Source organism: Daucus carota, chromosome 1, assembly GCF_001625215.2.
Source record: "Daucus carota subsp. sativus chromosome 1, DH1 v3.0, whole genome shotgun sequence".
Lineage (NCBI taxonomy): Eukaryota > Viridiplantae > Streptophyta > Magnoliopsida > Apiales > Apiaceae > Daucus > Daucus carota.
The window spans coordinates 31,339,508-31,621,528 of record NC_030381.2 but is presented as its reverse complement, the minus strand read 5'-3'; the positions used below and the strand labels follow the sequence as shown (position 1 = coordinate 31,621,528).

At 33.6% G+C, this 282,021-nt stretch overlaps 23 protein-coding genes, 2 long non-coding RNA genes and 1 other non-coding gene across 36 annotated transcripts; 11 read left to right on the top strand and 15 right to left on the bottom strand.

Moving 5' to 3' along the window:
* Positions 1-20,634: 20,634 nt before the first annotated feature.
* Positions 20,635-21,228, bottom strand: LOC135149907 (agamous-like MADS-box protein AGL62). The gene has a single exon (XM_064086017.1). The coding sequence runs from the start codon at positions 21,226-21,228 to the stop codon at positions 20,635-20,637; it is 594 nt and encodes a 197-aa protein (XP_063942087.1).
* A 21,426-nt stretch (positions 21,229-42,654) lies between these two features.
* Positions 42,655-43,248, bottom strand: LOC108220958 (agamous-like MADS-box protein AGL62). The gene has a single exon (XM_017394860.1). It carries the CDS (start codon positions 43,246-43,248, stop codon positions 42,655-42,657), a length of 594 nt encoding a protein of 197 aa, XP_017250349.1.
* A 23,693-nt stretch (positions 43,249-66,941) lies between these two features.
* LOC108220948 (agamous-like MADS-box protein AGL62) lies at positions 66,942-67,508 on the bottom strand. Its single transcript, XM_017394849.2, has one exon. The coding sequence runs from the start codon at positions 67,506-67,508 to the stop codon at positions 66,942-66,944; it is 567 nt and encodes a 188-aa protein (XP_017250338.2).
* A 17,329-nt stretch (positions 67,509-84,837) lies between these two features.
* LOC108204295 (uncharacterized) lies at positions 84,838-93,483 on the top strand. Its single transcript, XM_064079867.1, has 15 exons — positions 84,838-84,943; positions 85,426-86,034; positions 86,124-86,436; positions 86,529-86,675; positions 86,840-86,928; positions 87,631-87,723; positions 88,974-89,100; positions 90,336-90,400; positions 90,508-90,682; positions 90,780-90,965; positions 91,068-91,115; positions 91,901-92,047; positions 92,177-92,259; positions 92,519-92,634; positions 93,092-93,483. Exons 2-15 carry the CDS (start codon positions 85,469-85,471, stop codon positions 93,160-93,162), a joined length of 2,226 nt encoding a protein of 741 aa, XP_063935937.1. The 5' UTR covers positions 84,838-84,943; positions 85,426-85,468; the 3' UTR covers positions 93,163-93,483.
* Positions 93,484-94,193: 710 nt separating this feature from the next.
* Positions 94,194-95,585, bottom strand: LOC108195162 (glyoxylase I 4). The gene is made up of 3 exons (XM_017362117.2): positions 95,317-95,585; positions 94,904-95,244; positions 94,194-94,675 (listed from the first exon to the last, which is right to left on the bottom strand). The coding sequence occupies exons 1-3, from the start codon at positions 95,487-95,489 to the stop codon at positions 94,584-94,586; spliced, it is 606 nt and encodes a 201-aa protein (XP_017217606.1). The 5' UTR covers positions 95,490-95,585; the 3' UTR covers positions 94,194-94,583.
* A 1,972-nt stretch (positions 95,586-97,557) lies between these two features.
* LOC108210720 (uncharacterized) lies at positions 97,558-100,552 on the bottom strand. Its single transcript, XM_017382113.2, has 3 exons — positions 100,338-100,552; positions 98,386-98,713; positions 97,558-98,111 (listed from the first exon to the last, which is right to left on the bottom strand). Exons 1-3 carry the CDS (start codon positions 100,492-100,494, stop codon positions 97,910-97,912), a joined length of 687 nt encoding a protein of 228 aa, XP_017237602.1. The 5' UTR covers positions 100,495-100,552; the 3' UTR covers positions 97,558-97,909.
* A 1,052-nt stretch (positions 100,553-101,604) lies between these two features.
* On the bottom strand, positions 101,605-110,518 carry LOC108204703 (serrate RNA effector molecule). Its single transcript, XM_017374267.2, has 12 exons — positions 110,006-110,518; positions 109,119-109,246; positions 107,996-108,053; positions 107,767-107,841; positions 107,557-107,631; positions 107,424-107,471; positions 107,233-107,301; positions 106,340-107,128; positions 106,209-106,257; positions 102,778-103,052; positions 102,495-102,677; positions 101,605-102,268 (listed from the first exon to the last, which is right to left on the bottom strand). Exons 1-12 carry the CDS (start codon positions 110,398-110,400, stop codon positions 102,208-102,210), a joined length of 2,205 nt encoding a protein of 734 aa, XP_017229756.1. The 5' UTR covers positions 110,401-110,518; the 3' UTR covers positions 101,605-102,207.
* A 1,704-nt stretch (positions 110,519-112,222) lies between these two features.
* LOC108205313 (uncharacterized) lies at positions 112,223-116,406 on the top strand. Of its 2 annotated transcripts, none has more exons than XM_017375232.2 (6): positions 112,223-112,344; positions 112,462-112,572; positions 113,222-113,595; positions 114,079-114,174; positions 115,733-115,792; positions 115,871-116,406. In XM_017375232.2, exons 2-6 carry the CDS (start codon positions 112,473-112,475, stop codon positions 116,075-116,077), a joined length of 837 nt encoding a protein of 278 aa, XP_017230721.1. In that variant the 5' UTR covers positions 112,223-112,344; positions 112,462-112,472; the 3' UTR covers positions 116,078-116,406. The 2 variants fall into 2 exon arrangements, with proteins under 2 accessions (XP_017230721.1, XP_017230729.1); XM_017375240.2 differs by having other exon boundaries at positions 112,254-112,362.
* A 574-nt stretch (positions 116,407-116,980) lies between these two features.
* On the bottom strand, positions 116,981-119,398 carry LOC108205197 (F-box/WD-40 repeat-containing protein At5g21040). Its single transcript, XM_017375038.2, has one exon. The coding sequence runs from the start codon at positions 118,947-118,949 to the stop codon at positions 117,288-117,290; it is 1,662 nt and encodes a 553-aa protein (XP_017230527.1). The 5' UTR covers positions 118,950-119,398; the 3' UTR covers positions 116,981-117,287.
* A 1,243-nt stretch (positions 119,399-120,641) lies between these two features.
* LOC108204680 (short-chain dehydrogenase/reductase 2b) lies at positions 120,642-122,498 on the bottom strand. Its single transcript, XM_017374243.2, has 5 exons — positions 122,390-122,498; positions 122,083-122,320; positions 121,785-121,862; positions 121,461-121,646; positions 120,642-121,198 (listed from the first exon to the last, which is right to left on the bottom strand). Exons 1-5 carry the CDS (start codon positions 122,410-122,412, stop codon positions 120,821-120,823), a joined length of 903 nt encoding a protein of 300 aa, XP_017229732.1. The 5' UTR covers positions 122,413-122,498; the 3' UTR covers positions 120,642-120,820.
* Positions 121,557-121,863, top strand: LOC135147126 (uncharacterized). Its single transcript, XR_010284636.1, has 2 exons — positions 121,557-121,692; positions 121,749-121,863. It is a non-coding gene; the product is annotated as an uncharacterized LOC135147126 (long non-coding RNA).
* An 890-nt stretch (positions 122,499-123,388) lies between the features above and the next one.
* On the bottom strand, positions 123,389-132,133 carry LOC108204679 (uncharacterized). Of its 2 annotated transcripts, none has more exons than XM_017374242.2 (12): positions 131,807-132,133; positions 130,667-130,817; positions 130,345-130,422; positions 130,053-130,168; positions 129,802-129,855; positions 128,107-128,194; positions 127,868-127,960; positions 126,999-127,039; positions 125,777-125,830; positions 125,525-125,688; positions 124,349-124,418; positions 123,389-124,008 (listed from the first exon to the last, which is right to left on the bottom strand). In XM_017374242.2, exons 1-12 carry the CDS (start codon positions 131,900-131,902, stop codon positions 123,883-123,885), a joined length of 1,131 nt encoding a protein of 376 aa, XP_017229731.1. In that variant the 5' UTR covers positions 131,903-132,133; the 3' UTR covers positions 123,389-123,882. The 2 variants fall into 2 exon arrangements, with proteins under 2 accessions (XP_017229731.1, XP_063935918.1); XM_064079848.1 differs by having other exon boundaries at positions 123,669-124,008; positions 130,345-130,431; positions 131,807-132,052.
* A 5,304-nt stretch (positions 132,134-137,437) lies between these two features.
* LOC108205380 (uncharacterized) lies at positions 137,438-145,703 on the top strand. 5 transcript variants are annotated; one of them, XM_017375322.2, is made up of 13 exons: positions 137,438-137,623; positions 137,808-137,891; positions 137,993-138,126; positions 138,269-138,427; positions 138,738-138,953; positions 139,085-139,162; positions 140,332-140,672; positions 140,770-140,880; positions 140,996-141,483; positions 142,505-142,673; positions 144,784-145,023; positions 145,108-145,242; positions 145,347-145,703. In XM_017375322.2, exons 3-13 carry the CDS (start codon positions 137,997-137,999, stop codon positions 145,467-145,469), a joined length of 2,190 nt encoding a protein of 729 aa, XP_017230811.1. In that variant the 5' UTR covers positions 137,438-137,623; positions 137,808-137,891; positions 137,993-137,996; the 3' UTR covers positions 145,470-145,703. The 5 variants fall into 5 exon arrangements, with proteins under 5 accessions (XP_017230811.1, XP_063935909.1, XP_063935915.1 ...); XM_064079839.1 differs by lacking the exon at positions 137,808-137,891; XM_064079845.1 differs by lacking the exon at positions 138,738-138,953 and having other exon boundaries at positions 137,439-137,623.
* Positions 145,704-147,990: 2,287 nt separating this feature from the next.
* Positions 147,991-149,893, bottom strand: LOC108211844 (molybdopterin synthase catalytic subunit). The gene is made up of 2 exons (XM_017383552.2): positions 149,758-149,893; positions 147,991-148,801 (listed from the first exon to the last, which is right to left on the bottom strand). Exon 2 carries the CDS (start codon positions 148,739-148,741, stop codon positions 148,157-148,159), a length of 585 nt encoding a protein of 194 aa, XP_017239041.1. The 5' UTR covers positions 148,742-148,801; positions 149,758-149,893; the 3' UTR covers positions 147,991-148,156.
* Positions 149,894-161,676: 11,783 nt separating this feature from the next.
* On the top strand, positions 161,677-161,783 carry LOC135149965 (small nucleolar RNA R71). Its single transcript, XR_010288322.1, has one exon. It is a non-coding gene; the product is annotated as a small nucleolar RNA R71 (small nucleolar RNA).
* A 5,253-nt stretch (positions 161,784-167,036) lies between these two features.
* LOC108204694 (seipin-1) lies at positions 167,037-170,555 on the bottom strand. The gene is made up of 3 exons (XM_017374258.2): positions 170,087-170,555; positions 168,763-169,459; positions 167,037-167,406 (listed from the first exon to the last, which is right to left on the bottom strand). Exons 1-2 carry the CDS (start codon positions 170,522-170,524, stop codon positions 168,776-168,778), a joined length of 1,122 nt encoding a protein of 373 aa, XP_017229747.1. The 5' UTR covers positions 170,525-170,555; the 3' UTR covers positions 167,037-167,406; positions 168,763-168,775.
* A 1,232-nt stretch (positions 170,556-171,787) lies between these two features.
* Positions 171,788-181,157, top strand: LOC108204693 (ubiquitin carboxyl-terminal hydrolase 24). Its single transcript, XM_017374257.2, has 7 exons — positions 171,788-171,943; positions 172,176-172,826; positions 174,558-174,745; positions 175,157-175,401; positions 176,796-176,941; positions 178,136-178,312; positions 180,638-181,157. The coding sequence occupies exons 1-7, from the start codon at positions 171,932-171,934 to the stop codon at positions 180,824-180,826; spliced, it is 1,608 nt and encodes a 535-aa protein (XP_017229746.1). The 5' UTR covers positions 171,788-171,931; the 3' UTR covers positions 180,827-181,157.
* Positions 181,158-207,385: 26,228 nt separating this feature from the next.
* On the top strand, positions 207,386-213,362 carry LOC108222026 (uncharacterized). Its single transcript, XM_017396255.2, has 3 exons — positions 207,386-207,741; positions 212,284-212,398; positions 213,173-213,362. The coding sequence occupies exons 1-3, from the start codon at positions 207,523-207,525 to the stop codon at positions 213,244-213,246; spliced, it is 408 nt and encodes a 135-aa protein (XP_017251744.1). The 5' UTR covers positions 207,386-207,522; the 3' UTR covers positions 213,247-213,362.
* Positions 213,363-214,303: 941 nt separating this feature from the next.
* LOC108204932 (mitochondrial fission 1 protein A) lies at positions 214,304-235,381 on the top strand. The gene is made up of 5 exons (XM_017374628.2): positions 214,304-214,571; positions 216,195-216,333; positions 216,431-216,555; positions 234,832-234,895; positions 235,008-235,381. Exons 1-5 carry the CDS (start codon positions 214,479-214,481, stop codon positions 235,091-235,093), a joined length of 507 nt encoding a protein of 168 aa, XP_017230117.1. The 5' UTR covers positions 214,304-214,478; the 3' UTR covers positions 235,094-235,381.
* LOC135147120 (uncharacterized) lies at positions 216,562-223,660 on the top strand. Its single transcript, XM_064079822.1, has 2 exons — positions 216,562-222,086; positions 222,217-223,660. Exons 1-2 carry the CDS (start codon positions 220,902-220,904, stop codon positions 223,429-223,431), a joined length of 2,400 nt encoding a protein of 799 aa, XP_063935892.1. The 5' UTR covers positions 216,562-220,901; the 3' UTR covers positions 223,432-223,660.
* LOC135151196 (serine/threonine-protein phosphatase 7 long form homolog) lies at positions 223,973-227,828 on the bottom strand. The gene is made up of 5 exons (XM_064088911.1): positions 227,679-227,828; positions 225,692-227,053; positions 224,639-225,534; positions 224,505-224,553; positions 223,973-224,385 (listed from the first exon to the last, which is right to left on the bottom strand). The coding sequence occupies exons 2-4, from the start codon at positions 227,048-227,050 to the stop codon at positions 224,541-224,543; spliced, it is 2,268 nt and encodes a 755-aa protein (XP_063944981.1). The 5' UTR covers positions 227,051-227,053; positions 227,679-227,828; the 3' UTR covers positions 223,973-224,385; positions 224,505-224,540.
* An 8,355-nt stretch (positions 235,382-243,736) lies between the features above and the next one.
* Positions 243,737-245,762, top strand: LOC108220928 (endo-1,4-beta-xylanase 5-like). The gene is made up of 4 exons (XM_064086003.1): positions 243,737-243,752; positions 244,027-244,196; positions 244,430-244,528; positions 244,620-245,762. Exons 1-4 carry the CDS (start codon positions 243,737-243,739, stop codon positions 245,760-245,762), a joined length of 1,428 nt encoding a protein of 475 aa, XP_063942073.1.
* Positions 245,763-250,427: 4,665 nt separating this feature from the next.
* On the top strand, positions 250,428-261,237 carry LOC135147119 (uncharacterized). Its single transcript, XR_010284624.1, has 5 exons — positions 250,428-251,661; positions 253,493-253,687; positions 254,606-258,046; positions 259,878-260,072; positions 260,991-261,237. It is a non-coding gene; the product is annotated as an uncharacterized LOC135147119 (long non-coding RNA).
* Positions 261,238-265,285: 4,048 nt separating this feature from the next.
* Positions 265,286-267,697, bottom strand: LOC108227840 (CDPK-related protein kinase-like). Of its 5 annotated transcripts, none has more exons than XR_010284623.1 (7): positions 267,643-267,697; positions 267,431-267,535; positions 267,236-267,303; positions 266,481-266,522; positions 266,262-266,370; positions 266,016-266,094; positions 265,289-265,604 (listed from the first exon to the last, which is right to left on the bottom strand). XR_010284623.1 is itself a non-coding variant. In XM_064079815.1 (6 exons), exons 1-6 carry the CDS (start codon positions 267,657-267,659, stop codon positions 265,426-265,428), a joined length of 531 nt encoding a protein of 176 aa, XP_063935885.1. In that variant the 5' UTR covers positions 267,660-267,691; the 3' UTR covers positions 265,292-265,425. The 5 variants fall into 5 exon arrangements, 2 of the variants coding, with proteins under 2 accessions (XP_063935885.1, XP_063935887.1); XR_001808116.2 differs by having other exon boundaries at positions 265,291-265,604; positions 267,208-267,303; XR_010284622.1 differs by having other exon boundaries at positions 265,286-265,604; positions 266,481-267,303.
* A 6,039-nt stretch (positions 267,698-273,736) lies between these two features.
* Positions 273,737-274,264, bottom strand: LOC108220917 (agamous-like MADS-box protein AGL62). The gene has a single exon (XM_017394815.1). It carries the CDS (start codon positions 274,262-274,264, stop codon positions 273,737-273,739), a length of 528 nt encoding a protein of 175 aa, XP_017250304.1.
* Positions 274,265-280,617: 6,353 nt separating this feature from the next.
* On the bottom strand, positions 280,618-281,467 carry LOC108220911 (agamous-like MADS-box protein AGL62). Its single transcript, XM_017394803.2, has one exon. The coding sequence runs from the start codon at positions 281,400-281,402 to the stop codon at positions 280,875-280,877; it is 528 nt and encodes a 175-aa protein (XP_017250292.1). The 5' UTR covers positions 281,403-281,467; the 3' UTR covers positions 280,618-280,874.
* Positions 281,468-282,021: the final 554 nt, after the last annotated feature.

The window sequence follows — 282,021 nt, the reverse complement described above, 5'->3', positions numbered from 1 at the left end:
ACTTTTTTTTAGAGATAACTAGTAAAAAAATAATATTTTTATACATATGTGTGTATGTATATGTTTATTTAAGTATGCATCACGTGGAGAATACAATTAAAGAATCATGAATTTGATCACAAGAACTAATTAACAAAAAAAAAGAGACAAATCATTATTGTTATAGAATTGTTCTTGAAAGAAAAATGCATTCTCCACTAGGGAGACGGAGTTGTGATCAACCAATAGAATTCGAGTACAAATTCTTACACTGCCCCGGCTACAACCGACCAGATAATTCACATCGGTCCTTACTCTGACCCCCTTGAACATCTGAAGATTTTGCACAAAGAAAATTTAAATTTTTGATTGAGTATTATCTTCTAAGCCCTCAGCATATGCCACACTCACCCTGTAAAGGTGAATGTGTGTTCTTAATATTAGGTATGAACATGAATGTGTGTTCTTAATATTAGGTATGAACATGGTGCGGTTTGGTGCGGTTTTGACTAAAAATTGCACTGTAACCATATTAATCCAGTTTCTAAAATCAGAAATCAAAACCAAACCATATATAAATGGTGCGGTTCGGTTTATAAAATTTGGTTTCGGTTTTAAATGGTACGGTTTCGATTTCAAAATCAAATATATAAAATATTTTAAATATATTTATTTACCTAATTTTAAAACTGAATCCATCCTTGATATGTTCCAAATCCTCGTGTTAAAATAATAATTACTCACCCCCAACACAAATAAAACAAATTGACATGTGAAAGAAGAGCCACATATGTGGGAAACTTCAAATCATCCTTTGTATTCCCATTGGCAGTAAACAAACTCAACTACAGGATGGTAAAAACAAATTATAAGGCCATCCAATTACCAAATCATCCACACCCACACAGTCCAGACTCCTACAGACCGTAGTAATAAACTTATAACTACTTGACTTGAAACTAGTTTTATAAATGTGTATATGAATAATATTATTTATATAATTATATTAATTTATATAAAATAATATCTATTTTAATTATCATTGTGGTTCGGTTCGGTTTGTATTCGGTTTTACAAAATTTAAACCAAACCAAAACCACATCATTGGTGCGCTTTTTATTCGGTTCGATTTTTAATTGGTGCGGTTTTGTACCATTTTGATTTCTGTTTATCGTTCGGTTTTGCTCATCCCTACTTAATATATGATATTTGAGTATTCATTTTGAAAAAGCATATTTATATAAAATATGACAATAATTGATTTTATAAATACCTCAAGCATAAATCATAAATATATAAATTATTAAAAATATAGGAGTTATATTATTGTGTGTATAAATCAAATGAAATTCAATTAAAACGTATAAAAATATAAAATAATAACAGGGTTATAAAACCTCGATTGTATAAATCATAAAAAAGTAGGTTGGTGGTTATGATATCACCCAAAAATTAAATAGGGTTTTTTTATTCATAACCAAATTTTCAATCTTATTTTCAAAAATACTACCTTCTCCAATCTTATAATTTTCAAAAATACTACCTTCTCTAAAATATTTTCAAAAATACGGTGGTTGCATATGCAACTGCAATTCTTGATTTCAAGTTCCAGTTTTCAAATGTCATTTTCAACCTCATTCTTGGAATTCAGTTGTAACTTATAGTTTTCCGTTGCATTTAGTTGCATATGAGGTCGCATCCTTGGAATTCAGTTGTAACTTATAGTTTTCCGTTGCATTTAGTTGCATATGAGGTTGCCTCATATGCAACCTCATATGCAACTAAATGCAACCTCATATGCAACTTCATATGCAACGGAAAACTGTAAGTTACAACTGATGTATGGGTGCCTCTGGCGGGGTCATTAGATTACAATAGAAGTTGCATATGAGGTTGCCTCATATGCAACCTCATATGCAACTTTAAATGCAACTAAATGCAACCTCATATGCAACTTCATATGCAACGGAAAACTGTAAGTTACAACTGATGTATGGGTGCCTCTGGCGGGGTCATTAGATTACAATAGAATCAACTGAATGCAACCATATGCAACTGAATACAACCCTATGCAACCATATATGCAACTGAATTATATATATATATATATATATATATATATATATATATATATATATATATATATATATGGATTCAAAAGATGATTTCGAAAATGACATTCGAAAACTGTAACTTGAAATCAGGAATTGTAGTTGCATATATGGTTGCATATGCAACCACCGTATTTTTAGAAAATATTTTCAAAAAGATAGTATATTTGAAAAATTTTAGAGAAGGTAGTATTTTTGCAAATAAGATTGGAGAAGGTAGTATTTTTGAAAATAAGATTGAAAAAATAGTATACAAGGTAATTTCCCAATTAAATAAATATTAAGTTTTATGTTGACCTACATAACTAGCAAGTGAATTAGAGATAGAATACCTAACAAAAAATTGCTAACCACCTAACTTTCTTAAATTGGTCCTTGTTTACTAATATATTATTTTACTTCATGAGCGGACCAAAAAATTACTTACCAACTAACTTTCTTAAATTGTCCTTTTTTAATAAATATATTATTTTACTTTATGGCCACACCTAAATATGTGCAAAGAATAATTGACTGTTTCTTTGCAAAACACATAAGATAACTAAATGAAGAAACCAATCATATTATTAAGCAAATGGGTTGTTGAAAAAGGTATGACGGTATTATGTCGTAATTTTGTTCAAATTTTGTTATACTATAGGGATATTTCTCTCTTAACATTCAAGTAGCTACAATAAGGATTTTTACCGAAGAAGAACATCAAGATCATATCCAAAAATTTAAGAAAAAAGCTGAAATTAAATTGTCTATATTTGTTCTAATCAAAATGTAGAAAACTCCATTCAACTACAAGTCAACAAAGTCAAATGGACCGCCCAACACTCCAACAACGTGAACATGAGTTGTGGACAATAGAATTATATACTGTAGGCTTCATTCATTACCGCATTCTCAAGCCTGAGAAAATTTCAATAAAGTTGTGGAGCTCTTATATAAAGTAAAATTAATTATGCTATGTAGAAGACTCTATAATAAACTGCATAAGGCTCGTAAGCAAGTGGAGAATTTGACACAACATTTGGGCTTATAGGAAACAAGTTTACCACCAATGAATAGTGCTACCGCAAACTCAAGATATCGACAAGTCAAATACACTACCACAAATTGAAGTCTATGACATGATTATTTTTCGTGAAGTCAGTTCTCGATATTGATATTTAGCAGAATTTTGAATAACAAAATTCTTACTATTATGGAGTCACGTAAATCAAATCACCAGTGTTGTTCTCATAGATTTTTTCTCTCAGAAGACATGTGGCAATCCTAGCGTCAAAACTTGGAGTTTACACAATCAACGAATAGATAAAGATCAAATTATGAGCAGTAATTAAATTTTGAATTATATAGTCGTCCTTGCGCCACATGAGTTTAACGCTGGTAACTAGCTAGTACAGAGAAAAATCCGTATGAAGATGACTATGATTTAGATGCGTTTTTATACTCTCTGTTAGATTAGCAGGAGTACTTGTGGTAATTTGGCATTTCATACTTTTGGTTAATGGGTTAGTAAGCCAGTGAATAGTCTAACTTTTAGTGGATGGATGAATTTCTAACTTTTGGTGGATGGTTTAAATATCTAAGTATATTTTCTGTAGTTATTTTGAATAGTTGGGTATTTTTATCTTGGCAATTTGGCTTTAAATATTTATGTTTTTTATTATTCTTATTTTGGATGTAGTTTGGTATTTTGGTTTGAACAGGTAAGCAGAATCCACTGAAACTTTACAATTTATATTATGGCTTATTAATTTCGACCGCACCAAAATAATGGTCTATTAATTTCGACTACCGATTTTTTGGTTTAATTAGTTCGACCGTAATGGTATGTTTATTTCGACCAAAAATTTAATTCGAATGTTTAATAAATTCGACCGTTATCGGTCGAAAAAATTAAAATTGGCGGGAAACTGAATTTTTCAGATTTTTTTAAAAACTTGAGCGGGAAGTTCAAAATTTCAACGAAAACAATTTTTTGGGCTGAAAAAGACGGTCGAAAATAACCGGTCGAAATTAATATTTTCGACTAGCCTAACTTCGACCGCACATTATGCGGTCGAAAATGACTAATTTCGATCGTATACGGTCGAAATTAGTCATTTTCAACCAGAAATGGACGGTCGAAAATGACCGCTTTTCCTGTAGTGTAGACAGTGATATATGCGTATTAACGGTTATATTAACCCTTTATGACAAATATAATGCATTAATTGTTAAATTATTATTCTTTTGTTTAGTTTATGAAAACGGGTGAATTTTAGACTTTTCCCATTCAAAGTTGTGTTCGTATAAATTTATTTCCAAAATTTATTTAGGAAAATGAAAATAAATTTTTTTGCCACCCAACTTATTATTTGTTTAGAAACCTACCACTGAACTATAATTCTTTTCTTTTTTGCCACTAATGTTAGGTTCGAATTTTTTTTTGTCACTAACGTTAGGTTCGGATTTGATTATTAACATTATGTTATTCTTTTTAGAGTTAATTGCATTTGGCACCCCTTTGATTTCAGCATATTGCACATTGCACCTAATAGTTTTGGAATAAACACTATGCATCCCCTTACTTTTAACCCGTAGACACTTTGCACCCTTTCCGTTGTCTTCTGCCGTTACCGTTAATTTTTGAAGGGGCATTTTGGGAAATTTTATTATATTTAATTTAAATCAGACCTTTATTTAAATTTTCCGACCATCTAAACGATATTTTTCGGAAATCTATTTTTCGGTAGTCTGCAATATAATAGTGATCTGTGTCTATATCTTTATATGTAGTACTTCATATGTGTCCTACGTAGTTTATCTTAGAGGACGAGAGTGCGGATTTTTTTACTCAGAAAGAAAATCTCAAAATTAATTTATGGAACTATATTTATAAAAAGTGAGAACCATAACGTTAGTGACAAACAAAAATCCAACGTTTTTTTAAGGGAAAAAAAACCAACATTAAATTTTATTCAGAAAAAATAAAATAAAATAATTTTTGAAATTTTTTGGAGTCTCAAAATACGTGTCCAACTCTCGTCCTCCAACGTAAACTACCTAGGACACTACATAAAGATATAGACACATATCAGATCGCCATTATATTGCAGACTAACACTATATTTTAATAATACTAAAAAAATAACATAGTGTTAATAATCAAATCCGAACCTAACGTTAGTGACAAAAAAAAGTCCAAACCTAACATTAGTGACAAAAAAGAAAAAAATTATAGTTCAGTGGTAGGTTTCTAAACAAATAATAAGTTAGGTGGCAAAAAAATCTATTTTCCCTTTAGGAAACAAAATACTATTGATCAGCATTTAGATGAGGACACATTTAAACTTGTTATACTGTGTCCACGAAATATTTACAATATATCTAAATTTAAGAAAATGAAAAGCTTGAATATAAGAACATATCTTATCACCATGTTTTCAATAATATACATGCATTTTACTGGCAAACATACAAATAAGATTTCTAAGATGAAAAAATTTCCAACAAATAAATTATCTCCTATTCTTCCGGTTATTTGAAATTGCTTGATTTTGCTTCACTGGATAGGTCCAATCTTATTCTTGAATGTGACTTAGTATTTCAGCGATATTATCATAGTCAGCTCTTCTTCAATTGTATTATCAAGACCAGAAGTGCATTGGCCAGTAGTGTTTATATAACCCAGATTTGGAACCTGAAGAGAACATGTAGAATAACCATTTTCAAGAATCAGTTGTTCCCCTCCCAGAAATATTTGATTCCCCACTGCTGCAACTTGATCGGTTCTCGTCCTTATGTTACCCACATTGCCTGTATTTCCATCAAAATACATTCCTCCGCCCAAATCACCCGAGGCTTCTTGATCTGGAATTAGATTTGGGATCTGTAGAGAACCAGTCCAGTAAACATTTGTAGGGGTCATTTGATCCACTCCCATTTGAAAGCCTCCATTTTGCCCGGCTACATGAAGTCTACCCGTGTTCGTAATAACATTTTCAATCATTGCATTCTGTGCAATATTGGTGTTCAATTCATTTAGGATATATGGAACACCCGCAGTGGTATAGCCAACACAGTTTGGGGACCACTTTCCAGCATTGTCTTTCAACAGTGAATATGATATTCAAGTACATGAGGATGGAAATGATATAAAACTAAAAAATTCCCTTTATGGTCATGATGGGCATACCCCAACATTTCATAATGACTTGGGTGGAAATAAGATAATAGAGATGTAGAATATACTATCGAATTAAATATAGTGCAACCTTCCTCTCTGACAAGAATCTATTTTGTCATAATATGAAGACATATACAAGATGAACACCATTAAAATGTTTATTAAGTTACCTTGGTTGGATTTTATGAAAAAGTATCCTTAACGCCAAAACCCCAAATATGAAAAAGTAATAATGAAAATATGAATGTTTAGGCATGTTGTCTGTGTGATAAGTTAATTGAATTAACTTACAGATGATGGGCATGCCCCTCAAGCATTGATCACGAATGCGCTGAATAAACTTGTAGATGTTCATATCTGCAATGTGAAAGTCAGCCATCACATTATCGTAGAGCCCATTCCACGCCTCAAAATATTATAGTGTCGGTGCTGCTGAGTTGGCTGTTGTCACTGAAACCAAATCACTTGTCACCAGAAACATATTCTAAAACTTTACCTAGTTTTACATGCTCGTAGTTTTAGGCAATTATGTTTTACAAGTATATCTACATTGCTCGAGGAAAATATCGAAGAGGTAGTACACTTGATTTGCATTTCAACAATAATTACTTATGAACATTGTAGAATATAAAACTCATTTGTATTCCTTCTTCGACCTCTAAAAAAGTGATTACATGCAATATTTAAAAACAAAACCTACTTAGACTCTTCTACTACTTCTAATAAATATCCTAAAACTACTTTACCGTTTGATAGACTCAATACCTCCTACAAATTCTCTAGGACTCCAACAAACATCTATCTACTTCAATCTAAAACTAATGTTCAAAATATATAACTAAATAAATAATTAAATAAATAATAATAACTAAATTTAAGATTATTCAGCAATCACCCCCATAATCTTAAATTTACTTAACAGAGTTTATGAAGCACTTCTCTTCATCTGTGATGCAATTCTTACCACCACCAATTTGTTGATGCACTTCTCATCAACACCAAATTCACTTGGAGCACTTCTCTCCCGGTGCACATAATCACCCATAATTCTAAAGTATTCTCCAGGTGCACATAATCAACCATAATTCTAAAGGAGGGTTCTCCCTCTACTCCGTCATAAAAATGCCAGATCCATCTCTTTCTGCATGGAACTCTTTTTCATTTTCTGCCTTCAGCAGGCTTCTTCGGCATCGCCTCGTCTTTCTCGGCCGCCCCATAATACACATGCATCTCATATTACACATGTAGCTTTTCCACCATCCTTGCGCAATGCCTACCTAAAACTACCTCACCAGACATTTATTTTGAGCCTCCACCACCAGTGGCGGCTTCACCACCGCCTGGCGGCGAAAAAACACAACCTGGCTCTAATATGAAGTGTACAATATAAAACTGATTTTTATTCCTTTTTCTACCTCTAAAAACTAAAAAAGAGATTACATGCAATATTTAAAAACAAAACCTACTTGAGTCCTAACAATATTCTACCACTTCCACTATAGTGGAAGTTGTAGAATAGTACAAAAAGGGCTTATAGCGTCGGTTAAAATATACTTTTAGCGTCGGTCAAGTGGCGTAGTATATGCAGGCGACACTAAAGGTATGGATCTATTGCGTCGGTTATTTGGGCGACGCTTAAAATAGTCATAAGCGTCGGTTATCTGAAACGCCGACGCTATAGGTATAGTATAAGCGTCGGTTATCGGAAACCCCGACGCTATAGGTATGGGCAAAAGCGTCAGTTACCTAAACTGCCGACGCTATAGATATAGGTTTAGGGATAATTAATTTATACATCCTTAAACTTTGGCTCATTTTTGATTCGCGTCCTTGAACTAAGTTTGTCAATTTATGCATCCTCAAACTTTGTAAATTTCCAATTCAGGTCCCTCCGTCAGTTTTTGACTAACAGAAGTTAGTAATTAGGGTTTTGAATTTGGGGGTTAATGACTCGTTAATGGATTGTTGAAATTGATGGTATGGGAAGTTTCGGGAGGTCAAACCGAAGAGATTCATGTAGGTTTCAATGGCGGAGGATTGCCAGAATGATGGCCGGAATCAATGGCCATTTTCCGGCCGGCGGAGACATTGCCACCATTCCGGCAATCCTCCATCATTGAAACCTACATTAATCTGTTCGGTTTGACCTCCCGAAACTTCCCATACCATCAATTTCATCAATCCATAAACAAATTAAAAACCCTCAAATTGAAAACCCTAATTGACTAACTTCCGTTAGTCAAAAACTGACGGAAGGACCTGAATTGGAAATTTACAAAGTTTGAGGATGCATAAATTGACAAACTTAGTTCAAGGACGCGAATCAAAAATGGGCCAAAGTTCAAGGACGTATAAATTAATTATCCCTATAGGTTTAAGTGTCGGTTACCGGAAATGCCGTCGCTAAAGGCATAGCCAATAGCGTCGGGTTTGTAAAGTCGAGATTAGCTGAGCATAGAGAATTTTAATCGCCCTAGGTTGAGATTAGCAGCAGACAACTAGCGAGATTAGCAGTTGAGAATGAGATTAGCAGTTGAGATCGAAAACTACATAGTAGATAAGATTGTGAACTGAGAATGTGAGCAGTTGATTTCTAATCGAGGTGTGAGTACTCGAGATAGGCTCCAGAGTGATTATAATTTTTATTCCTTTAAAAACTAATACTCTGTTATGTCGGTGTTTAAGATTCGCGTTGCTTAAAACAGAGCTCTATAGCGTCAGTGTTTAGTGGGCCGACACACAAGATGGCTTTTAGGTTTCGGTGTTTCACGGACCGACGCAAAAGATAGCTTTTAGGTGTCGGTTATTTAAATAGCCGACGACGCTGTAGATCAAATAAAATTACTTTTTGCGTCGGTTGTTGTCAGAACCGACACTAAAAAGGGTTCTAAGCGACGGTGATTCAAAAAGCCGACACTAAAGGTGCGTTGCAAAAAGTAATTTTTGTACTAGTGTTCTAATAAATCTCCTAAAACTACTCTACTATTTGATAGACTCAATACCTCCTACAAATTCTCTAGGACTCCAACAAACATCTAACTACTCCAATCTAAAACCAATGTTCAAAATAAATAACTAAACAAATAATTAAATAATAATAACTAAATTTAAGATTATTTCAACAAACATAATGTTAGGTTTGGTTCTTTCAGTAACAATGTTCGCGTATGCCTTTTCCATCCCACATATTACAACTAGACATGGAACAGTGAAAAAAATATTTAATTACGATATCTATTTAGCGTTGGTTTAAAAAATCTGAACTCGGCTTACTCGGGGAATCTGTGAGTACTCGGGTATTCAAAATGAGTACTTAAAACAAAAATTAGATGAATTAAATGATTAATTTCTTAAAACAAATTACTAATATATAAGTCGCATAATAAATTATTTATACTACATATTATATTATGAACTTATACCAAACTCCATAGGTGATACATAATGGAGTTAATATACTGGATTATGAGTTTTTTTAACTGTTTTTCCATTTGAGTTTTTCTGATTATTCGTTGTTCATTCAATTTTGACCCGATCGAGTTGTACCACTTTAATCCGAATTATAGAGAAAACTTGGTTATCATGGAACTAATGTAAAGTCGACTTGAAAACCCATAGTACTCACGTTGTAAAAAATAAAATATTTATCCAAAACTAGTAATTACTTAAATCAATTATGGGCAGTGTAATTCTCCAAATAAGTTTTTTTAGAACAAGTTGTAGAAAATTAAAATATGTATATATATGTGTGTGTGTATTTATGTAAGTATGCATTAATTAGATGAAAAAACCTTGAGAATACAATGAAAGAATCATATATCTGATAAAAAGACAAATTAACAAACAAAAGTAAGAGACAAATAATTATCATTATAGAATTGTTCTTGAAGGAGAGATGCATTCTCCACGAGGGAAACAACCAAAAAAATTCTAGTACAAATTCTTACACTCGGCCAGCTACAACCTCCGAGATAATTCACCTCCATCCTTACCAAGACTGCCCTGAACCTCGGAAGATTTTGCACAAAGAAAATTTAAGATTTTGATTGGGTATTATCGCCTAAGCCCTTTAGAGGTAAATGTGTGTTCTTGTTATATGATATTAAAGTATTCATTATTAGAAATCATATTTATATAAAATATGATGATAATCGAGTTTATAAATACCTCAAGCATAAATAAACGGTTTTCTATGGTGTGCCCATGGGCACACACTAAGCACCAAATTTTATGAATTTGGATGGTTTCCATTGGCTTACCTTCTTTAATAATGGTGGACTCCCTCTAGTTACAACAACCACATCAATCAAAACCCTCCCCTTTTATAAATGTTACTGCTTAACATGTGCACATGGGAACACAAGACAAACCCAATCATAAATATATAGATTAATATAAATATGGAGGTTATAACAACCTCATGTATAAATCAAATAAAATTCGGGTTCATGACTCATCAAGGTATTAAAATATAAAATAATAATAGGGGTTATAAAATCTCGACTATAAATCATAAAAAAGTAGGTTGGTGGTTATGATATCACAGAACATTAAATAAATTTTAAATTTTAAGTTGACCTACATTACTAGCAAACAAATTAGAGATAAGAATATGTCACAAAAAATTACTTACCACCTAACTTTCTTAAGTTGGTCCCTTTTTAATAAATGTATTAATTTACTTCATGGGCACACCTAAATATGTGGAGAGAATAATTATTAACAGTTTCTTTGCAAAACACATAACATAACTAAATGAATAAAACCAATCATATTATTAAGAACAAATGGGTTGTCGAAAAAGTTATGTCTATAAATTAAGTAATTTTGCAATCCCAAGATTTTGTGTTTGTTCACAATATTGTACTGAGAAATATTCTTTGCAAAACACAAAATATAACTAAATTAATAAAACCAATCATATTATTAAGAACAAATGGGTTGTTGAAAAAATTATGCCTGTAAATAAAGTAATTTTACAATCCTAAGATTTTGTGTTTGTTCACAATATTGTACTTAAAAAGTTCGAGCCCGTGACCCTTTGGATCAAGGCAAGGCCTCGTTCCACTGGGAAAGCTCCCATACTCACATTCAGATTTTTACGGAAGAATAACATCAAAATCATATCCGGGAAGATTGAGAAATAAAACTGAAATCACATTAAAAAAATTATATTAGCAATATGTTCAAAATAAAATATAGAAAAGTCAGTTCTACTACATGTCAACAAGTCAAATAGTCCACCGAACGCTGAAACCGATTACCGGAAACTTGAGTTGTCGAGAAGAGAAGGCTTCATCCATACCGCATTCTCAAACGTAAGGAAAGTTCAATAATATTGTCGAGCTCTTTTATAAAGTAAAGTCAATTATGCTATGTAAAAGACTCTATAATAAATTATGTAAGGCTCATAGGAAAGTGGAGGGTTTGACACAACACTTGGGCTTAAAAGAAACAAGTTTACAAACAAATGAAAAGTGCTACCGCAAACTTATGGGCTAATGGGAAACAAGTTTACGACAAATCAAGAGTGCTATCGCCAACTCAAGACATAGACATGTCAAATATACTACCACAAATTGAAGTCTATAACATCATTATTATATCACCGCAGAGTCAGTTGTTGATACCTCATGCAACTGTCATAAGGTCAGTTCTCGACATGGATATCTAGTAGAATTTTGAATAACAAAATTCTTCTCTTATGAAGTCAAACTTATCACATATTTGTTTTCTCTCAGAAAGACAGGTTGCAACGCTGCGATCAAATCTTGAAGCTTACTCCGATATTAAAAAAATATTTAACAGTTAAAGTTGAAATATATACACGTTCGTGCTCTGCATAGATTCAAGGCTAGTATATTAAAATGAAACTTGACATCGATATGTCTATAATCGTTAATACAAAACATTATTTGTTGAATTGTTGCTCTTATGTTTATTTTATGAAAAAGGGTTAAATTTAGACTTTTTTTCTATATATATATTGAAAATTGTGTCTATATAAATATATTTTCAAACTTTTATTTAAGAAACAACAAACTATTGATCAGCACTTATGTGAGGACATCATTTAAACTTGTTATATTATCTCAATGCAATAATTAAAATATACACTAAAATTTTAGTAAATGAAAAGCTTGAATATAAAAACATATCTTATGACCATCTTTGCAAATAGACATACATTTTACCAGTAATAAATTATTTCTTACTCTTCATGTTATTTGAAATTGCTTGAATTTGCTTCTCTGGTTACCGTTCAATCTCATTCTTGAATGTGACTTGGTATTTCAGCAATATCATCAATAGTCAAGCTCTTCTTCAATTGTATTATCGAGACCAGATATGCATTGGCCAATAGTGTTAATGTAACCAAGAATTGGAACATGAAGTGCACCTTGTTCTCTTTCTATAAATATTTGATCTACCGCTGCTGATGTTTAATTACGGTCTCTATTAAGCACTGTGTTAAAAATTGGAACTTGATTGTAGTGGAAATGAGTACTTAGATAAAAAATAAACAAATTAAAAAATTATTTTCTTAAACAAATGGTTAATATATATGTCATATAAATATGAAGGTTATAAAAACGATGTATAAATCATATAAACTTTGAATTCAAGAATCATAAACGTATAAAAATATAAATAATAATGGGGTTGTGAAATTTGAATTTGTGAATCATAAGAAAGTAAGTTGGTGGTTATGAAATGTGGTAACACTAAATATTTTAAAATTGTAAGGTTGAACTGCATTACTAGCAAAAAAATTAGAAACAGAATACATAATAGAGAATTTACTCATCACCTTCCTTTCATAAATAGGTCGTTTTTAGTTAATATATTATTTTATTTTATTGAGCACATAAAATATTTAAAATTTTATTCTCTATAAAATTACATATGTTTTAATTATGATTGAACTTGATTGGGCATACTCATTAAATCAAACACTTTGAAGGAGTGTTGTTCAAAATTGTTGAATAGTGAATGAAAGAGAAATATTTTTTCCTCTTTACTCATTGTTGTAAGTTATAAGAACTTTTGGAAGGAGTGATATAACTCTGTTCTCTCAGAAGTTTTTTTCTCATTACTTTAAGTTTTCTTTTATGAGGTTCGAGCAATAAATGATCAAGAAGTAGCTGATTTTCATAAAATTGCTCATGTCCTTATCCTGATTTATAAATATTTAAATAATAATCTTGTATAAAGTTTTAAATTATGACACTACTATCGGCATTCGGTGAACTAAACGTCAAATTATAATTCTATCGACAATAAAATAATTTAAATAATTTTACTATATATTTTTGTTACATCAATTATAATTTTTCTTCTAAATACTTAACATTATCTTAACATTAATCTAAAATCTTTATAAAACTAAGATTTATGATGGGAATAACTTCTTAAAATGTTATATAAACTTTTTATGAAAGTCAATACGTGCATATTCATCATTATAAATTACTTTAAATGAAAGTAGACGAGATAAAAATAGTTTTAAAGATGCTTATTTTATCCGATTCATCTAGTTTGGCAAACTTATTCATATATAATTTGGGTCCTGGTCCTGACAATTGATTGCTAGAAATTTTAAGTATCATACATTTTTTAACCGTTGGATAAAAATTCTGGACTATAATAAATTAGTAACACATCCGGAGTGAAAAAATTGTCAAGAACTTTTTAAGTGGCATACAATTTTTGAACAGTTAGATAAATATATAATATTTAAAATTATAATATATTTTTAACACCTCTGACATCTTTTAACTGCTCAACGAGTATCCGTCCCGTGATTAAAAAACAGTATATGTGTTAAAAAAAACTTATTATAATCATTATCTCTGTTTTACTGTTAGTAGCTGTCTTGTATGTTTATCTACTTATGTTTGTACATTCATTGAGGATTTTGATTTCTTTTTGTGGTCTAGTTTATTATGTGAGGTAAATTTTATGTAGAATGGAAGTAAGGAACAATATGATTCGAGATCAATGAATTTAAAGCCTGACTTTAAGGTTGTTTTTCTTGCTAGTTACCCCTGATTATTGTGTGAAATGTGCAATTCTGTAGGCTGGCATTGCCACCCATGTGAAATCGGAAGTAATTCTTTTTAATGGCTTCTAGAGCATTATTGAGAAAGAAAAGGGATCCCTTTCGTTCCTTGGGCGGCCCGATATGCCTGATTCGGGGTTCTTCTCAGGTGTGTGATTCATGGGGTTTAAGTTCGGCTATAATCCATTCTTACGGAGATAGTGATACTAAAAATTATCGAAGTTTCTTCAGGATACAGTGAAAGAAATGGCTAAGGAAGTTCAGAACTCAAGAAGTGGTGAAGCAAAGAGAACGGCGAAAGATCTTGATGAATTCATGAACAATGTGAGGAATTCATGACATAATTATTTTTGAACTTCAAAGTCAGTTATACATATATACCTCATATAACCGTGGTGAAGTTAATTCTCTATATGGGTATTTAGCAGAATTTTGAATAATAAAATTCTACTATTATGGAATCAAACAAATTAAACTACAAGTCATGTTTTCATATATTTGTTCATTCAGAAGACATATGACAAGGAGCTTACTCACATATCAACGAATAGATAAAGATTAAATTATGAGCAGTAAATTTTAAATTATATAGTCGTCCATAATTGGCATGAGTTTAACGCTAGTATAATACAATGAAACTACACAGCGATATGCCTATTAACGGTTTTTTTGTTAATTTTATAAAAACGGTGAAATTTAGACTTTTCCCACATTTCTATTTAAAGTTGTGTTCGCATAAACATATTTCCAAAATTTTACTTAAGAAACAAAATATATTGATCAGCACTTAAAAGAGGACATCATTTAAACTTGTTATGCTGTCTCAGCAGTCAGCTGCCAATAATTAGAATATATTAAAATTTTAGAAAACGAAAAGCTTGAATATAAGAACATATGTTATGATCATGTTTGCAAATATATATACATACATTTTAGTAGCAACCATACAAATAAGTTTTCTAAGATGAAAAAAGTTTGTAGAAATAAATTATCTCATACTCTTCAGGTTATTTTGAGATTGCTTGATTTTGCTTCTGGATACGTCCAATCTTATTCTTGAATGTGACTTAGTATTTCAGCAATATAATCAATAGTCAGCTCATCTTCAATTGTATTATCAAGACCAGAAGTGCAGTGCATTGGCCAGTAGTGTTTACATGTAACCCAGATTTGGAAACCTGAAGAGCACCGGTAGTATAACCATTTTCAGAAATCACTTGTTCCCCCTCCGAGAAATATTTGGTTCCCCACTGCTGCAACTTGATCGTTTCCCGTCCTTATGATACCCACATTGCCTGTATTTCCATCAAAATATATTCATCCGCCCAAATCACATGAGGCTTCTTGATCCGGAATAAGATTTGGGATATGTAGAACACCAGTCTGCAGGTAAACAGTTTTAGGGGTCACTTGACCCCCTCCCATTTGAAAGTGTCCATTTTGCCCGGCTACATGAACTCTACCAGTGTTCATAATAACATTTTCATTCATTGCATTTAGTGCAATCTTTATGTGTTTAATTTATTTAGGATATATATATGGAACACCCGCAGTGGTATAGCCAACACAGTTTGGAGACCACTTTCCTGTTGTCTTTCTGATATTCAAGTACATGAGGATGGATATGATATAAAACCAAAAGATTCTCTTTGTCGTATACTAGTCATGGGCACACCCCAAGTTCTCATAATGACTTAGATGGAAATAAGATAATGGAGATATATGGAGAATATACTAACGAATAAAATATGGTGCAACCTTCCTCTCTTACAAGAATCTATGTTGTCATAATATGAACACATATAGAAGATGAACACCATTAAAATGTTTATAAAGTTACCTTGGTTGGATTTTTTCCAAAAATTAATAAAAACAATTACCCTAGTTTGTATGTTGATTAACTTTCAAAGAACTACACATAATCAAAAATAAGAATAGATGCCTATACAGATGTTGGTTATCGTTAAATTAGTACCTGAAAATTACTAGACGGGTGTAAATAGCCTTGCTCGTCATTCGTAGTGTGTGAAATTTTTCTTGGTGCAGCTTCTGCTTATTAAAAATATACTTAATTGTCAAACAATAGGGCTATAAAAATTTCCAAGATATTAATGGGCAGGATACTAGAGTTATAAATCATTAGTTGACTTGTTATAGTCTCCATTATTATGCAGGATAGAGGTACCTGTCACACGACCTTCTTTATTTTCAATCTTTCTTCGTTTTCCAATTACTTCATAAGACCTAGTGAGGCCCTTCATTTTTTGTTTTGTCAAAGTATCCATATCATCAGGAATCCTCCCAGTCCAATGCACAATATGTTGCCATAGGTATGCTACCTCAAAAGGTGAGAGGGGTTTTTGGATGAAGTAGGATGCCCGGTTTTGCAGAGCCTCCTTTCCTATGCCCATTGGGGCATCTTCCGCCATCACTGCAACTTAATAAATTAGTAATTTCCAATATAAATTATTAAATATGGTTGTGTGGCTAACCATATATCAAGAATAAAATCTCTTACTCCCCGGAACGGTCCTTAACACTAAAACCCCAAACATTAAAAAGTAATCATGAAAAATTTGAGTGTTTAGGCATGTTGTGCGTGTGATAAGTTATTGAACTTACAGATGGGAATGCCCCTCAAGCATTGACCACTGAATAAACTCATAGATGTTCATATCTGCATTGTGAAAGTCAGCCATCACAATATCGTAGAGCCCATTCCACGCCTCAAAATACTTTAGTGCCAGTGCTGCTGAGTTGGTTGTTGTCACCGAAACCAAATCACTTGTCACCACAAACATATTCTAAATCCTTACCTAGTTTTACACGCTCATTTTTTAGTCCATTATGTTTTACCAATATATCTACATTGCTTCAGGAAAATATAGAAGAGGTACACTAGATTTGCATTTCAAGAATAATTACTTATGAACATAACATTATGTTTTGGTTCTTTCAATTAGGGCTGAGCAAACGGTCGGTTCGGTCGAAAACCGAACCGAACCGAAATAACCGAAAACCGAACTTTCATTTTTTTAGAAACCGAACCGAACCGTAATTGTCTTTCAAACCGAACCGAACTGAACCGAAAATACTTCGGTTTTTACGGTTCGGTTCGGTTAAAACCGAACTTTATATTAAAAAAAAAACTTCAGCTAAAATAAAAAGAATACATAAAAAAGATAAAATTAAACTGGTTCATAGTAACACCCATAAAAAAGTTCTACATAAACTTTCACAGTAGCCATTAAGCCATACACATCAGCAGTTAAACAAACCCACTGCACTCAAGTATAAAAGATGTGAAGGGTGAATCACTGAAGCTTGAATCAGATGAATCAGATGTTAAGGGTGAATAAAGCTTGAATCGGAACTCTGGAGAAGGCAGTGGAGGTAGTCGCAAGGCGCGGGTGGGTGGGTGGGTGGGTTTAGGGATTCAGGAGAGGAGATCGACTCAAGTAACTTTAACATATTAGATATTACATACTTTACTACTTATGTATCTAGTATAGGGCTGAGCAAAACCGAACCGAACCGAAATAACCGAACCGAACCGTCAAAATTCGGTTCGGTTCGGTTTGAAATTTTTTAAAATTTCGGTTAGTTCGGTTTTCGGTTTTAACCGAACTAAAAGTTCGGTTCGGTCCGGTTTCTGAAAATCAAAAGTTCGGTTTAACCGAAATAACCGAAATTTTTTATATATATATTTTTAAATTATATTTATATTTTGATACAATTATATTTATACATAGGACTCAGGAGTATAGTTTCTGATTTCACTGCGTGGGGGTCTAATCTTAACCTGGGTAGGCACTAAACAGCAATAAGCGTACACATGGTTTTGGACCAGATCTTCATCTGCTTCTCCCACCCTATCTCCTGCTCCTGCCTTAACTCCTAAACTCATCCCCCATTTACCACCTCTATCAAATCCAACTCCCCCTTCAAAAATTCGCCCCAAATCCAAACCCAGTAGAACCCCCTTCATTCTGCGAGCCATGATCGAGAAAGAAATCCCCCAAACTCACCGATCCGACACTTTCCTCAGAGATTATGACGCCGCCTCCTCATAGTATTCTTTTTTAAGTATTCTTTTTATTTGTGTTTTAAGATTTTTTTTTATATATAAAGTTCGGTTTTAACCGAACCGAACCGAAAATACTTCGGTTTTTTCGGTTCGGTTCGGTTCGGTTTGAAAAAGAAGTACGGTTCGGTTCGGTTTTGAAAAATATGAAAGTTCGGTTTTCGGTTATTTCGGTTCGGTTCGGTTTCCGACCGAACCGACCGTTTGCTCACCCCTAATCTAGTATTTGATTATTATTATTAATATTATATATAAATATAATTTAAAAAAATATATAAAAAAAACTTCGGTTATTTCGGTTAAACCGAAATTATACTTTCAGAAACCGGACCGAACCGAACTTTTAGTTCGGTTAAAACCGAAAACCGAACTAACCGGAGTTTTAAAAAATTCCAAACCAAACCGAACCGAATTTCGACAGTTCGGTTCGGTTATTCCGGTTCGGTTCGGTTTTGCTCAGCCCTGCTTTCAATAACAATGTTCGTGCAGCGTATGCCTTTTTCTATCCAACATATCACAACTACACATGAAATAATGAAAATATGTTTAATCATGGTCTCTATTTAGCGTTGGTTTAAAAATCGGAACTCAGCTTGACTAGGGGAATCTATGAGTACTGGGGTACTCGAAATGAGTACTTAAATCAAAAATTACATTAATTAAATAATTATTTCCTAAAACAAATAACTAATATATAAGTCACTAAATAAATTATTTATACTACATGTTATATTACGACAATATAATAAAACTCTATAAGTGTATTATCCTGGATTATGAGTTTTTTTTAGCTTTTTCCGTTGGAGTTCTTTTAAGTTCATGATCCAATTTCGACCCGAGTTGTACCGATTTTAATCCGAATTATGGTGAAAACTTGGTTATCATGGGACCAATGTAAAGTCGAGTCGAAAAACCGATATGACTCGCCTTGCAAAAAATAAATATTAATCCAAAACAAATACTCACTTAAATCTATTATGGGCAGTGAAATTTTCCATAATTTTTTTTAGAGATAACTAGTAAAAAAATAGAATATGTATACATATGTGTGTGTGTATGTGTTTATTTAAGTATGCATCAGATGAATAAACGTGGAGAATACAATAAAAGAATCATGAATCTGATCACAAGAACTAATTAACAAAAAAAATTAATAGACAAATCATTATCGTTATAGAATTGTTCTTGAAGCAGAGATGCATTCTCCACTAGGGAAACGGGGTTGTGATCAACCAACAGAATCCGCGAGTACAAATTCTGACACTGCTCCAGCTACAACCGACCAGATAATTCACATCGGTCCTTACCATGACCCCCTGAACATCTGAGGATTTTGATGATAAATCTAAAAGAAGTCACTTAATATAGTGAAATTTTACTAATTAACTTAGTAGATTTTGATGATAAAAAATATAAAATAAAATATTGTTTCCAGGGTTTCAAACATTAAATAATCTCATAGCCTAGAGAAAAGCCCGAGACCTGAGAAGCAAAGAAGCAATTAATACTTTTGTGGCAAGAAGACTCCTTGTAGTATCAATCAGGATGCACTTTTTGTCTATATGATGAGCAAAATCAAAAATGTAAATCCAGCCTTAACCTTTCACCTCTGAAGAACCCATATACCGATATCACTACCAAAAAACTCCACTAATCATGGATTTTTAGCCAAGGTCTAGGATATGTTGGCCACCCATGTATAGGTAAACATCGATGTCGTGTGCTTAGACATGGCTTTGGGGGCACCACAAAAATATCTACAACATTAGCTTTAGCAAATTCTTGATGGTTCTTCTACATTTTTGTGTATTGTATTTGCTACTTTTGAATAATTAACGTATCGCTCACAACGTATGAAAATGCATATAAAATAAATATTAAGCAAGTCAATTTCGACATCCATAAGATAACAAACTAGGGTGATGTTAAAAAAGGGTTTAGCATTAAATTATTGTATAACTTGTACCTGGACTTGGGGTGGCTGTATTACAAAATATATTACCACTGAAAGGAGCTTAAAATCTTAATATTGGCTTCTTAGTCATATTCATTGGGGTGTTTTCTTATTCGTGTACCAAGTATGTATCATTATGTTATCACATATCAATAAAAAAGGCCCGAACATATATAATACTAATATTATTTTATTTTGATAAACATACAACCCTGTTTTTTATTGTTATCAATTGGTTCGGCAAATTACGCCAAGAGATTCTACATTTGTGTGTCTTGATGATTATGTTTGTGCTTGGCTGCTAGAAGTGTCTTCAAATGGTTTAAAGTCCTCCAATTTCGCCAACATTTCTTCAGCTTCTGCCAATGTTAGTTCCTCCACTGGTGCTGACCACAATTTCCCCAAGCAATTCTCATCTTGAGGATCGTTCTCAACTTCAGTAAAGCCATTTTCCCGAGTTTTCTCTGCATCAACTATGCCTTCATATTCTGTCATCTCTTCCATCAGTTGACAAAAATCATAACCTTCTGTTAACTGTGGGACATCGCTCTCTTCGGCAGGGGTAGCGCCTTCGCTCTCTTCGGCAGGAGTAGCGCCTTCGCTCTCTTCGGCACGGGTAGCGCCTTCGCTCTCTTCGGCAGGGGTAGCGCCGATGAAGGAATTGAAAATCCTATCTGAGGAGGGATCACCGAAAGAATAAACTGTGTTGTCCCCTGAGAAGATAACAATAGCCGTATGACAGTCACAGAGAGAGCGGACCGCACATGCCTTCTTAAAGAGGCCAGACCTTCGTTTTGAGAAGGTAACCCCAACCTTACTTGAGTCCTCTATCTTCTCCATTGGAATCCTTTTGCGCCCTGCTCCTTTTTTTGCCATTTTAGATATTGAGAGAACCTCTAAAGATGTTAAATTTTATGGGTGAGAAAACAGATGACTGTGACAGTGTAGTAGATTAATCAAATAGGGTTCCTCAATGTGCTGCTTAAATAGGATTTTAATGGATGTCAAATTTCAAAAGTTAAAGAGCGGGGAACAAATAGAAAAGTAGCGCCCATTCAAATATAGTAAAACTCAAATGTGAAATACAAATTTTTTAAAGAAAAAAGGGGGCAAAAATCCCGCCAAACTTAAAATTTGTCATGGAAGTTTTTTTTGCTTGTCAAATAAATTTAGTTTTATTATTACATTATATTTTAGGAGTATAATAATATTCCATCCCACAATAAACATAAAACAAGAATGTTTCTTTCTTCTTTTTTTATTCAGGCTTATAAGAATTTTTCTTAAAGTCATAGCCTTTTTTCAGAATAAAATTAAAAATATTTTTGGCTATTGTTTTGAAAAGACAAACTTTATCTCTATATTCCATAATACTCGAAACATATATCCAAACAAATAATAAATATTATAGTATGTATATCCTCTAATGACATGCAAATACATTCTTAGAATTTTGAAATAATTTGGAATTTGTGAATGAATTCAAATATATAAACATAAAACTTTGAATTGATAAATAAAATATTCGTCTACCAAGTAAAACGAAATATGAATTTTCAATGAATTTTGGGATTACAAAAATCGAATGAATATATTATTTTCAAATAATTTCTAATTTGTGAATGAATTCAAATATACGAACATAAACCTTTGGATGGATAGCATAAAATGTTAATCTACCAAGTAATACAAAATTTGAATTATTAATGAATTTTGGGATTACAAAAATCGAATGAATATTTTTAAAAACTATTATATTATGTTTATTTTAAAAAATATATAATTTGGTACAAATTGACAATTTGGTATTAAGTAAAAACAAATAAACCAAAGCAACCATGTAGGACTCATGACTTAAATATTAAAAAAGGTAGATGATAATTATCTTTTATGATGGTAGTTGTAAAGATTATGTTTTAAATATTTGTTAGTTTAAATTTGTTTTTTTACCCTGGTTACAAATTTTTATCACATTTATAAAGTAAATATTTTGCTTATTATCAAAAATTTTACATAATATTATTCTTTTGAAAAATCAAAATCCAATCTCGATATTCTACGATTCACAATATCTATCTAGTCAAATATTCGATATTCTAATTTTATATATCCTCCAATAACAATAAAATAGACTTATAGAATTTGGAAATAATCTGAAATTCGGAAATGATTCAAGAATACATAAATAACATATTTAATGCATAACATAAAATTTTAATCTATGAATCAATATAAATATGAATTCTTAATTAATTATCGAATTACAAAAATTAGATGAATACAATATTTTCATAAAATATTTTTTTGTGTCCTGTTAAAGTTTTTTTAATGAAAAATAAATTGACAAGTTGTATTACACGAAAACAAATAAATTAAACCAAACATATATTTATAGTATTTGTTATGTTGAGTGTTTTAAGAATAGTATTATAATATTTATTTTTCATCATAATTTTTTGTTGAAATTCATTGTTTATAAAATATTATCTTATTTATTAAGTAATGTTTTTGAAATTTCCCAAAAATCTTATAATATTATTCATATTCAATTTATCAAAATTATGCAATCTATTTAAATTGAAATATATATATACATACATATATATTTATGTCATATTTCTCAAACTTGAGTTTTGTGATGTTTTTGAAACCTGAGTTGGTTGTTGTCACTGAAACCAAATCACTTGTCACCACAACATATTCTAAATTTTTACCTAGTTTTACACGCTCATTTTTTAGTCCATTATGTTCTACAAATATATCTACACTGCTTCAGGAAAATATCGAAGAGGTACACTAGATTTGCATTTCAAGAATAATTACTTATGATCATAACATTATGTTTTGGTTCTTTCAATAACAATAGTGCATATGCCTTTTTCTATCCAACATATTACAACTACACATGGAATAATGAAAAAATGTTTAATCATGGTCTCTATTTAGGGTTGGTTTAAAATTCTGAACTTAGCTTGAATCGGGGAATCTATGAGTACTCGGGTACTCGAAATGAGTACTTAAATCAAAAATTACATTAATTAAATAATTATTTTCCTAAGACAAATAACTAATATATAAGTCAATTAATAAATTATTTATTCTACATATTATATCATGACAATATAATAAAACTCTATAAGTGACATATAATGGAGTTATTATCGTGGATTATGAGTTTTTTTAGCTTTTTCCATTGGAGTTTTTTTAAGTTCATCCAATTTCGACCCGAGTTGTACCGATTTCAATCCGAATTATGGTGGAAACTTGGTTATCATGGGAACAATGTAAAGTCGAGTCGAAAACCCGGTAGTATTCACCTTGCAAAAAATAAATATTAATCCAAAAGAAATACTCACTTAAATCTATTATGGGGAGTGTAATTTTCCATACTTTTTTTTAGAGATAACTAGTAAAAAATTAATATTTTTATACATTGCTAACCACCTAACTTTCTTAAATTGGTCCTTGTTTAATAATATATTATTTTACTTCATGAGCGCACCAAAAAATTACTTACCAACTAACTTTCTTAAATTGTCCTTTTTTAATAAATATATTATTTTACTTTATGGCCACACCTAAATATGTGCAAAGAATAATTGACTATTTCTTTGCAAAACACATAAGATAACTAAATGAAGAAACCAATCATATTATTAAGCAAATGGGTTGTTAAAAAGGTATGACGGTATTATGTCGTAATTTTGTTCAAATTTTGTTATACTATAGGGATATTTCTCTCTTAACATTCAAGTAGCTACAATAAGGATTTTTACCGAAGAAGAACATCAAGATCATATCCAAAAATTTAAGAAAAAAGCTGAAATTAAATTGTCTATATTTGTTCTAATCAAAATATAGAAAACTCCATTCAACTACAAGTCAAAAAAGTCAAATGGACCGCCCAACACTCCAACAACGTGAACATGAGTTGTGGACAATAGAATTATATACTGTAGGCTTCATTCATTACCGTATTCTCAAGCCTGAGAAAATTTCAATAAAGTTGTGGAGCTCTTATATAAAGTAAAATTAATTATGCTATGTAGAAGACTCTATAATAAACTGCATAAGGCTCGTAAGCAAGTGGAGAATTTGACACAACATTTGGGCTTATAGGAAACAAGTTTACCACCAATGAATAGTGCTACCGCAAACTCAAGATATCGACAAGTCAAATACACTACCACAAATTGAAGTCTATGACATGATTATTTTTCGTGAAGTCAGTTCTCGACATTGATATTTAGCAGAATTTTGAATAACAAAATTCTTACTATTATGGAGTCACGTAAATCAAATCACCAGTGTTGTTCTCATAGATTTTTTCTCTCAGAAGACATGTGGCAATCCTAGCGTCAAAACTTGGAGTTTACACAATTACCGAATAGATAAAGATCAAATTATGAGCAGTAATTAAATTTTGAATTATATAGCCGTCCTTGCGCCACATGAGTTTAACGCTGGTAACTAGCTAGTACAGAGAAAAATCCGTATGAAGATGACTATGATTTAGATGCGTTTTTATACTCTCTGTTAGATTAGCAGGAGTACTTGTGGTAATTTGGCATTTCATACTTTTGGTTAATGGGTTAGTAAGCCAGTGAAGAGTCTAACTTTTAGTGGATGGATGAATTTCTAACTTTTGGTGGATGGTTTAAATATCTAAGTATATTTTCTGTAGTTATTTTGAATAGTTGGGTATTTTTATCTTGGCAATTTGGCTTTAAATATTTATGTTTTTTATTATTGTTATTTTGGATGTAGTTTGGTATTTTGGGAACAGGTAAGCAGAATCCACTAAAACTTTACAATTTATATTATGGCTTATTAATTTCGACCGCACCAAAATAATGGTCTATTAATTTCGACTACCGATTTTTTGGTTTAATTAGTTCGACCGTAATGGTATGTTTATTTCGACCAAAAATTTAATTCGAATGTTTAATAAATTCGACCGTTATCGGTCGAAAAAATTAAAATTGGCGGGAAACTGAATTTTTCAGATTTTTTAAAAAACTTGAGCGGGAAGTTCAAATTTTCAATGAAAACAATTTTTTGGGTTGAAAAAGACGGTCGAAAATAACCGGTCGAAATTAATATTTTCGACCGCAATTTATTTTCGACTAGCCTAACTTCGACCGCACATTCTGCGGTCGAAAATGACTAATTTCGACCGTATACGGTCGAAATTAGTCATTTTCAACCAGAAATGGACGGTCGAAAAGGACCGCTTTTCCTGTAGTGTAGACAGTGATATATGCGTATTAACGGTTATATTAACCCTTTATGACAAATATAATGCATTAATTGTTAAATTATTATTCTTTTGTTTAGTTTTTGAAAACGGGTGAATTTTAGACTTTTCCCATTCAAAGTTGTGTTCGTATAAATTTATTTCCAAAATTTATTTAGGAAACAAAATACTATTGATCAGCACTTAGATGAGGACACATTTAAACTTGTTATACTGTGTCCACGAAATATTTACAATATATCTAAATTTAAGAAAATGAAAAGCTTGAATATAAGAACATATCTTATCACCATGTTTTCAATAATATACATGCATTTTACTGGCAAACATACAAATAAGATTTCTAAGATGAAAAAATTTCCAACAAATAAATTATCTCCTATTCTTCCGGTTATTTGAAATTGCTTGATTTTGCTTCACTGGATAGGTCCAATCTTATTCTTGAATGTGACTTAGTATTTCAGCAATATTATCATAGTCAGCTCTTCTTCAATTGTATTATCAAGACCAGAAGTGCATTGGCCAGTAGTGTTTATATAACCCAGATTTGGAACCTGAAGAGAACATGTAGAATAACCATTTTCAAGAATCAGTTGTTCCCCTCCCAGAAATATTTGATTCCCCACTGCTGCAACTTGATCGGTTCTCGTCCTTATGTTACCCACATTGCCTGTATTTCCATCAAAATACATTCCTCCGCCCAAATCACCCGAGGCTTCTTGATCTGGAATTAGATTTGGGATCTGTAGAGAACCAGTCCAGTAAACATTTGTAGGGGTCATTTGATCCACTCCCATTTGAAAGCCTCCATTTTGCCCGGCTACATGAAGTCTACCCGTGTTCGTAATAACATTTTCAATCATTGCATTCTGTGCAATATTGGTGTTCAATTCATTTAGGATATATGGAACACCCGCAGTGGTATAGCCAACACAGTTTGGGGACCACTTTCCAGCATTGTCTTTCAACAGTGAATATGATATTCAAGTACATGAGGATGGAAATGATATAAAACTAAAAAATTCCCTTTATGGTCATGATGGGCATACCCCAACATTTCATAATGACTTGGGTGGAAATAAGATAATAGAGATGTAGAATATACTATCGAATTAAATATAGTGCAACCTTCCTCTCTGACAAGAATCTATTTTGTCATAATATGAAGACATATACAAGATGAACACCATTAAAATGTTTATTAAGTTACCTTGGTTGGATTTTTTCCCAAAAATAATATTTTTTTTCACCCTAGTTTGTATTTTAATTCGCTTTCCAAGAATGAGACATAATCAAAAATAAGAATAGATGCCTATACAGATGTTGGTTATGGTTAAATTAGTACCTGAAAATTACTAGACGGGTGTAAATAGCCTTGCTCGTCATTCCTCATGTTTGAAGTTTTGCTTGGAGCAGCTTCTGCTAATTAAAAATATATTAGTCAAACAACAGAGCTATGAAAATTTCCAAGATATTTGTGGACAAGACACTAGAAGTATAAATCATTCTTGTATTGTTATAGAGTCCATTATTATGCAGGATAGAGTTACCTGTCACACGGCCTTCTGTATGTTGAATCTTTCTTCGTTTTCCATTTCCTTCATAAGACCTGGTGAGGCCATTCATTTTTTGTTTGGTCAAAGTATCCATATCACCAGGAATTATCGATGTCCTATGCACAATATGTTGCCAGAGGTATGCTACGTCAAAAGGTGAGAGTGGTTTTTGGATGAAGTAGGATGCCCCGTTTTGCAGAGCCTCCTTTCCTATGCCCATTGGGTCATCCTCAGCCATCACTCCAACTTAATAAATTAGTAATTTGAAATATAAATTATTAAATATGGTTGTAGCTAACCTTATTTCAAGAATAAAAGCTCTTACTCTCCGTAAAGTTCCTTAACGCTAAAACCCCAAATATGAAAAAGTAATAATGAAAATATGAATGTTTAGGCATGTTGTCTGTGTGATAAGTTAATTGAATTAACTTACAGATGATGGACATGCCCCTCAAGCATTGATCACGAATGCGCTGAATAAACTTGTAGATGTTCATATATATCTGCAATGTGAAAGTCAGCCATCACAATATCGTAGAGCCCATTCCACGCCTCAAAATATTATAGTGTCGGTGCTGCTGAGTTGGCTGTTGTCACTGAAACCAAATCACGTGTCACCAGAAACATATTCTAAAACTTGACCTAGTTTTACATGCTCGTAGTTTTAGGCAATTATGTTTTACAAGTATATCTACTTTGCTCGAGGAAAATATCGAAGAGGTAGTACACTTGATTTGCATTTCAACACAGAGATATCTATGCACTCCTTTCAATAGAGAAGACATTCTCAACACTCTTAAACGCATGGCAAAGAAGAAGAGCCCTGGGCCGGATGGTCTTACTCCTGAATTTTATTTGGCGGCTTGGCACATCATTGGGGATGAAGTTACTAATGGAATCTTGTACTTCTTTGATTCTCTTCACCTCCCTAATGCCATTAATTCTGTTGCCATCACCCTTGTTCCTAAATGCGAGAATCCCTCTAGAATGGAGCATTATCGTCCAATTTCATGTTGCAACACTCTCTACAAATGCATCACTAAGCTGCTAGCTGGGCATATGAAACTGATAATTCCCTCACTCATCTCTCACAATCAAACTGCTTTTATTCCCAAGCGAGTTATTGGTGATAATATCATGATTGTTCAAGCGCTTTGCAAATATTACCACCGCAATGATGGCATTCCCAGGTGTGCCTTTAAATTGGATATCCACAAGGCTTTTGATAGCCTAAATTGGGATTTCCTTTTCTCTGCTATGGAACGTATGCTCTTCCCTACTCAATTTATACTCTGGATCAAATCTTGCATAACTAAGTGTATGATCTCGATCAAGATTAATGGTGTGCTTGAAGGCTATTTCCCCTGCAAAAGTGGTCTCCGTCAAGGAGATCCACTCTCTTCGTATTTGTTTGTAATTAGCCTTGAAGTTCTAACTGCTCTTCTAGCGTATCAAATCCAGAATGCTGAGCACTTCTCTTTTCATTGGCGCACTGATCATATGAAGCTTAGTCACGTTATTTTCGCTGATGATTTGTTTCTTTTCTGCAAAGGTGAAAGTCAATCTATAAACCTTCTGCTTGACGCTGTTATGCAGTTCTCCACTTGGTCTGGCTTGAATCTTAGCCCAAGTAAATGCAGAGGATTTTTCTGTAACGTTCCTGAGAATATTATTAATGATACTCTTCAGCGATATGGTTTCAGTCGTGGTGCTTTACCCATCACTTATCTTGGATTGCCTCTCATTACTAGCAGACTTAACAATCAAATTTGCACGCCGTTGATTCAAAAAATCTGCACAAAAATTGATTGCTGGACTACAAGAATTTTAAGATATAGTGGTCGTCTTCAGCTTCTAAATACTGTACAACAAGGTGTTCAAGGATACTGGAGTATGTACCTATTCCTTCCCAAAAGTGTGCTCAAGCGTCTCCAATCAATCTTTGCCAAATTTTTATGGGCTGGTAATCTTGATGCCAAATGCCAATATAAAGTTGCATGGTCTGACTGCTGTTATACGAAGGATGAAGGTGGCTTGGGCATTAGAGATCTCTTCCTTTGCAATTCAGCTGCTATTTTGTACCAAGTTTGGAGACTCTCCCAACCTGATCCCACTTCCCTCTGGCTTATCTGGGTCCACTCGTGCTTTTTAAAACACAAGGCATTCTGGACTGCTAAACTGCCCTACAAATGCCCTTGGAGCCTTCGTAAAATCTTCAACTCTCGATCTTTAGCCTTGCAGTTCATCTCTTATAGAGTGAAGATGGATTCTAAATTTAAAGCATGGCATGACCCATGGTTAACGAACCTCCCTCTGATTGAAAAATTTGGTTATGGTTTTGTTACTATGATGGACTCAACTCCTGATGCTTTAGTCGGATCCCTAATTATTCATAACCAGTGGTCTGTTGTCTCTACAAATGACCCTCATGTTATCAGCTTCCGCAATATGCTCCAGTCTTGTCCTATTAGTACCAATGATGCTGTCCTTTGGAACGGGGACGCATTAGTTAACAGAACTACCATCTTGTATGCCCTTCGACAGGTAAGTCCAACTGTCCCGTGGTGTAGATTCCTATGGCACAGATTTCACATACCTTCATGCTCTTTCATCTCCTGGCTTGCTTGCCGGAATCGTTTGCTCACTAAAGATCGTATGGAATATATCGAAATGACTGTTCCGGACCCTACTTGCCTTTTATGCCAAAATTACAATGAAACTGTCCAACATTTATTCTCTCAATGCCCTTATACAAGCTTGATGCTGCGAGCATGTCCTTACCCTCTCACCATTAATTGGCAGAATTGGATGCAGGGCTCTTTCTTTGCTGGTAACCTCCCTCGCTTTGAGCAGAATATTGCTTATCTATTCACTTCTGTGGTAATTTACCTGACTTGGAAGGAACGTAATTCGCGTATTCATGGTGGCCAAGCCATCCCAGCTTCTCAATTGTTAACTTCTGTCAAGCGTATGGTTCGTGAGAAGTTATATACTTGTGCGAGTTTTAAGAGAAGGCTACAGAATGATCCCACCCTGAGCCATATACTATACTAGTTAGTTAATTGTATTTGTTTGTAATGCTCTGGCTAGCAGCTAGTCTGTTACTTTATTTGCTTGACTAGGAGAGTCTGTTCTCTAGTCCATCGCGGGGGATTCCCCTAGACTTTGTCTTTTTGTTCCTTTTCTTTATAATATTTTCATTTAGCAAAAAAAACATTGTAAAATATAAAACTCATTTGTATTCCTTCTTCGACCACTAAAAAAGAGATTACATGCAATATTTAAAAACAAAACCTACTTGACTCTTCTACTACTTCTAATAAATATCCTAAAACTACTTTACCGTTTGATAGACTCAATACCTCCTACAAATTCTCTAGGACTCCAACAAACATCTATCTACTTCAATCTAAAACTAATGTTCAAAATATATAACTAAATAAATAATTAAATAAATAATATAATAACTAAATTTAAGATTATTCAGCAATCACCCCCATAATCTTAAATTTACTTAACAGAGTTTATGAACCACTTCTCTTCATCTGTGATGCACTTCTTACCACCACCAATTTGTTGATGCACTTCTCATCAACACCAAATTCACTTGGAGCACTTCTCTCCCGGTGCACATAATCATCCATAATTCTAAAGTTCTCTCCAGGTGCACATAATCACCCATAATTCTAAAGGAGGGTTCTCCCACTACTCGGTCATAAAAATGCCAGATCCATCTCTTTCTGCATGGAACTCTTTTTCATTTTCTGCCTTCAGCAGGCTTCTTCGGCATCGCCTCGTCTTTCTCGGCAGCCCCATAATACACATGCATCTCATATTACACATGTAGCTTTTCCACCATCCTTGCTCAATGCCTACGTAAAACTACCTCACCAGACATTTATTTTGAGCCTCCACCACCAGTGGCGGCTTCACCACCGCCTGGCGGCGAAAAAACACAACCTGGCTCTAATATGAAGTGTACAATATAAAACTGATTTTTATTCCTTCTTCTACCTCTAAAAACTAAAAAAGAGATCACATGCAATATTTAAAAACAAAACCTACTTGACTCCTAACACTATTCTACTACTTCCACTAACAAAAAGGGCTTATAGCGTCGGTTAAAATATACTTTTAGCGTCGGTCAAGTGGCGTAGTATATGCAGGCGACACTAAAGGTATGGATCTATTGCGTCGGTTATTTAGGCGACGCTTAAAATAGTCATAAGCGTCGGTTATCTGAAACGCCGACGCTATAGGTATAGTATAAGCGTCGGTTATCGGAAACCCCGACGCTATAGGTATGGGCAAAAGCGTCAGTTACCTAAACTGCCGACGCTATAGATATAGGTTTAAGTGTCGGTTACCGGAAATACCGTCGCTAAAGGCATAGCCAATAGCGTCGGGTTTGTAAAGTCGAGATTAGCTGAGCATAGAGAATTTTAATCGCCCTAGGTTGAGATTAGCAGCAGACAACTAGCGAGATTAGCAGTTGAGAATGAGATTAGCAGTTGAGATCGAGAACTACATAGTAGATAAGATTGTGAACTGAGAATGTGAGCAGTTGATTTCTAATCGAGGTGTGAGTACTCGAGATAGGCTCCAGAGTGATTATAATTTTTATTCCTTTAAAAACTAATACTATGTTATGTCGGTGTTTAAGATTCGCGTTGCTTAAAACAGAGCTCTATAGCGTCAGTGTTTAGTGGGCCGACACACAAGATGGCTTTTAGGTTTCGGTGTTTCACGGACCGACGCAAAAGATAGCTTTTAGGTGTCGGTTATTTAAATAGCCGACGACGCTGTAGATCAAATAAAATTACTTTTTGCGTCGGTTGTTGTCAGAACCGACACTAAAAAGGGTTCTAAGCGACGGTGATTCAAAAAGCCGACACTAAAGGTGCGTTGCAAAAAGTAATTTTTGTACTAGTGTTCTAATAAATCTCCTAAAACTACTCTACTATTTGATAGACTCAATACCTCCTACAAATTCTCTAGGACTCCAACAAACATCTAACTACTTCAATCTAAAACCAATGTTCAAAATAAATAACTAAACAAATAATTAAATAATAATAACTAAATTTAAGATTATTTCAACAAACATAATGTTAGGTTTGGTTCTTTCAGTAACAATGTTTGCGTATGCCTTTTCCATCCCACATATTACAACTAGACATGGAACAATGAAAAAAATATTTAATTACGATATCTATTTAGCGTTGGTTTAAAAAATCTGAACTCAACTTACTCGGGGAATCTGTGAGTACTCAGGTATTCAAAATGAGTACTTAAATCAAAAATTAGATGAATTAAATGATTAATTTCTTAAAACAAATTACTAATATATAAGTCGCATTAAAATTATTTATACTACATATTATATTATGAACTTATACCAAACTCCATAGGTGATACATAATGGAGTTAATATACTGGATTATGAGTTTTTTTAACTGTTTTTCCATTTGAGTTTTTCTGATTATTCGGAGTTCATTCAATTTCGACCCGATCGAGTTGTACCACTTTAATCCGAATTATAGAGAAAACTTGGTTATCATGGAACTAATGTAAAGTCGACTTGAAAACCGATAGTACTCGCGTTGTAAAAAATAAAATATTTATCCAAAACTAGTAATTACTTAAATCAATTATGGGCAGTGTAATTCTCCAAATAAGTTTTTTTAGAACAAGTTGTAAAAAATTAAAATATGTATATATATATATATATATGTGTGTGTGTGTGTGTGTGTGTGTATTTATGTAAGTATGCATTAATTAGATGAACAAACCTTGAGAATACAATGAAAGAATCATATATCTGATAAAAAGACAAATTAACAAAAAAAAGTAAGAGACAAATAATTATCGTTATAGAATTGTTCTTGAAGGAGAGATGCATTCTCCACGAGGGAAACAACCAACAAAATTCTAGTACAAATTCTTACACTCGGCCAGCTACAACCTCCGAGATAATTCACCTCCATCCTTACCAAGCCCACGCCTTAGACCTGGAAGTATTTGAGAATGCTGATGACTGATGAGTTTATAATTGAATGCCAACTCCTATGCTATCCGCTGCTACCAGCATATTAAAGACTCTTGTTGTTATATGATATTTAAGTACTAGAGATTACAATTTATATCTCCATAGATTATAAGATATTAAGCAGGTTCTCGAAAATTACAGCTTAATAAAAACTAAGGGCAAATCATAATAGTCTATATACTCGCTCTGTCTTGAAATATAAGTCGCTTGACTTTTTTGACCTAATTTTAAGTCTTTTGACCGCATGCTAAAAATAATTGCTTTTGAAATTTTCTTTTTTTAAATTAAAATATATGATTGATATTATTGTTTGGAAAAAGAAAATTTCAAAAACAATGATTTTAAACATGCGGTCAAAAGTCTTAAAAGTACGTGCAAGAAAGTCAAACGACCTCTATTTTAAAACGGAGGGAGTATGTAATTTTTTATAATACATTACTCCCTCTGTCCCTCTCATTTCTTTTACTGTTTTTTTTTTCACCGCTCAACACGCCCTTTAAGCCTCTTATAAAACATTGTTTCATAACTTATTTTTGAGATTTTCTTTTTGTGTATAAAAATTCAAATATCAAACTTTTATTCAAAAGAAAAAAATAAAAAAAAATTTACGGAACTATGTTTTCTAGGAGTATTGGAATGCGTGCCGAACTCTGGTCGCCTAAGGTCAACTACCTAGGGGGACAGAGGGAGTATATGATAGCTTAATGGTGCTAAAATTAGGAAATATTAAATATCTTTTCCATTTGAAATTACATTAGTGCACTACTAAACAAAGTAGAGATAGAATGCACACCATGTTATTCATTACCACCTCACTTCCCAACCACTTTTGATAAATAAATTACTCCCTCCGTTTCAATTTACATGTTTACTTTTATGAAAAAAATTATTTCAAATTAGTTGTCCACTTCAACTTTCGATGCAAAATCATATTTTCAAAGTCAATTCTACTCCACGTATCTCTTATTTATATTTCCAAGATCAATGTCATTCCACATATTATGGTCAATTAATGTAACTAATTGTGAACATTCACTTTTCGTAAACAGTGTGATTTTTGAAAGTGAACATTTAATTTGAAACGGAGGGAATATCTAATTTCATTGATACGGGTTTTAACATTTAAAATATATGTTATTTGATTTTATAAGTAAAGTGATTAAATAATTTATGAATTATGAGTTAACTTAACCCTGTCACATCATAACAAGGTGTAAGTGAGTCAAAACAAGTATTTGGATTTTAAGTTTAAAAGTAATTATAAATTAAGTACATGTTAGAAACATATATAACCATGTAATAGCACTGATCACTTGCCTACATACATAGCTTCTCATTCCACTAGAAATCATATCAGTTTAAAAGCTATAAACTAAAAACTAGTCTCTAACCAATTTTTAATCAATATTTTTAATTGTAAAAATGGTGTGCATCACAAATCACTATTTTCTTATAAAAAATCTCACAAATATAGATATATACATACGCATATATACAACTTATATTATTATTGTCTTCACACATAATACATTGTCGAATATTTTCGCTGTCATATACGACCAATATCGGCCATCACTGCTCGCTACCATAACTTGTCATGATTGTGAGAATAGTTTCGATTTTCTAGAATAACATTGAGTTGATTCTCTAGAATAACATTGAGTTCTATTTGATCACTTGTCTATATATATATATTATATATATAACATCGCGCTCAAATGTGAACCCACACTACCATGAGATATGACATCTAATCTTGTCCATGAGATATGGACACTATCGCAAATTAAAGTCTATGACATAATTATTTTTGAACTTCAAAGTCAGTTATACATATATACCTCATATAACTGTGGTGAAGTTAATTCTCTATATGGGTATTTAGCAGAATTTTGAATAATAAAATTCTACTATTATGGAATCAAACAAATCAAACTACAAGTCATGTTTTCATATATTTGTTCATTCAGAAGACATATGACAAGGAGCTTACTCACATATCAACGAATAGATAAAGATTAAACTATGAGCAGTAAATTTTAAATTATATAGTCGTCCATAATTGGCATGAGTTTAACGCTAGTATATATGCCTATTAACGGTTTTTTTGTTAATTTTATAAAAACGGTGAAATTTAGACTTTTCCCACATTTCTATTTAAAGTTGTGTTCGCATAAACATATTTCCAAAATTTTACTTAAGAAACAAAATATATTGATCAGCACTTAAAAGAGGACATCATTTAAACTTGTTATGCTGTCAGCCAATAATTAGAATATATTAAAATTTTAGAAAACGAAAAGCTTGAATATAAGAACATATATATGTTATGATCATGTTTGCAAATATATATACATACATTTTAGTAGCAACCATACAAATAAGTTTTCTAAGATGAAAAAAGTTTGAAGAAATAAATTATCTCATACTCTTCAGGTTATTTTGAGATTGCTTGATTTTGCTTCTCGATACGTCCAATCTTATTCTTGAATGTGACTTAGTATTTCAGCAATATAATCAATAGTCAGCTCATCTTCAATTGTATTATCAAGACCAGAAGTGCAGTGCATTGGCCAGTACTGTTTATATGTAACCCAGATTTGGAAACCTGAAGAGCACCGGTAGTATAACCATTTTCAGAAATCACTTGTTCCCCTCCCAGAAATATTTGGTTCCCCACTGCTGCAACTTGATCGTTTCCCGTCCTTATGTTACCCACATTGCCTGTATTTCCATCAAAATATATTCCTCCGCCCAAATCACACGAGGCTTCTTGATCCGGAATAAGATTTGGGATATGTAGAACACCAGTCTGCAGGTAAACAGTTTTAGGGGTCACTTGACCCCCTCCCATTTGAAAGTGTCCATTTTGCCCGGCTACATGAACTCTACCAGTGTTCATAATAACATTTTCATTCATTGCATTTAGTGCAATCTTTGTGTTTAATTTATTTAGGATATATATATGGAACACCCGCAGTGGTATAGCCAACACAGTTTGGAGACCACTTTCCTGTTGTCTTTCTGATATTCAAGTACATGAGGATGGATATGATATAAAACCAAAAGATTCTCTTTGTCGTATACTAGTCATGGGCACACCCCAAGTTCTCATAATGACTTAGATGGAAATAAGATAATGGAGATATATGGAGAATATACTGACGAATAAAATATGGTGCAACCTTCCTCTCTTACAAGAATCTATGTTGTCATAATATGAACACATATAGAAGATGAACACCATTAAAATGTTTATAAAGTTACCTTGGTTGGATTTTTTCCAAAAATTAATAAAAACAATTACCCTAGTTTGTATGTTGATTAACTTTCAAAGAACTACACATAATCAAAAATAAGAATAGATGCCTATACAGATGTTGGTTATCGTTAAATTAGTACCTGAAAATTACTAGACGGGTGTAAATAGCCTTGCTCGTCATTCGTAGTGTGTGAAATTTTTCTTGGTGCAGCTTCTGCTTATTAAAAATATAATTGTCAAACAATAGGGCTATAAAAATTTCCAAGATATTAATGGGAAAGATACTAGAGTTATAAATCATTAGTTGACTTGTTATAGTCTCCATTATTATGCAGGATAGAGGAACCTGTCACACGACCTTCTTTATTTTCAATCTTTCTTCGTTTTCCAATTACTTCATAAGACCTAGTGAGGCCCTTCATTTTTTGTTTTGTCAAAGTATCCATATCATCAGGAATCCTCCCAGTCCAATGCACAATATGTTGCCATAGGTATGCTACCTCAAAAGGTGAGAGGGGTTTTTGGATGAAGTAGGATGCCCGGTTTTGCAGAGCCTCCTTTCCTATGCCCATTGGGGCATCTTCCGCCATCACTTCAACTTAATAAATTAGTAATTTCCAATATAAATTATTAAATATGGTTGTGTGGCTAACCATATATCAAGAATAAAATCTCTTACTCCCCGGAACGGTCCTTAACACTAAAACCCCAAACATTAAAAAGTAATCATGAAAATTTGAGTGTTTAGGCATGTTGTGCGTGTGATAAGTTATTGAACTTACAGATGATGGGAATGCCCCTCAAGCATTGACCACTGAATAAACTCATAGATGTTCATATCTGCAATGTGAAAGTCATCCATCACAATATCGTAGAGCCCATTCCACGCCTCAAAATACTTTAGTGCCAGTGCTGCTGAGTTGGTTGTTGTCACCGAAACCAAATTACTTGTCACCACAAACATATTCTAAATCTTTACCTAGTTTTACACGCTCATTTTTTAGTCCATTATGTTTTACAAATCGGTCTTTCTAATGTGTGCCCAAGGGCACACAATAAGCACCAACTTTCATGAAAATGGCTTGTTTTGATTGGTGGAATTGATGTGAATGCAGGGGGGCCATTTACATTTATTATTCATCCACCAATCAAAAGCTAGAATTCTCATGGGAGTTAGTGACTATTGTGTGCCCTTGGGCACACCATAGAAAATTCGTTTACAAATATATCTACATTGCTTCAGGAAAATATAGAAGAGGTACACTAGATTTGCATTTCAAGAATAATTACTTATGAACATAACATTATGTTTTGGTTCTTTCAATATAACAATGTTCGTGCAGCGTATGCCTTTTTCTATCCAACATATTACAACTACAGATGAAATAATGAAAAAATGTTTAATCATGGTCTCTATTTAGCGTTGGTTTAAAAATCGGAACTCAGCTTGACTAGGGGAACCTATGAGTACTGGGGTACTCGAAATGAGTACTTAAATCAAATATTACATTAATTAAATAATTATTTCCTAAAACAAATAACTAATATGTAAGTCACTTAATAAATTATTTATACCACATGTTATATTACGACAATATAATAAAACTCTATAAGTGACACATAATGGAGTTATTATCTTGGATTATGAGTTTTTTTTAGCTTTTTCCATTGGAGTTCTTTTAAGTTCATGATCCAATTTCGACCCGAGTTGTACCGATTTTAATCCGAATTATGGTGAAAACTTGGTTATCATGGGACCAATGTAAAGTCGAGTCGAAAAACCGATAGTACTCGCCTTGCAAAAAATAAATATTAATCCAAAACAAATACTCACTTAAATCTATTATGGGCAGTGTAATTTTTCATAATTTTTTTCAGAGATAACTAGTAAAAAAATAAAATATGTATACATATGTGTGTATGTATGTGTTTATTTAAGTATGCATCAGATGAATAAACGTGGAGAATACAATAAAAGAATCATGAATCTGATCACAAGAACTAATTAACAAAAAAAATTAATAGACAAATCATTATCGTTATAGGATTGTTCTTGAAGCAGAGATGCAATATTCTCCACTAGGGAAACGGGGTTGTGATCAACCAACAGAATCCGAGTACAAATTTTTACACTGCTCCAGCTACAACCGACCAGATAATTCACATCGGTCCTTACCATGACCCCCTTGAACATCTGAAGATTTTGATGATAAATCTAAAAGAAGTCACTTAATAGAGTTATTTTACTAATTAACTTAGTAGATTTTGATAATAAAAAATATAAAATAAAATATTGTTTCCAGGGTTTCAAACATTAAATAATCTCATAGCCTAGAGAAAAGCCCGAGACCTGAGAAGCAAAGAAGCAATTAATACTTTTGTGGCAAGAAGACTCCTTCACTACAACAGATTCAGCATCACACAATGGTTTTTGCCCGTTGTCTGAGACCACGGAAAACCGTGGTCTATCGAGACGCCGTTTGATATGCGTATCAGATATGCGTACCACTGAATAAACTCATAGATGTTCATATCTGCATTGTGAAAGTCAGCCATCACAATATCGTAGAGCCCATTCCACGCCTCAAAATACTTTAGTGCCAGTGCTGCTGAGTTGGTTGTTGTCACCGAAACCAAATCACTTGTCACCACAAACATATTCTAAATCCTTACCTAGTTTTACACGCTCATTTTTTAGTCCATTATGTTTTACCAATATATCTACATTGCTTCAGGAAAATATAGAAGAGGTACACTAGATTTGCATTTCAAGAATAATTACTTATGAACATAACATTATGTTTTGGTTCTTTCAATTAGGGCTGAGCAAACGGTCGGTTCGGTCGAAAACCGAACCGAACCGAAATAACCGAAAACCGAACTTTCATTTTTTTAGAAACCGAACCGAACCGTAATTGTCTTTCAAACCGAACCGAACTGAACCGAAAATACTTCGGTTTTTACGGTTCGGTTCGGTTAAAACCGAACTTTATATTAAAAAAAAAACTTCAGCTAAAATAAAAAGAATACATAAAAAAGATAAAATTAAACTGGTTCATAGTAACACCCATAAAAAAGTTCTACATAAACTTTCACAGTAGCCATTAAGCCATACACATCAGCAGTTAAACAAACCCACTGCACTCAAGTATAAAAGATGTGAAGGGTGAATCACTGAAGCTTGAATCAGATGAATCAGATGTTAAGGGTGAATAAAGCTTGAATCGGAACTCTGGAGAAGGCAGTGGAGGTAGTCGCAAGGCGCGGGTGGGTGGGTGGGTGGGTTTAGGGATTCAGGAGAGGAGATCGACTCAAGTAACTTTAACATATTAGATATTACATACTTTACTACTTATGTATCTAGTATAGGGCTGAGCAAAACCGAACCGAACCGAAATAACCGAACCGAACCGTCAAAATTCGGTTCGGTTCGGTTTGAAATTTTTTAAAATTTCGGTTAGTTCGGTTTTCGGTTTTAACCGAACTAAAAGTTCGGTTCGGTCCGGTTTCTGAAAATCAAAAGTTCGGTTTAACCGAAATAACCGAAATTTTTTATATATATATTTTTAAATTATATTTATATTTTGATACAATTATATTTATACATAGGACTCAGGAGTATAGTTTCTGATTTCACTGCGTGGGGGTCTAATCTTAACCTGGGTAGGCACTAAACAGCAATAAGCGTACACATGGTTTTGGACCAGATCTTCATCTGCTTCTCCCACCCTATCTCCTGCTCCTGCCTTAACTCCTAAACTCATCCCCCATTTACCACCTCTATCAAATCCAACTCCCCCTTCAAAAATTCGCCCCAAATCCAAACCCAGTAGAACCCCCTTCCTTCTGCGAGCCATGATCGAGAAAGAAATCCCCCAAACTCACCGATCCGACACTTTCCTCAGAGATTATGACGCCGCCTCCTCATAGTATTCTTTTTTTAAGTATTCTTTTTATTTGTGTTTTAAGATTTTTTTTTATATATAAAGTTCGGTTTTAACCGAACCGAACCGAAAATACTTCGGTTTTTTCGGTTCGGTTCGGTTCGGTTTGAAAAAGAAGTACGGTTCGGTTCGGTTTTGAAAAATATGAAAGTTCGGTTTTCGGTTATTTCGGTTCGGTTCGGTTTCCGACCGAACCGACCGTTTGCTCACCCCTAATCTAGTATTTGATTATTATTATTAATATTATATATAAATATAATTTAAAAAAATATATAAAAAAAACTTCGGTTATTTCGGTTAAACCGAAATTATACTTTCAGAAACCGGACCGAACCGAACTTTTAGTTCGGTTAAAACCGAAAACCGAACTAACCGGAGTTTTAAAAAATTCCAAACCAAACCGAACCGAATTTCGACAGTTCGGTTCGGTTATTCCGGTTCGGTTCGGTTTTGCTCAGCCCTGCTTTCAATAACAATGTTCGTGCAGCGTATGCCTTTTTCTATCCAACATATCACAACTACACATGAAATAATGAAAATATGTTTAATCATGGTCTCTATTTAGCGTTGGTTTAAAAATCGGAACTCAGCTTGACTAGGGGAATCTATGAGTACTGGGGTACTCGAAATGAGTACTTAAATCAAAAATTACATTAATTAAATAATTATTTCCTAAAACAAATAACTAATATATAAGTCACTAAATAAATTATTTATACTACATGTTATATTACGACAATATAATAAAACTCTATAAGTGTATTATCCTGGATTATGAGTTTTTTTTAGCTTTTTCCGTTGGAGTTCTTTTAAGTTCATGATCCAATTTCGACCCGAGTTGTACCGATTTTAATCCGAATTATGGTGAAAACTTGGTTATCATGGGACCAATGTAAAGTCGAGTCGAAAAACCGATATGACTCGCCTTGCAAAAAATAAATATTAATCCAAAACAAATACTCACTTAAATCTATTATGGGCAGTGAAATTTTCCATAATTTTTTTTAGAGATAACTAGTAAAAAAATAGAATATGTATACATATGTGTGTGTGTATGTGTTTATTTAAGTATGCATCAGATGAATAAACGTGGAGAATACAATAAAAGAATCATGAATCTGATCACAAGAACTAATTAACAAAAAAAATTAATAGACAAATCATTATCGTTATAGAATTGTTCTTGAAGCAGAGATGCATTCTCCACTAGGGAAACGGGGTTGTGATCAACCAACAGAATCCGCGAGTACAAATTCTGACACTGCTCCAGCTACAACCGACCAGATAATTCACATCGGTCCTTACCATGACCCCCTGAACATCTGAGGATTTTGATGATAAATCTAAAAGAAGTCACTTAATATAGTGAAATTTTACTAATTAACTTAGTAGATTTTGATGATAAAAAATATAAAATAAAATATTGTTTCCAGGGTTTCAAACATTAAATAATCTCATAGCCTAGAGAAAAGCCCGAGACCTGAGAAGCAAAGAAGCAATTAATACTTTTGTGGCAAGAAGACTCCTTGTAGTATCAATCAGGATGCACTTTTTGTCTATATGATGAGCAAAATCAAAAATGTAAATCCAGCCTTAACCTTTCACCTCTGAAGAACCCATATACCGATATCACTACCAAAAAACTCCACTAATCATGGATTTTTAGCCAAGGTCTAGGATATGTTGGCCACCCATGTATAGGTAAACATCGATGTCGTGTGCTTAGACATGGCTTTGGGGGCACCACAAAAATATCTACAACATTAGCTTTAGCAAATTCTTGATGGTTCTTCTACATTTTTGTGTATTGTATTTGCTACTTTTGAATAATTAACGTATCGCTCACAACGTATGAAAATGCATATAAAATAAATATTAAGCAAGTCAATTTCGACATCCATAAGATAACAAACTAGGGTGATGTTAAAAAAGGGTTTAGCATTAAATTATTGTATAACTTGTACCTGGACTTGGGGTGGCTGTATTACAAAATATATTACCACTGAAAGGAGCTTAAAATCTTAATATTGGCTTCTTAGTCATATTCATTGGGGTGTTTTCTTATTCGTGTACCAAGTATGTATCATTATGTTATCACATATCAATAAAAAAGGCCCGAACATATATAATACTAATATTATTTTATTTTGATAAACATACAACCCTGTTTTTTATTGTTATCAATTGGTTCGGCAAATTACGCCAAGAGATTCTACATTTGTGTGTCTTGATGATTATGTTTGTGCTTGGCTGCTAGAAGTGTCTTCAAATGGTTTAAAGTCCTCCAATTTCGCCAACATTTCTTCAGCTTCTGCCAATGTTAGTTCCTCCACTGGTGCTGACCACAATTTCCCCAAGCAATTCTCATCTTGAGGATCGTTCTCAACTTCAGTAAAGCCATTTTCCCGAGTTTTCTCTGCATCAACTATGCCTTCATATTCTGTCATCTCTTCCATCAGTTGACAAAAATCATAACCTTCTGTTAACTGTGGGACATCGCTCTCTTCGGCAGGGGTAGCGCCTTCGCTCTCTTCGGCAGGAGTAGCGCCTTCGCTCTCTTCGGCACGGGTAGCGCCTTCGCTCTCTTCGGCAGGGGTAGCGCCGATGAAGGAATTGAAAATCCTATCTGAGGAGGGATCACCGAAAGAATAAACTGTGTTGTCCCCTGAGAAGATAACAATAGCCGTATGACAGTCACAGAGAGAGCGGACCGCACATGCCTTCTTAAAGAGGCCAGACCTTCGTTTTGAGAAGGTAACCCCAACCTTACTTGAGTCCTCTATCTTCTCCATTGGAATCCTTTTGCGCCCTGCTCCTTTTTTTGCCATTTTAGATATTGAGAGAACCTCTAAAGATGTTAAATTTTATGGGTGAGAAAACAGATGACTGTGACAGTGTAGTAGATTAATCAAATAGGGTTCCTCAATGTGCTGCTTAAATAGGATTTTAATGGATGTCAAATTTCAAAAGTTAAAGAGCGGGGAACAAATAGAAAAGTAGCGCCCATTCAAATATAGTAAAACTCAAATGTGAAATACAAATTTTTTAAAGAAAAAAGGGGGCAAAAATCCCGCCAAACTTAAAATTTGTCATGGAAGTTTTTTTTGCTTGTCAAATAAATTTAGTTTTATTATTACATTATATTTTAGGAGTATAATAATATTCCATCCCACAATAAACATAAAACAAGAATGTTTCTTTCTTCTTTTTTTATTCAGGCTTATAAGAATTTTTCTTAAAGTCATAGCCTTTTTTCAGAATAAAATTAAAAATATTTTTGGCTATTGTTTTGAAAAGACAAACTTTATCTCTATATTCCATAATACTCGAAACATATATCCAAACAAATAATAAATATTATAGTATGTATATCCTCTAATGACATGCAAATACATTCTTAGAATTTTGAAATAATTTGGAATTTGTGAATGAATTCAAATATATAAACATAAAACTTTGAATTGATAAATAAAATATTCGTCTACCAAGTAAAACGAAATATGAATTTTCAATGAATTTTGGGATTACAAAAATCGAATGAATATATTATTTTCAAATAATTTCTAATTTGTGAATGAATTCAAATATACGAACATAAACCTTTGGATGGATAGCATAAAATGTTAATCTACCAAGTAATACAAAATTTGAATTATTAATGAATTTTGGGATTACAAAAATCGAATGAATATTTTTAAAAACTATTATATTATGTTTATTTTAAAAAATATATAATTTGGTACAAATTGACAATTTGGTATTAAGTAAAAACAAATAAACCAAAGCAACCATGTAGGACTCATGACTTAAATATTAAAAAAGGTAGATGATAATTATCTTTTATGATGGTAGTTGTAAAGATTATGTTTTAAATATTTGTTAGTTTAAATTTGTTTTTTTACCCTGGTTACAAATTTTTATCACATTTATAAAGTAAATATTTTGCTTATTATCAAAAATTTTACATAATATTATTCTTTTGAAAAATCAAAATCCAATCTCGATATTCTACGATTCACAATATCTATCTAGTCAAATATTCGATATTCTAATTTTATATATCCTCCAATAACAATAAAATAGACTTATAGAATTTGGAAATAATCTGAAATTCGGAAATGATTCAAGAATACATAAATAACATATTTAATGCATAACATAAAATTTTAATCTATGAATCAATATAAATATGAATTCTTAATTAATTATCGAATTACAAAAATTAGATGAATACAATATTTTCATAAAATATTTTTTTGTGTCCTGTTAAAGTTTTTTTAATGAAAAATAAATTGACAAGTTGTATTACACGAAAACAAATAAATTAAACCAAACATATATTTATAGTATTTGTTATGTTGAGTGTTTTAAGAATAGTATTATAATATTTATTTTTCATCATAATTTTTTGTTGAAATTCATTGTTTATAAAATATTATCTTATTTATTAAGTAATGTTTTTGAAATTTCCCAAAAATCTTATAATATTATTCATATTCAATTTATCAAAATTATGCAATCTATTTAAATTGAAATATATATATACATACATATATATTTATGTCATATTTCTCAAACTTGAGTTTTGTGATGTTTTTGAAACCTGAGTTGGTTGTTGTCACTGAAACCAAATCACTTGTCACCACAACATATTCTAAATTTTTACCTAGTTTTACACGCTCATTTTTTAGTCCATTATGTTCTACAAATATATCTACACTGCTTCAGGAAAATATCGAAGAGGTACACTAGATTTGCATTTCAAGAATAATTACTTATGATCATAACATTATGTTTTGGTTCTTTCAATAACAATAGTGCATATGCCTTTTTCTATCCAACATATTACAACTACACATGGAATAATGAAAAAATGTTTAATCATGGTCTCTATTTAGGGTTGGTTTAAAATTCTGAACTTAGCTTGAATCGGGGAATCTATGAGTACTCGGGTACTCGAAATGAGTACTTAAATCAAAAATTACATTAATTAAATAATTATTTTCCTAAGACAAATAACTAATATATAAGTCAATTAATAAATTATTTATTCTACATATTATATCATGACAATATAATAAAACTCTATAAGTGACATATAATGGAGTTATTATCGTGGATTATGAGTTTTTTTAGCTTTTTCCATTGGAGTTTTTTTAAGTTCATCCAATTTCGACCCGAGTTGTACCGATTTCAATCCGAATTATGGTGGAAACTTGGTTATCATGGGAACAATGTAAAGTCGAGTCGAAAACCCGGTAGTATTCACCTTGCAAAAAATAAATATTAATCCAAAAGAAATACTCACTTAAATCTATTATGGGGAGTGTAATTTTCCATACTTTTTTTTAGAGATAACTAGTAAAAAATTAATATTTTTATACATTGCTAACCACCTAACTTTCTTAAATTGGTCCTTGTTTAATAATATATTATTTTACTTCATGAGCGCACCAAAAAATTACTTACCAACTAACTTTCTTAAATTGTCCTTTTTTAATAAATATATTATTTTACTTTATGGCCACACCTAAATATGTGCAAAGAATAATTGACTATTTCTTTGCAAAACACATAAGATAACTAAATGAAGAAACCAATCATATTATTAAGCAAATGGGTTGTTAAAAAGGTATGACGGTATTATGTCGTAATTTTGTTCAAATTTTGTTATACTATAGGGATATTTCTCTCTTAACATTCAAGTAGCTACAATAAGGATTTTTACCGAAGAAGAACATCAAGATCATATCCAAAAATTTAAGAAAAAAGCTGAAATTAAATTGTCTATATTTGTTCTAATCAAAATATAGAAAACTCCATTCAACTACAAGTCAAAAAAGTCAAATGGACCGCCCAACACTCCAACAACGTGAACATGAGTTGTGGACAATAGAATTATATACTGTAGGCTTCATTCATTACCGTATTCTCAAGCCTGAGAAAATTTCAATAAAGTTGTGGAGCTCTTATATAAAGTAAAATTAATTATGCTATGTAGAAGACTCTATAATAAACTGCATAAGGCTCGTAAGCAAGTGGAGAATTTGACACAACATTTGGGCTTATAGGAAACAAGTTTACCACCAATGAATAGTGCTACCGCAAACTCAAGATATCGACAAGTCAAATACACTACCACAAATTGAAGTCTATGACATGATTATTTTTCGTGAAGTCAGTTCTCGACATTGATATTTAGCAGAATTTTGAATAACAAAATTCTTACTATTAAGGAGTCACGTAAATCAAATCACCAGTGTTGTTCTCATAGATTTTTTCTCTCAGAAGACATGTGGCAATCCTAGCGTCAAAACTTGGAGTTTACACAATTACCGAATAGATAAAGATCAAATTATGAGCAGTAATTAAATTTTGAATTATATAGCCGTCCTTGCGCCACATGAGTTTAACGCTGGTAACTAGCTAGTACAGAGAAAAATCCGTATGAAGATGACTATGATTTAGATGCGTTTTTATACTCTCTGTTAGATTAGCAGGAGTACTTGTGGTAATTTGGCATTTCATACTTTTGGTTAATGGGTTAGTAAGCCAGTGAAGAGTCTAACTTTTAGTGGATGGATGAATTTCTAACTTTTGGTGGATGGTTTAAATATCTAAGTATATTTTCTGTAGTTATTTTGAATAGTTGGGTATTTTTATCTTGGCAATTTGGCTTTAAATATTTATGTTTTTTATTATTGTTATTTTGGATGTAGTTTGGTATTTTGGGAACAGGTAAGCAGAATCCACTAAAACTTTACAATTTATATTATGGCTTATTAATTTCGACCGCACCAAAATAATGGTCTATTAATTTCGACTACCGATTTTTTGGTTTAATTAGTTCGACCGTAATGGTATGTTTATTTCGACCAAAAATTTAATTCGAATGTTTAATAAATTCGACCGTTATCGGTCGAAAAAATTAAAATTGGCGGGAAACTGAATTTTTCAGATTTTTTAAAAAACTTGAGCGGGAAGTTCAAATTTTCAATGAAAACAATTTTTTGGGTTGAAAAAGACGGTCGAAAATAACCGGTCGAAATTAATATTTTCGACCGCAATTTATTTTCGACTAGCCTAACTTCGACCGCACATTCTGCGGTCGAAAATGACTAATTTCGACCGTATACGGTCGAAATTAGTCATTTTCAACCAGAAATGGACGGTCGAAAAGGACCGCTTTTCCTGTAGTGTAGACAGTGATATATGCGTATTAACGGTTATATTAACCCTTTATGACAAATATAATGCATTAATTGTTAAATTATTATTCTTTTGTTTAGTTTTTGAAAACGGGTGAATTTTAGACTTTTCCCATTCAAAGTTGTGTTCGTATAAATTTATTTCCAAAATTTATTTAGGAAACAAAATACTATTGATCAGCACTTAGATGAGGACACATTTAAACTTGTTATACTGTGTCCACGAAATATTTACAATATATCTAAATTTAAGAAAATGAAAAGCTTGAATATAAGAACATATCTTATCACCATGTTTTCAATAATATACATGCATTTTACTGGCAAACATACAAATAAGATTTCTAAGATGAAAAAATTTCCAACAAATAAATTATCTCCTATTCTTCCGGTTATTTGAAATTGCTTGATTTTGCTTCACTGGATAGGTCCAATCTTATTCTTGAATGTGACTTAGTATTTCAGCAATATTATCATAGTCAGCTCTTCTTCAATTGTATTATCAAGACCAGAAGTGCATTGGCCAGTAGTGTTTATATAACCCAGATTTGGAACCTGAAGAGAACATGTAGAATAACCATTTTCAAGAATCAGTTGTTCCCCTCCCAGAAATATTTGATTCCCCACTGCTGCAACTTGATCGGTTCTCGTCCTTATGTTACCCACATTGCCTGTATTTCCATCAAAATACATTCCTCCGCCCAAATCACCCGAGGCTTCTTGATCTGGAATTAGATTTGGGATCTGTAGAGAACCAGTCCAGTAAACATTTGTAGGGGTCATTTGATCCACTCCCATTTGAAAGCCTCCATTTTGCCCGGCTACATGAAGTCTACCCGTGTTCGTAATAACATTTTCAATCATTGCATTCTGTGCAATATTGGTGTTCAATTCATTTAGGATATATGGAACACCCGCAGTGGTATAGCCAACACAGTTTGGGGACCACTTTCCAGCATTGTCTTTCAACAGTGAATATGATATTCAAGTACATGAGGATGGAAATGATATAAAACTAAAAAATTCCCTTTATGGTCATGATGGGCATACCCCAACATTTCATAATGACTTGGGTGGAAATAAGATAATAGAGATGTAGAATATACTATCGAATTAAATATAGTGCAACCTTCCTCTCTGACAAGAATCTATTTTGTCATAATATGAAGACATATACAAGATGAACACCATTAAAATGTTTATTAAGTTACCTTGGTTGGATTTTTTCCCAAAAATAATATTTTTTTTCACCCTAGTTTGTATTTTAATTCGCTTTCCAAGAATGAGACATAATCAAAAATAAGAATAGATGCCTATACAGATGTTGGTTATGGTTAAATTAGTACCTGAAAATTACTAGACGGGTGTAAATAGCCTTGCTCGTCATTCCTCATGTTTGAAGTTTTGCTTGGAGCAGCTTCTGCTAATTAAAAATATATTAGTCAAACAACAGAGCTATGAAAATTTCCAAGATATTTGTGGACAAGACACTAGAAGTATAAATCATTCTTGTATTGTTATAGAGTCCATTATTATGCAGGATAGAGTTACCTGTCACACGGCCTTCTGTATGTTGAATCTTTCTTCGTTTTCCATTTCCTTCATAAGACCTGGTGAGGCCATTCATTTTTTGTTTGGTCAAAGTATCCATATCACCAGGAATTATCGATGTCCTATGCACAATATGTTGCCAGAGGTATGCTACGTCAAAAGGTGAGAGTGGTTTTTGGATGAAGTAGGATGCCCCGTTTTGCAGAGCCTCCTTTCCTATGCCCATTGGGTCATCCTCAGCCATCACTCCAACTTAATAAATTAGTAATTTGAAATATAAATTATTAAATATGGTTGTAGCTAACCTTATTTCAAGAATAAAAGCTCTTACTCTCCGTAAAGTTCCTTAACGCTAAAACCCCAAATATGAAAAAGTAATAATGAAAATATGAATGTTTAGGCATGTTGTCTGTGTGATAAGTTAATTGAATTAACTTACAGATGATGGACATGCCCCTCAAGCATTGATCACGAATGCGCTGAATAAACTTGTAGATGTTCATATATATCTGCAATGTGAAAGTCAGCCATCACAATATCGTAGAGCCCATTCCACGCCTCAAAATATTATAGTGTCGGTGCTGCTGAGTTGGCTGTTGTCACTGAAACCAAATCACGTGTCACCAGAAACATATTCTAAAACTTGACCTAGTTTTACATGCTCGTAGTTTTAGGCAATTATGTTTTACAAGTATATCTACTTTGCTCGAGGAAAATATCGAAGAGGTAGTACACTTGATTTGCATTTCAACACAGAGATATCTATGCACTCCTTTCAATAGAGAAGACATTCTCAACACTCTTAAACGCATGGCAAAGAAGAAGAGCCCTGGGCCGGATGGTCTTACTCCTGAATTTTATTTGGCGGCTTGGCACATCATTGGGGATGAAGTTACTAATGGAATCTTGTACTTCTTTGATTCTCTTCACCTCCCTAATGCCATTAATTCTGTTGCCATCACCCTTGTTCCTAAATGCGAGAATCCCTCTAGAATGGAGCATTATCGTCCAATTTCATGTTGCAACACTCTCTACAAATGCATCACTAAGCTGCTAGCTGGGCATATGAAACTGATAATTCCCTCACTCATCTCTCACAATCAAACTGCTTTTATTCCCAAGCGAGTTATTGGTGATAATATCATGATTGTTCAAGCGCTTTGCAAATATTACCACCGCAATGATGGCATTCCCAGGTGTGCCTTTAAATTGGATATCCACAAGGCTTTTGATAGCCTAAATTGGGATTTCCTTTTCTCTGCTATGGAACGTATGCTCTTCCCTACTCAATTTATACTCTGGATCAAATCTTGCATAACTAAGTGTATGATCTCGATCAAGATTAATGGTGTGCTTGAAGGCTATTTCCCCTGCAAAAGTGGTCTCCGTCAAGGAGATCCACTCTCTTCGTATTTGTTTGTAATTAGCCTTGAAGTTCTAACTGCTCTTCTAGCGTATCAAATCCAGAATGCTGAGCACTTCTCTTTTCATTGGCGCACTGATCATATGAAGCTTAGTCACGTTATTTTCGCTGATGATTTGTTTCTTTTCTGCAAAGGTGAAAGTCAATCTATAAACCTTCTGCTTGACGCTGTTATGCAGTTCTCCACTTGGTCTGGCTTGAATCTTAGCCCAAGTAAATGCAGAGGATTTTTCTGTAACGTTCCTGAGAATATTATTAATGATACTCTTCAGCGATATGGTTTCAGTCGTGGTGCTTTACCCATCACTTATCTTGGATTGCCTCTCATTACTAGCAGACTTAACAATCAAATTTGCACGCCGTTGATTCAAAAAATCTGCACAAAAATTGATTGCTGGACTACAAGAATTTTAAGATATAGTGGTCGTCTTCAGCTTCTAAATACTGTACAACAAGGTGTTCAAGGATACTGGAGTATGTACCTATTCCTTCCCAAAAGTGTGCTCAAGCGTCTCCAATCAATCTTTGCCAAATTTTTATGGGCTGGTAATCTTGATGCCAAATGCCAATATAAAGTTGCATGGTCTGACTGCTGTTATACGAAGGATGAAGGTGGCTTGGGCATTAGAGATCTCTTCCTTTGCAATTCAGCTGCTATTTTGTACCAAGTTTGGAGACTCTCCCAACCTGATCCCACTTCCCTCTGGCTTATCTGGGTCCACTCGTGCTTTTTAAAACACAAGGCATTCTGGACTGCTAAACTGCCCTACAAATGCCCTTGGAGCCTTCGTAAAATCTTCAACTCTCGATCTTTAGCCTTGCAGTTCATCTCTTATAGAGTGAAGATGGATTCTAAATTTAAAGCATGGCATGACCCATGGTTAACGAACCTCCCTCTGATTGAAAAATTTGGTTATGGTTTTGTTACTATGATGGACTCAACTCCTGATGCTTTAGTCGGATCCCTAATTATTCATAACCAGTGGTCTGTTGTCTCTACAAATGACCCTCATGTTATCAGCTTCCGCAATATGCTCCAGTCTTGTCCTATTAGTACCAATGATGCTGTCCTTTGGAACGGGGACGCATTAGTTAACAGAACTACCATCTTGTATGCCCTTCGACAGGTAAGTCCAACTGTCCCGTGGTGTAGATTCCTATGGCACAGATTTCACATACCTTCATGCTCTTTCATCTCCTGGCTTGCTTGCCGGAATCGTTTGCTCACTAAAGATCGTATGGAATATATCGAAATGACTGTTCCGGACCCTACTTGCCTTTTATGCCAAAATTACAATGAAACTGTCCAACATTTATTCTCTCAATGCCCTTATACAAGCTTGATGCTGCGAGCATGTCCTTACCCTCTCACCATTAATTGGCAGAATTGGATGCAGGGCTCTTTCTTTGCTGGTAACCTCCCTCGCTTTGAGCAGAATATTGCTTATCTATTCACTTCTGTGGTAATTTACCTGACTTGGAAGGAACGTAATTCGCGTATTCATGGTGGCCAAGCCATCCCAGCTTCTCAATTGTTAACTTCTGTCAAGCGTATGGTTCGTGAGAAGTTATATACTTGTGCGAGTTTTAAGAGAAGGCTACAGAATGATCCCACCCTGAGCCATATACTATACTAGTTAGTTAATTGTATTTGTTTGTAATGCTCTGGCTAGCAGCTAGTCTGTTACTTTATTTGCTTGACTAGGAGAGTCTGTTCTCTAGTCCATCGCGGGGGATTCCCCTAGACTTTGTCTTTTTGTTCCTTTTCTTTATAATATTTTCATTTAGCAAAAAAAACATTGTAAAATATAAAACTCATTTGTATTCCTTCTTCGACCACTAAAAAAGAGATTACATGCAATATTTAAAAACAAAACCTACTTGACTCTTCTACTACTTCTAATAAATATCCTAAAACTACTTTACCGTTTGATAGACTCAATACCTCCTACAAATTCTCTAGGACTCCAACAAACATCTATCTACTTCAATCTAAAACTAATGTTCAAAATATATAACTAAATAAATAATTAAATAAATAATATAATAACTAAATTTAAGATTATTCAGCAATCACCCCCATAATCTTAAATTTACTTAACAGAGTTTATGAACCACTTCTCTTCATCTGTGATGCACTTCTTACCACCACCAATTTGTTGATGCACTTCTCATCAACACCAAATTCACTTGGAGCACTTCTCTCCCGGTGCACATAATCATCCATAATTCTAAAGTTCTCTCCAGGTGCACATAATCACCCATAATTCTAAAGGAGGGTTCTCCCACTACTCGGTCATAAAAATGCCAGATCCATCTCTTTCTGCATGGAACTCTTTTTCATTTTCTGCCTTCAGCAGGCTTCTTCGGCATCGCCTCGTCTTTCTCGGCAGCCCCATAATACACATGCATCTCATATTACACATGTAGCTTTTCCACCATCCTTGCTCAATGCCTACGTAAAACTACCTCACCAGACATTTATTTTGAGCCTCCACCACCAGTGGCGGCTTCACCACCGCCTGGCGGCGAAAAAACACAACCTGGCTCTAATATGAAGTGTACAATATAAAACTGATTTTTATTCCTTCTTCTACCTCTAAAAACTAAAAAAGAGATCACATGCAATATTTAAAAACAAAACCTACTTGACTCCTAACACTATTCTACTACTTCCACTAACAAAAAGGGCTTATAGCGTCGGTTAAAATATACTTTTAGCGTCGGTCAAGTGGCGTAGTATATGCAGGCGACACTAAAGGTATGGATCTATTGCGTCGGTTATTTAGGCGACGCTTAAAATAGTCATAAGCGTCGGTTATCTGAAACGCCGACGCTATAGGTATAGTATAAGCGTCGGTTATCGGAAACCCCGACGCTATAGGTATGGGCAAAAGCGTCAGTTACCTAAACTGCCGACGCTATAGATATAGGTTTAAGTGTCGGTTACCGGAAATACCGTCGCTAAAGGCATAGCCAATAGCGTCGGGTTTGTAAAGTCGAGATTAGCTGAGCATAGAGAATTTTAATCGCCCTAGGTTGAGATTAGCAGCAGACAACTAGCGAGATTAGCAGTTGAGAATGAGATTAGCAGTTGAGATCGAGAACTACATAGTAGATAAGATTGTGAACTGAGAATGTGAGCAGTTGATTTCTAATCGAGGTGTGAGTACTCGAGATAGGCTCCAGAGTGATTATAATTTTTATTCCTTTAAAAACTAATACTATGTTATGTCGGTGTTTAAGATTCGCGTTGCTTAAAACAGAGCTCTATAGCGTCAGTGTTTAGTGGGCCGACACACAAGATGGCTTTTAGGTTTCGGTGTTTCACGGACCGACGCAAAAGATAGCTTTTAGGTGTCGGTTATTTAAATAGCCGACGACGCTGTAGATCAAATAAAATTACTTTTTGCGTCGGTTGTTGTCAGAACCGACACTAAAAAGGGTTCTAAGCGACGGTGATTCAAAAAGCCGACACTAAAGGTGCGTTGCAAAAAGTAATTTTTGTACTAGTGTTCTAATAAATCTCCTAAAACTACTCTACTATTTGATAGACTCAATACCTCCTACAAATTCTCTAGGACTCCAACAAACATCTAACTACTTCAATCTAAAACCAATGTTCAAAATAAATAACTAAACAAATAATTAAATAATAATAACTAAATTTAAGATTATTTCAACAAACATAATGTTAGGTTTGGTTCTTTCAGTAACAATGTTTGCGTATGCCTTTTCCATCCCACATATTACAACTAGACATGGAACAATGAAAAAAATATTTAATTACGATATCTATTTAGCGTTGGTTTAAAAAATCTGAACTCAACTTACTCGGGGAATCTGTGAGTACTCAGGTATTCAAAATGAGTACTTAAATCAAAAATTAGATGAATTAAATGATTAATTTCTTAAAACAAATTACTAATATATAAGTCGCATTAAAATTATTTATACTACATATTATATTATGAACTTATACCAAACTCCATAGGTGATACATAATGGAGTTAATATACTGGATTATGAGTTTTTTTAACTGTTTTTCCATTTGAGTTTTTCTGATTATTCGGAGTTCATTCAATTTCGACCCGATCGAGTTGTACCACTTTAATCCGAATTATAGAGAAAACTTGGTTATCATGGAACTAATGTAAAGTCGACTTGAAAACCGATAGTACTCGCGTTGTAAAAAATAAAATATTTATCCAAAACTAGTAATTACTTAAATCAATTATGGGCAGTGTAATTCTCCAAATAAGTTTTTTTAGAACAAGTTGTAAAAAATTAAAATATGTATATATATATATATATGTGTGTGTGTGTGTGTGTGTGTGTATTTATGTAAGTATGCATTAATTAGATGAACAAACCTTGAGAATACAATGAAAGAATCATATATCTGATAAAAAGACAAATTAACAAAAAAAAGTAAGAGACAAATAATTATCGTTATAGAATTGTTCTTGAAGGAGAGATGCATTCTCCACGAGGGAAACAACCAACAAAATTCTAGTACAAATTCTTACACTCGGCCAGCTACAACCTCCGAGATAATTCACCTCCATCCTTACCAAGCCCACGCCTTAGACCTGGAAGTATTTGAGAATGCTGATGACTGATGAGTTTATAATTGAATGCCAACTCCTATGCTATCCGCTGCTACCAGCATATTAAAGACTCTTGTTGTTATATGATATTTAAGTACTAGAGATTACAATTTATATCTCCATAGATTATAAGATATTAAGCAGGTTCTCGAAAATTACAGCTTAATAAAAACTAAGGGCAAATCATAATAGTCTATATACTCGCTCTGTCTTGAAATATAAGTCGCTTGACTTTTTTGACCTAATTTTAAGTCTTTTGACCGCATGCTAAAAATAATTGCTTTTGAAATTTTCTTTTTTTAAATTAAAATATATGATTGATATTATTGTTTGGAAAAAGAAAATTTCAAAAACAATGATTTTAAACATGCGGTCAAAAGTCTTAAAAGTACGTGCAAGAAAGTCAAACGACCTCTATTTTAAAACGGAGGGAGTATGTAATTTTTTATAATACATTACTCCCTCTGTCCCTCTCATTTCTTTTACTGTTTTTTTTTTCACCGCTCAACACGCCCTTTAAGCCTCTTATAAAACATTGTTTCATAACTTATTTTTGAGATTTTCTTTTTGTGTATAAAAATTCAAATATCAAACTTTTATTCAAAAGAAAAAAATAAAAAAAAATTTACGGAACTATGTTTTCTAGGAGTATTGGAATGCGTGCCGAACTCTGGTCGCCTAAGGTCAACTACCTAGGGGGACAGAGGGAGTATATGATAGCTTAATGGTGCTAAAATTAGGAAATATTAAATATCTTTTCCATTTGAAATTACATTAGTGCACTACTAAACAAAGTAGAGATAGAATGCACACCATGTTATTCATTACCACCTCACTTCCCAACCACTTTTGATAAATAAATTACTCCCTCCGTTTCAATTTACATGTTTACTTTTATGAAAAAAATTATTTCAAATTAGTTGTCCACTTCAACTTTCGATGCAAAATCATATTTTCAAAGTCAATTCTACTCCACGTATCTCTTATTTATATTTCCAAGATCAATGTCATTCCACATATTATGGTCAATTAATGTAACTAATTGTGAACATTCACTTTTCGTAAACAGTGTGATTTTTGAAAGTGAACATTTAATTTGAAACGGAGGGAATATCTAATTTCATTGATACGGGTTTTAACATTTAAAATATATGTTATTTGATTTTATAAGTAAAGTGATTAAATAATTTATGAATTATGAGTTAACTTAACCCTGTCACATCATAACAAGGTGTAAGTGAGTCAAAACAAGTATTTGGATTTTAAGTTTAAAAGTAATTATAAATTAAGTACATGTTAGAAACATATATAACCATGTAATAGCACTGATCACTTGCCTACATACATAGCTTCTCATTCCACTAGAAATCATATCAGTTTAAAAGCTATAAACTAAAAACTAGTCTCTAACCAATTTTTAATCAATATTTTTAATTGTAAAAATGGTGTGCATCACAAATCACTATTTTCTTATAAAAAATCTCACAAATATAGATATATACATACGCATATATACAACTTATATTATTATTGTCTTCACACATAATACATTGTCGAATATTTTCGCTGTCATATACGACCAATATCGGCCATCACTGCTCGCTACCATAACTTGTCATGATTGTGAGAATAGTTTCGATTTTCTAGAATAACATTGAGTTGATTCTCTAGAATAACATTGAGTTCTATTTGATCACTTGTCTATATATATATATTATATATATAACATCGCGCTCAAATGTGAACCCACACTACCATGAGATATGACATCTAATCTTGTCCATGAGATATGGACACTATCGCAAATTAAAGTCTATGACATAATTATTTTTGAACTTCAAAGTCAGTTATACATATATACCTCATATAACTGTGGTGAAGTTAATTCTCTATATGGGTATTTAGCAGAATTTTGAATAATAAAATTCTACTATTATGGAATCAAACAAATCAAACTACAAGTCATGTTTTCATATATTTGTTCATTCAGAAGACATATGACAAGGAGCTTACTCACATATCAACGAATAGATAAAGATTAAACTATGAGCAGTAAATTTTAAATTATATAGTCGTCCATAATTGGCATGAGTTTAACGCTAGTATATATGCCTATTAACGGTTTTTTTGTTAATTTTATAAAAACGGTGAAATTTAGACTTTTCCCACATTTCTATTTAAAGTTGTGTTCGCATAAACATATTTCCAAAATTTTACTTAAGAAACAAAATATATTGATCAGCACTTAAAAGAGGACATCATTTAAACTTGTTATGCTGTCAGCCAATAATTAGAATATATTAAAATTTTAGAAAACGAAAAGCTTGAATATAAGAACATATATATGTTATGATCATGTTTGCAAATATATATACATACATTTTAGTAGCAACTATACAAATAAGTTTTCTAAGATGAAAAAAGTTTGAAGAAATAAATTATCTCATACTCTTCAGGTTATTTTGAGATTGCTTGATTTTGCTTCTCGATACGTCCAATCTTATTCTTGAATGTGACTTAGTATTTCAGCAATATAATCAATAGTCAGCTCATCTTCAATTGTATTATCAAGACCAGAAGTGCAGTGCATTGGCCAGTACTGTTTATATGTAACCCAGATTTGGAAACCTGAAGAGCACCGGTAGTATAACCATTTTCAGAAATCACTTGTTCCCCTCCCAGAAATATTTGGTTCCCCACTGCTGCAACTTGATCGTTTCCCGTCCTTATGTTACCCACATTGCCTGTATTTCCATCAAAATATATTCCTCCGCCCAAATCACACGAGGCTTCTTGATCCGGAATAAGATTTGGGATATGTAGAACACCAGTCTGCAGGTAAACAGTTTTAGGGGTCACTTGACCCCCTCCCATTTGAAAGTGTCCATTTTGCCCGGCTACATGAACTCTACCAGTGTTCATAATAACATTTTCATTCATTGCATTTAGTGCAATCTTTGTGTTTAATTTATTTAGGATATATATATGGAACACCCGCAGTGGTATAGCCAACACAGTTTGGAGACCACTTTCCTGTTGTCTTTCTGATATTCAAGTACATGAGGATGGATATGATATAAAACCAAAAGATTCTCTTTGTCGTATACTAGTCATGGGCACACCCCAAGTTCTCATAATGACTTAGATGGAAATAAGATAATGGAGATATATGGAGAATATACTGACGAATAAAATATGGTGCAACCTTCCTCTCTTACAAGAATCTATGTTGTCATAATATGAACACATATAGAAGATGAACACCATTAAAATGTTTATAAAGTTACCTTGGTTGGATTTTTTCCAAAAATTAATAAAAACAATTACCCTAGTTTGTATGTTGATTAACTTTCAAAGAACTACACATAATCAAAAATAAGAATAGATGCCTATACAGATGTTGGTTATCGTTAAATTAGTACCTGAAAATTACTAGACGGGTGTAAATAGCCTTGCTCGTCATTCGTAGTGTGTGAAATTTTTCTTGGTGCAGCTTCTGCTTATTAAAAATATAATTGTCAAACAATAGGGCTATAAAAATTTCCAAGATATTAATGGGAAAGATACTAGAGTTATAAATCATTAGTTGACTTGTTATAGTCTCCATTATTATGCAGGATAGAGGAACCTGTCACACGACCTTCTTTATTTTCAATCTTTCTTCGTTTTCCAATTACTTCATAAGACCTAGTGAGGCCCTTCATTTTTTGTTTTGTCAAAGTATCCATATCATCAGGAATCCTCCCAGTCCAATGCACAATATGTTGCCATAGGTATGCTACCTCAAAAGGTGAGAGGGGTTTTTGGATGAAGTAGGATGCCCGGTTTTGCAGAGCCTCCTTTCCTATGCCCATTGGGGCATCTTCCGCCATCACTTCAACTTAATAAATTAGTAATTTCCAATATAAATTATTAAATATGGTTGTGTGGCTAACCATATATCAAGAATAAAATCTCTTACTCCCCGGAACGGTCCTTAACACTAAAACCCCAAACATTAAAAAGTAATCATGAAAATTTGAGTGTTTAGGCATGTTGTGCGTGTGATAAGTTATTGAACTTACAGATGATGGGAATGCCCCTCAAGCATTGACCACTGAATAAACTCATAGATGTTCATATCTGCAATGTGAAAGTCATCCATCACAATATCGTAGAGCCCATTCCACGCCTCAAAATACTTTAGTGCCAGTGCTGCTGAGTTGGTTGTTGTCACCGAAACCAAATTACTTGTCACCACAAACATATTCTAAATCTTTACCTAGTTTTACACGCTCATTTTTTAGTCCATTATGTTTTACAAATCGGTCTTTCTAATGTGTGCCCAAGGGCACACAATAAGCACCAACTTTCATGAAAATGGCTTGTTTTGATTGGTGGAATTGATGTGAATGCAGGGGGGCCATTTACATTTATTATTCATCCACCAATCAAAAGCTAGAATTCTCATGGGAGTTAGTGACTATTGTGTGCCCTTGGGCACACCATAGAAAATTCGTTTACAAATATATCTACATTGCTTCAGGAAAATATAGAAGAGGTACACTAGATTTGCATTTCAAGAATAATTACTTATGAACATAACATTATGTTTTGGTTCTTTCAATATAACAATGTTCGTGCAGCGTATGCCTTTTTCTATCCAACATATTACAACTACAGATGAAATAATGAAAAAATGTTTAATCATGGTCTCTATTTAGCGTTGGTTTAAAAATCGGAACTCAGCTTGACTAGGGGAACCTATGAGTACTGGGGTACTCGAAATGAGTACTTAAATCAAATATTACATTAATTAAATAATTATTTCCTAAAACAAATAACTAATATGTAAGTCACTTAATAAATTATTTATACCACATGTTATATTACGACAATATAATAAAACTCTATAAGTGACACATAATGGAGTTATTATCTTGGATTATGAGTTTTTTTTAGCTTTTTCCATTGGAGTTCTTTTAAGTTCATGATCCAATTTCGACCCGAGTTGTACCGATTTTAATCCGAATTATGGTGAAAACTTGGTTATCATGGGACCAATGTAAAGTCGAGTCGAAAAACCGATAGTACTCGCCTTGCAAAAAATAAATATTAATCCAAAACAAATACTCACTTAAATCTATTATGGGCAGTGTAATTTTTCATAATTTTTTTCAGAGATAACTAGTAAAAAAATAAAATATGTATACATATGTGTGTATGTATGTGTTTATTTAAGTATGCATCAGATGAATAAACGTGGAGAATACAATAAAAGAATCATGAATCTGATCACAAGAACTAATTAACAAAAAAAATTAATAGACAAATCATTATCGTTATAGGATTGTTCTTGAAGCAGAGATGCAATATTCTCCACTAGGGAAACGGGGTTGTGATCAACCAACAGAATCCGAGTACAAATTTTTACACTGCTCCAGCTACAACCGACCAGATAATTCACATCGGTCCTTACCATGACCCCCTTGAACATCTGAAGATTTTGATGATAAATCTAAAAGAAGTCACTTAATAGAGTTATTTTACTAATTAACTTAGTAGATTTTGATAATAAAAAATATAAAATAAAATATTGTTTCCAGGGTTTCAAACATTAAATAATCTCATAGCCTAGAGAAAAGCCCGAGACCTGAGAAGCAAAGAAGCAATTAATACTTTTGTGGCAAGAAGACTCCTTCACTACAACAGATTCAGCATCACACAATGGTTTTTGCCCGTTGTCTGAGACCACGGAAAACCGTGGTCTATCGAGACGCCGTTTGATATGCGTATCAGACAACGGTGCGCACCGTTGTGTGATGATAGTGCTGAACACAATGGTTTACGTTAAAAAAATTGTTGTGCAACACCCAGAACCAACAACGTTTTCTCTTAAACGTGGTGTTGTTAGAAACTCTTGTTGACAATAGTTTTTTTCAAAAATGATGTTGTTAGAGGGGATATCCACAACAGTTTTAGTAGCTCTCCAGACTTGTTGGAAAGAGGATCATACAACGGTAGTTGAAATAGAGAAGCTCGTTCTTTCCTCTCTTGTACAATGGGTTTCGAACACCTGCCCACTTGTGTAAGGCCCTTCTAACAATATTTTAATTATTGAGGTGATTGTGTTTAGTTATATATGTCAGACAATGGTTTTATTTTAGATAGTTGGTTGTCTTTTACATGTTTTAACAATTGTTTCTGTTTCATCATTATTGCAAGTCATCTGTTTGGACAATGGTTTTGTAACAAGAAATCATTGTTTTCAATTTTATGAGACAATGTTTTTAATGAATAATGATTATTGTATCATGTTCTATATGACAATGGACCTATATTATCCCATTACCTAAAAACATAATTGACAATGATTTTACATAACTCAATTAAAATAAGCTAGAGAATGTAATTAAAAAGCCAAAAATTTGTAAACAAAACTTTTCATTACGTACTAATAACCAGGGTTACAACCAAATCACATATACCATCTAATATCCACAAATATTTCCCGTGAGGGTGGCAAATCCCAAATATATAAATACCTAAAATACATACAATAAATGGTAACATCTAGAGGCATATTGGACCTTTCTTTAATAATAACCACTTGATTGGTAAGAAGATCAATCTTGGCTTCTGTATTTTCTGCCCTCTTCTTTAATTCATTTACCTACCTTTCCATTTGAATGCATCAGCCCTGGCATAAGAAACACACAATTTTTGTCAATTTCTTTTTAACATGTTAATGAATGCAATATTCTAATAAATTTATGTATCGGTCATACAAATTACAAAATAGAGCTAGATGATGAATGTCTGGATGAAATTCATAGTAAATTGACTACTCTAGATATGCAACTTAAACGAAATGTTGATCACTTACACGACTTTTAGGGTGGAAACATTAACAAGTTCCCTGGGAATTCTTCCAACCAGAACGCCTGCCAAAGAGAATGTCAAGTTTTAATTCACAGTCAGTACATAGAGTGATGTTTGAGATATATACAAAGAAAAGGGACTCGTGACTTTATCTAGAATCCCCCTTTCCAATAAGCCAGCAGTCTTCTTGAATGATAATTTAGGTGAATAAATTTTTACAGGCATATATAAATGGAGACACTTTAGTGAGAAGGCCAACTTACAAGAAAATAAGAGACTCCAACTTTCCCAGAGTAGGAGGAATGATCCCAGTGAGATTGTTGTTGTACAAGTCCAAGCTTATTAGATTATTCAAATTTCCCAGCTCGTTTAGGATAGTCCCATGAATGTTATTTTTGTAAAGTTTACTGAATCATAACAAGTTTGGATTACATTTTTTAGATCGTTAAAAGATCTGTGTTAAATTATATTTTCTGGAAACTTAACAGCAATCATAAGTACTCACAGATATTGGATATATTGGAGTTTTCCGAGATCAAGTACCAAAACACGAGACAAATTTGTGTTACCAAGGTCCCTGCAGCAATAAATAACAAGCAGTTAGTACATGATGAATTTGAGCCATGACCCGACCAGCGCAAGACTGAGCTAAACAAAATACCAAGGTCCCTGCAGAAATAATATGCTTGTACATTAAACCTTACACCCAGTTGAGTATCAATGGCATGTTTCTGAGTAAACAAAATTATCCAGATCAAAATCTACGATCCCTATATTGCAAAGCTAACTGGTGGCTTCCAAATTTAACCAAAGCATGTTAATAACTAATAAGTATGTCAAGTTGCTTCTATGAATTGTGGCACTGGTTTCCTATCTTGGGCCATATTAAGGAAGTATAAAAAGTAGATACTGATGGGGATGGTAGGAGCAGATATAGCACACTCTTAATATAGGAGAACAAAGTGGATATTTCTTACAACGATAAATGAGTCTCCAACAGAGTAAAAAAATTCATGAATGTTATGTTTAAGAAGCTAGCAAATATTATTCCAAATTGCGAGCGACACAGAATCATTCTATAGAACCACAAATATATTTATACTAAGAAACAGTTCCACATATAGATTGAAACATTCATTTATACACGTAAAGCCTTAACAATCTCAACAAGCTCTTCACATAAATAGAAAAAGCCTTAACAATCACAAAAAGCCCATCACAAGAATAGAAAAAAAACCTTAAAATAGAAGAGAATAATAACTCATCTAAACTACAATTCAAGCAATAAAACACAATCCAAAAACATTGAACATCTATAACTAACAATAATAATTAAATACAACAACTCAGCAAGCATATTAAATTAGCCCTTTGACAAATTTCTCCTCAAACTCTCAAATTCATAACATGAAAATGGAATTAACATAAACAACCCATCTCTGCTTTGGAATTTCTGGTCGTTTTCCCCAAAAGAATCTTACCCACATCACCAAAACAACCCTTTTCTTCACTAGAGCAGCTAATCAACCCCGCCTTCACATTCCTAGTTCTAGGGTTAGAACACTCTGTCTTCTACCCCTAAAACTCTCTTCAGCACCACACTTCTCCAGCTTCACAACACTTCTTCTTCTGCCTTTTAAATTATTTAAAAGGGGGGAGAGAGCTGAGAGAGAAGGGGATCCACAAGAAAATTAGATTTAGGTTTGAGAATGAAAGGATGAGTTTTCTGTGGTGAGAGGCAGGAGGGAAAGCTCAATTAGGTTTGAGCTGAAGGGGCGGGAGTTTAGAAAAATTGGGGAGGGGGAAACAAGTAGATCAAAATGACATATCCTGAATAAAAGAGATAATTATTTTGTTAATCCGGAACTCATCTGGTTAAGTGACGACTGTATAATTTTTTATTATTTTTTCATATGATTAAACTTAATATGTATTGATATTTGGATCAGCCAAAAAAATTAATATGTCTAAATTTTTGATTATTTGTTTACATGACTAAAATCAATATATCTTGACATTCGTACGGTTGGATCTTCCAAAAATTTTAACAAAAATCCTATAATTTTTTTAACAATATATCTTGTAATTTTTTTAACAATAATCTTATAATTTTTTTTAACGATAAAAGGGTAATTTTTAATTTTTCTTGAAGAGTTAAAAATTCTCGTATCCTTGATTAATTCTTATTTTTATATTTTTTATCTAAAAAAATATATTTATATTATGCATATATGCAAATATGTATTGTTCTTTTTTAATACCATGACAATTTTATGTATCTAAAAAAATATTAGTATGTGTTTTATGTTTACAATTTTCGAAAGTACGGATCAAATCTTTGTTATGTATACAATTAGCTCTATATTAATTTATAATTATTTATTTTGATGATCTAACCGTACGGATGTCGAGAACTAACAATATTAGTCATGTGTAAAACAAATCAAAATTTTTTATGTTTATTTTGTATGTTTTCTTAACAATACAACTTAATCGTAAATTCTGTCTTATTGTAAAAAGGTGTTTTTTGTCCTTTAGTGTCTAACAGACAACGGTTTTTATACGCCCTATGTTGTATCATTGAAAATGACACAACTGTTACGAAAGTTATACCGTTGTAAGAGAATCCATTGTCTAAATTAAGCTTAAACAACGCTTGAGGAAAAATCCGTTGTGTAAAAGAAATGTAGACAACGGTTTATGGGAAGAAAACCGTTGTATAATAAATTTTCGTTTTTAAGAGTTAAAAATTCGCATTTCCTTGATAAATTCTTGTTTTTATACTCTTTGTCTTTACAAATATATTTATAGCATGCATATATACAAATATGCATTGTTCATTTGTAACACAAAAATAATTTTGTAGTTCGGACGTAAGTATTAGTATGTGTTTTATGTTTACAATTTAGAAAGTACTGGATAGAATCTTTGTTATGTATAAGATTAGCTCTATATTAATTTTTAAATATTGTTTTCGATGATCTAACCGTACGGATGTCGAGAACTAACAATATTAGTCATGTATAAAAAAAATTAAAATTTTTTATGTTTATTTTGTATGTTTTTTTAACAATACTAGTCAAACCTAAATTTTGTCTTATTGTAAAAAGGTATATTTTGTCCTGTAGTGTCTAACCGACAACGGTTTCTATATGTAACTCTGTTGTATCACTGAAAATGACACAACTGTTATGCACGTTATACCGTTGTAAGAGAATCCATTGTCTAAATTAGGCTCAAACAACGCTTTAGGGAAAACCCGTTGTATAAAAGTAGTGTAGAAAACGGTTTATGAGAAGGAAACCGTTATATAATATATTTTCATTTTTATGAGTTAAAAATTCGCATTTCCTTGATCAATTATTGTTTTTCTACTCTTTGTATTAAAATATATATTTATATTACGCATATATGCAAACATGTATTATCCATTTGTAATACCAAGACAATTTTGTACTTCGAACGTAAGTATAAGTATGTGTTTTATGTTTACAATTTAGAAAGTACTGGATAGAATCTTTGTTATGTGTATGATTAGCTCTGTATTAATTTATAAATATTTATTTTGATGATCTAACCATACTGATGTCGAGAACTAACTATATTAGTCATGTATAAAAAAAATCAGATTTTTTTATGTTTATTTTGTTTGTTATTTCAACAATACTAATCAAATGTAAATTTTGTCTTATTATAAATAGGTATTTTTTATCCTGTAGTGTCTAACAGACAATAGTTTTATTAGTTAGTAAAGGCTTGTCTATAAGGCCATCATACAATGCTAACAAAAACACTTGTATGTTAGCTTCCTAGTCACACAACACTATTTGAAACCCTTGTTTGAACGGCTTGTAAACAACACAACAAATAAAACACTTGTCTGATTATAACAACGGTTTCTTGAACTATTGTCTGAAGTTTCTTCACACATCGGCTCTCAAAACAGTTGTCTAACATGCATCATTACACAATACCACAGTTAAGAAACCGTTGTCTGATTGAATTTACTAGACAACAGTTTTTTAACCGTTGTAGGTCGTAGGTGTTAGACAATAGCTTTTCGAGGACGAAAAGAAAGTGTTGTGTCATTTTTCCAAACAACGCTTTTTTCACCGTGCGTTGTCTGATTAGTGTTGTCTAATGGTGTTTTTGTTGTAGTGCTTGTAGTATCAATCAGGATGCACTTTTTGTCTATATGATGAGCAAAATCAAAAATGTAAATCCAGCCTTAACCTTTCACCTCTGAAGAACCCATATACCGATGTCACTACCAAAAAACTCCACTAATCATGGATTTTTAGCCAAGGTCTAGGATATGTTGGCCACCCATGTATAGGTAAACATCGATGTCGTGTGCTTAGACATGGCTTTGGGGGCACCACAAAAATATCTACAACATTAGCTTTAGCAAATTCTTGATGGTTCTTCTACATTTTTGTGTATTGTATTTGCTACTTTTGAATAATTAACGTATCACTCACAACGTATGAAAATGCATATAAAATAAATATTAAGCAAGTCAATTTCGACATCCATAAGATAACAAACTAGGGTGATGTTAAAAAAGGGTTTAGCATTAAATTATTGTATAACTTGTACCTGGACTTGGGGTGGCTGTATTACAAAATATATTACCACTGAAAGGAGCTTAAAATCTTAATATTGGCTTCTTACTCATATTCATTGGGGTGTTTTCTTATTCGTGTACCAAGTATGTATCATTATGTTATCACATATCAATAAAAAAGGCCCGAACATATATAATACTAATATTATTTTATTTTGATAAACATACAACCCTGTTTTTATTGTTATCAATTGGTTCGGCAAATTACGCCAAGAGATTCTACATTTGTGTGTCTTGATGATTATGTTTGTGCTTGGCTGCTAGAAGTGTCTTCAAATGGTTTAAAGTCCTCCAATTTCGCCAACATTTCTTCAGCTTCTGCCAATGTTAGTTCCTCCACTGGTGCTGACCACAATTTCCCCAAGCAGTTCTCATCTTGAGGATCGTTCTCAACTTCAGTAAAGCCATTTTCCCGAGTTTTCTCTGCATCAACTATGCCTTCATATTCTGTCATCTCTTCCATCAGTTGACAAAAATCATAACCTTCTGTCAACTGTGGGACATCGCTCTCTTCGGCAGAAGTAGCGCCTTCGCTCTCTTGGGCAGGGGTAGCGCCTTCGCTCTCTTCGGCAGGGGTAGCGCCGATGAAGGAATTGAAAATCCTATCTGAGGAGGGATCACCGAAAGAATAAACTGTGTTGTCCCCTGAGAAGATAACAATAGCCGTATGACAGTCACAGAGAGAGCGGACCGCACATGCCTTCTTAAAGAGGCCAGACCTTCGTTTTGAGAAGGTAACCCCAACCTTACTTGAGTCCTCTATCTTCTCCATTGGAATCCTTTTGCGCCCTGCTCCTTTTTTTGCCATTTTAGATATTGAGAGAACCTCTAAAGATGTTAAATTTTATGAGTGAGAAAACAGATGACTGTGACAGTGTAGTAGATTAATCAAACAGGGTTCCTGAATGTGCTGCTTAAATAGGATTTTAATGGATGTCAAATTTCAAAAGTTAAAGAGCGGGGAACAAATAGAAAAGTAGCGCCCATTCAAATATAGTAAAACTCAAATGTGAAATACAAATTTTTTAAAGAAAAAAGGGGGCAAAAATCCCGCCAAACTTAAAATTTGTCATGGAAGTTTTTTTTACTTGTCAAATAAATTTAATTTTATTATTACATTATATTTTAGGAGTATAATAATATTCCATACCACAATAAACATAAAACAAGAATGTTTCTTTCTTCTTTTTTTATTCAGGCTTATAAGAATTTTTCTTAAAGTCATGGCCTTTTTTCAGAATAAAATTAAAAATATTTTTGGCTATTGTTTTGAAAAGACAAACTTTATCTCTATATTCCATAATACTCGAAACATATATCCAAACAGTTAATAAATATTATAGTATGTATATCCTCTAATGACATGCAAATACATTCTTAGAATTTTGAAATAATTTGGAATTTGTGAATGAATTCAAATATATAAACATAAAACTTTGAATTGATAAATAAAATATTAGTCTACCAAGTAAAACGAAATATGAATTTTCAATGAATTTTGGGATTACAAAAATCGAATGAATATATTATTTTCAAATAATTTCTAATTTGTGAATGAATTCAAATATACGAACATAAACCTTTGGATGGATAGCATAAAATGTTAATCTACCAAGTAATACAAAATTTGAATTATTAATGAATTATGGGATTACAAAAATCGAATGAATATTTTTAAAAACTATTATATTATGTTTATTTTAAAAAATATATAATTTGGTACAGATTGACAATTTGTATTAAGTAAAAACAAATAAACCAAAGCAACCATGTAGGACTCATGACTTAAATATAAAAAAAGTTAAATGATAATCATCTTTTATGATGGTAGTTGTAAAGATTATGTTCTAAATATTTGTTAGTTTAAATTTGTTTTTTTACCCTGGTTACAAATTTTTATCACATTTATAAAGTAAATATTTTGCTTATTATCAAAAAATTTCCATAATATTATTCTTTTGAAAAATCAAAATCCAATCTCGATATTCTACGGTTCACAATATCTATCTAGTCACTAATTCGATATTCTAATTTTATATATCCTCTAATAACAATAAAATAGACTTATAGAATTTGGAAATAATCTGAAATTCGGAAATGATTCAAGAATACATAAATAACATATTTAATGCATAACATAAAATTTTAATCTATGAATCAATATAAATATGAATTCTTAATTAATTATCGAATTACAAAAATTAGATGAATACAATCTTTTCATAAAATATTTTTTTGTGTCCTGTTAAAATTTTTTTAATGAGAAATAAATTGACAAGTTGTATTACACGAAAACAAATAAATTAAACCAAACATATATTTATAATATTTGTTATGTTGAGTGTTTTAAGAATAGTATTATAATATTTCTTTTTCATCATAATTTTTTGTTGAAATTCATTGTTTATAAAATATTATCTTATTTATTAAGTAATGTTTTTGAAATTTCCCAAAAATCTTATAATATTATTCATATTCAATTTATCAAAATTATGCAATCTATTTAAATTGAAATATATATATACATACATATATATTTATGTCATATTTCCCAAACTTGAGTTTTGTGATGGTTTATATAAAAAAAAATTCTATATAGTGTTTAGGCATATTGTGCTGTGTGATAAGTAATTGAACTTAATGCCCCTCAAGCATTGATCACGAATGCGCTGAATAAACTCATAGAAGTTCATATCTGCAATGTGAAAGTCAGCCATCACAATATCGTAGAGCCCATTCCAGGCCCCAAAATACTTTAGAGCCAGTGCTCCTGAGTTGGTTGTTGTCATTGAAACCAAATCACTTGTCACCACAACATATTCTAAATCTTTACCTAGTTTTACACGCTCATAAACTCATAGAAGTTCATATCTGCAATGTGAAAGTCAGCCATCACAATATCGTAGAGCCCATTCCAGGCCCCAAAATACTTTAGAGCCAGTGCTCCTGAGTTGGTTGTTGTCATTGAAACCAAATCACTTGTCACCACAACATATTCTAAATCTTTACCTAGTTTTACACGCTCATTTTTTAGTCCATTATGTTCTACAAATATATCTACACTGCTTATCTACACTGCTTCAGGAAAATATCGAAGAGGTACACTAGATTTGCATTTCAAGAATAATTACTTATGATCATAACATTATGTTTTGGTTATTTCAATAACAATAGTCGTGCAGCATATGCCTTTTTCTATCCAACATATTACAACTACACATGGAATAATGAAAAAATGTTTAATCATGGTCTCTATTTAGGGTTGGTTTAAAATTCTGAACTTAGCTTGAATCGGGGAATCTATGAGTACTCGGGTACTCGAAATGAGTACTTAAATCAAAAATTACATTAATTAAATAATTATTTTCCTAAGACAAATAACTAATATATAAGTCAATTAATAAATTATTTGTTCTACATGTTATATCATGACAATATAATAAAACTCTATAAGTGATATATAATGGAGTTATTATCGTGGATTATGAGTTTTTTTAGCTTTTTCCATTGGAGTTTTTTTAAGTTCATCCAATTTCGACCCGAGTTGTACCGATTTCAATCCGAATTATGGTGGAAACTTGGTTATCATGGGAACAATGTAAAGTCGAGTCGAAAACCCGGTAGTACTCACCTTGCAAAAAATAAATATTAATCCAAAAGAAATACTCACTTAATTCTATTATGGGGAGTGTAATTTTCCATACTTTTTTTTAGAGATAACTAGTAAAAAAATAATATTTTTATACATATGTGTGTATGTATATGTTTATTTAAGTATGCATCACGTGGAGAATACAATTAACGAATCATGAATTTGATCACAAGAACTAATTAACAAAAAAAAAGAGACAAATCATTATTGTTATAGAATTGTTCTTGAAACAGAAATGCATTCTCCACTAGGGAGACGGAGTTGTGATCAACCAATAGAATTCGAGTACAAATTCTTACAGTACTGCCCGGCTACAACCGACCAGATAATTCACATCGGTCCTTACCATGACCCCCTTGAACATCTGAAGATTTTGCACAAAGAAAATTTAAATTTTTGATTGAGTATTATCTTCTAAGCCCTCAGCATATGCCACACTCACCCTGTAAAGGTGAATGTGTGTTCTTAATATTAGGTATGTGTGTTCTTAATATTAGGTATGAACACGGTGCGGTATGGTGCGGTTTTGACTAAAAACTGCACTGTAACCATATTAATCCAGTTTCTAAAATCAGAAATCAAAACCAAACCATATATAAATGGTGCGGTTCGGTTTATAAAATTCGGTTTTGGTTTTAAATGGTACGGTTTCGGTTTCAAAATCAAATATATAAAATATTTTAAATATATTTATTTACCTAATTTTAAAACTGAATCCATCCTTGATCTGTTCCAAATCCTCGTGTTAAAATAATAATTACTCACCCCCAACACAAATAAAACAAATTGACATGTGAAAGAAGAGCCACATATATGGGAAACTTCAAATCATCCTTTGTATTCCCATTGGCAGTAAACAAACTCAACTACAGGATGGTAAAAACAAATTATAAGGCCATCCAATTACCAAATCATCCACACCCACACTGTCCAGACTCCTACAGACCGTAGTAATAAACTAATAACTACTTGACTTGAAACTAGTTTTATAAATGTGTATATGAATAATATTATTTATATGATTATATTAATTTATATAAAATAATATCTATTATAATTATCATTGTGGTTCGGTTCGGTTTGTATTCGGTTTTACAAAATTTAAACCAAACCAAAACCACATCATTGGTGCGGTTTTTATTCGGTTCGATTTTTAATTGGTGCGGTTTTGTACCATTTCGATTTCTGTTTATCGTTCGGTTTTGCTCATCACTACTTAATATATGATATTTGAGTATTCATTTTGAAAAAGCATATTTATATAAAATATGACAATAATTGATTTTATAAATACCTCAAGCATAAATCATAAATATATAAATTATTAAAAATATAGGAGTTATATTATTGTATGTATAAATCAAATGAAATTCAATGAAAACGTATAAAAATATAAAATAATAACAGGGTTATAAAACCTCGATTGTATAAATTATAAAAAAGTAGGTTGGTGGTTATGATATCATCCAAAAATTAAATAGGGTTTTTTTATTCATAACCAAGTTTTCAATCTTATTTTCAAAAATACTACCTTCTCAAATCTTATAATTTTCAAAAATACTACCTTCTCTAAAATATTTTCAAAAATACGGTGGTTGCATTTGCAACTATAAATGCAACTGCAATTCCTCATTTCAAGTTTCAGTTTTCAAATGTCATTTTAAACCTCATCCTTGGATTTCAGTTGTAACTTATAGTTTTCCGTTGCATTTAGTTGCATATGAGGTTGCCTCATATGCAACCTCATATGCAACTTTATATGCAACTAAATGCAACTTCATATGCAACGGAAAACTGTAAGTTACAACTGATGTATGGGTGCCTCTGGCGGGGTCATTAGATTACAATAGAATCAACTTAATGCAACCATATGCAACTGAATACAACCATATGCAACCATATATGCAACTGAATTATATATATATATATATATATATATATATATATATATATATATATATATATATGTATGTATGTATGTATGTATATGGATTCAAAAGATGATTTCGAAAATGACATTCGAAAACTGTAACTTGAAATCAGGAATTGTAGTTGCATATATGGTTGCATATGCAACCACCGTATTTTTGGAAAATATTTTCAAAAAGATAGTATATTTGAAAGATTTTAGAGAAGGTAGTATTTTTGCAAATAAGGTTGGAGAAGGTAGTATTTTTGAAAATAAGATTTAAAAAAACAGTATACAAGGTAATTTCCCAATTAAATAAATATTAAGTTTTATGTTGACCTACATAACTAGCAAGTGAATTAGAGATAGAATACCTAACAAAAAATTGCTAACCACCTAACTTTCTTAAATTGGTCCTTGTTTAATAATATATTATTTTACTTCATGAGCGCACCAAAAAATTACTTACCAACTAACTTTCTTAAATTGTCCTTTTTTAATAAATATATTATTTTACTTTATGGCCACACCTAAATATGTGCAAAGAATAATTGACTATTTCTTTGCAAAACACATAAGATAACTAAATGAAGAAACCAATCATATTATTAAGCAAATGGGTTGTTGAAAAAGGTATGACGGTATTATGTCGTAATTTTGTTCAAATTTTGTTATACTATAGGGATATTTCTCTCTTAACATTCAAGTAGCTACAATAAGGATTTTTACCGAAGAAGAACATCAAGATCATATCCAAAAATTTAAGAAAAAAGCTGAAATTAAATTGTCTATATTTGTTCTAATCAAAATATAGAAAACTCCATTCAACTACAAGTCAACAAAGTCAAATGGACCGCCCAACACTCCAACAACGTGAACATGAGTTGTGGACAATAGAATTATATACTGTAGGCTTCATTCATTACCGCATTCTCAAGCCTGAGAAAATTTCAGTAAAGTTGTGGAGCTCTTATATAAAGTAAAATTAATTATGCTATGTAGAAGACTCTATAATAAACTGCATAAGGCTCGTAAGCAAGTGGAGAATTTGACACAACATTTGGGCTTATAGGAAACAAGTTTACCACCAATGAATAGTGCTACCGCAAACTTAAGATATCGACAAGTCAAATACACTACCACAAATTAAAGTCTATGACATGATTATTTTTCGTGAAGTCAGTTCTCGACATTGATATTTAGCAGAATTTTGAATAACAAAATTCTTACTATTATGGAGTCACGTAAATCAAATCACCAGTGTTGTTCTCATAGATTTTTTCTCTCAGAAGACATGTGGCAATCCTAGCGTCAAAACTTGGAGTTTACACAATCAACGAATAGATAAAGATCAAATTATGAGCAGTAATTAAATTTTGAATTATATAGCCGTTCTTGCGCCACATGAGTTTAACGCTGGTAACTAGCTAGTACAGAGAAAAATCCGTATGAAGATGACTATGATTTAGATGCGTTTTTATACTCTCTGTTAGATTAGCAGGAGTACTTGTGGTAATTTGGCATTTCATACTTTTGGTTAATGGGTTAGTAAGCCAGTGAATAGTCTAACTTTTAGTGGATGGATGAATTTCTAACTTTTGGTGGATGGTTTAAATATCTAAGTATCTTTTCTGTAGTTATTTTGAATAGTTGGGTATTTTTATCTTGGCAATTTGGCTTTAAATATTTATGTTTTTTATTATTGTTATTTTGGATGTAGTTTGGTATTTTGGGTTTGAACAGGTAAGCAGAATCCACTGAAACTTTACAATTTATATTATGGCTTATTAATTTCGACCACACCAAAATAATGGTCTATTAATTTCGACTACCGCTTTTTTGGTTTAATTAGTTCGACCGTAATGGTATGTTTATTTCGACCAAAAATTTAATTCGAATGTTTAATAAATTCGACCGTTATCGGTCGAAAAAATTAAAATTGGGAAACTGAATTTTTCAGATTTTTTAAAAAACTTGAGCGGGAAGTTCAAATTTTCAACGAAAACAATTTTTTGGGCTGAAAAAGACGGTCGAAAATAACCGGTCGAAATTAATATTTTCGACCGCAATTTATTTTCGACTAGCCTAACTTCGACCGCACATTCTGCGGTTGAAAATGACTAATTTCGACCGTATACGGTCGAAATTAGTCATTTTCAACCAGAAATGGACGGTCGAAAATGACCGTTTTTCTTGCAGTGTAGACAGTGATATATGCGTATTAACGGTTATATTAACCTTTTATGACAAATATAATGCATTAATTGTTAAATTATTATTCTTTTGTTTAGTTTATGAAAACGGGTGAATTTTAGACTTTTCCCATTCAAAGTTGTGTTCGTATAAATTTATTTCCAAAATTTATTTAGGAAACAAAATACTATTGATCAGCACTTAGATGAGGACACATTTAAACTTGTTATACTGTGTCCACGAAATATTTACAATATATCTAAATTTAAGAAAATGAAAAGCTTGAATATAAGAACATATCTTATCACCATGTTTTCAATAATATACATGCATTTTACGGGCAAACATACAAATAAGATTTCTAAGATGAAAAAATTTCCAACAAATAAATTATCTCCTATTCTTCCGGTTATTTGAAATTGCTTAAGTTTGCTTCACTGGATAGGTCCAATCTTATTCTTGAATGTGACTTAGTATTTCAGCAATATTATCATAGTCAGCTCTTCTTCAATTGTATTATCAAGACCAGAAGTGCATTGGCCAGTAGTGTTTATATAACCCAGATTTGGAACCTGAAGAGAACATGTAGAATAACCATTTTCAAGAATCAGTTGTTCCCCTCCCAGAAATATTTGATTCCCCACTGCTGCAACTTGATCGGTTCTCGTCCTTATGTTACCCACATTGCCTGTATTTCCATCAAAATACATTCCTCCGCCCAAATCACCCGAGGCTTCTTGATCTGGAATTAGATTTGGGATCTGTAGAGAACCAGTCCAGTAAACATTTGTAGGGGTCATTTGATCCACTCCCATTTGAAAGCCTCCATTTTGCCCGGCTACATGAAGTCTACCCGTGTTCGTAATAACATTTTCAATCATTGCATTCTGTGCAATATTGGTGTTCAATTCATTTAGGATATATGGAACACCCGCAGTGGTATAGCCAACACAGTTTGGGGACCACTTTCCAGCATTGTCTTTCAACAGTGAATATGATATTCAAGTACATGAGGATGGAAATGATATAAAACTAAAAAATTCCCTTTATGGTCATGATGGGCATACCCCAACATTTCATAATGACTTGGGTGGAAATAATTAAGATAATAGAGATGTAGAATATACTATCGAATTAAATATAGTGCAACCTTCCTCTCTGACAAGAATCTATTTTGTCATAATATGAAGACATATACAAGATGAACACCATTAAAATGTTTATTAAGTTACCTTGGTTGGATTTTTTCCCAAAAATAGTATTTTTTTTCACCCTAGTTTGTATTTTAATTCGCTTTCCAAGAATGAGACATAATCAAAAATAAGAATAGATGCCTATACAGATGTTGGTTATGGTTAAATTAGTACCTGAAAATTACTAGACGGGTGTAAATAGCCTTGCTCATCATTCCTCATGTTTGAAGTTTTGCTTGGAGCAGCTTCTGCTAATTAAAAATATATTAGTCAAACAACAGAGCTATGAAAATTTCCAAGATATTTGTGGACAAGACACTAGAAGTATAAATCATTCTTGTATTGTTATAGAGTCCATTATTATGCAGGATAGAGTTACCTGTCACACGGCCTTCTGTATGTTGAATCTTTCTTCGTTTTCCATTTCCTTCATAAGACCTGGTGAGGCCATTCATTTTTTGTTTGGTCAAAGTATCCATATCACCAGGAATTATCGCTGTCCTATGCACAATATGTTGCCAGAGATATGCTACGTCAAAAGGTGAGAGTGGTTTTTGGATGAAGTAGGATGCCCCGTTTTGCAGAGCCTCCTTTCCTATGCCCATTGGGTCATCCTCAGCCATCACTCCAACTTAATAAATTAGTAATTTGAAATATAAATTATTAAATATGGTTGTAGCTAACCTTATTTCAAGAATAAAAGCTCTTACTCTCCGTAAAGTTCCTTAACGCCAAAACCTCAAATATGAAAAAGTAATAATGAAAATATGAATGTTTAGGCATGTTGTCTGTGTGATAAGTTAATTGAATTAACTTACAGATGATGGGCATGCCCCTCAAGCATTGATCACGAATGCACTGAATAAACTTGTAGATGTTCATATCTGCAATGTGAAAGTCAGCCATCACAATATCGTAGAGCCCATTCCACGCCTCAAAATATTATAGTGCCGGTGCTGCTGAGTTGGCTGTTGTCACTGAAACCAAATCACTTGTCACCAGAAACATATTCTAAAACTTTACCTAGTTTTACATGCTCGTAGTTTTAGGCAATTATGTTTTACAAGTATATCTACATTGCTCGAGGAAAATATCGAAGAGGTAGTACACTTGATTTGCATTTCAACAATAATTACTTATGAACATTGTAGAATATAAAACTCATTTGTATTCCTTCTTCGACCTCTAAAAAAGAGATTACATGCAATATTTAAAAACGAAACCTACTTGACTCTTCTACTACTTCTAATAAATATCCTAAAACTACTTTACCGTTTGATAGACTCAATACCTCCTACAAATTCTCTAGGACTCCAACAAACATCTATCTACTTCAATCTAAAACTAATGTTCAAAATATATAACTAAATAAATAATTAAATAAATAATAATAACTAAATTTAAGATTATTCAGCAATCACCCCCATAATCTTAAATTTACTTAACAGAGTTTATGAAGCACTTCTCTTCATCTGTGATGCACTTCTCACCACCACCAATTTGTTGATGCACTTCTCATCAACACCAAATTCACTTGGAGCACTTCTCTCCCGGTGCACATAATCACCCATAATTCTAAAGTTCTCTCCAGGTGCACATAATCACCCATAATTCTAAAGGAGGGTTCTCCCTCTACTCCGTCATAAAAATGCCAGATCCATCTCTTTCTGCATGGAACTCTTTTTCATTTTCTGCCTTCAGCAGGCTTCTTCGGCATCGCCTCGTCTTTCTCGGCAGCCCCATAATACACATGCATCTCATATTACACATGTAGCTTTTCCACCATCCTTGCGCAATGCCTACCTAAAACTACCTCACCAGACATTTATTTTGAGCCTCCACCACCAGTGGCGGCTTCACCACCGCCTGGCGGCGAAAAAACACAACCTGGCTCTAATATGAAGTGTACAATATAAAACTGATTTTTATTCCTTCTTCTACCTCTAAAAACTAAAAAAGAGATTACATGCAATATTTAAAAACAAAACCTACTTGACTCCTAACACTATTCTACTACTTCCACTATAGTGGAAGCAGTAGAATAGTACAAAAAGGGCTTATAGCGTCGGTTAAAATATACTTTTAGCGTCGGTCAAGTGGCGTAGTATATGCAGGCGACACTAAAGGTATGGATCTATTGCGTCGGTTATTTAGGCGACGCTTAAAATAGTCATAAGCGTCGGTTATCTGAAACGCCGACGCTATAGGTATAGTATAAGCGTCGGTTATCGGAAACCCCGACGCTATAGGTATGGGCAAAAGCGTCGGTTACCTAAACTGCCGACGCTATAGATATAGGTTTAAGTGTCGGTTACTGGAAATGCCGTCGCTAAAGGCATAGCCAATAGCGTCGGGTTTGTAAAGTCGAGATTAGCTGAGCATAGAGAATTTTAATCGCCCTGGGTTGAGATTAGCAGTAGACAACTAGCGAGATTAGCAGTTGAGAATGAGATTAGCAGTTGAGATCGAGAACTACATAGTAGATAAGATTGTGAACTGAGAATGTGAGCAGTTGATTTCTAATCGAGGTGTGAGTACTCGAGATAGGCTCCAGAGTGATTATAATTTTTATTCCTTTAAAAACTAATACTCTGTTATGTCGGTGTTTAAGATTCGCGTTGCTTAAAACAGAGCTCTATAGCGTCAGTGTTTAGTGGGCCGACACACAAGATGGCTTTTAGGTTTCGGTGTTTCACGGACCGACGCAAAAGATAGCTTTTAGGTGTCGGTTATTTAAATAGCCGACGACGCTGTAGATCAAATAAAATTACATTTTGCGTCGGTTGTTGTCAGAACCGACACTAAAAAGGGTTCTAAGCGACGGTGATTCAAAAAGCCGACACTAAAGGTGCGTTGCAAAAAGTAATTTTTGTACTAGTGTTCTAATAAATCTCCTAAAACTACTCTACTATTTGATAGACTCAATACCTCCTACAAATTCTCTAGGACTCCAACAAACATCTAACTACTTCAATCTAAAACCAACGTTCAAAATAAATAACTAAACAAATAATTAAATAATAATAACTAAATTTAAGATTATTTCAACAAACATAATGTTAGGTTTGGTTCTTTCAGTAACAATGTTCGCGTATGCGTTTTCCATCCCACATATTACAACTAGACATGGAACAATGAAAAAAATATTTAATTACGATATCTATTTAGCGTTGGTTTAAAAAATCTGAACTCGGCTTACTCGGGGAATCTGTGAGTACTCGGGTATTCAAAATGAGTACTTAAATCAAAAATTAGATGAATTAAATGATTAATTTATTAAAACAAATTACTAATATATAAGTCACATAATAAATTATTTATACTACATATTATATTATGAACTTATACCAAACTCCATAGGTGATACATAATGGAGTTAATATACTGGATTATGAGTTTTTTTAACTGTTTTTCCATTTGAGTTTTTCTGATTATTCGGAGTTCATTCAATTTCGACCCGATCGAGTTGTACCACTTTAATCCGAATTATAGAGAAAACTTGGTTATCATGGAACTAATGTAAAGTCGACTTGAAAACCGATAGTACTCACGTTGTAAAAAATAAAATATTTATCCAAAACTAGTAATTACTTAAATCAATTATGGGCAGTGTAATTCTCCAAATAAGTTTTTTTAGAACAAGTTGCAGAAAATTAAAATATGTATATATATATATATATATATATATGTGTGTGTGTATTTATGTAAGTATGCATTAATTAGATGAACAAACCTTGAGAATACAATGAAAGAATCATATATCTGATAAAAAGACAAATTAACAAAAAAAAGTAAGAGACAAATAATTATCGTTATAGAATTGTTCTTGAAGGAGAGATGCATTCTCCACGAGGGAAACAACCAACAAAATTCTAGTACAAATTCTTACACTCGGCCAGCTACAACCTCCGAGATAATTCACCTCCATCCTTACCAAGACTGCCCTAAACCTCGGAAGATTTTGCACAAAGAAAATTTAAGATTTTGATTGGGTATTATCGCCTAAGCCCTTTAGAGGTAAATGTGTGTTCTTGTTATATGATATTAAAGTATTCATTATTAGAAATCATATTTATATAAAATATGATGATAATCGAGTTTATAAATACCTCAAGCATAAATAAACGGTTTTCTATGGTGTGCCCATGGGCACACACTAAGCACCAAATTTTATGAATTTGGATGGTTTCTATTGGCTTACCTTCTTTAATAATGGTGGACTCCCTCTAGTTACAACAACCACATCAATCAAAACCCTCCCCTTTTATAAATGTTAGTGCTTAACATGTGCACATGGGAACACAAGACAAACCCAATCATAAATATATAGATTAATTTAAATATGGAGGTTATAACAACCTCATGTATAAATCAAATAATATTCGGGTTCATGACTCATCAAGGTATTAAAATATAAAATAATAATAGGGGTTATAAAATCTCGACTATAAATCATAAAAAAGTAGGTTGGTGGTTATGATATCACAGAACATTAAATAAATTTTAAATTTTAAGTTGACCTACATTACTAGCAAACAAATTAGAGATAAGAATATGTCACAAAAAATTACTTACCACCTAACTTTATTAAGTTGGTCCCTTTTTAATAGATGTATTAATTTACTTCATGGGCACACCTAAATATGTGGAGAGAATAATTATTAACAGTTTCTTTGCAAAACACATAACATAACTAAATGAATAAAACCAATCATATTATTAAGAACAAATGGGTTGTCGAAAAAGTTATGTCTGTAAATTAAGTAATTTTGCAATCCTAAGATTTTGTGTTTGTTCACAATATTGTACTGAGAAATATTCTTTGCAAAACACAAAACATAACTAAATTAATAAAACCAATCATATAATTAAGAACAAATGGGTTGTTGAAAAAATTATGCCTGTATATAAAGTAATTTTACAATCCTAAGATTTTGTGTTTGTTCACAATATTGTACTTAAAAAGTTCGAGCCCGTGACCCTTTGGATCAAGGCAAGGCCTCGTTCCACTGGGAAAGCTCCCACACTCACATTCAGATTTTTACAGAAGAATAACATCAAAATCATATCCGGGAAGATTTAGAAATAAAACTGAAATCACATTAAAAAAATTATATTAGCAATATGTTCAAAATAAAATGTAGAAAAGTCTGTTCTACTACATGTCAACAAGTCAAATAGTCCATCGAACGCTCAAGCCGATTACCGGAAACTTGAGTTGTCGAGAAGAGAAGGCTTCATCCATACCGCATTCTCAAACGTAAGGAAAGTTCAATAATATTGTCGAGCTCTTTTATAAAGTAAAGTCAATTATGCTATGTAAAAGACTCTATAATAAATTATGTAAGGCTCATAGGAAAGTGGAGGGTTTGACACAACACTTGGACGTATAAGAAACAAGTTTACAAACAAATGAAAAGTGCTACCGCAAACTTATGGGCTTATGGGAAATAAGTTTACGACAAATCAGAGTGCTATCGCGAACTCAAGACATAGACATGTCAAATATACTACAACAAATTGAAGTCTATAACATCATTATTATATCACCGCAGAGTCAGTTGTTGATACCTCATGCAACTGTCATAAAGTCAGTTCTCGACATGGATATCTAGTAGAATTTTGAATAACAAAATTCTTCTCTTATGAAGTCAAACTTATCACATATTTGTTTTCTCTCAGAAAGACAGGTTGCAACGCTGCGATCAAATCTTGAAGCTTACTCCGATATCAAAAAATATTTAACAGTTAAAGTTGAAATATATACACGTTCGTGCTCTGCATAGATTCAAGGCTAGTATATTAAAATGAAACTTGACATCGATATGTCTATAATCGTTAATACAAAACATTATTTGTTGAATTGTTGTTCTTATGTTTATTTTATGAAAAAGGGTTAAATTTAGACTTTTTTTCCATATATATATTGAAAATTGTGTCTATATAAATATATTTTCAAACTTTTATTTAAGAAACAACAAACTATTGATCAGCACTTATGTGAGGACATCATTTAAACTTGTTATATTATCTCAATGCAATAATTAAAATATATACTAAAATTTTAGTAAATGAAAAGCTTGAATATAAAAACATATCTTATGACCATCTTTGCAAATAGACATACATTTTACCAGTAATAAATTATTTCATACTCTTCATGTTATTTGAAATTGCTTGAATTTGCTTCTCTGGTTACCGTTCAATCTCATTCTTGAATGTGACTTGGTATTTCAGCAATATCATCAATAGTCAAGCTCTTCTTCAATTGTATTATCGAGACCAGATATGTATTGGCCAATAGTGTTAATGTAACCAAGAATTGGAACATGAAGTGCACCTAGTTCTCTTTCTAGAAATATTTGATCTACCGCTGCAACTTGATAGCTTTCTGTGCTAATGTTTAATTACGGTCTCTATTAAGCACTGTGTTAAAAATTGGAACTTGATTGTAGTGGAAATGAGTACTTAGATAAAAAATAAACAAATTAAAAAATTATTTTCTTAAACAAATGGTTAATATATATGTCATATAAATATGAAGGTTATAAAAACGATGTATAAATCATATAAACTTTGAATTCAAGAATCATAAACGTATAAAAATATAAATAATAATGGGGTTGTGAAATTTGAATTTATGAATCATAAGAAAGTAAGTTGGTGGTTATGAAATGTGGTAACACTAAATATTTTAAAATTTTAAGGTTGAACTGCATTACTAGCAAAAAAATTAGAAACAGAATACATAATAGAGAATTTACTCATCACCTTCCTTTCATAAATAGGTCGTTTTTAGTTAATATATTATTTTATTTTATTGGAGCACATAAAATATTTAAAATTTTATTCTCTATAAAATTACATATGTTTTAATTATGATTGAACTTGATTGGGCATACTCATTAAATCAAACACTTTGAAGGAGTGTTGTTCAAAATTGTTGAATAGTGAATGAAAGAGAAATATTTTTTCCTCTTTACTCATTGTTGTAAGTTATAAGAACTTTTGGAAGGAGTGATATAACTCTGTACTCTCAGAAGTTTTTTTCTCATTATTTTAAGTTTTCTTTTATGAGGTTCGAGCAATAAATGATCAAGAAGTAGCTGATTTTCATAAAATTGCTCATGTCCTTATCCTGATTTATAAATATTTAAATAATAATCTTGTATAAAGTTTTAAATTATGACACTACTATCGGTATTCGGTGAACTAAATGTCAAATTATAATTCTATCGACAACAAAATAATTTAAATAATTTTACTATATATTTTTGTTACATCAATTATAATTTTTCTTCTAAATACTTAACATTATCTTAACATTAATCTAAAATCTTTATAAAACTAAGATTTATGATGGGAATAACTTCTTAAAATGTTATATAAACTAATAAATGACTACTTGAGTCGGGGTTTTGAGCATAAAGATTCCACTGGCCTGTAAAAAGCGGGCCTAACCCTTGGGGGTGTGGTAATACATCTAAGAAATTATTCCATTGAACGTACTCCCCTCTAGATGCAGGAATAGCCACGTGTACTAAATGCCCTGTCCAAGCCAAGGAACTTACGCTGAAGAGTCCTGACAAATGATGATTGAGACGAGATTCGGCATTTTTGAACCACGAAACACTCGGTTTCCATTTCGGTTGTAGGTGTAACCAACCTGCTATTAACGATATGGCAGAAAGAAATAATAGAAAAAGAGCTCTAGTATAAAGATCTTCATTAGTGTGTTCCAAATTTTACCTTCAACAAGCGTAGATTTTTATGAAAGTCAATACGTGCATATTCATCATTATAAATTACTTTAAATGAAAGTAGACGAGATAAAAATAGTTTTAAAGATGCTTATTTTATCCGATTCATCTAGTTTGGCAAACTTATTCATATATAATTTGGGTCCTGATCCTGACAATTGATTGCTAGAAATTTTAAGTATCATACATTTTTTAACCGTTGGATAAAAATTCTGGACTATAATAAATTAGTAACACATCCGGAGTGAAAAAATTGTCAAAAACTTTTTAAGTGGTATACAATTTTTGAACAGTTAGATAAATATATAATATTTAAAATTATAATAAATTTTTAACACCTCTGACATTTTTTAACTGCTGAACGAGTATCCGTCCAGTGATTAAAAAACAGTATATGTGTTAAAAGAACTTATTATAATCATTATCGGTCAATATCTAAGAACCTAAAAACTATGCCCCAATTTGTTTAGAAAAAGCAAAGCTGTTTAGGTTTCTTTTACCGGTCGTGTAAACGTGTAAAAGCACGAAAGTTGAGAATACTTTGTGGGTGTTTGGGAGCAGGTGCTTCTCGGCTTAAAAGCCTGGAAGCCCGCTCCTCTTGTGTTGATGCCTGTTTGGCAAATTTTTTAAAGCACTTAATTGAGGAGAAAAAAGCTCAGAAAAGAAGCTGCATAACGTAGCTTTTATTTGGCCTCAACTTCTTTCCACAGCTCCTTTCTAACACAAAATGATGATACATGTTATTCTAGTTATGTGATTGAGAGCTTAACGTGGTAACCAAAATCCTTTAACAATTATTTCTCTTCCGTCAATTAACCTTCATTTTCTTTTTATTTATTACTAGCCTTGCGAAACACACACGGTATATAATTCGTAATTTATTATCAATAATTGAAATTTCGACATCGTTTTATTAGTAATTTAGTATTAATGAATTGAATTTTAATTATATTAAATTATATTAACCAATTGATTATATTTTCTCATGAAAATTTAGCTTTTACAATTTATTATCTATTTATAAAAAATATTCTGTTATTAATATGTGATAATTTATGAAAACGATATTTGTTGTGTTACATATTAGAGTTAAAAAGGGTTACTTAATAATTGAAAAAAAACATGTTAGAGTTAAAAAGAGTTAAACGAAGGTTCTTGTTAAAAAACATATTCATAATTAAATATTTATAATTTTATTTTTAATATCATTATAATTTTTTTTATAAAATATTATATGATAATATAGTCATGAGTGTTTTTAGTATTTTCGGACTAACTTATAAGTTAAGTTATCCAAACACTTAAAAACTTATAAGTGGTTGTATCCAAACACTTCTAATAACTTATAAGTCCTAGCCAACTTATAATTTTTAATCCACTTCTTTACTTTAAGCAATAAGTCACTTTTTTTAAGCTCATCCAAACGGCCCCTTTATCCCCTTTAATGCATTTGATTAAGCAATAAAGAAACATCTCTGTACTGGATTATTTGGACGAACTCCCCATTTCTAGTTCACTCTGCTCGGAAAAAGAAAGGTCACTTCCAGTTCACTTCAGCTTCCTTTCAAATTGATATATGCGTTCTTTACATACACTAAAGTGCTTCACTGTGTACTTAATTGTTAAGTTTACTCAGCTGGGCTTAATCATTTTATTGTTTTAGTTGGGTCATTGAAATGTTGTTTATGTCATACCCATTTGGCGAATTTATATATTTGCATGTTTTTTGATGTATTTGTTTTCTGGGGGTTGTTTTGATTTTGGGTGTTCAATGAATTATTTTCATAATCTCTGTTTTAGTGTTAGTAGCTGTCTTGTATGTTTATCTACTTATGTTTGTACATTCATTGAGGATTTTGATTTCTTTTTGTGGTCTAGTTTATTATGTGAGGTAAATTTTATGTAGAATGGAAGTAAGGAACAATATGATTCGAGATCAATGAATTTAAAGCCTGACTTTAAGGTTGTTTTTCTTGCTAGTTACCCCTGATTATTGTGTGAAATGTGCAATTCTGTAGGCTGGCATTGCCACCCATGTGAAATCGGAAGTAATTCTTTTTAATGGCTTCTAGAGCATTATTGAGAAAGAAAAGGGATCTCTTTCGTTCCTTGGGCGGCCCGATATGCCTGATTCGGGGTTCTTCTCAGGTGTGTGATTCATGGGGTTTAAGTTCGGCTATAATCCATTCTTACGGAGATAGTGATACTAAAAATTATCGAAGTTTATCTTCTTTAGCCAAAGAGGAAATCTTGATTTTTTCAGCAAGAAGCTTTCTCAGACATGATACTTTTGCCAGTTCAACTTTGAATTCTGGGATTGCAGTATCGTGGCTAAAACTCCCTTCAGGAGCTCCAAGTGTATTCCAATTAAACCATCGTTTTTCCAGTGCTGTAACTGGCAAAGTTGAGGCAGATAGTGGCACTGAAAATAAAGCCGTTGAACTAAAAAAGGAAGCTTCTGCAGAGGATTGTGATGAAGCAGTTGAAGGTCTTAGCACAGCGAAAGCAAAAGCAAAAGCAAAGCAGCTGCAAGAATCCAAAAAGGATAATCTATCTGTTCTCGAAAAAGTAGGGTCTTTGATATTGAGAATTGGTCCTGCTCTGAGGGTTGTTGCTTCTATGAACAGGTTGAAAATTTGTTCACTGCTGTGTCATGTATGTGTAACCCATTATACTCTCAGTTTCTGGGAATGACACCATTTTCTTGCTTTTCTAGGGAGGACTGGGCTAAGAAAATCCATCACTGGAAGGATGAGTTTAAATCTACTCTGCAACACTACTGGTTGGGTACAAAACTTCTTTGGGTTGAAGTCAGGATAAGTTTAAGATTGTTGTTGAAATTAGCTAGTGGAAAGAGTCTTTCCAGAAGGCAGAGACAACAATTGACACGCACCACAGCTGATATTTTTAGGCTAGTTCCATTTGCTGTGTTTTTTATTGTTCCGTTTATGGAGTTTTTGTTGCCAGTGGCTTTGAAACTGTTTCCTGGTATGCTGCCATCTACGTTCCAGGACAAGATGAAAGAGCAGGTAAATGCTAAAAGTAAATATCATATTTCTCTATCTTTGTCTCCCTGTTAGTAGTTGAAATTAGCATGTTCTTTCGAATTTGCAATCACTAGGAAGCCTTAAAAAAAAAGCTACATGCGAGGATAGAATATGCAAAGTTTCTTCAGGATACAGTGAAAGAAATGGCTAAGGAAGTTCAGAACTCAAGAAGTGGTGAAGCAAAGAGAACGGCGAAAGATCTTGATGAATTCATGAACAATGTGAGGAAGTTTTCAATGTCATTTTGTCTATTAGTCTAAAATCTCTGTTTTTACTAGATTATGGGGAACTCTATTGCGTTCAGCTTTTTTTTTGTTTTATCATGTCCTTTTAATGTTTTCTTCTCTCTTGTGAGTGTCATGTTCTTTAATTTCTAATTTAACAGGTCAGAAAGGGCACCCGAGTGTCCAATGATGAAATATTAGGCTTTGCCAAGTTGTTTAATGATGAGCTCACACTGGATAACATCAGCAGGTTGTGCATCTATACTTGCAAAATCTGCAATATACTAGTTGATGTTTACAGTTTTTTTATTCTACTGTAATCAGCTAGTATCATTGGTTTTAAGTTGATATGTTGTCGTTATGTTGTCCCTCAACTTTTATATTCCTACACAACCAGAGTCGTACCTGTGGCCAGAGCTGTATCTGACCTGATTAAAGAAAAAGAGTCAAAGAAAAAGAAGGCAAAATGCAGAAGTAGAAGCTATTGTGGACTTCTAATTATTGTTCGAGTCTACCTCTCTCCGACCTTCCAGATTGAAGCCCCAATTCCATAATTTTTTCATGCAACAAAGATGAATTATAGAATTTTAATCCTAATTTAATATGGTAAACTCTGTCCTGCCTCTGTACTCGACTTCTTTCTTCATCTCAACTGAAGTTGTTCTGATTATAGCAAGTCTGTGGTTGAATATTTGACTCTGTTTGAGACTCGCCAAACTATGAAGAAATAATATTATTGATTGTATCGGAGGTAGTGGGTGTTTGGAAGTACATTATTAAATTTTTCATGAATATTGACAATCATTTAACATTTACTAATTGTAGTATCTTTATGTACATCTTTGTTATCTACGAACATATATGTGAAAACCTCTATAAACTGATTCACTCTAAAGTAATGCAGACCTTGAGTACTAAATATGTGCAACTGTTTTACCTTTCTCTAATGCAGACCTCGATTACTAAATATGTGCAAATACATGGGTATTAGTACATATGGTACAGATGGCTATCTGCGTTATATGCTTCGGAAGAGTCTTCAAAAGTAAGTTAAATGTTCTCATTTTTATAGATATTGTTTAATAACTTAATAACTGTGTGATTTCTTTTATGAGGGAAGCTGTATTACTCAATTTTGTATGTAATTGTGTCCCTATGTATTGAGACAAGACGCACTTCCCGGGAATTGGTGCTGGAAATACTTGAAATATTTACAAGTAGTTTTTCAATCCATAAATGCACTTACAAAAAGTATAAGAAAATTATATCCAAACTAGAATTGAGCCTGTGTTTCTGTCAAAAAAAAAAAAGAAGAAGAATTGAGCCTGTGTTTACCAATTGAAGGAGGGAGGGAGTTTTGATGGCAATCTACAAATGTGTGCATGTCTATAAAGCTGTAAATAAATCATGTGACCCTATATTTCGCCAAATTAGCTCAACAAAGTTCATGTCTTATGATGCAGGTGGTGTCACAAGTAGTTGAAACTCTCTGTTTCAGTTATTCCTTTATCCCATGGAAAATAAAGGAAGAACCCTTGATAACATCTTAAGAGAATTAACAACCTAAAAAACCTTGAGATGCATTCACGCTCATTGACAAATTTACACTATTATTATTCATTGACAAATAGGTTTATGACAAGTCAACAACTGTTTCCGGTAATAGAAAGCTAAAAAACCCTTAAGAAAGATTGCTGACTATTGAAAGCCAAGAAACCTGTAAACAGACAAGTTCCTAGTTCCTACTCCAAGAACTCTAGAATACCTAAAATGTCATTAATTATATAAAGCAGGAAAGGGTTCTGTTTTAATAATTTTTATTTATGAATGATATTCTGTTTTAGTATCTCTCTATAATATGTCCAAATGTTTAATCTTGTATCATATTTCCTTCTCTTCAACTATAACCTCGAAATATCTGTCTTCATTCAACATACACTTGCAGCTTGCATACATAACTGATGATTTAAACTGATTGTGGAATGAGAATTTTCAGTCCTAAATATCATAAAATAAGTAATTAACATCAATTTGCATTTCTTTTAGAGTTCAGACCTATTATCAAAAAAAAAATATTTGCAGTAATATCTGTCATGCATTTCAGAAACTGTGTTCTAGCACTACTGCCTGTTTAATAGAAAATTTTCCTTGATGTACTGCAAAAATTCCCATTCTATACAATAAGAATATATATAAATTTAAACAATAATAGAGAAAGGGTTATTTGTCAAACTGTCCACTGAAAATTATTTGCCGTTGTGGAACATTTTTTTGATCTGAATGAGTGTTTGGCAGGATTAAGAGTGATGACAAGATGATACAAGCAGAGGGTGTGGATTCCCTTTCCGAGGAGGAGCTCAGGCAGGCTTGTAGAGACAGGGGCTTACTAGGTTTGCTTTCAGTGGAAGAAATGCGTGAACAGGTTTGAGCTTTATTGGCATATACCTGGAGACAAATGCTTTCAATGTTCAAAATATTGGTGATTAAATACATTTTTGGTGTTTGGATGAGATATTATATATTTTGTCATATGCACTTTAGTCCAAATATCAGCTTTGCTCTGTGGGGGAGTGTAAGTATATGATAGAATCCAATCAGCAGCCCTTTAACACCATTTTAGGGGAGCTGGTAACTTAACATATATATAACCTGCTTGTGAAAAGACAAGCGACCCTTAGGTAAAGACTGGATTTCTCTCCTTCCTCTGGCAAGTTTGTATATTTGATAGGTGTCTTCAATAGATTCTAAGCATGCACTTTGTGTCAATTACATGTGCCTCACGTAAAGTTCAAAAGCTAATTTTCATTCTTATTTAATTATTAACACTAGTTCAGTGAAATCAGCTTTATAAACATATTTTTGAAAATAATGTTGTTTGGATACTTGTTTTGTTTGCAAAAAAAAGGTTGTCCTCCAAGTTGACAAAGTTTCATTATGAGAATTCCGATTTACTTGCAACTGCTTTCTGTAGCCCCAAAACACAATTTACTGCAGTATTGTCCTTCCGATGGTGCCTTCCAAGTTTTGTTTGAAACTTTAAAAACATGTGTTTGTCTTTAAGGGATTTATTTTTACTATATTATTGGTTTCGAGCTAAAATTTACGAGCTTGTGGATTATTAACTTTCACAAAAGTAATATTTGTGGTCCTCATAATTTGGTTGGTGAGAAAGACAATACAATTTATGATTAGGGCACTGCCCCCAATTAAAGGAAAGATATTTGGTTCTAGTTTGAATCGCAAACATTCAGATGGATTTCAGCATCCATCCCAAGATAATCGAACATGCGATTCTCTTCTCTTCCTGCTTAGTTGGTTTCCTTACAAAATACAAGTGAATATAAGTTAAATGGGTGATGGGACTTTAAGATGTGTAGAATTCTCAACCTTGATATAAACAACTCATATCATGTGCCATATTTTAACGCACTGACTGAGGGCACTATATATGTTTCTCCTAGGAGTAGTATAAATTTTACAGGATACGGTTGCTAGAATTATTCATTGTGCACACCCTTTTGATACACCAAGATTTATTCATTGTGCACACCCTTTTCATATACCAATACATCTCGTGAAGGGATTCTTGTCAATGTGTTTTTCAATGTGTCATCAAGTAGGTTGTGTGTATTGGTAATTTTTGTTCTTGCTGTGCAGCTGCGTGATTGGCTAGACTTATCCCTGAACCATGCAGTACCATCTTCCTTGTTAATACTTTCCAGGTAAGTTTCTATGTTTAACTTTGTTTAGTTGATTGTTACTTTTTTTGGGGACTTCACAGTTGAATATTGAATTACTGTAATTTTCTACGGTATGATACTACCTGCAGAGCATTTAGTGTGTCTGGTAAAGTAAAACCAGAAGAAGCTGTTCAAGCCACATTGTCGTCGCTGCCAGATGAAGTGGTGGACACTGTTAGCATTACATCTTTGTCATCCGAAGATTCTGTTTCAGAAAGGAGAAGGAAATTAGATTTCTTAAAAATGCAAGAAGAAATAATTAAGGTTAGTTGTATAGTATAATCTCAATATTGATTTCAGCTAAAATTTCACTGTTTTTTTTCAATAATATTAGATGATAGTGAATTCCATTATGGAATAGGAGGAAGAAGAGAAAGAGGAGGAGCAGGCAAGAAAGAAGGAATCTCTTGAGAAGGACGTAGCTCTGCAAGAAATGATCATTTCAACAGAAAAAGAAGCAATTGAACTGGCTAAAGAAAAGATATTTGATAAGCAAGAGCAGCTTTCTGAGCTCAGTCGTGCCTTGGCTATTTTAGCATCAGCATCTGTGAGGACTGGGCTTAATTGTTTTAATTATGTTTTAGTGCTGCAAGTATAAGCTAAAATGTTGCTATACCTTTTGGCCTGTCTTTGCTGATCATGATTACAGTCAGTGAGCAGGGAACGACAAGAGTTTCTGAGACTTGTCAACAAGGAGGTAATTGACACATTTATATAAACACTAAAAAAAACATAATTTGTTGCCTGCAAAGAATTAGTGTTTGTGCTTTTGGTGAGTAGGATGCCAATTGAGTTTTAAGCCTGAGTGATATCTCTTGAATGAATAATTGGATATGCAGTGTGGGGGAAGACATGCTTGCTGGTATCTTGTAAATTCTTTGTGATCAAAGCACTCGTCGCTATACATATTATTTGTGGGCTTCGAAAAGAATATAGGGACACTTAATAGCTTGCTGTCAGCACTTCAATATAAACATACTATAATTTCAGTACTGTACTCGTTGAAATATTTAAGGAGTTGATTAATTTTATCATTTAAAACTTAGAGTATTGTGCATTCTAAAGTTCTTGAAAAACATGCCAACACACATTATAGTGGTCAAGAAATGGATCTTATAGTCTGACGTTAAACTATCCCGTGCATGTTGTATATATCTCTAGTAATAGTAAATTATGTGATCTTTTTTTATGATTTAGTAATACAGTATATGAAAGTTTTGAAAGAGCGTGTATACAGGAATTTGATATTTAGAAAATAGAAGGTTCTAAAAAAGAAACTTGTAGAAAAACAATTTTTATTTCCGGTAATAATAACTATAGTAGAGATCTGTCATAACCAGCCTTTTCACTTTTCATTATGAAGCAAAAAATTATTGGAGCATCATGTGACAAACTGACTATTAGAAAGCGCCATATCAGTAAGTAGTCATCTTTTCTACTTTCCTAGTCTGATCATCAGTTTGTATTATGACATTTCTGCAGATAAAGTTATACAATAGCATGGTTGAGAAAGAAGGTACTGAAACTGAAGAAGCCACCAAGAAGGCTTACAGATCTGCTAGAGAAAAGAGCAATGACACTGAGGAAAAAACTGTAGATGACAAAGTATCTTCAGCACTTATAAATAGGGTGGGAACATCTTTTTCTTTGTTCTTTTTTGTCAATCTTCAGTTGCTATGGTTTCAAGCATTTAATTCCTCACGTATGTGAATGTGTACTTGAATTGGTACTCAAGTTTCCTGAAATTCAATGTTTCAGGTTGATGCTATGCTCCAGAAGCTTGAAAAGGAGATTGATGATGTTGATGCTAAGATCGGTGATCGTTGGCGATTACTTGATAGGTCTGTGTAGATCTTTAAGGATATGGTGACAAATATTAGTTGCATATGTGTGATTTCTTGCAAAGTTTACCAACTCTGACTTTTTGCAGAAGATTGTCTCTGTCATGACTTATATATTACATTATTTTATGAACATAAGATAAATAGAAAGAACAATGTGGAGAGTATTGTATTATGTTCATTTAATGCATCATAGTAGATAAGATGGGCGAAATAATGATGAAGTCATAAAACATATTTATGTTTATATGTCATACAGGGATTATGATGGCAAAGTGTCTCCAGAGGAGGTAGCTTCTGCAGCAATGTACCTTAAGGACACATTGGACAAGGATGGTATCCAAGAACTAATAAGCAACCTTTCCAAAGATGCTGGTAAGTACATGAGCATTTTAAATTTGAAGTAGCATAAAACACCACATGAAAAGCAAGGTTCAACTAATGATTACATTAGGGTTTTTACCAGAGAGGGTATGTAGTTAATAACTTGAAATATGGTGTGTTAGTTTTTTTGTCTTTCAACTGGAACTTTACTGCTTAAACAATGCAAACTACAAAGTGGTCAAAATTTTTGTTTTTATTAGCAACCAAAGCTGCAACGCTTTAATTTGCTTCAATAATAAGAACAGAGAGTGGCTAAACATATCTACTCAGGACAGGCCCGTGCAAACATATATACTTTTAGACCATTGCAAATGAAATCATATTATTGTAGTCCTGATAGTTAACATGAACTTGTGGTTATTTTAATCGGATTAAATCTGTTCACCGCTTGATTTCATAACATACTGATTTTAATTATTATAAATGTTGTTTATATGTTTTTTAACAGACGGAAAGATTCGTGTCGAAGACATATTGAAACTGGCCAGTGAGTCTAAAGAAGAAGAAGAAGAAGATTAAACAGGTTTGAAGCAGAAAAAGCTTAGCAGATGCCTTTTGTACATGTAAACCACCGACTCAAACAACTAGTGTGATTTCCTTATCGAGATAGGAAAATGAAGTTATCCACTTGAAACTTAAAAGCATATGTGTATTTGTTACTGCTGTTCATAGAAGAGTTTTTTGCCCCTATAGAAGGAGATTTTTTGTATAACAGTAGCTCCTAAAGGCTTCCCAGTTTGTAATGACAGATGAGCACATACCATACCAGGAACAATTTTGAACATTTGATTTTGATTCGGGGACAATCAGACAAAATATTATTATCCGTTTTAAAGGTTTTGTTAGAGCATTCCAACTGGCTACTAAAACAAATTTTTAAATTTAAATATAAAAAGATGTGAAAATATATTGCTCCAATTCCTAGTGATTATTTTAAAAATTTAGTCTTCTCTCGTTTTTGTTTTAAAGAGTATTCAGATGCTTTTAACTTATTATTATTTAATATAATATTTTCTTCCCTCTCATTATATTCAGAGATAATTTACGAGCCCATTGAAGATGCTCTAGATTCCCATGAAATAAACCATTAAACATAGTTTGCTTATACAAAAAATATATGGTAAGCAAATTTAAAAAAAAAAAGGCTACCTTTTCATAGTATTATTAATTTTTAGATAAAATATATCTTCATATTAATAGAGAATAATTTAGATTATTAAAAAGCTAACTATAAATATTGGCATATATATTAAGAAAAAAAGTATTCTCATATAATTATAGTTGTCGCCCAAAATTATTTCCTTTGTTGTTGGATGCATAGTTGTGTGTGTCGGTAAGTATTCATAGTATTTGTTTTTTTTTTTATCTTTCATATATGTTACTTAACTTTAACACATATTATGTATTTATAAATATGATACAAATTAGCATATTTCAACATACAATTAATAAATTGTATATTGAGTAAAATTTAGGAAAATATTGTAAGAGAGAATGATCAATTATTGTTGAATAACTTAGATGATTAAATATACACGTCACTTCATAGATTTCAGTAATTGTATACTAATATTGATAAATTAATCAAAAATATTAATGGGTGTCCTTATGCATCAACTGATCACAATGTTGCTGCATCCTGGACAACACCCATGTTCTTAACTCCTTAACTTGTTACAATCACCAGAAAGGGACTAAAACCAAATATTGAAATTCCATCAATGATATTATACTTCTCAACAGATAGAGACCTACATCATTGAATTGTATGATGTTTATACATGGGTATTAACCAACTCCATCTCTACTAAGATGTTATTTCCGGAGCAATTTGAAATATTGTTTCTCTTCTGGTGGTACACATGGAACATACAATTTTACGACATTTTCCTGCAAATTAAAAAAAAATGTTCTGAAAATACCAGTTCTCGGCTACACTCTTAGAAGTAAATATCCATCATCCCTACAATCAAATTTTCCATCATCACAGCCTCAACTTCCCTGCAGATTTGCCTCTCCGAACTCATTTTACCTACATTGCATTAAGGTTGTACCAGAGTCAATAAACTGAACCGATTAATAGTTTCTTTTTTGACAAGGTGAACCAATTTTATACAATTAACTGATTTTGAGTGAAATTATCTTATGATGAGTTGAATAAAGAACCGACATTAGGGAGGCTTAGCTCAATTTATGCTACGTTTTCTAGCTGAAGGGTCAGAAACATAACTAAAATCCATAGACAAGAGAAGAATTGTACCGCTAGAGGAGGCAAAGGTTTTGTTAGCAGGTGTAGTGGACTTTGGAAGAGGGCAGGATGCATGATCCGAGAGAGGAAGAACAGGAATGTTCTGGCAATTGCAGATCTCAATCATGTAGCCATCTGGATCATGGAAGAACAGCTGATCTACCACCACGCCTCCTTCTGTCACCACTGCAGTCACGTATTCAATCCTCATTGCCTCCAATTGTCCAATTATAAGGTCCATGTTTGTGCACTGAAACGAAATATGATTATCTTTCGGATTAATTTTCTGCCCTTTATTTGTTTCTGCACTTTTCACTTCTAGCAAATGTATGCCAATTCCGTGGTTGAACAACCTACACAACCAAAATCCAATAAAGATACCATACACAAATTTCATTCGTTAAACAACCAACAATGTTACCTACCATGCACCTTCAAAGTCGAAGGACGATGGTCTCTTGACAAGCACAAATCCCAGAACATCCTCATAGAACTTAACCGACGTGGCCAGAGACTTGCAGACATAGGAAACATGATTCAGAGCCAACAAAGGCATCTCATGCTTCGACGATGACAATGTATCAGGCCTCTTGTCCATCTCTATGATCACTATTCGTCCGTCTTATCACGACAAGTGAGAGTACTTATAATGATCACAGATCAGAGATTATTTATAGGCAGACAGATCTGAGGACTTAAAGATGTGGGGAAGCTTCCAGCTCATTCCAACGTGAAACACAACCGAACTATCACTACTCAGGCTCTTCAATTTTCTGCTAGTCTTGATTTTTTTTTCTCCGCGTTTCAATTATGAAAATCAAGATCAATACTGGATGTTCACACACGCGGACACAAAGGGACTTGCTTTTTGATCATGTATCGCGATAAATAAGCACGTGTTTTAAATTTTTGAATGTTGTGATCATGCAATGATGGTTGGAAGACAGATGCTTCATGCTTATATAACATGAGCATTAGGTTGATCATGATTTGTGGGTGTGTAAACATATAAGATATCAAATATCATGTTATGGTAAAACAGAGAATAGCTGGTGTAAGATACTTTGGTTTATTATCTGAATAGAATAGACACTAGACAGTATTGACATTGTTGTTATTGCTTGTGCATTAATGCTGGTGCATCCAACTGGAAAGTGACTGGATACACCGAATAACTTATAGGTTGCATTTATTCGTTGCAATCGGCGTTATGAAAAATGGAAATACGAACTCAATCGGGGAAGACACGGTATAGGATTAATATAAAATTAATTGGATTATCAAAGGATTAATTAATTCAATAATCAGAGATTTAATCAGTCCAATGAATTACAAAATATGAATTAATCATGATTAATCATCGACTTTTAGAATGATGATTTTTTTCGTCACACTTTTAGAACAATGATTGAAATATATAAACATATAAATAATTTAGAAAGTTAATGTCTTGGTTCAGATGACTTTTAGATTATTGCACAATGTTTTAATATTTTTGGTGCTGTGTTTTGAACTCTCTTGACCAATTTCAGTCTATTTTGATGTCATACGTAAATTAAAAGAATGCAATAGCCTTAAAAATTAAGTGAAATGACGTATTAGACATAAAAATTAAGTGAAATAACATGTTATAAATTCTTAAGTATATTTCTTCCTTTTAATTTAACACAATGATCGGTCAAAATAAACTAAAATGCAAATGGAAAAGATTGAACACTTAAAGAGAAAAATATATGAAGGAATGTACTGTAAGGTTACCTAACATTTAGCATTTAGATAATAAAGTATCGTGATTTCTTTGACAATTAAACTCTGATTTACAACAACAACAACAACAACAACAAAAAAAAAAAAAAAAAAAAAAAGATGCTTTGATATATAAGTTGCAAAAGTGACTTGAAATGATTGATAACTAAAAGCATTTAAAGTTCAGACCAACCCTTTATCGTCTGGGCAAAAGTAAATTTTGATAGTGGTTCACATTAGTTCTCACTTCTCATCTAAGATCTTATTATTAGCCATACATTATTTGGTTCATTATAGGGTTAAAGAGCAAAACCTCTGTTTTAGCTACGGGAGCAAATAAGCTTAATTGTTTAATTGGTTTAAAGAGGAGCAAAGAGTAGGGCTGAAAATAGATTCGGACCATCCAATGTCTAGGTTTACATCCTGTCCGAATATATAATACATGTCTCATATTATCCGCTTTGAAAATGATCCAAATCTGGTGCAAAAATTAAACTCAAATAAAAAATGATCCCGCAACATTCATGCTCATATTATGTCTCATTATGATCCTACCCAAATATCCAAAGGAAAATGCTAGAGACCCCAAAAAATTGTCCCAAATAATTTTCCCAAATGATGTGTCCAAATCTGATTGGCTGAATTCACTCCCATAATAATGAGACCCCCCTGCAGATTCATCAATCATCCAATCATAACTAGCCATTTGTTTGCCACATCATTTGGTAAAGATTTTTGGGAATTTTTTTTGGGGTCTCTAGCATTGCCCATATCCAAATATGAGCACAACTATTCACAATGAAGCTATCAATAACCGACAGTACTAGTTATGTCTGTGTTGGAGAGGGAAGGGGGTTCAAGATAAAATTATGAGAGCAAAGCATGTCATATAAAAAATATATACTGCTGCAAGTTTGATATACAAAGAACAAACAAAACCATTCCGATCTATAGATATATGATTACTACAAAACAACCAGAGTACCGAGTCAAGCCAAAGTGCCGCAGCACCTGCTTTATATATATGTCGTGTAATCGTAATATACAACAATTTAAACTTCTGACATGAATTGTTCTTTCATGGTCAGCAATTGGAGCATATATAGACTATAGTCAAAATATGCAAAGGTACACGAAGACCACTGCTAAACAAACACTCTTGCTATTTGTTAAAGAAAAACAAACAAGAGTTTGTATCTTCATGTCATCGCTGTGAGCAAATTCGCATCCTTGTCCTTTCTGTGTCATAATCACCACTACTGCATATAATCTTCATAGAGATATTAGTTTCCTGTTCAACTGTGAGATATCTCCATGATCATGTTCATGGTCGTGAAATAAAAGTGTCAAGATACCAACTAGACACAGCACTGAACCTACAAGAAGCTTGTCATAGCGCTCCACCCAGTGAAATTTAAGTTGACTGGCACCATAGAATGAGAGAGCCACCAATGAGGTCATCACGGTGATAGTGCTGAAAATCCAATGTCATCAAGAAAGTCAGTTACTCCTAGATTTTGCAGTCTTAAGAACTGAAGCAAGGACAAATATTCACACGTTGACAATAAAGTGAATCTACAAACTTGAAGCCTTTAACACAGGAACATTAAACATATCTCACACTCAATCTAACAATCACTAGCCCTGACTTACAATGCCAATATTATTTGTCAGAAATACAATATGTGTTATCCAGGAGAAATAATCATGCGGTCAAACAACATAATAAATTTAATTAACAGTAATACCTAAAGAGAAGTACAATGATAGCAATCACCATCATAGAGTATGAGTTCCCAACAGCAAGAAACACTGGAAGAGTGGTTGCACAAGGAGATAGTGCAGGAACCAGAATAAGTCCTGCAACGGCCATTTTTTCCATGGGCTGGTTGTGGGTATGTCCGTGACTACCTTTTCCCATCAAGAACAATATAATATAACTACCCCCAAGAAAAACAAGTAAAAGAGAAGCAAGCTTGTGCACAGTTTCCTCCCCGGCAATGGTGTTACTTATGGTGACTGCAGTTATGCCAAGAAGCGAAGTAGACAGAACATGCAAAACTGCCCCAAATGCAGCTGAATAAAGAGAGGAGACACAAAATATATTATTGTGTGCCCCATAAATGTAGATTTATACATCTAAATATATAATCAAGTATTGTAGTAAAACATTCTTTAGAGCAGAACTTTGGCCAACTATACTTCTCAACTCAGTGATAGGTCATCGAGAGAATATCAGTTTAACTTGACGTTTCCATATTAGGATTGTACTCCCTCTTTCCCATTTTAATAGTCATCTTCACAAATTTCACATATATTAAAAAATATTAAATATGATGTCTTATTATTGTTGTCATCACTAAAATCGCATTAATTATACATGAATATAACCAAGTTTTCATTCATTTTGCTAGAATTTCATAGTTATTTGCTTAATAATTTTTGAAAGTTGTGTGAGTTAATGATAGTCAACATTGGAAATAGCATAAATGTTGCATTGAACAAAGAAGAAGACAAATATTATAGGACATTTTATTTTGACAAACAAGACTATTAAAATGGGAAGGAGGGAGTACTTATTTTCAGGATAAGTCTACAAGGGGATGAAGGTTGGAGTGCGAAGTTAAGTAACTGCTTAAAATGGAAGGCGGCATCAAAGTTGCAACATGCATGAAAATCAAAGTTACATAATTTCAAATTTTAACATGAAAAATAAATTTCCAAATATGGGCCACTGTTTCTGCTGTTGAGTACTAGCGCACCAAGATACAAAACAATAAACATCATTTTAAATCTGCTAAACTCTAACCACCCTAAGAGCATCACATGAAACATGCTGGTACTTATATTACTTGGTATGCAAATATAACTAATATTGAGAATTGAGACTGATTCGACTGGAGTATGGACATATTTGATATCTCATTATTGAAATTGAACTTTATTGGCATTTAGCTGACTGAAAGCATCAAGATGATAAAGGCTAAATATTTAACAATGCAACTATGCAAGTTGAGTAACAAGGAAAAAAAGGTCTCTTTTGACATATATACTTGTCCTAGTTCTCCCTTATCCATGCAATTGCAAAAAGACAAAAAAAACCATCTCGCAACCTAAATTGAGGCTATATAGTGATTATAAGTTACTTACATTAACAACATCCACCTTGCTTGATCAAAGCACAAAAAAAGTTAAGATCAAAAAGTAATAAGATCCCACTACTTTCTTTATCAACGAAATGTTAAAATCATGCTAAAATCGCTAAAACATATAAACATTTGGGAACAAGAACTATGATCACCACAAATCAAATAAAACAAACCTTTATGTACAAACCACATTGGATAACCTCAAAATATTAACATCACTAACTCGAATGGCTTGTTGCTAAACTTGAAAAGTCAATATCATTCATTGGGCAATCATAATCCTACAAAATACCACAATAAAAATGCCAAACAGATCGAATACTAGATCACATGATGTGGGTAGCAATAGATCTCCCATAAATTGTAAGTAATCAACCCCAAAACAACAAACAATTACATTAATACACATTCGCAGTATATTATGTAGGAGGGAGAGAGAGAGAGGGAGAGAGGGGGGGGGGGAGAGAGAGAGAGAGAGAGAGAGAGAGAGAGAGAGAGAGAGAGAGAGAGAGAGAGAGAGAGAGAGAGAGAGAGAGAGAGAGAGGACGTACTGACGAGGAGGGTACGAGAGAGAGTCCATTTCTGGGCACGGCCGACAATGGAGAAGGGAAGCCAATGGGTAGGTATGAATGAGTGTAAGAGTGAAACGGTGGCAATTCCTCCGATGGTCGACAAATCTCCGGCGCTCAACCCCCCTTCACTTTCCATCCCTCACCCCCTCTGTTTTCTTATTTTAGACACTAACAATCAAATTAATCTCAAACATTTGTTTTTACACTTTTCGGTCTTCAAAAATTGAATGAACAAATATATGGAAATGAAAATTAATTAAATAATGATATATGATTTGTAAAATCATAATTTTTGTGATGTTTTAATTACAGAAGATCTAGTCTCTTGTGAAAAGCCGTCTTAACTTACTCATGAAAAAACAAAACAAATAAATTTAAAAAAAAATAACGTTTAATATTTTACATTAAATTAAATATTTAATAAACAAAGACTGATAATTTATAAATTAGTATATTTTTAAGTAACTGAATTAGACAATAGATTAACTAGAAAATGATAAATTAATATTTTTTTTTTGATGTTGTCAGAAGTAAATTTTATCTTGAAATTTCCGGAACTTTCTCAAAAAGAAAAAATCTTTAACAACGACAAGAAAATGAATTATTTTGTAAGAAATAAGTAGATTATTTTTAAATACATTAAATAAACTAAAATTCATAAAATAATAAAAGATGTTGAAAGAGCTCAACCCAGGATCATTTTTATACAACTTCATCCACTATGTAAGTCACAAAGAGAGACCTTATTTCTCGATCCACTATCATTCTTTTACAACTCCAATGTTGAGATATGACTAACATTTTTATATAACTCTATCTAATACTGCGAGTCACATCACAAAGTAAGACCCTAGTCTATTTCTCAATCCTTCATGGATCGAGATATGAATAACAGAGTGCCGGATCCATTTGTCCTGGATATTTCTCATGCATCAAATTGTCAAATAGCCTTGAAGATGCTCTTAAACCTAATCAAGATATGAGTTTGATTATTTTTATGACTTTAATATGTTTTCTACTACGGATTTATAGAATTGAAAACTTAGAAAAATGTGAATATGTATACGATACAATACAACATGCTTCCTCCAGAATCCAGATATAGAAAATTAGAAACTAAGCTCCACAAGGTCCAGTTGCTGCCTGACACTGCCCAGCCCTTGTCAAAATCACCAAAAAATTATAACATTTTGTAGTTTCTGTTAATGGTTGGAGAAGGGTCCCGGGTACTTGACGGGCTTAAATGTAAAGGATAAAGGATCCACTACACAATAAATCCATATTTACAACGGGATACATTTCAACCTACATAAGCCCGATAAACCTTCTCTTGGCAGTCCAAACTTCATAAATCTACTAAACCATTAAAACATCATAATACACGACCAAAAGTGAAACTTGTTCCCCAAGAGCCAGCAGAACTGTCTTAATACAGTCAATACATTGTACACCAGGCTCTCTAATATAATTGGTCTAGAACTACATGATCCAAACTAAATAAGCAAAACTCGGAAAAGCTAATGACCAGATTATCTATACCACTGAACTCAGTGATCTCAATAATTTCTAACTCATTTTCACATAGCATTTCCTCTCAAGTTAAGTCGGTAAAAATCTCTATGGAATTTCTAACCACCACAGTTAGGTTTTGGTGCTTAAAAACGCCAGGAACGGAAGTAGTACCGCACAAATAAAGGAAGAAACATATCTTCTGCATGAAACCTAGCCGGCTTCTAAGCACACTATAATTTTCTGGACTTCCATTATTGTGCAAAGAGCAGTGTCTCAAATCAATATTGTCTTTCCCATCCATTTTATAATAATGAAATTTCAAAGCCCAACGGCATAGTTACAAACTCCGGTAGTCTATCACAGTGACTTCATCTTCTGGTGCATCGAGGTCATCATAACTGCAATATTTTTTAAACAAAAGTTATGAGAATATGACAAATACATAATAAAAACATCCACTTCATGACTAACTCTATTTTTCTTATTCCATGTGCTGTTGTAATTCTAATCTATAAGCTTTCAAGGTTCATGAGTACTCAATTAGTAATTGTAGCAATGAAATTTTCTAAGGATTACCATCCCCATTTCTCACAAAAGAAAGTTAAACCAGATAATAGAACTTGCCTTCGTAAGCGCCTTGGGTCCTGCCGGAATTGTGGAGGTAGAGCAATTATTGGAGCTGGTCCACCTAGGTGGGAACCAGGCCTCCCATTTCTACCGCCGCCTTCAAAAGGGGAAGGCCCACCCTGCTCCCTCATCATTTGCATTGCAATTTCTGGAGGAGCAGGAACAAATGGCCCTAAAGGACTGCAATCATACCAAACACATATCCTTGATTAAAATACATTTTTATAACAAACACAAGAGAAAGTAGATAGAGAAGGGATACTCCAAAATACTATCTTACCCAGCACCAGGCACAGGCATCAAAACTGGAGGAGGGGCCATATCCGAAGGGAAAGAAGAAACAGGCATCCCTTGTCCATTAAAACCATCAAACATTGATTCATCAAGATTGCTCCCAGCTTGAGCATCATTGTTCGCCTGGAAATCCACTGAATGTGGATTATCACCTCTATCATATCTTTCACTGCCGTTAGTACGATTGTCTCGTTCTCTTCGGCCCCGCTCATCTTTCATGTAACTCTCTGGGCCAAGCCTCCTCTTCTGAGGTTTCTCCTTCTACAATAATTATGAACTTAATATGGTAAACATGCCAATAGAAAACACTAATAATAAGAATAACAACATTAATATAGTCGGCCTGATATAAGGATATATAAAACTAAATAGCTATAGGCGCTTTCATTCGGATGACAATCAGAAGTATATATTACTGCATAGAGAGTATAAAAATTCAACCGCCTGTGCTGATCAGTACTGCAAGGATAAAAAGATCTGGTTGATTTTATTACACCATTCAATTTAACAATATTTAAAGGTATAGAGATGTCAAAAGTTACTAAGAGGGTTTATATAGGAGCTCACTCTCTAACAATATTCAAAGGTATAGAGATGTCAAAAACACAAGGACAAGGGAAAGAAACGCAAAATAATGATAGAATCTGTTAAATATTTTAGATTTATAGGGTATTTGTTCCAAAATTACACTCTTTTCGAAGCAGCTACTTAATTATCAGCTCTATGAGCTATGGCCAAGGATTAGTTGCATACAAATAGAAATCAATCTTATGAAAATTTGTTTTCTTCTAAAGAGTTTCTTATAGTCATGAACATTAAGGGGTCGTTTGGTTCAAATTGTGGTATCGGGTTGGAATCAGGAATTGGGTTAAGTTGGTATGGGGTTGAGGTATCATTTCTGATATCATGTGTTTGGTTGAGTGCTGGAATGTATATGTTTGATTTAAAATATGTTTACATTATTAATTTTAATAATTTTAAAATATTAAGTTAATTATTAATTTATTATATTTTTAATTCAATGAATTATATTTGTATTAAATTTTACATTAAATTGTTACAATTGAAATGAAAATAGTGTAAACAAATTTCATTCCTCATACCCCTCCCTCATACCCACCTCCCCCCTTGGGTATGAGAAACCTATACCTTGGGGGTTTGAGGAATGGGTTTGAAATTATTTTTTTCCCAACCAAACACGGGGTATGGGGTTGGAATGATCTAAACCGATTCCTCATTCCAGAATTGCTCGAAACAAACGACAAAGGGTTTCTTATAAAACTACCTTCCAAATTGGGTTTCTTATCCAGTTTCCACTTAGGATTGCAAATGAAACACGAGAGATCTATCTACCACATTATATAAGAAAGCAGCACCAACAAGAATCTATCGATGCCCTGCCGTTACTATCACCATCAAAAAAACAAATTATGTGCTCCATAAAGCACAAAAGACATTCAATTCGCTTGGTCGAAACCAGAGTTATGAGTGTAAGTCCAGCTCATCATATTTCCAAAACCCGTGCAATATGCTATTACCAACAACACATAAAATATAAACATGAGCAAAAAAAAAATTACTATATATAATTAAGTTGTTTACACGGTAGGATTTTGTAAATAACACTCAAGTCTGGTATGTGATGGCTACACAGGAAGGTGAATGCTTATGTTGTGTACAATGCCAGCAACTGAACGCGCATCTGTAAGCATCTGAGACCAAGTAGGTTATCAGGATTCCTGACGTTCAGGAGAAAGCATAATACAGACACTGTGCTTGCCATTGCTTCAAGCCCATGGCTACCTATGTTAAAGCCTCTATCATGTTAAGTTAAGAGCATAAAGTTAAGGAAGTTGGGCATTACAAACACACTTACTTCTCCTTTAGGGGGTTTATATCCTTATAATCATTGAAGGTAGATGCAAGGCAGAAACACATCTCTTTCCTATTTGTTTGGCTCAATATGTCTAATCCCTTGACCATCAACAGATGTGCGGTAAAAGGCTAAACCAACCTAACTGGGTTCAAAGACTCATTCTGAATTAAACATCTGGCACATCTTACCAACTTTGAAACCTTATTGTTTCTCTCTTAGCACAATTACAAGTGGATGTGACTCTACAATTGGGCCATCTGCTTCATATGATCGTCCAAAGATGTAACAACATACTTATCTGAACAACCACTTCCGTATATGTTCGTGTCGTGTTTGCACGTGTAGGAGCACACATTTATGCGTGAATTTAACCATAGACAAAGAAGTGGTGATGAGGCTTAAAAAGTACCAGGGCCCCAGGGATATATCCTGAATGGAGCAAGTGGCAGGCCTTTACCAACTCTAAAACCCTCATGTTCCTTTCTTAATAGGGAGTTATGGATGGGTTGTGACTCGAACACTATGCAGTTTGTTAAAACTAGTCGTTTGGATCTGTACTACTTCTGTGTATGTCATAATTAACTAGAAATCCGAAATTAATACATAACAGAAACTATGTAACTCGGACTCTCTTAATTTTACCTTGAAGTACCTATGCCGGACACTTGACACTCGGACATGGACACTTATATTAGACCAAAAACATGTAAAATTTTCAGAATATTACCGAGCCCGACACATGGACACATATCCATATCAGACACTTCTAGCCAACTCCAAGTAACATAAAACAGAATTGACAGACTGTGGCCCAGCAAAAAGAACTGAGCACTAGGGGGCAGCATAAATTTATTGGGTGTTTGGCTACATGAGCTTCTGCTTTTAATGACTCGTTTGGGTACCGAAGCTCAATAAACTATCTTTGAGCTTTTGTCACAGATGTTAAAAGCTATCTTCTCTAGCTTTTGATCACAGTTTCTTACCTTGTTCTTATACAACTCAGCCAATTTTTGTTTACAGTGCCTGAGTCGGTATTTCAATATTTATTTTTTATATTTGGATTTTGTGATTCAATATTAAGCTTGTATTTCTTATATTTGGATTTTGTGATTCAAATACAATATATTAAGCTTGTATCTTTTTTTTAGAGGATTAAACTTGTATTTAAACATGTTGATTTTATTTTTAAAAAAATAAAAACTTTAAATTACAGATTTAAATTACCAAACACTCAACTGACCTAGAAGCGAATTACCCAAACACTTAAATAACTCCAAATTCACTTATCACTTACAATCCACTTCTTCGCTTTAAGCAAAAAGTAACTTCTTTTGGACTAAGCCAAACGGCCCCTTAATATATTGAATAAGGGTCTGCAAGTAAATGTAGCTTATATAACTTCAACTTAAGTTCAAAAAAATATGTTGGGGGGTATATCACATCAACAAAAACAGCAAGCTAGAGCAACTACATAGGTTTGGATCGCAAAACTACAAACGTAAATGGAAGCAACTTTTCCTACACTGAGTAATGGAACATACCAGTACAGTTGGTTGCATAACAGGTATCCCACCAGGCGCATTTTCATCACTGCAATTTTGAAAAATTTTATCAACAAAGCTTTTCAATTAGTATATAACCGGAAGAGATATCATTGTAAGGCTGAACTCACCCCATGTAGTTCTGAAAAAACAGATCTTCCCGCACTTTTGAAGTTACTTCCAACAGGAGTTCCGGGTGTTTCAGCTTCAGGTGCTTATGTACAAACTCGGCTGCATGAAAAAGTTTTGTGCATCCCTTCGCCCCACAGCCATACTTCCACCCATACTTCTCATCCCTAATTTTACGAACATATGGATCCAGCGATTCACCAGCAGCAGTATCAATCTTTTCCTTTGCAGTCATTACTTCCAAGGGATCCTGGCCATTCAATCTCTCTTTCCAGAATGAATCTAATTTCTTTTCCCACTCGTCCCCATTGCCAATTGCATCAGAATTTTTCCCATCAGCTCTCACATGACGGAGACCTTTCGGTTCACTAGTTTCAATCAGGCCATAGTAATCTACTCCATGAATACGCCACAGGTAAGTAACAAGAGTATCCAGTAATTCAATTCCCTCGAGGCCTTTGACTGAGGATGAACCTCGTATGATAATAACTGGGCCAGAAGAACTACCATGAGACTTGTCTCTGCTTGTCCTTTCATTGTCAGTCCTACATAAGATGTTATCCTCAACTCCTTTTTCCAGATCAAGTTTTCTCACAAGTGCCTGTGCTTGTTCAATATCAATTATTACTCGTCTAGGTTCTGAACTAACAGGATGAGCTTTAGGAAAATCTGTTTCTTTAGTCAAACCCCTTTCATGTCGTTTCATTTTGCCACCTACATCTACTTCATTTTCAGAATTGGTATCAGCTGTTTGTCCTGCTTTGCTTGCAGAAGCATCGATACCGGGACCTCTGTATCAACAGTCCAGAGTGATCTTATTAGTATTGACTTTCAGAATATAGTAATCCTTCTGCAACATGTATAGAAAATATATATATATATGTACATATCATACATATCAACAGTTCCACTTTGCAGCTCCAGCAAAAAATCTTTGGCAATCTTTCGTGCATGCTCGTTCCTCCTATAATCAGAGACAATAAAAGAAAATCGTTAACCAAAGAACAAATGAAGACACAGGATAAGCTCAACAGCCAAAGCACCAAATGGAGCTTCACACTTCTATACATATACGTCTGCACAAACCTGTCTATGACAGCAAGCAAATTGGTAGGGTGGTATTTGTCTTTCAACCTACAAAATTAGAGACTCCACCATAAATGCTTGACATAATATTCAAAACTAGTGGGAGAGAGTAAGGTTGAAAAATGAGCATTACCATTCTTCATGTTTATGGGCATTGAAATAAGCACGCTTCTGTGTTGTTATATATTCAGACTTGTACTCTTGATATCTACAAATACAAGGATTCAATCATAAAAAAACTGCCCTAGCAAAAAACATATAGTGCACGCGAATCTGCAGCCCAGCAGATGCATGTTTAAGACATTCGAACAACTCTTACTACCAAAACTTTAAATTTTAATACCTGCGCTCAGCTTCAGCGGGTAATATATCATCTTCAAGTTCCTGGATGAACTGCTTATATGACATTAATCCTTCTCTGCAGAATTAATTTGCTGTCTTAGATTTTTGGTTCAATATATATCTCTCCATGATTTCCTTAAATATGGGTCGCGAGAGAGGAGCATGGAGACGGGAGAAGGCTAAACTTTTTGATAAAAAAATTTATAAAAAAATTGTAATCGAAGGCTTACCTTTGACTTCTACCTGTATTGGCAGCACCTGTATAACCACCCCGGCCTGAACCCCAGCCTTCAAATGTGTAATTAACAATAGTGAGTAAAAACAAAACAAGGCAATTAATATGTGCTGCCATGCTACAAAGCGGCTTCAAGCATTGCTTTAAAATAATTTACATATACATACATATATGTGTGTGTGTGCGCGCACGCGCCATTGGCTCAAATGAGAAATAAAAAATCCGAGAACACATGTAAATAATTGCATAACCATTTTCTCTTATTATCTGTCCTTCACTGAATTCTACTCTATAAATACGAGAAACTTTATCAAACAAACATGCAACTTAATAGTATGGATAGTTTTAGGACCAAAGGGATTATCAGGTCCAAAACACGCAATGTCAAATTACAATTTCATAGCAAGCATAGGTCCTAAATCTGTACAGAAATGGAAGCAAAAATTTGCAGAAGGGCATCCCCCAAACAGGCACAAGGAGACTTAGCTGGACATGTACAACTACTTCGCAAGAACACGGTCCCACTCAGTCCAACTAAATGAACATCGTGTTCTTTATCAGACTCATTATGTACCAAAACTGTATCCTTTTAACTGGCTACCAACAATCATGGCAATAGAGCCAAAGTCATCAAATAAACATCGGGTAAATCCTACCACAATTGTTAGAAATGTGCAACTGTAAAGTCGGCAAAATCTAGTACCTAATTCTGCTGCATATATTCTATTACAAATACAAGTCACTCTATTTGTAGCTAAAAAAGGAATTCAAGCACTGCCCTGTAGTATATACTTGAACACAAACTAGAACTCGGAATAGATTGAATGGCTTTATGTTGGGAGCTAGATATAGGGCGACATGACATCCAGCAATATCCTTGCAGAGACAGATGCGCAGATAAATACACAATTCCAATCGAGCAAAATATCACAAGATTCCCACTTCTTACAAATATAAAGAATCCAATACTCCCTGTGAAACTATACAGGGAATGCTAGTAGCTTAGATGTGCATAACACAGGACATTAATAACTGTAATCTTATCTACTGGCTGTTGAAAATTACATCCTGATTATGACTCCTGAAAATAGCATGTTGCAAAGGAAGTAGGAAAATACCAGATGGACCACTTTCATATCCACCAGATGAACGTCCACCATGCCGGCCATGAGGCCTTTCATCAGGATAACCAGACCTACCACCCATTTCCCGATCATTCCCGTTTAGATGCTGATTATATCCAAATCTGCAAACCATATATATTCTTTTATTATGATGATATCAAACAGGATTATCCCGCTATAAGCTAAACTATGGATTTATCCAACATTTAACAACTGCATACAAAGCAAGATCCTAAAATAAGTAGAATGAAAGCAACACCAAGCGAGTAAGTACAATCTTATAAATGAGAGAATGTATATCAGCGTAAAAAGGTATGTATGTATGAAGTAATAAAAAAGAACGTAAATTTTCTCATTACTACTTCAAATAATAATTAGTACATTCACAAGTATCCCACTCAGCGCCACGGAAACACCACTTTAAGGGAATAACAATCCAATATGAACTTTCTAGCTGTACACCAAAGAACACCACATTTCATGGAAAAGTCAATATCTTCTCCTCATCATAATAGATACCTTCTGGTGTCGAAAGTTATATATTATATTAAAAAAATGACGAGATTTTGCAATCCCCACCCACGATATGTCAACAAAACAGCACCAGCTTTCTCCTGATTCTAATATCATACTATTAAAAACTCTAGATTCCAAAGAACATTTCGAAATCATATTCCCAAAACTTTATGAAAATATTAAATGTCAAATAGTTTATAAATACTGCTTTCCACATTATTAAAAAAAAAACACAATTAACACATTTCCTGCGCTTCCTCTTCCCGAAACAAACACAGTAATCAGCTCATCCAAAAGTCAGTTAATCACACAAATGCATATACACACATACACAAACACACACACATATATATTTACAGACTGACCTTCTATCGCCCCCTCCGTAACCACCTCGCCCAGGCGGACTCCCTCTCCGGCCATCATACCCCTCATCTCTCCTCATCCTCTTATACCCCTGCCCCGGCGGCGACCTCCTCGGCGGCGGCGAGTAATTCCTCCGGTCCCGATACACACTCGGCGGCGGACTCCCAGGACTCGCTCGCCGCTTATTATACTCCCTCTCTCGCCCCAAATTACCACTCCGGTCATTATACTCTCTCCTCACCGCTCGATCCACGGTCTCCGCGTTGTCTCTCCTCTCTCTTGAATCTCGGTCGCGGCGTCGCATCGGCGGCGGCGGAGGCGACGGCGATGCGGGACGCTCGTCGGGGGGCGGCTTCTCTTTGGAGTCCTCACGACGTTCGAGAGGCTCGACGGCCATGGTTGCTAGGGTTGAGATAATTAAGATTGGGGATTTTGTGAAAAAAGCCCTAGAAATATATAGATACAGATGTTATTGATGGATACACGTACAGTACTTTGAATATATATCATGTATAAATGAGAGGGGTGTGTGGGGATATGGAGTGTGCTTATTCGGATTGGGAGATGAGTATTATTGCTATTTGCTACCGATTCTTTAATTTTCTTTGCAAGATAGTTATTGAAAGTTTGTGAGTTTATTTTTCATAGGTTGTGTTATAATTCGAGTCAAATCGATTATATTGATTGAAATTTATGTTTGTTATATTTTTGAGAGAAAACTGTATTTTGTGTAGTTTTACTTTAACCTGTTTAGCAGTTGTAATATTGCACTTCTAAATTTTGCACTTCTTATGTTTTTATTTTTGGTATATCATCGTCAAAAAAAGTTAACATCCTAAAAAAAAGGAAGCATAAAAGGTAGTCATGTAATTTCCTCCTTCTATATCTCTAACTAAAGAAAAAGCACGCATCATTTTCAAACATTTTCGAATGATTATAGCGCAGAGGAACTGCACTCTATGATCCCCAATTGCTACATATATGTTGTTTGGAAGATCAACTGAGCGACAATGACTGAGAGGAGACTATATCCTCGTGAAGAAAACGATGCATTCTTTTTATGTTTGCAGTTGTGCACAGTTATATAAAATCAAAATGTAGTTGTTACTATTATATAACATGTTATTATATTCAACGTTTTATAAATGGAATGTAATATTTTAATATGGTAACCGATGATGTGACATTTGCTACAAATTGTAGTGGTTCGAGAAATATAATCATATATAGAAGCTTGATAAAAACTATAAATAATGAGAGAGTATAATCGGGGTGTGATATTTTCGATTAAGATTTTAAAAAAATAATATAACTTGTTACGGGAGCTAAGTCGAGCCAAATCTTCCTTCAATATATTAATTAAATTTTTGACTTGAAATTTTTGAAGCTTTTAAATAAAAAAAATATAAAAAATGAGAGACAAACAACATATCACTTTTTAATTTTAAGTGTTTCATTTCAAGACAAGCACGAATCATAATAAAACTTTGAATCATAATAAAACTTTTTTTTAACTTTAGCGTGCTCCACCACAAGACAAACACGAAGAAATAATATTTTTTTCTCCTTACGAATGAAAAAATATAAAATATGTAAAATATAATTTAAAATTAATCAAAAATGCATCAACACATATTAATGTCAAGAAAACATTTACATATAAATGATAAAAATGTTTATTATATATACTGCTCATTTACAATATGAAAATATATTATAAAATCTAAATCTCCATGACAATATTTGTTTCGCGAGATAATAGTCCCAAGATTAGTTACCATGCGAAATAATACTTCATTATTAATTCCAAAATTTATAAAATTTTAAATCATTCAATCGTATGTTTAATTATAAGGATTAAATGTAGCATTTAATACTACGTTTATTTTGATGATTAATATATAAGATTAATTATTCTCCTTTAAATGTGTTAATCAAATATTTATTTATATAGGATTATAGTGAAAAAATTATATTTATTAACTAAACCCTTATATAATCCCATGAAACAAATATCACATAAGATTAAAGACTAAAATATAATTAAGTGATTAATCAAATTTTAATACATTATCATAAATTTCATACAAGGAATAATACGAATATTTAATAATTTTAAAAATTTTAATAAAATAATATTAAATGTTAAATGTTTATAAACAATTAAATCCAAAATTACATATTCACACACTTAAGACTAGTATTTTTAAATTCTCGATATTGCAATTTAGAAACCATGTCAAAAATTGGGTAAAAAAATCTCGGACCCTAAGATTTTAGAAATTAGCTCCGTCTAGCTTCATTTTCTCATAAACCCCATCTCTGCATACTTCTCTCTCAGGTTCTTGTATCTATTTTTGTATGTCTACTTTTTGTTCTACAGTGTTTCTACTGAATTCAGTTGCTTGTGTGAAATAAAGCTTTGAAATGTTTTGATGTGATGTTAGTTTTTTTATAGGTTATACGAAGATGAAGCTTATTCAATTTGCATTGAGGTCTTTCAATGGCGGGCTGTCTCATCAGTTGAGAACCCCCGGGCCTCGAGTCGTGGTTAGGGCTTTTTCGGCAGGTCAGATTTGTTATTGTCTATTCAATTTGTAGTATGTAGTAAAAAACTAAAGAAGGGGATTATGAATTTATAAGTGATAAGTAGAAGATGAATTATAACTTATAAGTATTGGAGTGTTCGGATAATATGACTTGTAATTTTTTAAGTGTTTGGATATTTTTACTTAGAATGTTTGGTTTATAAACTAGAGTGTTACTAGAAATAAGATAGAAAAGGCGTCTATTGTGGTTTCTGTTGAATGCATTGAAATCTTACCATTTAAACGGCCTCGTAATGAGTAGGGATTTATTTTTTATTAGGATGTTTTGATGAATTTTAATTTTTTAGTACATGTTTTGTATGAAAATAAGTTTTCAAGTAGTTGCGAGTTGAGCGGATTTAATTGTTTATAATTAGATGTTAGGCAGTTATGTCCTTGCTGTAAAGTCTAGGTTGGTTAGGGTAATAAGGATATAATGCGTTATGCGACTCATTTTGACATCATATTAGTTGTGATACAAGTTATTGCTGAATCTTGATGTTACATGTTACTTTGCTTTACTTGATCTATGCTTTACTTCTATGCTTTACTTCTAGGCTTCAACAAGTTTTATTCAAATTTAAACAGGCTGGGGAAAAATAAAATGTATTTTTGGTATACCTTTTCCAGGTGCTGAAGCCAATGTAAGTGACAACAGATTTGAGACTCGAGATGACTTTGAGCAGCGAATATTTGGAGGTTTCACTGGGAATAGCTTGAATGACAGTCCAAGTCAGCAGTCTTTCTTCCGAAGGCTAGATAGGGCTGAGAGGGCTCACAATCATCCTGATTATGGCAATTCTGGTGGCAGATTTAATTTGGATAACAGATCTGAAATTTTTGATGGTTTGGATGAGAGTTTTAACACCTTGTCAGATGGAATGGATGATAAGTTAAAAGAAGCTGCCACTTGCTATGATGCTCTTGAAATTTTTGAAGATCCAGAATACGAGTACAGGCCGGACGTGAACTGGAGTCGGATTGGGGACACTTATGAGCTCAGGGTATGTAAATGAATGATCTAATCTTGGATCTGTCAATTTCCAGTTAACTCATACATCACCAATATAGACTCTTGATCTTTTTTCCTATAGCATAAAAGCTATATGTTTTACGCGGTGAAGTACTTTTTCTTTTAATAATTTCCTTTTAAACATTTGGGATCTCACACATGGCTTTTAGCAACATGCAACCAACGTTATATTTGTAGATGCTACATTTATATTTCAATGAAAATGGTTGCTCCCCTTCAAAGCTTATTAGTGCGTGTGCGTGTGCGTGTGTGTGTGTGTGTGTGTGTTCTCAGTTAACAAAAAATAGAAAAAGGTGCAAGTTTCCTCTACCTTCTGTAGTGTATTGCCTTCTAAAATACAAATTCTTGATGGTTTTGGTCCATGCATTAAAATCTTTGTCAAATTGTACTGTTTTTTCTTATGTGGTGGTACACTTGTGAGTTTTTCATCTTTATGTGGAGATTTTTCATGCAGGATCTGGATATTAAAAAACCAGGCATATGGGAACCTAATAAAAGGCAGGAATTTGAAACAACAACAGAGGAAGTTCTGAGAAAGGCTGATTTCAGGGTAAGCATGTACCATTCATATTTAATGCACTCAAGTTGTATTTCAGATTTTGAGGGGTTTTTTTGGTTAGTTTTCTTGGTTTTATTCTAATCCTTCAAAGAAAAATCTGAGATTTGAGGGCTGTTGCATCTTTTCCTTTCACATCTCAGCTAATCATTAAAAGGTTTTGTATCTTGTCACTTTATATAGTTATAAGTTGTCTCGCAAAGATGATAATGTTTGAACCTCGAGCTGTTGTTTATCATGTCATGGTATACACATGTTTTTACATTTACATTCAATCTTGTTTATCAAAACACTCATGTCATGTATATCGGTATATTTGGACCATGTAAAGAATTCATACTCTTTAAACTGCAAAAGAATATCCGTGTATTAAACCCCTGTATATCTGTGTATCTTTATGATATAATGTCAAGCAGATGGTACATATTGGTAGTGCAAAACTGTGGCCTGACTGTGGCCTGTAATATTACCGAGTCCAGAGCATAGCTATTCAAAGACAAGCCCCCAACGACGCTTATTTAAATAAGTATTAAAATACTTAAGCTGCTGATTTCAACAAAGAGACAGCAAGTGAAGGGTTCACACAAAAGTTTGTTAAGATCTTTCTCAGCAGCACAAAAGTCTGTTATAACCTTTTCCTGCCAGCAAGCTGGAGTTCTCCAAAGTAAAACTGGTTTGGTGGCTTGTGAAATATATTATGTAATAACAACTATGACGTGTAGAAATTGATTTAATGGGCAATGGTGTATGGCCATGTCCAACTACACTTGCACCATCATCAGAATTACAACATATACCTGTTGGGCCTCAAGTCTATAGGATTTGATTTAAATAAATTATAGGAAGTACGCAAGTCACGCGGCTCTTTTAGTAAAACGTTTCTTCATTCTTTACTCGCTGAGGTCGTTTTGGCAACTCATTTTGCATTTCTAGTTATATTGCATTACTTCTTTCTGAAATAACCACAATCAAACATATTGTAAGATGTGTAATAGCTACCTTAGCAGCTTCATATTCTGGGTTAAGTGTTAGATAAGGATGATCCTAGTTTGCACATACTCCATTTATCTTTACTGAACACAGTCAGCTTAAATACTTCATATTTAGGTATTTCCCGAAAGAACAAAAACCATTTAGGAATTTTTAGTCAGTTAGGTGTGTATTAGGAGTAATCTTAAAAGTGCCTTTACAGTTGTTTTAGCAAAATTGTGTGGCCTTTGCTCTGTCAGCTCCAATGGGGTCAGTGCCTTTCTAGCTTCTTGATCCAGTGACTGCAACACTAAAAATATTCATAGTCTACGTCAACAACATAGTTCAGCTTGTCCAAAACTAAAAGCATTTGGCAGTAATAAAGAACAGGAATGCACTGTTATTCTCCGATGGATGAATTGTACTGTTATACTTGAACTAGTGATGAAACTGCCTAGATATTGCAATTGATTTACAGACTTATGTCATATATTTGCGCATATTCATTAGTATTGTATTAAATCTTTTATGCATCTCACAGCAATTGCATTGTTACTAACTTTTCATGACAACATACAAACAGAATGTGCGATTTCTTGCCAACTTCATAACAGATGCTGGAATTATCATCAAGAGGAGCCAGGTAATTTTATCACTAAGTTAGATTTAACACAAAAATCAGTAATAAATTGTAAATGTTTCCCTCTTTTCTATCAAGCAGACCAAAATTAGTGCTAAAGCCCAGCGAAAGGTGGCCAGAGAAATTAAAACAGCTCGAGCTTTTGGTTTAATGCCCTTCACTACAATGGGGACGAAGCACTTCAGATATGGAAAGACGATGGAGAGCCTTGATGCAGATTATGAATTTGAGACATACGACACCAGTTACAACTTTGTTAACGAGGAAGCCAGCCAAGCTCCCCCTTAAAGCATACAAAGCCCGTGCTGTGCATGTGGTTTTCTTACCGCCCCTTTAATTACCTTTTGGCTCCATTATATGCTCCACTGTTGATGCTGAGAAAGTATGTGTTTCGGCCAGATATTTACATCTACAAGTTCCTAGCTAGTTAAGGGTTCCCTTGTTTTATAATGCTTATTCAGAGCAAATTACTTTATATTGCGTTTGACATGTATTTCATTTTAAATTTTGGATCTCAAATTACATGATTTGAGGTGTCATTTCAAATTCTCAGCTTTATATTAATATTTGAATGTCCTGGATTTCAAATGAAATTCAAATCCAACTTTTTTTGTGTATCCAAACAGGTCATTTGATCAAATTCAGGAATTCAAATGAAATCCAAATTCTCAAACTGACCATTACATATTTGGCCATTTTGTCCACATGTTGATCTTCTAAGCTTCCATGAAAACTGTAACAACACCTGCTCTACTAAGGAAAACCAGTTTCGTATAATTTTAAATTATTTGGCGAACATGCCCTTGATGCACTCGATTTCTTGATGCATTTGATACAGGTGGTAACTGGTAACCATGACTTGCAGAAAGTAAGTATTCTGATCGTATAGTTTGTGGTGGTGAATGGGTTGGGCACGGAGGTTAAGAAATATGAATAAAGTAGTTGAAAAGAAAAAGAAAAGTGGGTGAAGTGGTGGGACCTATTGATTTTTAATGTATAAAAGAGAGATAGTGGAGTAAAAGTAGTGTGAAAAGGAAAGTGAAGAAGTGGTGGGAGCCATTGACCATATTTGGTAAGTTTTGAAATGTAAAGAATTGGACGAGACATATCAAAAAGGAAAGTGTAAATAAATGGAAGGGACGGGGGGAGTATAATTTATCAAGCATTGAGTGATAAGCAATGGTATCTAACTGACCATGAAAAGAGCATACACTGCAACTGAAAATCACCAGTACTAAATCTACAGCTGTAAAATAAATTATCAGCTCATGACTGACATAAATCAAGTCTAGGAGAACTTAAACCAACATTTTTAAAGCATTAGACATGGTAGAAACAATGTAAGATTATCGTCAATATAAAGTACATCAGAATTAGCCAAGTCGGATCCTCTGATACATCTTTATTGTTTCACCTAGCGAAAATAAGGGACTGTGATCAGCAATTAACTTCAGCTTCCAGCTAACCCAGAATGAAGAGATGACCAAAGAAATTGAAGTTAAGCCTTCAGTTTTCCACTCACCCCACGTTTGATCCCTACACCATTCCTATCACCACCCATCTGATTCTTCTTTGCACCTTTACCATTCATCTCAGTTTGGAGTTTACGCCGCCTCATTCGGTTTTCTAGACGTATTCCTTTTAGAGCACGGACTCTCTGTTCAGTCTCCAGTGCTTGCGAGAAGTTCCAGATCCTAACAACTCCTTCTTCACCACCACAAACTATACGATCAGAACCAATATCCACAGAAAATAAATTGCAACCGAAACCATGTAACATCCTCTGTGGCGGTTCCACAAACTTTTTGTTTTCATGGTTTAACCTTGAAATACTTCCTGATGAATAATTCTTACTTTTCTTCAAAAGCTTTCTGATATCAATGAGTGAAAGTTTTCCATCACTTGAAGCTGAGACAAGCCATGGGAACTCAAATGCGAGAGAATAAACTGGTCCAGTGTGAGGATTCCATTTCGCAACCTGTCGAACATTGTTACACAATTGGCTAGTAATTTCATACATTTTGATCACTCCATCTTCTCCTCCGGTAAACAGCAGCTTCCCAGTATGGCTTCGAGCCAATGCATAAGTGTTACCTACATGGGCATCATTAACGACGACAACAGGAGTCCCACTATCAATGTCCCAAACATATAGATCTGAACCCGATGTGCTTGCTAATGTCGTCACATGAGGGGCAAGGCTCCAGACCCAGTCATTGTGCCTCAAGACTGTCAAACACTTCAAAGATGAACGGTCCCAAACACGAACAGTCATGTCCCATGAACCACTGAAGATCCTAGTAAAATCGAGTTGAAGACATGTGATAGGCCCTTCATGTTCCCAAAGTCGAAATTCTGTATTTTGATTTTGAGGACCACTAAAATCAAACAAATGAGGGTGTCCTTCCTCTGCCCTCCAACCATGTACAAAACCATCGGTACCTCCAGCAATCAACAGTTTAGTATCCGCCGCAACAGCTCGAATTGTACAACCAAGTGCTCTGGAAGCTGATATGGCCGTACCTTCTTCCAAGTCCCACATTCGAACAATCGAATCATAACCAGAAGTAAATATGAGCTTCTTGGAATTCAAAACAAACACAGCACGAACAGGTTCTCTGTGGCCATAAAGGCAATCAATACTATACCTTCCCAAAAATGTTTTACTCCTATACTCTCTCTCTACAAACAATTCCTTCCACGACTTCTCATCAGAATAATCAGAACCCAAAGCGGCCGGGGCAACCGGTAGTCCCCATCTTTCACAGTAAAACTCTTTCCAAACATGATGCTCTGCTGCAACCTTACACAAAGACGTCGAGACACAAGAAACAATACCAAGCTCCTTCGGGTCAAGGCAATTCAGTATCTCAGATACTAATGCCGGAGGAAGGTCAGTAATTGACCGACATGAATTAGCCACTGCCTCATTTATCAATTTAGATTTCCCCAATAACGATTTCCCAACAACAATTCCTTTACCACATACAATTCTCTCAGAACGCTCAATCTCCAACTCCAAATTCCCTACCAAATTCTTTTCACGACCCAAAACATCAACCAACTTGAAATCAACAATGTCCCTATCACGAACTTTCGAAATATCCCCTGAATCCTCTACCAATTCAATCTTTAAATTTTCTTGGCATTCATAGGCCATAAAAAATAAACGGGCCTTCGAAAAATCCAAACTTGGAGCCCTAAAACTCAAGATTTACAAAAAAGACAACAACTACAATATATAAAACAGCTCAATCACACCCCTTTTATATAAATCCAAACAAATATCAAACCCTAAATGTAAAGAACTATAAAACAGCCCAAATTGAATTCTTGAACAATCAGCAACTACAAACTGATCAAGAAACCAAAAGATTTAAACTTTATGAACCTAAATCTAAATACCCTAAAGAATTGCAACACAAATTGAAGATATATACACACAGATTTATGTATGTGTATATATAAAGATGCAAAGATTGATAAAGAAAAAGCAAGAGAGTAATAAGGGTGTGAATGAGATTGAATTATATAAGTAATTTACCTGGTCTCGGATATAGTATGAATGAATGAACACTCTAAAATTTAGGGATTCTTTTCAAGAATGAACCATGGAGATGAAATATCAGAAAAGGCCATATTTGTATACACACACTTACAAAACCGGGCTGGATTATTCGCCTATCTTAAAAATGAAACATATTATAAATATTAAATATAAGAGGAAAATTTATTCAAAAAAAAAAATATAAGAGGAAATTACTATGAAGACCATATATTTTGGAAGTTTAAAGACTTAATCACACCCATTTATTTTTTTCATATGTCACTATTATTGTTATTTTAAATCATTATAAACTGAATATACCATTTCAATATGATAATAAATAATATGTCATTTTTTTATAAATTTGAGCATTCTTACAACTAGGTTCCACAAATACAGTCAACAATCAACATTAAGAGGTTAATTATATTTATTTTTTTATTTATAGCATGTATTAATAATTTTTAGCTAAGGATTTTATATGATTGAAAATGCTTTAACTCCGAATTTTTTTAGAAACAAGAGCAAGTAAAGAAAAGGTAGATTTATAAAAGATTTATATCAAATTGTCCACGGATCTCACAAAAAATTTTCAGAGTGATAGACTGATATGTATAATGATTATAATGATTTAAATGAATTCCCATAAAAGATAGAATAGTCATCGGATATTTTTTGACGAGAATAGCGATCACTTTGATATCCTATCTATAAAAATTTCATCCCAAAATTTTGAGAACAGAAACTCAAAAATTCACATCCTATCTCCAATATTGAGTTTGTAATGCAGAAAGATGTTGTGTATTGATATAAATCGCATGTTTGGTATTCAACTACAGTTCTCTTTCATGTGAAATTTGACACTTTTAAGACACATTTTATGTGTTACTTGTTCTTATATCTTGACAAGTCACAACCAAATTAAGATGCCTCAAATGGTTTGTCTGATGAAGTATAATGGATGTTTGCCCTGAATTGTATATGATGAATTTTTGTATGTTTTTATTTGAGAACCGTAATCGTAGTTTTTAAAGATACAGGAGAAAAACTAATATGATAGTTGAAGGCAAATTAACTATTAAAGATATAAATATTTTCGTCAGTTAACAGGATCCATCTCAAAATAATCATCTCTTTAAATTTATCTATAATAGTATGATTTAGCCTTACTTAAACTTAAGAATAGATTGTTTGAGTTATAAAATTTCATTCCTGATATTTTATTTATCCTTAATCTTTAGGTTTGTAATGTAGTGTCAAAGATTTTATGTATTGATATCTGGAAACTATATCTTTAGGAAAGGATGCATTCTAATGTGATTTAGTTTCATTTAATCATAGGTTCATCAATACAATAACAACACCAGATCCATACTGTTCCATTTCCAGACATACCACAATTGCTTGATCACAACCGGAGTTGAGAAAAAGCATCTATTTATCTATGACGAATCTGGAAAACTGGTCCATAACAAGAAGAGGAACTAAAACTTAGCAACTTCAGTTTGATCAAAATAACGACCAGTTGGGGATCCAGCAGGTAGAAGAGCCAGCAAAACCGAACCTTTAGCACCTTCCTCTACTGACAATGTTCCAGTGTGCCAATTTATGTCTGTATCAACATAACCTGGGTGTACACAATTGATGCACATGTTAGGATAGTTCTTTGCAAGAACTCTTGTATACGCGTTGAGAGTAGCCTTTGAAATGCTGTAAGCTGGCAACATCATAGACCATCCATTCACTTCAAGCATGTCATTTTTCAGATCATGGAAAAACTTATCTACTATCCCATCAATTTTTTGTTCAGTTAGAGTTTCAATGTCACCAAGTTCCTTTCTTATTTGCTCATTCGGGATCCTCTGCACCAAACAATAAACTTTGTTTGTTAGAATCGTATCTCTGATTTTGGGTGTTTTCGGTGTGAGTGAGTCTAGACTTTATAGTGTATATATGTGTGTGTGCGCGCGCGCGCGCGCAGGGAGAGCTAAAATTTTACTAATAAATTAGGTTTCAGGTGAAGATAACAAAAATCAGAAACATAGAAATGAAAAAAATAAAACACCCATACTAGGAAAGTTTTAAACTTTATGATGATGATAAGTTATATGAATATGGCTTTACCCATAATTCACCCCGGAGGGAAGAAACGTTAACTATCCTTGCTCCATAAGTGGAAAGCTTTAGCAGTGGCAGAAGTCCTTCTGTAACTCTCTTTACCCCATAATAGTTAGTGTTGAGGCATTCTCTTGCCTTATCATAGCTTGTTTTGATCACACCTTGAATCATGTTCATCGCTTGGCCTGAGAGCTGTTTAAAATTGCAACAGAGCAATCACAAATAAGTTCCTATATGTGTATATCTGTGAGCTGTTAAAAATCCCAGACCAATAACAAATGAGTTCCTATATAGGTATCCGAGAGCTGTTTAAAAATGCAACATAATTACCCAAGTTGCAGGATCTATTTTCATCGCTCTTAGGCTATCTTCATCAACAATCACTCCAGAAGCGCCTGCATTATTTACCTGCAAGAACAATATATTCATGAAAATACTATAGCAAAAGTTAGGGGTATAGTCTTTATTAGTTCACAGCTCTTTCTTGATATGACTTCGAGGTTATTGCTTCTTCTGATCTAACAAACATTTATATAGAAACAGTGTGAAAAACATATGTTTCTGTCATTTCTGAGTCTTTGATACCCTTTTGGCAACAGGGCAACAAGTCGCGAAAAAAATACCATACCAAAATATCAAGCCTTCCAAATTTGGCACAGATGAAATCGACCAGAGAGCGGATGCTGTCAGAATCTTGAACATCAAGCTGGTGAAAAACAACATTAGGCAAAGCCAATGAAGCCACAGCATCAGTTCCTCTCTTCACATCCCTGGCTGTTAAAACAACAGTCACCCCTGCTACTGCTGCTAGCTGCCTCACCGTCTCCAATCCAATCCCCTTGTTGGCTCCTGTCACCACTGCATACCTTCACATAGAAACACATGTTAACATATAGATCAATAGTTTCAGAACTTCAGTAGATTCATTTGTTTACCTTTGAGTTGCATGAACCACCATTATGCTGCTGTGCTTTGAGAGAGGCAGAGATTTCTTGGGTTATGTTTCTGCCTTGGCCAATGATCTGATTAGTTGTTAGAGTGTCTTTATCATCAACAGGGAATCCACTATAATTATTACTATATTATTGGAGGCCTAAAAAGATTCCACTTATTTATATTAATAAATAATATGATAAGTGAATGGTAGACTTTAAATTCATGCACATGGGCAACTGGAAATCTATCAGTAGTTTTGTAACCATATCTTCTGTACTGTACTCGATATTGAGTTTTTCGATATAACCATTAAATTTTAAAGTATAATCAGTCCAGTTGAATGTATACTTGATTCTATTTTCAGTAGATAAAACAAGTAATTAATATATACACGTGTTATTTAATGAAATGTCGAAACAAAAAGTAATTGGCTTCATAATAAAAAAAAAATGTTTTCTGTTATGCGATACACTGATTTTCTTATGTGTGTTTATATTAATAATTTCTTTTAATATATTGCTGACGGAATACAAACCTTAGACATATAGTAGCATAAATATAGAAAATTTAATATAACATTAATAATCAATTTGATTTAAGTAATCTAACGGTTGTAATTTACCGTACCAAACTAGAAACCAACAGCCACATATTTGCACAATATAGTATAGATAACAAACATGGTCACTGTGTTACAGTGAAGAAAAGAAAGGCTGCACTTGATAACAATTAAACATAATCACACATTCTATCAAAAGAACCTCTGTATCAACACAGTAAATATATTTGCTACAAGAAACACTTACAGTATCTGTTGTGTGTGCAGTTAGAGCTGGTGAGTGCTCAGGGGATTTCAAGAAACTCGTTCACTATAACAGACTGCAGATATGTGATCATATATAACAGACAGACAGCAAGAATGCCTAGGATGACAGTGATATCACTTCGTAATAAGCTTCAGACCGGGCATATTCAATTTTGATACGGCAGACAACCAATACAAAAATAAAGAATTCGTGTATATAAACTAAGTTAATAAACATTGCAAGGGCTTTTCTCCCAATATAATAGCATGTTTTGTAGATACTTACAACATTCGAGTCATTCTTTTGCTAAATAAATTGATTTTTTATGCGAAATGGAAATTGCTTCTAATGAACAGTGATCAGCATATTTTACTGTTATGGTCTTGGGAGGGTACTCCAGGCAGCAGACATTCTTTCGCTTTCTCGAAAGAAAGCCATGGCAGCATTTTACATGCACAAGAAATCAAGTATGAGATCCACATTTAGTGTCTATTCTAATTCTCGATTGAGCATATGTTGGAATCTCTCTTTTTGCGTTTACAAAGTTCAGGGATAACTTTATCAAGAACCAGATGTTTTCTTTTTGAGTAGTTCCAAAGAACTCCTGATTATTGCTAATGACATATAGCAACTTCAACTATTTATGAGACTCCGGTAAAGCTAGAAACACTATAAGTGAGTTCGAGTCAAGGAAACAAATCCTGCATATCAAGTATATCGGCAAGGACTCCTGCTGCAGTAGTATCATTGCCTGCTCCAGCACCTTGTACAACTAATGGCTGTTGATTGTAGCATCGACTGTATATTTCCAGCTGTTGTACAAAAGAGATTTAAACATATATCTTAGTTCAAACTTAAAATCAAGACGGCATCGAACATGCATGTCTAAATAGTCATCTTAGTCAGTAGAAGGAAACTGAAATATTCGAAAAGTCGCATCATTAAGTTCCTGCTGTATGCAGTATTAAGTTTGTCACTGTTCATGCAATGAACAATGAATAAGAATGAAAAAAATGGAAGACTGTTCATACTTGTCAAGATGAACATCAAAAAATAAAAAATTGCCCTTGTGACGAGAAAAAATTGGAGAGACACGAGTAACATACATCAGTGAAAAATTGAAAATACAAGGCTCACAAAGAGGGTTCATACCACATTGTCACTTCCTCTTAGCCTACCCAAAGCAGATTCTTTAGGAAGCTCTCGAATTCCGACTTCACACCTAATCAAAGCGCAATAGATGATGAACACATGCAAAAAGGATATTTTAAAAGTGACAAGAGTCACCTCTCGATTTCCATAAGCATATTATATAAACACCCATTTTGCTACATTTTAGTATCCACCATGGAAATAAATGTACGCGGTGATCAGCTAACTTTCAAGAAAAAGTAAACATGAGGCTAACATTAAAACTAATTATTTGTGTTCCTTCATAAGACCAACTTTCCAACATCGTGTTCTTTGGGGATTTTTTTTTTTTGGCATGCACCTTTTAGAAGAAGACTTATCATATTATTTTCACTAAACCTCCATATCTTTGATATAATAGAAACAAGGTTTGCACATTTAAGGTCGTAAATATATCTTGCTTCTTAGTAGACAAAAGAACTTCAAAAAATTCTTTAGCTGAGGCAATCTCGTTGGCGATCAAGCATGGAGTAGAGTAAAGTAAAAAGGCAGAAACATAACAGATAATGTGTTATGATTCTCTCATAACATGAGCTTTGGCTTTGTAAAGCTAACATAAACAAACCCACTGCTATGGTTATAATACACTTGAACATAATGTTACATACAACAAATACTTCTTAACCAAAAACAATGTGAATCAAGAATTCAGCGAGTCTTTTGTATTAGTCTGCCAGAGAGATGACTAGTTACGAATGATTATAGAGGTAAGCAATGGCCAAATCAAAGGGATTTAGCAATCATTCTTGCTTCTATATAAGTGGCTACTGACTATGTACGGGTACAAGCTTCTGTCTCTATATGCGAAGTTATTTTACATGAGACTTCTCTTCTTTCTTATCCTCTTACGAGATAAAGCTAGTATAGCATCAAGCATGTAAACTGAATATGCTTATGTAATGTAATAAGCTTGAAAGGAGCAAATAAAAACCAGTGCTATATATTACGCTCACCTACTTCCGCCAAGAAAAAAAGTATAACAAACCTGGCATGTGTATTTTGACCTCTTAGTCGATGAATATAGCCAACTAAAGTCAGTATTCTATGCAGAATTGGATTGTAATAAGTTATAGTACAAATGGTATTACCTAATGGTTTGACATATGGTAACAATTTTACCACAGAAGAAGTGCAAACCTGGAGTCCTCAATCATACAAACATAACGCAGGGCATTTCCATTTGAAGAAGCTCTTTTAATCTTATCTTCAATGTCCTTGTCAAGCAATGGAAGGCCATTTTTCATGAAGTCATTCACAGGCATTACACTGGGTCCCATATCCTCGGGGTAAAAGCTCTCAATCTGCAAGACAAAACATAACCAACAAACTAAGTTCTTTGATATATGGGTAGAATGTAGACAAACTCAAGTTCACAGTAACATGAATCACCTTAATGCTGTCCAAGTTGATACGTAACCCAAGAAGTCGAGCAAGGATCAACGCCTGTTTTCAATAGCAATAAAAGGACATGTTATATAAGTTGTCGAGAATTTTTGATCAATTGCTCGCTACAAGTTGTTAGCAATTGTATACTGCACTAGAAATGCAAAGCTGCAATTGAATATATCATTTGCTGGGAATTTTGTGGTTTATGTCAGTATGCTTTATTGGGAGGGCGTAACTGGATCATATTATATCTTTAACACTCTCCCTCACTATTTCTCTAATAGCATGTTAAGTTTACATCTCTCCTTAAAACTCAGGGTACTAAGGGCTTATCTGGACCTTACTATAGCTTGAAAAATATGATAGAATTTTTCTATTAAGCACCAGAAATCACATACGACTGTATTCGCAGTCAATATCATAACCAATATATACGATCCTTTGCACAATTATATTATGTCTCATCGATAACAATTTGAAGTAAAAACCTAGTTGATGTGAATCTATGGGATCTGGTGCTGGATATAAGCAATTGGTGGTAATCGTCTTGATAGTAGTGGAGTAGCATCCAAATGTTCAAAAGTCACTGCAGGAGCAGGGTTTGTCAAAGTAGTTGCATGTACTTAAACTACTCGGCGTACTCGCAAAGAAGCTATGGACCCCTCCAGGTCAAAGATATTCAACCTAGTAAAGCACCTATGTTGCTACTAAGTGTGGGCCGATAGCACATACTGCAAAGATTATATCTGATACGCAGATATTATATATCATGCTGAAAGGAAACAGAACATTTTGCAGAAGAAATATTTGCATTGTTAATTTCTACACCATTTTCTCCAAGAATACATTATTCCCTGATTGTCACAAATAATTTTAATTTTGGGACCAAATTTTTTATCCAAGAAACCTCAAGCCTGCAAGTCCTAAGTTACCCTCATCCATAACGAAATATATTGCATTGATAAACACAACATATACATCAATAATAAAATAGAACTAAAATCCTCAAAGGCTAGAAACATTTTGCAGGCTACCTAGTTTTCAAAGGTCATTTCAAGGCTGATGTGTATATATATTATGCAGAACTGTCCTTTTAATTTTCTGAAAGAAACTAAAATAATTGCTTAATCTGATTTCCACCATAGAATTGTGTCAATTTACGAATATGAGAAGCTTTTATACTGAAACCCAGTATTAAAATAAATCACGATACTTCATCACAAACCTTTCTTGCGACATCCATCCCACTGAGGTCATCACGAGGATCTGAAAAAGAAAAGGAATATGAAAACAATTGTCTAGACAGATTACAGAAAACAGGTACCCGCTAAGTGAACCACATTTGTGATGATATTTTATAAACCTGAGTGTCCTACAGCGTGTCTGCATTTAAAGTTTGGTCAAGAAGCTGAAATTTTGGTCTCAGACCACTATACATTCAAAACGCCACGGACATCATACAGAAACTATTTAAAAAGTGCACTGCTAGATTGTGGAAACTTGGGTGATAACCCTTGCATGGGCATATGAGTAATATGTATTGTCATGCCTCCTCTAAGAGCTACAACAAATCTATAGAGAAAATACCATAATATACTAGAGGAGAATAAACCAGAAGAACATTTCACTTTTCATCAAGTATTAACACATTCGTTTCCTATTTAATTACTACACGTTATGAAAAAAACACAGTTGATATCCAAGTCAAGCAAAACAGTTAAAAACGAAAAATAAGAAAGCAAATGCAGATTATATAGAGTAGAAGCTTTAAACAAATGACAATATGTTCCAGACATGTATTCAATATTATACAGAACACAAAGACATCTATAAGCGAGAATCATATGCATTTCCATCCATAGCTTCAATAAACATCTTTTAGTAACCACCAAGCCTTATTCAGAAGTATCAGGTAAAACCCAAGTACAGAAGATGTATAAAGAATGACAAGATATTTTGAACCCGCAATTGGGGTTCAAGACAAAAACCACAGTTCATATACATCAGTGTGTAGATATTCTTATTTACAAGAAAACCTGAGTGATAGTCATAAAAAATATATTCTCAAAGCTGTACTGCAAGAAGTAATTTGACCTGGTTCAGTGTAGCCCAGAGTTTTAGCAGTTCTAACAACTTCACTAAACAGCTTTCCGTCTTCTACCTCACTCATGACATATCCCAATGTACCTATTACGTAAAATAGTTACAGAATTAGCTGTCAGCATTTAGGTTAATGCTAGTGATGTTTTATAATGTATTAATATTTACACGGCAATAAGGGCAAAATAAATTGGTATACACCACACCACAATTTTAGAGTTATAAATCAATACCACTCAAGCTACCGATTATACGGTTGACTGGATCTCCAGATGAAAGTATACGGTTTAAGGATGAAATGACCGGGAGTCCTGCACCAACCTAAAAATTAAAAATTCAGATTTTCCTCCACAAATATCATCTGCAATAGATAGGTTAAGAAGACATTACATTCTAGATTGCAATGTGATACTCACATTGTTGTTAAGATATTTAATAACTTAAGCAAGATTGAGCAGAAAGATTTTGACTATCAAAAAAGGAAAAACAAAAGAAAGGGCCAAGAAGGAACTCATAGCAGATCTATAATTATATTTTTAACAAGAAGCAAGGATAGTTCTGCAAGGTAATTGCGTGGTCAGCCCCGTTCCCCAAAGCAGACATGGCATATTGCGGACCGGCCAAAATGGAGCCGGGGACAGCCTATACTTTCCTGGGCCTTGCCTTAAGCCTAAGGAATGAGAAGGCAGATAAACAAATATCTGGGCAAAATACAAAAGGGACAAACACAGGGGAAGAATAAATGTGAACTCTGCAGTATAGAAGGATGAAAAATTAATCACAAAATGATAAATTTTCTATACAAATGAAATAAATTAGAATAATTTGTGACTACTTGTAATTATGTAATTGATTATCTAGCAAAAGCATGCCCCACAGTACCAGATACATGTGCAGGATTTTATAATGTAGTAAGAAGATTGGAGTAAAGTTTTTTTTTGAAGAATTTGAAAAGGGTGCTCTTCCGTAGAACAGAGGAGAAAATTGATTTATTTATTTTTTTTTGATTAGTTGCTATTTCAAAATACTTCTGAACAAAGTTAAACTGTATCTGCTGCTAGCTCCTGAAGCATCTAGTATATTTTAGAGAAGGAGCAGCAAGATTAAATAATTTCAAAAGAAAAGACTACACTGAGAAATTAGAATATATATATATATATATATATATATATATATATATATATATATATATTATTGAAGAATGGGGATTGACCCCTGATAACAGTATTAATTTGCACTTGCTACAAACCTTCAGAAAATCAGACACTCATAGATAGGGGGCAATATATATATATATATATATATATATATATATAGAGAGAGAGAGAGAGAGAGAGAAAAGTAAATCAGATTAACCTCATATAAGGATTGTGTTATATAAGGTGAAACGACGCTGGAAACCATTTTTACTTGTACAAACGACAACGCAACATAGCTGTAGAGGGTCCCATCATTCTCAGTTGTTTGGTTTTCAAATCAACTGTTTTATAGTCTATATACTCCAACGTATAAATGTGTATATTCATGACCCACGAGCTATAATTCCTAATGATTTCACATAACAGCTCTGGCCTCTTCAGGGTGATTATTCAGGGAATAGAGTGAAAATGGAGTAGCAGCCGGTAGATTTCTTCCACGTGTGATGAACAATTCGCCTAACCTCATTTAAAAGAGTAAACAAGTTGATTTAACCTGATATAAAGGACCTGCTTATATCAGGTTAATCTGATATCCAGTAACCTCATATATATATATATATATATATAGAGAGAGAGAGAGAGAGAGAGAGAGAGAGAGAGCTCATTTATAATACCAATACCAAATTTTGGCACTATTATTAGCAGAGAGAAATTTCACCATCTTGTAGCAATTTCTTAAACAATATACATATGAGTACTTAAGCAACCATAATAAAAAAGATGACCTACAGTGGACTCGTGCCGGATACGACGTGGATCCCCATATATCTTGTCAAAATCTTCCTGCAAATAACAATATACAGAAATAATTTTCAAAAGCATATATAGAGTCGTGCAAAAATTTCAACAGTCTATTAAAAAGCATAATTATATTTGGCTCATAGAATTGTGGGCAAACTGTTAGCAGTGCGCCTTCTTTTTGAACAAGACAACTAGAGTTCTATATACATATATATACTACAACATTTAGAAGTTAGTACCAGTGAAGAACTAAGAGGCCTTTTATTGGCTAGCACAATACAGCAACCCAGATCAACCACTTGATTTAGTACTCCGATAGTCTCAGAACTGGCAGAGCAATCAGCTATTGTCAAACCTGTCACATTACAAACTCATGACACAATTTTTAGAGTAGCACGTTAACATAATTCACTTCAAACTAACTTCAAGAACTATATTACTGATAATGTGCTGCCAAGTTCTAATTAGATATCACTAGTACACTAGTTTTACTTGAAGAAGTGTTGGTAGTTAAAGATTTTGTCCACAAACCTTTTGATTTACCCAATAAAGAAGCAATTTCAATGACTTTTCTCATAACTTCTGGACCGGAATATGCTTGATGTTCACCTGCAACAACTAACCAGATTAGAAAGTCGGGAAAAACATGAAAACTGCTGATAAGCTATCCATGTACATGTTTAGTTTCCCTTTTATAATTTATTGCCTTGTCTTAAAATCACTTAAAGTGTCCAATATATACAGCAAAAGACAATGATCCATACATCAACAAATGTAATCTCTATATAACATGCGTCCAAATGAGATGGCAACTTATAATTCATCATGAGAAGAAAAAGAGTATGAGAAATACCAGAAGAAGCAAGTGTCACCAGAGAAGAACCATTTGATTTGACTCGGCAAACTTCCAACAATATAGAATCGTCCAGCTCCATGGAGTAGACATCTGATGCAACAAGCAAGGATTTACTATCACATAGTCCCACAACTCGCAAGCGCACTCCCTGTAACTCCAGTATAAAACGCTCATAAAGCATTAATCTTTAACTAAATAAACCAAATTTAAGAACTATAAGGAAAAATGATAGATCAAAACAAACATGTATTGTCACAAAACATTACAAGAACCAAAGTGCTAATATGTTGATGTAGTTTCGTTTTAATTTAAATATATTACTTTGAGATATTGTCACTAGAGCAATATAACTTTCTATACTTCTTTGTTGTTAAAGCAAACGAATTTTCGGAATTTAAGTAGGCATGTTTTTTTTGAGTGAAATAGTAAAGAGAAAAAAAACTTCAAACTCTCCTCCCAAATTCTGTTCTCTCTGATCTGTAGTTTTTTATTCCTCCCAAATTTCATTAATATGACTTTGGTAACTACCTACAACCTAGGCGTATTTACACATGTAAATCAAGATTGTTACGATTGATGCTGGGAGATACAGTGTCTGGCACTATCCAAAACAAACTCCGAAGATGACAGGAAGCTGCTTTTTAAATCTGGTTATGTTTCGAAGTAACTGGTTTATAAATATTTCATTCCTCCAAGAAGAAATAGTTAATAATCTCAAATCTCAGCAAACTCTAAGAAACAAGAATTTAAACAACGCTAAACTGACATGACCCGAAACCAGGGAATTCTCTCCCAAGTCAAAACCATCAAATACAACAAGCTCACAACAAAATACTTGCAATCATAATCAAGAATAATAAAGTTGCAAACAGCTAATTACTACACTTATATCCTACATTCCACTTAAAATTACAAAATATGCAATCAATAATCTCGAAAATCAACAGTCACTACTCTGACAAAAATAAGAAAACCCCATATAAAGTAGGATCAAAACAATGTGAATTTCATGTCAAACAATCAACTACTAGAACTACAATACTGTGCAAGTAACTGAAATTTCAAGAACAATAAATTAATAAAACATACATATATTTGAAATTTGAAATTAATAAAACGTAGAACAAGAAAGTGGACCTTATTGGCATGAAGGGATCTGCAAGAAACAATGTGATGAATCAATTGAAGGCCCACCCCTCCACAGCCCATTAAAATCAAAGGTATCAGCTTCATTCTTCTCAAGCTTTGTCACTCTACTACCTTAGTTTTTTTTTCAGGTGGGTAATCCAAAGAAAGCAGCTTTGAGATGAAATTATAACTTTAAGTTATTGCGTCGCTAAATTTTGATGAACAAAATTAATCAAGATTGGGCTACTTGGGAACAAGAAGCATGGGCTTCTTTTGAGCAAAATCCGGATTAAAGAAGTTACACCCATGTTTAAGAAAAAAAAAAGCAACAGGCTTATTTTGGACTTCAGGAGAATTGAGAAGTTATAAGTTCCAGCTTATTTTTTTCTGCTTCTCACTCATTCACTAGAAAAATTTATAAATTCAAAAATAATCAAACACTTAACAACATAAAAAATTTATCACTCACTTTAACTCCACTTTTTTATTTTAAGCAAGAAGTCACTTCTTTTAAATTTAGTCAAACGGCCCCCATGTGTATACTTTTTGCAGTTTTAAAAAATCAACTTTTTCATGGTGGAATAATGCGTTTAACTTTTATGGAAAGTGAAAAGAATTGTACTTGTTCACATTTTAATTATCAATATTTAAATATTATGTTATTAGTGTACGACTATCGCTCATTCCAAAAAATATTAAAACAGTGGTAAAAATATGACTTTTAATACAATTTATCAATCTTATTAATAACAGTCATGATTCGATTCGTTTTGGATTTTGATTAATACTCGAACCGGAATTATATATCTTTGATTTTAGATATCAAAAATAGGATCTATAATCGAACCATCTATTAGGTTTCCGTTTAAAAAATTGATTGCTATGAATTTGATTTTAGTTATACAATGGACGTACAATGAGCAAAAGCAAATAATTAAACAAAAAATATATACAAAAATTAGTTCCATAATTCTTCTATCCGATCAGATGCAAATAGAATAAGCAAAAGTTAACAATTTGAATAAAAAACTGATACAAAAATTAGTACTATAATTCTTCTATCCATACTAAGAAAGTGATAAACTTGATAATAATGAAAAAAAATTTAGGAACCCCGTTCAAAAAAGCGAGCTGAGTTGGCATGACACGACTTGACTAGACTTTGACTTATATCACTTGACAGTTCTGTATATGTCGAATTAAACTGAACACAATTCATTTCAAAAGATGAAGTGTACATGAATCAAGATTAAGAATCACAAATCGACTCGGCATAGGACGAACAACAACACAGGTTCGTCCGCATCAAACTCGTTAGTTGTATATCATAAATATTTTCATATGAATAGCTTTATTTTTAACAATAGAACTTATTTTTTAATTTAGTAATTTGATATGTCTCGGATTTTGTGATTGTGTTCAACTGACCATCAACTTCAGGTGGTAGGATTTTAAGTACGAGGTACGAGGACAATGAAATTAATTAATATTTTTTAATTGACAAAATTAATAGAAGTATCATACTCTTTTATTTAGTACATAATAAATTATTAAAAATAATTATATGCAGTTTCTACGCATTATTTTAAAAAAGATAGCGATAACTAGTGTGACTCGCTTAACTCGGTGGATGGTGGATTGTACACGGTTGAGTCATGGCCAAGTAGTTTTACCCCAACATTATACGTGTGCCAGAGGCGTGTCGTTAATGAATTCAGAGATGGCCAACTCGGCTCACCAACGACTCGACACGGTTTGTCTGGGCAGGCTCGTTTGGCCACTTCTAAACACGAATATTTGGAAGATCATAATAAAACAGGGTCGCGCTCTAGAGAGAACCAAGGCTTAAAATAGAATCATAGAACCAATTCTCAACCGTTGGATTCATTTGGATTTAATGGCTCAAGATTAACGTAGGGAATCTTTAAAAATAATATGACAATCAGTATAAAATATGTACAATCAATTATAAGGATAGTGGTGTAATTTTACATATATTGTCATTTATTGAAAATCAATCAAAATCAATCAAAATCAATCATAAACAACAGTTACAACTTAGCTGTATGTATTACTTTCAGATTGTTTTTCATATTTTTCCATACACTACATTCCGTGTTCTTTCATTTGGTACTCAATGGAGGGCGTTCATGAAGAAACACGAATGTATACTCACGTCTCTTTATTTTAGGTTCTGCTGCTGCACACCAATTCTTATATATTTTGACAATCTACGTGTTTATCTTACATTATATCTGTTGAAAATAACGGATCACAATCTGCTACTCAGCATTCCATGGGAGACTAATGAGCTCAATGAAGATATTTATGTGGATTCGTACAAGTACACATCACCTGACGGAGAAGAATATTGGATACCGAAATGTGATAAGAAGTCCAAGCCATATGTTAATCAGATGTTTCCAGATGTTGAAGCTGTATTTGAATTTTATACTGAATATGGGCGACTATGCGGGCTTGTTGTACGTAAGAGCTCTGCAAAATACAAAGGTGGAGTCATGACACATAAATATGTAGAGTGTAGTAGCGCCGGAAGGTTTGAGGGGAAAACGATTAAACGTAGAAGGACTAATACTCGTAAGTGTGAATGTGAGGCTAAGATAATTCTCAAGAATTGTCCAACTGGTTACTATATAGGGACTTTTCTACATGACAACTATATTTTTATACATCAGGACTTTGAGGTTCTGCATTAGATTTTAACGGTTGATGGACCTTCAACTACAATAACCTCTCGTACTATAATTCTTACAAAATGAACTCCGCTAATCTTGGCAGCTCTATTATTCTTACACATTTCCTCTTCACCTTTATAATCTCAGTGTACTTTAATTTTACCTTTACTTGATTTCTTTTTTAAAGTGAATATACACAAAGGTTCTGCTATAGAACCCTTTTTTAAAGTAAATATACACAAAGGTTCTGCTACAGAACCCTTTTTTTAAAGTGAATATACACAAAGGTTCTGCTACAAAACCCTTTTTTAAAGTGAATATAGACAAAGGTTCTGCTACAGAACCCTTTTTTAAAGTGAATATACACAAAAGTTCTGCTACAGAACCCTTTTTTTAAGTGAATATACACAAAGGTTCTGCTACAGAACCCTTATTAATACTTGAAGATTTAAAGGTTCCTAGACCAAGGTTTCTAAGAGGAACATGACTCCTTGTACCACGATTAGGTAATGAGGAATAAAATAAAAATCTCCAAACATAATCATCCAACTATATCTATGATTCACAAGATCGAAGATACAAAAATTAATAAAAGTAGCTAATAGAAACTTGTAAGTTTCGCATCTGAAATTTAACTTTGGTGATGATATTTCATTCAAATGATCTGTAATGTACCACTTTTTTCCCAATGAACACAAATAATCAATCCATCATAACTATGCTTAGTTATTTCGAACAACCAAATTGCAAACTTGGTGGATTTGACTTCTTATAGACAGAGGTTCAGCATATGAACTTCAATGTTTGTACCATTTTTTTCCAATTCCACACATATACTCATCCCACCATAAGTATGCTCAGTCATTTCAAACAACCAAATTGTAATCTTGTTGGATTTGACTTCCTATATACAGAGGTTCAGCATATGAACCTTTATGTGCCGCTTCAGAATTTTAGAATTGTACTAACACTTCAAATTGAACGCTCTCTACATTACAACCTTCTTTTTCATATCAACACCAAAACTTGTTGGTGTTGACTTCCAATAGATAGAGGTTCGTACTATGAACTTTAGTGTTTGTGCCATTTTTTCCCCAATTCACACAAATACTCCTTCCACCATAACTATTCTCAGTCATTTCAAACAACCAAATTGTAATCTTGTTGGATTTGACTTCCCATATACAGAGGTTCTGCATATGAACCTTTATGTAGCGGTTCAGTTAAGGTGGAATTTTATGTGCCGCTTTATGTGCCACTTCAGTTATGGTGGAATTTTATATTTGTAATAACAATTCAATTCGAACGCTCTCTACTGTACAACATTCTTTTTCATATCAACATCAATACTCATTCCACGATAATTGTTTTTAATCACCTCCGACAACACACTTGAAAACATGGTGGATACGACTTCCTCTAGACAGAGGTTCAGCATGTGAACCTCAATATCCCCACTCGTAACTTTAGCTTTGTGATAAGACTTTCAATCGAACACCAACAAGTTTTGGTAAAAAATCTAGTCTTAATCTTATCCATTGTGTTGTTATCGCACAATCTTCGTTTGCACTGTTCTTCGTGCACTGCAAGTATAATCAATGGTTTCGTTAGTTCATCGACGAGTGTATGTATATATATGTATAAAATTGTTCTCACCTTCTACAGAGAAGCTTGATTTAAAGATGCTGAAGATTTGATGATTCGAGAATGATTCGATGCTGCTGATGTAGTAGCGCCGGTGAATTTTGGAAAGTTGTCAATCAAATCAAAATTGAGCGCTGATTTTTATCTTAAATATTTTGGGTCTATAGTGCCCTTGACTATGTAACAAATATATTATATATTTTTTAATTTTAAAAAATTGTGGTTCTATGGTTCTATGGTTAGTGGTTCTCTCTAGAACATGACCCAAATAAAACAATAGCATATTATTGACAAACTTCATATTTTCTACTTTGTGACTTAACATATATGCTACCAATCACTTTTTGGTCATGTGTTTAATTTTTATTAGCTCCAATATGATCATTAGAAAAGAATGATTGATTTTGATTAGCTATGATCTCATCAAGAAATATTTCTCAGTATACGCACTTAACTCCAATCTCATTAGAAAATAGAAAGATTGTATATTTCTTATTGAAAACCAATAAACTATCCACTGCTATAAACATTTTTTTTCATTATTTCACCTATGCATTGTTTATTTTTCTAAAAATATAACTATATTTATTAATTATATTAGTGTGTATTGAATTTGTTAGCTTAGTTATTAGAATGATAATCAGTTCGGTTTCATTTAGGTTCAACTTTTATTCAAAATCAAAATCAAAATGTATTAAATTGTTTGGTAGATTTTTTTTTTCTAGCTTTTGTACTCACTTCTAGACTATAGTCGCTCAAAAGCAATATACACAAAGGACATAATCCTTTTGAAGATTATAAATTAATATTATAATCTTATACGTTTGTATATAAGATAACATGTGGACATTTAAGAATGTAATATTATTTTTTCAACATAATATTACATGTTTCAGGAAAAAAGAAAAGAAATGCAATATTAAAATACATTTTATTTTATAAATTAAAAGATTAAGCTAATTAAATTAACATATTATTATTACTCTACGTATTTAGATAACTTAGAAGCATTTTCTACTTATACTAAATTATATACTAAATACCGTTATCATGATTTTTCTTTTGATTTATATTTCACAAATATTTCTTATTGTCTATTTTAAATTTTCATCTTTAAATAACATAAATAGTTAAATAACTGAAGTTAAGGGATAATTTAAAACTCACTAATTTAAAAACATACATAAAATAAAAAAAGAAAAAAATATATAACAAACAATTTATTTTTATAAATTAATATATTAAAAAAATTAAATTTTCAATATTAAAAAACATCATGGACCCCTGATTTTCTTTTCCCGAATCAGGGGCACACATGCTCCGATTTCCGATCGTTTCAATTCCTAATCCAAATAGGTTATAGGTGTAATAGTTTAAGACACAGGAGTAGTTCTTTATAAGAGCGTGGAGGCTTACAAGCAGTGGGACTTGAAAATCTAGCACTCAGATTGCAAATCTGCCTAGGGTTTCGCAATTCACGATTTGGGTATGCACTACTGCCTCTCTTACTTCAATACGCCTGTTAATGATGTTGTCTTTATGCTTTCAAGTCACCCAATTCATGTATATATGTTTGTTTGTGTGTATTATGACTTGTGATGTTCATTGTATCACAATGTGCTGTTTGTGGGTCTGAAAGATTGTTTATTGTATTATTGCTGTTCTGTCAGGTTTTTGGATTATAATTTAGCTTTGGTGGACTTGAAGTTTTGCACTCTAATTCTTGTTACTGGAATTGCTGCATCCTAATTAAGGTGTGATTTTTATTTGTTTTGTGTGTGTTGCGAGTATCGTAAGATATGGAGTTTGAATGAGGTGGTTGAGTAATGTGATTTTGTTTTTGTATTGAATATAGGGCCATGCCTCGTAAAGTGAAATTTGGAGTTGATCATGACGACGATGATGAATATGACATGTATGATGATGATTATGATGACTGTGGTGATGACTATGATTATGAGGACGATACTCCTCGCGTAGAAGAAAAGGGTGAGTGTTTGTTTTTGGGAACTTTTGTTTTTGTTCTATTACAATATCTGGATTTTATCCATGTTTCTACATTAAAGGGGAAGTTAATTATTTATAATCCTGTGGCATGCATTTAGCGTTTGGTGTTGTTTTGTGGCAACAGGCGTAGAATCTAGAACAAAACATGTCAGTATTGATTCAGCCATATGGCGTTGCCCCATATGTACATATGATAATGAGGACAACATGCCTTGTTGTGATATATGTGGAGTTTTTCGTAATCCTCTGGTGAAAAGTGGTAGCAACAGCAATATCAATTCAGGTATGCATTTGCTACTTCACATATGTGTGTTTTGAACATACTACTGTCAGAACTTTACTCTCTTTTTTTTTACCCTTTTTTAGCTTGATGTATAGGGATTTATTGCTCTGATTATTGTCATAACTTATGTGTCTTCGCTTTTCCTAGCTCAAAGCCATCTAGTTCCCTCTATTCTTGCTATTATCTCCCCCTACATCTCTCTGTCCTTCTTTACTAGCTCTAGATTACCTATCAGCTATACTTGTGTCCTTGTTTCATACACCCAATCTCCTTTTCTAGGACTTTCTTAGATCAGATCTTTTTCATGCAGTTGGTGGCATATGCAAAGATTCCGGAGTTTCCGTAATGGCCAAATCTCTATTTGCATCATTGCCGCACACAAAAAAGGGTGCAACAATTCAACCAGAGAAAGTTGAAATTTTGGCAAAAGAGGACAATAATACTTACAAGCCTGGAAACACCAAAGGACTATTTCATGATATCAATAAGACCTTTAGCTCTTCAAACTATTACAAATTTAAAAAAGGTCTGCAATTTTTGTAGATCTGAGGACCCCATTTATAGATAAATCACCTATACTGAAGAGTATTTAGTGTTTAACCTACTCATGCTTAACATAACTGAATTAATAATTAAAATCTATAATAATATTTTCAGCCCCTTTCAAGTTTGATGTTCCATCTCCAGATGACTTAGTATCCACAGGGATGCGTTCTTCAAGATTAGGTTCTAAAGGTATTTTTTTGCCAACTTTAGATTTCTATGACAAACTTTCAACACCACTGGTTTTCTTTGGAATCTCGTTGATGGTCAGCTTTCCAAAGAATGCCTAATAATGTGTTTGTAGTGAAGCTTTTGAACTGTCAATGAATAGTAAAGTGTTGTGGTCAATTTCATCATGAATATAATTCTTGTTCACCCGCTATCAAGGTTTAGCCAATCAACTGTTTTATTTATTAGATTTTAATGTTTGTTATTCATGGAACCAGATTTATAGTTTAAGTTGCTGGCAAAGCTATTGAATTGTCAGTAGATTGTACCCTTTATAGCTGACTTTTAAGTAGTCCTCATATATTTAGCCGTATTATAAAATCGTAGATCCTGCACTGCAATATAACACACACACACACACACATATGTATATGTACATATGTGTGTGTGTGTGTGTGTGTGTACGGTTGGCAGAACAAATAGGAGATATTAAGAAATCATTTGAGAAACTTCAGCCTCATCAGGATTGAAGAAATAATTTATAACACAAATTGTACATTCTCCCGTCTTTTCAAATAGGTCTGGATTTCTTTTTGGTTTTAGTGGAAATGTGAAGTAGTGCATAGACAAGGGAGAAGTACGCAATTATGCACCAGATTAGTAACAATTTCAGTCCAACCTTTTCTCTTTGAAATATTCCAATTCTTATGTTGCCACATGTCAAATGAAAAATATGTAATAAATGATAGTTTTATATATAATATGATCTGAAGACAGCTAGTATTTTCTAGACAAAATCCCAAGCTTATGCTTCATATAGTGTTTTTTGCTTTAGTGAGTAGTAGTAGTCTAGTAGAGGCATATGGGATTCGACAAGGGCATTTATTAACAATGTGCAAACGATGATTACTTTTTTTACCCCAGACCTAAACATCCCTCATAATAATTTAAGTGTCTATAAGTCATGATCATGCTTCCCTGTTTTCATCCAGAAAATTTATAAATTTTTCTATCGTAAGATCTGTGCTGAAATTCTTATGTAACCTTGTTATATCATGTATTCAAATTATATGTGCATGATGATTTCATGTTTGTGGTCATAGCAATTTTATTTCCCTTCCTTGTTCTTGTAAGATTATAGTTATACAATGGAATTGAATGTCATTAGTTTCATTTTCCATCAAAACATGCAGTCGCTGATAGCAAGTTATCAACTTCACAAGTTCCTTCAAGAGCTAGGGACTCCAGCAAAAATAGTTGTGAACCACTGGTAACAACTAAACAATCTGGCGCCCCATCAATTGTTTCAAAAACTAATAGCAAGAGAGCAGAAAATGATGCTCTTACGTCACTTGAGGGAAGGGAGAAAAAAAGTCTATCAGATAACCTGAACCATATGTCATTGAATGTAAACTCTGAAAAGTTGAAGGATGTAAATGGTGAAAGGGCTACGTCACAGTCTCAATATAAACCTGAGAAATGGATGCTGCCTAATCAGTCAGAAGATAGCTTAAGTCAACTTAATCTGGCTATTGTAAGTCTCCCTGCTCTTTTTATTTCTCATAAATTGCATATTTGGCTCTTCTTTACTTCAGCTAACTGTCAAGGTCATTTGTTACGCATCTGTTCAGGTTGGCCATGTTGATTCCGGAAAGTCAACGCTCTCGGGAAGGTTACTACATCTTTTAGGTCGAATATCCCAGAAGCAAATGCACAAATATGAAAAGGATGCGAAAAATCAAGTAAGTTTTGGATTACGATAACCAATGAATGTTTTTAAATTAATCAAGCCATTGTGTTTTGATGATTATGTTGAGAAGTCCAAATTTTTATAGTAAGCAATTTGTGTATAATCAGGGGAAGGGGTCATTTGCTTATGCTTGGGCCCTGGATGAAAGCACTGAAGAGCGTGAAAGGGGAATAACTATGACAGTGGCTGTTGCCTATTTTGATACAAAAAAGTATCATGTTGTGCTGCTTGACTCTCCAGGGCATAAAGATTTTATTCCTAATATGATATCTGGGGCAACACAAGCAGATGCTGCAGTTCTTGTTATAGATGCCTCACCAGGTTCTTTTGAAGTAGGAATTGACAGTACTGGAGGACAAACACGGGAGCACGCACAACTTATTAGAAGTTTTGGTGTTGATCAATTAATAGTTGCAATTAATAAGATGGATGGCGTGGAATACTCTAAGGACCGTTTCAACATGATCAAACAGCAACTTGGAACATTTCTCCGCTCTTGTGGTTTTAAGGATTCTTCCCTGTATTGGATTCCATTAAGTGCAATAGAAAACCAGAATTTGGTTGCATCAGCTTCTGATGTACGCCTGTCGTCCTGGTAAGTCTTCTTGTGTTTTCTTATTGATTTTTTATATTGTACTTTTCAGATTCCATTACCTTAGATGATATTGATATATGAACTACAAGTGGTTCTCCATGCTCAAAGTTTGTAGCATTAAATTGTGGGCTCATCCACTTTCACCTATATGTTCTGCCTTCTGCGTCAACCTAGTGAACCCAGTGTCAACCTAGTGAACCCTATACATCTGCTAAAGGATTGGCAGTGGAGCAACATAAAATATTTGGGCCCTTTTAAAGTTTTTCCATTGTAGATCATCCTTAATTTGTTTGGAAGTCGGTAATAATTAGCATTTCCAGTAATTAACATTAATGTTGCTTAACACCTTTACATGACTTCTTCAAGTTAAAATTGATAGCCTCCTACTCCTACTGTTTCTTGTGTCCTTTTTATTACTGGGCTCTCCAATATTACCTTGTATCCACATGGCATGGACATGACATGGTTGTAGGTTGGATATAAGTTGAAAACAATAGAGTAAAATTACTTGCGATGTCAAGAACTATTAAAGAAATTCCGTTCCTTGAAATGTAGCTTGCCTAAAATTGCCAGTTGTTCAATTAGTGTCCTTTCAAGAGCACTGACTGAATACCATTTCAAGTCTTCGTTAGATTTAATGATTACTAATTAATGATCCTAACTATTTTAGGTTACTGTGGAGAGTTTAAGTTATTGTCAACAAAAAAAAAAAAGCAATATTGGTGTTGCCACATAGATAGAAAGCAAGTAAGCTTTTGCCTGCTTTTATTCAATAGCTGTGAATTGTGGCAAAATATATACAGTGTCATTGTATCTCTACCTAAGAAGAACTGGCAACATTTTAATTTTAAAACAAAGTGTAATATTCATCTTGTTTCTTCTTGTTTTTCTCCTCAACTAGTGTATGTTTGTGCTTGGCCTTTTCTTACTTACAAAACATAAATAAATTTATCATTGTTTGATAGAAATATTGCCCAAAAGCTGTGCTTCTTATTATTAAGGTTGTCTTGTTACATCTCAGGTATAACGGACCTTGTCTGTTGGATACAATTAATTCTATTCAACCTCCTACTAGAGATTATTCAAAGCCTCTGCGGATGCCCATATGCGATTTTATAAAATCACAATCACAAGGACAGGGGTCGGCAAGTGGGAAATTAGAGGCTGGAGCTCTTCGAAGCGGATCAAAAGTATGTACTTGTGGCTTGTCTTGAATAAATTTATTTATAATATTTTCTATTTTACCACTGCTGAGATTTAATTATGATGAAAACAAGTGTATCAGGAAACTTTTGGTCATCATTCTTTAGTTCCATATGTGCCTTGCCAGTATATGTTATAGTCAGTCGATTAAGAATGCTTTTATATTCTTCAATAGAATCCAGCACTTAATTGATGTGTTTGCAACTTGAAATTTAGCAATCTTGTTTTGGTCATTTAAGAGCAACTCCAACAATCACCTAAACTTTTCTCTAAAAATAATATAAAAAATCAACTCTTAACTATTTAGGAGTTAAAATTTCATATACACTCCAACAGTCTTCCTCTATTTCACTCTCTATCTATTCTTTATTACTTAATTAGATACATGTAAACAAAATCACGCATGTATGTTGGAGTTAGGGAGAGGAGAGAAACTCTTAAAATGAGGAGAATGAAGGAGCTCTTAAGGATTTGAAGAAGACTTTAGGAGGCTCTTGGAGCTTGGTTCTGAAAAATTTTCCTCAAATTTTAGCTTAAGAGCTTGAATAGAGAGCTTCTTGGGGATGCTCTAATAAAGCTTATAACCCCATTTGATTTTTCTTACAATAATATTTGGATAAACATGAGTTGTGTGTGTGTGTGTGTGTCATAATATATTATAGTTTCTGTAGAAGAAGTGGTCACTCTATTAATCAACTTGTATCATCATGCTTCTGTATCATTCTTCTCTTTTCTTAAAAATATAAATAATAGAGTAGTTTTTAGTGTCTTGCCCACTTGGGGACAATGATACATGGTACATACCTGTGGTGATTATAGTATCTTTTAATATCTAAACTTGTTCCTACTTAAGTTATGGATCTGCTTCATTGCATGTTCATAGGGTTAGTATGTTTTAGCCTCTTACCTTTGTAGGTTTCTAGTTCTTAACTTGTTGACCTGTAGTTCTAAACCACATAGAATAATATTCTTATTTATAGATCTAGAACTTAACAAAGGGACATGTGCTTTTGAGTTGCCCAAAATTACGCAAGACTGCATAACAAAATTCTGTAGAACATCTGTCGAAAAGAAAAACCTGTAGAACATCAGCTTTCTGGTGTAATATTTCTGAAATATTCTTAGGAGGGCGGCGTACATGTGGTAGCATATGCAATCTCTCCCTCTCCTAGCCTCCCTCCTCTGTCTAACCTATGTTACTGATTTTTAGTTATTGTTTGATAACCAAAATTGGCACTTTCAAGTGACCCGCCTTGCTACTATAGAGCTGGTGCAATTTTTGAGTCCAGGCATCCAGTATTGGACAGTGTTAATCTTTACTGGTTGCTGTACTTTTTCAATGTGGAATGTCATGAGTGTGGTTTGTCTTCTGTGTGATTAGGGCTGTCAAAAAAATTCGAAAGATCCGATATCCGTCCGAAAAATTCGCAACCGTATCCCAGAAAAAGCGGATATTATTCGTATTCGAAATAAAACGGATATTATCCGTATCCGAATCCGTGATATTCGAATCCGAAATTAAATACATATATGATATTTAAATTATATAATATATAAGTATATGTAATTAAAATTTTATTTTATTTAGCTTGCAGTGTGTGTTTATGCATTAAATAATACATTTACATAAATTTTATATAATTGTACAAATACTCAAACACTTTATAAAAATATAAAAATATTATTTGAGCTTGGTCATAAAAAAATTGTTCGAAAATCATCGTTAATACGGTAGAGTCATCAAAAATATCCGACATCCGTCCGAAATATCCGCATTCGTATCCGAGAAAAAGCGGATATTATCCGTATCCGAAATAAAACGGATATTATCCGTATCTGAATCCGGCCATTGCGGATACGGATACGGATATAGGCATATCCGTATCCGAATTATCCGTTTGACAGCCCTATGTGTGATGTATGCCGAGTCAGCAATGTGATCAATTTCATGTTTCATGATTTGCGCACATCTAAAGAGTGCAAGGTTATTTTGTCCATTAATGCTGATTGTAATCTATTGACATCATTAATTATCTCCTTTTTTCCTGGTTTAGCATATTAGTTGTACTAATTATTTAATTTGCATGTTGGTGTTAGGTCTTACTTATGCCATCAGGAGATATAGGGGTTGTTCGTTCCATTGAACGTGACTCCCAGCCTTGTGTTGTTGCAAGGGCTGGAGATAATGTAGCTCTAAGTTTGCAAGCTATTGAAGGGAGTCGGGTAAAGACTGGGGATGTGTTATGTCATCCTGATTTTCCTGTAGCAGTTGCAAAGCATTTGGAGCTGAAGGTTCTTATACTGGATGTCACCACCCCTATTCTTGCTGGCTCACAGGTTGCCTAGACCTTTTTTACAAATTTATATATGATTTGCATTCAAATAACCATTTGCTAATAATTTTCTTCGTAACACAAACAGTTGGAGTTTCACGTACATCATGCAAAGGAGGCTGCAAGAGTAGTGAAGATATTGTCGCTGCTTGATTCCAAGACCGGAAAAGTGACTAAGAAAGCACCACGATGTCTACTATCAAAGCAGAGTGCTGTAGTAGAGGTATTAAAACAATTAATTCTGTAATGCTATACTGCCCCTTTTAGTTGTACAGGATTCAGTCGAGTTATAGAGCCTTACCTGTTGTAACCTCTCTCATATTCTAGGTGGTTACGCAAGAAACAGTTTGCGTCGAGGAGTTTTCAAGTAGTAAGTCTCTGGGGAGGGTGTTCCTAAGATCAGAAGGAAGAACAGTGGCTGTTGGCGTAATAACTCGGATAATAGAGTAGAGGGTTTTTACCTTGGCTAGAATACACTTTTCAGAGAGCCAGCATAGAATCTTGTAGCGGCGGTGATAAAGTTTTGGTGGTTATGTTGTGCCCGGTGAGTGTATATTATGGAAAAGTGATTTCGGTCTCTAGAAACCTGTAAAATTGTGTAATATCTACAATTTTGGAACATGAAAGCATTGTGCACAAGTTTGATGCCACTGCTTTAATTATGAGCATAGTAGCTTGATTGTCCGTCCTTTGTAATTTTAATTTATAGTCGTTTGATGCTAATGCTTAAATTATGAGCTAGCAGCTTGATCGTCCTTCCCTCAGGGTTTTAATTTATAGTCGGTTTTACAGCTTTTTATTGTCTAATAGTCGACTTGACAAGATGAGGTAGGATACAGTTTTGGAGGATCATACTGCTTAGATGATCTGTTGATGACCTTGGTTATAATAGTTGGTTTGCTACAACTAGTAGAATTGATTGTCCTGTAGAAATTCTGCCTGTATATGCTCCTTTCTGTTTGTGAGCAAACAAGTTGATGTTCCTCCGATGCTAATATATTTTACTAGTTATTTGATCACCTTAAAAAATGTGATACTGTGTAGATTATGATTTACTAATTATTAGATCATTGTTATAAATGTGATGCTCTGTATATTATTCAGGAGGGTCAACAATTTGAAAGACCGGAAATTATTTTCCTTCTTGAGGGTAGATAGGCTAGATGTTATGGCATAAAAGTTTCAATTCAGTTAGACTTTTTAATGTTCTGTAATTCCGATCAGTTGGAGGATCATGAGTTTTTTCTTCATATATTACATTCTGGAAAATGTTATATCCAGAGCAGTTTTATAATTTCTAGAGCAATGTGCAGAAATTTGTACTGAAGTTGTATGATTTATGTGGATGCAAGGGGGAGAGAGAATTGAATTTGCTCTGGAAACAAAAATCTTGCTCCCAAGACCTCCCTACTTACAATTGCAGACCGGTCTCTTTATGTGCCTGGATAAGTTTTTTCTTTTTGAATATGCTTATCTGATAAAATGCAAAACTACAAGCAGAATAGGTAAAAGCTTCTATGGATCAGATGTTGAATGAACATTTGGATCCTAGAAACTTATAAAATATTCACAGATTGAATTACATTTTATATAGAATGATTGTTTTAAGCTATATGCTATTCTGCAGTTTTAAATCGTAAACCCGAGGCTATTTACAAAGTTTCCTGCCCAACAAAGCTTAAGCTCACAAATACATAGATTGGTTTGTTCAGTCCAGTTCTTGAATTCTCATCAGAGCTATATACATTGTTCTGTGGCTTGCTTAGTGAGATGAGGCCAGAAAGAGTCGCCTCAAACATTGTTTTATTGGATCGAGTTCCATGGCGTGGCATTGTTCCTGTCCTGTCTTGGAATTATCATCCATCAGTGGAACTGTTAGCCTGTTTGGCTCTCAGTGGAACTGTTAGCCTGTTTGGCTCTCCCTGGTATCTAATTGTTTCAGTCAAACGAATTTATCTTGCATGTACTCGCATTAAGTTCTGTATTTACAAGTCACAACATGCTCGTCGTCTATTGTTCAACAAAATCGGTTATTAGTTGATGGCCAGCTTAGTGTTTGGAGTCTGTGGATATATCTTCCTGATCATCGGACTGAGTTTGAATATGAGAACATGATGGATGTAGCCTACATGATTTTATTGTTCTGTGTTTTACTCTTCTTGATTGTTTGAATAGTTTGGATCTCTCATAATTCTGCTTAGCTTCTACATTCAACATTGCCGTTTGTAGAATTCTACATATAGAAACCTTCTAGTGGGGAATTAGACATTGGCTATGCGATTTCGTTTCAAATTATACTTATTCAGGGTAAAAATTTATATTTGTCTGCAAACTCTGGGAAGAACAAGCGCGAATAAGAAAAATTGACATTGCTTATGAAGCAAAATTCTGTATATCATACTTCCAGGGTCCGTGCTGATACGATCAAAAAACAGGAGCAAGCATGTTCTGCAGTTTCATAGATACGGCAAATGAAGGGAGAAAAGTAATAATGTGAAACTGAAAAGCAGACATTACACATATACTAGAGGTAAACATGTAGTCATTACGCTGATATTGCGACGATAGAAGCTTGTACATGACTAGAGAAAATTCACAAAAAGATGCAAGAGCTTGTACATGACTAGACGCAAGACGATTATTTTCTCAACATGATATGCTCTTCGAACTAATCACCATTTAGTAAGCCACTCATTGCAAATTTGACTCGATCATCAATCAACTTAGTTTGAAAATTTCGTAAAAGTCAGAAACTTGAAATTACCCAAAATTGAAAAATGGTAACATAGGAGGGTAAAGCTCGTTTTGGCTTCAATACAGTTACTAAAAGCTATTTGACTCACGGAATCATGATAAAATCTGACTTTAATTCTCCCTATTTTTGAGATTTCGAAGAATCAAAGCCATTTTCTCAACATGAATAATTTCTCAACATAATATGCTCTTCGAACAAAACACCATTCTAAGTATCGAAAACTGAAAGTGATTATATCTTTATTCAGGATACTGTAAATTCATAAAAAAGACAATGGAAATTTAGCAGGCAAATTGAATATGTGCCTTACAACTGCCCCCTTGGTTACTTACTCAGTAACCTTTGACCTCGAAAAGTTAGATCAATATCGCTGCAATAATCTTCAACAGTGAGATGTTATATTTCCATCATCGACCCTTACCTTTACCCCACAGCAACCTTTTCTGTTATGAGCATTCCCCTCAAGTTTGCTGAGGTCTCCTGAAATCTGCAAAGTACCTTTCTCTGCAAGTTCCACTCGTCTGTCTAGAAACTCCGAATTCTCTTTCCAAACTTCTCCATTTGTATAAACCTCCTTCTTCCATATAGGAACCGATGCCTTAATCTCATCGATTATGAATTTACAAGCATCCAGTGCATCAGACCGGTGAACAGATGATATTGCAACAAAGACACTCGTTTCCCCAACTGGAACTGAGCCTAACCGGTGAGCCACTGCGATGGAGTTCAAACTCCATGATGATCGAGCAGATGAACAGATGGATTCAAGACAGCGTATTGCCATTGGTACATATGCTTCATAACGTAGTTCTAGTACTTCTTTACCTTGAAATGTATCTCGTGTTGTGCCAGAGAAAGTTGCTATAGCACCACAAGAAGGAGATTGAACATATTTTATGTATTTGCTCATGTCAATAGGATGATCTTCCTCAACGATTTCGATTAGATTTTTCTCCTTGTTCTCCATGTTAACGTCCCTTGTGAAGTTTGAAACTGCTCTTTAACAAGATAAGCCCAGATGGACAGGCTGAAATAAGGATAAGGAAATTTTAATAGCTATCACAAAAACAATTTGACTCTTGGGGATGGGAGGGAGGCAATGCATCGGCTGAAGTCAACACTAGACATAACATTTAACATATACATTTAGGCTTTAACTCCAAACAACAGATTCTTTAACACATGGGAAAATGACAAGAACCTGCTATATACTTCAGTTATTCGATTAATAATACATATCCTGCAGCAAAATCACTTGCACAATCAAGAGGATTTATGAGAAGAGCACATTCAGAAGTGGAATCAAATTTACCATAATCGTAATCATATTTTGAAAGTGAAGTTACTGTAAGAACTCAAATTTGCCATTTTATTTTCGTTTGATGCTTAAAAAAGTTAGACGGGAGTAACATATAATTTTTACATGAGTAGGAAATGTTTCAAGCTAACGCGGCCAAGCCAGTGAGCGTATATTACACAAATCATTGACAATCCACAAACGAGTGCACAAAACTGAGGCAACACCTGGGTCGGGAGAAGGTCCCCATATATCAGTGCCTTACAATTATTTAAGTCGAAACCCGTGACCCAGCTGATAGCAAATAAACACTTAACCGTCGCATCAAACACGATGTTCAGTCCACAAAACACAAACAAGTAATCTTACTAATGAAGCTTAGCTCAACAGATTCATACCTCAATCAATTCAACATTTCAAACTCAAGAATAAAATTAGAAAAGCACAAAGCAATGGAATTAAACAGTAAATTTTAGGTGAACAACTTAAGACCCGGCTAAACTAATCAGTTAAAAGAAATCAAAAACCCAGAAGCGTCAGAAACAGATAACTCACAAAAATTAAAGGGCTGCCAGGAAAATCAACAATTAGAAACACTAATTATTTTTCTTGAATTTTATCAAGTAAATCTAAAGTTAGAAGTTTTAAACAAAGAAATAAATAAAAATTAACACTGAAATGATTACCTGATAGAGCTTCGTATGTATATATCTTAAGAATCACAGTTCGCGATGCTGATTCACCCGGCAAGCTCGGGGACGGCAATTGCACTTATTTGCACTTGATGGTCAAGAACCAGTCCAGAATGAAAAAATTGATCGAATAATATATTAATAACAGATATATAAATATAGCAATCCATTAAATTAAAATTCAAGATTCCGTTTAGAAAAGTACAGGAGCGATATAATCATCGGCTAAATTAGACTTACAATACATTATGTAAAATTTGTTTAACCGGTAAGATATTATTCTTTAATGGTATTGACTATATTGATCGAATATAATTTAAAAATTAAATAGTATGTTATTTATTAATATTTTAGATTGTTAAAATGGAATATATCAGTTTCATATGGTAATAAATGATATGCAATCTTCCTACACATTTCTTACAGATATGCGGATGTTAGACAAATTTTGAGCATCTCCAACCATACAAACCCCTTAGCTAAAAAGTGAGTTTGACATTCTAAATATAAAAAAATTTAGCTTAACCTCTTGAAAAATCACACTCCAACCACATGAATATGTTGTCTATAATTTTAGCCAACCTCCTATGGATGACTATATTTGTCGAACCTCTAAAGGTTTGTAAGAAATCTGTAAGATGATTGCGCATCATTTATTACCATATTGAACTGATATATTTTATTTTAACAAAATAAAATATTAATAACATTCTATTTTTAAATTATAGCCAACCAATATAGCCAATACCATTAAAGTACAATGTCTTACAGGTTCAGCAAATTTTACATAATGTCTTACAGGTTCAATTTAGCCAATGATTATAGCCAACGCCGTTGGAGATGCGGTTGACTAAAATTACAGATAACAAATATGTATGGTTGGAATGTGAGTTTTTCGAGAGGCTGATTATATTTTTTTTTATTTTTGATATGCTAACTCACATCTTAGTTAAAGATTTTTCATGGTTGGAGATGCTCTGAGGATAGTCATGTTAGTCCGGATAAGTGATAACCACGTTCCTTTGTTGTTTCATATATAAAAAAATAACTTTTTTTGACAAATGCAAGGAGATTTTATTAACTTGAATATAATACAGCCGAGATAAACCCTCAACTGTCGATACAACCAGGTGGTTATCACCTTCCCAGATTTGATACGGTTTGCAGATCACCAAAAATATCAATAAACTCGTTCTCAATAGATCCAACACTAAATAAACCTAGTAATAATTAAACAAAAACATAACAAAACAGTCCAAAATGAGAGACAAAACACACACTCCAAGAGGAGAGACACACAAACACCCAAACGATTGGATTTTATTGAGAGGAAATTAATGAGAGTAAAAGCTAACGAAGGGTTGGGGTTTCCACCGGAGGAAACCATCGGAAGCCCCTCGATTTACTTGAAAATGGACAAACCCTAATAAAGGTGAGGAGCTTTTTTGAATTTCTATAAAATTTGAAGTTTTAAAAAATTCGAAATTTAAACTTTTATTGAAAAAAAAATCAAAAATACGTTATAGAACTATATTTTACGAGATTCTCAAAATGCGTGCAAACAATGTACGTAAGCTTCCTGGCGGGACGGAGGGAGTAACTATAATATCACATAATATATTTATAGGTTGAATAGCCAATTCATCACTGTAATATACTAAAGTTTTCACTTAAATCACCAACCCAAAAAATTTTCAGTTAAACACTTGAACAATTTGAAAGTTTCAAATGGGTTTCTGTCGTCAGTTCCGCATTAAAATTTAACGGAACTTGGATGGGTTAATGTTAACGATTTTACAACTTATACGCAAGTGCACGTATCGTTACAAGTAGTATATTTATTCGTTCCCACAGAGACTAAAAATAAGTTGTTAAGTACCATACACCATTGTTCTCCTAATTCAAGTTAAAGTACACATTGGCTTAAAAAGTTAAAATAATTAACACTAGAGAACTAACTAACACAACTTCAATGACAAGATTAATAAGATAGGCCTAAAACTTCATCTTTTGATATCAACAAGTATCTCATCATACATCAATTCTCATGGTCTAATCTAATTACTAATCTAAGGCTAACAAGTATTCATAAGGACCTTCCGAATCTCAAATGACTCTTATTTATGAATTAACCCCCATATCCCTATGTAGAATTTAAACTCATAAATAGCATTAAATAAATAGCCCATTAGAAAACAAAACAATAACTGATCTATTTTACCTATACTATATTTTGAATAAAATAAATACTACAAATAAGTTTCTCAAATAGAATAGGAGTTCAAAGTAGAAAATTCGGACTTTCTGCTTCTGGCCATATTCTGGGCTGATTGGAATGTCAATAAATTCTGAAACCTTACTTGAATTAAAGGTCTTCTCGCAAGCTTTCCAACGGCTGTTTACGGGTCCAAAACGGACTTACAGAACTCCGGCTATGATCAAAACAATGAACACAACACAATTAATCCCAAAATCCGAATTTTGCTAGAAATCACTTCAAATAATGCACTTTTTGCTCCATTCCTTCTATTATGAGAATTCTTTATTTTCTACAAGAAAACATGAAATTATATATTAAATAAAATCCAGTTTCATGCAAAAGTAATTAAAATATGGGAAAAATGTGTGTTATAAATATCACACATCAAACATCCCCACACTTAAACTTTTGCACGTCCTCGGGCAAAGAAAGAATGCAAATAAAAATTACTTCTAAACTTATTAACACCACTTTCGGAGGCGACACGATTGCATTGAGCATATGCAACAAGCCTTTAAACCCCTAGGCAGCCCTAGTGGGACGAGTTTTGTCTCGTGAGGGCCTATAGTGAATGTACCCACAAAATCCATCTAGCTCATATAATAATAATATAGATGACCATAAGAACACAAGAACTGCAACTACATGAATGCAACTAACAATTAAAATGCAATGGATCCCAATAGTAATAGTGTCTCCCAAATCAGTGATAACCCTCAGCATGTGCAACAAGTTTCGATACATCAAGCTCACACCACAATATCACCACTTAGTGAACAAAAATACAGAGTGTGCGTGTGTGCTTTTCTTAACAACATGCTCTTTTTTGAATTAAGAACAAAGATATACGAACTTCAACATGACAAATCATGTGAGTTAATAGCTCCTAAGTTGAGTACTAGAATAGATCCTAAACACTTTGCTACTTAGAACTAGCTATCATTCAAGATGACTAGGAGTTTCTATGTGTTCTTTTTATTGCTATAATACTACTATTTTTTTTCACATGCTCGGTCTAAGGTCAGGACGCTCCTCAGGGTAAGTGAGTTACGACCACCAAAAGACTTCACAAGCTCATTTTCTCTTTTTTTTTAAGCCAAATAATTCTCCAGTAATCAAGGGTAATGAAAAGTCACCAAGAAAATGTCTTTCAAGTACAATTGCACTTATTACCAGCACAAGTACATGGGTCGTCCCTCTCATGTGTGTCACCCGTTGATCTCAAAGGAGTATTTGATGCTTTATTAATCTCTTATTTTTTTCTTTTTCGAACACGTTTACACCCCAAAGTCATCTCAAACTTAAGCATTTATGTACTAAGCTCAAAAGGGAATAGACAAAATTCTAATCATCAACAAGTGGCTACCCCTCAAGAATAAGTGTACCTAAGTCTCAATTCGATATTCAAGAGCATGATAGTTTGTGTCAATAAATAAGCTCTGCACTAGTGACACTATGCACGTAACATTGCTAATATGTGATCATAGCAAGAGTATAATAAAAACATGCTACACATAGTATCATCATAGGCTACTAACTTGGGATATTACATTATGGGATCATGCTATGTTATGCAATGAACTAACATAAAATACTACTATATGAACTAATATATGCAATGCATGAGTATCTATCTTAACATGATATGATCATCCAACTATTTTATAAGACTAGAGTTATTTTTAATTTTTCAAAATTTTCAATTTTTTTTTTTTTATTGAGAGTACCTCCCCACACTTGAGTGAGACATTGCCCTCAATGACTCTGAAGGAACAAAATAACTAACTACTTCTCCTAAAAGAGAACTAATAACTAAAAAAAAAAACAAAAAAAAACAAAATAAAATATTTAACTACAAAGAAAAGAAAGAGAACTCCCCTAGGTGTCAAGGCATATGAGGCGGACTCTGATGCCTGACGCAGTGCAAGACCTCTGTCAATTGTCTAGACATGCTCTCGTGTAGATTTGAAATATCCGTGCGAACAACTCCGATATCTGCTTTTAAATCATTAACAACGTCTTCGAGCACCGCTACTCGATTAACCAACGAAGCAACAGAGTTATTCTCCACTACTGGCTCACTAACTCGTGGCTCTACTACCGGCTCTAAAGAAGTGTTTCTACTTTCCGGAGGTATAATCTCATATCGGTCCCCTGATAAACGTATGAAGCGCATAGTAACCAATGTTGAGAAATCAAGAATCTTGGCTGGCTGCATAGTAAGAGAAGAAAGCGACTGGTCAGAAATTTTGAGATGTGAAGCAATCATGCTTACAAAACCACCAACCACTATTGGACCATCTTTCTGAGCTATCACCTCGTTCATTCGTTTACCAAACAGAATTGCGAAATCCACTTTGGATTTTTTGTGAACGCAATACAATATAGTCAATTCAGGTTTTGATACCGGACCAATGCTCCCACGACCAAATAGTGTATATGCGAACAATTTATAGATGTATCTGTATGCAGGGTCTACCATTGTGGAAGCCTTAGAAGTTCGCCCTGAATATGCTGCAGAATTCTTTGTCGTTAGTGTTTGCCAAAATTCTTTTTCATCAAACTCAGGAGGGTCTCTTTGGTAACCATTGTACCAACCAAAAATTTTTCTTAGAGTTGTATCGCTCAGCACATATGGTTTTCCCATTAACTGAAAGTGAAACATACTTGCCATTGAAACTGGACCAGGCTCTTTAAATTCAAATGTGCTCAAGAACTCATACACAAGCTCTGCATAAGATAGAGCATTAAAATCAAGCAACTGCACCCATCCTATCCCCTCCAACAATTTGGTAACATCATCTAAGAGACCAATACTTGCAAGTGCCTGTTTATCTGCATATCGGTTTGGAAGTATGCCCCGGGCTGCTAAAACATCATATTTGATTCTTTGATCAGCTGTTAAATTTTTGAGATGTAAGAGTTTGTCCTTGTTAGAACGTACCGACGATGTCGATAACAGCTGATTCTTGTCCATCAAACCAGCAACAGGAGTCTTCCCTGATTTTTGCTTAGAACTGGAGCCACGATTCTTGTCGGTAAACTGTGCAGGCTGTGCTTTTCTTTTCATTCCAACGCCGTTTGTTCTCATGTTGTCTCGGGTAGCCAGAAATCTCTCACGAAACAATGTATGGAACTAGTTAATTGACACACCGGTGAATGTGCAGAGATTGGGTATGCTCTGTTTTTGTTGCGTGCGCCTGGTTAGACTCCTCTGTACATGCTGCTAGGGTTAGAAGTATTAGTAGGACACTTGTACAAAACACCTACAACAAATATACAAGTATAATAATAATAATAATAATAATAATAATAATAATAATAATAATAATAATAATATAATAATAATAATAATAATAATATATACACACACATATTATAACAAGAATAAAGAATAAAAAAAAAGTAAACAATATTATTATAAATATGAAACATATATAATACAATTTTTATATATATATATATATACTAAGACCTAAAGAAGATAATATATAAATTACTCATACATATATAAAGAAAGAAAACAAAGGAAAAAGATTTTTTATATCATATATAGCATAATATATAGAATATATTATTTAAACAAGATAATAGTAATATTACACAAACAAAACAGAACAACAACACAACAAAACAAAAAACAAAAACAAAAACAAAAGCACAAAAACAAAAACAAAAATAAAAATAAAAACAAAAATAAATAATAAATAATAATAATATTTACAAAGGGTTTATCTAAATTATTTATATAAATAACCTTTTCTTTTATTGTTTTCAAAAATACTACCTTCCAGAATTATTTTCGACCTCATTTTCGGAATCGATATATATATATATATATATATATATATATATATATATATATATATATATATATATATATATATATATATATATATATATCGATTCCGAAAATGAGGTCGAAAATGACATTTGAAAACTGGAACTTGAAATCAGGATTTGTAATTGCATATATGGTTGCATATGGTTGTATTCAGTTGCATATGGTTGCATTCAGTTGATTCTATTGTAATCTAATGGCCCCGCCAGGGGCACACCATACATCTGTTGTTACTTACAGTTTTCAGTTGCATTTAGTTGCAACTGAGGTTGCAAAAGTTGCAACTGCAGTTGCAACCTCATTTGCAACTTTTGCAACCTCATTTGCAACTATATATAGTTTTCAGTTGCATTTAGTTGCAACTGAGGTTGCAAATGAAGTTGCAACTGCAGTTGCAAAAGTTGCAACTGCAGTTGCAACCTCATTTGCAACTTTTGCAACCTCATTTGCAACTTACAGTTTTCAGTTGAACTAGTTGCAATTGCAGTTGCAACAGTTGCAACTTTCCATTTTTATTTGCAACTTTTGCAACCTCATTTGCAACTTTTACGGCTGCGCCGCCCAAGGTTGCAAATGAGGTTGCAAAAGTTGCAAATCGTATTTTTGAAATTTTTTTTTATGAAAAGGTATTTTTAAAAACAATGAAAAAGATGGTAGTATTTTTAAAAAACTAATTTTACAGATGGGTATTTTTAAAAAGATCCCTATAAATAATTGATAATGCTAGTGGTTAGAAAATTAATATACAAAAGCAGCATTATAAAAGGATACAGGGAGGTGTAGTTTTCTCAAACGTGGTGTGCAACATGATCGTGGGCATGATCATGCCATAATGATAGCCTGGGACATGATAAGTTTGGTTGCACGAGCGTGCACTACTCCGCACGAGAGTGCTAACCTGCAAAAATCTACCAGAGAGCAATAAGCTTGCTGCACGACCGTGCCATGGTTGGCACTCGCATGCATATGTTTGCAAAAACATCAGGGGCTAAAGAGTGAACCCACTGCATGAACATGCTGTGATTGGCACAAGCATGCTATTATGCCAAATTTCACCCGAGGGAACATAGGAGAGTAGCATGAACATGCTCATATCAACACGAGCATGCTAAAATGCCCCAAATCATCAGGGAGCAAGTAGGAGGAGCTGCATGATCATGCTGCGACCAGCACTCGCATGCCAACATGTAGAAATCTAACAGAGGCCTGGGGAAAAAAATTAGAGCGGCATGAACGTGCAAGTTTAGCACTCGAATGTCAACGTGCTAAAATTCACCAGAGTTGTTCCCCACTTTGAGCATGACAAAACTCTTTAACTCCATGTCTCCATGAACATGCTGCTTCACACAATCACACCAAGTATAAGGTATACATGTATGAACTTACTTTTGCCTTCAAGCACATGCTGAAAAATCATTCCAAGGATGCAATATTTTTTTTTTAATGCATAATAAATTCCTCTACATCCCTGAAACACTCAACAAACAGATTACTGCACCAAATGGGAGGGGGAAAAAAAAAACAATCTACAAATTAAAGAAAATAACTACTCTTTTTTTACCTGATAATATACAAACTCATGGGTTGCCTCCCATGCAACGCCTTATTTAGAGTCATGGCTTGACTATTCTTGGCCTTCATACCTCTCCAAGAGTGATGGATGAGGCATTTCTATCAATGTCCCCACCCAAGTAAGGCTTTAATCTTTGCCCATTGACCTTGAAAGTTCTCCCGGTACTTATATCTTCAACTTCAACAGCACCATGTGATTCAACATGAATTACTCTAAAAGGCCCTGACCAACGTGATTTGAGCTTGCCCGGAAAGATTTTTAGCCTTGAATTAAATAATAGCACCATTTGACCTGCCTCAATTACCTTGGGTACAATTTTCTGGTCATGCCATTTCTTCATCTTTTCTTTGTAAATTCTGGAGCTTTCAAAAGCTTGTTCGCACAAAATCACGCAAGCGTACGTGGTCACAAGTAGTATAGAATCAAATTCAGTTCGTTCCCACAGAGACTGGTGTATTCAGAAATATGTACTTATGCACCAATGTATGGCTATTATTCAGTGCTCGGACAATTAGCAATTTGGTTGGTTTTAACTAAATTCACTAATTAAGTCGAATTATAACTAAGAGAATTAAAATCGAATTACTAAGGAGAATAAAACATGGGATTCTAACTTCATTATATATTTCATTCAGAGTTATGCCTTATCGATATGTGATGGTTGATAACTAATCAGATAACACGAAACTGATACACGCTAACTTTAGTTATACGTGTACCATACTGCTACACATCCACAATTAAGATAGAAGGTAAACAGGCACCAATTATGCTTAGACCCTATATGTCTATAGAGTTTGAAAACATAACGGTTGAAGAACAAGTTATCTATCAAGATTACATAGGGGGATGCAAGATGGGTAAAATCACATCACTAATCATGTATATCGAATACATAATCCTATGTTCGCATGGCAAGTTCTAAATCAATATATCCACTGTCGCTTCAATAAAGATTAACCCACAACTTAGATGTTAGCTACGCATCTAAGAAGAATAAGCACAACCAATACGAAGAAATCAAACATTCATCACACAATTAATTAAGGCAAATCAACTACTGAAATCCATATATAAATCCGCTAGAATCCCACGATAATGATTAGTTCATAATCGAACTTCTCATCATCATGGGTTCGAATGTAAACATGGTACGGAATAAGAAAAACAAACTCAAAGTACGAGAATAAGAGTTAAGAAACAAATCCAAAACGAGCATCCAAAGTTACGCCTACTTCGAAGAATTACAAAAGTAAAAAGTATGAAATTCGATCTCGATCTTCTCCGTAGCCGTCTCGTGCTCCTTGGAATGATTCTAGGTTATGTTTTTGGTTCCCCAAGTCTTTCTTGTACTTCCCCAACGAACGGGCCTTCAAACGGATCAAAACCGGTCAAAACGGGCTGAAATTCCGCTCAGCGCTCAGGCCGGGGCCTCACAGCTCAGGCCGGGGCCTCACATCTCAGGCCGGGGCCTCACAGTGGCAGAATGCTTCTTTGCCTATAACTCTCTCCTCGGGCATCCGATTGCTTCGCCGTTTTTTTTCAATGAAAGCTATGATTCTCCTCTTCGTCCTCCTTCCAAGAAACCTACATAACACAACACTAAAAACATATCAAAAACACCAAAATCTTGAGGCCATTTCATCGTTTTAAGTCAAAACGAAAGCTTCCAAGTGGATATAAAATCCACTTATCAAAGCTTTCAATCGGAATTCCTCAAGCTCATTCAATTCTAAGAGACGCCTCTCTCCAGCTGCAATGAAATCAAAATTAAGCTTCTTAATTGCCCAAAAAGCTTTGTGTTCCAATTCCACTGGCAAGTGACAAGATTTTCCATAAACCAACTGATAAGGAGATAGTCCAAGTGGCGTTTTGTAAGCGGTTCTATAAGCCCAAAGACTGTCATCTAACTTCTTTGACCAATCTTTTCTTGTTGCTTTGTTCAACTTTCTGTAGTCCATACACACCCTCCATCCTGTGACTGTTCTTGTTGGAATAAGTTCATTCTTTTCATTAGTCACAACGGTGATTCCACCCTTTTTTGGCACACATTGTATAGGACTCACCCAAGAACTATCAGAAATAGGGTATATAATTCCTGCATCTAGCCACTTGATGATCTCCTTTTTTACTACCTCCTTCATAACAGGGTTCAGCCTCCTTTGATGCTCAATGCTAGGCTTGTGATCATCCTCCATTGAAATTTTATGCATACAAAATGAAGGGCTTATACCTCTAATATCAGCAATTTTCCATACAATGGCTCTTTTGTATTCCTTCAAGACCCGAAGTAATTTTCCTTCGTGTTCATCAGACAAGGTAGAAGATATAATCACCGGCAAAGTTGAATTCTCTCCAAGAAATGCATATTTGAGATGTGTTGGTAGTTGCTTGAGCTCCAATTCAGGAGGTTCTTCAATGGAAGGTTTAGAAGCTTTAGACTTTACCGGCATCTCAAAAGACTCAAATTGCTGAAAAGGCCTTCGATATGTAGGCAATGCATTTAGTTCCTTCACACATTCAGCAATTTCTTCATTGCTTTCATCACCCGCTTCTCGTAAAGACAATTCTAAAGGATCGGTGGAATGTTGCTCCAACATTAAGGGTAAATCATCTCCACCTGTGAAAGTACTCACAGAAAAACAACTCTCCTCATCATTAGAAAATTTCATTGCTGAGAAAACATTAAATGTTACCTGTTCATCCTGTACTCGCATAGTCAACTCCCCCTTCTGAACATCAATGAGAGTTCTCCCTGTAGCTAAAAATGGCCTACCAAGAAGTAAGGGAATGTCAGCATCTTCTTCCATATCAAGAACAATGAAATCCGCGGGAAAAATGAATTTATCAACTTTGACAAGGACATCTTCAACTACACCCCTTGGATATGCCAAAGATCTATCTGCCAACTGTAACCGCACTGATGTAGGCTTTACTTCACCAACACCCAACTTCACAAAAATTGACAAAGGCATCAAATTCACACTTGCCCCCAAATCACACAAAGCTTTTCCAAAATATTGATTTCCAATAGTGCATGGAATAGTAAAGCTTCCAGGATCTTTGAGTTTTGGTGGTAGCTTTTTCTGCAAAATAGCACTGCACTCCTCAGTTAAGGCCACAGTTTCAAATTCTTCCAATCTCCTTTTCCGTGACAGAATATCTTTCATGAACTTGACATAACTTGGCATTTGCTCCAATGCTTCAGCAAAAGGAATGTTGATTGATAATTTCTTGAAGACATCCATAAATTTTTGAAATTGCTTATCTTGCTTCTGCTTCTGCAAACGTTGAGGAAATGGAGGTGGAGGATATACGTGCTTCTTTGGTGTTGATGCATCAGCCTTAGGATTTGAGAGTACACTAGGTTCTTCATTCAAAACTTTTTCAGGATCTCCACCATCATCAACTTTCTTTGTGTTTCCTTCAATTTCTTTTCCACTCCTCAAAGTAATTGCCTTACAATGCTCTCTTTTGTCATTTTTGGGATTTGGCTCCGTGTTGCTAGGCAAAGAACCCGAAGGTCGGTTGTTGATAGCACTAGCCAGTTGACCCACTTGCATCTCCAAAGCTCTCATGGATGCACTTTGACTCTGAATTAAAGCATCAGTTTTCTGCATATATTGAAGTAAAAGATCTTCAGTATTAGGCTTCTTTTCCATCTCTTGTAGCCTTGGATTCTGTTGAAAACCAGGTGGTACGTTCTGCTTGAAAGGCATATTTGGCCTAACATTGTTATTCCATGAAAAATTGGGATGATTTCTCCAACCTGGATTGTAGGTATTAGAGAACGGGTTGTTTTGCTGATTGCTTGAATTTCCCACATAGTTCACGGAACTAGACTGTGCCACATCGTGATAGATCAATGGACATTGCTGAGTCGGATGGCCTTCCCCACACATATCACAAAAGACATGAATATTCTGAACTTGATGAGCCGACTGAACTGGCTGCTGTCTATCCACTGATAAAGACTCAAGCTTTTTGTTCAAAGCTTCAAATTGAGACACCACTTGTGCTGAAAAAGATGTCAATGGATCAACTTCATGTACACCTGCTACCTTCTTTGAACTTGAACGATCATAGGCTCTACAATTATTTGAAGTAATATCCTCCAATATCTCAAAAGCATCCTCAGGATATTGGTTTGTCAATGAACCTCTTGCTGCACCATCAACTTGAGTAGCACTTTGTATTGTCAACCCATTATAGAAAGTACGGATCTTCTGTTGATCAGATAACCCATGATGTGGGCACTTTCGCAAAAGGTCCTTGAATCTTTCATAAGCTTCATACAAAGACTCCATATCAAACTGTTGAAAATTCTGAATTTCCTTAATCAGGCGCTCGGTCTTTGCAGGAGGAAAGTACTTGTTTAAGAATTTCTCAACAAGCTGATTCCAAGTAGTAATAGAATTATTTGGCAAAGAATCCAGCCATTCTCTAGCCCTTCCATCAAGTGAGCGACTAAACAATCTCAATCTAATAGTCTCCTCGGGAACACCATTGACCTTGAAATTATCAACAATCTCAAGAAAATTCCTCAAATGAGCATTAGGATCTTCAGCAGAAAGGCCATTAAATTTGTTGTCTCTAATAGCTTGCATTGTTGCTGAATCAACATGAAAATTATTTGCTGCAATAGCTGGTCTTGCAATACTAGAATGAATGCCATCGAAAGAAGGCATAATATAATCCTTCACCCGCAAACGCCTGGGAGGAACATTTGCATCATCACCCATCGTGGATGATCGATTCCTAGATTCCTTAGCTTTTCTTCTGTTTGCTTTTGCAGTTTTCTCAATCTCCAAATCAAGTGGAATAAGTGAAGATGAGCGCAGTCTACGCATACACTGTAGAACTCCTACAAAATTTCAACAAAAGAACAATAAATAACTTGATCTTAAAATACTTAACAATGTAATGATATTAACAAATAAATACTTAAAATTAGTCCCCGGCAGCGGCGCCAAAAACTTGTTAACGATTTTACAACTTATACGCAAGTGCACGTATCGTTACAAGTAGTATATTTATTCGTTCCCACAGAGACTAAAAATAAGTTGTTAAGTACCATACACCATTGTTCTCCTAATTCAAGTTAAAGTACACATTGGCTTAAAAAGTTAAAATAATTAACACTAGAGAACTAACTAACACAACTTCAATGACAAGATTAACAAGATAGGCCTAAAACTTCATCTTTTGATATCAACAAGTATCTCATCATACATCAATTCTCATGGTCTAATCTAATTACTAATCTAAGGCTAACAAGTATTCATAAGGACCTTCCGAATCTCAAATAACTCTTATTTATGAATTAACCCCCATATCCCTATGTAGAATTTAAACTCATAAATAGCATTAAACATCACCTTAATCGACTACCCAAGGTGCTTAGGTACATTCCTGTCCCAACCACAAATCAATATAAAAATTTAATCTTAGGCTATGTTGATTGAGTCCAAACTTAAGATTTCTCTCCCAAGTCCTCTTAAGTTACTAGTTCAATCTCAAAGGTGATCAATCCTTGAGAAGCAATACACACAAATCAACATAAGCAATCAATATGACCACAAGAATAGAGAAATGAAGAAACAACTTATATATAATCAAAAGAATCCATTAAAGGCCTATAAGAGAAATTAGTTCAACATCACACTACTAAGAACTAAACACAAGTATAAAGACATCAAATCCATGTTACAATTAAGAAAGGTAAAGAAGAGAAGAAAAACTCTATATTTGTCTCTTCCAATTGCTTCCTTCCTCCTTGCTCTCTTGCGTGCAACTTCTTCCTGTACCTCTCTCCCTGTGTCTATTGTCTAATTTTTGTAACTTCTCTCCTGTGATGTTTTTGTGTCTCTTGGCCCATGTAACTCCCAAGCCCATTAGAAAACAAAATAATAACTGATCTATTTTACCTATACTATATTTTGAATAAAATAAATACTACAAATAAGTTTCTCAAATAGAATAGGAGTTCAAAGTAGAAAATTCGGACTTTCTGCTTCTGGCCATATTCTGGGATGATTGGAATGTCAATAAATTCTGAAACCTTACTTGAATTAAAGGTCTTCTCGCAAGCTTTCCAACGGCTGTTTACGGGTCCAAAACGGACTTACAGAACTCCGGCTATGATCAAAACAATGAACACAACACAATTAATCCCAAAATCCGAATTTTGCTAGAAATCACTTCAAATAATGCACTTTTTGCTCCATTCCTTCTATTATGAGAATTCTTTATTTTCTACAAGAAAACATGAAAATATATATTAAATAAAATCCAGTTTCATGCAAAAGTAATTAAAATATGGGAAAAATGTGTGTTATAAATATCACACATCAGTTAACCCTTCTTAAATGGGTTAATAATCGAAAATAAAATTATACGATGTTATCAGAAGAAAAAGAATATATATACATTTCAAATTCACCTTCCCCCTCCATCTTCAACCTCTGCTCCATGTCTCTATATGAATCATCTTCTTCGTCACGGAAGACATCATCTTCAATTCGAGACAAGAGATTTACATGATGATGATGAACTCGCAAGTTTCCTTTTTCACTCAATCTCCAAGCTCGCTAGAACCCTAAAATCGTCTTTCCAGTCTCCACTCGAACTCCCAATCATTTGATTTGGTGTAATTGATTTATGAGTCTGGGTTAATCTTTTCTGGCGGGTCAGGTAAGAAGTGAGGCACAACAAATGTGGCAACCATGTAGCGTCCATGTGGCGCTAAGCTGGAAAGAATTAATGGTGCTCTGTCAAAGTCAAACATTGATTAACAGTCGTGATAATTTGTGGTTTAGAGTGTTCTGTTTGGTAGTTTTAAATTAAAATCTTATGAGACTGAAATTTTTTTTGGGTTGGTGATTCAAGTGAAAACTTTAATATATTACGTTGATGAATTAGTTATTTAACTCATATATTTATATATTGATATATAACAATCGTAATGAGAATAATTTGATTATTTGATATAGTGCGACTGAATAAACATGAACAATTATATATATTATTATCTGATAAATGAGTAATATTAGATAACAATAAAAAGTATTTATAAAAAACATTTAAATATAAAATAAAATATATACTTCTAATAGGAGTAAGTATTGTAAATATATTACATTACCTCTTCTTTTTATGTTCTGCATAAAATTAAAGGAGTTTTTGTAAAATTCAAACAAAAGTAGATTTTGTGATTAAAATCCGAATCTTTTTCTTTTTTATGTTCTAAACCAAATAAAAGAAGATTTTCTAAATAAAATATGATTCTTATCAAAATTCATAACATTTTTTCTACTCCCTATATTATATTCTACTTCAAATATAATTTTTAAATTATCAATTTTTTATTTTCACTAAAATAAAGATGTTGACTTTAATCATATAAATTGAGCGGATAAGGTTCGATGTCCACCGACGACGGATGAAGTCATCATAACAGAGAAAACTTAGTAGTATTTGTATTCTGTGATCTCTTTACTAACAATATAAAGACATTTATTTTGAGGAAATGTAACAGTACAAAATAAAGATGATATAATACCAAAGCAGAAATTTATTGCCCCAGATGTAACATGCTATTTTAGCAAACTTGAATAAATTGCACGCAATAAAAGTATAGAACATAAATACAAAACTAATGTTATTTAATTCTCTTTGATTTTTGTACCATTGAGCTATAAAAATTTATCTGTCCCAGAAGTGTCATCTACATCTACTACGAACGATGGCCCGAGTAGTCTCAACCTTATGCACCCTACTGTTTTTCATGGCTTTGTTTTCTGGTATGCCTTTCTTCTCACAATTTCAAAAATATCCCCTTATGAAGATTTGTGTTCTGATTCATACTTAAAGAACTTATGCAAATATATCAGATTTTTGATAATTTTCTCGGGTAGGCACGAAGAGATCATGAAATGGACTCCCCGGTGTTGATCTTGTTACGAATAATAAACATGGAAAGATATTATCAGTATTATTGTTATAACTTTTGTTCGGTCAATTTTTGTTTATCTTTGATCTTTTAACAACTATTTTTACTTAGGTAGCATATTATTATTGGTGTATATTTCTGTACATATAAGTAGCCATGATGATTGATGATATTCGAGTCAATGAAATTCTATCATCAAATTAAAAGATATCGGTCATGTTTGACGATTACCGATGAACAGTTAGTTGTCAGCGGATTGAACTAACCGATTATGATAGCGGTTTGGTAGCGGTACAATTTGTTGTTCTGTATGAAATTATTTGATAAATAACTGATTATGGAAAAATATTATCAATAATATTGCTATAACTTTTGTTCAGTCAATTTTTGTTTATCTTTGATCTTTTAACAACTATTTTTACTTAGGTAGCATATTATTATTAGTGTAGATTTCTGTACATATAAATAGCCATCATGATTGATGATATTGGAGTCAGAGGGTAGACGTTCGTTATTGGTCATGTTTGACGATTACCGATTAACAGTTAGTTGTCAGCGGATTGAACTAACCGATTATGACAGCGGTTTGAGTAGCGGTACAATTTGTTGTTCTGTATGGAAATTATTTGATAAACAACTGATTATTTAGCTTTTTACGTCACAAATAAACATATACTAAACATCTAATTGAAAAATCTCTTGAAAATAGCTTTTTGAGTTTGAACCGTTATTTCAATCTGTTGACCATCAAACACCAAATTTAGATGATTCTCTTAATCAAATTTCTCATATGACTCAAAATTTTAATTTTTCTTCAAACCTCTGACTTTTAAACACGAGGATTATTGCCAACACACGCCAGAAAAATCACTAGCTAAATTACTCATCTATGTTTCATATCTGCTTGATTTGTTTGCAGTGTCACGTGGTTCAAGCGGAGAAGTGGACGCAGATGTAAATAAATGGAGGTGCACCGGATATCTTGGTATGTGCAGCATAGAAAAATGCAACGAAGACTGCTGCATTAATACTTGCATCAAGGTGTTTAAGTACCAAGGCAATGTTTGGGGCCATTGTGAGGAAATCCCTGGGACTGCCCAGCGCAGATGTAAATGCGATTTCGATTGCTAGATAATTTTCTTGGAAAAAAAATAAAAAAAATTAGTTTTGATGTAATAATTTTTATTAAAGATACAATATAGATTTTGTTAGTTATGATGAATTTTTCTTTTGCTCTTTATTTACAAAGTTGCGTTTAGATTGGTTGTATAACTATATCACTAGTTTTGTTTGCTTTACAATAGTATAGGTTGTATAACTATATCACAAGATTTGTTTGCTTTACAATAGTATAATCTTCGATCATGCTCCCTTTGATTTTTGGCACACACTTTTAAGTGTTTTGATCAGGCAGTTAAAAATATTATTTTTGATTGATTTTTTTTGTGAATTAAAATTTTGATTATATAGTTTTATTCAGATAAAAAAAATTTAAAAATTGATATTTTTAACTATCCGGTCAAAGGACTTTGTGTACCAAAAGTCAAAGGGTCAAATAATGAAAAACAGAGGGAGTAGTTCGAAAATAGCATAAATAAGAATTGACAGAGAATATGTAAAAAATTATAAACTTCACAACATTCTCTCCTGCTAAATATTTTATAATCAGTTCGAAGGGACTGAGTATGAAATATCATCCAAAACCCAAATTAAAAACTACTTGCAACTTATAAGTAAATGTCGATTTCCGGATACAGTCCAAGTAATAACATATAAACTGGTACAGCAATTACATAGCATTGCAACATGGGAAAATTGTCTAATGGTCCTAGCACATATTGATGTGTCATCACCAACGAGAAGCAGAGTAACTAGAAACTTAACGAGAACTGGCACGATTCTGAAACATCGCTATACTGAGTCCGCCAGAATCATCTTCTGGTAGACGTTTCTCATGCAATGGAAAAAGGGTTATAAATTCCAGAATGATGTTGTTAATGTCTCTTGATTCCTGTCACCTGAAATATAAGATAATCAACAATTTTCATTCATAGCTCTTGACATAATAACAGATTAAAATAGAAATTTAATTTATTACACGATTTTTTTGGGGGGCTGATGGGCTTCAGTTTAGAAAAGAGTACCACTGATATTCAAGAACCAACTTCAAAATATGACCAAAAGATACTCAGAACAGTGGTTTCATGTTGATGCTATTACTAACGTGGTTCACATATAAATACAACGCAAAAGCAACTCTACATCCGGGGGAGCTTATGAACTATGAAAACACCCCCTCTGCTAGAAGCAGCTCAACTGCTCAGAGTATTAAAAGCTGTGGCCAGAAAAATAAAATCAAACTATTGTTACGTATGAGAATCTCATTAAAACTAACTAGCATGTACCCCACGCGAGTAGTGCCGGCCAAACAGGCAGTTTGAGCTGGGCCGTGCTCAATCCGCCTAGGCACGGAAGCGGCACTACTGCTAGGCTGGCCGTGCTCGGAAACGGTAACCCATTATCAGCACGGCAAGTTAGGCGGGGCGGATTGGCGGATTAAACCATCTATCGAAATATACAAATGCAAGTATAAAAACCAAACAAAGCATGTTATGAAATCTAATGAAAGCATGTTACTTCATTATCCTTTGTTTTTGGACACCTCCAGAAGGCCTCGTACTTGTGGAGTTATCTGGATGCTTATATTCTAGCTTTCTGGCCCCCACAACCGATGTGAGACAACTTCTAACAACAGGACAACTCCTAACCTCATGCACCATTATATACCTAATAAGGTTTTGAAGAGGGAGATATAAGATCTGAAAACCAGTTGTAGTTTGTGAAATGTTTAGTAATCCTGATGAAACAATCATGGACATGGTCCACACGGATATGTAGCTAAACAGCTAAATACAATTATACACCCGTGTGAAGAAGAACTCAGGCTGGCTGAAGTTCTCCTTATTTATTTTTATCTCGAGTCCAGTTACATATAATATACACTTCCATATAATTTACATTAATATTTTCTCTATGCAAGAGTTTTAACTTGATTGAAGCTAACCTAATATGTACCATGTACAATGACATCAAACTGTTCTATCTAAACTTTTGGCAGTCTACAAGAACAAATTTGGATGCTCTATACAGGTAAATCACTCCAGTCTGCCAAAATCAATAGGAATGTCGTTATCAGTGTATTACATTTAAGCATCCATAGGTTTTGTCAATGGATTCTTAAATCTTAAAGGTAGATTACTACAAGCATATTTGCCAGATATGCAGTCTACTGCCTCTTCCTCCATGCAAGGAACATCAAGAAAAATAATACAAGTTTCACTCATTAAGGGCATACAAAGATTAACAACCATTACCTGTGAATTTCAGTCAGTCATCGAAACCCACAAATTCTGAGTCTCCTGCATCTTCAGCAGTACTGGAGCTGTCATCTCTAGTTACACTAATGCTCGAGGCAGATGATCCTTCTGTGTCAGGTGCAACTCCATGCAAAAGCATTTCTTTCCTCTTGTTTCTAATTTCTTTCCACTTTCTCAGTGTCTCTGAAACTTCTCTAGATTCTTGAGTTATTAGAGGTCGTTCCCTTCTCACTTCGGTAGCGGTATCGAAATCCTCTTCTTTACGACTATAACTTGCTATTATAACTGGAAACATGAGTGGCCTAAACCAACAACCGAGAACTATAAGAAGCATAATGTACATGTAAACCGATGTCCAAACATATAGTGTCCATTTCCAACTACGAATCAGTTCTTTTTTCCAGGGAAGCTCTGAGTTCATGATTATTTCAGCATCATACAGTTGTGGAAGAAACAGCGTTCCCGCACGTGGAATAATTGTTATTTTGATAGCTTCTGTTCTTGGATACCCTTCCTTGTGCCTTAATATTGGAATAGTAATCTTTTGAGTTTCGAATCTCATACCCAATATTAAGGGTACGCTAAATAAGCAAGTTCTAACAAGCCGAACTGGAAGACTTCTAAAACGCAACATACATGGATGACTAGATCTATCTATCACATGTCCATCACTAGATACGACTTCTGCAACCAACTGATTCAAAACACAGAAACAGGATATTAGACAGCATGTAAAGCTGTATGAAATAATTTTCAAACAATAAAAACCTAAGATGCAAATAACAATACTTCACGAGCACAACCTGCAGCTTTGCAAGGACTTGTGTTAACATTACTTCTCGTCCTATTCTAAATTAGATTAATACAAGTCTAAAAATTATACTTAGAAACGGTTAAGCTGCAGCTTGTGATTTAAGCAGTAGGCAGCTGACAATACCAATCCCTGCTAGGCAAGTTGTAATCAGAACTCATAACAACAATTTAATTGATCCAGTTACATCTCTCTTTTATATTCCGCTCTATTCTACGATATCATTAATAAGATGCAAACACATCTGCCAACATGTTCAAATTTGCAGAACGTTACAGGCCCAAATCCTAATGTTGAGATAAATAGATAAAACCATAGTAACTGGTAGTAATATCTTGACATATGAACAAATAATGTAATTCCTGAATTTCCAAATAATTACAGTACATTTTGTGACCAATAATGCTTCTAGAAAAGGATGTCAAGAACATCTGCACACAATTAATGCACAAAACCCCAATAATGATCAAAATTAAGCTCAAAACAACACAAAATTAATTAATGTTATACCTGAAACATCCCAACTTGCAAATTATAATCCGACTCCGGCAAAACAAGGAGCAAGTCCACATAATAAGTCTGCCCCACCGGCACTTCCCTCATCACCATCTTATTCAACTCACCCCCGAAATCTCCGAGCGCTAACGTAGCGCTCGGATTGAGCTCAGAGTAATCAAACAGCACTTTTTCCTTAACCGAAACAGGGTCTTCCACCCACAATCCCACAATCCCCACTCCCAGAACCACCGCCACAATCATCACCACAAACAGAAGAAAGCACACGTAGGCAGCTCCGAGCAAGCCGGCCGCCACTCTGCGTAAAATGCCACCGGCGAGGGAGTCGAGGGAGGAGAGGAGAGTGGTGAGTGAAGTTTGAGGGGGTGGTTTTTGAGGGTCGGGGAAGGTGTCTGAATCTGAGGATACGGATGATGAAGATGACTTCGCCATTGATGTAAGCTTGTAGAGAGTTGAAACTTGAAATGGGGGTTTTGTGTGCATAGGCATGTATAGTTCGATGACAAGGTGACACGTCTTTCTCGTAGTTTACACATGGCGCTTCCCTGTGTTTCTGGCTTATTTCTTTACACATTTATAAATGAATAATTAGGATTAATTTTAAGGGTTTGTCTGCTAAGTGCGGAATTTTATATGTATAGGAGATTTTGACTGGTGTGGTGGTTGAATATGAAAGGAGTCCATCATTATTAAAATACGAGAGCCAATAAAAATGAATCGAACTTATGAAATTTTACGTTCATGAGCACACACAGAAAAAACTGTAATTTTAAGGCTAGCTCAGAGCCTCATAAGCCAGTGTTTGCGAGGTACTCCCCCCGTTTCAAAATGTTATTTCAAAGTTTAGGAAACACAAAATGGGATGAACAAGCTATATTTATACTTTCTCCTACCATCCCAACCCCAGCCAAATAATTTATGTTCGCTATTTGCACCTATTTTCAAACTCTTTTAAAATATAATTTTAATTTTTTTTTAATTTTTCTGAATAAAAATTTAAACGTCAAACTTTTATTTCAGAAAAAAATTAAAAAAAAAAATATAACTAAATTTCATAAGAGCCTCAAAATAAGTGCGAAAAAGTAACGCAAAGAATTTGCTGGAACAGATGGCGTATGATTTATGACATGTCATTAAAATTGAAATATTAAAAGTTTGATGATCATATAATCTATATTAATAATTAAAACATGTTTAAATTGATTAATTTTTTGACAAACTTGACTAATTAGTAGGGCCGTAAATGAACCGAGTCGGTTGTTAAACGACTCGACTCGGCTCGTTAACGAGCTCGAACTTGAACAACCAATAATGTTTGATAAGTTTAACGACTCGAACCGAGCTGTTCGAGCTTTTTAGTTGTTCGACTTGACTCGTTAAATACTCGGACTCGGTTTCGACTCGACTCGATGAATATATGCATTAAAAAAAAAGAAAAACTTTAATTTTAAACTTTTGTTTTATACTTTAATTTTAAACCAATTGTTGAAATTTGAAAAAAATAGCAATTTTATTGACCATCTCGATATCGATTCGGTTCGGCTCGACTCAGATCGGTTCGTTAAAAACTCAAACCCCACTCGATTTTTAACGAACTCGAGTTCGAATCGGAAAAAAAAAAAGCGATAAGCTTATCAATTTTGGCACTGACTCGGTAACAAAAAAATTCGGATGCAAAGTACTTGTGCCCGTTTTGTAAAACGGGTCAGGAGTCGGGCTAGCGGGTTATATTTTATCCATCTCTGTGGTCTATCTACTCTCTTAAACTCTGTGTGTTTTAGGGTTTCGATTCACAGACAACTCAACACCATTACTAATGTTTACTCTCAATCATTCTTGATGGCTGACCAGGTTCCTCATTCTTACCCTTCTCTTCTCTCTATTTTTCATTTATAATCGTTTCTTCATTTACTTAGATTTTTATATGTAGAATTTCGAGTGTCTGTGTTGATTATATTCCTGTGTATATTTCACAACTTGATATAATTGAAGTTTTGTTATTTAATTTTTGTGGGGTTTTGTTCTATGATTGATTTGTAGTGTCAATTTTGTTGATTGCTGTTTTGGTGAATCTTGATTTTAGGTTTTTATATTCGGGACTTTTTCCGAGGATGAAGCTAGAACTTTGCTTCAGCAGTCGTCTGGAAAGCCCGAAGAAAAGAAAGAATTGCCTTCTGATGCTTCGAGTAAGGTGACCGGACTGTCTTTTGGTAGTTTCGATGCTGAGTTTAGCGTGAAGCTCCCGCTTTCAAATGGTGTAGCTAGTTCTAAGCCCTCGGAAATATGCAAGAATATTGAAAGTAAAGATGTGAAGAAAGTAGGTGTATTAGGTGGGAGATTGAAGGAGAATGGACATATTAACAGTTCTGTAGGTTGTTTACCTGTGAGTAATGGGAGCGTGGAACTGGATAGTGCAGATGGCATTGAATTAGCTGCGAATGTATCGGAAAATACAGAAAACAAAATTGGTCTTCCCGAAAAGTTTGATACTTTGGCGCTGCAAGATCATGCTAAAGTAAGCTTCAACCATGAATCTGTTAATGGACAATCACTTCCAGTTTTACAAAAGCATCGTGCTTCCGATGGTCCCTCTAAAACAGTTGAAGACTTGCGGCCTCGAGGGTTGATTAACTCGGGGAATTTATGCTTTCTTAATGCGACACTGCAGGCTCTTTTATCCTGTTCGCAGTTAGTTAAGCTTCTACTGGAGTTGAGAAATCGCAGTATTTCCAAGGTTTGCATCCTGTGTTGTGATAGTATTACTACCCATTATAAAAAATAAATTAAGATGCTTATGAAATCCTTGATTTTAGATTGCCTCACATATTCATTAAGAAAATATTCTAATTTTTTTATTGAACTTTATTTCGAATAAAAGGTGGTTTCCAATATGTATTTTAAAGTTTAAGAGTCACATTGTGTTTCTTATTTTGAATTCTGTGAATATATAGTTGCTGGAAAAGGTTGGCCTAGAAAGTCTGAATGTAGCGCTTGGCCCGGAAAAGTCCAGGCTTAGGGTCCTCGGGCCTCACCCAGATTTTCAGAAAGCCAATAATCTTTGAAGAGCTCTGAAAAATTACCTAATATTGAAGTATGTTAAATCATCCACAGATAAAATATTGAAAAAACTTGGATGCCCTGCTCAGGGTGATGGGGCTTGGTCTGAGGGCCTAAAAGGCCTAAATTTATTTAAAAGACCCTGCCTGGTAGGATCATTCCAAAAATGGGGGTTTGGGCTTTAAGTATCGGCTCAATGCGTTTTTTGTGCTTGCCTACCTAGACCAGTAGACCCTACATAAATACTTTAAAAAATTCCAATTAAATATTTACAAACTATATAATAATATATATAAAAGGCTCGAGTAAAAAGGTTGCTGGTAATGCCGAAATAATGGATGAAGTTTTTTGTGGGGGAAGAAGTTGGAAAGGTATGAAGTTTATTTTAAAATATACTTTGGTGGTATGTTCCATATTTTGAAGGACCGAGTTGACTTAATTAGTGAAGGAATAAAATCAGAAGAACAACAGCCTTTGGATATTATTATTCTTAATATAATCTGTTCATATGTTTAAGTGACAGTCTTTGGTTATACATCACGAATAACAGCATTTGTTTTTGAGAATCTGAAAAGAGGAAGCAATACATCATGTATTTAGATCTTACTTGTGCTTTTGGGAGAAGAAAATACCACATCCTTCGTCCAAGAGATCTTTATGAATTTTGTCAAATAGGCGCTTGGTGGTGTTTCATGTTCACAAGGTAACTTGACAACAAGATGACAACCAAGTAGATGTAACCCCGGCTTATCTTGGTTTCACCTATTATGCGGCTTTAAAGTATTAGTTGTATCACTTGAATTTGGAGTGATCAAGACATTTGCCTAGAACTTAATTGCTTTCAGGGCAATTCTCTTTGCCGCAACAATGACATGACATGCTCCTGCTCCCACTCATCGTGAAAAGGCCAAACTGACATATTCACACAGTCACCTTCTTCTAGTTCCTTTCTAAATTTCGCCAACACATGGCTTTAAGATTCCATGGGACAACAAACTACCTCGATAATTTTCATGGTGGGAGCCAGAGTAATACGTGTAAATTTGCTGCATGGGGTAGAAGGTGACTTCTGTAAACTTTTTGCCCTAAACAACCCCGGTTCTAATCATGAAACATATACTCCTTAAGTGGTGTAGTGGTAGCTAATGTTTTTAAGGCACCAAACAGATAAACTAACTTAGAGTAGCATTCATTTGGTTGTGCTCTTGTTGTGGAGCTATGTAGAGATCGTAACACATTCCATACAGACCTGTTTGTCAACATCATAAATATTTGTTTAACGAAGAAAAAGATAGATTTTCTTGTCAAAAGTATGGGTAAGAATATGTAGACAATTTATTAGCAAACTAATCTGTATATTATCCAACACCAATATTTATAATAAATGTTCTAATTTGCTCTTATATAGGTTGGTTATCCGACATTAGCTGCATTTCTGGATTTTGTTTCTGTTCTTGACATGCCCAATGGCATAACCTTAAAGAAGAAAGACATATCTGTTCTTGAAACTGGAAGGCCCTTCAGCCCTACAATGTTTGAAGGTGTTCTGAAAATTTTTACTCCTGATGTATCTAATAGTATCTCAGGCAGACCAAGGTTCGTGCTCTATTATTTCATCTAATTTACCCCTTTTTTGAGGAAAACAACATCCTACTTTTCTAATTGAAATAGTGATATCTTCTTTACTGTGCATCAAACATGTATTCAGAATTGAAATGTTGACAATGTAACATGCTTTGGTTAATATGTACAATTTTGTGATATATCATCAACTTTGGTTTTTTTTGAACTGACATTTTAGGATGGTAGAAGAAACATCGTATATCCTACTTTCATGATTATAAAGAAATGCTAGTTGGAAAGTATGCATTGATCATTAAAAACTAATAGTTGGAAAGTGTACATAAGAAAGTAACACTACTGTTTCTTTACTTATATACATTATTGGAGCTTACAAACTTTTAGTTGTTTTAAATTATTTGATATATATCAGATCAATTTTTACAGGCAGGAAGATGCCCAGGAGTTCTTAAGTTTCGTTATGGACCAAATGCATGACGAATTATTAAAGCTTGAAGGCCAATCTAGTGGAAATGTGGGAAAATCATCTCTGGTTTCTTCTGCAGATGATGATGAATGGGAGACAGTGGGCCCCAAGAACAAGTCTGCAGTTACAAGAACCCAAAATTTTGTTCCTTCATATTTGAGTGAAATTTTTGGAGGTCAGCTAAGAAGTGAGGTTAAGGCAAGAGGTAATCATATCTGACAACTGACAGCTGCACACCCACTCTCATACTCACGCTCACACTCACATTAAGAAACATGCATTTGCTATTGGCCCTAAGTGTTTTAAGCATTTTGTTAAATGTTTTATGATAGTAATAATGGCTAAAATAAACTTAAAATTTGATGTGATACCCAAATGTTGCTAATGTTGAAACATGTCAAGGGAGCTAATATTTACTTAGAGTAGTTTACAGTATTATGCTTAAATTAAGTTATAGATGTAAGGATATTGTAGTCTTTTGATGCAGTACAGACTTTAGTATAAATAGCAATATTATCTGTAATTTTTTATTATACAATATACGAAAATGGCTTTGCCACCACTCTTAACCGTCTCTCTCTAGCTATCTCTTCCTTCTTTTTCAAGCCATTTTCTGCATCTCTCCTGCATATATATCTTCCCGTCTCTCGAATTCTCTCTATTTCTGCTCTTTCCTATATTTACTTGTTATGAAGCTATAAAACACTAGATAATACAAAAATATTTTTTTATTTCATGGAAGATACATATTTTTCATTATTTCTGCCACCTACTTTATTAGGGACCTTTGTGTGTGGACACTAGATAATATGAAGTAAGAAATAACATTTGCCTTCCCTGAGTTCCCTCTTTCTGGATAGATGACTCAGTTTAGCTTGTTTTCAGATTCATATTGATGTGTTGTGCAAGTGTTTGAGAATATATTTAGTATATTATGCTATTAGTAGTACTTTTCATAATATCTGCAGCTATATTAAACAAGATACTATACATTTAACTTATGAATTTGCAGATGAATAGTAGTATTGATTTTGATTTGTCAAAATTGATTGTTCTCACTGCAGAAGTAAATCTTATTTTGCAACTTACTTTTCTTGGCTTGTCAGACTTTTGACCTTGGACAGAGCTAATTAGTGTAATGAATTGATAAACATGGGTATTATACAATTACTTTGAAGGTTTCTTATTCAGGTTTTTTTTGGAGTACTTTCATCAATTACTTTGGTCTTACATAAACAGGAATATATACCATGAGTCAACTAATCTTCGCAGTTCGCAAGTAAACTTTCTTGCATCACTTGACCCCTATGTCAGACGTTTGACCTTGGACAAAACTAATTAGTGCAACTTAATTAATAATAATAGGAAATTTTTAATTAAGCTTTTCTCAGGGTTTATTTTGTCAGGCATTTTTCCCAAGTGTATTTAACTCGAGGTTCATGTTGGGCACTACATAAATAGCAATAGCGCTTAGCCATCTGTTTGCTTCTTATTGTTTACCATCCTAAAGCCGTTATAATATTTTGTAGTAGTGCCTGGTTTTGCTTCTTTGCAGTAGTTTGCTTGTTTATCAATTATTGTTTCCTGTGTATACAATAGGTATTAAAACCTCTGCCACCGTTCAACCATTTCTGCTGCTTCATCTTGATATTTCCCATGATTCTGTTCGTACTATCGAGGATGCTCTCCATTTATTTTCTGCTTCTGAAACAATTGATGAGTATCGTACATCAACAACCAAAAAGGTAACTTGTTTTTCTGTTTCTTGACTGCGTCACTTGGGCGTTGATATTATTTTTAAGTGCCGACTGATTTTCATGTTGTGGTAGTGGTAGGGAGTTACAATTTTCACTGTATAAGATTTGTGTCTAGGCAATATTTTTGCATAGTATTAGGTATAAGCAAAGTGATATGTAGTCTTGCTTCTATGTTTGATTTGATTTCACCTGGTTCATGATTATTCTGAATCTTCTATAGTAAGTCTCTATATTTATGTATGGCATGACATCTCCTGGCTTATGTTCAATCTGCATATTCTGGTGTCCTATGCTGAAAAAGCCTAGGAAGTAGTGACACAAATCTTGTAAGCTTGGCAACACTTATGTGTTAGGTCCGTTTGTTTGTGAGTGATTGATTCGAATGGACTCTTGCTGAAATGCTTCTTAATTAAATAGTCATTTGTTTGCACCTGAATTCCTTATATTTTAAATATTATTGTGATCTAAAAAATTGATACGTAAATTGTTAATATAAATTTCTTATATGTTGAATATTGTTGATAAGTAGATTTTCATAAGTTAAAAAAATTATTAATAAGCTCGGTCCTAAATTATAATGTTTTCTTCGAAGTAGTTGCACATTTTGACGTAAATATATTGTGCATCTTATTTTTCATATTCTTTTTAGCTCAACTTTGCATTTACAATTTAAGATTGTAAATAATTTATCTTATCTCGGTTGCCATTTGACTACTAAAGATCTTTTCTTCATCTTTATTAGTCTTGTGGGCAGTAGACAACCTTGTATTTCAATATAATTAAAATTATCTTGTACCTAATTTATAATTTTTCTAAATCACATAGCAAAATAACTGAACCATTATAAAAGACCCCTAACCGGGCTTCAATAGTATAGTGTTTATATTATAATAAAAGGTCTGAAATCTATCCTGAATCCTAACTTATTTTATTTGGCCCAATTTAGTACTGCTTACCAACTACATTTCATTTCATTTTTGGTTCTAGTAGTATAGTATAGTTTAAGTAGTAAACATTATATTACTGGTGTGCCCTTCCCAACGTTATTGTTGTTACAAGTCTTATGTTCGATTTCCATCTTTCAATTTGTGTACACTGATATAATAATGTTGTTTATTGTGTGTATATTAATGTATATCAATAGGTTTGTGAGACATGCTAATCTGCCTTGGTAACTTTCAGGCTGGAGTTGTTAGTGCCAAAAAATCGATAAGCATTCAAAAACTGCCAAGAATTATGATATTGCACCTAATGCGCTTTGGCTATGGAAGCCATGGAAGCACTAAATTGCATAAACCTGTCCGTTTTTCTCATGAGCTCATGCTAAGTCGTGAGTTGTTGGTAACCTCTGCGGCTGAGGTAAATTACAGCAATCACACACACACACACACGCACACACGCATATATATATATATATATATATATATATATATATACATACATTGATTTTTTTTTTTTTTTTGAGGTTTTATTGTGTGAACAATAAATATGGTACATGAGTGAAAAGGAGATTAGTTCTGTTAATACTTAGAATACTTGAATTACATAATAGGTCTTTTTCGAAATTCGTTACAAATTTGGAAAATGATAGGAGATACCTGATGAAAGAGCACTTGTGGAGTATTTGATACTTCCTCCGTCCCTAATCAGTTGTTGTCATGTTTGGCTTTTAGATGGTCAAATTGACCAAAGTTTGACTGAAATTTATATATATATATATTATATAATTTGAAAATAGAAAAAATATTATATCAACGTAAAGTATATCTAATGTATTTTAAAATGTAATTTTTTGTTTTAAATATTATAAAAAATAGTTCTAAATTGGTCAATTAGACTATTGAAAGTCAAAACAGGACAACTGTGTAGGGACAACAAGAGTAATTAAGTTGTATGGTAGCTTGTTAATAGTTTACTATAATTATGTACTCAATTACTGCGGCAGATTAGTCGAGTTGTCAAAAAGTAGACTATAATCAAGAGCTTTTCTAATTTGGAATTCAGTTTCCCCCCTGTTGTGAGTTTGTCTTCTATAGATGTAGTTACTAATATCTTTTTTGAACTTATATTATCGTATGAATATTTGTAGAGCTAAAATTTTAAATGGTGTATATATAACCTGTGAATGAGTCGCTAGAGCTAGTAATATTTTGAGTTTTTCTAGGCATGTCCTTAATAAAGTTGGTATCAAATGGTAGATAACATGAATTGGTGATTTCGCTAACCTGATAACACTCGCATGGGAAACATGGGTCAAATAACCATCAAAAGTAATTTATGTATGAAGAATAGTCGAAATACTCTTTAGCAGAGTTTTCCTTTCGGGAAATCCACATTATGGATGTGTTCTTGATGTTTGTCTGACATTAGTTTTTATTCTAAAAAATTAACAAGGTTGCATAGAGTTCTATGGTTTAATGTTAAAACACTGTTTATCTTCTTTATCTGAATATGATCTAAGTTCAGATCTTGTGGAATTCGGAACGCGCTTGTAAACTTAGGGGAGGGGCCCGTGCATTCTCAGGCTTTGTTAGTTAGTACGTAGCACATTTCATAATTCTCTGCTGATTAATATAGAAAATGTTCTGAAACACAGAAGAAAGAAGAATGTTTCGGAAAAAGAAAAAAAGGAACTGCCTTCTTGCAATTCATTGAATTACCAAGGGAATATATATATGCAAATGCACAATATTTGATGTGGTTGTGTGAAGTTTCTCACTAATTTTCTCTGATCATCATAACTCATCAGTTACCTGTTTTTTCACTAAACATGGAAGCCCCGTATATTTTTTCACACTCAGTTTGGGCGCAATGATGAAACCAATGACTTGTGATAGCAAGCATTTTAAGTCTAGGAATCTATCTATCTGTCAGATCGTATATGTTGTCTTTAAGTAGATCTTAAAGTTGGTATCTGTGAAGGTCAATATTTTGTATGTATGATTGCAAAGACTTGAAACAAGCAGGCGAGTCTAGAGATCAAAGAGTTATTAGAGTTGCTGAATGGAAGTAGGTGATTATCTTATGACTGAATGATTTGTTAGTTGGGGGCCTTGGGGCTTTCTGGGTTTTGGGGGTGGTGAAACAGGGGTATGATAATTTCTGTTGGGGTACTGTTCTCAATACTTTTTTCTAGCTATTGTACTGCATTCATGCCTCTTGCAGCCAATATACAAGTGCCTGACATTTCACGATATTACTATTTACTATTGCCTTCAATATGTTTATTTTGCATGCATTTTGGTATAGCTGTTCAGTTGTCAAACCTGAGGGTCTTTAGGGAACTGGCTCTTAACTCGTAGTTGTAGTCTTGTAGAGATAAGGTCTGCTGTCTGTGTATATCTTACCTGCGAGCGACGCCAGATACATGTTTGTCTGGTTTTTCAGACTGCTATAAAAATCGTGGTAAAGTTACAGGGGTTGATGTTAGTCTCTCGTAGTTCATCCTTACATGAAGAAAAGATTAGTCTAAGATAAATTTATGGTATTCTTTACGCTTTAGATTTGGTGTTATTGTTGGGGAAAATAAAAATGAAACAAGATAATGTATAATCTGTTTGTAAATGTTACTTGTCACTTGTATGCATATGGTTTCTGGAATCTGCTGTTCATTTTATTTTTTTGAAACATTATCCTAGTAAGATTATCCAATCTCTTTCTTCATTTATGTCATGGCTTTTACAGGGAAGAAAATACGAACTTGTTTCAACCATAACACATCATGGAAAAGAAGCCTCTAAGGGGCATTATACTGCTGATGCTCGTTATCCTCGTGGCCAATGGTTACGGTTTGATGATGCCTCCGTGACTGCCATAAGTTCAAGCAAGGTGTTGCATGACCAGGCCTACGTTCTCTTCTACCAACAATGCTGAAAGGTGTTACCAACAGGCCCATTCTTTCATAATCTCATTTGCAGGCGAAAGAACACCCATTTCATCATTCACCATAAACCGGAAACTGTACTGGCTTCATCTTTCAAATGAGCGGCGTTATAGGGTTGGGAAGTATTAAGTTTTAGATCTCCAAGTGACCTGTAGTTTGTAAAATATATGAAGAGGATTGTTGAATTTCATGAGAAATTTTGGTTATTGTTTGACCATCGGCTATTGTTTACTTATTTAACTAATCATGTAAACTGGATGAGTATGTAAATTATTATCAACTCTGAACAAAACTTATCTCATTGGAAATTCTTTTAAGGTATATTTCTATAGAAGTTGTGTTGGGAATTCTTGTGTAGGTGGGGATGGGGTTGGGTACAGAAGTATTTCAACTTTCAACTTGTGCACTCAATTTGTATAGGATCCACCCTCCAAAGTTTGATTTAGTTTGTTCTCTACACTTTTACCAGGTTTTGATATTCACTTATTCAGAACTGTAGGTAAATTAGTGATGTGTCTCTGTTCTTGAAGATCGAGTTGGTGATGATGATGGTGAAAATCATTATAAAGTACCAACTTCTAGAAATTGGAGTTGTGATGTGATTTCTGGTTAACTTAACTACAAAGGACAGAATGCAGATAAAAAGAGAAGTTTAACATGGGCAAGAACCCAACAAGCCAAGAAGACAACCTATAACATCCCACTTTTACTTTTATAATAGGGCTAAACAATTTAATAAGTCTAAGTCATTCAGAAATATAATAATTTAGCAAATTAAAAATCATAGTGAATACTAAAGTCTCAAACTCCATAATAATAACTCTAACAAAATCTCAAGACAATATGAATATAAATCCTCAAGTCCTATTATAACCCCTAAAGCAACTAAGAATATAAATCTTCAAGTCCTATTATAACCCCTAAAGCAACTAAGAATTGGTGTAACTCATCACGCTCCCCGCTACCCCTGATTAACTGCAGAAAGGAAACAAATGAGAGTGAGCCAATGGCCAGGACGAATATAAAAATAAAATAATGCAAGTGCAAGGAGCCTAAATAATCTCGAAATAATGATTAAAATAGATTGGTACAAATAAGTACTTCGAGTCACAATAATCGAGATAAACAATGAACTACAAATAAGGCTCAATGGTGAATATATGACACAATGTGGGTCTGACATAAACTCTGCGGCTTGTTTCATAAAACTCACTTAAGGTTTTGCTAAACGTGTGTGGTTGTAATGAGTATTTGAGTCATTTATAAGCACAAGTAAATAACTAATGTATACCAATTTGCTAGCACTTTTGGACCGACCTGTGGTGGGTTGTTGGGTCCGGTATGCATCTAGTTGTGATCTTGAGATGTTAAAAATGGTATCAGAGCTCATGTTATGATTCTGAAAACTAGCCTTTAGGCATTTGACCTGTGATTTTTGGGTTGACTTCGTATGGGTAGAAGTAAGATTTTTGATATAACTCTGTAATATTTACTCTATATGTGTTCTCATAATGAATGTTGTAGGATGCCGCCAAGGAGGATCCCTCGAGAAATAATTCGGGAGGACAACAAATTGTGATGGACATGGACACTTTCTTGGACATGGTGAGAGAGGTAGCAAATCAGCAAAGGCAGAATCCGACCGGTAATGTGCCAAATCAGGAAGGCCAGACTATGTTCGATCGTTTTATGAAACAGCGGCCCAATTGTTTGAAGGAAGCTAAACACCCTATGGATGCCGAGGCTTGCATTTATCACATGGAGAAGATATTTCGAGTCCTAAATTGTTCCGAAGAGGAGAAAGCTCGCTTTGGTATCCATCGTCTTGAGGGGGATGCTAGTACTTGGTGAAAGTTAGTGGTGGCTTCTCATGCAGCTGGTTATAAGGACACTCTCACTTGGAATGTGTTCAAATAACAATTTGATCAGAAATATTTTCCTACTAGTGTTCGTGAGGAGTATGCTCACGAGCACCAGAGTATTGCTCAGAAGGAGGATGAGTCTGTGATAGATTTTCGGATTCAATTTCAGAGGTTGGCTAATTATACTCGGTCTATTGCTGGGAATGAGGAGGATAAAATCATGAAGTTCAAGTGGGCTCTGACGACTTCAATCCGTAATCATATAATTGCTAACCGCGACAACACTATGGACAACTTAGTTGATAGTGCCAGAGACCAGGAGCTTCATCAGGCTGATTTTCAGAAATAAAAAGACATGCATGACCAGAAGAGGAAGAGGGAGGATGATCCTCCCAGATTCCAGAATAATGGTGGCTTTTCGGGCGAATTTAAACAAAACAATCATAGGTACAACACCCGCAGTTTTCGGCAAAAAAATGGGAATCAACAACACAAGTCAGGCAATCAATATGGGAGTCAGTCAGGCGCTCAAACTGGGAGTCAGAATGGAGGAAGGTTTGCTTGTTCACACTATGAGAAAATGCACAGTGGTGTTTGTCACTAGATTTCTAGAGCATGCTTTAATTGTGATCGTCAAGGTCATACTATTCGGGACTACAAGGCACCGTTGAAGAAATCTAGGTGTAAAGCATAATGTAACGTAACTGTAATTACGATAACTCAACACAACAAAAGACAGGAAACAATACGTAAGTATAATACAGGAATCTACAGGTTGGAGATTCGATACGAACAGACAAAGACAATCACGATATCTGAGACAAGCATCCGTCCACTGGAAGAAGTTCATTAACATGTTCAAGCCTCAGTGAAGAATAAAGTTCAATATGTTTCTGCTATCAAGATTGCCTGAAGATCAAGTATCAAAAACCAGAAGATTCCAGTATATTTAATTTGATTATTTATAATCAAATTTATCGAAGCAACATCTAACCCGGAATGACTGATCAAGTATATTATCAAGCAAAGGATTCAAAGAATCATTTCAGTTCGAGTCGTTCGTGAACCAGACCAGTGCACAGGACGTCAGGACGTACGAAAGAATTCAGTGGATTCAATCAACGGATTAATTGATCAAGTCAATCGAGCTGCTCCAGTTTATATTGCCAAAAGAACTCTTTAACATGAGTATATATATATATATATATTTATTAATTGTGAATTACTTGAATATAAAATAATTCAAGTAATTAATTAAACACAATTAATTGTATATATGTATATATTTAATTGTTGATGAAAGAATGAGTGTCCAAGAAGTGTCTAAGTACATATATACACTGGTACCATGATACTACTACTACTTGGCGCAATCTTTGACCAAGGAGAAGTCAAAGTCTTCTCTGTCTCAGTCAAATGAGAGACAACAGGGGAGTTGGGCACTAAGGCGCAAGTTTGGACTTGACTTAGTTTATTTCTAAGTCGTTTACTGGGCATCCATGAAGGCAGAACTTGGAGCGCAAACTTTGACTTAGTCAAAGGTTGCGACTCCAAGTCGTTAACTGTGTCACAGTACTTCTATAACTTAGAATATATATTCTAAGGCATACACTCTGTGATGCACTAATATGGCGCATCTATTGACCGAAGCAAAGCGCCATGTTTGACTTTCTTGTTGCCAAGCGCAACCTTTGACCCTCAGTCAAAGATTGATCCAGTACTTAGAATTTATTCTAAGGCTCTACAATGAGAGTAAAGGAGGCGCAACTTTCAAATATATATGTGCATATATATATCAAGCGCAACTTTGATATATATATATGTACACTATATACTCCAGGCGCAACTTTCATTCAAAGGAGTTAGTTTTATTTTTATAAAACGAATCCGTCCAGGACGAACTCAAGTCGTTCAGGACGAACTCGTTAACCATGGTTAGTTGTTGGAAAGCCTATAAATAGAGGTTGATGTTTTCATTTGAAAACAACTACACACTTTGTAAGTGCACACACTATACACATTCTCGAGAGTTAAATTAGAAGATCGTATTTATCGAGAGTTTGTAATAGAGTGTTTGTAGTCTCTGCAGCCGACACTTGTGTTGGAATTTGTAGCACCCGAGGATTATTTCTAATACAAAGAATATTCCCCGACTTGTTGGAGTTATTTATTTACGATTGATTTAACATGGACTGAAACAAAGATTATCCGCAATTAAATTAAATCGAAGAAAATTGGTACGACGTATTCAACCCCCCCTTCTACGTCTGATTGGACCTAACAATTGGTATCAGAGCTTCCTGATCGATATACAGATCTGAGATCCGTAACCAATCTGAAAAGCTAGCTGTCCGTACAATCGTAATTTTATCTGATAACAATGTCGACACACAAGTTAGGAATCAAAGTACCTCCATTTGACAAGGATGACTACAACAACTGGAAGATGAAGATGTTGCTGTACATCAGAGTTGCTAATCCCATGTTCATTGGGATTCTGGAAAATGGTCCATTTGTGCCTATGAAGATTATTCCTGAATCTGTTGAAAATGGTGTTCGTATTCCACAGAAGTCTGTTCCCAAAGAGAAAAGTGAATACACTGACACTGATAAGGAATATGTTGCACAGGATCATAATCTGCAACTCATAATTGTTGAATCAATGACCAAGACAATGACACATCTGATACTAAGTCTGAAAACTTCAAAGCAGATGTGGGACACTATTGAGGCATTGATGGAGGGATCTGAAGAAGTCAGGGAAAACAGATACGATATGCTAATTGCCAGATATGAAGCATTTCAGGCAATACCTGGAGAGAACATTTCTCAAATCTATGAAAGGTTCATGTTGCTGTTGAATGAACTAACACTACATGGAAAGACTTATCCACAGAAAGAGATTAACAGAAAGTTCTCATTTGTGATGCCACCCCATCTAGTTGTAAAGACAGAGACCATCCGGGAAAGAAGCGACTTCAGGACTATGACTTTGGAAAAGCTGTTTGGAAAACTGAAGACGTTTGAGATGGAACTTGAACAGAGAAAGATTATATATGGTGGTGGATCAACAGAATCCAAGAGTATGGCCTTACAGAAGACCACTGCACTTATTGCTGATCAACCATACTTTGGTTATCAACAATTAGTTGAATATGGTATCAATGATCACACTGTTGCTCAGAGTGATTGTTCATCCATCAAAGCTGACTATCCTTCTACCATTACTGAAATTGTAGAAGCTGAAGTTGATGAAGTTTCTGAAGAACCGGAGGATGAGTTCTACACTCAAGAAGAGCTGGAGCAGCTGGAAGATAAGTCAATGGCTTATATGGCTGCAAGGTGCAAGCATATCAAGTTCAGGAAGAACCCCCGGTACAAGAAAACTTCAGGGAACAAGTTTCAGGGTAAGGAGGATACTCAAGCTCAGGGTCAAAGACTACTGGCAGTTTCAAACCAAACATGTATGACAAGAGCAAGGTCAGATGCTACAACTGCAATGACTTAGGGCACTTTGCAACGGAGTGCAGGAAACCCAAAGCAGCTCCTGTCAGAAGCAACTCATATGATAAGAAGAATTCTTATGAGGATCTGAAGAAAGAGAATGAGAAGCTAAAAGCTAAGTTGGAAGCAATGGTGGCCAAGCACAAAGGAAAGGCTTACATTGCTGAGGGAAAAAGCTGGGATGACACAGATTCTGATGATGAACCTGTCCAGAGCAATTATGCTTTTGCATTAATGGCTGACACTGTCGAGGAATCTCCATCTCAGGTATCTCCTGAAATTTCTGTTGATGACATGACTACTGCTGATTATAAAAAGACTATAAATGAACTAGGTCAAGAGATGTATAACTTGCACACTAGTTTATTAGCTTCAGAATCAGATAACAGTAGTCTTTCTCTAAAGATAGCTAAACTTGAAGAAAGAGTAGATGAATTAGCTTTAGAGAAACTCATCAACACTAACCTTAAAGATAGAATTGAATATCTAGAGAATAAGGAGAAGTGTAGTGCAGAAATTGAGGAGTCCCTTAGGTCTCAGATTGCTGACCTAGAAACTAAGCTTAGGGCCTATCAGAATTCTGCCTTTCTACAGAAAGAGATCTTGGATAGTCAAAGGGTTGATAAGAAGGTTGCTATTGGCCTTGACTATAGTTCTTTGGAAAGAGCCAAAAGAAAGAAAAGAAAAGAGAATGAAGGCATATTTGTTTCAGCAGGAACTGAGAATGCTCCTGAAGGAACAAATATACCTAAAATTCTGAAGAACACCAAGACCCCTATCTTTAGAATGGCACAAACAGAACCTCTGATAGAAGAAGACCTTGTCATCAAGGAAGAGTTGAAAAATGAGGAAGTTGTTAAGCCTCAAGTAAAACAGGAATCACAAGATGTACCTTCTAATTCCCATGTCAGAGATGACTCAGATAAAACTGGATTAGGAAGTACTAGTTCCAACAAAAAGAAGAACAACAGGAATGGCAAGTTAGATCCTAAGAACACCAATTCTAGGAATTCTAATGCTAGAAAGGTTTGTAATAACTGTAATTCTACTAATCATCTTACTCATGCATGTAAAGTGATTAAAGTAGATAATTCTGTCTCTAGCATGCCAAACTTTGTTAACATGAATGCTGTTCATTTGCCATGTGGTAGAGTAGGTTGCATGCAATGTGCTATGAATATGATGTCTGCATGCTTTACCATGTTGAATGCATCTTTTTCTGCACCATCTGCCATGAATATGAATATGCCTGCACCTTCTGTTGCCCCTGTGGCAAAGACTGCTAGTCCTTCTAAGAAGAAGGAAACTCCCAACTCCAAGTCTAAAAGCACTTCTGCTAAGACTAAAAAGGAGAAGAGTCCAGTCACCCCTGAACAAGCACATGTTAGACAAGTTCCTGTTGATAATCCTGTTTCTACTAAACCACCTGGACCCAAGAATGTCTGGGTACCAAAGAAAGTTTAATCCATTTGTGAATGCAGGGCACAGGAAAGAAGAGAAAAGTTGTGTGGGTTCTTGATAGTGGTTGTTCAAGACACATGACTGGAGAAAAGTCCCTGCTCACAGATGTGGTGATGAGAACCGGCCCAATTGTAATCTTTGGAGATGACAGCAAAGGTTTTACAACGGGATATGGTAAGCTGAAAGTTGGAAATGTCATAATTGAAGACATCTCTCTGGTGGAAGGACTCAAGCACAATTTACTGAGTATCAGTCAGTTCTGTGACAAAGGATACGACGTAATCTTTCAGAAGGAAGTTTGCTTAATCCAGAACCGGAAGAACAAGGATCTTACACTTCGTGGTGTAAGAAAATCAAGTTTGTTTATAGCCGACATAGACTCAGCAAGTAAGGGGGAGGTCAAGTGTTTCTACACCAAGGCCTCTGCTGATGATAGTTGGTTATGGCATCGGAAGCTCTCACATTTGAACTTTAAGACTATGAACTCTTTAGTCAAAAGAGAACTTGTGAGAGGATTGCCACAGAAAGAATTCTGTCAAGAAGGACTCTGTGATGCATGTGAAAAAGGGAAGTCAAAGAAAGCATCACACAGGAGCAAAGGCATGACTGACATTGGTTCACCCCTTCAACTGATTCATATGGATCTGTTTGGACCAGTCAACATTCCTTCTATATCAAGGAAAAGATATGCTCTTGTGATCGTCGATGACTACTCAAAATACACATGGGTATTATTCTTACATTCAAAGGATGAAGCAGCACTAGTCATCATTGATCATATTAAGAAGATTGAAAAGGAAGCAGATCTGCCAGTAAGGGCAATCAGATCAGATAATGGAACAGAATTTCGTAATGCTGTTCTTAATGACTTCTGTACTGATAAGGGCATCTCTCGTCAGTATTCAGCTCCAAGGACTCCACAACAAAATGGTGTCGTAGAAAGGAAGAACAGAACCTTGATTGAAGCAGCAAGGACTATGATTAGTCAATCAAGACTTCCAATCTATTTCTGGGCTGAAGCTGTAAGCACTGCTTGCTACACTCAAAATCGTACCCTGATTAACAAAGATTTGGATAAGACTCCTTATGAAGTAATGGCCAACAGAAAACCATCACTGAGTTACTTTCATGTGTTTGGTGCAAAATGCTTTGTGTTAAAAGAAGAACATTTGGGAAAGTTTGATGCCAAAGCTGAAGAAGGCATATTTCTGGGTTATTCTTTGGAGTCTAAGGCCTACAGGGTTTATCTGATCAATGACGACAAACTGATTGAAAGCATCAATGTAAGATTTGATGATACCAAACTCCCAAGTCTCCAAAAAGAAAATGAATCTGATTCTCTGGAGTTTGAGAATTTAGAAGACATTTATTTAGGAGAAGATCTTCCTGAAGCTGATATAAGGGAACCTAATACAAATGAAGTAAATGCTGATCCTGAACCATCTGGAGGAAGTATTGGCAACAATACAAACGATCATCATGATCACAGTGGTCAAAGTGGAGGATCAACAAATAGAATCTACATCAGCTCAGGGGGAGTAAGTCAAAGTGGATCCACTAGTCATCACACTCAACACAACTATGATTTTGGTGAATCATCAAGATTGAATCTGCCAAGACAAAGGGTATGGAGTAGAGACCATCCTGTTGAACAAATCATTGGTGATCCAGACACAGGAGTACAGACTAGAAGAGCAACTCAGAATGAATGCAACTTTGCTGGATTCTTGTCTCAGACAGAACCAAAGAAAGTTGAAGAGGCTCTAAGTGATCCAGATTGGGTATCTGCAATGCAGGAAGAACTCAATCAATTCGAAAGGCAGAAAGTTTGGAAGCTGGTGCCAAGACCTAAAGGAAAATCTATAGTTGGCACTAGATGGGTTTTTAGAAACAAACTGGATGAAGATGGTATTGTTACGAGGAATAAGGCAAGACTGGTTGCAAAGGGTTATTCACAAGAAGAAGGAATTGATTATGATGAAACCTACGCTCCAGTTGCTAGGCTTGAAGCAATCAGGATGTTCTTAGCATTTGCTGCACACTCCAACTTCAAAGTATATCAGATGGATGTGAAAAGTGCATTCCTGAATGGTGATCTGGAAGAGGAAGTCTATGTTGAACAACCCCCTGGGTTTGAAGACAAAGAATTTGAAGACTTCGTATACTTTCTCTTCAAAGCACTCTATGGCCTGAAGCAAGCCCCTCGAACCTGGTATGACACTCTTTCCAAGTTCTTACTTGAAAATGGTTTCACCAGAGGTATCATCGATAAAACTCTTTTCCATAAAAAGCATAAGGATGATATAATTCTTGTACAAGTATATGTCGATGACATTATATTTGGTTCTACTAATGATCTTTTGTGCGAAAGATTTGCTAAGTTAATGCAGAGCAAGTATGAGATGAGCATGATGGGAGAATTGTCCTTTTTCCTAGGACTTCAAGTCATTCAGAAGCCTGACGGTATTTTTATCTGCCAATCTAAATACATCAAGGATCTTCTGAAGAAATATGGAATGGAAGAAGCATCTCCTGCCAAAACCCCTATGCCAACTGCTGTCAAACTTGATCAGGACAAATCTGGTAAGTCAGTTGACATCACGAAGTATCGAGGTATGATTGGCTCTCTCTTATACTTAACTGCTAGTAGACCAGATATCATGTTCGCAACTTGTTTATGTGCTAGATTCCAGGCTGATCCTAAAGAGTCACATCTTATAGCTGTTAAGCGTATTTTTAGGTATCTTAAGGGAACCCCCAATCTAGGGATTTGGTACCCTAAAGATACAGGTTTTAATCTGGTTGGCTATACAGATTCTGACTTTGCAGGATGTAAGATTGATAGGAAAAGTACTTCAGGAAGCTGTCAGTTTCTTGGACGAAGGTTGGTGTCATGGTATAGCAAGAAGCAACACTCCGTGTCTACGTCTACAGCGGAAGCTGAATACATAGCTGCTGGAAGTTGCTGTGCTCAAATCTTGTGGATGAGGAATCAACTACAAGATTATGGACTCATGTTGAATAAAATTCCGATTCTGTGTGATAACACGAGTGCCATTGCCATTGCCAACAATCCTGTTCAACACTCCAGGACAAAGCATATTGATATCAGGTATCATTTCCTTCGCGAGCATGTCATGAATGGAACAGTAGAGTTACACTTTGTACCTACTGATCAACAAATTGCAGACATCTTCACTAAACCACTAGACGAATCCACTTTCTCTAGACTGGTTGGTGAACTTGGGATGTTAAATATGTCTAATTAATTAGACAAGAAATAACTGCAATTTGTTCGTAAGTCCACAAGTTTTAAAATTTACATATTTTCAGGACTTGTGAATTTACTAAGTGCATCCAGTATTTTACATAATTTTCTGATAATTAGTTTTAATTATTTGCCATGATTTATATGATTTGCATGATTTATGTGATTATGTGCTAAGTGGTAGATATTTAGAATTAATTTTCTTGAATTATTTAAATGCTTATATTCAATTAATGAATATCAGTGTTTATTTAATTCCTATTTTAATTATATTTGATTAATGAATTTGAAGCAATTCAAATTATTTTAAGTTGTTCATTAATTAAATGTTAATTAAAATACTTGCAGCATAATTATTTCAATTTTGTTTAACTGATATTAATTTAGTTTAACATTATTTGAATTAATTGTGATTAATTTATCATAATATTGGATTATTTTGATCCAATCAAAATATATTCGATAGAGTGGTAAATGGGGTGTGTTTCTTCGAATTTCTCTTAAAAAATTCTAAGTACAAACCCCTGTACTGCTATGACTTGAGCACAACATTTGACCAAAAGTCAAACGTTGCGCCAAGTATGTATAGGGGGCACTGTGTGTAGCCTGGACTTGGTCATTTTCTCTCTAAGACAGGATAAAACCCTATTGGAGCGCAACATTTGACTTTCGGTCAAATGTTGCGCCTCCAGTTATGTATATATGCTCTTCGACTTAGAAATTTTCTAAGTCCTAGGATTGTTGCGCCTCTATACATGCATGTATAGAGGGCAATATTGTCATTTCAAACCTTGCGCCAAGCGCATATCTCAGTGTTTCCTATGGAGGCTATTTTTGTCATTTCAAAACTCGCGCCTCTCCTCCTCCTGTGTGTATATGTACGTGGACTTAGACCGTTTTCTTTCTCTTCCTCAACTCTATACACGATTATACATACACAGCCGAAACCCCTTCCATTATTCAAAAACTCAGCCGATTTCGAGAGTTTTAATCGAACCAAAACACAATCAAACCTTGTCCATTTGTTGTTCTGAAACCAGTATTGTGATCCCACTGACTAGGGCTTTAATTTGAACCGAGCTTTTTCACGATCCGTCGTTGTTTTTCGTTTGGGATTTTTCGAAACTTTTCACCTTCAAGGACTGTTTTGTACGTGTTTTTTGCATCGATAATTTTCGAAACCGATACCATTATTCTTAGAATTTCAAGGAGTACAACATACTGTAATTTCATCAAAATCTGAAATTCTTGAATTTAGGGTTTTTCGGAGCGTTATTAATTAATTATTTTCGTGACATAAAGTGAATAATTGTTCGTGTTTATTCGTGAAACGAAATTTATAATCATTTTTAATTTTAATTAAAAATGGCTGCAAATTTTGATATTCCGAAAACAAATTTCACTATTGTTGAAAATAATAATTTAATTACGCAAGCGAATTATCGACGTTGGGTAAGATATATGTCAGAATATTCATTTGCTAGGGTTGCTATGACAGAGTCAGTTTATCTTAACAAATCTCTACTTCGAGATTTTCTGTCTTCTGTTTCTGTTGTGAATGAAGGACAGGTATTTGGACTCAAGTGTGTTATTCAGGGACGAACACTGATGATAACTGAACAAACCTTGAACAATGCACTCCATTTGCCAACTGACAATTTTGAAGATGTTCCAGACAAGGCTGAACGAACAAATTTCTTCTTTGCTATCCATTGCCAGAGGGAGAATGGTGATCTTCCAAGCAAAATGTACGTCAAGCATTTACCTCGAGAATGGAATTTCTTCTTTAATTCCATTTCTCATGTATTTGCACCAAAGACTGGAGGGTTCCATGGCATCACAACCTTCAACCAGGAGATTGGAATTGCAATAGCTCAGAATACAAGGATAAATCTGGGACACATGATCATGGGAGCTTTTCAGGACTCCCTAAGGAAAAACAGAAACATACTCCTCTATCCTCGGTTCTTCCAGATTGTGCTGAATCAACTGCTGACTCCTGCTGAGAGAGCTGTCTATCCCAATATAGACAATGTTATATGCTCTTTCATGACTACCAGGGTCATTTCTATGCTGGAAAACCATCAGAACTACACCAACAATGAAGATGTGGTTCTTCCGGAGGCAATGCAAGAATTCCTGAACAATCCAAATGTGCCTCCACCCCACATTCAAAATGTTGCTGATCCAGTGGTTCAGGAAGAGGAGGCCCCTGCAACTCAAAGTACTGAAGTCCCTGAGTCATCTCATCAAGCTGTTATCCCTGAGACTCAAACTTCACAAATGGAAGAAGAGGTGATAGTGGAAGATGCACAGACATCCTCAGATGACAATGCTCAATCTGAAGGAGAGGATTCACTGCAAGACAACTCCACTGATTCTGAAGATGAAGTGAATACTCCTATTCAAACCAATGCAGCTGATGTAATGGTGGATGTTGATGAACTTTTCTCTAACACTTACAATCCACTGTTACAGTCAGGTATTCCTTCTGACTCTGACAACTTGTCCTTTGATGCACCTGATTGGGTTCAGAATCTTTTGGATTCCAATCAGCTTTCACCACCTCTCACAAGTGCCAATGAATTTGAAATCCCCCAAGTTCATAACCAAGGCACCACTTCACAACCAATTGAAGCAGAAACTACTCTACCCCTCAGCCAACCAAGTCTTATTTCTGAGAGAGAGGGAGAAAGTGCCTTAAGTGCACCACACAAGGAGTCTGTTTCTGAAACTGCAGCTCTGTCTCCTAGTCAGGAAAGGAGAATAGAACCTGAGACAACTGCAGATAAATCTATTTCTTCACCACCTCAGCCACATACTATTCCAATGCACAGTGAGGTTGCACACACAGTTGAAGAATTGACGGTTGCGAACACTTTGTCGTCCATGTCAGGGATAGACACTGTTGTTTCTGATCCTGTTAAGGGTCAAGTGCCTTCACAGGCTTCTGGGGGAAACTTGGATGAAATGCCACTTTCTACATCCTTGTCTACCCCCCTGGGAGGAACATTCCCAGATCCTTCAAAGGACTCTTCACCTCTCGAAGGTGAACGGCAATCTGTTTCTGAGCCCTTCGTATCAGGAAGTGTGCCAGTTATAGAGGACTTGTCACAAAGTCTTTCGCCGTCAAAGGCTGTTGTGGGAAACCAGGGTGCTTCGCCAATTCAAGGATCACATCCTTCGAGCCCTGTGTCTACCCACCCTGAGATTCCAACTCAGGATCCAACAAAGGACTCACCACTTTCAAGTGGTCGGCAACTTGTTTCTTATGACTCAGATTCATCTGACGAAGAAACCGAGGACGAAGGCTTACGAACCTTCATTGCACCTTCTGTGACCTCTCTAGAAGAGGCTAAGAAGATTTCACTTGCAGGTACATCAACAGATGCTGGAACTTCTTTGAGTGAGAGGGAAACACTTACAGAACCAGTTATACAGAAACCCTCTGACCCACTGAGTGTTCTAGCTTTGAGTGAAACGAGAGAAACACCTACAGAACGAACAAGTGAGAACCCCACATCCCAACCTACAATTGAATCTACTATTCCAACTGTATCTGTGACAGAATTTGAAGCTCTAAAATTCAAAGTTCAACATCTAGAAGCTGAGAATCTTGTTCTACGGGAGGAGTTGGTAGAAATCAAATCGACAATGGAACAAAGGTTGGCTGCCCTGGAGGCTAAATTGCTGGCATCTCAACCTTCCAGAGAGGATTACTCAACTGAGGGGGAGAGAGCAGCAGAAAAAGCAAAAGGAAAGAGGGTGATAACAGGGGTGTCTGAAGAACTAATTGATTCTGCTCTTAGGCATCAATTTAGTTACAGTCATCATGATGAATACATCCCTGAGTTTGTGGATGACAGGGTGATAAGAATGGTTGGTGCTGAGAATGAAGATCTTGAAGAAGGAGAAATCCCAGACGCTGAAGTCTTTGCTGATGAACTTGCATATCACAATGACATCTTTCCTGCTGAAGAGTTTGAAATTGCAAATCCACAAGACATTGCTAATGTTGCTAGGGATTATGCTGAGCAAAAGAAAGCAAGGGAGAAGTTAGAAAACCAAAGACGGATTCGAAGGGAAAGGAGACTTGCCAACTTACATAAAGATGGAGCTGAATGGGATGCTGCTAGATCTGTGTTTGATTTCCCAGAGGTCACTCAAGACAATGATGATGACGAAGTAAAAGATATCTTTGACTCCTTCAGGAACAACTACAAGGATTTACATGATTATCACGAGGTGTTAAATGATATCATTTCTACTGTGTCTGTTGCTGTTCTTCCCAGGAGAGGATGGATGGTGAACATATCATTTGAGCTACAGAGAGAAGGCCATGGACTCAAGCATGTGTCAAGTCAGTTTCTCAGAGATCTTTCTTTAACTGAGCTGTTTGTGGTAAGAAACAAGATCATCTCAACCGGCAGAAAGCATAATGAAATATTCAGAGATATGGTGGAAGAATGGATCACTGATGTTGGAGTTGAAATTCATGACAAGCCCTCAGTTATTAAGTACTTCAAGGATGGTATGATTCAGAGTATTGGACTCACTGATGAAGCACTATCAACATACAATCCTCGTATACTGAAATATCTGGAAGCTCAAGTCAGGGAGAAGTGCTCAAGGACTAGCAAGGGAAGACTAACTGCTGAATTGTTATATGCTTATCGTCTGAACTTTGCTGCTCTGAGAGACTTAGACTTATCAGCCATCAATCGTCAACCACCATATCCACTGCCTCCACTCAACCCTGAAATTCCTGAAAATCCAAATGCACCTGTTGTTACTTACAATCCTACATCTGTACTATTCAAGAAGAAGAAAGACTCTGAAGTCACTGCTATACCACTCACAGAGATTGGAAAACTCAATTCCAAAAGAATCACTCGTGCAGTTGCAGCTGTTAAGTGGTCAGTAGTAAAAGAAGACAAGAGTGTGCTCAAAGATTTGGTTGATCTTCTGGAGATAAGAAAAGCTGTAGAGACTGTCCACAACACTTCTAGAGTTCGTGCTCATCCATCAAGGATCATTATGAAAATTGAAGGAATGGAGATGAATGTCACTTTTAAGAAGTTGAAGAAGATGGTTCACCTGCAAACTTTAGAGAAGATGAAGAAAAATCTAGAGCAACCTCCACCTGAGAATACACTGGAGCAAGTGGCACTGAGTACCATCACTGCTAGGATTGAAGAAATTGAGAACAAGCTTACTCAGAAGAGAATAGAGGAAGCTGCAAAAAGGAAAGCTGAGCAGAAGCTGCTGAATGCAAGAGCCAAGAAACCAAGGACAGATTAGTTCAGGCTAGAGGAACAAATGGCTACTTGTATTTACTTTTGAATTCTGGAAATTGTAAGATATAATCCAGACTGTACTTAGTATTATTTCCTGTTTAAATTAGTATGCTTTTTCATTGTGTCAGTTGAGTTATCCTCTTAAAGGATTTGCTTGTCGAACTCTAACAATCAAATAGGGGGAGATTGTAAAGCATAATGTAACGTAACTGTAATTACGATAACTCAACACAACAAAAGACAGGAAACAATACGTAAGTATAATACAGGAATCTACAGGTTGGAGATTCGATACGAACAGACAAAGACAATCACGATATCTGAGACAAGCATCCGTCCACTGGAAGAAGTTCATTAACATGTTCAAGCCTCAGTGAAGAATAAAGTTCAATATGTTTCTGCTATCAAGATTGCCTGAAGATCAAGTATCAAAAACCAGAAGATTCCAGTATATTTAATTTGATTATTTATAATCAAATTTATCGAAGCAACATCTAACCCGGAATGACTGATCAAGTATATTATCAAGCAAAGGATTCAAAGAATCATTTCAGTTCGAGTCGTTCGTGAACCAGACCAGTGCACAGGACGTCAGGACGTACGAAAGAATTCAGTGGATTCAATCAACGGATTAATTGATCAAGTCAATCGAGCTGCTCCAGTTTATATTGCCAAAAGAACTCTTTAACATGAGTATATATATATATATTTATTAATTGTGAATTACTTGAATATAAAATAATTCAAGTAATTAATTAAACACAATTAATTGTATATATGTATATATTTAATTGTTGATGAAAGAATGAGTGTCCAAGAAGTGTCTAAGTACATATATACACTGGTACCATGATACTACTACTACTTGGCGCAATCTTTGACCAAGGAGAAGTCAAAGTCTTCTCTGTCTCAGTCAAATGAGAGACAACAGGGGAGTTGGGCACTAAGGCGCAAGTTTGGACTTGACTTAGTTTATTTCTAAGTCGTTTACTGGGCATCCATGAAGGCAGAACTTGGAGCGCAAACTTTGACTTAGTCAAAGGTTGCGACTCCAAGTCGTTAACTGTGTCACAGTACTTCTATAACTTAGAATATATATTCTAAGGCATACACTCTGTGATGCACTAATATGGCGCATCTATTGACCGAAGCAAAGCGCCATGTTTGACTTTCTTGTTGCCAAGCGCAACCTTTGACCCTCAGTCAAAGATTGATCCAGTACTTAGAATTTATTCTAAGGCTCTACAATGAGAGTAAAGGAGGCGCAACTTTCAAATATATATGTGCATATATATATCAAGCGCAACTTTGATATATATATATGTACACTATATACTCCAGGCGCAACTTTCATTCAAAGGAGTTAGTTTTATTTTTATAAAACGAATCCGTCCAGGACGAACTCAAGTCGTTCAGGACGAACTCGTTAACCATGGTTAGTTGTTGGAAAGCCTATAAATAGAGGTTGATGTTTTCATTTGAAAACAACTACACACTTTGTAAGTGCACACACTATACACATTCTCGAGAGTTAAATTAGAAGATCGTATTTATCGAGAGTTTGTAATAGAGTGTTTGTAGTCTCTGCAGCCGACACTTGTGTTGGAATTTGTAGCACCCGAGGATTATTTCTAATACAAAGAATATTCCCCGACTTGCTGGAGTTATTTATTTACGATTGATTTAACATGGACTGAAACAAAGATTATCCGCAATTAAATTAAATCGAAGAAAATTGGTACGACGTATTCAACCCCCCCCTTCTACGTCTGATTGGACCTAACACTAGGGACCAGAACAATAATACCCGGGAAGAATAAGCAGAAGAGTTTTGGACGCTTGTTTTCTCTCACCGCAAAGGATGCTGCTAACTCTTCAGGTACCATTACATGAATACTTCCTATTGGTAATAGTAATGCCACAGTCTTATTTGACACTGGTGCTACACATTCATTCGCTTCTACATCATACGTTAAACATCTACGCATTGTACCTACTACATTATTGTCTGAATTTTCTGTCGCGAACCCTATGAGGTTAAATATGTCTGTGAATGTTCAATTTCTTGAGTGTGTGGTTAGACTCGAAGAAAGGGAATTACCTGTTGATCAATTACCTATTTTGATGCAAGACTTTAATGTTATTTTGGGGATGGACTGGTTGGAGCAACAGCTGGCAAGTGAGTATTGGTATGGCTCCTTTTGAGGCACTTTATGGTATCAGAGCCAATTCTCGAAAGCTTGAGTCGTCAAGTTGCCGGAGGTGGCTCCACCAAGGCTGGTGGTATTATCCCGCAGTGGACAAAGATCCTGAGGCGGGGACACGAAGCAAGCCGGTATTATCCCACAATGGCTAGATAGGTGCGATCTGGGCCTATGGGCTATCCTTTTCGGTCTGACGAGGACGTCAGGAATTTAAGTGGGGGAGTTTGTAACACCCCAGTCCCACATCGAGGAGTGTGGAGACTTTAGTTCAGTTTCAAAGCATAAGTACTACTACTAATTGCACCAACAAATCATGATCTTTTGGAGGCCTTTGGTGGGCTTGTAGATTACCCAAGTTGTTGCGTTTGGGCCGGTATATCTGCGCTTATTTTCGGATTCGGAGTTCGGGGCTTGTAGATTACCAACAAATGCATAAATATTTGACGTAAGATGTAAAAACAAAGAATGTGTAACACCCGTGTCAAATAAGACTGTAGCATTACTATTACCAAATGGAAGTGTTCCTGTAATAGTACATGAAGAGTTAGCAGCATCCTCTGCAGTGAGAGAAAATACCCGTCCAAAAATCTTTAGCTCATTCATCCTAGTAGTATTGTTCGGATCCCCAAGTTTCTTCAACGGTGCCTTGCAATCCCGAATAGCATGATCTTCACGATCATAATTGAAGCATGCTCCTGAAATCCAATGGCAAACATCATTGTGCATTTTCTCACAGTGTGCACAAGCAGACCTTCCTCCATTCTGACTCCTAGTTTGACCGCGTGATTGACTCCCAGATTGATTGCATAATCTATTTTGCTGATTCCCTTGATTCCCATTTTTCTGCTGAAAACTGTGAGTGTTGTATGTCTGATTGTTTTGTTTAAATCCGTCAAAAAATTCACCATCATTCTGGAATTTGGGAGGATCATCATCCCTCTTCCTCTTCTGGTCATGCATATCTTTTGGTTTTTGAAAATCAGCCCGATGAAGCAATTATATGATTACGGATTGAAGTCTTCAGAGCCCACTTGAACTTCATGATTTTATCCTCCTCACTCCCAACAATAGACCGAGCATAATTAGCCAACCTCTGAAATCGAATCTGAAAATTTATCACAGACTCATCTTCCTTCTGAGCAATACTCTGGTACTCACGAGCATACTCCTCACGAACACTAGTAGAAAAATATCTCTGATTAAATTGTGCTTTGAACACATTCCAAGTGGGAGTGTCCTTATTCCGTTGCATGAGAAGCCACCACTGACTTCCACCAAGTACTAGCATCCCCCTCAAGACGATGGATACGAAAGCGAGCTTTCTCCTCCTCAAAACAATTTAGGACTCGAAATATCTTATCTATGTGATAAATCCTAGCCTCAACAATTGGGTCGCTGTTTCATAAAACGATCGAACATAGTCTGGCCTTCCTGATTTGGCACATTACCGGTCGGATTCTGCCTTTGCTGATTTGCTACATCCTAACCATGTCCAAGAAAGTGTCCCTGTCCATCACAATTTGTTCTCCTCCCGAATTATTTCTCGAGGGATCTCTCCTTAGCGGCATTTTGCAATATTCATTATGAGAACACATATAGAGTAAATATTACAGAGTTATATCAAAAATCTTACTTTTAACCATACGAAGTCCACCCAAAACTCACAGGTCAAATGCCTAAAGGCTATTCTACAGAATGATAACCTGAGCTCTGATGCCAAAATGTAACACTCCACTTTTATAATAGGGCTAAACAATTTAACAAGTCTAAATTCATTCAAAAAAATAATAATTTAGCAAAATAAAAATCATAGTGAATACTAAAGTCTGAAACTCCAAAATAATAACTCTAACAAAGTCTTAAGACAATATGAATATAAGTCCTCAAGTCCTATTCTAGCCCCTAAAGCAACTAAGAATGGGTGTCACTCATCACGCTCCCCGCTACCCTGATTACCTACGGAAAGAAAACAAACGAGAGTGAACCAATCCCCAGCACGAATATAAAAATAAAATAATGCAAGTGCAAGGAGCCTGAATAATCTCGAAACAATGATTAAAATAGATTGATACAAATAAGTACCTCGAGTCACAAAAGTCGAGATAAAGTGATAAACAATGAACTACAAATTATAGGGATCAGTGATGAATAAATGACACAATGTGGGTCTCTTACACAAACTATATTTGCTCAACTCCAAACACCAAACAAATAGAGAACAATGATTTCTTATTCGGCTGTCCACAAGAAGAAATCAAGAATGCATAAAACATTTCATAAAACAATAATGATCATGATCTGCTCACGTCTCATATCCCAGAAACGTGCTCGTATGCTTAAATCACCGATACGAGTTGATGTCTAGTCCACCTTTACTATGAACTTCATGTGAACATTGTCCGTAATTTACCCACACAGATCAGTTTAAGAGCCCAAACAATTACAGAAGTTGCCGACTCAAGAAACAAAATAAATACAATGATGTAATAATAGTGCAAAGAGAAAAAATTAAATATGAACGAAGGCAACAACAATTTAAATATATGAAAGCCAAGTGAAGAGATGAGTGTACAAACAAGTACACAGAATACAAAAAGGATCACAATTTTAAAGATATCACAATAATAAATATAATTAATATTTATTATTTAAATAAAAGAGAGAAAAAAATAGAATCCGATTCTCGAAAACAGCAAATCAAACACTCATGAATTTATAAAGAAAATAATCCGCTGAACCTCTTGCCAGAACCTAGATACAAACTTGTAAAATAAATTAATTTATCGTATTTATCATTCCATAACTTACTATTATTTAACGTACGAGACTAATTTATCTTGTTAGCACGTGTTAATAATTTACATACTAACAGGCCAATTACACATCTTTGTAAACTAGCAAAACTAAACTAATTGACTTGCGCTGTAAGTAGCAGTACTTAAATAAATTCAATAGCTTCACACAAAACATATGAAATTTCTATGTACTGATAATTATAAAATTTGTAATTACTAATTAACATAATCAAGAGATCAATTTACTAGTGACCCGAAACTCTCACAAAAGTATATGGGTGGAACTAGGCTTGTCAATGGACCGGAGCTCCGGCCCGATCCGAGCCGATCCGGACTCTTCTTAGTGGATATGGATTCGTCAAAAACAAATCCGATCCGAAATTTGATCCGATAAGAAAAATCCGATAATAAATGGAGCGGATATGGATTTAAGGTGATCTGATCCGTTAATAACCCGATCCGGTGGAATATATATATATATATATATATATATATATATATATATATATATATATATATATATATATTATAATTTTTTAAATTGTAGTAGTGATTGGATAGCATTTATGTGAGTCCTGGATTGTAAAAATGTTTGATTAATCATTTAATTAATTAGGACTCTCTCTGTTTTTTTATACGACAATTTTGACTTGGGCACTTATCTTTAGGTGGGTTGATTGGATAGTATAAAACTAGTGAAAAAAGCCGCGCTTCGCGGCGGCGTGATAAATTTTAATATAAGTCAGTGTTATAATAGCATAAAAATTATTTTGAGTCATCTTCCCGTCAAACATATCCCTGATAAAAAAATATTATAATTGGTATAGAAAATTGTTTAAGTGGCCATCATGTCAAACACAATACTAATAATAAAATTATTTCGAACCCCCTTCCTGTCAAAGACAATATTAATCCATAATCATTATTTTTATGATTTAAAAATTTAATATTATAATTTAGGTCAAAATTAGTTTGACATGCTCTCTTGTCAAACAAAATACTAATAACAAAATATTGACTTAGATATTCGTTTGAGTCGACGTACTGTCAAACACAATATTAATAAAAATTATTCTAATTATGATAAAATTTAAAGATTATAATTGGATAAAAATTATTTTGGACCGTGGTCCCGTTTTAACGAAAAATTATATTATAACATAGAAAAAAATTATTCTAGCCACTTTCCTGTCAAACATAATACTAATAGAAAATTTATTATTATTTTAGATAAAAATTAATTTGGGCCGCCTCCCCTGTCCGTCTAACACAATACTAATCAAGAATCATTTGCATTATCATAAAATCAATATATGATTTCTATTTTATATATCCTATTTTATTTGTTAATTATTTTTATTTTATGATTCCTATTTATTAGTTAAAAATTAATATTCTTTTATAGTTCTATTTTTTTGCTATTAGTTTTTTTTAATGATTATCATCTTTACAATCCCTTATTTTCAATTCGAAATTTTAAAAAAAAAATTATAAAACTAAATTGGGAAAAAAACTATACGTATTTTCCTTACAAATCTTAAATATAAATTGTATTTTATCTATGATTTTTAGTTTAAATAAATATAATCCTATTCCTTTTAGGAATCCTAGATAAGAAAACAATTGTAATTGTATTAACTTTTGGAATCCTTCAACTTGATTTTTTTAAATTATAATTATATTTTTTATCCGATTTAAGAAAAGTATAAGGAAAGAATTTTCTTATTTTTAGAATCGAATAAAAAAAGAATTGTATTACCTTTAATATCCTTGAACTTGATTTTTTGAATTATAATCTTATTTTCAATACGAAATTCAAGAAAATTATAAGACTATATCGAACTATTATCGAGATTGGTTGTAAGTTCATGTTATCGAATTGCTACCTCCTTGGAACGACGTGAGTTTACCGCTACGAACCTGTTTAGACAATTTGATATTCCGAAAGATGCTGGTTTTTAATTTTTAGATATATGATTTTAGAAAAACTAATAAAATAAGATTATAAATTTTAGAACTTTTGAAAGTAAGAATTATTTTTTTAATTATATTTGTTCAATAATTGTTATTTTGAATAAATAGGATCCTACTCTTTATGATTTTTACATAAATAAAAGAATTGTATTATCTTTGCAATATTTTTATCTATACAATACTTGAACCTGCTTTTAGATTATAATTTTATTTTCTATATTCTTAATTTTATTTTCTACTTCAAATTTAAGAAAATTATTTATATATATATATATATGATTTGAAAAGAATTAATAAAATAAGACTATAATTTTATGACTTTCGAAAATAAGAATTATGTTATATTAAATAAATAAAATCATACTCCTTTTACGAATCTTGAATAAGAAAAAGAATTGTATTACCTTTGCAACTCTTGAACCTCATTTTTAAATTTTAAATCATTCAAAACTTAGGAAAATTATTGACAAAAGTATTCAGTTATTGGGGAAAAATCAATATACTTCTAATATCGAATTGTTAGATATATGATTTGATATTTTTTAATAAAATAAGACTATAAGTTTTATAACTTTTGAAAATAAGAATTGTATTTTTTAAAATAATTTTTTAGTTATAATTTTATTTTCAATTTAAAATTTAATTAAGAAAATTATAAGACTAAATTCATTAATTCTAGACACGTTGAGTTAGTATTATATTATTCTTCTATATATCTTATCGAAAATAAAATTTTATAATATAAATTTCGACTACATCTTCTATATATCTTATCGAAAATAAGAATTGTACATATTACCTTACAAATCTTAAATATAAATTATATTTTATCTATTATTATTAGTTTGAATAAATATAATTCTATTTCTTTTAGGATTACTAAATAAGAAAAGAATTGTATCATCTTTAGAATTTAATAAAAAATACTAAATAAGAAAAGAATTGTATCATCTTTAGAATTCAATAAGAAAAAATTTGTATTACTTTTACTTTTAGAATTCTTGAACCTGATTTTTTGAATTATAATTATAATTTTTATCCGAAATTTAAGAAAAATCAGAAGACTGAATCGAACAATTCTAGAGACGTCCGCATCCTCCACTTAAACAAATTTTTATATTAATTATAATATTTTTTTATTAATGAGATGTTTCACGGGAAGATGATTCAAATAAATATAAATTGTATTTTATCTATTATTATAATTAGTTTGAATAAATATAATTCTATTTCTTTTAGGATTACTAAATAAGAAAAGTATTGTATCATCTTTAGAATTCAATAAGAAATACTAAAAAAGAAAAGAATTGTATCATCTCTAGAATTCGATAAGAAAAGAATTGTATTACTTTTAGAATTTTTGAACCTGATTTTTGAATTATAACTCTATTTTCTATCCGAAATTTAAGAAAAATCAGAAGACTGAATCGAACAATCCTGGAGACGCCCGCATCCTCCTTTATATATATATATATATTGATTATTTTTAATTGATTTTTTTGTAAATTAAAATTTTGATTACTTATTTTTATTCAGGATAAAAAAAATATTAAAAATACAGTTAACTAACCGGTCAAAACACTTAAAAATGTGTGTCAAAAATTCAAATATCGTATATTAACAAACAAAAGGAGTATGTATGAGCTTTAAAGTTAGAGCAACTAGTATCCTCGAAATTATACTATTCTGTGTATTTTCTTTCTAACTTAATTTGTGATTTTTTTTTATAGAATGAAAATATATCATGCTACTTACATCATGAAATCTCGTTTAATCTTGTCCTTTCGGAACTTGAAGAATCACCGACATGATTTTTTTTTAATATTTTTAAATCTAAAAAAATCAAAAAAAATTAAATGGATTCGGATATCCGATCCGTGATCCGTGTTCCTAATAGATCTGGATATGGATTGGTCCTTAAAAAATCCGGTCTCAATCCGATCCGGATCCGAATCCGATAAAATAAATGGATATGGATATGGATTTAGGCTGATCCGATCCAAACCCGACCCATTGACATGCCTAGGTGGAACCTTACTTGCTAGTCCAATATTGATTCTCTTTTACCGTGCTCCCTTGCGCTCTCTCTCTGCGGCTTGTATCGTAATACTCAGTTAAGGTTTTGCTAAACGTGTGTGGTTCTAATGTATAACCGATTTATATATAAGTATATACTCCCTCCGTCCCATTTTAACTGCTTTTGATTTTTTTACACGTATTTAAGGTGTCAAAAAAATCAAATCTAAACATAATTATTTTTTATAAAATTTATGCCAAATAAAAGTTTTGAACCTAAACTTTTATTTGATATAAGAATTGTATTATTTTATTGAGTGTAGGTATTGTTTTTTTACACCTCAATATACGTGTTAAAAAGTCAAACATCAGTTAAAATGGGATAGAGGGAGTATTATCTTTTACCCAATTCTAATTAGACTTCTAATCTAATTCTAACTCTTTTTATTATTGATCATCCAACTCTAACTCTCTTTCTTTTTAAAGTCTATTTTCAAATCGTTTTCTTTTTGCTAATTATTTTCAAATCATTTTCTAATCACATTTAATTCTAATTCACATTTATTATTGTTATTATTAAATCAACTTACTAATTTTTATTCTAATCAAATTATTAAACTAAAATTATTAATAAATAAATACGGATATTACACAACCACCTACAAAAGACAGAGTAACAAGCAATAAATTAAACTAGCTAAGTATAGACGATAAGCCTGTTACCATCAATTTAGTTAACCATGCAGAAAACAAAATGAAAATACAAACCGAAAACTAAAATAAAAGCAAACCGAAAATAATTAAAAAAGTTTAAATCTAATAGTCGAAAATATAAGCCGAAACCGGAATAAAAGTAAACTGAAAATAAATAAAAATAAAAAACTTAGAATTGATAGTCGAAGTCACGAGACCGACAATTAATTCTTGAGCCTAATAAACTCCGCTTGAAACGAAAAAAGAAGTAAATCAAAAACTGTGATGATGATGTGGATACAGAAAACAAACCGAACTTAATTAAAAGGATACAAACCTTTCCAAAAAAAAGAAGATTATTGAAGTAAACAAATTAAATAATAAATAAAAAAATTGAGGCTCGGCACCAGATTAAAAATCGATGGAAATTCCGTTGGCTACGAAATTTATGGAGGGGACTGGCAAAAAAACCCAAAATAACTTGAAAAAATATATGAAATATTAGAGTGAAAATGCATGAAGAAGCATGGGCGGACCTACAGCCTTGGTACTGGGTGCCAAGGAACCCACTTGGCTGCTCCTAAATCTATTATATACAGTAAAAAATTTTACAAAAACAATTTGATAATTCACAAGAACCCACTACTAACCCATTAGGTATAGCATAGTAAATTAAAATAGAGTCTATATAAAACAATCTTACCGCAGCCACAAGGCCAACAACACAGAAATAAGAGTGAAAAAGAAAACTTTAACCGCCTCCCTGCCTCTCAGTACTTTAAATCTTCTCCTGATATTGTTAACATTTATATAAAGCACCCACTAGCAAAAATTTCTGAGTCCGCCGTTATGAAGAAGGCCCATTATATTTACAAGAAATAACGAAGTACTAACTTCCCAAATGACTACTTAATTTTTTAAAAAATTTTCTTTTAAAATTTCTAACATTTCTCATATTATTATTAAGGGTCTTTCTAGTGTGTGCCCATGGGCACACATTAAGCACTAAATTTGATAAATTTGGTGGATTTTGATTGGTGGACTTGATGTATATGCAGGGGGCATCCTTTTTATGATTTGATGACCAATAAAAATGCACCAAACTCATAGGAGTTAGTGCTTATTGTGTGCCCATGGGTGAAAAACCGTATTACCATTTCCATCCCAAATTAGATGACCCCGTTGACTTTGGGCACGTAACTTTAGGTGCATTGACCGTCTACTTCCGAAATATATTTTTTTATTTTTTCTTTTGTAAATAAAAATTTCATATTTAAATATTTATTTACAAAAATAAAATTTTAAAAATAAGTCATGTAGCTATACGGTCAATGAACCTTAAACTGTGTGCCCAAAGTCAACGGGGCCATCTAATTTGGGATGGAGGGAGTATTAAAACTATTGTTATTTATATATATTCCATGTCAGCATTCGGATACATTTAATAACTTTCTGGGTAACTCACATTTTTTGAACCCGAAATTTCACAAACGAAGATAATCTAGCATTAAACGACGGCGCTTTACAGATACAAACAATCTCAGAAGTCAGAACTAGGAAGATAAACAGATAGACACAGTTGAAGGGCGGAGAGTTAACTCTATTGTCAGAAATGGCGAAAACAAAGAAAGAGCTGCTGGCGTCAGCGCCATGGAGAGGACAAGAAGAGGAGAAATTCAAAGACGCAAAGCTAAAGGCGACAAGAAACCAGTCAGGTTCAACCATGCATCTTCATCGCAAGAAAAACAATGGTGTTGAGAAAACATATGAAGATGATTCAATCACTGAATTGGATCCTCAACTTCGTTACTCTTTTCAGCGCAATTACCAGGTTGAAATTGACCCTTTTGCTTGTTTTTTGTTTATCTTGTGTTTTCGAGATGACCCATTTGTTTGATTTGATTCATTTGGTGATTTTTCTGTGGTGGGTTTGCTTGTTCGTGTTTGTGTTTGATTGTTAGTTGTTTATTACGTGTTTTTGAGATCGCCCTTTTGTTGAATTTAGTTTATTTTTGGATTTTGTATCTTAATTAAGCTTTTGAGTGTGTGGTGGGATAGACTGTTTTATATTTGATCAGCTAGATCTTAGAATACAACTTTTTGTCACGATAATATGGCGCCTAACTAGTACAGACTGAAGTTTCTAGTGCAGTTTAAATGTTGGGGGTTCTTGTTTCAATTACCTTTAACGAGATTTTGTGTGTGTATAGAGATTCAAACACAAGTTTGAGGATTCAATCATATGTATGTTTGCAGGATTAATAAAGCACGATGATTTGGATTTAGTTTGAATTTTTAGGATTACCAAATGACATCTTTTCAGCACAATTACCAGGTTGAAATTGACCCTTTTGCTTGTTTTTTGTTTATCTTGTGTTTTCGAGATGACCCATTTGTTTAATTTGATTCATTTGGTGATTTTTCTGTGGTGGGTTTGCTTGTTCGTATTTTTGTTTGATTGTTAGTTGTTTATTACGTGTTTTCGAGATTGCCCATTTGTTGAATTTAGTTTATTTTTGGATTGTGTATGTTGGTTAAGCTTTTGTGTGTGTGGTGGATGGATAGTTTTATATTTGATCAGTTAGATTTTGGGCGTTGGCCCTCTCAGGCACCGTCCTATGGCCCAAAAAGGCACCCTGCCGTATAATGGCCCCAAGTTTCGCTATAAAACGTAACTTCGGTAAGCCTTAAGAGCAAAACGTGAGTTTAAGCAGCGTTGTTTTTTTTTTTCTTCAAAAGAACAGGATGAAACGTCTCTTCAACAGACGTTTTAGTGGATTATTTTAAAATTAAAACTATAAAACGTTACTTAGTCTAACGTTTACGACATTTTTAAATTTCAAAAAACTCAAAACGCAACTTTAAATTGTGTCTTATATTCTAAACGCTTTTTAAAGTTGCGTTTTGTATATTACTTTTTTTAATTTTTTAACATTAATTTAGTTTTAAGTATAAATAAATCATTGTAAAACCCAAATATGAACCCTAAAATATTAAAAATTATTTATGGATGTTTTTAGATTTATTTTTTTAATTTGGTTCCTCGGCTTTAGGGCCTCACGGCCCTAAAGCCTCGAATTAATTAGGGTTTAGGCTCGAGTGTTTAGGGACTAAAGGAAACAGTAAACCCTAAATGATAAAAAACGTAAAATATTTCTTTCTCCGGTTCCACGGCTTCCGGGCCTCCCGGCCCTGAAGCCTCGCATTAATTAGGGTTTAGGGCCTAGAGATTAGGGCCTAAAGGCCCTAAACCCTCACCCCTAAACCCTAACCGGTCGTTGGTTACTGTAAAGTGTACGCGCATTATTCTAAAACCCAAAAGGAAACACTAAACCCTAAATGATAAAAAAGGCAAAATATTTCTTTCTCCGGTTCCTCGGCTTCCGGGCCTCCCGGCCCTGAAGCCTCGCATTAATTAGGGTTTAGGGCCGAGGGATTAGGGCCTAAAGGCCCTAAACCCTAACCGATCGTCGGTTACTGTAAAGCGTACACGCATTATTCTAAAACTCAAAAGGAAACACTAAACCCTAAATGTTAAAAAACACAAAATATTTCTTGTTCCGGTTTCTCGGCTTCCGGGCCTCCCGGCCCTGAAGCCTCGCATTAATTAGGGTTTAGGCTCGAGTTTTTAGGTCCTAAAGGCCCTAAACTCTCAATCCTAAACCCTAACCGTCAGTCGATTTAATTTCAAGTATAAATAAATCATTTTAAAAACACAAATTGTGAACCCTAAAATGATAACAATTGTTAATGTCTAAGTTTTTTTGTTTATAAACTAAATTGCTAACGTGACTTCTTGTTACGTTTTGCATGTGCACAAAAGTAAATCCTGGTAAACGTCAATGCGTGCTCCATTTTAATGTGTTATAGTAAACGCCACTTTAAGTGGAGTTTAGAAGTGACTGTGGGGGCCTTTTTTCTAGACAGTGACAATTTGGGGCATTGTGTACTCAAATTGTGCCTCTCAGGGCCCTTTCTCTTAGATTTTAGAACAGAACTTTTTGTGACGATAATATGGCGCCTAACTAGTACAGATTGAAGTTTCTAGTGCAGTTTAAATGTTGGGGGTTCTTGTTTCAATTGCCTTTAACCAGATTTTGTGTGTGTATAGAGATTCAAACACAAGTTTGAGGATTCAATCATATGTATGTTTGCCGGATTAATAAAGCACGATGATTTGGATTTAGTTTGAATTTTTAGGATTACCATTATAATGACATCTATAAAGCTTATATTATTTGTATGGCTCGGGTTTATCTTTTTCTAGTGCGTTTTAGGTGGATGTCAGTTGAAAATCAGAGCACAAGTTGTTCCTGTAAGATATTTAATCCTTTAATCATACATACTCAACTTTGATGCAGAATTACTAAAGCATGATTCAAATTTAGTTTGAATGTTGAGGATTACCATTGGAAGGACATCTACTAGTAAATTTTTTATACTTTTGCTTTAAGTAGTTAGTGATTTCATTTTTCCTTGTACCTCTAGAAACTAATCTTACTTGTTTTTCCTGTTAATAGTATGTAATAATTTGCATGTGCACCTTTAATATCTAAATGTGTCTTGCTAATTGTTTATTTCATGCTTCAAACTCGCATGGTTCATTTGTTTGACAATGATAGTATGAAATTGTCCAATTGGGGCTTCTAGGTCTTTTTCTCCATATTCTGAATTGCGGCACTGACCTATGCCTGTTTTTCTTTCACCATTTCACCAATTTTCTTTGATGAACATTTAGTCTTTTTTCCTTTTATCAATTTTTATATTAAAATCAGTACATGGACCCTATGCTGGTCACTCGTATTCATATAGTGTTGTGTGGGTCCTGAATTGGTAGTTGTGGTAAACAGAGCTATTGGCAGCATTCTTTAGTTCAGCTTCTATGGAAATAGACACTTTGCGTTGCCTATTATCAAGTATCTAGCTTCCACATCTATTTTGTCCCTATCCTTCAATCTGCTAAAGATGCAACCAACTTGTTGCTGTAATAATAATTGATCAGCTCATACTAACAACCTTTTAAATTGGATGTAATACTCCTAAAGCAAGTATTTGTTTTAGCTTATTTAAATGACTGGAAATTCTTGGCACTATATTACACCATTCCTTGTAAAACATATTTTGTAAAGCATCTGATGTGAATCTTTGCCTATGTTGGTTTGTATCACCTTTGTGTAACACTGTCCAAATTGGAAGAACAAAGTTATACATTTTGCACCATAGTGTTCTGTTAAATCCTAATAATAGGCCAGCTTTAGAAATTCAAGATTTAGAATCTCCATTAGTGATAAATTTTTATATACCATCCTGGGTTGTTAGGCCCCCCCCCCCAGTCCTTATGTTCTGTAATGAGTGCGATTTATTTACTCTTCTTGATTGGTATTAGTGATAGTTTTGTGTCTATTCTCGATGACAACTACCATTGATAGTTACTGGCGAAAAACTGTCATAGATTCCTGCAGCTTCTTAAATTGCTTCTCCACCTCTCCCCAGGTTTCATCAACTGCCCGGACCAGTGTTCTTTTGAGTCGTTCCTGGCTCCTAGGCATACGAAATTAGTGAATGAAGTTGAGAGCTCAAGTTAAAGATGTTATGCTAGCTTAATCCTTGATCTCATGGCTCCTTTGTTCTTACTTGTGTTACCTATTTCAAACTTAAACATAGTCAATTTGGGTTTGCTGGTAAATAACCTTCCAGCCAAAGGGCTATCTGAAATCCTGTAGTAGAGACTTTTGAATAAAACTCCAAAAAGTCATCTATAATTATAAACATTGTCCCTAGAACGTCCTATACCATTTCCATACCATACAAAATACTTGGATAAACACTCCAACCAACCCCCTCTGTTACCAGTAACTCGAAGTTTATGTAAGTAGATTTGCAACCCATCACACATGCATGCAGGGAGGAGCTTTATTTAATAAAGTGTGTATTTCATTAATTAATGATACCAGTTATACATGACGTCCAAAAAGATTTTCCTCATATGTGGAGTTGAAGATAGGTTGCAATCTTGGTGCCTGGTATTATAATCTTATTATTATTTTATAAATTTAAGATAAATAATGTCCAGCTTAATGTTTTAATAATGAATATCTTTGTTGAAGCTCTTAGGCTTTTTTATATTAATGGAAATAGCTTTTTGTTTCTTATGACATGTATATTAATATATTTTGTTCTTCCTGAAGTTGTGGCAAATCCATTAGTATTCATTAATTCTTTGTGATGATTTGTACTGTTATATTTTTTTGTAACTTACTGTATACCAGTCTTACACTTTCTTTGCATGCTATCATTGTTCTCCTGTCGGTAATGTGATTTTGAATTGTTATTTATATGTTACAAATTTATGTATTATCTGTCTGAAATGCAGTTTCTTCAGAGCGTGTTCAGTATCGACACTATTGTCAAACCTCTTCCTCCTGCAATGGCATATAATGTTTCTCGCAACTTGAGTTTCTTTACGCGCATCTTTACCCAGTTCTTCGGTATGATATCTACATATATATTATATTATGATACCTTAGTTGTAATTGAATCACCTTCATATCAGGTATGAAAAATGAGGCTCTAACTAATTCTCATGATCATATCATCATATAAATAGTTATAGATTACTAACCTATGATCATCCCCCTTTTTTTGCTATTTTTTCTTTTTTGGAAACACTTTCTATTATTTTTTTATGCACATGGAGAAAAGCTGGGAAAGTGAACTCTAGACATCTATTTTCAGTTACTGCTCTCTTTGTGGAGACCAGTTATCAGGAACACACATGATAATGTTTAATTTTGGGTCCGTTTGTTGCCGAAAAATACCGGAAATTATTTTGAGAAAATATTTCTAGGAAATCATTTTCCTGGAAAATATTTTCCGTTATTTAACTATAGTGAAAAAAGTCATCGCAAATGATCAATTTGAAAAATGGTTTCCTCTTTTGAAAAGGGGTAGTCAGTTCCAGAAAATCATCTCATTTTAGAAGGAATTTTCCTCTAGATGTAAGCGGAAAGGATGTCATAACTGGACATGGTTTAAAAATATGAAATGCAAAATTATTGCACTAAGAAATCTGAGAACTGGTACATAAAGAGCGGTATGTTTATCATGCAATCATGTGCTAGACTCGATATTGTATTATATATCATGAAGACATGGACTATTTCCACATCCTCAATACTCATTCTGTATTAATGGCGAAATATATTTGTTTGTACCTAAGTTCTTTCTTCCATGCCAATCAGTTTTAACTATTTTATCTGCAGATCCAGAAGGAATTTCAAATGCTCAAAAATCACTTGGACTGGGACAAGAAGAAAAAGTCCGTCAAGTTCGTTAAAAAAAACTCAATATATTTTCCCAACCAGCTGTTAATTTGCTAAATCTGAACTTTGTATTGACCATGTATAACTGTTTCTGCATCAGCTCATATATGAAGGATAAATATTTGGTCTAGAGACTGCTCTTTTCTTAAAATTTATGATTTGAGTTGTTATCCTAGTCTGTGTTTTGACAGCTACATGAACTTACAGGATACCTAAAACAGAGTTCTCCCAAATGTTTTTTCTAGATAAAGTATGAATGTATGTTGCCGCATCTTGTGAATGCCAGCTTGCAGCTATTGTACTTCTAAGCTGTTGCAACATATGCAATGGCTACTAAAGTATTTTATGCAATCAATTTGCAGTTTGTTTGAGATGTTCCACTTTTAGTAGGGCTGAAGATGAATCCGGAGTAATTCGGGTTCGAACCTGGATTTGACTTGTTAAAAACGAATATGATTCATATTCGTATAAAAAATGAGCGAATTCGAATTCGGTTTTATATTTTGAATGTATATCGAGTCGGATTCTTCCATTCTGATACTTGTACATATTTATATAGAGTAGTTGGACTAAATTAAGAGTATTCGAATTTACATATTTAATAAAGATACTTGAATCTAATTCGTAAATCACGTACTTATATTATTATGTGTAATACACATTATATAAACAATATTGATATTAATATAGTACTCTATAGATTATTTCATTTTAATTATAATAAAGATTATTTGAGTATTCATAATAAATAATTATCTTCTACGAATTCAAAACGAATGTACAAATATAGGAATGTACAAATATGAGTAATTTGGTATTCATTTGAGTTGAGCCAAATTATATACGAATATGAATATTTGAACTCGAGCCGAACAAACTTATATACCCTCTGTCCGAGCAGGTTATTTGTGTTTACTATTTGCATTTATTTTGAGACCCCTAGAAAATATATTTTCATAATATTTCTTATATTTATTTATTCCAATAAAAATAAAAATTCAAAATATCAAATTTTATTTAGCAAAAAATAATTTAATTTTTTTTTTTAATAACACAGGCAGGCAGTGAATCAAATTCACGCGATTCCATACCACATTTCAATTTCTGACAATGACTGAGTAGCAAATACTTGAAAGTCTAGAAAAATCTGATTCAATTCAATCGAATCTGCCATTAAATCAACTGGAGTCTACGGTACATATCTTCCAAGTAAAAATACCAGGTTTCTGAATTGGGTGGTGAAGAGATGGAAGCGAAAATTGGGGAATTCTTCGACAAAGTCTCGTCGTTCTTCAGCGGCGGCGATCAAATCCCTTGGTGCGACTCCGACATCGTCGTCGTAAGTACTCTTCCCTTTATGCTATTCGTTTTTTTCTGCCTTACTTTACTTTCAACATCGATTAATCCACCTGGGCTAATTTAATATTTAAGTTAATTTCCGTAAAACGGAATTAATTTCGCACAATATTAGGCATATTGCTCTGATTTCCTCAATTAACAATAGGTGTTATGTTTTTCGTGGGCTGATTAGTAAAATACTGCGTATTAAGTATATAACAGTGCGATAACCTAGATTAAATTTCAAGGTATAGTGTATAGATTGATGGATGCCTTAACAGTTTAGGCTTGGAAGTCGAAGAATTGACCTTTATAGTAATTACTGTAAAATAGCAAAAAAGGAATATGTCTGCTCTTGTAATAATGCAATTTTGGCGTATAGCGGGTGGACGAGTAGTTATTTGACAACGTGGTCTGACTTATCTCTCTGCAAAGGTAGAGTGCATATGTAACGATCCATTTGCTGTATCTAGATGTGTTTACCACCACAGATGTACCAATTATTGCGAATGCGGAGGAGTAGCAAAATGACACAGGAACGAATACATGGCTGACACACAAAATGTTAATTCAAAATAAGCATATCGAAAACATTCACTTGCCTTCTCCTGGTCATTTCTTCCTGTCTTTGCTACTACAGTATTGCTGTTTTGGAAGAATATAGTTGGTTTGATAGTTTGAGTTGTAAATGGAAACTGTTGGCTAAAATCTGCATGTTTTGATGCCCTTTCATTTGGTGTATTACATGGTATTGTAAGGTCAATTGTCAGGAATTTTAAGTGGTTTTACAGTAAAGGAAGTAGTAGCTGTTGACTATGATACTCCTACTATTTGGTGTTGGCGTTCCTACCCATATCAGTTGTCGGACACTTGGACACAATTCTTTTTCCGGCTTATATTCTTGACTGAAACATGGGCACTTTCACCTACTACTGGGAGAACCACATACAAGATGAATGCAAAAAGAAGAAGGAGAAATGGGAAAAAAATACGATGAGAAGAAGAGGCCCGATTTATAAAGTCTTCTGAAATAAGAAAAATACTGTTAAATTTGTGTTTTTTGGTTAATTTTAGCTGCCAATGTACTAGTCATACAGACAAAAAATAGAGTTACCCAATTTTCCGAAATTTGGAGTCCACTCCGTAACCGAGTCCGAGTAACTGATGTTTTGGATGCTAAAACTGGTTTTGCCTCTTTAATTGACATCTAAGCAAAATGTCCATGTGATTCTAGTGAACTTATCATTTTGCGGAAGTATTTCTTGCCTGAATACTCCTGACTTTGCCAGCTTGATTCATAGCTGAATTATGAAGTCATTCATTCATTCATTCATGCTCCTGACTGTCATCTAAGCATATGAAGTCATTCATTCATGCTCCTGACTTTGCAGCTTGATTCATAACTGAATTATTGAGCGTTTGACAATCAGTCAATAATGCAAGGAAAGAGTGGCATTGTGTTTTCTGTTGCAAAATTACTATAGTATTAGTTATCACTTCTAGTATTAATTTAGTGCTACTTTTTGGGCTTCATCCTCATCTGAATAGGGTATCCTTCTGTATGGCATCTACATTTCGCATTTTATGTCAGAAATCATTGATATTTATACAATTGTTTTTACAGGGTTGTGAAAGGGAGGTTGCAGAGGCTGAGAAAGGTTCTTCTGATGAACTTAAAAATGAATGCAAAATGAGATTGTCATGGGCTCTTGTTCACTCGAAACGTCCAGAAGATGTACAGCGGGGAATTGCGATGCTTGAAGGTGATAAGTCAACCTGGAACTTCTTGATTTGTCTGTTCCTAATGCTTTTTGTCTGAGGGTGTGTGGTAAATCCTTGTAACTCGGTCTATATGTGCAGCTTCTTTGAGTGGAACTGGCAGCAGCCCACAGCAAATGAGGGAAAAGTTGTACCTTCTAGCTGTTGGGTACTTCCGAAGTGGAGATTATCCTAGGAGCAGGCAACTGGCAGAGCGCTGTTTGGAGGTGCGTTCCCAATTTCCCATTTTTATTTGTGATGGTTAAAACACTACAAGAAAATCTAGTTTTTCCAACGCCATATTTCGTTGCTGAAATTTAGCAATCCGTTGGTAAATGCATTTGCCAACAGATTTGTCACCAAAACAAGATGGATGGAAAAACCTTTGTCGCTAATTAATTCCCTACGAATATTTTCATTTGTTGGTAAAATACCAACAGATTACACACTATTTGCCAACAAAATTTCTACTTAGTTTGACCAAATAAGGTGATGAAAGAGCCACTATTTACTAACGAGTTATGTGTTGGCAATTTGCCAACAAAATTGTTTTTGCTAAATTACCAATGAATATTTTGTTAGTGAATCATTAATAAATTTTTATAAGATTTTTGTTATTCCGTGACTAATTTGTTGGCAGAATCATCAATTTTGGTAAGCATTTTGATGGTGATTTTGTCTAAAATCAATTAGTATACCGTGGAAATTGTTACAAATTTTGTTTCTAATAATTAATATACCTTTTATATTTTTTTAATACAAATTTGTCATTAATTATTTTTATTTAAACTAAAGGCATATTGAGATATAGAAAAATATAAATAATAAGCAGCAGTGCACATTAAAAAAATAACCATCCTACATCATCTGAATGTCTTGCCTACCAATGATAAACTAAAAAATTAAAAATTAAAAAAAGAAAAGAAAACCTGCATCCTAGGAATCTCTAGCCATTACTAATAAACAAACTGCACTGCATAATAAAAGATGCCGATTATCTCAGCTATGACTATCTCCATCAGCCATTGGCAAATCTGGACGTCGTCCTGATCGTTCCTCCATAAATACTAGGCGATTCTCCACTGCTTTTAAGTGAACCTGATGTTGCTCATTCATAGTTTTCACCAATTCCTTCATTTTTTTTAACTCAGCTTGCATCTTCTCATACTCTTCAGAATTAGTATGATGAGCAGGTGTATTGTTCTGGATTTTATCTGACCCATAAAAGATAGAGTGTGAAGATCCAATTCCATAAACTGTATTTTTCTTGTTCTTCCCTCCAACTGCCTCAAGATATATCATATTCTCATCAATAGGCTCTGCAACAGATGACCCTTCAACATCCTCAGAATATTTCTTGTAAAGAGTATCAAAAGTTTCCTGTCATAATATACATACAAATTACTAAAATAAAAAAAGAAGCTTAAACACTAGAAGTAAACATAAAATGATTCATGATCCAGAATCTGGTTGTGGCATATTGTATAAAATGCACGCTGCCTAATATTAGATTCCTTAGTCTTCAATGTCCAACTAAACCCCAAAGATCCAGTAGAGTATAACAAAGTTATAAAATATTAGTAAACTATATATTTTCATTGAAATTTTAGGTACTTACATTTATCTTTCAACTTTTTGGGTCATTAAAAGTCTTGTTGTCGTTACCCTGAGAGTGAGTATGCTTAAAGACCTCAGCTGCTGATGGCTTTCTCTTTAGCTTCTCATCCTGTAATTTAAATTTAAGATCAATCAATTATTAATGTGCAAAAACCCACAATAAAAATAATTTAATATATCATCTATACTAAAATTAAATTATAATATAATACAAAGAAGAGTAATAAGCATGAGCATGCAAAATTATAACAGAGTAATTGTTCTATTCCGCAACTTTATGTCTTAGTGAGATATTTCCAACTAGCAAGTTAATTGTTAATATAATATTGGAAGAGCACACTAAAAAAGTATATAGAAATAGATTGCAAAATAGAATTATATTGTGAAATTTTAAATCAAATTGCAAATTATAGAGCAATAGTATTAGTACTCAACACAGAGTATAATTTATAATAACTGAAGTATGCAATAGTATTGCGTAAAAAAATGATATCACTGCTAGTATTAGCACTAGCACTGCATAATGACATACTAGCTATGTAAACAGGTAATGCATATGCATAATAATTTATTTGCATAACTTAAGAAATACAAGAAAAGTTAACTTTTCGACTAAAATACATGGAACATTACTTACCAGACGGATTGCGTGTTGTCTATGAGAAAGTGAACCTCCAGTGTAAGTAGAATGCTGTCCATCGACTTCACTAGAACGATTTTTTTTTCCTGAATTTCTGATTTAGCCTGAAATTCAGGGGTGTTCCAATATTCGACCCAACGAATCCAAACACTGTCACCAATTTTGTTGTGTCGATCACTATTTTCTTCCCAGGCCTTACGTGCACAACAGCAAAGTTCTGAGTAACGCTTTCTTGCACTTTTTAGCCAGGCAGCATGGACAACTTTGTCTGATAAGTCTGAACTCCATACAAAGTGCTTCTGTAATAATTAATTTAGAAATTAGTATCATAAATAATTAAATAATTGACATTGTGCGAGAAATTATTACCTTAAATTCCTCATAATAAAATTTCTTAGTTTCCTCATCAACTGATTTCCAATTGAAGCCTGAAGGTTCAAGTCTCTCGTACATTATTTGAGTGATGACACGTGAGCACTTATTTGAAGGCTCCAGACTAAAATATGCATAAAAGTTATATCAGCAATTTGGATATCATAGTTAATTTAGACCAGTGCCAAAAAAAATATCATAACTTACACTCCGTCTATGAAGTCTAGTTTCATGCGCCCGTCACACACATCACCATTTGGTACCAGTTGAAGGCGCATTCAATGTCAAATCTGGTGTCTCCGGCTCGGATGGAACTGGTGTATGTGCCCTATTGTTACTAGCAGATGATTGAATTTTTCTCATGATTATCTGCACATAGAGACACAAGGCAACTGTTATGCAACCAGGCTTTTCCGTAAACAAGCCATCTACAATTTAAACATATCAAAATAAAGAAAAAGTACCAGGATGAGGCAATGTCTTTTCTGACTTCTAAGAGAGACAAAAGGAGTGTTGTCGTGATGGGGTGTAGTTAAACTCCACTATATAAGCCCCACTACTCTTTAGTCTTTACCCGCCCTTCTTTTTAGCCAGAAAATTATTGGCCCGCTCTTTTTATATTAGAGTCATTTACCCGCCAATATTTTTAGTCCTAAATATTTTTTATATGTTTATTTGCTAATCATAAAAATAATTGTTTCAATATTCATTTGGCACATTCCACACATAATTAGCTGTTGAAATAATAGAATACGGTTTGATCATAATATATATAATAACATAATTAAATATATAAAATATAAAATTATTAGATATAAATACAAAATTGGAAAATAAAATATTTTCTTTTGTTAAAGTTTAATATTTTGAGTTTGTGTTATATTATCGGAATTTTATTTTATTATATTAATATTTTTAGAGGGAAGAGTAATATGTTTATTATATCAATTTTAGAGGGAAGGGTAATATTTTTATTAATCGTTATATCTCTTAGCCAAAAAAATTGATGATATATTTAAGCAATTAACTTTTAGTTTCAATATTAACATAAATTAAGAAAATAAAATATAATAAAATTGATTTGTGCTTGAAACGTGGCATGAAGACAAATTGCCAATTACTATGATCCATGGCTCATTCATAGAGTATCACATTTAATTTTTAAATTTTGAATCCGCCGTAAATTTATAACTAATGATCAATAAATTAAACTATAATATCTTAAACTCTTAAATTTTTATTTTTTAAAATAAATATAAATTAGTTTCATTATTTATGTAGTTAATTACTTTTAAAATTTAGTTACATGTATATGTTTATATAAAAAATAGCTTTTATATAATATTTAAATAATTTTTATATTTAAAATATTTATCTAAATATTTCGGGTGAAGGCCCAAAATAACTGTTTTTTAATAGCTGTTGCCCAAATTAACCAGGGGCGCTACAGGGGCCCAAATTAACCAGACAAACACGCATTCAGCAGATGCGTGTATCCCATTCTCCGTATACGCATCCATAAGATGCGTGATATACCCTACCCAAATTAAGATATTCGCATATGGGTAATGCGAGGGTCGACATACGCATATGTCTAATGCGTTTTCAGTTAAAGTTATAAATCAAATTTGACCAAGGAAACGCATCCATCAAATGCGAATGTGTGAATTCGCATTTAAATAATGCGTGTATCTGTCTGGCATGCGCATCCAGGAGATGCGGTTTTGTGATTACGCATTTAAAAAATGCGTGTAAAGACATTACTTTACCCTTTTCTTCGTCTGTCTACTACTGCTTATTCACAAAGATGTGTCAACACACATGCTCTGGTACAATCTTTTACTCTCCTTTGTTTGCTTCATTATAAATTAGATATAAGCATGTAATTTCTTCATATTTTTCTTCCCTTTTCGGCCACGAGTATTTTGAACCCTAATTTCAATAATGGCTTCTGGTTCTAATTCAAATTATGTGATGTGTTGGTTGTATTATGATGGTAACATTATCAGTAATAGTGTTATTGGTTCTACGTACAATAAAGATCCTATTCGATTTGTGAAGTTGCTCTTCAATTTGAAGTTTGGAGGATTATTGGATCTTTTGTATGCAAAATTGTTTATTGATCCGAGTATGTACAAGTTGAAAGTGCTGCGTAGAGTTTTAAATACTACGACAAACAAGTTTGTTGTTGCTCCAATTGTTGATGATGACGACGTTGAGTATATGTTCGAATCTTTAGATGGTTCGGGTAGTAAGGTTCATGTGGAGCTTTATGTGGAAAAGATTCCAATTGATACGGTCCAAAATTCGAATGATATGATTCAATGTTCGAAAATGGGTGAAAGTTCTAAAAATACTTCAACTTCACACAACTCACAAAGTGTGCAAGGTGAGAATACTTCAAGCGGTAGTTCAAGTAGGTCACTATATATGTCTCGTGTAGATAGTGAAGGGAACTCAAGAGGAAGTAGTGAGTTTAGAGATGATGATATACCTTATTATAGATCATTTGATGGCTCGTCAATGGTAATTTCATATAAGGAGCCAATTATGCAAAAGGTTGGTGATCTGCATAATCCAGCAGAGTTGACAAGGGGAATGGTATTTAAAACAAAAGAGGAGTTGTTGGAGGTGGTAAAGCGTGTTCATATAGCCAATCATCAAGAGTTCAAAGTGGTAAGGTCTGATCCATTGACTTGGGATTTGGAATGCAAATTGGCAACAACAGGTTGTCCGTGGAAGTTGAGGGCTAGAAAGAGGGCAACACATAGTTGTTTTGAAATTATGTCCACTAAGGGACCGCACACTTGTCTCAATCAGTCTATATCACAAGATCATCACAATTTGAATTCTACAAATATTGCACAAATCATTACTGGCCTTATAGCTGCAGATCCTTCAGTTTCAGATAAGGTGTTGGTGTCTACCATTGTGAAGGAATTTGGTTATACACCATCAAAGAAGAAGGTTAGGGATGCAAGAAGGATTGCTACTAATACAGTTTATGGGTCTTGGGAGCAGTCGTATCAGAAACTTCCTTTGTTTTTAAATGCCCTACAGATTTCCAATCCTGGCACACATATTGATTGGTACTTCAAGGAGCATGACATGAGACAGCCTATATCTGAGGTAGCATGACATGACATGGATCCTAACTCGTTGTACTTTTTATCAGTCTTTATAAATATTTCTAAAACTCAAGAAGGAACGGTGAACCCTAACCTTTTAATTAATTCAAATTGTGTGAAATATGTTATAGGTGGTGAGATTCAAGCGAGTCTTTTGGACATTCCAGCCTTGCATAGATGCATTTGCACACTGCATACCGGTACTTCAGATTGACGGTACACATCTATATGGAAAGTATGGTGGGGTCTTGCTTACAGCTACAGCGATTGATGGCTTCTACCACCTTCTTCCGGTTGCTTTTGCCATTGTCGAGGGGGAAAATGTAGGAAGCTGGACTTGGTTCATGGAGAGATTGAGAAGGGTAGTAGTCGCAGAGCGAACAAGAGTGTGTGTCATTTCTGATAGACACGCGGGAATCATTTCTGCTATGAATAACCCTGCAGTTGGTTGGTGTGAGCCACTTGGGCATCATAGATTTTGTGTGAGACACCTAGCAGCTAACTTTGCCAAGAAGTTCAAGAAGATCAATTTGAAGGATAGGGTGGTTGCAATGTGTAGCCAATTAACTGTGGCCAAGTCAAATTTGCATTGGAATGCATTATTGGCAGTTGAGCCTAGAGCTGATGAGTGGTTTAGTGAAATCAACCCAATACAGTCTACTTTGGCATATGATGGAGGCAAGAGATATGGCATCATGACCACGAACATGGCTGAAAGTTGGAACAATGCCATTAAAGCTTCGAGAAAACTCCCGATCACTGCATTGGTTACTTCCTTATTTTATAAGGTGGTCAGCTACTTTGACCAACGCAGGGTGGAGATTGAGAAACAGAGCATTAATGGCAATGAGTTCACCAAACATGCAAACCAGATTCTTGCCAAATGGATAAAGCGTGCAAGTGGACATCATGTGAGATTGTTTGATAGGAATACTTTGGTATTTGAGATTACTACAATGAAACGTGGTCAAAAAGGTGGGAACAAACAGATTGTCCAATTACATGATCACATTTGCACTTGTAACAAGTGGCAAACATATCATATTCCATGTTCCCATGTACTTGCATGTTGTGCTAATGTTGGATTGCAATACACAAGCTTCATAGATGACTGTTACAAGCTAGAGAATGCAAGAAAAGTTTATGCAGGGCACTTTCAACCAATCTTGAATCAGAGTGACTGGCCTTCGTTGATAGGTTTTCCATTGGTGTTGCATGATGATGAGAACGTTACAAAAAAAGCGGGGCGGAGGAAGTCAACAAGGTACAAAAATGAAATGGATTATCAAGCATTGGGAAAAGGCAAAGGAACTTCTTGTAGCGGAGCTTCATCAAGTATTCCATAGATTATTCTGTTTTTATTTGTACTAGAATATAAGGATTTAAAGTCTTAGTTTGTATTTCAAGTATTGATGTTTTTATGGTAGTCACTGCTGTTGGAATTTAAATTTGTGGCAGATTTATAGACAGTAATCTATAAATCTATGAATGGTTAGAACATGATGATGGTCTGCAGAACTTGGTTGATGAGCCCTGCAATTGGTATTTTTAATAGGCAAAATTATAATTTTTATACAGAGTTGTTAAGAGGATTGCAGATGTTTGGTCTGTAATATTCTGCATTTTTTTTTGGGTTTATGATATTAAATATGATAATTTGATGAAGATTGAAACTTCATTCTGGTTTCTTGCTGTGTAGATGTTGTTGACTGGATCTTGCCTTTTTTTCATATTTTAATGATTAGTTTATGCAGATTTTTTAAAATTGACCTGGTACTTTAGTTGCAAATTTGCAGAGGGTATAATACTTGAGTAATAATTTACTTAAACTTTTACTGTTTTATGTTATTCAGCTGTAACAGAGATATTCTTGTTGTTGGCCTATAACTTTTAAAGAGTCAGTATACACTAGTATAGTAGTGTATGCATCCACAATCTCAAGAACACAGAATGGGTACAAAACTACAGAATTAATTTCAGCAAACAACAAGAAAATCGACAGGAGGAAAGGCACCAAGGAAGCAACTAGTAAGGTCATTTTCATATTAGATAATTTTCATCACTACAGAGCATTATCAAGTACAATTATATACTACAATTAGATACTAGAAGTGCCAGTTTACACTACTAGATTTCTTTTCCAAAAACTACAAAAGCGTGGCATCACTAGAACTAATTAGCCATTTTCTATTTTTCAACAACTTCAGTCCCTTGCTCTATTATAATTTCTTCAACTGGCCTATCAAGCTTCACATCAACATCTTCATATTTGGTAATTGCTGCTATTTTAATAATTCTCCCTGCACACATATAGCAAAAAATATTACAAATGATGTACCACATTCCAATCAATCTTAAGGATGAAAGCTGCAAAATAAAGCTGGACAAAATATATAAAGAAAGTGAAAATAAAACTCACCAAAAGGTAATCCTAATACTTGTAATTGTTGCTACCTTAGTACTTATACCTTTAAAAAAAAGAAGAAATATCATGATGATTATTAAACTCTGTAAATAAAAAAAATGAAAACTTTATACAAAACTATATCGCACCTGAGTCGCTTGCAATCAGGAACCTTTTTACCACGGGTTCCACAATTCATATGCCGGCTTCTACGCTCTCGCAACTGCATATTGTGATGACTTGCAGCTGGCTGTTGTTGCACCAAAGATGGGTGATGCTGCGTTGTAGGTGGCTGGACTGAAGGTGGTGGTGGCTGCTGCACTACAAATGGTGGTTGCTGCACTACAGAAGGTGGCGGTTGAACTGAATGTCGCTGCACTGAGGTATGTACTTGGTAGTTGGAACCCGCAGTAAAGGTGGGGGTTGGTGTCACCATACTAAGGGCTGCAGGAGGTGATACCTGCTTCTGCTGCACTAATTGCGGTCGAGGAGGGGACTGAGACATTAAGTTAAATGTGGGGTGGGATATCGGGGAATGATCATTAGGTGCAGGATCATGTGGAATTGATCGATCAGGCGAATGGTATAAAACGGCATCATTGGACATCCGTAAAAAGTCTCCAGAAGGTAATAAATTCCAGTTCGGTAACCCAAAAGGTGGTGTAGGATTAACTTCTGTTAGAACCTCAGGATGCTCTAGATGTACACCTCCTGGCACAGTTTCACCTCCCTGCAAATTTTCAACATCCTTGTCAATAATATCAGCTCCCACATTATCCCCACGAGGTATATCATCAATCTGAATCCCTTGTTGTTTCGGTGCATTAACTCCGCCACGTCCGCCTTTGTGGCCAGCTTTTTTTGGCTTTGGTCTCTTTAAAATTTCTTTTTCTCGTCGATCTTTTACAGGATAATCCTGAAAAACACCATAGTTGAATGCATTTTTAACAAGTTGTCTTGCATGTGCACACAAATGAGCAATATCTTCAATGCTTCCATCTATCTCGCCCCTTGCTATAGAAGAAATGTGATCAAACATATCAAGCTGTAAAAAAAACATAAGCATACAAAAATAAAGTAAGTTGACCAAATAAAATCATACTACATCTTAAGGAAATGACGATCGAGTAATAAGAAATATCCATCAAACTACTAATCACACTACTTAATTAAGACTAGTTAAGAAAAGAAAGTAGAATTACCGTATAAAAGTGTGAGCCAGCAATACGAGTATGAAACCGGCGGGTAATGTTTGTATACCACTCATAATATCCATCAACAACCCCGACACCAGAATGAGCAATAACACCAATCAAATGCTCTTGTCGATGATTCCAATGTGTAATATGCTGCTCATGCATAGAAATCCAGTTCGTGGACTGTTTCCCCTGTAAATTTATTTCATGAAGTGCCTTCGAATATTCTTCATTAACTGGTATTTCCTGGACCTTTCCAAACTGTCTCATACATCTGTCCGGTAAATGTGGCTCAACGATGTGAAAACAAATCAAAGGACCTTTATAACACCAAATTTCAGAACCTTCTGTGCAATGCTCGGACAGATTTGCAAGAACATCCTCCGTATATGGCTGCCATTCAAAGTGAGAGGGTGAGAGGGCATCGAAAGACAACCGAAGAGTGGAGAGGACATGTGAACTTGTATCGGTGAATTTTAAATGCAAACACCATCTCATTCCATAAGGACCTGCTCGACCACTCCATAAAGGATTATCCAGAGTTTCTGAAACTGGACCACGAGGAACGGGTGCTAAGAACGGCAACCTGGTCCAAGCCCACAGTTGTAATAGAAGAACGCAACCTGCCATCTCCTCAACTCCAGACCTGCAGGACTTGCACAACTCCCTAAACAAATATGCGAGTACTGCAGCCCCCCAACCTAAATTCCTGCAACGCCCAAAGTCTTGTATCAACGGGATGTACATGCAGTGCACAAGACCTCCAGATTTATCAGTAAATAGAATCCCTGCAATCAATTGTAGAATATAGGACTGAGTATAACGTTGGATATCTTGATCAGATGGAGCAGCAGGTAGTTCTTTGACAGTTGAAGTCAACCAGCTCAATAGTAACCGTCCACCCTTTAACTCTTTATCTTCTTTAGGTTTTTTTCCAAAAATCTTCTCAACTAGATTTGACCAGCCGCCCTCAAATCCACCAGTAGTGCCAGTAATTACGTCACCATCTATGCGTAAACCAAGTAGAACAGCAACATCCTGCAAAGTAATGGTGGACTCTCCAAATGGTAAGTGAAATGTGTGTGTTTCAGGTCTCCAACGTTCCACCAGTGCAGTAATTAAGCTCCAGTCAATATTTACACAGGAAAGCCTAGAAACCCCATCAAATCTTAAGTCCTCTAGAATAGGAATCATGCTCTCATGTAAAGGAGGAAATCTAGCTTGTGTAGGATTACGCCGTCTAGATCTGTGAGCATCACCACCACAAACATCCCAAACAGTAGATGATCTATGGCTTGATTGTAAGTGCAGCACAGAAGGAATCTTAGGCCCAGGATGCATGGTTAATTCATCGTTAGGATCCATAATCTGCAGTGACAACCAATACAAACATGATATTAGATATAAAAGCTGTAAAACTAACTAAACAACCTTAAATTAGTTAAAATAATTACAACTGAAGCAACTTCATAGTTGTATTCCAAGTAGGTTCAGAGGTAGTTATAGAGTTAAGCTGCATTTCTTAAGTTCTAAAATTGTATTTCACAACGATATAAACACTATATAATTGCTACAACAACACATATAAACTAATAAAAATGAAATATGACCAGAATACACAACTCTGATAAATTGGCATCAAAATCCTATGCACTTATTATGCATATTTAACTAAATAACAAATAATACTGAAAATCAACATACATATAAACATGAATTGATCCAATTGAGTTGGAAACATGAATTTCTAGTGATAATTGCCATAACGAGACCTAAGTCTTACTCAACAAAACAATATCATCACTAAAATCAACACAAGCATCTGCATCAACACTAAAATCACTAAAATCTGCATCAACAAATGATTCAAAGACGGAATCAATATAACAAATATCAATTCAAATTCACCAACAAAACCTATAAATGTCACTATATTACAATATATTCAAGCCAATTCAATATGAAAAGCCCCAAAAGGGATATTAAAACTTACATATAGTCGAAGTTGATCTCCTAAATTGATATAGTCTTCATTGACAGTAAAAAATCTTCGAAAAGCACTGGCAACGGAGAGGATATAAGAAGGCACTTTGTTCTGGGCGTGAATTGTGTGTATATGTTGGGTTTATGTGTATATGTTGAGTTAGTATGATGGCAAAATAGAAGGGAAGCAGGAGCAGCAGCTGGGTTTTATTTTACATCGTACTCGCATTTCTTGGATGCGAGTTCTTGTGGGTAAATTGGGCCCCTACAGCGCCTTTGGTTATTTCGGGCATTAGATATATAAAATTAGGATATATAGGGCAATTTCTCAAATATTTCATATATATTTTAACATAATGAAAACAAATATATACTAGAATTATTATTCAAATAATTTCACAATTTGGATTTCACTTTCGCTATAAAATTGTAAATAATAAATTAAATTAATTATGTCATGTCAACTCGATTTTATTTTTGAATTTTGATATTTATGAAATAAATTAGAATTTTGATAAACTAAAAATGGATTTAATAACAATATTTGACAACGGATACAAAACATGGAACTAAGTTTATCATTTTAAAAAAATATCAAGGACATAAAAAATTTATTTATCAGAATCATCTTCATAATCTGTCTCTGAAGATCCATCTTCTTCATCAGATTCATACTGAATTTCTTCTTCAGAGATTTCTTCATCATCATCCAATTCTACAACATTTCCTTCATCATTTAGATGTGTAGGTATGTTTTCGGTATTGACCATATTTAAATGTTCTGATGAGTCATCTTGAAATGCCTCATGCTGAGATTCGGGAATACGAGGCATCTCAACAAGCGGACGTGCCTTGACTTTACACACGACTAGCCAATCTCTTTTGTCCCTTTTAAGACTTGGGAAATTGCAAAAGTAGACTTGTACAGCTTGCATTGCCAAAATGAACGGCTCATATAAGTTCAATCTCTTTCTTTGATTCACCTCAACCATATTGTAGCGCTCGTGAATTTTCGTTCCAACATTAGGTGTAGGATCAAACCAGTCACACTTAAACAGTACCGTTCTTTTTATTGGAAGACGAGGATATTCTATGATCAATATTTCTTCAATAATTCCAAAATAGTCATTCGCCGATTCTGTGTAGTTCGATCCTTTGATACATACTCCACTGTTGAATGTCGACTTGTTGGCTCCATATTTCCGTGTATGGAGTTTATACCCATTTACGAAATAAACTGGTACAGATTTGGCTGAACGAAGTGGTCCGGAAGCAAGATCCCGTAAAACTTCATTTGGAACTACTGGTGTATTTTGAGCCTGAAACAAAACATTAAATTTCATTAGTTTTTAAGATCAAACATTATTTATCAAATTAAAAATTTCTAATTTAACTTACATAGTTTTTGAACCACATAGCGAAATCACTTTCTAAGCACTTATTAATGTCAGCACCACTCATATGCGGGTTGTGTTGTTGAAGCTGCTTTATAAAGATCCTACATAGAAACAATTGTATCTAAGTTAAAATAAAAATATTATTTATTAGTATGAAGATGTACTTGTGTATAGTTGACAAAACATCACTTACTCTGTATACGGTGCAACCTCCGAACAATTGAATAAGACATAGTTGTGAGCTGCCATGTACTCTCGATCATCAAGATGACGAGTTTTAAAACAACCATGTGCTCGTCCCGGATGCGAAAATATCGAAATGTTTCCTTCAAAACTCTCTCCATCCCCACTAGAATCATTTCGTGGAACTTTTCAATGTCTCGTCTATATATGTTGTTCAAAGTAATGCGAAAAAAAGTTGATGCTTCTTTAACCAGATAGGAATTGCATATGGATCCTTCAACTCGAGCTTTATTTTTTACATTATTCTTCAGGTGACACAAAAACCGTTCAAAAGGATACATCCAACGATACTGTACTGGGCTTGTGATCCGTGCCTCATATGGCAAATGCACTAAAAGATGTTCCATTGAGTTAAACAATGCTGGTGGATATATTCGTTCTAACTTGCAGAGTATAATAGGATTCTGTTCTTCTAACCTGCGCATATCACTAACCTTCAAAGTAGTCGAAGTAAGATCTCTGAAAAAAAGACTTAACTCTGCCACAGACTCCCATACATTACCAGGAAGTAATTCTCGAAAAGCGATGGTGAGAAGTCGTTGCATAAACACGTGACAATTGTGACTTTTCATTCCGAATAACTTATATTTTTTCATGTCAGTACAACGTCCCATGTTTGACACATATCCATCCGGAAATTTAAGATCTTTCAACCACTGACAAACTGCTTCTTTATCCTTTTTGTCTAAGCTATAACAAGCTTTAGGATATCTTTGTGTGGATTCATCAAATGCTAGCTCTGGTCTGCGACATATGAGGGCAATATCAGCTCTTGCTTTAGCATTATCTTTTGTTTTTCCTTTGATAGCCATAATAGTGTTGAAAATATTTTCAAACACATTTTTCTCAATATGCATAACATCAAGATTATGTCTAATTGACAATGTCTTCCAATATGGCAGATCCCAAAAGATACTTCGCTTTTTCCATCCACATTTATGTGTCTTGATAATTTTGGCATTGTGTTCTTCGCTACCCAATTCAGTAACTTTCATCAATCCAAATGACTCAATTTCTTTTAGAACATCTTCACCTGATCGTATAGGCGGAGCAAATTTGGAAATTGTCTTCCCTTTGGTGAACCAATTTCTATTCTTTCGAAATGGGTGAGTAGAAGGTAAAAACCTTCGATGATTATCAAACCATGTCGTCTTACCTCCATGTGAAAGATTATATGCATTATAATCGTGAGCACAATGTGGACAAGCTAAATGTCCGCAGTTTTCCATCCCGAGAGCATTGAATAAGCAGGAAAGTCACTAATAGTCCACATCAATGCAGCTTGCATTTGAAAATTCTGTTTAGAAGAAACATCCCATGTTTGAACTCCATCATTCCATAACATTTTTAACTCATCAATCAATGGTTGGAGATAAACATCTATCTTTTGTTTTGGATTTTTCGGTCCAGGAACGAGTATAGACAAAAACATATATGGTTCTTTTAAACACATCCATGGAGGTAAATTATATGGAGTCACTGTAATTGGCCAAGATGAATATTGCTTACCAGATTGACCAAAGGGTTGAAAACCATCAGTAGAAAGGCCAAGTCTAACATTTCTTATCTCTGATGAAAATGAGGGGTGTGCTTTGTCAAATTTCTTCGACTCTTCCGAATCCGAACAATGACGCATCATGTCATTTTCTTGATGATGCTCAGCATGCCATCTCATATGAGCAGCCGTCGCTGGTGATGCATATAACCTTTGTAGTCGTGGAGCTAAGGGAAAATATATCATCCTTTTAACTGCTCCCTGTTTTCGTTGTTTCATAGATCCATCAACCCTCGTTTTGTATCTTGACTGTGAGCAAAATTTACATGATATCATTTCAATATCTGCACCCCAATATATCATACACCCATTAACACAACAATCAATTTGAATAGAGGGAAGACCTAATCCTTCCATATGCTTCTTTGTGTTGTAAAAACTATCAAGAAATGTATTGTTCTCGGGTAATATCTTTGATAAAATGCGATGTCTGATCAAAACATGGCTCCGACCAGTGATGATCTGATTTAAGACTTAACATTCGAGCCATGGCAGACAGTTGGGATGTTTCGCAATCATCGTACAACTTTCGTTCCGAAAATTGCAACAAGTTGTACAATTTTTGTGCTTCTGGATTTGGCATTTCTTCAGAATGATTTGGATCGAAATTTGGACTAGCTACATCAATCACCATTGCAAACATTGAGTTGTTCCCTTGACCACCAGTTGAGATATTAGGCTGACTTGTCGATGATTGCTCCACTTTCCCTAAAAATATATGGCTCTCCATGTCGATTCCATTCATAATAATCTTTCACAAAACCCTTTCTTAACAGTAACTCTACTGTACTTACATCCCAGTGTCTACGATTTTTACAATTGAAGCATGGACACTTTATATTTGTCCCTCCCATAGACGATGGCTGAGATCTAACATGTTTCATGAACTCTTCTAATCCATCAACAAAAGCAGGATTTAGACATCCTTGATTATTTAATCTCCGATACATCCAAGATTTGTTATTATTCATTATAATTTCCTGCAATATTTATATATACGATAATGTCAAAAAATATTATAAAAATTAATATAAGATTGGAAAATCAACTAAAATAACACTATATAAAATTTATTGATCACCATGTATATTAAAAGAATTTTTAATTAATCTAAGCCGTTCTTGGCAGTTATAATGAATATGTCTAGAGACCATGTAAAGTGAAAAAAAGCAATTATTATGGCAAATAAAAAAGTAATATATCAATTATGACATCTTAAATATTATACTTAAATTATTTATAAACAATATAAATAATATGTAAGTTGATACCTTGCAAAATAGTTCTGTTCTGTTATCTAGACAGGGGCAGTGCCCATCTTCGTCCAAGGTTGCACGTATTCTAGTTTTTCTCCTCTAGTTTCCGTGTATTAAGAGTTCTACGTGATTCATAATTGTTTTATCCCAATATTAATATTAACATTTTATTATTTTGTTTCAAAATTTTAGTTTCATAATAATTTTGTCTTGTTAAAATTTATTTAATTCACCTATATTTTAATTTGACCCTATATATGATTAATATTTTTAATTAGATGAAGAAATGCCTACTAAATTTTATAAAAGGGTCTTACATTCTACTTTAGTACTAGGGTCCACTAATTCTAACGATATTTAGATAATCTTTTCAGGTAAAACCAAGCTAACTATTTCTGGCTTAAATTCATTGAATTTATATTTTATGCAAATACATACCCATGTTGTTAAATTTAATAACAAATGAATACAATATTTAAATAAACAATGGACGTTATAAAATTCCCTGAACGGTTTATATTAGTTACTAAGTGCATGTATAAAAATGACATAAAGATAAAAAAAATTATGCAAATATATCAATCAAAAGAGATAAGATATAAAGTGCGACTCACAGTTAAAAATGAATATTCAAAATTTACTTAACTACAATTCTGAAATAAAATCATGTTACGATAGATTATAAGCCAAACAACATAGCTAAATACATTTAAACTGGAGACTATAAATACATAATAAAAGGACAAAAGATTGGAAATGCACCTCTTTTTTTTGCTAAATTGGAAGGGCACCTCTTTGACCGTTCAGCTTCTATTTTTGAATATTTGTGTTGCCAGCCTCCTTGATGATGACTAATTCTCTTGCGATGACCGATTAATAATGAAATAAATCACCTTTTTCCTTCAGTGCTCTTTTCCTCTAAATCACCTTTTTCCTTCAGTGCTCTTTTCCTCTTCGGCTAGTGGTTTGTTTCTGCTCTGCTGCTTCTCTGTTACTCCATATAAAATTATGTCGTGTTTGACAAATACAAAAGAGCTCAAAAGTTTCTTGAAATGGTTCAAAAATATATAACACTGCAGTGGAGTGAACTATTCTTTTTATAGAGGCCAGTGTACGTACAAATGAGACGATAAGTACAGTTGAACTAAATTCCTATATAAATGATGAATATTTATTTGAATTAAACTGTATTGAATGTTCATGGAGATAAGATAAGTCGTCGCGTTAATACTTTGACTCATTCCGCACAGTTACAGGTTATGCAGTTGCTAACTAACTAATCATATTTTTAGGGGAAAAAATTACGACTTTCTACTCAATTTAGACTAAAATTATCATTCAAGATATAAATAAATTTATCAAATTATATTCTTTTTCTTATTTTTTTAACATTTGAGTAAAGTATATTGAGATTATATTTTTATTAGAAAATAATTATTCAAAACTCATAATATATATTCTTTCAAAAAAAAATCATCATATAAAGTAAAGGTTTTGTAATTTTTTTAGTGAATCATATTTCAGTTTAAACTTGAGCACTATGTTTATCTATATGCGTTCGAGGTTATCTTTAGTTATCACTTACTCATTTCGATCGGTACAACTTCCAACATTATCGGGGCGTCATTGTTAACCACGTTTCCACAACTTTTATATATTGTTTTTAACAAATCTCATTTTTATCTAAAAAATTTTTAATTTCTATTTTTCTATAAAAAATAGTTACAATAATCAAAGAATAAGATATTTTGTCATATTAGATTCCAAATTTTATATTTAAAAATTATATTATTTGAGCAACATAATTAATGGTGTTTGTCCATTTTATTTTATTTAAAGATCAATATACTAAGTTAAATAAAACAGATTAAAGTTATAACTAATAAAAATAACTTGTATACATTTTTGAAAAATATATTAAAAAATAAAAATTGAAAATATAAATTTAATATCATAGCACTTATATACATACACTGACGCCACAACATAATTTAGCAATGACCACTAGATGTCAAAGAAAGGAAAAAGGAAAGACGTAACGATAAGGGTTGCTAAAATTTGTCATGCAGTTACAAAATTTTGTCAAAATTTTGTCAGGCACTAGTAACTATTTCGTAGCTAATTTGTAGTTGGCTTGTTGGTGTTGTATTACAAATATTAGGTTGGTAAATAATTTGTAATTTTGTCTGGAATTTTGGCGGAAAATTGTTTTGGCTCAAATTACCAATAAAATTTTTTCCTTGGTAAAAATATCTTGGTAAATTGTTGACAATTTTAGTGGGAGTTTTTCCCTCCAAAATTACCAATCAAAAATTTTCGTTGGTGACAAAATATTGTTAAGTTGTTGGAAAATTATTGGCAAGAGTATTGACTTTTTATGGGTATAAAAATGGTTGCAAAATCGTCATTCATTAATAACGGAATCAGTTTTGTTGGTAAATTCTGTTGGCAAAATTGATTATTCTTGTAGTGAAACATGCAATTGTTAAGAGGCTATTCACGTTTTTTTGCTATTAAGTTATTATGCAAGTAGTTGCATGTGCATGGATGACACAACAACAATTGCTACTAATGTGCTGATAAACATTCTGATCGCTGTCTTGAAGTTGTCGCTGTACATTTTCTGTTCAGTACTTTGAACTGAACAAAGAGCAAGTGTTCTTTCTTAACTGATTATATGTTAAAGTTTTCTCTTTGAACCTCTGATTGTAGATTCAACCTGATTGGAGGCAGGCCTTGAATCTGAAAAAAGCAGTTGAAGATCGCATCACAAAAGGTAGAAAGCATCATTAATTTCCTATTCTTCTTAATTTGTTTTCAGGTTAAAGAAATCCAAAACACTTAAACACTTGAATTTGTCTATGCTTTCTTATTCATTCGTTTCACAGATGGAGCAATAGGCATAGGCATTGCTGCCACTGCTGCAGCCCTTGTGGCTGGTGGACTTGCTGCAGCACTATCTCGTCGAAGATGATCAGCTTGTTATGCACGTATGCAACATAAGCGTATTTGTCCTCTATTATCAAACAATTTAGATTGTTAATCTGGTAACTGTCATGTGAAGCAAACAATTTCGTCTTGAAATGGATTATCTCTTGTTCGATCTCAGGTATCATGAAACCAAGGTTAATGTGTAGAGAGCTTTTGGTGTTCATAATTAAACTAAGTGCAACTTTTGTGCATCTCTCTCTTTTTTTGTTAGTTAATTACTGTATATCACTTCTCTTGACTTGGTTTGGATGCATGAGTATTGCTTCACCTACATTTGAGCTTGTTATATTCAGTAATTTAGGTCTGTTTGTTTGGTGGAAGCAGAAGCTGCTTCTATCTTCTGTTTTTCTTGACGTGTTTGTCTAAATAAGTAGAAGCAATTTTAAGTTGTTGAAAATGCTAGCTTTTCTCTCACAACTTCTGCTTCTTTTCCAAACACTTTATTAACTTATTTACTTCTCACTTCTACCCTACCCACATCTTTAGTTTAAGTAAGAAATCACTTCTTTTAAGCTTAACCCAAACGGCCCTTAGTTTGACGACATCTTTTTTGGGTTAACTAGTCCTAAATGGCTAAGAGCAAGTCCAATAATGTCCTAAATTGATGTCTTAAACTTAAATTTAAGACATTTGAATGAATTGTGTACTCCAACCATGTCCTAGTGGTGCCTTAAATCATTAGGACATCCAACAAGTGCGTCATTTTTAAGGCATTACTAGGCATGTCCTAAACCAATTTTCTCAATTAAATATTAGCTTCCCTCCATTCCAATACATCTCAATCCTCTTACTTTTTCACTTCCCTCTATTACTAATTCAAACAAATTATTAGTTTAATAATAAGGCACAATTATAATACATGTTGTTGGAGATACATGAAAATGATGTCTTAAATCATTAGGACACTATATTTTATTATATTTATAAGACACTTACTAGGATATTGTTGGACTTGCTCTAAAAGCCTAGTTGCCGGGTTAAGCCCGGGTTTAAAGTTATTTTCGACTTTAAGCTGAAAAATGTCTGTCTGTATAATAAGTCAGAAATCGGGTTAAAGTTAAAAATAAGCCACAAACTTAGTTTAGTTTGAGGTACTTTTTGCGGTAACTTGGAGCCCATTTGGTTGAGCTTGAAATTGTGATTTATGACCTAACATTATGTTTGGCAGAACTTATGACTTAATGTGATTTATGTGATAACTTTGAGAGCTTAAAATGCTTGTTTGAGTAATTTTGGCTTATTGATGACTTATGAGTTATCAAAAATATAATATTAAAAATAAAAGTGTGTTATAGGTAATTTATGTCTTATGAGTAATTTTTATAAAAAAAATGTCTTAAAATTAATTCACTGAAAAAAGTAACTCAAAATAACTTCCGGCTTTAAGCTTTAAGTTTGTTTTTGGCTTATTTCTAACTTTAAGCCGACTTTGGTTTATTATACACATATACCCTTAAAGTCGAAGGCTTAAAGCCAGGACTTTAAGCCCAGGCAAATAGGCTTTTAATTCTAACTTTAAGCTGATTTTTAGTTTATTACATAAACAAATATTTTCTGGGTTAAAGTTGAAAATAATTTAAAGCTAGGGCTTTAAGCCCAAGCAAACAGCTTATTAATTTTCTTTATTTTTTTGATAAAAATCATCCATAGACCACTTTTATTTGTATTATTATACTTTTAATAACATTTAAGTCATTAATAAGTTAAAAATTATCCAAATAGACATTTTGAGCTCTTAGTTTTTCACATTAAGCCATGTTAAATTACAAGTCATAATTTCAAACTTATTAAAACGGCCTCTTTAACTCAATCTTATTTTTTTTAATAGTGCTTCTGAGAATTATAATATCTACACCAAATACACCTCAAAAAGAGTCTTCATTGTTTTGACAAAAAATCCAAGGTATTTCCTTCCCTCATGTTCAAGAGGCTGAAGAAAACAATGCCTTTACAGTCGGAGCTTCCACTCTTTAGTTTACTGAATTTCCACTCGGAAACAAATCTACCACGCTAATAACTTCTATATCATTCTGATACCAAACCCATCAAGGGGAAGATACAAATTTTTCCGGGATAACGTGGACACTCCTCTTTTACTTAAAATATTCTACGAAATATGGAAAAACATCTCTAGCCACCTACTTGCACTCATGTAGTGTTGTAAAACACATAAAATAAAAAGAAACACAAGCTTCAATTTTGAAGCGCAACTCGCAAAGCGTGATTACTGGCATGATTTGTCGTCAAAAATGTAAATATCTATATAATTATATAGTTTTGAGAATGTTACTTCTAATATTAATTACAAACATAAATAACAGCCTCAAACATAATGAAAAATATCACATAACTATCATACTATTAGTCAATAACATTTAGTAAATCAAATGCTTCCTAATTGTTTAGCTCGATCTCGTGTCCCTCACGTCCCTCATATTCTTTCTATTTATCATCATCATCTTCGTCTATGAGATGTTAAGAAGAAGCTCTATCACTTGATTTTGAGGTGGTCATATTTCTTGTCAAGCACCTTGTGCGATACAACGATTCTTAAGCTTTGGAAGCAATACGAACATCCCCAGATGAGACCATCTCATTCATGAACATAATTAGCATTCACATCGTCATCATCAAAGCTCTTTCCAAATAGCCACTCATTGCATTCATTAAAAACATCCAAAGCAGTTGAGACTTATAAATCACGTGCATCAAACTTATGTTTTGATGTCCTATCATACTTAACGTATATCAAGTCGTTGATCCTTTTTTGAGTTATCCTATTCCGCTTTTTTGTATAAATCTACAAAACAATAACAATTTATTAATGAACATATTCAACTAATATGGTGGGTGGCAAATAAAGTGTGTGCAGTATATCTAGAGGACTGATTTTGAGAAACAACTTACATGCTCAAACGCATTCCTGTTACGCTCACAACCTGATGCACTACATGAAAGACTCAAAATTTTGATAGCGAACCTTTTTAAATTCAGATCCGAGATTCCAAAATTTTCCCACCATGTTGCTATATATAAATTTAAAATAAATTAAATACTTTCCTATTCAAGTTGCTACATAAATTGATTAAATCGATTAATTTTAATAAATTACTAACTAATTTCTTAACTCATAATTACCTGGTGCGTGTGGGGTCTTGGTTCTCTTTTCCATATCATATGAAAAGCTTCCTTGTGCATATTTATACTGATATCTCATTTATAATTGCATTTTGTATGTCTATATCATGTACCAATCTATAAATGCACTCATGTAGCCGTTTTCCTATATTTCCATCTAAATACATGTGTTGCTGATCATGAAAAAATTCGGGATTCAAGAAGTGGTCTTCAATATGTAAAAGCTAATGAAGTTGAACCTCCCACCTATTATCAATTATTTGAAACACTTTCTTGTATTCGTCTTCCTTGTTGAATGAACTCTTAATGGTGAATTTAGCCCTCTCCATTGTCCCGTAGGCATATCTCATCGGGGGCTTCTTTTCATTGTCAATCATATGTAATACTTTGACAAGAGGACCACATACCTTAAGGACACCATGTGCAGCACACTATATAGATCTAATGCTGAAGATATATTCAGGATCACTAAATTAAAGAACACTTGCTCAAGTGCCATGGCTCTATATGGATTCATTTATTTAGGATATGGAATCGTGAATATACAGTGTGCTGCACTTGATTCTCATATTTCCATCCAATGTCAACACTTCGAGTCATCTTTATAATGGTCCAAGGGATGAGTACATTTTACAAGAGTAATTTCTAAGAGGAATTTAATCAAACACCAAACAAACTTTAAATATATATGCTATATATTTAAGGCCAAGGTATCAAAAAAAAGTGTTAACATAGAGAGAGTTGAAGAGAGAAGGTCGAGAGAAACAGAGATGTGAAGATGAAGAAATATAGATAGAGAGATAGAGTGTTAACATACCTGTGTGAAGATGTGACGAAGGATGTGCAATAAGTTGGGAGGATGTAGGTTGTAAACTTTTATGAGTTTTTTTGTTTTTTAGTTCGAGTTTTTGCGAGTAATCACGAGTTAAGCATGATTTATAGTCATTTTCATAATCACGCTAAATCGCTCATACACAGCTCGCGGAACGTCCTTCGCCTATTCGCAAAGTACAAATTATCGTGATTTTAATAACACTGCCCCGTGTTATTTGTTTTCCCTCAAGCATTGATTTATATTTGAAAGATGAATATTGTGCTACTCACAAAATCTTACTTTTGTGACACTTATAATATGGAGATGCCTTTGTAAGAGGCCTTGAAAGCTTGAACACATGACTACTTCAAAAGTTATGGATTTTATTCATAATTTGTAATCAAAAGTCAAGCTATAATTTGTCTCATAGAAAATCTTTACCTGAAAACACCAAAAATTAGAGTTGAGCATTCGGTTCGGTTAACAGAATACCGAACGAACCGAAATATTTCGATTTTTAATTCGGTTATGGTTTTCTGGCTAATTCGGTATTTCAGTTTTTTCGGTTTTTTTTACCGAATTAACCAAAAAAACCGAATAATCAAAATATTTAAAATAAAAAAAAATATATTTTATTATATACATAAAAGTTTGCTTTTTAATATATCTTAATATCTTATATGTGTGTTTTTATTCTCCTACTTTTCTCGAGTTTGCTCCTTAAAAAGAAGGAAGTCTATGGGAATTAGGTTTTGTCGACATATATATATTAGAGCATCAAAGAATGCTTTTTATATATTCGGGTAAAATTAGGTTTTAAGAAGAAATTGTTGAACATTTTTGGTAAGTGTTCAATTGGTTAAGCTAGTAAACAAAGAACACTCTACCTCCAGCTATATATAATATATCATCCAAAAGGTAACCACATCCCTCTTAATTACTCCTCCACTGCATTTTGTTCCCTCTTTATGATATCATGCTAACATTGATCTTTGTTTGTGTCCTTGTGTGTGTAAATTGGTGTAATTAAGTTCGCTCCTTTAGAAAGGGAAGTTCCAAAAAACTCAAATCGGGGATATATATGATGTTATTGATGTACTAAACTAACTTTATATGATATAGTGATGTTTTTCTTCATTATTTTGTGAATTTTCTCCTTTATTTCTGTAATTTTTGTTTACTGTTACAAAATTTCAGTTTTTTATTTCGGTATTCGGTTTTAACCGAAATAAAAAATTCGGTTCGGTAAAATAACCGAATTAAATTCGGTTCACTATTCGGTTATGGTTTTGGAGCTTATTCGGTATTTCGGTATTCGATAATTTGGTTCGATTTTTACCGAATAATCAGCCCTACCAAGAATTACAAATGACTTCTAGAATTTTAAAATTGTAATTTTGTATCCTAGCTTATATATATGCACCATGTTGTTGCACCTTACCTCACCCACCTTTATATTAAAGTCTCTCAGATCCAAATGAAGGAGATTGGAATTAGTTAAAGAAAAGAGTACAATTATCATGCTTGATCAAGTCTACATGATGTCACCACAAATTTTCAAAGAAGAAAAACTGCATTGACATCGAATTCACCTATTCAAAAGCTACAATGATATTCTTGTTAGAATAGTTCTAGTGGTTTAAATTAATATTTGTATTTGTATGCAAGAATAACAATAACAAGTACAAGTACAAGACCAAATAATTTACAAGATTTAGTGGAACCCAGTAGTTTTTAATTGAAAGATTGAAAAATATGTAAGAAAGTAGTGAGTTAATTTCACTTTTATATTATAAAAATTTATAATGCTTCAAGAGTTTTGGTATGTAAAGAATTGAGAAAGATGTCCAAAAAAAGTAAAGTGTAAATGGATGAGTGAGATATTAAGATAGAACGGTACTTACAATTTTTAACTGGACTGTCACAGTAATTAAAATACATTATGTCGAGATTTAAAAACTCAATTTACTTGAACATTACATACAATTGATGCAAAAATTTGGGAAATCTATGTAAATACAGGGGTACACTAATATTATTTAAGTTATAGCAAATAAAAATATAACACATGTTATTTTGTATCAATTTGTATACACATTTTGATAACTCTAGAATATTCCATAAAATAAACATAACAAGTAAAGAAAATTTCACAAAAAAGGAACAAGATATAATCACAAATACATTAGAGCATGGTAATTAGACATACTCAGCATGCATGTTTGTTATTACAATAAGTTCTTCAAAAAACTTCTAACACTATTGGACGTCAAATGATTCATAACTCAATAATAGTGTCATATTATTCGATTTAAAGCGAATAGTTTAATTTGGGCATACTTTAAGATATCTCATACTACTAATATCATTATTAACTTATATGTACTTGAAATATATCTTTTCCAATGATACTTGGATTAATAACATCCAATAAATATCCTTAAAATAAAGAATAACAAGTCTTACGACCATAGTAATGGCACTATCACGCAAAAGACACGACGAAACTTGACCAAATCTCCATAGATAGAAGATTTGCAGCACACTAGATGAATTCTCGACATCTGTTGATACAAAATATAAGTTTTGTGATCAATTTTTAACTGGTGCTTATAATAGTTTGATACTGATATGTTTTGGTTAACTCTAATGACGCCTATATCATTACAAGTCATTTTAGAAGACAAAGATAAGTATAATATTTCAATTAAACATTTACCACCTAAAGTACTATTAGTAAAGTATTATATATCATTGAGTAATAAGAAAGATACAATTATTTATCTAGATGAAAACTTGGGTCAAGTTCTTCATAAGTGAAGCATACTCATGTTAAAGAGTTTTTATCGCAATAAAGAGAGTTCTCAATGAGAATTAATTTAAATATATAATGAGGAGGCAACAACATGATGGATGAGGTTCGCATGATCATGCTAAAGTAAAACATATTGGCATTGTTAAAGTATGACATGGCTACGAGGACGACATAATTTTAAAAACAATGAAATCGTAACAAGACTAGGTGATAAATATAACTCATGATTTTATTTAAGAGCTATTTATACTTTATTTAGGACTTTATGTGTCTATAAAAACATCATGATATAATAGATCTTTAGTATTTTATTTAAGAAAATAATTAAAATTTCTCTTATATTTACTTGTAAATTAAACAAATCTCCTCATAGATTTAAGATATTAAGGATTTTGAGCAAGAGTTTATATTAGAAATAAAGTTCTTTGATATCCGATACTCATGTTAATATCAAAAAAAGACTATGTATGCAATTAAAAGAATGACTAATATAGACTGCATAACGAGAAACTCTTTTTTTTTTGAAGACGGAAAACTCTTCTTATTTAATCAATTAGACACGACATTTTTAAGACACTAGAAGCCTTTTATGTCATGTTAAGCTTGATTATATATTCCATATATTTCATAGAAAGTTATATTTTAAAAAATTGAATTTAATTTTCTTAAGATATACGTTTATAACATTTGTAATTTGTTACCATATTAATATTTATGAAAATCAAATTTTAGAGCATGATATCTAGATATATATGTTATGACCATTAATGTGTGTTAAAACTAATCAATTTAATTCATAGATTGCAAAATAACTAAATATGAAGTCACTCCAATTTTTTATATAAATAGATATTACTTACAATGTCATGGTATGTTATTTCTTGCATTGCACATTATATTAGTTGGTTAAAAAATTATGAAGAGCATCGTTGATTTGAAGATAGTTATGTTTTTATTCATTTTGATGGTGATAAATGGACCTTTGTCCCATTCTTCTTATATACAAGGTTTTTCTTAATTGTTACAAGTCTCGGTCTCTGTGAATTTTTTTACACACATATATTGAAGATGAGAAAATCAAATCTAAGTAACTATTGTTTCATGCTTTGCAGACAAAGTTAATCAAGATTATGATTATTTCGCCACCACCGAGGCAAGTTAATTATATTTTTCATGTTTGTTATGCTCATAGCATGTACTCATCCTTCTTTTAATTTTTATTATGCATTTTTTAACGAATATCTTCTTAATAAGTTTTGTTTAATTGAGATAAATTTTAACTTAAAATTTAATATATAAAACTGATGAATTTTTGATTTGGAATTTAGTATTTGTTTCAATAAATTTTGGACCTTAATCCATCTTGAATAATAGTGAAAAAGATGTTCATTAATAGTCTGTCATCTTGTTCTTATATTTTTCATCTGTTTTAGTGATATTTTCATTCTTTCAATAAGTTACTTTTCTAAATTGTACATAAAGTTTTACATATGGGAATTAGTATTGACTTAACATTTTAATTTTTGGATAAATATTTTTCCACATCGAAAAGTTCTAAATTAGTAATATAATTAGATAACAAGAATTTTTAGTTATAAATTTGTTATACATAACATTTTCATAGATCATAAAATACATTAATATATTCTTCTGAATTGGTATCCGGTCAAAACTATTTGGTAACTAGTAAAAATAACAATGATAACTTAATGATAATTGTTTTCCTCATTATTTGCGATTATTCATTTTACTTTTTGTATATATGGAATTAATTTATTAATAAATATATATACTTTGCTTCTTTTTTGATTTAAAATAGAACTATAACTAGAAAATTGATCTTTTGTTGTCGGAAATAAATGGAGGATTTTAGATGTAAATAATAGAAAACTAAATAGAATTATTTTTTGGTTGTAAAGTGTTTGAAAGAGCCCCTTCCCGCTCAATATGGAGGAGGCATCATCAGAGAAACAAGATCACTAGATGGCAGCTTCTTCCCGCAAAAAGTTGAGCTCAAGGATGGACTTTATTATGTTTTATCAGGTAATGTATTCATATCACAATGTCGGAACCAAGCTCAGCCCCGCTGAATTTCAAACATCAATAATTTATGTGTGCTAACTTGCTTTCTGTTGTTGTAATACAACAGCTTGGGTTCAAGCCAGTGAAGGAAGTGATAACATAATAACAGCAGCATTTCGGTATTCGAGCGGAGCTGCAACACAAGCTGGTACTGTAATTGCCAAGCAGGGATGTTGGTCCCTGCTCAAAGGTGGAATTGTCTCAAATGTCACTGCCCCAGCTCACATTATTTTTAAGGTAAGACTTATTCTGCTCGTTCTTGAATATAATTTGTTCATTGATGATAATTCGCCATTTTTGGTTCGTTTATGATATATGTGAAATAACAGAAAAAGAGGCGAAGGCGGGTTTTTAAATTTATGTGAGATCAAGCATGGTTTAAATAATTCTATTGTTAGCTTTGTTATGCATTGAAATAATTTAAAATCTCAATCATTACTGTAGTACTCAATCTTCGTATCAATGTGCAGGCTAAAAATAGTTCGGCACAAATTTGGGTGGACAATGTTTCCGTACAACCATTCACTGAAGAACAATGGAGATCTCACCAAGATCAAAGAATTTCAATGGTAAATAAAGCTCTATATATCCGAATAACTTGTTTTTTTTGAGATATTAAAATGATAATATTTCTACTGATGGGACTGGAAATATCTGCAGGTACGCAAAAGGACAATCCGTTTGAATATAAGCGATGCAAATGATAATGGCAAGACATTAGGAGGCGCGAAAGTGATCATAAATCTAGTCAAGCAACATTTTCCATTTGGATGTTCCATGAGCAAGAACATTGTTAACAACCAAGCTTACCAGTCCTGGTTCTCCTCAAGGTTTCGAGTCACCACTTTTCAAAATGAACTGAAATGGTATGATAATGAACCAACCCAAGGCAAGGAAAACTATGCCAATTCAGATTATATGATCAATTTTGCCCATTCACATGGCATTTCTGTAAGAGGTCACAACGTTTTCTGGGATAATTTTAACTTCCAACCCTATTGGGTCAAGGGCCTTAGTCCTGATCAGTTACGAGCAGCCGCTGATAAAAGAATTAACTCTGTTGTGTCAAGATACAGAGGAGGGGTCATTTCTTGGGATGTTGTTAATGAAAATTTGCATTTTCGCTTCTTTGAAGACAAATTGGGTAATGATTTTTCAAAGTCCGCGTACTGGAAGGCTCATCAGCTTGATAAAGGAGCCACCTTGTTTATGAATGAGTACAATACAGTAGAAGATGGCAGAGATCCTGCTTCACTTCCCCAGAATTATGTTAAAAAATTGTGGGAAATTCAGGGTAGTGTCGGTGGTGCCCCTATTGGGATCGGCTTGCAATCTCATTTCAGTCAATTTCAACCAAACATCGTTTACATGAGATCAGCACTCGACACGATGGGTGCTACAAAAATGCCAGTTTGGCTAACAGAGGTAGATGTAAAGCCAAATCCAAATCAGGTAAAATATCTGGAACAAATACTAAGAGAAGGCTTTGCGCATCCTGCTGTTCAGGGGATTGTATTGTGGTCTGGGCCAGCCGTAGACAGCGGTTACTTCATGACATTAGCTGATAATAAGTTTAGTAATACTCCTGGTGGAGATTTGGTGGACAGATTGCTCAAAGAATGGAGATCAGAGGATGCAGAATTTACAACAGATGATAATGGATTACTTGAAGTGTCATTGTTTCATGGAGAATACCAAGTAACTGTTGTGCATCCAACAACAAATTCGTCTACTATGCTCTCTGTTGACATTAATGATAAGCTTCCTGCAAAAGAAAGTTTTCATATTCATATCCATGTATGAGTTATGCAGCTATATTTTGGCAGTCCTAAATCTGTTTCCTCTGTAACTTTTAAACTATGAAATATATTCAAAATTTGTAATTAGCTCTTGCGAGGTATTTTGGTCTGCCTTTTTAAATTACTTGCCCTCTTCGACAAAAACTTATGCTTATTACTTGCCCATACAAAGACGGGAATATTTTCAAATGTGTTGGTTAAAATTATATATAATATTAATTATGTAAAATGTGGTGATTGCGCTACCTTAGACCGAAGTTGATATAAATAAAACATAATATTTCAATATGGTAATATTTGATTTGAAATCTTAAAACAATATTATATTTTTATTTCAAGTTGACATAAATAAAAACAATACTTTGATATGTTAATAGAGATAATTTGAAATCTTTTTTCATGCAGGTCTCGTAGAGGTTATACAAATGTAACCATAACCAACAACACTGGGACCGTAAATGAGCTTATACACTCGAAAAAAGCTTAGTTCAGGTTCAGTTTGATTCATAAACGAGTCGATATATATTGAACACAATATTACATATCGATTTATTGACAAAGTGAACATGATTAGAATGTGTAGTCCCTAGTTTGCTTATATGTCTGTGACTCATGAATTCCTTCGTGAATAAGTTCATTAATAAATTTGATTAACAAATTTCTTAAATTGCTTAGTTTACTTCAACAGTGGTAGTTCAATTTTTGATTTTTATACACAAGAACATGTTATATATCTCATTTCTTGGTACTACAAGTGTTAGTAGGCAACTGACCTGTAATAAATAAATAAGTGGACGAAAGTTCTCAAAACTAGTGAACAAATATGCTTTTGATTATTGCTTACGAGGTGTGTGCGACAAAACTTATGAGCTAGTTTCATGAGTAATGTTTATGATTTATTTGTGAACATAATATTGTGAACAAACTCATGAACATATTCGTAAATAATAATAATTGTTTGTTTGTGAGTACAAACTCTTGTGAAAACTCGTAAAACATGTTCATGAGCTGTTCGCGAATCTTCCGTGAACAACATTTTCCTTAATGAACGAAGTCGAAACAATTTTTTCCGCTCGAGTTTTATTTTTTTAACAGACAATACACGAGCACTCTAGGTTCGACTTAGCTAGCTAGACTCATTTGCAGTCCTAAATATCACTAAGTTGACTAAATTTTGAGAGAGGGGAATGCCCTTATATATTTTCTATGATTTTTTTATTTATGATGCTACCTCCGTCCTACTAATTTCGTCCACAATCATATCAGTACTTTTTATTCAATCATATTAAACAAATTAACACTTACCAAATACTGCAATGTTTTGAGCTAACTTAACATATTTAATATTTAACTAGCTTTATAGCCCGTGCGAGGCACGGGCATGCTCTAATTTTATTTTTTGTAATTTTTTATGCCAGGTCGGAAAATTACATATATGTTGTCTTGTACGAAGTTCAAAAATACAAAATTGCTGGAATCGTTTGAGCAATGACATTGTCCTGAAAAACTAATATCCCCTCTCTCCAGAAGTTAACCTCGTGATCCCGTCATAACACCAAAAAATTAATATCCCTTCCAATAGTTGCTGGAATATTGTTTGCCACTGCAACTGGAGCTTTAATCTTTTGCACTTTGCCGGTGCTTTTATTTGTATATGTCGTATCAATCTAGTTCTCGGTAGGAGTTTCCAAGGCTTTTTCTTGCACCACATTTTGAGAAGAGCTGACATTATTTGAGCAATGACATTGTCCTGAAAAAAATTGATAAACTACCGTGAGATCCACCATACCAACATTAAATTTGAGGCGTGGGTTTTAATTTCTAACTCCAAGCACATGTATTGATTATTAAGAAAATATATAGATATATTATTTATTGGTTGTTATTTTACACCAACTATAAGAAAGATTGTAGAAGAGGGGGTTGAATACGATTTTTTACAAAATAAAAGATTCAAGAACACAAACACTTTAAAACAGCAAAACGATAAAAACACCAAGTATTAAAAATACGGGTGGATTGAATGATCCACCCGTGAGATTTTATATTGAAGAATCTGTGGATTGATTACAATTCGCACAACTGCAGGTTCATCACTTGAATAGTTTCTAACTCTCAGATTTTCTCTCAAGTTTTCGAACACTTTCAACTGATGCTACTAACTAGGTTATATACTCCAAGTTTTACAAAGCTTTTAACTAGAATACAAATTGCACTCTAATCTAAACAATACTGCACATCTTTGTCTTATGCATGCTTTCTGAGATGTCTTCATCTTTGACCATCATCTTGATTTGATCCAGATTGCATTGCATGAGATAAGAATGTTTCTGCTTCTTCTTTATTTTCCTAATCAGGCTTCCATGTCTATTTTAGTGTAATTCGATCCATGTGATTTGTCAGGCTTAAGCTCTAGTCACTTTCAACTGCTCTTTGCTTCATCAGTTGAAAGCTCTGGTTACTTTCAACTGCTCTTGACTTCATCAGTTGAATGCTCTTTTATCAGTTGAACGAATTACAGACTTCATTAGTTGAATGCTGTTCCAGTCTCATCAGTTGAATTCCTTAGCATCATCAGTTGAATACTTTGTCTTCAGTTGAATGCTTGGTTTTTCATCAGTTGAAACATGACCCAGTCTTCATCAGTTGAATAGTTACATCTCATCAGTTGAATATCCTTCACTTAGATAAAATTACATGGCATTGGATATTTACACTTAGCCATCATATTCTATCCATCCGTTGATAATTCTCAAAGACAAGAAGTATAACAATTACAACTGAAATTTTGATAAAGATTCTAAATAAAAACATGTTACAAAGTGTTTATGTTATCATCAAAAATTATTGATTCCTAACATTGGTAAAATCTAGGAGCATGCGTGATCAGAGATAGTTAAAATTTTAGCGACCAAAATGATCAGGTGAACCTCGTTTTATATGAGGCAAAAAAGATGAGAGTATATGAGTTCATATTCAGTCAATATGGAATTAGCCATGAGTTATGGACTGATACAAGCTTTAAACCCTCCAAGGTCGTTTATATACTATTGCACTTTCTTGTGGCTCGCTATTCGCCACAATGTTAAAATCTATCAAGTATCTAACAAAGAAAAATATTATAAATAACTGTCAATCTATCAAATGGAAACCAGTTATTAATGATGATGCCCCCAAAAAATATTAGCGGAGAACAAATGATGTTTTAGCGGAAATTAAACTGATCAAGAGACTCCAAGTGCATTATTAATCACAACATATTAATATCTTTCCAGCTGCACCCAACTCAAATTAGCCTGTTTAGAATCCTTGACCTTCATGCATCTGCATCTTAATGAAACAATAACAACATCCTTAAGTTTTTTGCCTAAAATACGGAACTTGCTGAAATTACATTGGGAAAAAAGTTTTTTATTTATGTAATATAATTTTATATATTGTAATACCATGTTTGCATAGTCTTTTTGGCAAGATAACTTACCTAATTTTCTGAGATCTCAAACCATTACATCACATTATTTCTTTACTAATCATAACATATATCTCGAGTTGTCTTTAACTACAATATATGATTTACTCTTCGGCTTTGTTATATTTATTCGATGAATCCCTCACAAAGAAGATTTATATTATATTACTTGTGCACCAACTACAGAACCATGAGGAACCCGACTGATTTATATATAAAAGAGTATAAATTAGCTTAAAGGGAATATAGTAGTTTATAAAATATGAAATGTAAAAAATAATTATACAGAAAAGAAACAGATGTATTCTTCTTGTTAGGGAATCAAATACATGTTGGCTAAAGTTCACAATTCTACCATTGTCCTGCATCAAGAACTATATCTGATTTTATGCTTCAACTAAACACCTTACACTAAAGTACTCCAAATCCTAATATACTATCTAAAACTCTAGCAACTTATATGTTAGAAGCAAGAGCTTTTGTGGACTTGCTAATATATTGTTCTTTTAAATCTATGTGATGAATTTTGTAAGATAATTGCAAATTTATTGTTAACAGACAAATGTTTTTGTAAGAAAAGATAAGAGTATGTAAGATTTTTGAATGACACTTCCATGCTTGCAGGTCCCAGCCCGTGTCAATTTCTGGATCTAATCCTAAAATTTTGAATTGTGAGAATGATAACAGTACTGTTTTGAAACCGAAAATAAAGACCACATATATCAAGATTCGAACAAACATTGAACAATCTGCCACCACTTCCCTAGTTGCATTGGGTCCGGCCAATTTCGATCCAGTTAAGGAATCTTTAGTTCAAGAATTGCCCGAGTGTGAGGTATATGTAACATCCCAGATTTTCAGAATTAGTTTATTAATATAGAAATAAATTTTTGAATATTACTATTGGCTTTAATTGATTTCTTCTGATAAGATGAACGGTCTGTGTAATATGAGTATAATTGTGATGTGAATTATAAGGTTAAAGACGGAAGATGCATTCTTCTGTTGTGATTTCGTTTATTTTAGCGACCCGGATTTTTCAAAAAAATTATTTATCGTTATGAAAGTTATTTTCTTAGAAAGAAGGAATAAAGGTTAATATTTTATTCCAGTTTAAGATGTTTTCAAAATTTTATATTCCGGGTTATTGTAGTATCAATACAGGGTTGTCTTTTCAAAATTATATTTTATATAATTGATTTTAAAGATTTAAAAGATTGCTATGTGAGTATAATTGTTACATGGCTAAATGCTGCATGTGAATTGTGAGTTTAATTAGTTATGATAATTAAATGTGAATATTGGATGAATTTTAGTGTAAATTGATTTTCTGTAATTGTTATTTATACGTGCCAGAACTGTGAGTTTAATTATTGGTATTATCAGAATGAGTCATATTTTATTTAGATATTTTCAAATGATTTATATACGAATATATGAATATCCTTTCAAAACTCATTTCAAATATTATTTCTAAAAATACAGAGATTTGTTATGTAAAAGTTAGATGGTTGATATGTGAATACATGTATTACATGATTAAGTGCTACGTGTGTAATGGTCGTGTAACCAGTTATGGTTGTTTACGAATATTATTTGAGTATTTGGTAAATTAGTTGATAACTGGTTTTCTATTTTGATTGCTTATATATGTTGCAATCACGAGTTTTCAATTTTCATATTCTCAGAATAAAATATGGAACATTTGGGTATTTTCCTGTTAATTTATGAATAATATGTGATATTTATATGAATTGTTGTGAGGCTTGTGTTATCTGGTTTATTGAACTGGCTACTCATATGTTTTCGGATTTGAGATATTTCAAATTTTTATATGATCAGGATAAAATATAGTTTATTTAGATATGTTCATATCGATTTTTGGATTGCTACGTGATTTTATAATCGATTTATGGATTTAATTTCGTTTAATTATTAATTATATTAAAATAGTTATTTAATATTTTCAACCCCGCGGGCGTTCGGGAAAATTTCGCCATTAAGCTATTTGGGACATTCTGGGCATTTCTCGTGTTTTAACTTTTTCAATCTGGAGTACGGTTTGTCCCGTAAATGATCCGATACGGTTTTATTAATATTTTTTTTAAAGTTAATAATTATCTGGTTGTCTCGTAATGCGTGAAGTATATTCCAGGAATATTCCAAAGCATATTCAAGGAATATTCCAAAGCATATTCAAGGAATATTCTCTTATCTTCTTCTATAAATATCCTTTACCAGTTTATTTCGCACGTACAATCATTTCGTCAGTTTCTCTGCACGAATACCGAGAGAAGACGAACGGGTGTTCTTCGTGTTCTTCATATTCAAACGAGGATTTGAAGGCGTTATTGGAATCCGATGGAGGCGTATAAATAGTCAAAACGAAGCTCTCGATGCGTAGAATATAGTTTAATCATCAAAACGTGTGCAGGTATAACGGATTAATTGTTTTGATTTTTGCAAAATTCGAATTAAATGATTTAAAATAATGATTTTTCGTAGATGATCTTGTTTATGTGATTTGATGAATCCATGTTGTAGAGCATCTCCTGCCATTCGTTTTCATATATGATATGTCGATTTTTGACTTCCGTAACATATAGAAATAAGGGTTTGATTCTTGAGATGTGTTCTTGAATGTTCTTGAGTGTTCTTGAACATTTTCAATTGAAAATTGGGAATTTACAAACCGTTGATTCTGGGCAAAATCAGAGGTTACCACTGTGTGTGTATTGATGTGTGGAATATGCGTATGTAAATATTGAGCGTGGACGAGCTCGATTTAGAGCTAATCGGGGAAAATAAGACTCGCCGGCGGCAAGTTTTTGCTGGAACTTTCCGGCTGATTGGATTGGTTTCTGGTCGATATGAACCCATGTACAGGTTCCTGGTAGCGTGCTTTGCAAATCTGGAGTTTGTGGGAGCTCGGGGAGGCCGGGAACGAGTTTTCCGGCGAATTAGTAGGTGGCCGGCGGCTTTTTGCTGTTTGGTCACCGAAGTTATGAAGGTGGTGAAGTTTCTGCACCGGGGTTTGCGTTCTGACAGATTACCCCCTGAAACTTCTGCAAGTTACACTTTAAACCCTGACCGAAAACTTTCAAAAGTTTACAAAATAAACCTTTTGATTTAATTTTCTAAAATTGTTTTATTTAATTATTTTAAATTCCAAAAATAGTTTTTAATTATTTATTTATTCAAAAATAAATCTAAATTAGTTTCTAAATTAATTTTAATTAGTAATTAATTATTTTAATTGGTCAATTAATTTAAATATTAATTGATTAATTAATTTAGTTAATTATTAATTGATTTTAATTGATTGATTAATTAGATTTAATTGCTCCTTTTGATTTAAAAATTCCGAAAAATAGTTTCGAGCTTTGAATTATTTTTCTAAAATATGTTCGAGGCTCGTTAATTGATTTCAAATGATTTTGGGATCCGATCTTGAGCAATCGGACTTGATTATTTACTCAAAAATGAATTCTTTTACCCGTTTAAAATCCGAAAAATGTCTAGAAATTCCAGAAAATTCCTGAAAAATCATTTTTAACCTAAAACTTGATTTGGCATCAATTGGGAGGGGAGACCTAATGTGTATATGTTGTCTGTTATCGGTGTGCTGTATTACATGTGTCGAAAGTGGAGTCGGAAACGGTTTTCAGCATAACTTTTGATCAGTAATTCAGAATCGAGTGAAACGAAAAAGAGGTTAAAGCTTATAAAGTCTATTTTAATGTGACATAATAATATGGTGGAGTATAGAATGTGAATAATTGTTGTTAAATGTATAGAATATGATTATATGTGATCTAATTGCTATTAAATGATAATTGCATGGACTATCGGATTGTTCTAGTATTACATACATGTGATAAATGATTAAATGACATAGTGTCGTGTCTTGATAGATGTCGGATAAAAGCATATGGATTATAGTGATTGGATTTGGTTGGTTGATTGTTGATTGAGATAGGATAACAGGTGGATAGTCTAATAAATAGACGAGACGATGTCGGATTTTCGATAAGATTTATATGATATTTAATTGATAATATGTTATGTGAAATATGATTAGACTATATGGTAGAGTCAAAGCATGATTATGTGTTAAGTGATATTTGATGAGTTTAAAGAATTATATAAGTGGGTATCGATATACGTGATATGTGTATGCGATAGGTTATGCTACTGAGTTGATAAGTAGAGATAAGAATCAATAGATTATTTAGTGATAATGGTAGTATCTTATTCTCGTAAAGGGTTTGGACGAGACGGATACGATCGAAGACGTTCAGAAGGTCAAACGATGTTACAAAGCGAATAAGGAACGAATCGAGTAAACGAAGCAGTGTGGCGAATAGAGTATAGCCAAAGATGGTCTAGAGACTATGATATGCATACAGTGTGAAAGTGGAAAGATGAGATTGAGATATGAGACTGGAATCGGATTTAAGGCAAGTTTTCCTAAATCCTTCCTCCTATACATATTGCATGTTCTGATTATTCTGTCAAGATTATGATATTGTTTATACTGAGACCCTTCTTAAATAAACCCTTACTTCTGAGAATGAAACCCATGATTGTTTTCTTCTTCCGAGTTTTGAAAAGCCAGACACCTAAATACTCTCAATTTCTATTACAAGTATTCTGATCCATTCTTTCCAATCCTCAAGATTTTAAAAATGTCAGCTTTACAAATTAGTTCGAAGTTCAGACCGTCATTGAAGCATGGGTTGCTCAGTGATAGTTAGAACCTAGAATGAGTTGGGATCTTCTTGATTATTCAACCCGCCATTGTCATGCTGGTTTAGCAGGCTAAATTCAGTTGCTTAGCCGATAATGGAGGATACTGAATAGTTAGGAATTTCCTGAACTATGATTTATCAAAAGACAGACTGTGGTTTATGAAATGTTGATCCTCAAAAGTTGATTTGGAATATTTCTGTTGTTGATAAAGATTATGATTCTGTTCTGTTGATTAAATTGTCTATTGATTTAAATTGTTAGAATTGGATTAGTTTTTATAAAATATGTGGACCAGATTCGTGGTCAGACCAGATTCGTGGTCAATTATAGGCCAATGTGTGCCTTGGATCCAGTATAGAGAACAGGGCTGTGTGCCATGTTCGGGGTTAGTGCGTGACTGATCAGCAGCCTAACCTTTGGTTTTTAAGTAAAAATGTGATGAATCCAATTCGACAATTCTTCTGTAAGTTTGAATTCTGATTTCAATTGCTGATAAGAATTGTGAAGTTTTCAATTACATATCCTGAACTTGTGAACCCTGATAAGATATTTCAGGACTATTGTTGCTTATATACACTTGCTGAGCATTGTTGCTCACCCTTGCTATTCCTTTTTAACCATTTCAGAAAAGCTTAGAGATGAATTGCTTGATTGAGGTTGCGAGTATGGCTAAGGCTAAGCGAGGAGTCAGAGTTATAGAATATCCAGAGGACAAGTGGAATGTCCATGGAGATTGTCAAGGTTGGTTCTAGATAGAATTGTTGAGATTCAGTTGTAATCATAATTTAAATAGATTGGCAGTGATTCTTCTCATCGAAGATGATCTGAGGTTGTAAGACATTGTTTATTCATAGTGGTTGATTCTAATTTCAATACTGTGACCTGGATGCGATCCTGTTTTTAGGGGGTTAAAGTGTTTTCTTTTAAATCTTTTATTAAAGTCTTCAAGTTTTAAATCCTTTGATTTTATTACCTTTTTCAAAAATACAGGTTTTCAAAAGTGTTTTAGAATGATTTTGTGTGGTGACGTCAGAATCCAGACCCCCGGATTCTCGGGCTGTCACAGTTGGTATCAGAGCAACAGGTTATAAGTTATTGAAATTAGAATATAGATTATGGTTATAAGTTTTATAGAGAAGAAGTGTTCAGTGACCTCATATAGAGGTATTGTGAGACTGTCTGGGGATAGTCTAGAGAGGTAATCGGAATAGAATCTAGATAGTTAAATTAAGTTGAGGGTACATGTTTAGATGGATCATGGTTCCTAAGTCTAGACACTTGGTTTCTAGTATGGGGACTGATTAAGATAGTGAATTGTGATAAGGGTCAGAGTCAGACCTAGTCAAAAGAGTATTAATAATGAATGATTAAGTTAAGAATGATAAAGATGCATGGTTTGGAGTATTCTGACCATGTTACATATTTGAAAGTGGTTTATCGTTTGAATTGAGATGTAGAAGAATGGGTGTTGAATATGAGATATTGTGAATTAGAAAGAGAGTTTTGTAGATAGATGTGATGTGAATGATAGAGAGTATGTGGAATTGAGTCTAGTTATCAGAAGTAATATTGTGAGTGAGATAGAACGTTAGTCTTAACGACGACGCTTCAAGCTAACCGGGATTTCTTCTGATATCAAGATGAGCCAACTTCATTGCGAACGATAATGTCTACAAGGGATCTTACGAAGCTATCACGAGCGAGAACGTCGAGAAGAGGACATACCTTGAACAACGGCTTATGGGAGCAGAGCAAGAATTTGAGAAGACCTTGGCAATATCTTTCTTCAATAAAAACTTATTTTAATTCTTCTCATCATCATTAAGTCCTTATTAGAATACCTTTTCTACAAAAGTTTTGATAAATGAGATTTCTTATTTCTCGAATGACGAGAAAACATTGGTATTGATTATTGATATTGGTATTGATTCTTGGTGTGTGATAAAGGTTATTGTGAGAAGACAATGATATTTCTTGATATTCCTTGATATTCTTTGATATACCTTGATATCTCTTGATATTCTTTGGCAGTCTTTGAGATTCCTTGGTATTTCTTCCATATGATTGGGATGAACAACCCTATGTATAGGGGACACAAGGTATACCTGTCTGTGTGATAAGAGTTGGATGGGACGCCATCACTTGTGTGTGTTGTACTTACAAGAAGGTTAACAACCTTTAGTAGTGTCTAATATGGGCACGCAACACTAAGTTCGTTTGATCATATTGATCTCTCAGTCACTCTCTTATTCAAACATGACCTATTTTGAAAACATTTTGTTCCATTCTAAGTTCTTAAAGAGTGATTCTAAGAACTGAGCTCTGTAATGGTGAAAGTTTTAATACTCTTATTTGTTTCAAAGTCAAAGGTATGCCAAGGTCGAACGAAGGTGGGAGGATGATAGTACGAAGGATGTACATTTTCGTTCTCTTCGCGGATTCTGAGGACAGAATCCTTATAAGGAGGGTAGAATGTAACATCCCAGATTTTCAGAATTAGTTTATTAATATAGAAATAAATTTTTGAATATTACTATTGGCTTTAATTGATTTCTTCTGATAAGATGAACGGTCTGTGTAATATGAGTATAATTGTGATGTGAATTATAAGGTTAAAGACGGAAGATGCATTCTTCTGTTGTGATTTCGTTTATTTTAGCGACCCGGATTTTTCAAAAAAATTATTTATCGTTATGAAAGTTATTTTCTTAGAAAGAAGGAATAAAGGTTAATATTTTATTCCAGTTTAAGATGTTTTCAAAATTTTATATTCCGGGTTATTGTAGTATCAATACATGGTTGTCTTTTCAAAATTATATTTTATATAATTGATTTTAAAGATTTAAAAGATTGCTATGTGAGTATAATTGTTACATGGCTAAATGCTGCATGTGAATTGTGAGTTTAATTAGTTATGATAATTAAATGTGAATATTGGATGAATTTTAGTGTAAATTGATTTTCTGTAATTGTTATTTATACGTGCCAGAACTGTGAGTTTAATTATTGGTATTATCAGAATGAGTCATATTTTATTTAGATATTTTCAAATGATTTATATACGAATATATGAATATCCTTTCAAAACTCATTTCAAATATTATTTCTAAAAATACAGAGATTTGTTATGTAAAAGTTAGATGGTTGATATGTGAATACATGTATTACATGATTAAGTGCTACGTGTGTAATGGTCGTGTAACCAGTTATGGTTGTTTACGAATATTATTTGAGTATTTGGTAAATTAGTTGATAACTGGTTTTCTATTTTGATTGCTTATATATGTTGCAATCACGAGTTTTCAATTTTCATATTCTCAGAATAAAATATGGAACATTTGGGTATTTTCCTGTTAATTTATGAATAATATGTGATATTTATATGAATTGTTGTGAGGCTTGTGTTATCTGGTTTATTGAACTGGCTACTCATATGTTTTCGGATTTGAGATATTTCAAATTTTTATATGATCAGGATAAAATATAGTTTATTTAGATATGTTCATATCGATTTTTGGATTGCTACGTGATTTTATAATCGATTTATGGATTTAATTTCGTTTAATTATTAATTATATTAAAATAGTTATTTAATATTTTCAACCCCGCGGGCGTTCGGGAAAATTTCGCCATTAAGCTATTTGGGACATTCTGGGCATTTCTCGTGTTTTAACTTTTTCAATCTGGAGTACGGTTTGTCCCGTAAATGATCCGATACGGTTTTATTAATATTTTTTTTAAAGTTAATAATTATCTGGTTGTCTCGTAATGCGTGAAGTATATTCCAGGAATATTCCAAAGCATATTCAAGGAATATTCCAAAGCATATTCAAGGAATATTCTCTTATCTTCTTCTATAAATATCCTTTACCAGTTTATTTCGCACGTACAATCATTTCGTCAGTTTCTCTGCACGAATACCGAGAGAAGACGAACGGGTGTTCTTCGTGTTCTTCATATTCAAACGAGGATTTGAAGGCGTTATTGGAATCCGATGGAGGCGTATAAATAGTCAAAACGAAGCTCTCGATGCGTAGAATATAGTTTAATCATCAAAACGTGTGCAGGTATAACGGATTAATTGTTTTGATTTTTGCAAAATTCGAATTAAATGATTTAAAATAATGATTTTTCGTAGATGATCTTGTTTATGTGATTTGATGAATCCATGTTGTAGAGCATCTCCTGCCATTCGTTTTCATATATGATATGTCGATTTTTGACTTCCGTAACATATAGAAATAAGGGTTTGATTCTTGAGATGTGTTCTTGAATGTTCTTGAGTGTTCTTGAACATTTTCAATTGAAAATTGGGAATTTACAAACCGTTGATTCTGGGCAAAATCAGAGGTTACCACTGTGTGTGTATTGATGTGTGGAATATGCGTATGTAAATATTGAGCGTGGACGAGCTCGATTTAGAGCTAATCGGGGAAAATAAGACTCGCCGGCGGCAAGTTTTTGCTGGAAATTTCCGGCTGATTGGATTGGTTTCTGGTCGATATGAACCCATGTACAGGTTCCTGGTAGCGTGCTTTGCAAATCTGGAGTTTGTGGGAGCTCGGGGAGGCCGGGAACGAGTTTTCCGGCGAATTAGTAGGTGGCCGGCGGCTTTTTGCTGTTTGGTCACCGAAGTTATGAAGGTGGTGAAGTTTCTGCACCGGGGTTTGCGTTCTGACAGATTACCCCCTGAAACTTCTGCAAGTTACACTTTAAACCCTGACCGAAAACTTTCAAAAGTTTACAAAATAAACCTTTTGATTTAATTTTCTAAAATTGTTTTATTTAATTATTTTAAATTCCAAAAATAGTTTTTAATTATTTATTTATTCAAAAATAAATCTAAATTAGTTTCTAAATTAATTTTAATTAGTAATTAATTATTTTAATTGGTCAATTAATTTAAATATTAATTGATTAATTAATTTAGTTAATTATTAATTGATTTTAATTGATTGATTAATTAGATTTAATTGCTCCTTTTGATTTAAAAATTCCGAAAAATAGTTTCGAGCTTTGAATTATTTTTCTAAAATATGTTCGAGGCTCGTTAATTGATTTCAAATGATTTTGGGATCCGATCTTGAGCAATCGGACTTGATTATTTACTCAAAAATGAATTCTTTTACCCGTTTAAAATCCGAAAAATGTCTAGAAATTCCAGAAAATTCCTGAAAAATCATTTTTAACCTAAAACTTGATTTGGCATCAATTGGGAGGGGAGACCTAATGTGTATATGTTGTCTGTTATCGGTGTGCTGTATTACATGTGTCGAAAGTGGAGTCGGAAACGGTTTTCAGCATAACTTTTGATCAGTAATTCAGAATCGAGTGAAACGAAAAAGAGGTTAAAGCTTATAAAGTCTATTTTAATGTGACATAATAATATGGTGGAGTATAGAATGTGAATAATTGTTGTTAAATGTATAGAATATGATTATATGTGATCTAATTGCTATTAAATGATAATTGCATGGACTATCGGATTGTTCTAGTATTACATACATGTGATAAATGATTAAATGACATAGTGTCGTGTCTTGATAGATGTCGGATAAAAGCATATGGATTATAGTGATTGGATTTGGTTGGTTGATTGTTGATTGAGATAGGATAACAGGTGGATAGTCTAATAAATAGACGAGACGATGTCGGATTTTCGATAAGATTTATATGATATTTAATTGATAATATGTTATGTGAAATATGATTAGACTATATGGTAGAGTCAAAGCATGATTATGTGTTAAGTGATATTTGATGAGTTTAAAGAATTATATAAGTGGGTATCGATATACGTGATATGTGTATGCGATAGGTTATGCTACTGAGTTGATAAGTAGAGATAAGAATCAATAGATTATTTAGTGATAATGGTAGTATCTTATTCTCGTAAAGGGTTTGGACGAGACGGATACGATCGAAGACGTTCAGAAGGTCAAACGATGTTACAAAGCGAATAAGGAACGAATCGAGTAAACGAAGCAGTGTGGCGAATAGAGTATAGCCAAAGATGGTCTAGAGACTATGATATGCATACAGTGTGAAAGTGGAAAGATGAGATTGAGATATGAGACTGGAATCGGATTTAAGGCAAGTTTTCCTAAATCCTTCCTCCTATACATATTGCATGTTCTGATTATTCTGTCAAGATTATGATATTGTTTATACTGAGACCCTTCTTAAATAAACCCTTACTTCTGAGAATGAAACCCATGATTGTTTTCTTCTTCCGAGTTTTGAAAAGCCAGACACCTAAATACTCTCAATTTCTATTACAAGTATTCTGATCCATTCTTTCCAATCCTCAAGATTTTAAAAATGTCAGCTTTACAAATTAGTTCGAAGTTCAGACCGTCATTGAAGCATGGGTTGCTCAGTGATAGTTAGAACCTAGAATGAGTTGGGATCTTCTTGATTATTCAACCCGCCATTGTCATGCTGGTTTAGCAGGCTAAATTCAGTTGCTTAGCCGATAATGGAGGATACTGAATAGTTAGGAATTTCCTGAACTATGATTTATCAAAAGACAGACTGTGGTTTATGAAATGTTGATCCTCAAAAGTTGATTTGGAATATTTCTGTTGTTGATAAAGATTATGATTCTGTTCTGTTGATTAAATTGTCTATTGATTTAAATTGTTAGAATTGGATTAGTTTTTATAAAATATGTGGACCAGATTCGTGGTCAGACCAGATTCGTGGTCAATTATAGGCCAATGTGTGCCTTGGATCCAGTATAGAGAACAGGGCTGTGTGCCATGTTCGGGGTTAGTGCGTGACTGATCAGCAGCCTAACCTTTGGTTTTTAAGTAAAAATGTGATGAATCCAATTCGACAATTCTTCTGTAAGTTTGAATTCTGATTTCAATTGCTGATAAGAATTGTGAAGTTTTCAATTACATATCCTGAACTTGTGAACCCTGATAAGATATTTCAGGACTATTGTTGCTTATATACACTTGCTGAGCATTGTTGCTCACCCTTGCTATTCCTTTTTAACCATTTCAGAAAAGCTTAGAGATGAATTGCTTGATTGAGGTTGCGAGTATGGCTAAGGCTAAGCGAGGAGTCAGAGTTATAGAATATCCAGAGGACAAGTGGAATGTCCATGGAGATTGTCAAGGTTGGTTCTAGATAGAATTGTTGAGATTCAGTTGTAATCATAATTTAAATAGATTGGCAGTGATTCTTCTCATCGAAGATGATCTGAGGTTGTAAGACATTGTTTATTCATAGTGGTTGATTCTAATTTCAATACTGTGACCTGGATGCGATCCTGTTTTTAGGGGGTTAAAGTGTTTTCTTTTAAATCTTTTATTAAAGTCTTCAAGTTTTAAATCCTTTGATTTTATTACCTTTTTCAAAAATACAGGTTTTCAAAAGTGTTTTAGAATGATTTTGTGTGGTGACGTCAGAATCCAGACCCCGGGATTCTCGGGCTGTCACAGTATATATGTTCTTTGTTTTGAATTTGGTAATATAATTTAGTAGAGATAATGATACTTTGTGATGAGTTTGAAGTAAATTCGTTTTTATTCTTATATAGGCCATGTGTTGAAAATTAGCTTTAAATTTTTATCACATGTTTCGGTATTAACTCCTCTTTTTACCCCCTTTCTACCCTTGTCCTGCATCAAGAACTGTATATAATCTTTCCAGGCCGGCTCAAGAAATTTTGGGGCCTTAGCGAATCTCAAAATGAGGCCTAATTTAAAAAAAAACTCAAATATAATATTAATAATATAATATTTTTTTTGTAATATTTAAATATTACAAGATAAAGTCTAGAAGTAATATTTTTTTTTAAAAATGGACGGAGAATGTATAAAGTAGAGTTGGTGTTTAAATTATATATTAATTACTTAGATTTTAGATGACCCATAGATAAAAAGTTACAATAACGTTATAAATTAATATTATCATGTAATGTAATGTGTGCATTACATAAATAACTTACATATATCGATAGCCGTATATTATTTGATATTATAGCGAAAATAATTGTGTTATTAAAATCAAAATTTAAAAATAAATGAAAGGAAGAACTGATAAGTTATATCTATACTATTATATACTTATATATAATAAGCATAAGGGAGATAATTTGGTCGCATGGTCCTCTGGTCCAAAAACTTATCATCCGTTAGATCTTATATTGAACAAATAAGCACCGTTAGATTGGAAAATTAAATTCTGTTCTACAAGGCAACTGATATCACCTTGCATGTTTATAATTCCTTTTCTGAATCCAAAACAAATTCTGTCTTTCATGTGTATATGATTTTTTTAATCCCAAATAAATATTTCTTACCAGTTTTATTCGTAGAATCATATAAATCTCACCGTCACAATTTTTTTGATAATATATTTTAAAATTAATAAGCCGGATTTATGTGATTAGCAAATACAAAAACTTTTTCCTAATCCAAAATAGATTCTACCTTCTTATTGCATGTTTATGATTCTTTTTCTTAATTCAAAAAAAAAAAAATATGTTTATCAATTTTAATTTAGAACCATATAATTTTTTTGAAAAATATTTAAATCACATTATATTTCTTTTCTTTTTTTAACCTAGGAATCCGCAGCCCCTACCCTTCGGGTGCACACTAACCCACGAGCTCACGCAATAGCGCTAGGCTCTAATCCACACTTTGGCCACGAGCTCACGCAATAGCGCTAGGCTCTAATCCACACCACACTTTGGGAGTCGAACCTGTGACCAAGGGGATAGATGTCATCTCTTTAACCGGCTAAACCAACGGCTATTTAAATCACACTATAATAGTTCTAATATAAAATACATTTATAAATATAATCTAATAAGAGTTGGCAATAACGTATTCCACTCAAAATATATTAAAATTTGATAGAAAGAATTTAATACTTTGGCAGGGTACATACGAGAAAAGGAATGGCTTCATTACAATAGTTTATTTGAAGTCATTAATGGCTGTGTGTATTTATCACAGTTCTAACTTACAAACAAATTATAATTTCGAATTTTATTTTATTGAAAATTTTAATTTATTATTTATATATTAAATTTCTTCACACCATTTAAAATATATTTAAAAAGTTTATAAATAATTAAAAAGCTCCCGTGCCTTGCACGGGCTATAAGCTAGTACTATTAAAGCCGAAACATTAAAAGTTTGGTCGGTCGGTACGCGGGCTTTTATACGGACTTTTATAATTAAAGGGCCGAAAGATTAAAAGTTTGGTTGGTCAGTATGCGGGCTCTTATACGGATTTTTACAATTAGTGGGCTTCAAACAAAGTTGGTGGGTTTCAAACAAAATATAAACAAATCAAAATATAAAACAAATATACGATCAAAACATAAAACATATATCAGACTTATTTGACTATATCGAAAATTAAAGTCAAAGCTTAAAATATATATAAGCATCCATACTATACTATTAAAGCCGAAACATTGAAAGTTTGGTCAATCAGTATCTAGGCCAAAATACGGGCTATCTATATACCAATTATTCTTTTTAACTAAAATATGTTATCTTTTTTTATATTTTATAACTAAAAATCTATACTTCTATATTATACTATTAAAGTCGAAACATTAAAAGTTTGGTCGGTCGGTACACGGGTTTTGATACGGACTTTAATAATTAGTGGGTTTCAAACAAAATTAGTGGGTTTTAAAAAATATATAAACAAATCAAAATATAAAACGAATATACGATCAAAACATAAAAACAAATATAAGACTGACTATACCAAAAGTTAAAGTAAAATCTTAAAAAATATATACGCATCCATACTTACTATAGTATTAAAGCTGAAACATTGAAAGTTTGGTCAGTTGGTACCTGGGCCAAAATACGGGTCTATCTATATACCAATTATTCTTTTTAACTAAAATATGTTATCTTTTTTTATATTTTATAGCTAAAAAGACTCCATTATTTAAAATAACATTGAAAAACATAATAATCACCTTTTTAACTAAAACACATTATTTTTTATATATATTTTAACCAATAAAACGGAATTTCTACAATTAACACGGGCTACATATATCATAATTTTATTCTCACAATAATATTATTTTACTATATTATTAAAGCCGAAATATTAAAAGTTTGGTCAGTCAGTAATAGCAAATATTATAACCGCCCATTGCACGAGTTATAAGCTAGTATAATAAAATCTCTAACCTCATATTACATCTCTAATAAAATGATTATTCACGGTCAAGTATTTATTAAGTTATCACAAAAAACAAAACATGACTAATACTAACAATATTAGTATTTTAATTATTATTCTTTTTAAAAAAAACTGATCATACATAATGTTCAATTTTTTTTACAAGATTTAGATATTAATTCTATTTTTTTATTTACATAATATAGGCATATGTATATACCTATCATGTATATATACAAATATAAATTTGGGGGCCGAACATGGGGGCCTTAGGCAATTGCCTAACTGGCCTATACAAAGAGCGGGCCCTGGATCTTTCATGCTGCAGCTAAAAACTTCTTGCTAAAGTAGCCAATTAGCCATTATATTATTAGATTGTTGTCTATTAGATTTCAATCTAGGAGGCTCGTCTATTAAATTTGTGTAATTTGTCTATTAAATTTGTGTAATTTATCATGCACTTTGACAATATGCTAAATGTGTTTTACAGCTATTCAGTGGTTCCAGCGTAAGTCTCTTTGGTTGGCTAGGTCCCTGGTGTTATAAATATCTTACTGACTATTTGGGTTGTTGGTCGCAACAGATATTAGAAATTTGAACAAAACTATGAACACAAAATTATATAAAACGAGAATAACTTAATTAAGAGAAACAAAGAGGATGTCTATAACCATGGAAGAGCAGTTTGGTCGCAGTATTTTTTACTTCATGCACAAGACTCTTCTGTTCTGAAAACTAACAGGGACTATATATAGACAATATGACTTTCCATATAAGTTTATAGTCAACTTCCAAAAAAGATAGAAACTTATTAAATTAATATAGCAAGAGGTAATTAACTAACTGGGGATAAACATAGTAGAAGAGACCCAAGTTAGCTCTCATCTACAACATGCCCCTGAAATCAGAGCCAGAGATTTGAAGGGTCATAGTTAAAATCAGTTTTCGGGGCCTGGTCTGCATATATTCTGTATAATTCATGCATTTACATACTAACGGTTCAAAATTTTGAGGGCCTTAAACATTAGGGCACTAGGCTCAAGTCTTATCCGTCTATAATCAGGGCCACTCCTGGATGAGATAAAGTTTTTGTACGAATAATTTCTCTGGTAAAATAAGATGAAAGTGTTAAATGTTTCATTCTAGAATGAAAAATAGGATTTACACTAAGATGGGTGACATTTAAGTTATCACGGTATATAATAGGTGTATGACATACAGTAATAAAGAAACATCATATTCACGAAGAAGATTGAGAAGCCACATCATTTCAGCTGTAGTTAAAAAGCAGCAACTCAGTACCTGCCTCGTTGCCTGGGCAGATGGTACATAAGAGCATATATGCTATGACACCTATACTCCAAATATCAGCTTCAATGCTATATGATCTGTGGAGCACTTCAGGCGCGACATAGTATGCACTGCCAACAATATCATTGAGGTGTTCATCTGCACTTCAAGAGAATCATATTGGTTTGCCTCAAATTGAAATACAAACGCAATTTAATTACAAAAGACAGAAAGCAAATCACTGAGGCATAATATAGATAATTTTATTTGTATAGGCATGTGAAGCTATGCCAAGTTTATCAATTAAAGCATCTCAATCAGCTAGAAGTTTATTTGCTCTAAAGCCCAAGGTCTAGATTGCTAGAGCTGATACAGAAGCCATGGCCAGTGGATGTATCACTAGACTATACACAATCCAGGAGGTTGCGAGTCTAAGGAACTATATACAAACATATATTACATACAAACAAATACTAAATTACAACGAGATTTCTTCTATGGTAAGTAGTCGTATGAGGTCTACAAAAAAATAAACCAGACAAGAAGACAACTTGATATGAGCAATCATACCTGGCCTGCTGAAATGAGATAGGCCAAAATCTATGATCTTCAATGGGGCATCCCCGTCTCTTGCTGCGAAAAGAAAGTTCTGCCCAATTCATTAAGTTAGGAGCTTGGTTGGGAGTGACTGAGGGTACAAACAGAGAGGATAAAGTGAATTTCTGTGTGCATTTCACCTTGAGTGAATTACAAGATGAATCCAAGTCATATAAGCAACTAATACTTTAAAAACACTACAATGTATTAAACTAATACCTCCGATTTCAGATCACGGTGCACAACACCTTGTAGATGACAGAAGGCAACCACTCCTAGTATCTGCACAATAATGGTTTTAGCATCGTCCTCTGCATATCCTCTACCCCTGTTGAAAAACAATGGCAAGGTTTAGTTCTACCGGAAAGCATCACATTTGATACTAAGAAATACCAGCACCGGTGACACAAATATATTTGCAGTTCTTGAAATGATCACCTTGACAAAATAAGATCTAGCAATTCTCCACCTTCACATAGTCTTTTAAGGAAAAAATAAACAAATGCATCGGTTTCCGGTACTATAAATACTGACAGAGGAAATCCAATATTAATTAGAAAAAGCGCCCCTAATATAAAACAAAAGGAAGAATATGGTTGTACTTCTAATAAAAAGAAGGCTCTAATTAAACCATGTAAGCTCCAGCTTGAGCTCTTGTTAATACTGCCTAGCGTCAAACATCCCGATTGCCAAGCATGAAATGATGTGTCTATTTATTCGGCTACAATTAAATTTCTTGTTTCTTGAATAGAGAACTTGATATTTATCAAAAAGGGACAATAAGAAAGAAAGTGAATAGAATATGAGAGAGCAAAATAACAATATGACAGAGCATCACTGGAGGCAAACGATGGACTTCATAGGTTGTAAAGCTGATCAAGTATATTACTGTAAAGATCATTTGATACGTATTATTCACATTTTAGAAAATGTGTATAATGAGGCAACTTCCACAAGTTAAAAGGTTGGTTTTGCAAAACTGCAAGAACTGAGAACTCAAGATGTTCTTTAAATTTCCAGGAAGTGAATATAATATTGGAGGAGTTAGCATATCACAGCAAACAATTTGACTAATATAACTAAAGAGCCACGAACATCAAGTCCGGGGGGATTGAAATCAATTATGTAGAACAGGAGCGGCCCTAATTATATTGTTTATACTAACCGAGCAACCAACACAGAGAAAACATAACTATTGGTGCATATTCTTCAATATTGAATACACCCTTTAGTTTACTTGGCAAGCAGCGAGTCCTAACACCTGAAACACGAGATGCCAGTGTACAGCATATTTAGGTCGTACACAATTTCAAGATTCCTCCCTATCGTGTGTAAACCAGCGATGCAAAATCAAATAAGGAAAGTTCAAAAAAATAGCAAACACTTACAACACGAAAGGGTGAAGCTCGTGTAAACCAATACCAGCTGCCACACACCAAATCTGTTTGTCCACAAATCTGACGCATGTCCGCACGAATTCCCCCAGCAAGTAACTGAAAATGGAGAGGCAGTATAGACAGGGATATAAGCAGTGAGCTTATTAAGGGATTAAAAAGTAAATTAATCCTGTTAAATAAGAGGCAAAATTGTATTTTCATACTGAATTTTTTGGCTCATCAAAGTCCTTGCTGCAGCATTATATATATAATAGATTTATATTACATAAATGTGGACAAGAGTTTTTTGTCACAACATGGACAAGAGTTTTGATATTTATAAAATTAAAAGTATGGTCACAATGAACGAGAGGTTTGGAATATCTTTTATTCATTTCTGTCTAATTATTTAGTGGACTGAAGATGACATTACATGTCTACTTTAAGAATAAATTACATATAACTTGTCAAATAACATAATATATAGCTACACATAAAAATACAGAATGGACCTTTAGCGTCGGCATTTCAGCGTAGTATATGCACGCGACGCTAAAGGTTGATCCTACTGCGTCGGTCAAATTAGGCGACGTTAAAGGTATATATTCATCGGTTTAATGGCGACGCAAAAGAAACTTTAACCGACGCTCAAAGTTGTTCTTTTGATCCTGTAGTCAAACGGCCGACGCTAAAGGGTTAACATACCGCGTTAGTTGGTCAAATAGCCGTAGCTTAATGTTAATCTTTTTATGTCACATGGTCAAACAACCGACGCTGTAGGGTGTACTTCTAGGGTCAGCTGGTTAGAGAGCCGTAGCTTAAAGTATATACTATAGCGTCAGGTGTTTTGGCAATGTCATAACTTAAAGTTTATCCTACTGCGTCGGTTTTTTTTGAAAATGTCGCCGCTTAAAGTCCCTTCTTTTTTGTTGACAAAATGCAAATTCGTTCCATTAAATTAAAACAAGTCTAGTCAGGACAAATCCTCAACTCACAATGCAATCAGGTTGATAAACAATAAAACGAGCTAAACAAATAGCGGCATTGTTTCCAGACTGCTTAACACACTGAATCCAATGATTCTTGAAACTGAAAATGAATACAAAATCTTCTCGAGTAATCCAGCCTACATCAATCCCGAAAATGGTAGCTTAAATATACTATTTCTATACCCATAATTGATATATTATATTATATATATTCATAAACTGCTCATCCTTAATTCTTGTAAAGAAATCCAAATGAAAGTACACAAAGATAAGAACACTAAATTAAACAAATTTAATTAAGAATCTACATCAATTACAACAATTAAAATGTATAAAATCATATTACTATCCACAATTCTTTTTGAAACCACACATCAATATTAAGAAAGTCTAGGAAATCTACTAATCAATCTGAGTCTTTCTTCACTCGTGCATTTCACTAAGAACTTGGAGTGACCTTCATAGAGCGTCCGTCTGCATAAAATGAGTAATTGAATACAAATGAGTTCTATGGTTACAAGTAAGTACATATGTAACGTAGTTAGTTATGGAAACAAAAAAATAAATTAATTCATCTAAGTCATACCTGATTATTGGCACTCAACTAATAGTAAAAAATTCAGCTCACAACTCTCGAATCTCATTAATTTCCTTCTTTGTATACCTCCTTGAACCAAGACCCTTGCAATTTCAAATAACATATTCAGGATAATATATTGAGACAAATATTCGACCCTGAAAGATTTATTAACTAATTTTTTCTTACCTTTTTCCAATTGGTGTTGGGATTTTTTCGAGAAAGCATGATTATTTCATACATGTACCTCATTATAAAAAATCAACACTCCGTGCCTCCTACTTGTTGATGACACTACAAAGAGAAACTAAAAATATTTATCAGAAGGAATCATGTCAACAAAGACAATCATATTAATGAACTAGATTACTTCCTAAACATCAGTATGATACCAAAGAAATTCCTTTCTATTATTCTTCCTGCCACCTTGTCGTACATACAATTTAAATGCCTTGTACAATAGAATTAGGTCAGTACGCGCGCAATCCGCATCTTTTTTATCCAATCAAGTAATGGAAATTAAAATAAAAATATGACTTACGTTCGTGTAGGTTTCGTCAACCGTATATCTCGTTCCCTCCTCAAAGAATCAAACACATAAATAACACTTTCTTCCAAACTGAACATAAGCAACATCCAATGATCACTACAACAATGCACACATAAATGATAAACATACATAGATTATTATCTCAACAAGATGACAGAAATAAATTAATTTTGTTCTTACTCTTGGATGTACGGTGCAAAGATAAAACGCTTATCTTTGTTCGCAACTAAAAACTCTGTCATATACTGAATGACTTCCTCATACGTTTATATTCATGCTTGTGATTTATCACCAGTCTAGATGGTGACATAAATGCAAATGTATCATCGTTCAGCTCTTTGCACAATTTCGCAATGTACCTGCAATATTCTATATCACAATAAACATGCATAGTAATAAACAATTTAATAGCAGATTTTTTAAAAAGGAACTATTCTTACTTCGAAAAGATTTCCAAGATGGGTATGTTTAACTAACATTTTTTCAGAAATTGATCAACATCTTCATATGTCACATATATGGGAGCTCCTTCATCTTGAAAATTAAAGGTTGCACCTTTTGAACCAGGTTTCTCAAGCAAGTACCTTAAGGATCGACAATTATGAGTTGAATTTTATACCTTTCTTCATTGGAGTCACTGAACCTTTACTCTCAAGCCTTTTGACAACATTTTTCGGGCTTTTTTCATGACCTTTTTTCTTCACCAATGATATGGGATCCTAATAAATCACAATTAGAAGCACAAAAAAAGCAATTGAATGCGAAAAAAATTTCAATGTCTTGTACAAATTATAAACCTGTCCTAAGATCACAAGCTCCTTAGGCCACTGCACAAAACTGCCCCTCAGCATTTCCTATCGTTTCATGTTCAGAACAAGGCACTGGAAGGAGATTTAGTTGAAATTCTGGTACAACATCATCAACATATACTCTAACATTTTGAGGGGAAACTGGATTATTATGAATCATGTTACCCCCTTCATTGTTTGATGGGAATACAGTGCCCCTAGCCACAACAACTCTACCTTTTACCTTATCTAGCACGCAAAGCCGACAAAGAGTTGGTGTTTGCATTTTAATACAAGTACAATAGCATTACTTAGAACAATAAATAAAGAAAATGAAGACAATTATAATATAAAAACTAAATACACAATTGTTATACCATTAGCTTTGATATATGATCTTCTCCTCCTACTGACTGGCAGTTGCTTCGAAGAATATCAGGACTTGGGTTTCTAATATCATCCATGAAATTATCCTCTGGGAGTGATAGACCCATCTGTTTTAAATGATGAAAGATCCCATGAAGTTTTGTGTTCATCATCTAGATCTTTTCATCACACTCCTGAACTTTCTTTGTGATTTCTTGTGTGATTGTGGCCAATTCATCCATCGAGATGACCCCACTCTGTTTGCTTTTTCGTGATCCAAAGATATCTTTGCTTTTTGTTCATCCTCCAACACCTCTAACACGTCCTCCATGCTCCTTACGTCAAGTGCCCATGATAATATATCATCATGACCATGTGGTGTCCAACTTCCATCTGAAACTTGCTTTTGCAACTCTCCGTGCATGATAAGAATGATATAAATCTGTGAGAATTGAAAATAATATATGATGTCCAAGGTGCAAGAAAAAGGTCATCACGATTTAATACAGGGCAAAATTAAATAATGTACCATTTTATCAAAGACTTCCTTTGTCTTGACTGTTAGGGATGTAATAACCGCCGTCCTCCTTTTTTGTACGTGCTCTAACCCAGTCATAAGTCCAGTTGCTATGATCACTCGATAAAATTGACGAGTCAAGAGATTCCAAAGTTTCTAGATTAGCTACGGGGTCCTCAATGCACCACAAAGTCCTTTTTGCTCGATATCCTCTCGACCCAAGAAATGGCACATGTGCTCATTATGTTTCTGACTTTGTTTTGCCTTCTCACCACTAAAAGAAAAGCGGGCATTTCCGACCGTTAAAATCAGTCGGAAATGACGAGTTTTGGTCGGTTTTGAGGTCATTTCTGACCGCTTACTGACCGATAAGACTGGTGAGGTGAGGGACTTTAGCAACTTAAAAAGTAGCGGTAATGTGTTTTACTGACGCGGCGTCCATGTCAGCTGAGAAAAGTTAGTAAAAGAGACCCACACCACTTGTAACCGACCGATTACGGGCGGTTGGTAACGTCGGTCGTAAATGACCCCTTCTTTTTCGATCGTACTCGGTTTGGTCTGGTCGGTATATCGGTCGGAAATGTGCCCGTTATTTCCGACCACTCCATTTTTCTTGTAGTGCACTTATTGCCTAAAAAATAAAAGTGACAAAGAAGGTCAGATATGTATAATCATGTTAGTACTGTCACATGAACGTGTACTGTGAAACTATAAAATCATATTGATACAATTGCAATGAGATAATGTCATCCAAAACAGAAACTTTATGCTAATATGTGTAACCTATGGAGTATAGCATAAAACTGGGATAAAAAAGATGGAGTTAAAAAAAATAAAAACATCAAAACAGCGAGCTCTACAGGTTGCACTACCTACAGGTCATGAATACCAACCTCATTTACTTTAGTTACCAATTGTTCCAAAATGAAATCATCAATTTAATTGAATGTATTTTTTTTAAGAAGTTAATTATGCATTGACAAGGCAGACAAGGCAACTAGGAAATGAAAATTATATTCTTCACAGTCTTTTTGTTTAGTTGACCAGTCTTTTTGGTGCTTACGTGTTTGTGTATATGTGCATCCTGGTTTTGCTCATTCCCTAAACAGACAATAACATAATTTTTATCTTATAAACAGGGGCGCAGTAGAAAAAATGATATAAAACTAATAGTGACAAGGAGATATTTGCAATCTATTTAAAAATAAAATTTAATATATATATATATATGTCATATCTTGCTAAACTTCAATTTTGTGAAGGTTTATATCGAAAAAATGACTATATCCCTTAGTTAATATTAATTAGTTTTGGAGCTATAGATTTGGACTCCTTAAAGTTGCTAAATCTAAAAAAAGTCACTTAATAGAGTTATTTTTACTAATTAACTTAGTAGATTTTGATGATAAAAAATATAAAATAAAAAATAAAACTGATTTGTATTCCATCTTCTACCTCTAAAAAAAGACATTACATGCCATATTTAAAAAACAAACGTACTTAACCCTAATAGTATTCTACTACTTCTAATAAATCTCCTAAAACTACTCCACTGCTTGATAGACTCAATACCTCCCATACCTCGTACAAGGACTCCAACAAACATCTAACTCCAAATAAATAACCAAACAAATAATTAAATAAATAATAATAACTAAATTTAAGATTATTCCAACAATTTTTACTAATTAACTTAATAGATTTTGATGATAAAAAATATAAAATAAAATATTTTTTCCCAGGGTTTCAAACATCAAATAGTCTTCTAGCTGAAAGGAAAGCCCAAGACCAGAGAAGCAAAGAAACAATTTATGGTTTTGTCACCAGAAGACTCCTTGTATGAAGTATGAATCAGGATGCACTTTTGTCTATATGATGACCAAAATCAAATATGTTAACCAAGCATTAACCTTTCACTTTTGAAATACTCATATACCAGATATCACTACCAAAAAACTCAACTAATCATGAATTTTTAGCCAAGGTCTAGGAAATGTTGGCCCCCATGTATAGGTGAACATGGATGTCCTTGTGCTTAGACATGGCTTTGGCCGCACCACAAAAATATCTACAACATTAGCTTTAGCAAATTCTTGATGGCTCTTCTACATTTTCTGTATTGTATTTGCTACTTTTGAATAATTAAGGTATCACTCACAAGGTATGAAAATGCATATAAAATAAATATTAAGCAAGTCAAATTCCACCTCCCTAAGATAACAAACTAGGGTGATGTTAAAAAAGAGTTTAGCATTAAATTATTGTATAGCTTGTACATGGACTCGGGGTGGCTGTATTATTACCACTGAAACGAGCTTAAAATCTTAATATTGGCTTCATACACATATTCATTGGGGTGTTTTCTTATTCATGTACCAAGTAAGTATCATTATGTTATCACATAATCAATAAAAAAAGGCCCGTACATATATAATATTAATATTATTTAATTCTGCTAAAGATACACAGCCCTGTAATATTGTTATCAATTGGTTGGGCAAATAAATCCTACATTTTTTGTGTCTTGTTGATTATGTTTGTGGTTGGCTGCTAGAATTGTCTTCAGATGGTTTAAACTCCTCCAATTTGGCCAACATTTCTTCAGCTTCCGCCAATGTTAGTTCCTCCACTGGTACTGACCACAATTTCCCCAAGCAATTCTCATCTTGAGGATCGTTCTCAACTTCAGCAAAGCCATTTTCCTCAGTTTTCTCGGCCTCAACTATGCCTTCATATTCTTTCATCTCTTCCATCAGTTGAGAAAAATCATAACCCTCTATGGACTGTGGGACATCGGTCACATCGCCCTCTTCCGCAGGGATAGCGTCAGCGTCGATGAAGGAATTAAAAATCCTATCTGCCGAGGGATCACCAAAAGAATAAACTTTGTTGTCCCGTGAGAAGATAACAATAGCAGTTTGACAGTCACATAGAAGGCGGACCCCACATGCCTTCTTAAAGAGGCCAGACCGTCTTTTTGAGAAGGTAACCCCAACCTTACTTGAGTCATCTATCTTCTCCATCGGAATCCTTTTGCGTCCTGATCCTTTTATTGCCATTTTAGATATAGAGAGAACCTGTAAAGATGTTAAATTTTATGGGTGATAAAACAGATGTATGTTGTAAAGCAGTGTAGTAGATGAGTTATCAAATAGGGTTCCTGAATGTGCTGCTTAAATAGGATTTTAATGGATGTCAAACTTCAAAAGTTAAAGAGCGGGGAACAAATAGAAAAGTAGCGCCCATTCAAATATAGTAAAACTCAAATGTGAAATACAAATTTTTTTTAAAAAAAAGGGGGCAAAAATCCCGCCAAACTTAAAATTGGTCATGGAAGTTTTTTTTACTTGTCAAATAAATATAATTTTATTATTACATTATATTTTAGGAGTATAATAATATTCCATACCACAATAAACATAAAACAAGAATGTTTCTTTCTCCTTTTTTTATTCAGGCTTATAAGAATTTTTCTTAAAGTCATAGAATTTTTTCAGAATAAAATTAAAAACATTTTTGGCTATTGTTTTGAAAAGACAAACTTTAACTCTATATTCCATAATACTCGAAACATATATCCAAACAAATAATCAATATTATAGTATGTATATCCTCTAATGACATGCAAATACATTCTTAGAATTTTGAAATAATTTGGAATTTGTGAATGAATTCAAATATATGAACATAAAACTTTGAATTGATAAATGAAATATTAGTCTACCAAGTAAAACGAGATATGAATTTTCAATGAATTTTGGGATTACAAAAATCGAATGAATATATTATTTTTAGAAAATATTATATTTTGTTTATTTAAAAAATATATATAATTTGTACAAATTGACAAGTTGTATTATGTAAAAACAAATAAACCAAAGTAAACATGTACGACTCATGACTTAAATATTTACAATCAAATTAGATGATAATTATCTTTTATGTTGGTTGTTTTAAAGACTGTGTTCTAAATATTTGTTAGTTTAAACATTTTTTTAGAATGACCCCAGTGACAAATTTTTATCTTATTTATAAAGTAATAATTTTGAAAATTGCTGAAATTTTTTCGTAAAATTATTCTTTTGAAAAATCAAAATTAAATCTCGATATTCTACGGTTCACAATATCTATCTATATAAATATCTATCTACTCAACTATTCGATATTCAAATTTTGTATATCCTCTAATGACATTAAAATAGACTCATAGAATTCGGAAATAATCTGAAATTCGTAAATGAATTCAAATATATATATAAAAAAATATTAAATGCATGACATAAAATTTTAATCTATCAATCAATATAAATATGAATTCTTGATGAATTTTTGAATTACAAAAATTAGATGAATACAATCTTTTTATAAGTATTTAATTGTGTCCACTTATAAATTTTTTAATGAGGAATAAATCGACAAGTTATATTAGGCAAAAACAAATAAGCTAAACTAAACATATGAAACTGTTGACTTATATTCTTAAAAGCAATTTATATTATAATATTTGTTATGTTGAGTGTTTTAAGAATAGTATTCTAATATTTGTTTTTTCATAATAAAGTTTTGTTGAAATTCATTATTTACAAATTTTTATTTTTTTTATTAATTAATTTTATTGAAATTTGCCAAAAATCTTATAAAACTATTCATGTTCAATTAATCAAAATTATGCATTCTATTTAAAACTAAATTTTGATATATGATCTTCTCCTCTTGGGTTTCTAATATCATCCATGAAATTATCCTCTGGGAGTGATATACCCATTTCTTTTAAATGCGGAAAGATCCCATGAAGTTTTGTGTTCATCATCTCGATCTTTTCATCACCGTCCTTCTAAACTTTTTTTGTGTTTTCTTGTGTGATTGTGGCCAATTCATCCACCGAGATGACCCTACTCTGTTTGCTTTTTCCCGATGCAAAGACATCTTTGCTTTTTTTGCTCATCCTCCAACACCTCTAACACGTCCTCCATGCCCCTTACATCCAAGTGCCCGTGATAATATATCATCATGACCATGTGGTGTCCAACTTCTATCTGAAACTTGCTTCTGCAACTCTCCCTGCATGATAAGAATGATATGAAGCCGTGAAAAATAAAATAATATATGATGTCCAAGGTGCAAGAAAAAGGTCATCGTGATTTATTACAGTGCAAAATTATATAATTTACCATTTTATCAAAGACTTCCTTTGTCAGGACTATTTGGGATGTAATAACTGCCGTCCTCCTTTTTTGTACGTGCTCTAACCCATTCATTACTCCAGTTGCTACGATCACTCGATAAAATTGACGAGTCAAGAGATTCCAAAGTTTCTAGATATGGTTTGGGGTCCTCAATGCACCACATAGTTCTTTTTGCTCGATATCCTCTCGACCCAAGAAAATGCACATGCTCATTATGTTTCTGACTTTTTTTTGCCTTCTCATCACTACAAGAATAGCGGGAATTTCCGACCGCCAAAATCGGTCGGAAATGACGAAATTTGGTCGGTTTTGAGGTCATTTCCGATTGCTTACCGACTGATAAGACTTGGTGAGGTGAGGGACTTTAGCAACTTAAAAAGTAGAAAAGTCATTTTCGACCGCTCTTAAAAGATAAGCCGGTCGGAAATGTATCGGTGGCCCCACAACTCATCCCCCTCAGCCAATCACCAGCCGACAAGTTAAATGATGGCGAATTATTTTAAACACAGCCAGGTTGGTCGGAAATGACATAAGTCAGTCGGAAATATTTTGGTCGGAAACGAAATTCAGGGCTCAATTGTAGATCGTCTGCTATAAAACCGACCACAAGCTGGTCGGAAAGGAGCCGGTCGGTAATGTGTTTTACTGACGCGGCGTCTATGTCAGCTGAGGAAAGTTAGTAAAAGAGACCCACACCACTTATAACCGACCAATTATGGGCGGTCGGTGACGTCGATTGTAAATGACCCCTTCTTTTTCGATCATACTCGGTTTGGTCTGGTCCGTATGTCGGTCGGAAATGTGCGCCTTATATCCGACCATCATGATCGGTCGGTGTTATTGGTCGCATATGTCGGTTTTTCTTGTAGTGCACTTATTGCCTGAAAAATAAAAGTGACAAAGAAGGTCAATATGTACAATCATGTTAGTACTGTCAGATGAACAATGTACTCTGAAACTATAAAATCATATTGATACAATCTCAATGAGATAATGTCATCAAAAACAGAAAATTTATGCTAATATGACAAGAAACAGAACTTTTGGTTGCCTAGCTAGTTATCGTATTCATGTCTAAGAGATTTATAGTCAAACTGGTGCAACCTATGGAGTATAGCATAAAACTCGGATAAAAAAGATGATGTAGTTAAAAAAAACATCAAAATTAGCGAGCTCTACAGGTTTGCACTATCTACAGGTCATGAATACCAACCTCATTTATTTTAGTTACCAATTGTTCCAAAATGTAATCATCAAAGTATGAGTGTATTTTTTTAAAAAGTTAATTATGCATTGACAAGGCAACTAGGAAATGAAAATTATATTCTTCACAGTCTTTTTGTTCAGTTGACAAGTCTTTTTGGTGCTTAGGTATTTGTGTATATGTGCATCCTCGTTTTGCTCATTCCCTAAATGGACAATAACAAAATTTTTATCTTATAAACAGGGGCGCTCAGTAGAAAAAATGATATAAAACTAAAGTGACAGGGAGATATTTGCAATCTATTTAAAAATAAATTTTGATACATACATATATATATATATATATATATATATGTCATATTCTGCTTAACTTCAATTTTGTGATGGTTTTATAACGAAAAAATGACTGCCTTAGTTAATATTAATTAGTTTTGGAGCTATAGATTTGGACTCCTTAAAATTGCTAAATCTAAAAGAAGTCACTTAATATAGTTATTTTTACCAATTAACTTAGTAGATTTTGATGATAAAAAATATAAAATATAAAATAAAACTATGATTTGTATTCCATCTTCTACATCTAAAAAAAGACATTACATTCAATATTTAATAGACAAACGTACTTAACTCCTAATAGTATTCTACTACTTTTAATAAATCTCCTAAAACTCCTAATAGTATTCTACTACTTTTAATAAATCTCCTAAAACTACTCCACTGTTTGATAGACTCTAATACCTCCCATACCTCCTACAGGACTCCAACAAACATCTAACTGCAATCTAAAACTAATGTTCCAAATAAATAACCAAACAAATAATTAAATAAATAATAATAACTAAATTTAAGATTATTCCAACAATTTTTACTAATTAACTTAGTAGATTTTGATGATAAAAAATATAAAATAAAATATTTTTCCCAAGGTTTCAAACATCAAATAATCTCCTAGCTGAAAGAAAAGCCCAAGACCGGAGAAGCAAAGAAACAATTTATGCTTTTGTCACAAGAAGACTCCTTGTATGAAGTATGAATCAGGATGCACTTTTGTCTATATGATGAGCAAAATCAAATATGTTAACCAAGCATTAACCTTTCACTTTTCAAAAACTCATATATCGGAGATCACTACCAAAAAACTCAACTAATCATGAATTTTTAGCCAAGGTCTAGGAAACGTTGGCCCCCATGTATAGGTGAACATAGATGTCCTTGTGCTTAGACATGGCTTTGGCCGCACCACAAAAATATCTACAACATTAGCTTTAGCAAATTCTTGATGGCTCTTCTACATTTTCTGTATTGTATTTGCTACTTTTGAATAATTAAGGTATCACTCACAAGGTATGAAAATGCATCTATACTATACTATTAAAGCCGAAAGATTAAAAATTTGGTCGGTCGGTACTTGGGCCAAAATACGGGCCTATCTATATAACTAATTATTCTTTTTAATTTGGACCAAATTACGGGCCTATCTATATAACCAATTAATAATTCTTTTAAAATCATCGGTACTTGGGTCAAAATACGGGCCTATCTATATAACTAATTATTCCTTTTAATTTGGGCCAAATTACGGGCCTATCTATATAACCAATTAACAATTCTTTTAAAATCGAAACAATAAAAATTTGGTAGGTCAGTACTTGGGCCAAAATACGGGCCTATCTATATAACCAATTATTCTGGACCTATCTATATAACCAATTATCTTTTTTAATTTGGGCTAAAGTACGGGCCTATCGATATAAAACCAATTAATCCTTTTAATTGAAATATATTACCTTTTTTATATTTTTGACTAAAAAACTTAATCTTCTAAAATAACATTAAGAAACATGGTAATTACTTTTTTTAACTAAAATATATTATCTTTTCATAAATTTTCTAACTAAAAAATTAATCTTTTACAATTAATACGAACATGGGCGACATATTTATACGTAAAGATGTGAGCCAAAAGTCTAAACGTCAAATAATAAAAAATAGAGAGAGTATTATTATATTGTCGGGCGGTCGGTACTTGCACCGAAGTACGGGCCTATCTATATATAAAACCAATTATTCTTTTTAACTAAAATAAATTATCTTTATATATTTATTAGCTAAAAGAACTCAATCTTCTAAAATAATATCGAGCAACATAGTAATTGTCTTTTTAATCAAAACGGGTTATCATTTTTAGATTTTCTAACTAAAAAATCAAGTTTTTACAATTAACACGGATGTCATATATATTAAAAATATAATTATTAATAAATAACATGTGATATTATTAAACCAAAAATACATTAATAACATTATTTTTAAATACTCTAATGATCTCACATTAAAAAAAATATTACAAATCTATCATATACTATATATTATTACAATATTAATAAAGCCGAAATAAAAAGTTCACTTGGTCGGTCAGTTAGTAAAGTTGGTGAATGGGTTGGTATTCGACCCACGGAGCTCTTGAATTTATAACATGTTATACTATATTTTTTTTTATCATTTATTAAACCAAAACATTAAATTCAAATTAGTATGATGGGTCGGACGGTCGGTATTTGGTTTCATGCGTCTCTTTAAACTATAATATGTTTTATACCATATTATGAATTATTAATAACGAAATATTAAAAAGGTTGATTGGTTAGTTTATATATGAGTTTATAGGCCTTCTTAAATTATAACATGCAAAAAAAAATATTTTAACATTCTCATTAAAATATATATGTGCGACCTAATATTTAATTAGCCATTTGACGGACTTAACTATGAAGAATTTATCCAACTGCTAAATAAAATATTTATTTAACCACATTATTCTATCATAATTTTATTTTTACAATAAAATTAGATAAATTTAAGATATATAAAATAAAATAACAAATATGTTAACCGCCCGTGCATTGCACGGGTTATAAGCTAGTATAAAATAAATATTAAGCAAGTCAAATTCCACCTCCCTAAGATAACAAACTAGGGTGATGTTAAAAAAGAGTTTAGCATTAAATTATTGTATAGCTTGTACATGGACTCGGGGTGGCTGTATTATTACCACTGAAACGAGCTTAAAATCTTAATATTGGCTTCATACACATATTCATTGGGGTGTTTTCTTATTCATGTACCAAGTAAGTATCATTATGTTATCACATAATCAATAAAAAAAGGCCCGTACATATATAATATTAATATTATTTAATTCTGCTAAAGATACACAGCCCTGTAATATTGTTATCAATTGGTTGGGCAAATAAATCCTACATTTTTTGTGTCTTGTTGATTATGTTTGTGGTTGGCTGCTAGAATTGTCTTCAGATGGTTTAAACTCCTCCAATTTGGCCAACATTTCTTCAGCTTCCGCCAATGTTAGTTCCTCCACTGGTACTGACCACAATTTCCCCAAGCAATTCTCATCTTGAGGATCGTTCTCAACTTCAGCAAAGCCATTTTCCTCAGTTTTCTCGGCCTCAACTATGCCTTCATATTCTTTCATCTCTTCCATCAGTTGAGAAAAATCATAACCCTCTATGGACTGTGGGACATCGGTCACATCGCCCTCTTCCGCAGGGATAGCGTCAGCGTCGATGAAGGAATTAAAAATCCTATCTGCCGAGGGATCACCAAAAGAATAAACTTTGTTGTCCCGTGAGAAGATAACAATAGCAGTTTGACAGTCACATAGAAGGCGGACCCCACATGCCTTCTTAAAGAGGCCAGACCGTCTTTTTGAGAAGGTAACCCCAACCTTACTTGAGTCATCTATCTTCTCCATCGGAATCCTTTTGCGTCCTGATCCTTTTATTGCCATTTTAGATATAGAGAGAACCTGTAAAGATGTTAAATTTTATGGGTGAGAAAACAGATGTATGTTGTAAAGCAGTGTAGTAGATGAGTTATCAAATAGGTTCCTGAATGTGCTGCTTAAATAGGATGTTTATGGATGTCAAATTTCAAAAGTTAAAGAGCGGGGAACAAAAAGAAAAGTAGCGCCCATTCAAATATAGTAAAACTCAAATGTGAAATACAAATTTTTTTTTTAAAAAAAAGGGGGCAAAAATCCCGCCAAACTTAAAATTGGTCATGGAAGTTTTTTTTACTTGTCAAATAAATATAATTTTATTATTACATTATATTTAGGAGTATAATAATATTCCATACCACAATAAACATAAAACAAGAATGTTTCTTTCTCCTTTTTTTATTCAGGCTTATAAGAATTTTTCTTAAAGTCATAGAATTTTTTCAGAATAAAATTAAAAAACATTTTTGGCTATTGTTTTGAAAAGACAAACTTTAACTCTATATTCCATAATACTCGAAACATATATCCAAACTAATAATCAATATTATAGTATGTATATCCTCTAATGACATGCAAATACATTCTTAGAATTTTGAAATAATTTGGAATTTGTGAATGAATTCAA

Excerpts from the sequence above, each read along its gene's own strand:
- LOC108210720 (XM_017382113.2), bottom strand. The coding sequence starts at position 100,494 with ATGGAAAGTGAAGGGGGGTTGAGCGCCGGAGATTTGTCGACCATCGGA. Across the intron at positions 98,714-100,337 it reads CTCTCGTACCCTCCTCGTCA|CTGCATTTGGGGCAGTTTTG; the intron begins GTACGTCCTCTC and ends CTCTTTATTCAG. Across the intron at positions 98,112-98,385 it reads ATCATTGTACTTCTCTTTAG|CACTATCACCGTGATGACCT; the intron begins GTATTACTGTTA and ends TTGGATTTTCAG.
- LOC135147120 (XM_064079822.1), top strand. The coding sequence starts at position 220,902 with ATGGCTTCTGGTTCTAATTCAAATTATGTGATGTGTTGGTTGTATTAT. Across the intron at positions 222,087-222,216 it reads TGAGACAGCCTATATCTGAG|GTGGTGAGATTCAAGCGAGT; the intron begins GTAGCATGACAT and ends AATATGTTATAG.
- LOC108204694 (XM_017374258.2), bottom strand. The coding sequence starts at position 170,524 with ATGGCGAAGTCATCTTCATCATCCGTATCCTCAGATTCAGACACCTTC. Across the intron at positions 169,460-170,086 it reads TGCAAGTTGGGATGTTTCAG|TTGGTTGCAGAAGTCGTATC; the intron begins GTATAACATTAA and ends GTTTTGAATCAG.
- LOC108204693 (XM_017374257.2), top strand. Across the intron at positions 176,942-178,135 it reads GTACATCAACAACCAAAAAG|GCTGGAGTTGTTAGTGCCAA; the intron begins GTAACTTGTTTT and ends GGTAACTTTCAG. Across the intron at positions 178,313-180,637 it reads TGGTAACCTCTGCGGCTGAG|GGAAGAAAATACGAACTTGT; the intron begins GTAAATTACAGC and ends TGGCTTTTACAG.
- LOC108205313 (XM_017375232.2), top strand. The coding sequence starts at position 112,473 with ATGAAGCTTATTCAATTTGCATTGAGGTCTTTCAATGGCGGGCTGTCT. Across the intron at positions 114,175-115,732 it reads TGAGAAAGGCTGATTTCAGG|AATGTGCGATTTCTTGCCAA; the intron begins GTAAGCATGTAC and ends ACATACAAACAG. Across the intron at positions 115,793-115,870 it reads TTATCATCAAGAGGAGCCAG|ACCAAAATTAGTGCTAAAGC; the intron begins GTAATTTTATCA and ends TCTATCAAGCAG.
- LOC135149907 (XM_064086017.1), bottom strand. The coding sequence starts at position 21,228 with ATGGCAAAAAAAGGAGCAGGGCGCAAAAGGATTCCAATGGAGAAGATA.
- LOC108220917 (XM_017394815.1), bottom strand. The coding sequence starts at position 274,264 with ATGGCAATAAAAGGATCAGGACGCAAAAGGATTCCGATGGAGAAGATA.
- LOC135151196 (XM_064088911.1), bottom strand. The coding sequence starts at position 227,050 with ATGGATCCTAACGATGAATTAACCATGCATCCTGGGCCTAAGATTCCT. Across the intron at positions 225,535-225,691 it reads CTGGCTCACACTTTTATACG|CTTGATATGTTTGATCACAT; the intron begins GTAATTCTACTT and ends TTTTTTTTACAG.
- LOC108220958 (XM_017394860.1), bottom strand. The coding sequence starts at position 43,248 with ATGGCAAAAAAAGGAGCAGGGCGCAAAAGGATTCCAATGGAGAAGATA.
- LOC108220948 (XM_017394849.2), bottom strand. The coding sequence starts at position 67,508 with ATGGCAAAAAAAGGAGCAGGGCGCAAAAGGATTCCAATGGAGAAGATA.
- LOC108222026 (XM_017396255.2), top strand. The coding sequence starts at position 207,523 with ATGGCGAAAACAAAGAAAGAGCTGCTGGCGTCAGCGCCATGGAGAGGA. Across the intron at positions 207,742-212,283 it reads CTTTTCAGCGCAATTACCAG|TTTCTTCAGAGCGTGTTCAG; the intron begins GTTGAAATTGAC and ends TCTGAAATGCAG. Across the intron at positions 212,399-213,172 it reads CATCTTTACCCAGTTCTTCG|ATCCAGAAGGAATTTCAAAT; the intron begins GTATGATATCTA and ends TTTTATCTGCAG.
- LOC108204679 (XM_064079848.1), bottom strand. The coding sequence starts at position 131,902 with ATGAAGCTGATACCTTTGATTTTAATGGGCTGTGGAGGGGTGGGCCTT. Across the intron at positions 125,831-126,998 it reads GGATGGATGTCGCAAGAAAG|GCGTTGATCCTTGCTCGACT; the intron begins GTTTGTGATGAA and ends TATTGAAAACAG. Across the intron at positions 124,419-125,524 it reads TGTATGATTGAGGACTCCAG|GTGTGAAGTCGGAATTCGAG; the intron begins GTTTGCACTTCT and ends CGCTTTGATTAG.
- LOC108220928 (XM_064086003.1), top strand. Across the intron at positions 244,197-244,429 it reads CAGCTCACATTATTTTTAAG|GCTAAAAATAGTTCGGCACA; the intron begins GTAAGACTTATT and ends ATCAATGTGCAG. Across the intron at positions 244,529-244,619 it reads AAGATCAAAGAATTTCAATG|GTACGCAAAAGGACAATCCG; the intron begins GTAAATAAAGCT and ends AAATATCTGCAG.
- LOC108211844 (XM_017383552.2), bottom strand. The coding sequence starts at position 148,741 with ATGGAGAACAAGGAGAAAAATCTAATCGAAATCGTTGAGGAAGATCAT.
- LOC108204680 (XM_017374243.2), bottom strand. The coding sequence starts at position 122,412 with ATGGTGGTTCATGCAACTCAAAG. Across the intron at positions 121,863-122,082 it reads TTGGAAGGCTTGATATTTTG|GTAAATAATGCAGGCGCTTC; the intron begins GTATGGTATTTT and ends TTGTTCTTGCAG. Across the intron at positions 121,199-121,460 it reads CCCTCCGGGGTGAATTATGG|AGGATCCCGAATGAGCAAAT; the intron begins GTAAAGCCATAT and ends TGTTTGGTGCAG.
- LOC108204295 (XM_064079867.1), top strand. The coding sequence starts at position 85,469 with ATGGCTTCTAGAGCATTATTGAGAAAGAAAAGGGATCTCTTTCGTTCC. Across the intron at positions 86,676-86,839 it reads TTGATGAATTCATGAACAAT|GTCAGAAAGGGCACCCGAGT; the intron begins GTGAGGAAGTTT and ends CTAATTTAACAG. Across the intron at positions 91,116-91,900 it reads TGAGACTTGTCAACAAGGAG|ATAAAGTTATACAATAGCAT; the intron begins GTAATTGACACA and ends ACATTTCTGCAG.
- LOC108220911 (XM_017394803.2), bottom strand. The coding sequence starts at position 281,402 with ATGGCAATAAAAGGATCAGGACGCAAAAGGATTCCGATGGAGAAGATA.
- LOC108204703 (XM_017374267.2), bottom strand. The coding sequence starts at position 110,400 with ATGGCCGTCGAGCCTCTCGAACGTCGTGAGGACTCCAAAGAGAAGCCG. Across the intron at positions 108,054-109,118 it reads ATATGAAAGTGGTCCATCTG|GCTGGGGTTCAGGCCGGGGT; the intron begins GTATTTTCCTAC and ends ACACATTTGAAG. Across the intron at positions 107,842-107,995 it reads AATACAGGTAGAAGTCAAAG|AGAAGGATTAATGTCATATA; the intron begins GTAAGCCTTCGA and ends TTAATTCTGCAG.
- LOC108204932 (XM_017374628.2), top strand. The coding sequence starts at position 214,479 with ATGGAAGCGAAAATTGGGGAATTCTTCGACAAAGTCTCGTCGTTCTTC. Across the intron at positions 216,556-234,831 it reads TGGCAGAGCGCTGTTTGGAG|ATTCAACCTGATTGGAGGCA; the intron begins GTGCGTTCCCAA and ends CTCTGATTGTAG. Across the intron at positions 234,896-235,007 it reads TGAAGATCGCATCACAAAAG|ATGGAGCAATAGGCATAGGC; the intron begins GTAGAAAGCATC and ends TTCGTTTCACAG.
- LOC108205197 (XM_017375038.2), bottom strand. The coding sequence starts at position 118,949 with ATGGCCTATGAATGCCAAGAAAATTTAAAGATTGAATTGGTAGAGGAT.
- LOC108227840 (XM_064079815.1), bottom strand. Across the intron at positions 266,095-266,261 it reads ACCGTGATCTGAAATCGGAG|AACTTTCTTTTCGCAGCAAG; the intron begins GTATTAGTTTAA and ends TGAATTGGGCAG. Across the intron at positions 265,605-266,015 it reads ATCTCATTTCAGCAGGCCAG|ATGAACACCTCAATGATATT; the intron begins GTATGATTGCTC and ends CTTGAAGTGCAG.
- LOC108195162 (XM_017362117.2), bottom strand. The coding sequence starts at position 95,489 with ATGGACAAGAGGCCTGATACATTGTCATCGTCGAAGCATGAGATGCCT. Across the intron at positions 95,245-95,316 it reads TTCGACTTTGAAGGTGCATG|GTTGTTCAACCACGGAATTG; the intron begins GTAGGTAACATT and ends TTGGTTGTGTAG. Across the intron at positions 94,676-94,903 it reads AACCTTTGCCTCCTCTAGCG|GTAAAATGAGTTCGGAGAGG; the intron begins GTACAATTCTTC and ends AATGCAATGTAG.
- LOC108205380 (XM_064079839.1), top strand. The coding sequence starts at position 137,997 with ATGCCTCGTAAAGTGAAATTTGGAGTTGATCATGACGACGATGATGAA. Across the intron at positions 140,881-140,995 it reads AAAAGGATGCGAAAAATCAA|GGGAAGGGGTCATTTGCTTA; the intron begins GTAAGTTTTGGA and ends GTGTATAATCAG. Across the intron at positions 145,243-145,346 it reads AGCAGAGTGCTGTAGTAGAG|GTGGTTACGCAAGAAACAGT; the intron begins GTATTAAAACAA and ends CTCATATTCTAG.